The 219,449-nt window shown below is 42.9% G+C and overlaps 3 protein-coding genes across 5 annotated transcripts; 2 read left to right on the forward strand and 1 right to left on the reverse strand.

Moving 5' to 3' along the window:
• Window positions 1-952: 952 nt before the first annotated feature.
• DUSP13B (dual specificity phosphatase 13B) lies at window positions 953-40,079 on the forward strand. 2 transcript variants are annotated; one of them, XM_058188463.1, is made up of 4 exons: window positions 953-1,269; window positions 16,349-16,566; window positions 27,006-27,226; window positions 39,694-40,079. In XM_058188463.1, exons 2-4 carry the CDS (start codon window positions 16,376-16,378, stop codon window positions 39,906-39,908), a joined length of 627 nt encoding a protein of 208 aa, XP_058044446.1. In that variant the 5' UTR covers window positions 953-1,269; window positions 16,349-16,375; the 3' UTR covers window positions 39,909-40,079. The 2 variants fall into 2 exon arrangements, with proteins under 2 accessions (XP_058044446.1, XP_058044445.1); XM_058188462.1 differs by having other exon boundaries at window positions 956-1,269; window positions 16,365-16,566.
• Window positions 40,080-77,748: 37,669 nt separating this feature from the next.
• On the forward strand, window positions 77,749-101,520 carry LOC131200990 (dual specificity phosphatase 29-like). Of its 2 annotated transcripts, none has more exons than XM_058188460.1 (4): window positions 77,749-77,923; window positions 91,876-92,085; window positions 93,900-94,120; window positions 97,433-101,520. In XM_058188460.1, the coding sequence occupies exons 2-4, from the start codon at window positions 91,910-91,912 to the stop codon at window positions 97,681-97,683; spliced, it is 648 nt and encodes a 215-aa protein (XP_058044443.1). In that variant the 5' UTR covers window positions 77,749-77,923; window positions 91,876-91,909; the 3' UTR covers window positions 97,684-101,520. The 2 variants fall into 2 exon arrangements, with proteins under 2 accessions (XP_058044443.1, XP_058044444.1); XM_058188461.1 differs by lacking the exon at window positions 77,749-77,923 and adding an exon at window positions 89,253-89,622.
• Window positions 101,521-103,395: 1,875 nt separating this feature from the next.
• Window positions 103,396-207,037, reverse strand: KAT6B (lysine acetyltransferase 6B). Its single transcript, XM_058188468.1, has 18 exons — window positions 206,344-207,037; window positions 205,774-205,928; window positions 201,638-202,554; window positions 176,730-176,838; window positions 168,321-168,436; window positions 167,597-167,678; window positions 162,301-162,433; window positions 152,471-153,396; window positions 151,509-151,630; window positions 149,994-150,109; window positions 148,876-149,017; window positions 144,052-144,213; window positions 134,930-135,023; window positions 120,968-121,199; window positions 119,566-119,725; window positions 114,145-114,471; window positions 110,543-110,837; window positions 103,396-105,976 (listed from the first exon to the last, which is right to left on the reverse strand). Exons 3-18 carry the CDS (start codon window positions 202,253-202,255, stop codon window positions 103,548-103,550), a joined length of 6,063 nt encoding a protein of 2,020 aa, XP_058044451.1. The 5' UTR covers window positions 202,256-202,554; window positions 205,774-205,928; window positions 206,344-207,037; the 3' UTR covers window positions 103,396-103,547.
• Between the last annotated feature and the right edge of the window lie 12,412 nt (window positions 207,038-219,449).

Below are 219,449 nucleotides of genomic sequence, written 5' to 3' on the forward strand. Positions count from 1 at the left end.
GGTGTCAAGCCCCAAGAGGCGCTTTGATCCCACGGCTGCATTTACACCTTCAGGTTTTGTTTTGTTTGTACCAGTCCTCCCTGGAGACTCCTGATCCCCATATTATTTTCAGCTTGAGTCCCTAATCGGCCACCTGCATCTGACTCCTACAATTAACAGATTAACAGAGTTGGAAGGGACCTTGAAGGTCATCTAGACCAACCCCCTGCCCAAGCAGGAGACCCTACATCATTTCTGACAAATGGTAATCCAATCTCTTCTTGAAAGTCTCCCACAACTTCCGAAGGCAACATCTGTTCCATTGGTTGATTGTTCTCACTGTCAGAAAATTCCTCCTTATTTCTAGCTTGAATTTCTCCTTGATCAGTTTCCATCCATTATTCCTTGTCTGGCCTTCGGGTGCCTTGGAAAATAGCTTGACTCCCTCCTTTCTGTGGCAGCCCTTCAAATATTGGGAGACTGCTATCATGTCTTCCCTGGTCGTTCTCTTCATTAGACTAGCCATGCCCAGTTCCTGCAACCATTCATCGTATATTTTATCTTCCAGTCCCTTAATCATCTTGGCTGTTCTTCTCTCCACTCTTTCTAGAGTCTCAACCTCTTTTTTATAGTGTGGTGACCGAAACGGGACGCAGCATTCTAGGTGTGGTCTTACTAAGGCTTACTAAGGTTTAACCCGTTTGTAAAACTAGATTGTTATGTGCTATACAGTCTAGAGTCTCATGAGGAGGGGGGGAGATGGGTGGCCACTCAATGTAAATTTGATTAGTAAATATGATCACAGGCTTACGCTGACATGTGGCAGACAAAGGAATCCAAAGTCTTGCAGCGAGACAAAACCGCCTTCTCTTTCAAACACTCTCGCTTTTGTTCAGCAGGGAACGCATGACAGACTCCCTGTTTTAAGAACTCGCCGTTCCTGGAACGGTCCCTTCCACACCCTCACGTGGGAACGTGAGACCCAAAGCTCTCAGGAAGGTCATTCAGAGCTGAGGCTATTTCAGATGATGGGCTCCTTTCCAAGCTGGGCCCAGCTGCCTCTTGCCCTGAAATATTTGGGAGTCTGCTATCAGGGTGGGGTGGGGGACATGAGACACACACAGACCATGGTTTATAATTAACGCCATTAAAAATAGCCATTGACTCAACTACATGCAGCTAACAGGGCAGCGAAGCTGTTGTGTAACCAGCAACCCAGAAGGAAAACGCAGAAGAATGTCATGATCTAAAACCGTCCCAGGCAGCCGGAGAAGCTGGACCCCACAAAAGGCAAGTACTTTCGAGCTTGTTGACAAACTGATATTTGCCTACGGTGGGTGCACGCATGGGGTAGAGCGGTGTCTTTTGGCCCCCAACAGCTGAACGGCAACTGCGATTGCCTGCTGTGTTTTTCTGCTTATTAAGGGCATGCCAAAAGAGCTGGCTCGGTTCCTGCCAGTTCCTGCTCACCAAGCTATCCTTGGTGATAAGGCTGATATAGGTCCCTGAGTAGGGTGGGGAGAGCATCCAGGCAGAAGTGCCACCTAAGTACAGAGGATGATCAAGAGGAGCGTAACGATACGTATTTAAGGAGGGATCTCCTTATGTAGTTTAGCAGGAGCGGAATGATTAATTTTGCATCTCCAAGTCCATCTAGGGAAAAAGTTGAATGCCTTTCCTTCTCTAAGCATGGTCTGATAGCTCTGGCAGTCCAGGCAGAAGCGTTCTCATCATTGATGTTGTAGGATCACAACCTTGACAGGAACAGGGGAGGGAGAGTATCATGTTAGGTCCATCCACAGGAGGTCTTCGCACCTTGCCAGATTCAGTTCCTGACCTCTCTTATGACATTGTCTGTGCTCAACAGCTGGGTAGATTTATTCGGCAGTGATGTATTTGAGCTAGCAGTACATGAGCGTTGTCTCTGAAAACTAGTGGAGCATGTTGACCATTTGTTGGCTACCTGGGGAGAAAGGCTACGTAGGCTGGTCTTTTAAGGAGAAAGGTGGCATGAGGGTTTTTTAAATCTCCCCCCCATTGGAACTGCCTGGATTTTATATACACCCGGACAAATGTGCAGGATATGAAATCAGTCTCCACACGGGAGAGCTGCCTATACAAGCAGTTTAGACTATTTCCCTCCACTTGCAATGGAGTACAGAACGAAGGGACTTTTGTTACTCCGGGATCTCTGGAAGCCCACGATGGGGCAAGGGTTAAATGGGCCCTTTGCTTAAATGAGGTTCTTTTGTTTCTTGTTCCCCCAATAAGATATTGAGACTATAGAAAAAATGCAGAGAAGAGCAACAAAGATGATTAGGGGACTAGAGGCTAAAACATACGAAGAACGGTTGCAGGAAATGGGTATGTCTAGTTTAATGAAAAGAAGGAGTAAGGGACACATGATTAGATAAGATAAGATTAGATTAGATTAGATTTATTGGATTTTTATACCGCCCTTCTCCCAAAGGACTCAGGGCGGTTCACAGCCAAAGTAAAACAACAAAACAATAGTTAAAAAACTTATTAGATATACGGCCAAAATTAAAACCATTTAAAACCATAAAAACCCCATAAAATTTATATCAAATATTAAAAACTATTAAAATTTCTATGCCAGTCCTGCGCGAATAAACAAGTAAGTCTTCAACTCGCGGCGGAAGGTCCGAAGCTCAGGCAGTTGACGAAGTCCTGGGGGAAGTTCATTCCAGAGGGTGGGAGCCCCCACAGAGAAGGCCCTTCCCCTGGGGGCCGCCAGCTGACATTGCTTGGCGGACGGCACCCTGAGGAGTCCCTCTTGTGCGAGCGCACAGGTCGGTGGGAGGCATTCAGTAGCAGTAGGCGGTCCCGTGATAGCAGTGTTCCAATATCTCAGGGGCTGCCACAAAGAAGAGGGAGTTGGGCTGTTCTCCAAAGCACCTGAGGGTAGAACAAGAAGCAATGGGTGGAAACTAATCAGGGAGAGAAGCAACTTAGAACTAAGGAGAAATTTCCTGACAGTGAGAACAATTAATCAGTGGAACAACTTTCCTCCGGAAGTTGTGAATGCTCCAACACTGGAAATTTTTAAGATGTTGGAAAACCATTTGTCTGAAGTGGTGTAAGGTTTCCTGCCTAAGGAGGGGGTTGGACTAGAACAGAGGTCTCCCACCTTGTCAACTTTAAGCCTGGAGGACTCCAACTCCCAGAATTCTGGGAGTTGAAGTCCTCCAGGCTTAAAGTTGACATGGTTGGAGACCCCTGGACTAGAAGACCTCCAAGGTCTCTTCCAACTCTGTTATTCTATTCAATTCAGTTCAAGATGATAAGGCTTGAAGGTGATTGTGAGTAGTCTTCAAGATGCTTTGAAGGACAGGGGAAGTTGTGTTTTTGGGGGAGGTATCCTCCATCTTTGTCTTAAGCAGGCAGATTTCTAAGGCTGGCTTAGTATTGTATATAAGCTAACAAATTAAAAGAACATTTATTCATATTGTGCAATCTCCATATTAAGAACAAAGGTGTCACACCATAAGTTTTGATCATTTTTAAGAATAAAGAACCGAAGGAAGTGGTGGTTCCAGGACTAGGAATGATTGTCTGAACTGCAGCTCTGGCTGCAACTACTTGAATGGCTCTGATCCTAGAAAGAAGGGAGAAAGTTAAAGAAAGGCAGACAAGTAACTGAAGACGGCTGAATGGGCGCAGTTTGAAGGATCTGGGAAGTGGGAAAGTTTCTGGCTATGGTTCCTATCCACATTGCTGGTTCAGATAGCAGAAGGAACAATTATGGCCAAGAGTTGACATATGGCTGCTTGATTCATGGAGGTCACCACTAAGTTACATATAGTCTTTCAAGAAGGCTACAGAATCCACCAATTTGGATTGCAAGACTTCTAATGCACCAGTTGATGTGGACAGTCATCCTCCGGTGCAGGGGTCTCCAACCTTGGCAACTTTAAGCCTGGTGGACTTCAACTCCCAGAATTTCCCAGCCAGCAAAGCTGCTGAGAGTTGAAGTCCACCAGGCTTAAAGTTTCTGAGAGTTGAAGTTCACCAGGCTTAAAGTTGCCAAAGTTGGAGACCCCTGCTCTGGCGGACCTGTTGAGGTCTTCCTGAGTAACCCAGCAGGTTCTCATGGGAGGGAAAAAAGGAGGGGGAAGATAAGATAACAGATTTACAGAGTTGGAAGGGATCACGTCATCTAGTCCAACCCCCCGCTCAAGCAGGAGACCCTACACCCCGCTCAAGCAGGAGACCCTACTCCCTACACAGGAAACTGACAAATGGCAGTCCAACCTTTTCTTGAAAGTCTCAAGTGATGAAGCTTCTGTAACTTCCGAAAGCAACTTTTGTTCCATTGGTTGATTGTTCTCACTGCCAGAAAGTTCCTTTTTATTTCTAGGTTGAATCTCTCCTTGGTCAGTTTCCATCCATTATTCCTTGTCTGGCCTTCAGATGCCTTGGGAAATGACCCCCTTCCTCTCTGTGGCAGCCCCTCAAATATTGAAAGACTGCTATCGTGTCTCCCCTGGTCCTTCTCTTCACTAGACTAGCCAGGCCCAGTTCATGCGCACAACTTGTTTTGATGCTCTGCCTGACTCTTTCCTTTGGGACAGACTGTGCACACACACCCCATCCTCTTGTGTCCTCTTGCGCAAAAAGATAGTCTTCCGCTCCTCCATCTCTGCAATTCCCTTCATGCTTCCTTTGAAGCTGTCCTGTCCTCCTTCTGGAATGACGTCTCCTACTATTTCCAGAGTACCACTATCTTTGGGACACAGGAGCACCGGGGTTGGATCCAAGGGTGGTATTCATTTACCTTCCCTAAAAAAAAAGGTAAAGGTTCCCCTCGCACATATGTGCTAGTCGTTGCCGACTCTAGGGGGCAGTGCTCATCTCCGTTTCAAAGCTGAAGAGCCAGCGCTGTCCGAAGACGTCTCTGTGGTCATGTGGCCGGCATGACTCAACGCCAAAGGCGCACGGAATGCTGTTACCTTCCCACCAAAGGTGGTCCCTATTTTTTCTACTTGCATTTTTACATGCTTTTGAAACTGCTAGGTTGGCAGAAGCTGGGACAAGTAACGGGAGCTCACCCTGTTACACGGCAGCACTAGGGATTCGAACTGCTGAGCTGCTGACCTTTCAATCAACAAGCTCAACGTCCTAGTCCCTGAGCCACCCTTCCCTACCGGTTCACAAATGTGTACGTGCACATGCTCACTCTGCTAATATGCGCCATCTTCCGTGCATGCAAAATCCAAGGTTGACGTCCCAAAACGCTTCTATCCAGAATGCATCTACCTAGAACAGGGGTCTGCAAACCTGGCTCTTTTAAGACTTGTGGACTTCAACTCCCAGAGTTCCTCAGCCTGGGAGTTGAAGTCCACAAGTCTTAAAAGAGCCAAGTTTGCAGACCCCTGACCCAGAATGTTTCTAGAATGCTTCTTTTGGTGGGCAAAAGTAACCTCCCATGCCATGCATTGTGAGCAATGCCAGATAAATCTAAGGAACAAGATGAACTCACTTCTTCTCCAAAGCATCTGAGGACAGGATAAGAAGCCATGGGTGGAAGCTCCTCAGAGGGAGATCCAATCTGGAAATAAAGAGAAGTTTCCTCACAGGTAAGAACGATGAATCAATGAAACAGCTGGCCTCCAGAAGTTGTGGGAGGGCTTCAAGAAAAAACAACAACTGGACAGCGGTTTGTCCAGAGTGATATAAGCCCTCTTGCCTTGGACAGAATGTTCGACTAGAAGACCTCCAAGGTCCCTTCCAGCCCTGTGAATCTATGATTCTGTAGCCCCATTTCCTCCCTCACATCTCAGGTTCATTCAGGACCAGGAGCAGAAGCAGGGTGGGATTCCATCCCTTTCCCGCCATATTTATTTTGCATTGCCAGGGTGAGCCTCAACCCCTATTTGGTGGGATGACCTTTGCACTAATTTGATTTGTTAGCTTTGCTTCATTACCTTACCCTCTACCTCCTTGCCTGCTGCGTGGCTGCACAGTGATGATTTATGGAAGACATCTGGGATCTTTGTAGATTGTGTCACTGCTATTTGAGAAGCGTCCACTCATTCCCTCCTTCATGTAGCAAAGTAGCAGGAGTGTCAAATTCTAATCAGCTTCAGTGCTCAAATCATAATCGGACAGGTGTCCGTAGCAGTTCCTGAACCGAAAGCCTCCCTTCGAGATGATTCCCATTCCCACCTGCCCAAGGGATTTTATAGATTACAGATTAACATAGTTGGAAGGGACCTTGTAGGTCATTTAGTCCAATCCTCCACCTAAGCAGGAGACCCTACTCCATTTCTGACAAATGGCTGTCCAGTCTCTTCTTGAAAGCCTCCAGTGATGAAGCTCCCACAACTTCTAAAGTTAACTTCTGTTCCATTGGTTGATTTTTCTCACTGTCAGAAAATTTCTCCTTATTTCTAGGTTGAATCTCTCCATCAGTTTCCATCCATTATTCCTTGTCTGGCCTTCAGGGGCTTTAGAAAATAGCTTGACCCCCTTCTCTCTGTGGCAGCCCCTCAAGTATTGGAAGACTGCTATCATGTCTCCCCTAGTCCTTCTTTTCATTAAACTAGACATACCGAGTTCCTGCAACCGTTCTTCATATGTTTTAGCCTCCAGTCCCCTAATCATCTTCGTTGCTCTTCTCTGCACTCTTTCTAGAGTCTCAACATCTTTTTTATAGTGTGGTGACCAAAACTGGATGCAGTTTTCTAGGTGTGGTCTTACTAAGGCTTTATAAAGTAGTATTAGTACCTCACTTGATCTTGATTGTATCCCTCTGTTAATGCAATTTAGGATTGCGTTGGCTCTTTTGGCTGCACACTGCTGGCTCATATTTAGCTGGTTGTCCATTGGGATGGAAAGGAACAGAGCAAGAGAACGGAAACTAGTTCTGAAGACAAGCTGCAGAGTATCTCATCGCCCAAAAATATTTCTCCGGGATCCATGTAGCCAACCAGAACGCAAGAGGAGAAAAAAAATATATGACTTAAAAATATGTAGCACTTTTGCTCCTGTTTTTCAGGGGGCAGGGAACCATGCATGGGTTTGTTTGTTTGTTTTTATTCCTTTCAATTACGTTTGATTCTTGGAGATTCTTGGAGCCTGGACAAGCTCCTAAAGTTTTTGGGGCAAAGTTTTTCAGAGGTGGTTTGCCGTTGCCTCCTTCCCAGTGCTGAGAGAAAGTGACTGGCCAGAGGTTACCCAGAATAACAGAGTCGGAAGGGATTTAGGAGGTTTTATAATCCAGCTCCTTGCTCAAGCAGGAGACCCTATTCCATTTCAGACAAACGGGTGTCTAACCTCTTTTGAAAAGCCTCCATTGATGGAGCACCCACAACTTCTGAAGTCATTCAGCTGGCTTATTTTCTCACTGTCCAAAAATTTCTCCTAATTCTTAGTTGGAACTCTCTCTGATAAATTCCATCCATTACATCTTGTCCTGTCTTCAGGTGCTTTGGAAAATAACCTCTCTTTTTGGTGAACACTCCTTAAATATTGGAAGATTGCTATCATGTTACCCCTATGAAACAAATGAAGAACGATTGCAGGAACTAGGCATGGCTAGTCTAGTGAAGAGAAGGACCAGGGGAGATACGATAGCAGTCTTCCAGTATTTGAGGGGCTGTCACAGAGCGGAGCAGGTCAAGCTATTTTCCAAAGCACCGGGAGGCCAGACAAGGAATAAAGGATGGAAACTGAACAAGGAGAGATTTAACCTAGAATTATGGAGGAGTTTTCCGACAGTGAGAGCAATCAACCAGTGGAACAGAAGTTGCCTTCAGACATTGGGGAGCTTCATCACTTGAGACTTTCAAGAAGAGATTGGACTGTCATTTGTCAGAAATGGTGTAGGGTGTCCTGCTTGGGCAGGGGGTTGGACTAGATGACCTACAAGGTCCCTTCCAACTCTGTCAATCTTTCTGTCTGGCTAACCTGTCTGTCATTCCCAGTTCCTGCAACCATTCTTCATATAGGATCAAAACAGTCTTCCAATTTCTAGTCTGCTGCCTTCAACCATTGCACCAAACTGCCTCTCAATTTATAAGCAACACATTAATTAATCATTGGCACAACTCAGTTCAAGAGCCATCCTTAGATATATTCTGGACTAAAGCATTAAACAACTCTATGGATATATGCCAGAAATGAAAGATTGTGGCTATAATAAGAATGGATGGTTTGTACCTTCTTCCCCTCTTTTTAAAAGTCACTTTGGCCATAGTTGCTAATAAGTGGGACATATATCTTTCTTTTTCATGGATAAATAAATGATAGAACATGCTTAATGTATTTTTCAAGGATCAAAAGCTATCCCAGAATCTCAGTCACTTCAGCTACCAGCTCTCTCTTTCAATGTTATATGTAGCCCCCAGCCATCAAAATCTAAGGCTCCCTCATCTATTTTATGATAAGTGAAACTACTTCAGAGGCTTGTACCAAAAATCAATCTGAGTGACCTATTTGACAAACATATTCAACATTTCTACAGGAAACATGATTGTTATCAAACCTCACTGGATATTTGATAGGATGGGTTATGGCAGGACTGGAAAAAAAATTCTCTTTCAGAGATAAAAGATTTTTCCCAAGCTAATAATTCAGTTTATAATTTCTCCAACAGTTGTGTTACAATTGGCCCCAGCGTGTTTCTATAAGCGTTGCATAAAAATGATTAAAAAAGCAGGCTGCCCTTCAAGTCACCCCAACGTTTCTTTCTTCACTAAAAAGAAAGAAAGAAAGAAAAGGAAAGAAAAGAGAAGCCAGGAATATGTTAATGGAGTTGATCAAAGCTAGTTGAAATACCTTTCTAAAACATCTGTTCCAATTTCCCAGGGCTCTCCTTGATGCAGTTTGCAGCCAAGTGCGGCTTCTGTAGAATGTTAAACTGGAATTATTTACTACGTGTTTAGATTATCCATAGCCTATTTCATTTTATATAACTAATGAGTAACAACTGTAGGAAGTTAGCACCCACCCCAGTGGTGGACTTCAAATTTTTTTACTACCAGTTCTGTGGCCGTGGCTTGGTGGGCATGGCAGGGGAAGGATATTGCAAAATCTCCATTCTTACCCCACTCTGGGATAAGAGGTGGTATTTTCTCCAAACTACTCAAAATTTCCGCTACCGGTTCTCCAGAACCTGTCAGAACCTGCTGAATAGCTCCCCTGACTCACCCCTCTCCTAGGAAAATGAGATATTTTAGGAAATATTAAAAGGGCAGAATATTTCCCCTAAAAGAGAGGCAGAAACTCACATCCCCCCACCTTTGTCAATGGGCCATTAAGGCTTGAGCCAGCCTATTCTACATAACAAAGATCTACCTCCTTCAAGTAGAGCCATAATAGGAATTGCCCACAGCCCTTTCATTACATCATTACTCAGCAAGAGCCAACCAAGCAAACACAACCTACACAACCTACAAATTTACTTCTGCATGGCCCCATGGGAGCCTGACAACCAATCAGAATACAAGCTGAAATTCAAAAGCTCAGAGGGGACATAAAACTCAGGCACTCTCAACATCTCTTTCCATTTTTTTCTTCCCCCAAGATCTTCAAGGCGTGTGATCCTGTCCACCATTAAAAACCATCTTTCCAAGCAGCCACCATGTTTCCAGTGTCTTTCTCCCCACTTGGAACTGCACCCAGAAGGACATTTCTTCCAACACAACAATTATAATCTGATCAGAAGGAAAGCTGGCCCATTCTTAATTTAACACTTTTATTGAGCCATAAGATAAAACAAGATACAAAATACAAAAGTAAATAGGAAAACGGTGGGGAGGAAGAGGATAAGAGAAAAAGAAGCATTGACTTCCGACTCTCTCTATTGCAGTAAAATAAGGCATCTAATCACAAATTTTTGTTTTTTCACAATAATATAAACAAGCTATATCTTCAAAGATATATCAATCTAATCCAGTGGTTCTCAACCTTTATAGTACTGCGACCCCTTTAATACAATTCCCCATGATGTGGCGATCCCAACCGTAAATTTATTTTCATTTTGAATTTATCGCGCCTGAAGCCATATTGGCTAGCAATCTGAACTGCTTGCGATTGCCTTGAGGACGGAGGCATTAAAGCGGAGACTCCTCCCCTATTAAGTTTATCGCGCCTGAAGCCAGATTAGGCTAGCGATTGGGAGTGATTGCAGCTGGCTTGAGAGGGAGACATCAGAGCAAAGATTTCTCTCTTTTTTAATTCATCACGCCTGAAGCCGAATTCGGCTAGCGATTTGAAGAGCCTGCAGCTGGCTTGTGGAGTTAACCATTGGAGTGTGATTCTTCGACTCGCAAGTATACTTCCCATATTTCCGATGGTCTTAGGCGACCCCTGGCAAATTGTCATTCGACCCCCAATGGGGTCGCGACCCACAGGTTGAGAACCGCTGATCTAATCGGTAAAACCCAAAATCAAAATTTCACTCTTTTCCACCTCAAGCATGAAGTTCAGAAGCCATCTCCATGTGGAAACAAAAGTACTTATATTCTTTTCTTATCAAAATCGTCCATTTTGCCATTTCAGCCAACTCCATCCACTTCTCCAACCATTCGTCCATGGAAGGAATCAAAAGTGTTCTTCCATTTTTGTGCATATAATAGATGATAGTTCATCTATTATATCATCCCCAAAAAAGGCTTTAGAGAATTTCCAAGGAGTGATCAGAGTTAAGAATTTTGAGAGTTTTTAACTGAAATTTAGTTTCACAGCAGGTGAATCAAACAGCAAAGAGAAACAGTCCATAAAAAAGGTGTAATTTATTATTATTATTTTTAATGTTGGTTTAACATAGTGTATCACAAAACATTGAAAATATGACAGTAAATACACAGGGAGTAGCAGGGGTGGGATTGAACATTTTTAGCAACCGGTTCTCTGCCCGGTTGCTGGATGGGCGTGGTCATGGGGGCATGGCCTAATCAGATTCCTGCACCATGGCAGCGGTGGGGGGGCGTTTTTGCCCTCCCCAGGCTCCAGAGGCTTTTCTCGAGGTTCTGGAAGGGCGAAAACAGCCTCCCCCGGGCTCCAGAGGCTTTCCGGATGCCGGAAACAGGCCCATTTCTGGACTTCCAGTACTTCTGATAGGCCTGTTTTTCGCCCTCCCAGAATCTCTGCACGGGCCCTGCACTTATCTAGTATCCAAAATGCACCACATGGAGACTCCTGGGAGGGATGGGGTGGACGGGGTCAGCCAGTCCTTGCAACTACCAGTTCGGCAAACCAGATTAAAATTAATATCCAGTTCATGTGAACCGGTTCAAGTCAGCTAAATCTCACCCCTGGGGAGCAGGCATTAAAAATGTACAGTTTGGAAATATATTTAATTTCATCCATTTCAAAGAATTACTCAAGATGATTTGTTAATTAATTAGTTAATTAACCTAAAGAAATATATTTCCAGCATTTTGCTATAGTAACTCTAACACTAACGAAGTAAAAAAGTGGAATTAATTTTTAATGCTGCATCATTTTTATCAATTGCCCAGAGATAATTATGCAATTTTTCTAATTTCCTGAAGAAATTTCAACTGAGGTTTGTAACATGTACTAATTTAATTACATCTCTTCAACACATTATAGAAAAGCTTTGATTAATATAATGGTCCTTTAAAGTGTCATACTACCATTTAGTATGAAGAAGGTCAGAAAAGTAAGTTTTATTACAGTGGCTGATTTTCCTCCAAAGAAAGTTTATGTAAATTTAAAACTTTTTTATTTGCAATTAAGCAGGAAAAGGGTGATTAGAATGTAGATTTTGGAAAGTTTTAAATGGTCTGAGAAGCCAGATTGACTGGAAACAAAAATTTGGCAAGTTATAAGAATATTCCCTGTGGTTTGTTTAAAATCTTATTGAAATCTATAAAGACTTGAGTTTAAATGTAAAAAAAAACCAATATCTTCTTCAGAAAGTGTTCTGGGTGACAGAAAAACATGATAAGGGGAAACCTTGAAGGCTGGTTACTAGAGGCAGCCAGATAGAATTAAAGATTATAATTAGACTACCTGATAAATAAGGGCTTAAAAGAAGCGATAGAAAAGAATAAAGCTGAAAATCATTTATTTTAGATATGGATTTAATTTTAGATATGGATTTAATATTGACAGGATACAAGAATCATATTGACAAAGATGTTATGTAGGACCTAGAAATGAAACAGATTGAGGTTTTAATAACTGAAAGCAACACACAACTAATAAATCGGGGGTGGGTGCGGGCGGTGACTTGGATATGTGGACAATTTCCTTATTTTTGGATTGACAAAACAGATGACAAAAGAGAGACAAAAAAAAATCAGCTTTTGGGACGTTATATAAAAGGAATAATCAAGACCTTTAAAATTAAATTTTATGAAGTTGGCATATTTGATCAAAGTTAAACTCTTTCCCCCCATCTTTTTCCAACAGCTTTTAAACGGTGTCTCTTGGCTAAGATGAAATGATGAGATTTTATTATTGCATGTATTATGTATCTGTATTACGCAAATGTAAAGTATAATATTATAACATAAACAATTATTTGAATGCCGCCTACTGAAGCAACTGTAGAGAGTATTAGTCAAATAGCATTGCAATATAATGCAATTTATAATTATTTTTATGCCACCTAGTCAAGAGGTATTATGCTGATATAAATTTGGGGTTTAATCAGTCAACCGGTCACAGAAAACTCTGCTAAGAACCCATGACAGCACTCTCAATCTCTTTCCAGTGAACACAATCACTTTTGCAACTAAGGCAGTTGCAGTTCCCCCAGTTGTAAACATTTCTAGGACTAAATAGGTCTTCGGAACATAGAATTGGAAGGGACTCTTCAGGTCTATGGAGTCTCACCTCCTGTAGGAATTTATTTAAAGGATGATAGCTTCCTCCTGAATCCATGACTTCTCCTGTCTCTTTGCATTGCTGATTCCACACTGAAACTTGTCTTCCTGTAATGAAGTTTTGTCTAACATTCAGTCAAAATCTACCTTCCTGTTACTTAAAACCATTATTTCCTCTCCTATCTTCTGGAAGGAGAGAAGACAGGATTGAAGTCTCTTTTGCAAGAATTTCTTCTAGCACTTTGGAGAGCATTATCACAATCCTCCTCTGTCTTCTCAAGGCTGAATGCCCCCAGCTCCTTTAAGATTTCTCCACAGAAATCAGTATCTAGTCCCTAATGGGTACCATCTCCTGAAGCTTTTCCAGCTTTTATGAAAAACTTTTTGGGAAAAAGGCTTTTTTCCCACAGTTTGAGGGTGAGACAAAGAGTAACAGATGGAAGATTAGAACTAAGGAGAAATTTCCTGATGTTATAAATTCTGTTTTATATAAAGCACCACAAAGCAAACTAAGAGCACAGTCACCATGTGCTTTACTGCTCAACTATATAACTGTAACAGGAAACTCTACCTAGAACAAAAGAGCATAGAGTATATACCACAGACCCAAATTTGTAAACATTGCCATCTGCTGGCTAATTTTTTTTGTATTTTTGCATAAAAATACATTCCAGCATGACACCTGACAGTGAGAACAATTAATCAGTGTAAGGGAGAAGTTGTGGGTGCTCCATCACTGCTGGTTTTCAAGTGGAAATTGTAAAAGCATTTGTCTTGAATGCTATAGGAATGGTATATGCTTGATTGGGGGTTGGACAAGAACCCTGTTATTTTATGTTCTATATTTTGAATTCTTAGAAAGGATGACCCAGAACAAAACTTAAACAAAATGTAGTGTATTTTTTAGGTATGTCCAGATTCCACAACAGTGAGAAAGACTACAAAGAAACAAAGCTCTTGTCTTTATTTATTTTTTAAAATTTTGTTGATTTTTCATTTTTCATAGCCTGTCCAACACAAGATGCTCTTGGTGGGTTACAAGAAGCTAATATAAATGCAGCAATAGTAAACATCCAAATAATAAAACTACGAATAATAAATCAGCAATCATAAACTCCCCAAGTTGGAGTCCAATGAAACAGAACATAGAGGGCCAGTTTGGTTTAATGGTGAAGGCATCAGACTACAAACAAGACCATGAGTTCTAGTTCCACCTTAGGTATGAAAACCTAAGCTGTTTGACGTTGGACCAATCACTAGAAGACAGTGAGTTCTAGTCCTGCCTTAGGCATGAAAAGCAGCTGGGTGACTTTGGGCCAATCACCAGGAGACTGGGAGTTCTAGTCCTGCCTTAGGCATGAAAAGCAGCTGGGTGACTTTGGGCCAATCACCAGGAGACAGGGAGTTCTAGTCCCACCTTAGGCATGAAAACTGGCTTGATGACTTTAGACAAGTTGCTCTGTCTTAGCCCAACTGACCTCACAGGGTTGTTGCTATGGAGAGAATAGGAGGAGAAAGGAGTGCTACCACTCTGAGTTATTTAATAATAATAATAATAAAGGTGAGCTAGAAATAAATAACAATAGTAAAAGCTATGATGGAAAGTCTGGTGAAATAAAAAGTTAAAAACCTCCTAAAAACAATGAGAGAAGGAGCTTCACTGACCTTTGGGGTTAAGGAGCAGGACAATGGGGGCCCCACTCTTATTTTAAATATAAACTTTTTTTAAAAAATTACTCAACACTAAATAGCAATAAGCAGTGTAAGCAAATTGCATACTTCTAAGTAGGGCATCAGTGTGTATAGTCAAGGCTATGGTTTTCCCAGTTATTTATTTATTTATTTATTTATTTATTTATTTATTTTGTCATAACAATATATATAAGTGTCATACAAAAAGATTATATAGTATATAAACATATATATGAGTAAATATTAGGAGGAATAAGCATATATATATAGAAGAAGAAGAAAAAGAAAAACAATAGGACAGGAACGGTAGACACGTTTGTGCTCTTATGCACGCCCCTTATGGTCCTCTTAGGAATGGGGTGAGGTCAATAGTAGAAAGTTTTTGGTTAAAGCTTTTGGGATTATGGGAAGAGACCACAGAGTCAGGTAAAGTATTCCAAGCACTGATGATTCTGTTACAGAAGTCATATTTTCTGCAATCTAGATTAAAGCGGTTAACATTAAGTTTAAATCTATTGGTTGCTCTTGTGTTATTGCAATTAAAGCTGAAGTAGTCTTTAACAGGAAGGACATTACAATAGATGATTCTATGAGTTAAACTTAGGTCTTGTCGAAGGCGACGGAGTTCCAAGTTTTCTAAGCCTAGGATTTCAAGTCTGGTGGGATAAGGTATTTTGTTGTTTTCAGAGGAATGAAGAACTCTTCTTGTAAAATATTTCTGGACATGCTCAATTGTATTGATGTCAGAAATGTGGTGAGGGTTCCAGACAGGCGAGCTGCATTCTAGAATTGGTCTAGCAAATGTTTTATATGCTTTGGTTAGTAGTGTAGTGTTTTTGGAAAAGAAGCTACGTAAGATTAGGTTTACAACTCTTAGAGCCTTTTTTGCTATGTAGTTGCAGTGGGCTTTGGCACTTAGATCATTTGATATGAAAACTCCAAGGTCTTTAACAGGGTGGGGGTCATCTGTAAGGTTGCAATGTATGGCTGTGAAAGTTGGACCTTAAGGAAGGCTGAGCACCAAAGAATTGAGGCCTTTGAACTCTGGTGCTGGAGAAGACTCCTGCGAGTCCCTTGGACTGCAAGGTGATCAAACCAGTCAGCCCTACAGGAGATCAATCCTGACTGCTCTTTAGAAGGCCAAATCCTGAAGAGGAAACTCAAATACTTTGGCCACCTAATGAGAAGGAAGGACTCCCTGGAGAAGAGTCGAATGCTGGGAACCGTTGAGGGCAAAAGAAGAAGGGGACGGCAGAGAACGAGGTGGCTGGATGGAGTCACCAAAGCAGTAGGTGTGAGCTTAAATGGATTCCAGAGGATGATAGAAGACAGGAAGGCCTGGAGGAATGTTGTCCATGGGGTCATGATGGGTTGGACACAACTTCGCAACTAACAACAACGTAGGGCATCATGAAAAAAAATTGCAAATTTTCAGTACTGTGTAATATATTTGTAATACAATTATTATGCTATAAGGGATAAAGAAAACACAAAACAATATTGAAAAGTAATCTCTCTCCCAAAGATTACAAGGCAAAATAAGTTAAGGGTTTGACAGCCAAGGGAAGAAACTCTGAGGTGCCCCTAAGCAGGTGTTCATTTTCTTTCGTGGTTAATCCAGGGCTCTAAAGAAGGGATATAGGGTATGCTCCTAACGTTGTGTGCCTTGTATCCTTTGCGGTCGGTAGTTTACAAAATCCTGAAGAATCAGGACTTCTGGTTCTTCTGCTGAAGCCTTGCTACCAGAACGTGTGTACAATTGTCCCCAAAGCCAATTCCCTCTCATGTCTCCCGCCTTTTATGTCTTGCGTTGACTCACTTTGTTCCACCCTGATCTCCATAAATCCACGCAGGATCGGTTCTTTCCAGTCTCTTTCAGAATGTCCTGGTATTCGCTAAACACAGACGACTTGAGACGCCCCAGGTTGCAAAGAACGTCCAGTCCCTCTACGAGCAGTCAGCAGAGCTATCAGACTCCAGAAATGGGGGAGTTGCAACGCATGTTATGGACACCAGTTCCTTGCCGGGGAAATGTCAACGAAGTCTGGCCTAACCTTTATATTGGAGATTTGTAAGTAAATGAGTTTTTATGGCTTATTGTTGTGTCCCACTCCTCCTCTGAAGTCAGTATCAGGCATGCCTCTGCAGCTCTGCCAAAGTCCTATCAGAGTCCTCAGGGCAGGCAGGAATCCAAGGTGTGACTTCAGCAATCCAGATTAGACTTTGCCTGACTCAGAGAATGCCAGAAAGCAGATCCTTTATATAGGCCATGGGATGTGGCTCCATGACTCAGCACTTATCCAGACCTGCCCCTCCCTTCCTTTTGCTGACGTCGCCTCTCCATTGTCCGGAAGCGTGGATCTATCCATTGCATCGTTTCGTCTCCAGCTGTTGGTAATCCCAGCTCGTGGCTGGCTTCAGTCACACATCCTATCGGAGGGAGGTTTGTTTGTTCGGTTTGTCCGGGCATGGTGCCAGGGCTGGGGGCTGGAGGCATGCCAGGACATTCTTCTGTACTATCAGCGTCCGGCAGGAGATAAGAGGGGCCCGGCTGCGGCGGGGGGTGGCGAGCGAGGCACAACACTTATCTTGAAAAGTATTGCAGTTCTCCTGTTAGAGAAAGGAAGAAAACGGAAGACAGAAAAGCAAGGCGGCCATCTTAGCCTGCTTACTTTAATTCCAAGCGGTGGTGAAATCCTGCCAGTTCTATCTGGCTTGTGTGAGTCGGTAGTGGCAGCGGCGCATGGTTCAGTGAACCGGTAGCGACGGCAGCATGAGGCTTCGCCCACCCACCCGGACATTGTTACTTCCTGGTTTTAACCCTCTGCACATGCGCAAAGCCTTCTGCGCATGCGCAAAGAGTCAAAAATCAGATGTGACAATGGCGCGCACTTCTGAACCGGTAGGGAATGTAAGTAGATTTCACCCCTGAATTAAGCCCCATCCTCCTTAACCAGGTTTACCTTTTTTTTTTATTGAAAAAGTTTTACAAAACTTTCCCCTTTCCCTCCCCTCCCCTCCCCTTCCCCCACCCTTCACAAACCCCTCCCCTCCCCTCCCCGACTTCCCGGAACAAACACAAGGTATAGTTAAAAATAAAACAAACATATGCTAAAAAATTTTCCCTCCTAACTCAATTATACTCCTAAAATTCCTAACCTCCCCAAAACAATCAGAAATAATACATCCTAATCATTCAAAGGCAGTCTGATAACTCTTAGTCTGATATCTGTTTTGAATATAGTCAATCCATTTTTTCCATTCATTTAAATATCTTTCTTGCGTATTGTCTTTCAAAAAGGCTGAGTTTTTTGCCATCTCAGCCAGATTGGCAACTTTCAATATCCATTCTTCTATTGTAGGTACTTCTTTTTTCTTCCAATACTGTCCTATCAGTAATCTGGCCGCTGTTATTAGATTTAAAATCAGTTTAGTCTCAATTACTGTACAGTCTGTGATAATTCCCAACAGGAAAAATTGCGGCAGGAACTTTATCTTCTTTTTCAAAACATTTTGTTAGATCCACCAAACCAGGTTTACTTTTCACTACCATATTGCAGGTAGTCCTTGACTTGCACAACGGAGCCCCAAATTTCTGTTGTTAAGTGAGACATTTGCTAAGTGAGTTTTGCCCCATTTTACGACCTTCCTTGCCATGGTTGTTAAGTGAATCACGGCTGTTTCTATGTTAGTAACCTGTTTGTTAAAGGAATCTGGTTTCCACATCGACTTTGCTTGTCAGAAGGTCACAAAAGGGGATCACGTGACCTTGGGACATAGCAACGGTCATAAGTATGGACCAGTCGCCAAGCATCTGAATTTTGATCACGTAACCATGGGGATGCTTCAAAGGTCGTAACTGTGAAAAACGATCCTAAGTCACTTTTTCCAGTCCCTCTATAACAGGGGTCTCCAACCTTGTCAACTTTAAGCCTGGTGGACTTCAACTCCCAGAATTCCCCAGCCAGCAAAGCTGGCTGGGGGATTCTGGGAGTTGAAGTCCGCCAGGCTTAAAGTTGACAAGGTTGGAGACCCCTGCTCTATAACATTGAACGGTCACTAAATGAACTGTCGTAAGTCAAAGGCGACCTGTACTGTATCATATAACTATTATTGGACCTTATTGGCCAATCGTTATACAGGTAATATTTGACTTATGGCCATTCATTTAACAGCCATTCAGACTTACAACGGTGCTGAAAAAAAATGTCATACTTATGACCATCGCAGCATCCCCGCAGTCACACGATTCAAAATTTGGGCCCTTGGCAACCAGCAGACATGTATATTTACGATGGTTGCAAAAAAAAAAAAAGTCATAAAACTGGGTGCAACACACTTAACATAGTTTTAGCTACCAAGTTTTTGGTCCCAGTTATTTTCGTAAGGAGGATGGGTTAAACTGAATGAGACCAGGAGGTACAAGTTCCCAAATTCGACTGTAAAAAATATGATTTCTGTAATAGAGTTGTCATAATCTGGAATACTCTACCTCAGGGGTCTGCAAACTTGGCTCTTTTAAGACTTGTGGACCTTAACTCCCAGAGTTGTGGACTTTAACTCTGGGAGTTGAAGTCCACAAGTCTTAAAAGAGCCAAGTTTGCAGACCCTTGCTCTACCTGATTCAGTTGTCTCAGCTACAAATTTTCACCGTTTCAGTCACAAATTGACTTCCGTAGATCTTACATCAGTGGTGGGATTCAAATTTTTTTACTACAGGTTCTGTGGGCATGGCTTGGTGGGCGGGGCAGGGGAAGGATACTGCAAAATCTCCATTCCCACCCCACTCCAGGGGAAGGTTACTGCAAAATCCCCATTTCTTCCCGATCAGCTGGGACTCGGGAGACAGAGCATAGATGGGGCAGAGTCAGTCAGAGGTGGTATTTACCATTCTCCAAACTTCTGAAAATTTCCACTATCGGTTCGCCAGAACTGGTCAGAACGTGTTGAATACCACCTCCGCCTTACATCATACTTAAGTGGTTAGTAGAAGGGGCGTGCATAAGCGCATTAACATTCCTATTGTCCCTGTCACTGTATTTTTATTCTCCTATTCTTGTTCTCGTTTTTGTTTGACAAATTCCAATGAATAAAATAAATAAATCAAATAAATTCTTGCCCAAAAACTGGAAAAAACCCACAACCCTTGCTTTGTATCTCGTTTCTTTTTAAAGTCTACATTATAAATTCATGACTACAATAATATCTGCTGTAGAAATTATCCTTAGCTCAGAGTATTTGTTGACCTAAACACAAAGATATAAAAAGTAGTGTTCCTTTGCCCTGTTCATTAAATAAGTAACAATGACCACAGAGGCTATCTGTACATTTGGTGGAGGTTTTTAAAGACAGCAAGGAAGATCTGGTCCATCTGACATCTTCAGGGCAGCTTCTTTCTTCTAGTCCAATTTAGCACCACAGATGATAAAAATTAGGAAACACGTGGAAAATAAGGGTTCCCTAGAAGGAAGAGGAATGGGTTGTGCCAGAGTTTGGAGCTCACATAGAAGGTCAAATGAGATGCCCTGGACCACAGAACAGAAGCTAAGAATTCCTTCTACCAAAGCAAAGAGTAAAATATGGGCAATAAAGAGAGAAATATTCAAGGATGTCATTGGAATCATGGAGAATCATCTTAGCCTTTTTTTCAGATCAACACCTAAAAACTTTTTCTCAGCGTGGTCTCCTGCCCCACGGATTGAACCTGCATCAATGATTCTCTAGGGCAGGGATCTCCAACCTTGGCAACTTTAAGACTTGTGGACTCCAACTCCCAGAATTCCTCACCCAGCATGCCTGAGGAATTCTGGGAGTGGAAGTCTCTGAGTCTTAAAGTTGCCAAGTTTGGAGATACCAGCTCTAGGGAGAAGGTTTCATCCTCCTCAACTTCTTGCATTTCTATGATCCATCCATACACCCAACAATAAGGTTTGAATAAGCATGAAAAAGCTGTTTCTGCAACCCAAAACATTCTTTCTTATTTATGTCATCTGTAATTTCGTACTGGCTGACATCTAGCACCAAAATTTTGGCTGCCAGCAGAGATACTAATTATATTGCACTAGTAATTGTTTATTTTTAGTGATGCCCATGTTTTCTCGAAAATAAGACCGGGTCTTATATTGATTTTTGCCCCAAATGATACATTAGGGTTTATTATTTGGTTAGGTCTTATTTTTGGGAAAATACTATATTAAATGCATCTGTCTGGCTGATGATCTTAACCGGGGCTAGTTTTTGGGGTAGGGCTTATTTTACAAGCATCCTGAAAAATCATGTTAGGGCTTATTTTCCAGTTAGGTCTTATTTTCAGGAAAGCAGAATTATTGCCTCATTAAGGAAGGCAGCTTGATCTTTAATGCTTTTAGGAGTTTAGGTTACCGTAGTTTGGGTTGTGTGACAAAAATACAGTGCGTCACTGCCTCTGTACAGTGCTAAGGGAAGCATTTTTCCTAGTATCTACTTCCCCACATCTAACATCTGCTACCTGCCTTTTGTCATTGTGTCCTGAATGTCAGGGTTCCAAGTAATAGATCCATAACCCTGAAGCTGACCCGACATTCTGGGTCTACTAAGCATGTCCCTCTTCAGTGGCCACATTTTGTCCTATTTTACTGCCACTGGTGTAGAGGTAAACCTCGATTTAGGACCAGAGTTGGGGCCAGAATTTCCATTGCTAAGAGAGGCAATTTTTAAGTGAGCCACACCTGATTTTACTGCTTTTTTGCCATAGTTTGTTAAGTGAACCACTGCCATTGTTAAGTGAATCAGACAGTTATTAAGGGAATCCCGCTTCCCCCATTGACTTTGATTCTCAAAAACCAGCTGGGAAGGTTGCAAATGGCAATCATGTAACCCTGAGATACTGAAACCATTATAAATACATGTTGGTTGCCAAGCACCCAAATTTTGATGGCATGAATGTGTGGATGCTACGAGAAGAACTAGGTTTGACATGTTTGAATGCCTCTGTAAATTTGAATGGTCATTAAATGAATGATTATTAGTCAAGGGCCTCTGGTGGCTCAACAGACTAATGCAGTCTGTTATTAACAGCAGCTGCCTGCAATTACTGCAGGTTCAAGTCCCACCAGGCCCAAGGTTGACTCAGCCTTCCATCCTTTATAAGGTAGGTAAAATGAGGACCCAGATTGTTGGGGGCAATAAGTTGACTTTGTATATAATATACAAATGGATGAAGACTATTGCTTGACATAGTGTAAGCCACCCTGAGTCTTCGGAGAAGGGCGGGATATAAATGCAAATTTTTTTAAAAAAGGAGCTACCTCGAGCCATGGTGGTGCAGTTGTTAGAATGCAGTATTGCAGGCTACTTCTGCTGACTGCCGGCTGCCTGCAATTTGGCAGTTCAAATCTCACCAGGCTCAAGGTTGACTCAGCCTTCCATCTTTCCGAGGTCAGTAAAATGAAGACCCAGATTGTTGGGGGCAATGTGCTGACTCTGTAAACCACTTAGAGTGGTGGTATCTAAGTCTAAGTGCTATGCTATTGCTACCTGTATACTTCTTTAAAAAGATTGGACAACCATTTGTCTGAAATGGTATGGGGTTTCCTGCCTGCACAGGGGGGTTGGACTAGAAGACCTCCAAGATCCCTTCTAATTCTGTTATTCTGTTAATAAAAGATAGAAGGGACCTCAGAGATCATCTAGTCCAACCCCTCCTGCACAAGCACCCCCCTCTGCACAATAAGAAAATTCTCTAAAACTTTTGACTTGTTTTTACTAACTTTTGTTTCTCCTCGGCTTTTCTTTGGGCTCCCTTCCCATAAATTCAATAGGACTGCAAACCTTCAAAGAATCATTAATTAGCAGCAAAAGAGATGCAGAAAATGCTTAACTCTTTCCTGGCCCCATCTAGATCATTGCAGCTCAGATGGATAAGAGGGAAGGAATCCTTCGACTGCTTTTAGGCAGGTCTTGATTACTGCTTTTATGCATTGTGCCCATAATCTTATTGTGATTTTATTGTACTCCATTCAGCTGAAAACCAGATTATAGCAGTTAAGCAAATGGATCAATAAATAAAGCAATACAAACACCCGAGACTTTCCGGCACCATGCTGAGTGGTTGTTTAAAAGCCTGGTGCCTAAAGCACAACCTATTTAGCTCTTGAAAATGGAACAATGAAATTAGATAAAATCTGATTTCATCACACTATTCCTGAATCCTGCTTCTCTTCTCCAAATAGTGAAAGAGGAGAGGAGAGGAGAAGAGAAAGAGGAGGGAGGGAGGGAAGGAGGGAAGGAGGGAGGGAGGGAAGGAGGGAGGGAAGGAAGGAAGGAAGGAGAAACAGAGAGGAAGGAAGGAAGGAAGGAAGGAAGGAAGGAAGGAAGGAAGGAAGGAAGGAAGGAAGGAAGGAAGGAAGGAGAAACAGAGAGGAAGGAAGGAAGGAAGGAAGGAAGGAAGGAAGGAAGGAAGGAAGGAAGGAAGGAAGGAAGGAAGGAGAAACAGAGAGGAAGGAAGGGAGGAAGGGAGGAAGGAAGGAAGGAAGGAAGGAAGGAAGGAAGGAAGGAAGGAAGGTTGGTTTTGTTAGATACATTCCTACACAATACTTGGAATACATGCTTTTGTGTTTTAAAAAGTGTTTTATTTTCATATAGAATCCTTTTATTTTATCATTTTCTCTTGTAAAACAGACTTGGCAGGTTTTAATCACACTACTTAGAAAGTAAGGGATTTTAAAAAGTAAAAAGGTGAACTGCAATCATACAATCAAAGGCTCAGCTTTTACATGCTACCATCTATGTGTGTGGTGAATGTGTGTTCTGTTATATTCGGGCAATAACGAGGCAGGAGACCAGGATAGTGACAACAGCTCTTTACTATATGGTGAACCCAGCAACCGGGCTGGGGAAAAACCTCTCCTCTTTGTACCCAACCAAGTACAGTTCTCAAAATAATGTCCCGGTATGACGCCCGAGCCACCTCCTTAGACGTGACTGGGCCAGAGTCCAGAGAGTCGATTAACAGTATGGGTGTCCCCGGAGTGGGATCCTCGATCGCCCCTGGCAGTGGGCATCTGCTTAACGCGTCCGCATGCCCCAACTCTTTCCCTGGCCGATGCCGCAGTTTATAGGAGTAGGCGGCTAAAAAGATAGTCCATCGGGTCAATCGGGGCGAAAGCGCCACAGGCGTTGGGCGGTCTCCAGCCAGTAACCCTAACAGTGGTCTGTGGTCTGTAACAATTTCAAAGTCTCTACCAAAAACGTATTCGTGAAACTTTTTTACCCCTGATACTATAGCTAGGGCTTCCTTATCCAGCTGACTATAGTTCCTCTCTGTCGAGGACATTGTTCTGGAGTAGAAGGCTATTGGGGCTTCTGTGCCATTTGGAAGCCTGTGGCTGAGCACAGCACCCACCCCGTAAGGGGATGCATCGCAAACTAATACCAATGGCATTGTGCTATGATACTGGATCAGTAAGCTATCGCTCGAGAGTAGGTTTTTTACTGCTTCGAAAGCCCTCGCTTCCGTCTTTCCCCAAGACCAAACAGTATTCTTTCCCAGTAACTTATGTAGCGGCTCGGCAACGGTTGCCTTATTTTTCAAAAAGACCGCGTAAAAGTTCACTAGACCCAGGAATGCCTGTAGCTCTGTTTTGTTTTTGGGCGCTGGAGCCTTTCTTATTGCCTTGACCTTGCTCTCAGTGGGGTGGATTCCTTCCTTGTCTATTCTGTAGCCCAAGAACTCTACGGATTCTACCCCTATTTGGCATTTGTTCACTTTAACCTTTAGACCGGCTGACCGGAAAATGCCCAAAACTTTTCTCAAACGCTCCCCCAATTCTTCTAAATTTTCGGCTGATACCAATACATCATCAAAATAGGGGACTACCCCCGGGAGCCCTTGCAGAAGTCGCTCCATTAAATTTTGAAATAGACCAGGTGCCACACTCACCCCAAACTGTAACCGGGTACACTTGAAAGCACCTCTGTGAGTCACAATTGTTTGGGCTTCGGCTGTGTTGGCGTCTACAGGCAGTTGTTGATAGGCCTGAGCCAAATCTAATTTGGCAAAAACGTGCCCTTGCCCCAGCGAGTGCAGCAAATGTTGCACCACGGGGACCGGGTAAGCGCTTTTTTGCAAGGCTTTGTTTAACGTTGCCTTGTAGTCAGCGCAGATTCTAACTGACCCATCTGGTTTCACTGGGGTGACGATTGGCGTCTCCCACTTTGCATGATCGACTGGCACCAGTATCCCCTGACTGATGAGCTTGTCTATCTCCCTGTCAATCTTGGGTTTAAGGGCAAAAGGGACCCTCCTTGCTTTTAACCGTATGGGGGCTACCTGGGGGTCTAAATTGAAGGAAATAGGGGTCCCCTTGTACTTGCCCAGGCAGTCCTTGAAAACATCTTCGAATTCGTCCATGAGTGTGTCCTTTAGGTTAAAGTCATTTCTGTAGATGCCAGTCACTCCCATGCCCAACGCACGGAACCAGTCTAGTCCCAACAAACTTGGCAGGGTCCCTTCGACTATCGTGATGGGCAGGGTCTTCTTGTGTGGTCCGTACTCGACGCGGACGGAGGTGGTCCCTCGAACAGGGATGCGATTCCCTTGGTAGTCTTGAACTCTTAGCCGCTGTGTTTGCAGTTTGCGTTTGGCGATTTTCGCAAAAGTGTCCCAGGACATGATTGTGATCGCTGACCCTGTGTCCACTTCTAGTCGGCACGGCACTCCTTGATTTTCGGTTTTGTGAATATTTTCTTCTCTCGCGGGTTGCTGCACGACCTACTATCACGGTCGTTCGATTTGAATTCGCGCCTTTTGTTTTGACCAATCACGGGTCGCCTTGCCGATCCGCGCCTGATTGGTTGGTTTGAATTTTCGGGAAGGTTGGGGTGCTCGACAGACTTGAGCCAGGTGCCCTTCTTCTCGCACCGCCGACATGTAGCGCCCTTGAACTTGCATTGTTGACGCTGGTGTTGCCCTCCGCAACTTCCGCATTCATCCCGGTCTTCTTTGCCCCTTCTCCGGTGTGGCAAACTCCTTCCTCATCCTCGCCGCCTGATTCGGTCTGGATTTCTTCGTTGTGGACCGGGTTGATTTCGCACGCCGCTGGCGTGAGTGGCTTTTGTAGGGTTTCCGCGCTTGGTGGACATCTCATGAGCTCTGGCTTCGCCCAGAGCGCTTGCCAGCGTTAGATTGCTTTTGATAGCAGCCGCCTCCGCAAACGAATGTCTCTGACCCCACGGATGAGTTGCTCTAACAGCTCCTCATCCAAGTCTCGGTACCCACAATCCTTGGAGGCTTTCCTCAGGGCGGCCATGTAATCGCTGATGGATTCGCCTCTTGCTGTCTCGCTCTCCAAATTCAAAACGCCGTACATATTTGAACGGTGTTGGCGCGAAGTGGTTCTTCAATAGATTTTGCAGAGTTTGCCACGATACCGATTGTACCGGCGTTGGCTCTGCCAGGGCTTCCGCGATGTCGATGACCTCGGGACCGCAGTGGCTCAGGAAATACGCCCTTTTGCGGTTGTCTGGAACTCCTTGCAATTCGTTTGCCTCGAGGAAGCTCTCGAAACGGGTCATGTACGTTCCCCATTTCTCCCTGGATGGGTCAAACGGCGCGGGTGGAGTGTAGCTGGCCATCGCTGCGTTTCTGCCCTGCGTTTGCTGGGTTCGGTTCTTTCGTGCGTTCAGCTCGTTCCTGGTGCTCTTAGCCTCGATATCCCACCTTCGTCGCCAGTGTTATATTCGGGCAATAACGAGGCAGGAGACCAGGATAGTGACAACATCTCTTTACTATATGGTGAACCCAGCAACCGGGCTGGGGAAAAACCTCTCCTTGTATACAGTTTAGCCAGCGGCTTCAACCAATCAGCAACGTGCTTGTTTCCCGCCAAAACGTTTAAAGATACATTACATGTTCCACTAGAAGAGAATATCCGTGGCTCAGGATTGGACAGTGGCATCCTTGGTGCCCTCTGAGCTTCATCATTTTATTGCAGACATTTCATTACCCAGCTAGGTATCATCATCAATGCTGGGTGGGTAGGATTTTACCAAGTTGGGTAATGAAACATCTGCAAGAAATCAACCAAGCAACCAGGGAGCACCAAGGACCCCAAATATATACATATACGTTCCAGTGGTGAAATCCAATTTTTTTTACTACCGGTTCTGTGGGCATGGCTTGGTGGGCGTGGCAGGGGAAGGATACTGCAAAATCTCCATTTCCATCCCACTCCAGGGGAAGGATATTGCAAAATCTCCATTCCCACCCTTTTCTGGGGCCAGCTAGAAGTGGTATTTGCTGGTTCTCCGAACTGCTCAAAATTTCCGCTACCGGTTCTCCAGAACTGGTTAGAACCTGCTAGATTTCACCCCTGATATGTTCCTTTACGGAGTCCCTTTGGGATTAAATCTGAGCCTCCTTAGTTAATTAAGTCAATTGGCCCCTTTTAGTGTATTCATGAACACGTAACTCCTCGGCAAGGTGAGGAGAAATGTAGAATCATAAAATTAACCCAGGCATCCTTGTTGCAGGTACATAGCCCGGAACATAGAGCAGCTGCGCCAGATGGGCATCACACACATTGTGAATGCTGCCGCGGGAAGATTCCACATTGATACGGGAGCCAAGTTCTACCGAGACCTGCTGGTTGATTACTACGGGGTGGAAGCAGATGACGATCCAAAGTTTGATCTCAGCATTTACTTCTACCCGACTGCTAAATACATCAGGGCAGCGCTGAACTCACCCAGAGGTAAACAGAGTGGACTGCATCTCCTTGGGTGTCCTGGTAACCATTTTTCATCCAACATCTAAATTGGGGTAGTCAAACCTTTTAATATCTACCGCCCACTTTTATATCTCTGTTAGTAGTAAAATTTTCTACCATTTCACAGTAGTGCGCCATGTATTGTCATCTGCGCATGCCTCTTGCGCATCGTGGATTGGGTTTGGGGGGGGCGCCGGTTACCAGCTCTGCTTGTCTATTACAGCTGGGTGGTGTGGGGAGAGATGCGCGAGCTATTCTGGGATGAGGCTCTTCTGTTTGCAGTTGAACTATAGTGCCATTTAGTTTCACTTACGTAACGTGAACAAAACTTAGGCATGGGCGATACAAATAGTATATTTTCAGAAATTTAAATTGTCACGGGGAATTTTATGAAAACCTACTGAAAATGTTTTTAAATAATGCTATGAAATTTTTTTTAAAAGTCAATTAAATTTTAAAAAGGTGCTTCAGTATCGGACAAAACCTCTACCGTCCACCATGAAAGCTGGAACGCCCACTAGTGGGCGGTAGGGACCAGGTTGACTATCACTGATCTAGCTAGTATTGCCTTATCATGTCAGTGGATGGACCTTACACCTCACACAAGCCAACATCCATCCATCCAAGTCCACATAGCCCATATATGTGTTCTCCTGCTAGTCTTTCATTTGTGCAGCCACCCATATTGGTTTTTATTGGTGAGTGCATATTCTGGCACATTCCCTTGACAGATATCTATATGGTCTGGTTATAGGCATAATCCTTCTCCAAGCCTTATTGGGATGGTAAAATGAGATTTAAAAATGGTTCTGATAATTTGCCATGGCCAATTGGCCACGGCCAACTTGTGACGGCCAACTGACAACGGCTTACTCGGCACAGCCAACTTGCCACGGCCAACTCACTGCAGGACAACTTGTCGCAGGACAAGTTAAACTAATATCAAAGAAATGGTGAAACAGAATCATGAAAGAAAGGATGCCAAAGGAGGGACAGAATGAAACGTGAATGTCAAAAATTTAAATAATTGTTTATTTATTTTAAATAATTAAATAGAATTGTTAAGTTGTCCCGCAACAAGTTGTCCTGTGGCCAGTGAGCCATGGCAAGTTATCTTGCAGTTAGTTGACCATGATGAGTTGGCCGCAATGAGTTGGCCATGATGAGTTGGCTGCAATGAGTTGGCCATGATGAGTTGGCTGCAATGAGTTGGCCATGATGAGTTGGCTGCAATGAGTTGGCCATGATGAGTTGGCCGCAATGAGTCGGCCATGATGAGTTGGCTGCAGCGAGTTGTCCCATTCCCGATGCTGGAGGAGTTGGTGTCTTTATCCCTTCCTTATTTCTGTGCCAAGGGTGGACTTTCTTTTTTTTTTCTTCTAAGACATTTTGCTTCTCATCCAAGAAGCTTCTTCAGCTCTGACTGGATGTTCAGTGATAGGATTCAGCCACTTTGCACCTATTCGGGAGAACTGGTTGTTAATTTTCTAAGCAGTTTGGAGAACCCGTTGCTGGAAGAAATCTTATTTTGTTTTTTTTCCCCACTTTACAGGGCTAATTCTTTAAGGAAGGCAGGATGGATACATTCTGGTGTTGTTTCCAGCCTAATCTTTATTGCCTTGCTTATAGAAACTGCCTCTCTGGTTAACCCTTATTACATTGTAATAGCTAAGGCAAAGCGTCCATCAAGTGATATTGAGTTGGCCACGCCCACACAGTCACATGACCACCGAGCCACACCTAACCAGATGGTCGTTAGGGCAGAGAACCAGTTGTTAAATTATTTGAATCCCACCAGTGTGGATGTTGGGTCATCAACAGCCATCAATTCAGAGCTGAAGAAGCTTCTTGGATGGGAAGCGAAACATCTTCAAAAAATAACAACAACAAGAAAGTCCAGTTGCCTCCTGAAAAAAGCACCTTTGGGACTTCCAGGACAGACAAACTTTTCTTTTTCAGTTGAATGCTCACTTGTGACCTACATTTTTCTTGGGGGGGGGGGTGTCTGTGGAGGGAAACCAGTGGAAATTTAAGAGATGAAAAAATGCAGAGAGGGTCAAGAGAGTCTCAACTTGGTGATCAGGTTCTCCTTTAGGGCAGAGAAGTGGGACTGAGTATTTTGCTCAAAGCCAGAGAGTTCCTCCTTTACGTTAAAACTGTTGGGTTAGTTTGGGGAAATCTTCATTTGCCAAAGTGAGGCATTTGTACCAAAGTTAAGACTTTCCAAGTTGGATTGTAATATATTTTGAGTCTGAGTCTCATTGCCATTCAGTAACACATAGATTTACAATGCCAACATTCTGTTCTGACTCAGCCTTAGCAGAAGCAAGAAACAGACTTCTTGTCACGAAAAACCCCTCTTGTGAATTAATGGCATTCGCCCACCAAAAAGTCCAGGCAATAGTCCTTCAAGGAGTTAATTGCAGTAACAGACCTTATCAGTTCCTTGTGATAATTGCAAGGCCTGAGCTCCCAGCCAAAAGGCTGCAGATTAAGTTCTGGCAAGCAGTCTCTGATGCACGAAACATAATGAGCAAAATCTTCAGAAATATGAACTGTTGTCTCCTACAGCAACCACTCCTATTTATTCCCCAGCCAGGGAGGGGTTCTCAGCATCCACGTTTGATTTGCTTCCCAGACTGACTCCTTATCCTCCGTTGTTCACCTCTCCTAGCTGCTCTGCGCATATGTGCATCTGGAACAGGCCCCAGCTGTTCTTCCTCCTCACTCATCTCTGCCTCCAACGGCAGCTTTCCCTCTCTGGCTGGGAAATGCCAGACAGCCCTGGCTCTATCTCTGCTTCCGATGCAGAGCATCTATCAGAGCCTTCCCCAGACTCCAGAACTGGCCCAAGTTTTCCCCAACCTCCTTATCATCTGCCTCCAGCTCCGCTGGCAGCTGGCGGGCCACAACACATTCTGAGTGTCAACCTTCATAGTTTCAGAAGGTCATAAAAGTGCACAGATCCTATTTAAAAACCAAAATGCTAGATTTAGCACGTGGGAGCAACCTAATTCCAGATGATCAAACCCAAAACTGACTCCAGGTTGAGAAATCTTCAAACATTTTTTTTTCGAGCCGGGATTTGTCTCTTGCTCAATCTCTTCCTTTGCTTGCTGGTTCTGGCTATATTTAGATAGATAGGACTCGAGTTTCTTCTCCTGCTTCTGTGGATGGCACAGAGACCCCAGATGAATTTATTCTCAGTTGATCCAACTAAACAGGAATGCCCAAGAGGTAGAGGGTTCAGGTGTCCGTGTTCCTCAACTTTGGGAAATAAAATTTGCCTTGCAAGGAAAATGAAATAGGAATGGAAACCAGACATCTAGGAATAATTCAGGCTTTGCTGGGATGGCCAAGGATGACACTGAACCTACAACCTCAGTTCCTGGGGTGACAGATTTTACCCTGGGGAGCTTCAGAAGAATCCTTTCCCTGCTTCCCTTACATTCTACCAATGACTCACATTACCCCAAGTGAGCCTCGTGTGCTTCTTGGCTGTTTGCACTTAAATATGCCGCTAGCTGCTGAAAATATTTTTTTAAAAAAAAGTTAAAAAAGAGACATCCCACAAATGTTTTAAATACAGACATTCTAAAACAGGGGTCTCCAACCTTGGTCCCTTTAAGACTTGTGGACTTCAACTCCCAGAGTTCCTCAGCCAGCTTTGCTGGCTGAGGGACTCTGGGAGTTGAAGTCCACAAGTCTTAAAGCAGCGGTTTTCAACCTGTGGATCGCGACCCCGTTGGGGGTCAAATGACGATTTGCCAGGGGTCGCCTAAGACCATCGGAAATATGGGAAGTGTACTTGCGAGTCGAAGAATCGCGCTCCAATGGTTGACTCCACAAGCCAGCTGTAGGCTCTTCAAATCGCTAGCCGAATTCGGCTCCAGGTGCGATGAATTAAAAAAGAGAGAAATCTTTGCTCTGATGTCTCCCTCTCAAGCCAGCTGCAATCACTCCCAATCGTTAGCCTAATCTGGCTTCAGGCGTGATAAACTTAATAGGGGAGGAGTCTCCGCTTTAATGCCTCCATCCTCAAGGCAATCGCAAGCAGTTCAGATCGCTAGCCAATACGGCTTCAGGCGCGATAAATTCAAAACGAAAATAATTTTACGGTTGGGATCGCCACATCGTGAGGAATTGTATTAAAGGGATCGCAGCACTATAAAGGTTGAGAACCACTGTATTAAAGGGACCAAGGTTGGAGACCCCTGTTCTAAAACATGCACACATATCATATCTTCTTACATTTCAGGATAATGCCCCGTCCAAATCTGTAGTGCAACGTCTAATAATAAATACATATAACAAATATAAGACTAACAGGGCCAACCCCTTATATATACCGGAGCAGGGAGCAAACAGGGAGCGCGCACTCACATTTTCGGTGCTGGGGCGAACCGGTTGTTAAATTATGAAGCCCATCTCTGGATCCACTGCCTATCAGCACCACTGCCGGTCAACAGCCGACCCTCCCCTGTGTCTGTGCAGGAAGTCAGCTCTCCATCCAATCGACCACCGCCCCCAATGCCTGAGGGGTCTGGGACAGCATCGTCCTCAGCCCCTCGCCTCCCCAAACATGCCAAGGAAGATGTGCCATCCCTGTTAGACGGTCCTGGTTCCAACTCCTCCTCCGCTTCCTCCTCCTCCTCCAAACCAGGCTCCAATAGGACCATCACACTGTGATTTCTGTTCAGACAGATGCAACGAGTACAACACATGACCCCACTGGGTTTACAACATACACAGTGGTGGGCTGCTGCCGGTTCGGACCGGTTCGAGCAAACCAGTAGTTCCGACGATTAGCTGGCCCCGCCCACCCACACCTTCCCTATCCTGTCCTATATTTCCTTGTTTCTGCCTGATTTCCACGCCTCCGCTGTTCTACTTACTGGGCCTGCCTTAGAAGGTAAGCAGCTGAACATCAAATTGCTATATTTTGAACGCTACACGCAAGCACGTTAGGTATACGCGCGCACAAAGCGCGCACTCACAAAAACAGTTGTTAAACCGGTTGCAGCCCACCACTCAACATACACCAATACTTACAGCAACACCAGCAATACCAGAAGGACCTGGAAGAGTTAAAAAGATGTACAGTTTTACAATTAATAGCCTTGAAGTCGCAGGTTCAATTTCTGCTATGCTTGTTTGTTTACTTTAATTTATTGTCTGGAAGCATGCATATTTGCACAGAAAGAAGATCAAATATTAAAAATTAATTATCTGCTTATGCGCGAGCTTCTATCGTCATTTCTGCATATTCAACGTAGCTTTTAAAAACATAAAATTTCTTGTCTATCAATCATTTCTGTCTCCAGGAGAACTTTGAAGACAGCAATTTGTTTCCCAAGAACTTGGCGCTGAATAATTCAGTTTTTGCTGGCCTTGTTTACTCTTGTAAAGAGGTTTCTTTGCTGTATTGTTTATTACCTTCACTCTGACTCCTGCCCCATCCTAGGCAGGTAGCTGACCTCAAAGCCAATTCTTCCAGGAATAATAATAATCTGTTCACCAACAATGTGAAGATACAGCTGCCGGTTCTTTAAGCTGCTGTTGGCCTTCACACGCTTTGAATTATTCCCAAGAACCTAGGATGTTGCAAGTATCGACATAATATAGATGCAGGACTTTTGCAATGAACTGGTAAAAATTTGTCAATGTGCAGATTTTCTGAATGCCATCCAAGGTCCCTATAATCACTGGCTGGTTTCTGCTATAATCTTTCAATTTCAATTTTCAGATCTTGATATGTTGTGTTCTTCTCCAACTCTTTGTCTTCTATTCTACTAGCCTCTAGTATGTCCACATAATTAGCCATCCTTTCTTCTTTTCAACCACAGTTAAACGTGGTCAAGACTTTATCCAGTCTTTGGAAATCCCACAATAGTTTAACCTACTCATTTTTGACTACTTGTTCTACTATATAAGACACGTGGTGGCTCAGGGGCTATGACGTTGAGCTTGTCGATCGAAAGGTCGGCAGCTCAGCGGTTCGAATCCCTAATGCTGCCATGTAATGGGGTGAGCTCCCGTTACTTGTCCCAGCTTCTGCCAATCTAGCAGTTTTGAAAACACGTAAAAATGCAAGTAGAAAAAATAGGGACCACCTTTGGTGGGAAGGTAACAGCGTTCCGTGAGCCTTTGGCATTGAGTCATGCCGACCACATGACCACAGAGACGTCTTCGGACAGTGCTGGCTCTTCGGCTTTGAAACGGAGATGAGCACCGCCCCCTAGAGTCGGCAACGACTAGCACATATGTGCGAGAGGAACCTTTACCTTACCTCTACTATATGCTCCCATCAATTTTTCATTACTGGTTCATGATCATTTTTACCGATGTTCCAGTGAATCATTTGGTGACTTTGTTGTATTGGTGTTTATAATCAGTTTCTGTATTCATTCAATGCTATGGCAGGAGCTGAGTCTATAATCTACTATTTCTTCTGCTACCAACCTGCCTTCCATTGAGGACCTGTATACTGCACGAATCAAGAAGAGGGTCGTGAAAATATTTACAGATCCCTCACATCCAGGACATAAACTGTTTCAACTTCTACCCTCAAAATGACGCTACAGAGCACTGCACACCAGAACAACTAGACACAAGAACAGTTTTTTCCCAAAGGCCATCACTCTGCTAAACAAATAATTCCCTCAACACTGTCAAACTATTTACTAAATCTGCATTACTATTAATCTTCTCATAGTTCCCATCACCAATCTCTTTCCACTTATGACTGTATGATTATAACTTTGTTGCTGGCAATCCTTATGATTTATATTGATATATTGACCATCAATTGTGTTGTAAATGTTGTACCTTGATGAACGTATCTTTTCTTTTATGTACACTGAGAGCATATGCACCAAGACAAATTCCTTGTGTATCCAATCACACTTGGCCAATAAAAATTCTATTCTATTCTATTCTATTCTATTCTATTCTATTCTATTCTATTCTATTCTATTCTATTCTATTCTCTGCACAATCTTCATTTTGAATCATTTGATGTTTTTTCAGTCGTAGCCTTGATTGCATTCGTTCAAATAGCTTGCTCTTGTGTGGCCAAAATAAATCCTTGACTTTTTAAAAATGTTCCAATAGTAAGCTATTGTCAGGTCTTATCTTTATCCCCTTTCCCCTTAATTGTTTGTAGAAATTGACTGTGTGGTGCTTTTGCTTGTCAGTATGGTCCAGAACAAAGAGTATAACAGAATTGGAAGGGACCTTGGAGATCTTCTAATCCAACCCCCTGCTCAAGCAGGAAGCCCTCTATCATTTCAGACAAATGGTTGTCCAATCTCTTCTTAAAAACTTCCAGTGTTGAAACATCCACGACTTCTGGAGGCAAGTCGTTCCACTGGAGGCAAATTGTTCCGCTAATATTGTTTGCATTTTTATTACATTATTTCAGTATTCACTTTTTGTTTCCTGTATATTTAGTAAGTTCCAATTTCTAGCTTGCATCGATGCTGGTTCTTGGCTGTCTTTTACATAATCAACTAATGCACGATTTTCTTCTTGAATAGTTTGTTTGACCTGAAGTAAAATTTAGACTCCATTTCTGTGGGGCAGATGTAATCTACCAATATCATTATGGGGAAGTAATCATAGTGAATAGTCATCTATTTTCTTGGGTTTTTTTGGTCCAGTCTTTCTCCAGTTAATAATTCCAACAGTATATCGTATCACAGATATGGTCCAGGTATTGATGGTTTTTAATCACATACCCACCGTTCAACAGTGTCTTTAGCAATTTTCTCCCTCTTTGGACGTCTTCTTCACTAATCTCATTTTTAACTTGTCCATCCTTGATGTCGCCCAACTGTAAAAATACCCAGATACTTGTAGGTGTCCTCCTGATGGCACCTAATGGTCTGGCAACTTGGCATTCCAATTCCATTCTTGTTTGTGATTTTACCATGTTTTTTTTTTATTTGCATTTATATCCCGCCCTTCTCCGAAGACTCAGGGCGGCTTACACTATGTCAAGCAATAGTCTTCATCCATTTGTATATTTATATACAAAGTCAACATTGCCTCCTCATTTTACCTACCTCATAAAGGATGAAAGGCTGAGTCAACCTTGGGCCTGGTGGGACTTGAACCTGCAATAATTGCAAGCAGCTGCTGTTAATAACAGACTGCATTAGTCTGTTGAACCACCAGAGCAGCAGCACATTTCTCTAGATCAAATTCCATTGCTATATCTGTGCTCAAAATTCTTACAATGTTTGTCAATTTCTTTCAATTTCTGGTTTTCCATAAAGCCTCAGCTCATCCATGCAAAGCAAATATGGGAATTTGTTACCTTTTGCTCTTTGATAGCCAAGATTTGTTTGGTCATGAAAGTGGGATCAATGACAAATAATAAGAGGAAGAGGGAGTCACCCTGGAAGATATCCCTCCCAATGTTGACAAGCCCATATTTTTCACTTCCATCCACCAGTTCTGTCTTTCTCTGCTTCATTATTTTTCTATAAAGTCTACTGTGGTGGTTCTCAACCTTTTCTTCACCATGGACCTCTTTTAAATACCTTTTGTGGCCACAGACCACCAAAACGTAACTCAATATTTAAATCAGAGTTCTCCAACCTTGGCCACTTTAAGACTTGTGGACTTCAACTCCCAGAAGTCCTCAGCCAAGTTTGCTGGCTGAGGAATTCTGGGAGTTGAAGTCCACAAGTCTTAAAGTGACCAAGGTTAGAGACCTCTGATTTAAATCATAACATTTCTTCAAGCCTTCGCAGATGTCTTGTGATGACATTGCGACACCACCACCCCATGGACCACAGGTTGAAAACCTCTGGTCTACTGTTCTTTCTGACACCACTTGTTAGAATAAAACATAATTTTTTATTGGCCAAGTGTGATTGGACCCACAAGGAATTTGTCTTGGTGCCTATGCTCTCAGTGTACATAAAAGAAAAGATACCTTCATCAAGAATCATAAGGTACAACACATAATGATAGTTTAACAGAATAACAGAATAACAAAGTTGGAAGGGACCTTGGAGGTCTTCTAGTCCAATCCCCTGCTTAGGCAGGAAACCCTACACCACTTCAGGCAAATGGTTATCCAACATCTTCTTAAAAACTTCCAACGTTGGAGCAGTCACAACTTCTGGAGGCAAGTTGTTCCACTGATTAATTGTTCTAACTGTCAGGAACGGCTTGTCTCCAGAAGTTGTAGGTTCTCCAATGCTGGAAGTTTTAAAGAAGAGATTCTATAACCATTTGTCTGAAATGGTATCTATAGGGTTTCCTGCCTGAGCAGGGGGTTGGGACTAGAAGTCCTCCAAAATTCCCTTCCAACTTTGTTATTCTGTTAGGGAAATTAAATAAATTCAATATAAAGGATGTCTACACAATACCAGAAGGAAAAAGAGAAGATGAAGTATGGACAAGGAGACATGTAGAAGTAAGAAAAAATGGAGGAGAATAAGAAAATGTTGAAGCTTTTTTATTCTGTCCTCAGCTACGTCAGCTGAATGCACATATTAGTAAGTCTTAAACCTTGAATGGACGACTAACATTAACGGGTCACAGAACCATTCCAATAACTCTCCAGATGTCATCATTATTTATTAGCACAGGACAGATGACTTTGTCAGAGGTGACCATGTTAAAAAAAAAAAAAAGGATTGTGACCAGGGATGAAATCTAAAAATTTTCCCTACCGGTTCTGTGGGCGTGGCTTAATTGTTGGGCATGGCTTGGTGGTCAGATGGCTGGGTGGGCATGGCCAATAACAATAAATAATAAAAATAATAAACAAAGTATAAAAAAAACAATAAGAGGTACCAAAAACCAACTTTCACACTTTACACACACATAACACAACATGACACAACTGACTCACACACAGTGTAAAAGCAGCTGCACTTCACACTTCACCTAGCCACAAAAAGCTCAAAAACCAACTTTCACACTTTACACACACACAACAGAACACAACTGACACACACACACACACACACACAAAATACCACATACAGCTTTCTGAGATTTTTTGTGTTTGTGTAGTTAGAGTGAAACACTACAGAAACAGACCAAATCTCAGAAAGCTGCACAAATATTTTATTTTATTATTTTATTTTATTTTATTTTATTGTGAACTTCAAATCCCAGAGTTCCTCAGCCAGGAAAGCCAGCCAGCATTAATCACTCAGTGATGAAATAGATTAGCTAAGTTAGATTAGTTCTGTCTGGTACTGAAAATGAAACTGATGCTTTCCGGCTGTGAAAAAAGCCATGAGGTCGATCAGTAATCAGGTAAGTGGCTTAGACTCTTTTAAAAGGAGTTTTTCTACATGTTTTCTACAGAAAACATGTTTTTTAAGGTTCTGCTGATGAGGAACTCAGGTGAGATCCCCAGAGTAGCCTTTAATATTTTTTTTATTTTTATTTTTTATTTTTTATTTTTTTTTAAAGTTTTATTTTTACAATCATATCAAATAATTCATCCAATGTACAGTTATATACAATTAGTCGAGCTTGCCCAGTCACCACCCCCCTTTTTAACACTCTTCCTTCTTCTACCTTCTTTTACTTTCCAAACCTTCCTCTCCTTCTCTTATCTACATCCTCTCCTCCCTCCACCCTACACCTTCCTTCTCCCTCTTCTACCCCTCTTCCTTCCTCTTCTCCTCTTTCCTACCTCCTACTCTCTCTTTTCTCCCTCCCCACCGTTCTAAAATGGTAACTGGGCAGACCCGACCCTACATTAATTATATTTATACATCTTCAATAATCCCTGTACATTAACCATCACTCCATCTCTACCCTCAAACCCCCAGTTCCCTCCCCTTACCCCCACCCGACTTCCCAGAACAAAATGCAGGGTATCAAAACTAACAATCATAATCCAAAATAATTCCTAAATTATAATCTCTAGTCACTCCACACTTAATCACACTCTCAATTCCCCTCTCCTTCAGAAATATATCTAATACAAAATATTTCCTAAATTTACTCATATGCTATTCGATATTTTTTTATCTGATACTTATTTTGAATATAATCAATCCACATTTTCCATTCTAAAATATATTTTTCTTGTGTATAGTCTTTCAAATAAGCAGAAATTTTTGCGATTTCTGCCAGATTTGATACTTTGAGTGTCCATTCTTCAATTGTAGGTAATTATTCTTTCTTCCAATATTGAGCAATCAAAAGTCTTGCGGCTGTTATTAAGTTCAAAATCAGTTTAGTCTCTATAGCTGTACAATCCATAATTATTCCTAGTAGGAAGAACTTGGAGTAAACTTAATCTTCTTTTTCAGAATGTTCTGCATGATCCACCATACTTTAATCCAAAATGCTTTAACTTTTTTACAAGTCCACCATATATGGTAATAAGTGGCATCTTCACAATCGCATCTCCAACATTTAGCCTGTACATTAGGATACATACATGACAACTTTTTGGGGTCTAAATGCCATCTATAAAACATCTTATAAAAATTTTCTCTCATATTTTGCGCTTGTGTAAATTTAACATTCCTCACCCAAATTCTTTCCCAAGTTTCCAACATTATTGGTTGCTGAAAATTTTGTGCCCACTTAATCATACAATCCTTAACCAGTTCAGTCTCTGAGTCTATTTCTACTAATACATTATACAACCTCTTAATATGCTGTTGGCCTTGATCTCTCATTTGTTTTAACAAATTATCCTCAGTTTGCTTAACACCTATTTTTTGATCTAATTTCCATCTAGCTTGTAATTGTCCATATTGGAACCATGTATAATTTTTCCCTTCTTCCCCCATCTTTTCTCTGGATTTTAATTGTAATTCCCCCTTTTCCATACAAAGAAGTTCTTTATAGGTAACTACCTCCATCTTTTGATATATATTTATATTTTCTATCATGTGTCTCGGGATTGCCCATATTGGAATCTTTCCATCTAATTTATATTGATATTTCCTCCAGACCCTCAGTAATGCATTTCTAATTATATTATTTTTAAATATTTTATCTACTTATCATATAATAAATAGGCATGCCACCCATATAACAAACCATAACCTTCTATATTCAAAACTCTTTCCTCAGTCAAATTAATCCAATCAGTAATATTTTTTATATATTTTTTAAAGTATAAAGGCTCTGCCGATCTCAGCTGAGGGGCGGGATCCTCACAGGCTTTTTTTTTTACTTTTAAAGGCATACTGAAGCAAAACCTTCTTTTAAAAGTAAAAAAAAAAACCCGCTGCTGATGGTGTGGCTCAGCAGAGGCGGGGGGGTGGGGGGATTTTTGCTACCGGTCCTCCGAACCAGCAGCCGCCATTGCTACCGGATCACATGAGGCGGTCCGATCCGGGAGCATTTCAACTCTGATTGTGACCAGATGTATGACATTTTCCACAATTCTAGGAGGACCTTGCATTGCCTCTTTGTATGAATATATCATAATATTATGACTTTCTTATTTGCAGGGAAAGTCTTGGTTCACTGTGCCATGGGGATAAGCCGCTCAGCAACCCTGGTGCTGGCTTTCTTGATGATCTACGAAAACAAGAACCTCGTGGAAGCCTTAAAGACGGTGCGAGAACATAGAGGGGTCTGCCCGAACACGGGTTTCCTCAGCCAACTTCGGGAGCTCGACCTCCGGTTAACGAGCGAAAAAGGGAAAGCAGCGGGAATCCTTTGAAACTTTAGATATAAAATACTTGGACGGTCAGTGGCAAGTCTAAGAGGAACAATTGTATCTCCTCAGAAATACCTAAATACCTAAATATCATGCTGGGATGTTTACAGGCAATGTCATGAAAACTGTCTTGTTGGCATTTCGTTCAAGATTAAAGGTGTGCTGGAAACTTGGTATCTGTTCCATATTTGATAATGGATTCCCAGGAACGTATTGCTGGAAGGAGTCATTGGAAGCACTGAATCTAACTTCCCGTTCTCTAAAGGAATTCATACCCTGTCCAGCCTCTGCTTGAATTGTTCAGGGAAGGATCCAGTGATTCCCAGGTAAAACCCTAGAAAGAATTTGACCTGAGATACAGAAAGCAAGATAACACTGGATTGGCTTGTTCCAAATCTGGTGAACCATTCCCTAAAGACTCTGGCAAGTTGGGGTTTTTTTTTTGGGGGGGGGTTAAATAAACTTCATATGTCAAGGAGTTGAGGCAAGAATTCCTGTGCAAAGCTGCTGGAAGAAGTGGATTTGTTTTGCTTGGTCTTCATGTGGGTGGATCCAGACACAGGAATGATTAATAGAATAGAATAGAATTTTTTTTTTTATTGGCCAAGTGTGATTGGACACACAAGGAATTTGTCTTGGTGCATATGCTCTCAGTGTACATAAAAGAAAAGATACGTTCATCAAGGTACAACATTTACAACACAATTGATGATCAATATATCAATATAAATCATAAGGATTGCCAGCAACAAGTTATAGTCATACAGTCATAAGTGGAAAGAGATTGGTGATGGGAACTATGAAACGATTAATAGTAGTGCAGATTCAGTAAATAGTCTGACAGTGTTGAGGGAATTATTTGTTTAGCAGAGTGATGGCCTTCGGGAAAAAACTAATGATTTCTTAGGCCAACAAACTGCCAGCAAAACCATATTTAGAGGTGGTGCCGCTACAGGGGTGGGCTGCTGGGGGTTTGCAGGGGTTCTGTGCAGTTCGGAGAACCCCCAAATCCCACTTCTGAATGGCCCCGCCCACTCCGCTCCTCCCAGGAGTCCCCACACGGCCCATTTTGGATGCAGGTAAGTGCAGGGCATGCACGGAGGCTTGTGGACGGCGAAAAACAGGCCTACTGGAAGTATAGGCTCGAGGGCCTCTTGATCCTGGGGAGGACATTTTCGCTCTCCTGGAGGCTCGAGGAAAGCCTCTGGAGCCCGGGGAAGGCAAAAATGGCCCCCCCCCGGTGCAGGAGGCTGACTAGGCCACGCCCACCTTCGCCACACTCACCAGCAACCAGGCAGAGAACCCCTTGCTAAAATTTTTGAAGCCCACCCCTGGTGGCGCATCTGTTCACCTTTCTTTTCTCCCACAAAGCTATCAGGAGCGTAGCGATTATTTTTACCCTTCTTCCAAGGAGGGAAAGGTGTCACAATTTCCCTTCTTTGTTAACTTCATACTGTACCTGCAAACGGGTGTAGCTGTCTCGGGCTGTCTTCCTCAACTTCGAAGACTCAAAGATGTGTGGACTTCAACTCCCAGAATTCCCCAGCAAGCGTGTCTACTGGCTAGAGACATGCCATGAGTGCACCATGACCAATCAGAATTGAGGATAGCCAACTGGAGCGCCCCAATTACGCTAGCCTACAAGGAGAAAGCCTCAGCAATAAAATAACTTAATTTTACCAGAATTGGGTCGCTAATAAAGGAAAATTAAGTCCTGAGTATTAATTGGCTCCAGTTTCCAAGATACAATTTCAGGTCAAAATTGCCTCAGAATAATTCAAAATTATGAAGGGGGAATGTGGGATTATGCCCCTAACTTTCCATGAGAATGGTGCCACACAAATCGTTACCAATTTATCTTCATTAACATATTTTATCTCGGAGGTCGATAATTTCCCAAAATTTGTAGACCAGTGTTACAATAGAAGAGGGGGGGGAAAAGGCTAGAAAAAAGGAACTAATTCTTATACTGAGCTTCTTTTTTGAACCGCTGAAATTCTCCTGGACCTGCCAATCCCGAGACATTCAGATCATCGGTTTCATACAATCTCTCACAGTCTTGTTTTTTTACTGATTAGTGGCCCCAAGAAATTGCCCCAAGACAATTTGAAGAAAAGGCACCCCAGGGGAAAAAAAAGTGCACTCTTCTTCCCTCTATCCAGTGCACTTCCTCAGTTTTTGTCCAATGTGGCTAGGATATAATAGCAATAGACTTATATACCACTTCACAGTGCTTTTACAGCTGTCTCTGAGGGGTTTACAGAGTCAGCTTCTTGCCCCCAACAATCTGGGTCCTCATTTGACCCACCTTGGAAGGATGGAAGGCTGAGTCATCCTTGAACCTGGTGACCTCCGATCTGCCAAATTGCTGGCAGCTGGCAGGCAGCAGAAGTAGCCTGCAGTACTGCACTCTGACCACCGCGCCACCATGACTCCTTCCACCACTGACTGGAGTTTTATTGTGAGCTCTGTCCATTTGATGCTTGGAGAGCCCAGGCTCTCCTCTCTTGATTCAGAACCAGCGTGACCCAGCCCAGATTTCAGACCTTTGGCTATTCGTGTTCCATCTTCCATGTCTGGCTGAGCTCTTTCTTTGCCATCTGGGTTCTGCAACTTACAGTAAATAACAACTTGTGCTCTGCTGTTCCCTCAGTTGGCTCTTTGCTTGACTGATTTATGGCCTCACTTTCCTTCTGCAGACAAAACCTCCTGAGCCAAGCCAAAAGCATAAATACTTCAACACTGGCATTTAATGCACCCGGGATCAAGCTTCCCTGACCTGCTCAGGTCCAGATGTGCTCAATTATCTCCAGCACAGAAGGACGGGAGGCAGGAATTTTTCATCCTCTTAAGACCGCATGACTCCCATCACAACGCTAAACACACACAAACAGAGAGGCAGCGAAAGCAACGTTTCCTCCTTTGTTTAGTACAGGCTTATGAAGTCCTGTGGTTTTTTGTTTTTTTGTTTTAGTTTTGATCTCTAGGTATCCATAACAAAAGTTACCACTGTGCTAGTTAGCTTTAAATTTTTAACCGTTCAGCCTCTAGCCATGAATTTCTAACTTTGTTGGGTTTACTTGACGATAATGAAAAAAACTGTCCTAAATTTGATGCCGAGAGAAAGGGCAATCTGTACAACAGGAATTATAATCCATTCTTGGAAGGGAGGGAGGGAGGGAGGGAGGGAGGAAGGGAGGAAGGAAGGAAGGAAGGAAGGAAGGAAGGAAGGAAGGAAGGAGAAAGAGAAAGAGACACAGAGAAAGAAAGAAGGGAGGGAGGGAAGGAGGAAAAAGAAAAAAGGAAGAGGGAGGGAGGGAGGAAAGAAGGGAGGAAGAAAGAAAGAAAGAAAAAAAGAAAGAAAGAAAGAAAGAAAGAAGGAAGGAAGGAAAAGAAAGAAAGAAAGAAAGAAAGAAAGAAAGAAAGAAAGAAAGAAAGAAAGAAAGAAGAAAGAAAGAGAGAGAGAGAGAGACAGAGAGACAGAGAGGGAGAAAGCAAGCAAGCAAGCAGGCCCTTGAGCTGGACATCAGAGTAGATTAAACTACCTTACAGTTTAGTCTGGTCAATTTGTCCATTATATTTTATTTTAGCATACATGTAGTCCTTGACTTATAAATGTTCATTTAGTGACTGTTTGAATGGCACCGAAAGAAGTGACTTATGACTCGTCCTCACACTTATAGCCATTGAAGCATCCCTACAGTCTTATGATGAACATTCTTCTGCTTGGTAACTGGAATGGTATTTAAGCAAAGCCAATGGAAGAAGCCAGATTCACTTAACAATTGCAAAAATTCACTTAACACGTGTGACAAAACAAAGGGTCATAAAGTGGAGCAAAACTCATTTAACAACTGCCTTGCTTAACAGTGGAAGTTTTGGGATCCATTGTGGTCATCAGTCAAAGATAACCTGCATTCAAAAAAGGTTGTCTACTTCCGGAGGAAACACAGACACAACACACACGGGCAGGTTTCGTAAGGTCATCGGTGTGGCAGCCATTCCCATCTTTGGAGGGAAGCTGTGCTGGAGGGCAGATCTTGCGCTACAGAAGTCGTGACAAAGAATCACAGCAGAAACAAGCCACAACTTAATTGGAGATGTGCAATATGAAACGACTGTGGAGCTGCCGTTCTAGTGTTTCCAAAGTTGGAGAAGGCAGCCCAGCTGTAAGCCAAAATGACAGGACACGTGTGATCTTTCAAACTCCATTTCTCGCCCAGTGATTAAGCTAGTAATTGGTGCGGAGACCTCGATTGTGCTATAATCACAGCCAATATCGGCGGGCCTCACTTAATATTCACACCACAAGCAGCAGTGGGCTGCAAAAAGCAAAATTTATACCACAGACCTCAGAAATCACGCAAGCGGCAAGCAGTTCCCGCAACCGGTCCACATTAACTTTGTACCCATTAAGAAATTACGTTTGCAGTCAAGAAAAAAACTACCATAGAATAGCACAGATAGCCCACATACTGGGCCTACCAACATTTCTCTTAAAACTCACACGCTTCTGGATAAGGTCAGCGTGACTTTGCCTCCCACTAATGTCCCACAGGCTGCCTAAATTTTTGCCATAACTCTTCTGAGAGGCTCGGATGGCTTTTGCAACCAGAGCTGATTTAAATAGTCTTCTCCTACTGCCCTGCCAGGCCTGGAGAAAACCAGCTGTGTTAAATCACTCCGATAATCATCAGGTAATGAGTGTGTCATTGCAAATTGGCTGGCAATTTTATCCAGCGCAGTTTTTGCTCATTGCCTACTAATTGCAATGGCACAACTTCCCAGCTGTTAGGAAAGCCTGCTTGTGTGCCGTTACAGGCAGACCAAGAATGTCAAACCTGGTCTGTGAAACAACTTTATGTGGAATGAAACGGCACACCTTGGGAAGGTGGGCTGAATGGGTGCTGGAATTCATTGTTGGAATGTATTTCTATGCAACAACTACAGCAGTATTCAGCCAGTAGATGGCAGTATTTATAAATTTGGATCTATGGTATATACTCTATGTCAGTGGTTCTCAACCTTTATAGCGCTGCGACCCCTTTATAGTGCTGCGCCCCATGATGTGGCGACCCCCAACCGTATCGCGGTGATAGGCAGCAATCTCAGAGCGCCTCAGCAGCCGCAGAAGGGGGGAAAAGCAGCAAATTGTTTTTTGAATTTATCGCGCCTGAAGCCATATTGGCTAGCGATCTGAACTGCTTGTGATTGCCTTGAGGACGGAGGCATTAAAGCAGAGACTCCTCCCCTATTAAGTTTATCGCGCCTGAAGCCAGATTAGGCTAGCGATTGGGAGTGATTGCAGCTGGCTTGAGAGGGAGACATCAGAGCAAAGATTTCTCTCTTTTTTAATTCATCGCACCTGAAGCCGAATTCAGCTAGCGATTTGAAGAGCCTGCAGCTGACTTATGGAGTCAACCATTGGAGCGTGATTCTTTGACTCGCAAGTATACTTCCCCTATTTCCGATGGTCTTAGGCGACCCCTGGCAAATCGTCATTCGACCCCCAATGGGGTCCCGACCCACAGGTTGAGAACCGCTGCTCTATGCTCTTTTGTTCAGAGTAGAGTTTCCTGTTTCCTGTTGCAGGTATATAGTTGAGCAGTAAAGCACATGGTGACTGCATTCTTTGTTTGCTCTGTGTGGTGCTTTATATAAACAGAATTTCTAACAATGGGACACTGTGTTATTCGCTAATTCAGTGGTTCTCACTCTCAGCAACTTTAAAGTTGCTTTAAAGCAATCTTAAAGTTGTTAAGGTTGAGAAGCACTGCCCTTACCTGTCTGTGGGCTCCTTCCAGTGACACACCCTGGATATCTGAGGAGCCCTTTAAAACTGCAGAGCAGATCAAAGCTTGTCCAGGGCTAATGTGCATCTGCAGGAGACAGGAATCAAAAAGTCAAATTGGTAGTCGCAATGAACTAACCCGTTGCAGTCCGGGTTCCGGCCCGGTTACAGCACTGAGACGGCTTTGGTCGCATTGGTGGATGATCTCTGGAGGGCCAGGGATAGGGGTTGTTCCTCTGCCCTGGTCCTATTAGACCTCTCAGCAGCTTTTGATACCATCGACCATGGTATCCTGCTGCGCCGGTTGGAGGGATTGGGAGTGAGAGGCACCGTTTATTGGTGGTTCTCCTCCTATCTCTCCGACCGGTCGCAGACGGTGTTGACGGGGGGGCAGAGGTCGACCCGCGCGCCTCACTTGTGGGTGCCGCGGGGTCATTCTCTCGCCTTCTGTTCAACATCTATGAAGCCGCTGGGTGAGATCATCAGTGGCTTCGTGTGAGGTACCAGCTGTACGCTGATGACACCCAGCTGTACTTTTCCACACGGGCCACCCCAATGAAGCTATTAAAGTGCTGTCCCGGTGTTTGGAAGCCGTACGGGTCTGGATGGGGAGAAACAGGCTCAAGCTCAATCCCTCCAAGACGGAGTGGCTGTGGATGCCGGCATCCCGGTACAGTCAGCTGAGTCCACGGCTGACTGTTGGGAGCGAGTCATTGGCCCCGATGGAGAGGGTGCGCACCTTGGGCGTTCTCCTGGATGAACGGCTGTCTTTTGAAGCCCCCCTGACGGCCGCCCCCAGGAGAGCTTTCCACCAGGTTCGCCTGGTGCGCCAGTTGCGCCCCTTTCTAGACCGGGATGCCTTGTGCACAGTCACTCACGCCCTCGTGACGTCTCGTCTGGATTACTGCAATGCTCTCTACATGGGGCTCCCCTTGAGGGGCATCCGGAGGCTTCAGTTAGTCCAGAATGCGGCTGCGCGGGTGATAGAGGGAGCCCCTCGTGGCTCCCGCGTGACACCTATCCTGCGCAGACTGCACTGGCTACCTGTGGCCTTCCGGGTGTGCTTCAAGGTTTTGGTGAATGTCTTCAAAGCGCTCCATGGCATAGGGCCGGGCTATTTACGGGACCGCCTACTGCTACCGAATACCTCTCACCGACCCGTGCGCTCTCACAGAGAGGGACTCCTCAGGGTGCCGTCGGCGCAACAGTGTCGTCTGGTGACGCCCAGGGGAAGGGCCTTCTCTGTGGGGGCTCCCGCCCTCTGGAACGAACTCTCCCCAGGACTCCGTCAACTTCCGGACCTCCGAACCTTTCGTCGCGAGCTTAAAACTCACTTATTCATCTGCGCAGGACTGGGTTAGTTTTTTAAATTTATGGGTTTTTAATGGGTTTTTTATTATTTATCCTAAATTTTAATCTCGGCCAATTGAATAAGTTTTTTAATTGTATTTTAATTGTATTTATATTGTAATATTATTGTGTATTTTTATCTGGCTGTGAACCGCCCTGAGTCCTTCGGGAGAAGGGCGGTATAGAAATTTAAATAATAAATAAATAAATAAAATAAATAAAATAAACTGATCCTTTTCTATATGCATTGCACGCAATCTTGCAGAGGGAAAAAACAGTGCGGCTTGGATTTTACAATAGTGCCACTCTTTTGACCTCTTCCTTCCACAGTCATCCTTGCTGCTCCCGTTGTTTTTCATCCCATGTGTTCCACAACACAAGAGAGTTGTTTCTGTGGCATGTTTAGCCACCCCTTCCTTAAAAGTAACTCAAGGAGAGAATAATTTCACACCTTACAAGAACCCTGGGGGTTTCCTAGAAGCGACGTGTGCATGTGCTAATTTCCTTTGGATGCTTCATGTCCTGCAACCAGGAGAAGGGGCTAATAAAATTGTTCTGACTTTAATGTGTCTGATTTTTATGACCTAGAATAAAAGAAACTGGATTTCCTATCAGATGTTTTTGAACCAATCTTGTTGACCATCAGTTATGTAGTCCTCCAAGGTCCCAGAAACCTCTTCTAACCTTTGTTAGCCATGAATGTGCTACTTTGTCAGCCATGAATGTGCTCTTGATCTTATAGCAGAGGTCTCCAACCTTGACAACTTTAAGCCTGGAGGAGTTCAACTCCCAGAATACCCCAGCCAGCTTTGCTGGCTGGGTGTTGTGTCCCACTCCTCCTCTGACGGCCGGGTCTGGGAAGTCTATATCAAGCGTGGCCACGAAGCCTTTGCAGCTTTGCCAAATTCCTGTCAGAGTTCTCAGGGCAGGCAGGAATCCAAGATGTGACTTCAACAACCAGATTAGACTTTGCCTGACTCAAGGAATGCCAAAAAGCATATCCTTTATATAGGCCATGGGGTGTGGCTCCATGACTCAGCACTTATCCAGGCCTGCCCCTCCCTTCCTTTTGCTGACGTCGCTTCTCCATTCTCCAGAAGCAGGGATCTGTCCATGTTTTGTCAGCTGCCGGCAATTCTAGCTCACACGCTGTGGGGGGGAGGTTTATTTGCTCAGTCTGTCCGGGCATGGTGGCAGGGCTGGGGGTTGGAGGCATGCCAGGCCATTCTTCTTCACTATCAGTCTCTGGCTCAGATAACAGGAGATGGGAGGGGCCCGGCTGCAGAGAGGGGAGTGGGCGAGGCACAACACTGGGGTATTCTGGGAGTTGAAGTCCTCCAGGCTTAAAGTTGCCAAGGTTGAAGACCCCTGTCTTATAGGATACATCTCCTTTGACTAAAGACTGAGAAAACATCTTCTCATCATCATCTCCTCCTGGTTGGAGGAGCAAATCACAAGCCATAATCAACATCTCAAATCTTCCCCTGCATACCATAAAACGGGTTCACACCAATGTAGAACTGTAGCTAAAAATAAATTCTAGTGTGCCGGGTTCAGTTCTCACCTCTATCCTTAATTAACCTAGAGGATTAAATGGGTTAAGAACTCTTAAGAGCTCTACGCTACATGCCCCCAAATGGGTGTGACAGTTATTTCTCTAAAAGACTTGTTGTAACTGCAGAAAATTTGGAAGGCTCCTTCCAGACAGGAAAAATTGCCCCCAAACCCCAGGATATTTTCTCCATTATCTTTTCCAAGATCCCTCCTTTACTACAAGCTTAGCTCTGCATCTCTTGTTCTTCGGGGAAGCTGGAGGGGCTTAAGATACCCAGGTAAATGGAAATAATACAATCGATTATTCCCCCCGGGTGGTGCAGTGGTTAGAATGCAGTACTGCACGTTGCTTCTATTGAGTGACAGCTGCCTGTAATTTGGCAGATCGAATCTCACCAGGCTCAAGGTTGACTCAGCCCTCCATCCTTCCGAGGTGGGTAAAATGAGGACCCAGATTGTTTGGGGGAAATAGGCTGATTCTGTAAACCGCTTAGAGGGGGATGTAAAGCACTGTGAAGCGGTATATAAGTCTAAGTGCTATTGCTATTAAACCCGTGCACAGAAGGAGCGCGCATCAAGCCAGCACCGATACCTCTTCAAAGGCCAGGTGTCCCTTCTTCCCTGTGGCTCAGACCAAAAGGGCCACAGAGGTCTGAGACAGCAATTAGAAGATGCCAGTGGTGAAATCCACTTACCTTCGCTACCGGTTCGGGAACACGCTACACACGTGCGCGCCTCTTCTGCACGTGCGCAGTGAGTAAAAAATGGGACGTAATGACATCCTGGCGGGTGGGAGGAGTGTCCCAGTTGGTGTGGGAGGACGTCCCAATGGGTGGGCGGTGCTACCGGTTCACGCGAGCCAGATAGATCCAGCTGGATTTCACCACTGGAAGGTGCCTGCAGCAATTGGAAATAATCTTAAATTGGGGGTTGGACTAGAAGATCTCCAAGCAAGGTCCCTTCTAACTCTACTCTAACTAAGCTGGGCAGATTGTATTGTCCGGGAGGCATTTAAACAACTGAACACAACTAAACTATCCACAACTTTAAGACACTTTTTCAATGGATCCAGCAGAGACGAGGCAACAGCAACGTACTTTAAAATAGGCGTCTTTTATGTCACAGTGAGAAGAAAAAGCCGAGGAAATTTTTTGATGGACTTCAGAAATGCCAGCTGTAAAGTCTGATTGACACGCAACATACCAGCAAGTCAAGCTTCTTCCTCAACGCTCGTTGAGATTCCTGGGCATCTTACATGGATTACGCATGGATTACTAAGATTCTGTAAGGGAAGTGCTCGGAATGCCCTGGAGAGCTGCTCAAATGCTTACAAATTCTGAAGGGACAGCCATCCCCCAGAAAAGCCAAATTACCTGAGGGTTTTGTATAGGCGTGTGTGCTTATGTGTAATTTGAGTTATTCCTGGTGACTTCCTAGACCAGGGATCTTCAACCTTGGCAACTTTAAGTCTGGAGGACTTCAACTTGCTGGCTGGGGAATTCTGGGAGTTGAAGTCCGCCAGGCTTAAAGTTGCCAAGGTTGGAACCCCTGTCCTAGAGAAGACCTTGCAGTCTTCTTGGCAAGGTTGTTTACCCCCACTACCAAAAGTGGGTTGCCCTTGGCCTTCTAATGCTGAGTGAAAGCAATTGGCCCAAGGTCATCCAGCTGGGTTTGTGCCTCATTACAGAATAACATAGTTGGAATGGACCCCCTGCTCAGGCAGAGAACCCTATACCATTTCAGATCAACAGTTGTCCAATCACCTCTTAAAAACCTCCAGTGTTGGAGCACCCACAACTTCTGAAGGCAACCTGTTCCACTGGTTGATTGTTCTCACTGTCAGGAAAGTTCTCCTTAGTTCTAGGTTGCCTCTCTCCTCTATTAGTTTCTATCCATTGCTTCTTGTCCTGCCTTCAGGTGCTTTGGAGCAGGGGTCTCCAACCTTGGTCCCTTTAAGATTTGTGGACTTCAACTCCCAGAGTTCCTCAGCCAGCTTTGCTGGCTGAGGGAGTCTGGGAGTTGAAGTCCACAAGTGTTAAAGGGACCAAGGTTGGGGACCCCTGCTTTGGAGAATAGGTTGACCCCCTCTTCTTTCTCATGTAGAACTTGATCTTACAGTCTCCTGATTTCTAGCTTTAACCATTACCCATCCTGGCTTCTGCCTGAGATATACTGATATATTGCTTGGTCAGGTTCTGCTGCCTGAAGGACTTCATCCAGCAGCTTTTCCAAGGCCAGGGATAAACAATGGAAACAGGCAGATAATGGTAGACCCTGACTTTTAAGAAGGTTTTAAAACGTATCTTTCTTAGCCTACAATGGTGTTTCAGTTTTTCTAATTCTTTAAATCTTTTCTATTATTATTCGCTTTTTGGCATATATACACCACTTAGGAACTGTGGTGATGGGTAGTCTGAAAGTAAATATTTAGAAAGAGAGGAAAGAGCTTAAAAATGGGGATGCTCCTCATGTCATTACAATTGCATTTTGGACCAAACCAGGTTGGTCCCTGAGCTTCACTCACACACACACACACACACACACACACACACACACATTTATAAAGGGCAAATACATCCTCTCACATTGTCTGAATATTCAAAGCATCTGAAAACACTAGGAGAATTTTGTCATTTTTACTGCTGTTGTCCGTCTAATCTTTGGTTACCATATTTTTTTTTAGCCAGTTCGTCTGTAAATGAGTTTCAGATTAATGCAGATTGTTGGGTGGGGGGAATCTATCTTGGTGAGTAGCGCATCCTGGAACCAGTGGTGAGATTCAAATAATTTAACAACCGGTTCTGTGCCTAACCTAATGACCAGCTGGGTGGGCGTGGCCATGGTGGGCGTGGCCAGGGGGTGTAACAGGAAGAACCTGGCTTCCTGCATCCCCCTGGGAGCAAAAACAGGCCATGGGGGGACACGCCACACACCCCTGTGCCCCGTTTTGGGCCTATTAGACCTTCCTGCACTTACCTGGGAGCCAAAATGCGGCATGTGGGGACTCCTGGAAGGGGCAGGGAGGGACTGAGCAGGGCCAGCCAGCAATCTAACAATCGGTTTGCCCGAACTGGATGAATCCCACCACTTCCTGTAACCTTCCTGATGAATTTTGGGGGAGGGTGGTGCTGTGCAACAATATTGCATGGTGAATTAGAACACTGAATCAGGATAGGCTGCCATTTAATTTTCCCATCATGCCTTGGAGAACGCCAGAGGACTGTAGAAAAATTAAAATTGAACCTGGTTCACATTTTGCTGCTGGAGTATTGGGCCCTGGGAACTCTCCAAAATGTAGGGTTTTGGTGCTCATTGTGTTGCTTGTCACTTGCACTTAAAACACATTTTATTTTTCTTTCTTGAGATATACCTGTAAAGTTAACTGAAGTTTTGAAGTATTTGCAGTTGCGTTGTTCTACAAAGATTCTGAAGAGAAGAACGCAAAGAGCCCAAACTGGATTCTTGGGCAGGGTGTGTTCAGATGTCCATCCCTGTGGTTCTTTTTGCCATCTGGGACTCTGCATCTGAACAAGGAAAGCTTGTCTAGATGCCAAGGCATTCACTCACTCATTCTCTGCGAAGCTGTCAAATCCTATAAATTCATCAGCGCAGGCTGTCAAAGGCAGACATATGGTTTACAAAGCCTTCCAACTGCATTCAGAAGAGATTATAGTACAAACACTTCTTGCTTACAGTTTTCACCATTTTAGGCCATCAAGCTGTGCAGTTTAGCAAAGTTTTGCAACTCTGAGTTAGTTTTTTCCGGTGTCCTGAAAGCGACTTCTTGAAGGTGTAGAACATGAGTGTGTTTTCAAGCGCACTCTGACCTCACTGCCTAGCAAGCAACAGAATAAACGGAATCACAGCCGTTTTTCTGATTTTCTTTGCATGAGTAAGACTCATCCTCATGGCCAGGGGTGAGTCTCACATATTGTTGCACCTGTTTGCCGCACGCCCTCCGCACATGCACCCAGCCTCGAAAACATGGCTAAATAGGTCAGTAAAACCTCCGGAAGGGTGGGCGGGCCCACTCACAGTCACCACTACTACTTCATCTGAACCGGTCCAAACCAGCTGAATACCATCACTGCTCCTGGCCCTCTGAGTCTCAACAACCAGGGGTGAATTGCTACCGTTTCAGACCGGTTCGTGTGAATGCTACTGGTTCGGGCAAACCGGTGTTTCCAACGATCAGCTGGGCGACGATCAGCTGTGACGTGCAATTTATATTGGCTAGAATTGTCAGATTTTGTCGTCTCCCACTCCTCTGATGGCCGGGTCTGGGAAGTCTGTATCAAGTGTGGCCACGAAGCCTCTGCAGCTTTGCCAAATTGCTGTCAGAGTTCTCAGGGCAGGCAGGAATCCAAGGTGTGACTTCAGCAACCAGATGAGACTTTGCTTGACTCAAGGAATGCCAAAAAGCAGATCCTTTATATAGGCCATGGGGTGTGGCTCCATGACTCAGCACTTATCCAGGCCTGCCCCTCCCTTCCTTTTGCTGACGTCGCCTCTCCATTCTCTGGAAGCGGGGATCCGTCCACTGTGTCTTTTCGTCCTCTTGCTCTGCTGCCGGCAATTCTAGCACGTGGCTGGCTTCGTCCTCACACACTGTAAGAGGGAGGTTTGTTTGCTCATTCTGTCCGGGCATGGTGCCAGGGCTGGGGGCTGGAGGCATGTCAGGCCATTCTTCTTCACTATCAGTCTCTGGCTCAGATAGCAGGAGATGGGAGGGGCCTGGCTGCGGAGAGGAGGGCGGGCGAGGCACAACAGATTTCCTGCTTTCTAGACAATCTAAATCGCATGGCACAGCAGATTCCCACCCTCTCGCTGTTCTACTTACCTTTGCAGACTCGGAAGGCTTCAAAACATTCCTTTTTTAGCGCTGTGTGGGCGCGCACTCGGTAACAGACTCACAGAACCGGTAGTAGACTTTAGAGGATTTCACCACTGTCAACAGCCTCAATAAAAACACCCTTTTCATAATTTAAAAGCATCTCACTTAAGCAACTGTAATCATGTTTTGTTTTGTTTTTTCTTATTCATGGAACCAAAAAATCTTTAACTTTGTATGAGTCTGAGATCTGAATATTTGATTAGCTTTCCTGTCTCCTTCCCCCCCCCCAATTATTACTACACTCTAGGACAGTGGTCTCCAACCTTGGCAACTTTAAGCCTGGAGGACTTCAACTCTCAGAATTCTGAGGTTCTGGGAGTTGAAGTCCGCCAGGCTTAAAGTTGCCAAGGTTGGAGACCCCTGCTCTAAGAGAGAGGTCTCCAAATTTGACAACTTTCAGAGTTGTGGACATGGCTGGCTGAGGAATTCTGGGAGTTGAAGTCCACAAGTCTTAAAGTTGCCAGGTTTGGAGAGACCTGTACTCCAGGATAATATCAAGTAGTGTAATCAAAAGAGACACACCCAGGAAGATCTATTGCGGAAAGGTTAAAAGCAACTTATTTAAAAAGGGACAAGCAACTTATTTAAAAAGGGGGGGCAGGCTTTGGTTATGTGGTTTCAGCCACTATCTTGATTTTTGACCCTCTCTGGGGATAGACACCCACCCCCAAGAAATTCAAACCCTCCCATTTCCACAGTGGGGAAGACTGAAGCTCAAAGGATTGGAAGAAGGGCTAAAAACACGGCTATCCATGGGATACGGTAAAAAAATTCAGAATAGTTACCATGATGGTGTGTTTACAGCTCCACCGGTTTTATGTGCATTGCAGAACAGAACAGGACAGGAGCAGTAGTGGGTTGCTCCCGGTTCAGTCCGGTTCTATACAACTGGTAGTAAAACCAGTGGGAGGCTCCGCCCACACACCATGACATCATCATGGGTGATCTGTGCATACGCAGAAGCTTCTGCACATGTGCAGAAGGTGTGCGCTCCCATTGCAAACCGGTAGTAAAAGTAAGTAGAACCCACCCCTGGACAGGTGAACCTTTGATCACCCCCATCGTGGTTACCATTTTATTTTTTTTTTATTTTTTTTTATTGAAAGAGTTTTAAAAAACAAAAACATTTTTCCCCCTTTTTCCCCCCCTCCCTCCCAAAAAACCCCTTCCCCCGGCTTCCCGGGTCAATCACAAGGTAAAGTTATACATAAACCAAACATAGAATAAAATTTTCCCTTCCAATCCAAATAACCACATCCAAAGCTTTTCATCTCCCAACCCCCTCCCCATTACATAAAATAACTTTCTAATTATTCAAAGGCAATCTGATATTTCTTAATCTGATATCTGTTTTGTAGATAATCAATCCATTTTTTCCATTCAATTAAATATCTTTCCTGCGTATTGTCTTTTAAAAAAGCTGAGATTTTAGCCATCTCAGCCAAATTAATAACTTTCAGTATCCATTCTTCTATTGTAGGTACCTCTTCTTTCTTCCAATATTGTCCAATCAAGAGTCTTGCTGCTGTTATTAAATTCAGAATCAATTTAGTCTCAATCCCTGTACAATCCATTATAATTCCCAAAAGGAAAAATTGTGGCAGGAACTTTATCTTCTTCTTCAGTACATTTTGAATAATCCACCAAATTCTTATCCAAAAGACCTTAATTTTCTTGCAAGTCCACCAAATATGAAAATATGTAAAATGATGTGATTTGCCTGCAAGAGACACATATAAAATTATCAGACCAAAAATACTTAATTAACTCAAAATTAGGTAAACATTTTGTTGCATCAGCTTTGGAAAAGAAGCATGGAATTGTTGTATATATTAGGAAGGATATACCAGCTAAGTTAATTGAGGCAGATACTCAAGGAAGATTTATTGCTATTGAACTGGTGATAGATGCAAAAAAGACTTTGCTGATAGGTATTTATGCACCTAATCAGCAACAAGAAAAGTTTTATAAAATGTTACACGAGAGGTTGATCCTCTGGGATTATAGTTCGTTTATTTTATTAGGAGACTGGAATGGAGTAATTGATACAAGAAGGGATAAGAGAACCTCTTCCAAGAAGATACCAATACATGCAAAATTACCAAAATCCTTTTTTGAAATGATGAAAGACTATGAGTTTAGAGATATATGGAGGTTACGGAATCCAGATAAGAGAGATTTTACTTTTTTTTCCGATAGGCACCAATCTTTCTCACGTATTGATTTTATTTTAATTTCTAATGACTTGCTTTCTAGGGTGAAGAAAATGAAGATATTTCCGAGGTGTTTAACTGACCATAGCCCAGTATGGATGGAATTATTACAAGGGAAAAAAGGTGGTAGAACATGGAGGTTGAATGAAAATCTGTTTAGATATGAGGATAATGTAAATTATTGTAAGAAACAGTTGAAAGAATTTTTTGATTTTAATATGTACAAAGGGACACCTATAGGAACTGTGTGGGAGGCGAGCAAAGCGTTTATTAGAGGGATATTGATTTACTTGGACAACAGGCAAAGGAATAATAAACAAAGGCAGCGTAGGTATTTGGAAGAAGAAATTCAAAGGAAGCAACAGTTATTAATTCAAAACCCACAAGATCATAAACTTAAAGAGGCTATAAAAATATTACAGAGTCAATTTAATATGTTAATGGCAGACCAGGTGGCAACGAATATACAATATGCTAAACATAATACCTTTTGTAATGCAAATAAACCTGGGAGATGGTTGGCATATAACTTAAGGAAAAAACAGAAAGCACGTGTCATACAAAAAATAGAATATAAAGGTAAAGAGATATATCAACAGGATAAAATTAAAAAGGTATTCTCAGAATTTTACACTGCACTATATGCAAAAGACAAAATATTGAATAGGGATATTTATGATTATTTGAAAGATTATAAGGTTAATATTCTAACATTAGAACAGAGGGAGGAGCTGAATCGGCCGATAGCTACTGGAGAAATAGTGAAGGCAATTAAACAATTAAAATGGGAAAACCCTGGTACAGATGGTCTTACAGCAACTTATTATAAAAACACAGGATGAAATATTAGGCCCACTTAAAGAATTATTTAATCAGATACAATTAGGGTGGAATACCCCGTCATGGAAAACATCTTTTATTTCACTGATACCAAAAGAGGAGCAAGATTGTTCTAAACCCGGTAACTACAGGCCGATTTCACTTTTAAATAATGATTATAAGATTTTGTAAAATAATAGCAAATAGATTAATGTTAGTTTTACAACAAAGAATTCATACTGATCAATCTGGTTTTATAAAAGGGAGGCAGATGAGGAATAATGTTAGACAGATTATTAATATATTGGAATATTTGGAGAAGAAGAATACTTCAGCAGCACTTATTTTTTTGGATGCAGAGAAAGCCTTTGATCGATTGCATTGGGATTTTTTATTTAAATTAATAGAGAAAATGCAATTTGGAGATTGTTTTGTTAGAATAATCAAAGCGATTTATGGAGAGCAAACAGCACAGATTATAATAAATGGTAGTTTGACAGAACTTATTAAGATTGCGAAAGGAACGAGACAGGGATGTCCCTTATCACCATTATTGTTTGTTTTGACTCTGGAACCATTATTAGATAAAATACGAGAATTAATGGAAATAGAGGGAATTAGATTAGACAATATGAGTATAAAGTTAGAGCTTTTGCAGATGATGTAGTGGTTACTTTAACAAATCCTATAAATTCAAGTAGATTTTTGCTGGAAGTAATTGATAAATATGGAAAGGTATCAGGATTTAAAATAAATCAGAATAAAACAAAAGTGATAATTAAAAATATGTCTATACAACAGAAACAAAAACTAGAGGAAATGACAGGATTTGAGGTAGTAAAAAAGGTTAAATACTTAGGGGTTTATATTAGCTCATCGAACAAGAAACTTTATAAGAATAATTATGACTTGCTATGGCAAAAAGTTCAGAATGATATGAGTGTCTGGAAAAAATTGCAGTTATCGCTATTGGGAAGGATAGCGGCTATTAAAATGAATGTGTTACCTAGATTTTTGTTTCTGTTCCAGATGATACCAATAATTAAAAAGGATAAAAATTTGGAAGATTGGCAGATTGGGATTAACAAATTTATATGGCAGGGTAAAAAGGCGAGGGTTAAAATGAAAATAATACAGGACTCACGGGAAAGAGGTGGTTTAAGAATGCCTAACTTTAAACTATATTATGAAGCAGTAGCCCTTTCAGTAATAAGTGACTGGTTTAACTTAACAGAGGAAAGAATTTTGAATATAGAAGGTTATGACTTGTTATATGGATGGCATGCGATTTATTTTATGAAAAAAGTGGATAGGGCTTTTAAGAATCATGTGTTGAGAAGTGCTCTTTATGGTCTGGAAAAAATATTCCTATAAATTAGATTACAAGATTCCTATATGGGCAAGCCCTAGACATGCAATAGAGAATATAAATATAGAACAGAAACAGGAAATGATTACTTATAAAGAACTTTTGTATGCTGAAGGAGGTAGATTGCAATTAAAATCATTACAGGTATTAAATGAAGAAGGGAGGAATTATACTTGGTTTCAATATGGGCAAATAAGTGCTAGATGGAAAGAAGATCAAAAAATTGGTATAATGCAAAGGGAGGAAAATTTAATGAAGCAAATTAGAAATCAGACCCAGGAGCATATAAAGAGATTGTATAATGTGTTGCTTGAAATAGATTCGGAAAAGGATTTGGTAAAGGATTGTATGATAAAATGGGCACAGAATATTCAGGAACCAATAATGTTGGAAACATGGGAGAAAATTTGGGTTAGAAATGTTAAGTTTACACAAGCACAGAATTTAAGGGAAAATTTTTATAAGATGTTTTATAGATGGCACTTAGATCCCAAAAAATTATCATGTATGTATCCTAATATCCAAGCGAAATGTTGGAGGTGTGATTGTGATGACATTTTATTTTATTTTTTAAATCACACCATGTGGTACAAAAGTGAAGAAGAAAAAAATGGATGAAGCTGGAAAAATCGGATCATTTCTCTATTTTAATTTTATTTATTTGTATTCTGCCTTCATTATTCGTACAAGATGGTGAACATATCCAACACACCTTCCTCTATCTATTTTCCAAACAACAACAACCCATTGAGGTGAGTTGGGCTGAGAGGCAGGGACTGGCCCAAAGTCACCCAGCTGGCTTTCATGCCTAAGGCGGGACTTGAACTCATTGTCTCCCGTTTTCTAGTCTGATGCCTTAACCACTAGATCAGGGGTCTCTAACCTTGGTCCCTTTAAGACTTGTGGACTTCAACTCCCAGAGTCCCTCAGCCAGCAAAGTCCACAAGTCCACAAGTCTTAAAGGGACCAAGGTTGGAGACCACTGCACTAGATTACACTGACTTTTTTGTATAGCAATAAGACTTATATCCCGCCTGATAATGCTTTACAGCCCCTCTAAGTGAATCAGCCTCTTGCCCCCAACAATATGGGTCCTCATTTTACCCTTCTGGGAAGGCTGGAAGGCTGAGTCAACCTTGAACTGGCCAGGATCGAACTGCCAAATTGCAGGCAGCCAGCAGGCAGCAGAAGTAACCTGCAGTACCGTACTTTAACCACTATATCACCAGGACATATAATAATAAATAAATAGTAATTTATCTAATATTTATTTACTTATATTTATAGTAATAATAAATATATATAGGATAATTTATGTGTCCCGTTCAAAAATTGTTCAGTTCTGCACAATCTCAGTTACTGGATCCGATTCCAAGTGTTCCAGTAATAAGTAGTTAATGCATGAAGTATTTTCATATGTGTGTGTGTGTGTGTGTGTGTGTGTGTTTTCTGAGGTTTTTGCGGGTGTTTGTATGTAGGTCTTTGGTTATTCGAGTTTTCTCCCACATAAAATTGGAAGTGTCTTGGCAACGTTTCAAACCCCCACTAGCAGTTAAAAGGAAGAAACAGCTGCGATCACACATTGCTCCTAGAAGCACGAAGCTGTAAACACCAGCCTGAAGATGATGAATGAGACTTCATCGAAATGTCACCAAGACACTTCAAATTTTACGTGGGAGAAAACCCGAATAACCAAAGACCTACATACAAACACCCATGAAAACCTCAGAAAACAAATATTGCACCTCTACGGGGAGGAAATCCACCATCTGACCAGGACCTATGAAAAACTAGAAATCCAAAGAGCTTCCATTTTATGTGACCTTGCATTCCTACGAAACTGCCGAGATCAAAATTTAATCCCCACATGCTTCCAATTGAAATTCCACTCCAACTCTGCAGCCGCCAAACGCATCCTAAAAAGAACAAAATTGGCCCTAAAAAAAAAAGAAGCACGAAGCTGAAGTCTGAAGATGACGAATGAGACTTAAATCGAAGCGTCATAAGACACTTCCAATTTCTGTGAAAAACCGAATAACCAAAGACCTACATATATACATATATACATATACATATACATATACATATACATATACATACATATACATATACATATACATACATATACATATACATATATACATATACATATACATATACATATACATATACATATACATATACATATACATATACATATACATATACATATACATATACATATATATATATATATATATATATATATATGTAGGTCTTTGGTTATTCGGGTTTTCTCCCGCGTAAAATTGGAAGTGTCTTGGCGACGGTTCGACAAGTCTCATTCGTCATCTTCAGGCTTCAGCTGCTTTAGGAGCAATGTGATTGCAGCTGTTTCTTCCTTTTTAACTGCTAGTGGGGGTTTGAACTGATTGGGTGGGAGCTTGGCTGTGCTCTGATTGGATGGGAGTTTTTTTTGTGCTCTGATTGACTGGGGGTGTGTCCTGTTTGGGTGGGGGCTTGGTTGTGCTCAGATTACCGGTAGTCTGAGTTGCAGGGGGATTTGAGCTGGTGAGCTGCACTGCTGCTGTTTGGCTTCGTAGTCGTGGTCGTGCTACATCTTCATAGTGGGTGTCGGTCTGCTGCATGCATGGATTGGAGGGGTTTGAAATGGCTAATGTTGCAGCTGCGGTCTGGCTTCTGGTCCTTGGTGGTGCTTCCTGATCAGTGTGGGTTTGAGTCTGCTTTCTGGGTGGATGTGTGGTGGTGACATCCTGTGTGGATCTCGTGAGTGTGGGTCTGGTGTCATTCCTCGTGTTAAAGACTCGTTTGTCACTATTGGCGGGTTTCCAAATGGCTGGTAGGCGGGAGGTATCATCTCGTTTGTTCATGCTGTGTGGGCATTTTTCTATCTCGATGGCTTCTCTGATTATTCTGTCGTTAAAGTGTTCAGTTTTGGTGATAGTTCTGGTCTTTTTAAAGTCAATATCGTGTCCTGTGGCTTTGAGGTGTTGGACCAGGGAAGAAGTTGGTTCCTCTTTTTTGACTGAGTTCTTGTGTTCTTCAATGCGTCTCTCGCCTACCAGCCATTTGGAAACCCGCCCTTATTGACAAACGAGTCCTTAACACGAGGAATGACACCAGACCCACACTCACGAGGTCCACACAGGATGTCACCACCACACATCCACCCAGAAAGCAGACCCAAACCCACACTGATCAGGAAGCACCACCAAGGACCAAAAGCCAGACCGCAGCTGCAACATTAGCCATTTCAAACCCCTCCAATCCATACATGCAGCAGACCGACACCCACTACGAAGATGTAGCACGACCACGAACACGAAGCCAAAGAGCAGCAGTGCAGCTCACCAGCTCAAATCCCCCTGCAACTCAGACTAATCTGAGCACAACCAAGCCCCCACCCAAACAGGACACACCCCCAGCCAATCAGAGCACAAAAAAACCCCCCATCCAATCAGAGCACAGCCAAGCTCCCACCCAATCAGTTCAACCCCCCACTAGCAGTTAAAATATATATATATATATATATATATATATATATATATATATATATATATATATATATATATATATATATATATATATATATATGTTTTCTGAGGTTTTCGCGGGTGTTTGTATGTAGGTCTTTGGTTATTCGGGTTTTCTCCCGCGTAAAATTGGAAGTGTCTTGGCGACGTTTCGACGAAGTCTCATTTGTCATCTTCAGGCTTCAGCTTCGTGCTTCTAGGAGCAATGTGTGATCGCAATTGTTTCTTCCTTTTAACTGCTAATGGGGGTTTGAACTGATTGGTTGGGAGCTTGGCTGTGTTCTGACTGGGTGGAGGTGTGTTCTGATTGGTCTTTGGAGTCTTTTCCTGAAGAAATGACTTCCATGCTCAACTTCCATGACATCTTGGCAATTTTTTTTCTTTTCAGATGTATCCGGAAGGTAATAAAAATATGATGCACAATGCACAACTTGCTAAAAGGATGCAAATGACTAGCTGTCTGCAAGGAGTATAAATCATTCCATTCCCCACCATCCAGTCAGCTGAAGAAGCTTTTTGGATGAGGAGTGAAACACCTTCAAAGAAAAAACATGGAAGTCCAGTTGCCTCCTAAAAAAACACCTTTGGGACAATAATGACCTGGATGACTGAGAATCTCCATAGACATATGATGCACGTTATTACTTTAAGTGCCTTTTCTTTTCCAAATGGGAAAAATGTTTTTCTTTTATTTAATGTATTTCTATTTCCCCTAGATAGGAATTACTTGCTCAAGCGGCTGGCTGTGTTTTGCTAATTCTAACACATGTTCATCAAACATCTGCTTCATTCAGGAATAACAGAATGTCTTTTCATTGTATCTTCTCCTTCCTTCGATTGTCATTTGTTTTATAATTGAAATGTTATTATTGCAAGCCAATGTTCTGGTCATCACTTAATCGTTGCATGTCGTATTTATTTTTAGATTCCTATTATCATTTCTTGGGCCACCTCAGAGTATCAGCACACAACTACAGAGTTTCACAGATGCCAGCATATGAAAAAGAGAAAACCACGCATACATACAATAAGAATCCTAGTTCTGTTTTTTCAAAAAAAAAAAAAAAATTAAAAATAAACCCCAGAACCATTGTTTGCACACAGCTGTCTCTGTGCTCTATTGCAGGGGTCTCCAACCTTGGCAACTTTAAGCCTGGAGGACTTCAACTCCCAGAATCCCCCAGCCAATGCTGGCTGGGGGATTCTGGGAGTTGAAATCCTCCAGGCTTAAAGTTGCCAAGGTTGGAGACCCCTGCTCCATTGCTACTGTTGTTAGAACTTATGGAAGTTTCAAACTGTACTTTAAGCACCAATAGAAGAGACTATTTGTAGTTCAAGACTGAATTCCTTGGTACTCTCTGAGCTTGGTTGTTTTCGAGGGTGGTTGCAGATTACAGATTAACAGAGTTAGATGGGCCCTTATAGGTCATCTAGTCCAACCCCTGCCCTGCTCAAGCAGGAGACCCTACACCATTTCTGACAAATGGCAGTCCAATCTCTTCTTGAAAGTCTCAAGTGATGAAGCTCCCACAACTTCAAACTGGTATCATGTGCTAAACTTGCCTAAATAGGATGGCATAGATTTCCGCTACCGGTTTGGGAGATGTTGTGACTCCGCCCCCCGAGCTTGTCCTCATGGAGGATAGTGACTCGGAGAGTGAGGGAGAGGAGCCAGCAAGGCCTCCCTTGCCAGGACCCTCCTCGCTGGCACTGCCCCAAGTTCCAGTTGCAGGCCAGGAGGAGGAGCTGACAAGGCCTCCCTCTCCTGCACCCTCCTCCTCCCTGACAACGCCTCAAGTCCCAGCTGCTGACAATCAATCCTGGATTGATTTGAGGCAGCGACAAAAAGATAAGTGTGCGTAGCAGAGGAAAAGGTGTGGCAGGCTCAGAGATTGCTGAGTCACTGAGCCACACCCACAGGATATAAAAAGTGGGTGGAACTGCCATGTGGCCCTTGTGACGGACAAAAAAGCTACCAAGGATGCACTGCAGCTCGGTTGTTGGAGGGTTAAAGGACTTTGTCAATGAGTTTTGGCAACGGATCTTGGACACAAGATAACGGACTCAGAACTTGGCAGGCCTTTGCACGGTCACTGCCAAGTATTTCCTCAACTGAAGAAAATCAGGTCCATAGCAAATAAAAAGACTGGGAGGCACGCGTCTTTGCATTTGCTCTGTGAAGTGGGGAGGGGGAACAGAACAGGAGAACAGGCTGAATAGCACCTTTGGTTTTTTTCTTGCAGATGTTTCTAACTATGTAAATCATACGTAAATAATTGTGGAGTCTCCCCCGTCCCCGTCCCTCCGTTTTTATACTGTTTTTTCCAGTGAGACCAGTCTATCAGGGCAATCTGGTCTAGCCAAATATGGGACAGAGCGTACTGCTTCCGCTTTCGCTTTTCAGCCCCAATCCAGGAGCCTTTGCAGACAGTCGCTTTCATGACAAACTATTTTTATGTTGAATTTATATTTGACTGACAAAGAAATAAAGGGAGACTAGTATATATCTACTTTAAGCTATTTAGCTCTCATCAGCTAGCCATACCCTTTTCTGGGACTCATACCCGGGCTACCGCATATTAAGTAGATTATTAAGGAGCAAACTTCTATTCTACTGTATGGGCCCTATATGGCAGGGCAAGTTAGTAGTAGTACTGAGGGCCACGTGCTGCCCTCCCGGGCTCCGTTTTCACTGGCAGAGGGCTGCAGGAGGCTGTCATGGCTGAAAACAGAGCTTCAATGAGTGACATCGATCTGGACATGCCCCCGCTGGCTACGCCCCGAGATCAAACACAACTCTGATGCTGCCCTCAATGAAATCGACTTTGACACCCCTAACCTATAAAGTCCCTTCCAACTCTGTTAATCTGTTAAATGGACCAGTTTAATTACAAATTTAAGTCAAGAACCATCTGCATCTCAAGACAATTTAGGACTTCTTTGCTGTTTGGTGGTTCTATTAGATTCTTTGTTTGGCTTTTGGGCAAAGATCCTATTTCTTCCTTCCATTTCTGCCAGGGACTGGGTGTGAGGCGGTGGTGGTATTCAGCCGGTTCTATCCGGTTTGGGCGAACTGGTGGTGGCGGCTGCGGGAGGCTCCGCCCACCCACCTGGACGTAATTACATTCCATTTATCCATGTTTTTGACGGTTTGTGAATGTGTGCGCTCTCACATGTGTGAATCAGTAGTGAAGGTAAGTGAGGAGCACCTCTGGTGTGAGTAAGTACACACCCCTGGTGTGATGGTGTCTCAGCAGCTGCTTCTGAAACCGGTTTCAGATTCTCATATCCCCTTTCAGGAACCCCTTTCTGACTGTCCAACGTCATCATTTCCATTAATATTAATATTTTATGCATCACTTTCTGATTCTTCTGAGTAGATGCAGGTGCTGTTGGTAAAAACTCAGATGGTTTCTACTAACTCCTGGATATTAAAGCTCAATTATCTTCAGTTATCCTTTCTTTTTCATTAAAACGGGCAACATTACGTGTATTTCTTTAGTTTCATGTCAAAGTCCAAAACCCTGTAGCCTTTTGTCTCTATCTGATAGCCCAGCATTCATTCTAACTGGGTTTAGGTTTAATTTATTCTCTTTTTCCTTGGGGACAGATATGCATCAACTCTGCATCCAAGAACCTTTCAGTGTGACGAATTGGGTTTTCTCTCCCGCACCATAACTCAACTGGGGTTTTCACGTACATTTTTTTATTGCTAAATGATTTTGCAGATAAGTACCTGTGTTAAAGTGCTTCTCTCCAGAAATCATTCGGAAAGCTTGCATCGAGAAGAAGGCATCTTCTTGTGCTTAATAAGCTTTGCTTCTGTCTGCCACCACGTTTTGTTCAGTGCAAAGATTTATTCTCCCCCCCACACGTGTTTTATGCCTATTATTCAAATATTGTTCAAATTCCTGATTCATCTTTGTTATCAGGCCTTAAGCTTTTTGCTTATTCATTGATGTGTTTTGGTTGTTATTGAATTGGCTTTCTATCCGGATTTCTCAATCTCTCAAACACTTCAGGCCTACTGCTTAAAAGAGAGGTGCTTTGAATCTACAAACATTACAAAATAGTTTTTCCCTCCTTCTGTGTTTTTGATTGGCCTGACACCACAAACATCTGAAAAAAATAAGTCCCCATGCCTGGCTAGCATGAATTCAAGCCCAGGGAAAGTGTTTCTTCTTCCTTTGGCTTTTAAACAATAGTCACACTTCGTTCTGTATTTTGCAAGGACAAATATTCAGTCCAATTGCAAAGTCCTTTTCTTAATAATGGACTCACCTCTGTGATCAAATCTCATCCCATTTCTTTCTTTCTTTCTTTTTTTTGGTATATGGTTTATTTCTAGTTTTCCTTTAACAACCAACATATTTTGTGGACATTGTAATGACTGGGCCAATACATTTTTTACAGGGGTGGGCTTCAAAAATTTTAGCAAGGGGTTCTCTGGTTGCTGGGTGGGTATGGCCATGGTGGGTGTGACCTAGTTGGCCTCCTGCACCACAGTGGGAGGAGTTTTTGCTCTCCCTGGGCTCTGGAGGCTTTCCTTGAGCTTCCGGGAGGGTGAAAACAGCTTCCCCAAGCTCCGGAGGCCCTCCTGAACTTCCGGTAGGCCCGTTTTTCGCCTTCCCCAAGCCTCTGTGCGTGTCCTGCACTTACCTGCATCTAAAACGATCCACATAGGGACTCCTGGGTGGGGCCGCGTGGGTGGGGCGGGGCCAGCCAGGAGTGGGATTTGGGGGTTCTCCGAACTGCACAGAATCTTAGCTAGAGGTTCTCCTGAACCCCCAGCCCTGATTTTTTTACACAGTAATAACAGCAATAATAATACAATTACATATAGATAGTTTTTTTATCTTCCAACTTCCAACCTTAACATGCTCGGTATGATTATAATATCAATGGTTATATAATACTATTTTCCCAATTTGTACTTATTTCTTTTTCCCATCCCCCATTTTGTATGGCTGTTGTGATGTCTGCATTGTACTATTGGTAGTCCTTGTTTACTGACTGCCTCAGGCAGCAGCTGTTTGCATTTACAACGGTGCTAAAAATAATTTTGCAACCGAATTTATGATTTCACAAGTCTCTCTGACTCTCTCTCTCTCTCTCCGTGTCTGTATCTCTGTGTGTCATCTGTTCACCATTACAGCCAGTGTGCCTGCCCTGTTCCAGACCCATTTCCCTCCACACACACTTCCTTGCCCACTCATAGGGCAGAGCGAATGTGTTGTGCCTCGTCCGCTTTCCCCACAGCTGGGGTCTTCTTATCTGCTTCCGAATGCTGAGGAATGTCCTAGCATGCCTCCCGGCCCCAGCCCTGGCTCCATGCCCAGACAGGCCGAGGAAGAAGAAGCGCCTCCAGCCCCCAGCCCTGGCTCCATGCCCAGGCAAACGGAGCAACTAGACCCCTCCCCCTCCCCCACAGCATGTGAGCCTGAGGAAGGTCAATTACCAACAGCTGCAGACTGGAGTGACCCTCGCTTCAGGAGAATTGATAAGCGGCGTCAACAGAAGGAAGGGAGGGGCAGGCCGGGATAAGTGCTGAGTCATGGAGCCACACCCCATGGCCTATATAAAGGATCTGCTTTCTGGCATTCTCTGAGTCAGGCAAAGTCTACCTTATCTTGCTGAAATCACTTTCTGGTCTCCTGCCTGCCTTGAGAACTTTGCTAGGACTTTGGCAGAGCTGCAGAGGCATGCCTGATTCGGATTTCCCTGACCCGGCCGTCAGCGGAGGAGTGGGACACGACAGAATGCTTAAATAGGCTACTTCTTCCCGAGCTGTTTTTCTCTGCAGTGCAGTGGGTCTTTACAAACTGCTAAGGGCAAGTTAATAAGCTCATGTCTGTGACCTTAATTAACCTGCTCACAGCTGCTGCCTGCAATTGACAAGAATAACAGAGTTGGAAAGGATCTTTGAAGTCATCTAGTCCAGGGGTCTCCAGCCTTGGTCCCTTTAAGACTTGTGGACTTCAACTCCCAGAGTTCCTCAGCCAGCAAAGCTGGCTGAGGGACTCTGGGATTTGAAGTCCACAAGTCTTAAAGGGACCAAGGTTGGAGATCCCTGATCTAGTCCAACCCCCTGCTCAAGCAGGACACCATATACCATTCTAAACAAATGGCTGTCCAATCTCTTCTTGAAAGCCTCTAGGGATAGAGCACCCACAACTTCCAGAGACACACCATTCCATCGATTAGATGTTCTGTCAGGACATTTCTCCTTAGTTCTTGGTTGGTTATGTCCGTTGCTTCTTGTCCTGCCTGCAGATGCTTTGGGGAATCTCCTCTTCTCTGTGACATCCCCTCAAATATTGGAAGTGCTATCATGTCACCCCTAGTCAGGGGTGGGATTCAGCTGGTTCGGACCAGTTCGGGTGAACTGGTAGTTGTGACCTGCGAGTGGGCCCACGAGACACCCAGGAACAAACAGTACTTCAGCTCTAGTTAAGCAGTTGATGTGCCTGCTACAAAGAGACATAGCAGCCCTTGCTGGTTTTATATCCTGTGGGGTGTGGCTCCATGACTCAGCACTTCCTAGGCCTGCCCCACCCCTGCTTCTGTTGTTCCCGCCTCTCCTGCCTACGAAACCTAGGGTCCAGCCAGGCCTGATTGCCATCAGCTGGCTCTGGAGGCATGGCCTGGGGTGGGGAAGAGTCAGGGGACGGAGGCCTCGTTATCTCCTCCACCTGGTCTGCCTCTGGCTCCTGGAGCTGAACCAGGGAAGCCGGTGCTCCCGAGGTAAGTCCTGATGGCCCTTCCCCCTCACTTTCCAAGTCACTTTCTGGCAGGGGGCCCGGCTCGGGGGGGCGCAGACACAACAATTTAGCTGCATTTTTTAAGCTGTGTGCATGCGTGCAAGTGCATGCATGAGCAAAGTGCATGCTCAGAAGGCTGTGCACATGTGCACATGCTCACATTTTCAGTGCTGGGGCAAACCAGCTGTTAAATTATGCGAAGCCCACATCTGCCTCTAGTCCTTTTCATTAAACTACACATACCCAGTTCCTGCAACCGTTCTTTATATGTTTAGCCTCCGGTCCCCTAATTATCTTTGTTGCTCTTCTCTGCACTCTTTCTAGAGTCTCAACATCTATTTATTTATTTATTTATTTATTTATTTATTTATTTATTTATTTATTTATTTATTTATTTATTTGTCACAACAGTATATATAAGCATAAGCATGAAATAACTATACAATATATAAGCATAAATTTAATCATAAGTATGTAATAACTATATGAAATTGGATATAATCAAAAGAAAACAATAGGACAGGAACGGTAGGCACATTTGTGCTCTTATGCACGCCCCTTACAGACCTCTTAGGAATGGGGTGAGGTCAATAGTAGATAGTCTTTGGTTAAAGCTTTGGGGATTTTGGGAAGAGACCACAGAGTCTGGTAGTGCATTCCAGGCATTAACAACTCTGTTACTGAAGTCACAACTTTTATATCATGATGACCAAAACTGGCATTTCGGTAATCTTACCAAGGCATTATAAAGTGCTACTAATACTTCTTGGGCACCCTGGTTGCCCAGAGTTTAATCAGTTTCACACTAAAGGCTTTGTTTGCAGCCATCCTAGGCAAACAGTTGGTCAAAATCCATTCCTTTTGATATATATTCCCCGTTGTGTGCCTACTCTCTTATAATCCCTTTCTCTCCAATGGATGCAAATATCAATTCTTTTCTTGATAATTACCCCAGCACCAGGATAAGCATTCCAAAGGTTGGAGTGGGGGAAAAGGTCTAGAAGATTTGCCCTTTTACTCAACTTCTTCGTGAATCGAGTTCCAGAAACCTTCCTCATCATTTATGCTAGCATAGCTGTTTGGGGTTATTTCCTTCTGACACTGTAAAGGAAAGGTGAAGTAAAATCATAAGTATAATCATGGGCATTATCTTTTTTCACTTAGTGACTGCTTTGCTTAATGACTGAATCACTGGTTCCAATGATGGTTTTAAACAAAGGCTACCTATATATTTGTGCTTTCAGTGAGTACATTCAAGTAAATTCAAATTCAAAGCAAGTAAGGTTCTACATTTAGGCAAGAAAAACAAAATGCACAGGTACAGTATATGTGGTACCTCGCTCAATAGTTGTAACTGCGAGAGGGATCTTGGAGTCCTAGCGGACAACCATTTAAATATGAGCCAGCAGTGTGCAGCAGCTGCCAAAAAACAGTTCTAAGCTGCATTAACAGAGGGATAGAATCAAGATCACGTGAAGTGTTAATACCACTTTATAATGCCTTGGGAAGGCCACACTTGGAATACTGCATCCAGTTTTGGTCGCCACACTGTAAAAAGGATGTTGAGACTCTAAAGAGAGTACAGAGAAGAGCAACAAAGATGATTAGGAGACTGGAGGCTAAAACATATGAAGAACAGTTGCAGGAACTGGGTATGTCTAGTTTAGTGATACGAAGGACTAGGGGAGACATGATAGCAGTGTTCCGATATTTCAGGGGCTGCCACAAACAAGAGGGAGTCAAGCTATTCTCCAAAGCACCTGAGGGTAGAACAAGAAGCAATGGATGGAAACTAATCAAGGAGAGATGCAACTTAGAACTAAGGAGAAATTTCCTGACAGTGAGCACAATTAATCAGTGGAACAACTTGCCTCCAGATGTTGTGAATGCTCCAACACTGGAAGTTTTTAAGAAGATGTTGGATAACCATTTGTCTGAAGTGGTGTAGGGTTTCCTGCCTAAGCTGGGGGTTGGACTAGGAGACCTCCAAGGTCCCTTCTAACTCTGTTATTTGAAATTCTAAAAAAAAAATTACCTTCATTCTGGTTTCCCATTCATACTTCCTCAAGGTCCTTTGTACCAGTGCAAAGTTCTAAACACTGCATAAAAGAAACTGATGGATTTGCATCCAGTTTGCATCTCTCTTTGCAAAACAGCATTTTGCAAAAGGAATCAGAAAAGGGCTGATTGTAAATAATCCTTGCATGAAGAAGGATTCCATTCAAAGATTTGGGGTGCAATGCATCCAATTTAGGTCATTTGAAGAATTCAGCTTCTGGAAGACTCATTCATCATTGGATGTTTATTTATTTATTTATTTATTTATTTTGTCACAACAATATATATAGGTATCATACTAAAGATTATATAGTATATAAACATATATATATGTAAATATTAGGAGGTATAAGCATATATATATATGAGAAGAAGAAAAAGAAAAACAATAGGACAGGAATGGTAGGCATGTTTGTGCTCTTATGCACGCCCCTTATGGTCCTCTTAGGAATGGGGTGAGGTCAATAGTAGAAAGTTTTTGGTTAAAGCTTTTGGGATTATGGGAAGAGACCACAGAGTCTGGTAAAGTGTTCCAAGCACTGATGATTCTGTTACAGAAGTCATATTTTCTGCAATCTAGATTAAAGCGGTTAACATTAAATTTAAATCTATTGGTTGCTCTTGTATTATTGCAATTAAAGCTGAAGTAGTCTTTAACAGGAAGGACATTACAATAGATGATTCTATGAGTTAAACTTAGGTCTTGTCGAAGGCGACTGAGTTCCAAGTTTTCTAAGCCTAGGATTTCAAGTCAGCAAAGAAATGTTCAAAAGTATTTCATCTTTCAAGACAATCAGCTGGGCATAAGTGCTATTGGTCAGAAGGCCTGGCTGGCACCTTTGTAACTTCTTCTCTTGGCAATGTTTTAAGATGAGAAGGAAAAGAGGGTCTTGCCATTTAAACCTTGTCTAAACTGAAGAAGCTTCTTGGATGAGAAGCGAAACATCTTCAAAGAAAAACCGGAAAGTCCAGTTGCCTCTTGAAAAAGCACCTTTGGGACAACCATGACCTGGATGACGGAGAATCTCTATAGCCCCTCAGTCAGTAACTGTTATTGTTTACTACCTGAGTTACAAGAATCTCCTCAGACTCTTTGCCATACCCTGGGAGGATTCCATTCTTCATGGATTTTGGGGGGATCAAGTTATGTTCTTTGCAGTTGTGTAACAATTCCAAGTTGAGTCCTCTCTTGACACACACACCCTCTCCTTCCACCCTAGCTGACAGTTTCCCAACAAGCCAGCATTCTTTTACTTGGCTATGCATACAAATAAGGCTGTTATAAATACAATTTTAAAAACCACCAGTGTGTGAAATGTGAAGGCAGCATCGCAATGGTTATGAGACAATGTCTCACTGAAATAGAGAGGTTTTAACTTTTTGAAAAATTCCCTTTTTGCATTTTTTCTGCTTTTCTTCAAAAAACCGTCTGCTGCAGCATCTGTTAGAGATCACGATTTGGAGGCAAAACTGGTTAAGGATGAATAAACTCACATTTAATTGAAACAACCTGACAGAGAAATTTGTAGGGGATGACCAGGCTAAGCCCGAGAGAGGGGGAGTTAAACGCGTCATTAGCTTCAAATCCCTTTGCGCCCACAAGAGATCTCAGGCCAGCCCACCATGAATTCCTTCTACTCTTATTTGCTGCCAATTTGCTTGGACGGTTAGTAATAGAGATTCCTGTAGAGAGCGAAAGCTTGCAATAAACTTTCATATCCATTTGAGCTGCCTGGATTTCCCTGGTGCCTGACAATATTCCTGAAAAAAAAAGTTTCTAGATTATTATTATATTACATATTATTTACATTATATATGCCACATTGTATATTATTTAGTTTATTATTACACATTTTACAACGAATTGGTCCCATGCCTTGGTTTCACTTATTATTAGCTGCTTAGGAAAAGTGTGCAAGCACTAGAAAAACAGTATGAAACTTTTTAATAGGATGAATTGTCGTATTTTTCGGAATATAAAATGCACTTTTTTTCCTCCCAAAAGGGGGTGAAAATGTCTGTGCATCTTATAGACAAAATATTGCCGAAGCCCCGCCCACCCACCAGCCATTTTTTGGCCTCCGCACGCTCCATTTTGGGGCCTTTTTTCTGCATTTTTTGGCCCATTTTCGGGGCTTTTTTCAGCCCATTTTGAGGCTTTTTTCGACCCATTTTTGAGGCTTTTTTTCGCCCATTTCAAGGCTTTTTTCAGCCCGTTTTCAAGGCTTTTTTTGGCCCATTTTTTTCTGAAGAAAGCTCCCAAAATGGGCTGAAAAAAGCCTCAAAAATGGGCCAAAAAGCCCTGAAAATAGGTCAAAAAAAACAACCTGGGAAATGGCCAAAAATGGGGCGCACGGAGGCCAAGAAGCTTTTTTGTTTGTTTGTTTTCCTCTTCTAAATTTAGGTGCATCTTATAGTCCGAAAAATACAGTAGCTGTTTAAGTGCTGAGGGAGCAACAGAGACTTTAAAAAAAAACCCAGTAACGATGAATTTGTACAATGCTGATATCTGCAACCTTCTATTGTACCGGATTATTTGCAAAAGTCCCTGAGACACACAAAAAAATTTTTTTCCTTTGTTCTTTCAGTATAAAAACTTGGCTGCAGCATTTCGACCACTGGCAACAAAATTGAGAATGTATAAATTTGGATGCAGCCTAATAAGTACTGCGCTTCCTTTAAATGTAATTGAAAGTCCAAAGAAGGGAGAGAGAATTCTTATTGCAATAAATAGCATTCTTCAATCTGAATAATGTATTCTAGGAGCCAAGATAAATTTGGGAACATTTGGTTTAGTTCTAAAAAGACAAAAGGACTCGGTATGATTTTGACAGGAAGAGATAAACAACACCGTGCTCTGCATTTTAATGTTCAAGCTACTCAAGAAATTATTACAAACAAAACAATGAAGGGGGGGGAAGGAAAACATTTTCATACAAATCATCTGGATCTTAAAAGACATCTTTATACTAAAGATGCTAAAACTCTGAAAACGGGTACATTTCATCAATAAATTCTTCAGAAAATCCAATTTGACTGTCTCCAATTAAAACTGAACTCGATGTACACTTGACGCCAACAAAGACAGCAAGGAGTTTAAGCAAAAAATATGTTTTATCAACACTTCCAATATAATTTTAAAAGGCAGGGTGGAGCCGCCAGGCTGATGAAAACGAAAAAGCTTCAAATACATTTTCAGTGGATTATTTCCTGCGTCCAGACACCTTGGAAGAAGAATTCATTCCCAAATATGCTGGGCTGCAGAATTTTTTTAAAAAAACCCACCTCTTTAGATTGCTGTTCTTTCCCATGTGGATTTTAATTTAATTTAAGACATTTTTATAGGGAGCAGGAGTAGTCTATGTTCTTGGAAAAGTAGAAAAGGTTCCAATGCCTTCAAATATGATGATGGTTACTCATTTAAAGGTAAAGGTAAAGGTTCCCCTCGCACATATGTGCTAGGCGTTCCCAACTCTAGGGGGCAGTGCTCATCTCTGCTTCAAAGCCTGTCCGAAAGCGTCTCCGTGGTCATTTGGCCGGCATGACTAAATGCCAAAGGCGCATGGAACGCCGTTACCTTCCCACCAAAGGTGATCCCTATTTTTCTGCTTGTAGTTTTAGCGTGCTTTCAAACTGCTAGGTTTGCAGAAGCTGGGACAAGTAACGGGAGCTCACCCTGTTACGTGGCACTAGGGATTCAAACCGCTGGACTGCCAACCTTTCAATCGACAAGCTCAGCATCTTAGCCACAGAGCCACCACTTTTGGTTATTCAATTAGACAGTTCTAAAAGGAGACTCAATAAATCCATTGAAGATGGGCTGTTGATCACTATTAGGCACAATGGCTATTAATAATTATTAATATCTCTATCTATCTACTGGTATCTATCTATCTATCTATCTATCTATCTATCTATCTATCTATCTATCATCTATCTATCTCTATCTATCATCTATATGTCATCTATCAGAGTGATGGACTGCTCCTGGTTCGGTCCGATTCTTGCGAAATTGTAGTAGTGGCAGCGGGAGGCTCCGCGCACCCACCACGACATCATCACTGATGAACTGCACATGTGCAGAAGTGTGTGCGCGCAAGCAAAGTGAGCCGTGTGCACACTCCATTGCAAACTGGAACCCATCCCTGATCTATCATCTATCTACTGTCTATCCTTCTCTATATCTATCTATCTATCTATCTATCTATCTATCTATCTATCTATCTATCTATCTATCTATCTATCATCTCTATCATGAACCCACATATCAGCATCCTCAGATGAAGTCTCCGTGTACAAAATGGGAAGCAGAGAGAAGCTTCTCCATGAATTTGGGCTTCAATACCCTGTGGAAGGCCACCTAACCTAGTTTCTGGAGGGAGACTTTTCTGAATCCGGGGGTAATAATAATAATAATAATAATAATAATAATAATAATAATAATAATAATAATAATAATAATAATAATAATAATAATAATAATAGTGATCATTATGTAAAAAATATGACTTGCCTGTATCCAAAAAGTCATGGGAACATAAACTGGAAAAAGTTATAGAAAATGAGAAGGTGAAGATCTTGTGGGACTTTCAAGTGCAGATGGATTGTCACTTGGAACACAACACACCAGATATCACAGCTGTGGGAAACCGAAACGTACAATTTATGGACATCGTGGTACTAGGAGATGCCAGAGTTGAAGAAAAAGAACTGGAAAAAATCATGAACTGTCGCGACCTGACCATCGAAACTACACAGCTATGGATGAAACATGTAACAGTGATACCCATTGTCATCGGGGCACTTGGTACCATGTCCAAGAATTTTATAAGATACATCAACAAATTGCAGCTTCCTGCAATAACATCAGCAGAACTGCAAAAAACTGTGCTACTTGAACATCATATATCTTAAGAAGGTACTTGATACCTAGGATGCTGGCAGCAACCTGTATCAACCATCAGCACCAGTCAATGGTATTTCTGATGCCTTTTTGAATGTTCAGTTGACTAAGTTTCATGTTAATGAATAAAGATAATAATAATTTAAAAATACTTCTTGGATTCAGCCTTCCTCCTGTCACAAAACTAAGGGAATTTGGTAGTAGGCTAGTAACTATGCCCAGAATTTTTTTTCCTACAATGGATCCAAGTGCTACTAAATTTTCCAGAGGATTTAGAAGTCGAAATCTGTTTGATTCAATTGGTTTTGTAATCAACATGCAAACAGTCTAGTGTATCATAAGTTTGAAAGTGCCTACAAAGAGAGAAAAGAACTCTCAGAGAATTTATATCAAATAATCAGGACCATGCATTAATTTGCAGTTCAGAACATTTATTGTTCAAGCCTATAAACAAGAATCTGATCAACTAAAGTTCAACTCTAAGTCAGGACCAGATAAGGGTCAACGGAATTGAAGGGGAGTTGGACATTTGTGAAAACATAATGACTCTGGACTGGTGACTCATTTAACTCCACACACACCCATTTTTGCCTGCTCTTCCCCTACACCTTAGCACCAGAGCTGGTATTCAGCTGGTTTGGACTAGTTCAGGCAAACCAGTAGCAGAAATTGCAGGTGGGCCTGCCCACCAGCCTTGGCTCTATGCAATCCTATTTAGGCATGTTTTTGAGGCCAGGCGCATGCACAGAAGGCACATGTGCAAGCAAAGTGCATGCACGGAAGGCCAGGTGCATGTGTGGATGGCACACGCATGAAGCAAGCATGTGTGCACAGGGTGAACCTGTGGTAAACTCCACTACCTCCCTCCTCCTCTCCTTTTAACAGAAAGAGGAATCCTAGTCCATTATCCTGTTACGGATTTCTCTGTGGTTGGAACCCACAAATCTACCACCAATTAAAAGGATTCCTCCATATCTCTAACCAGAGTAAAAAGGATATCTTAAATGATATACAATCGATACAGATGTTATCACAGCAGCCAAGATGTTGGATTAGGAGCAGGGTGATTCTGTTCAAATCTATCTTCAGCCATGGCAACTGAGTTTCTAATCTGGCCTAACTCACCTCTTAAGATGATTGTCATGGAAAGAGTTGGAGGAGGGCATGGAAGAACTCCTGGAGAAGATGGGAAATACCTCTGAGAAATAACAAAAGGAAACATTTTTTTGGTGGATCCCTTGAAACATTCAAGGAAGGGGTTTGGTGGCTAAGATGCTGAGCTTGTCAATCAGAAAGGTCGGCAGTTCAATGGTTCGAATCCCTAGTGCCACATAATGGGGTGAGCTCCCGTTATTTGTCCCAGCTTCTGCCAACCTAGCAGTTCGAAAGCATGTAAAAAATGCAAGTAGAAAAATAGGGACCACCTTTGATGGGAAGGTAACAGCGTTCCGTGCACCTTTGGCATTGAGTCATGCCGGCCACATGACCACGGAGATGTTTTTGGACAGTGCTGGCTCTTCAGCTTAGAAACAGAGATGAGCACCGCCCCCTAGAGTCGGGAATGACTAGTACATGTGTGAGGGGAACCTTTAACCTTTACCTTATGAGACATTTAGCCCTTACTCCTAATCTAATGGCCAGGAGCCTTCTGAGGACCCTTCCCTCACTAAGAAGATCTTGGTTGATTCGAAGTCAGGAGATTTAATGGCAGAACTTTCTTTAATTCCCACCAATATTGTACGATAGGCCTCCATTTTTTTTCTGGGGTAACTGGGTTCAGTTCAGCTTTGGAAGAATCATGCCTATTTTCTGTATTTAATAAGGATTATATTACCCAATGCATTGGACAATGCTCTGTTCATTGTTGGTTCAGTTCTGCTGTCAGCTTTCCTTAAGTGAGACTATTAGTGTAGGATACCTTGAAATATTACACGTACTACTAGCGCTCTTTCTTTACCCCTAGTAAATTATTATTATTATCTTTGTATCTTAACCAGTTAACACATGACAGCTTCACTTGCCACTCTCTTGATTATAGTTAGGGAAGAAAATATTTGTTTGCTATACGCTGATCCTCCTACACGTCGTCTGTCATTCTCAAACAAGATGCTGGATTGTTTTGAATTTACTTCCAATTTCTGCTAAGGAGAGAAACCCCGATAGATCTGCTTAGCCAGAAATAAATCAGGGTTAGCTGACACAACAGCGGCTGTCCATTCCTGGGAACTGCACAGTCAAGATCAAAGCTGTGTCCAGGAAAAACCTCAAATTGTGAACTTCTTGTTTCCAAGGGGTGACCTGAGGGTTGGTTGGTTCCACGCCCAGATGCCCTTTTAGCTACTCGGGGGTGGGGGTGGAGGATCCTTCGCTATGTCTGTCTAGTGCCGAGGTCTTCAAACTTGGCAGCTTTAAGACTTGTGGATTTCAACTCCCAGAATTCTCCAGCCAGCATAGCATAGCTGGCTGGAGAATTCTGGGAGTTGAAATCCACAAGTCTTAAAGCTGCCAAGTTTGAAGACCTCTGGTCTCGTGTCACAATCTGCTTCTCCAGCCTAATTGCTGGCTGTCGTGGCCGACGGTTTCAGGTAACATCAGGGAATAGATTTAGTAGCAGATGTAAAGATTCTCTTCCCTTTGAGTGATATCACGCAAGGTCAGTCAGCAAATCCTGCGCTAAAAATAGTCACCAGTTTCAAAGTTGGTAAGATTCCCTTTGTCGTCCCTTCACACTCCGAGGATCCACGCTGTCTACCAGTCCTGGAGAAGCTTGCAGGTAAGCCAAGCCCAGCCAAGCGAACGTGGGACTTGCTTTGCCAAAGGGATGGTTCGCCTTTCCCTTCAAAATTCTAGGCTGGGAATCCCGGTCAGAGGGATTTCAGACACCTCGGATAGCAAGGAGACCAGAGGAAGTTTGTAAAACAATTTTAATGCAAGCTCCAGAGAGACATTGGATAATCATTTGCAGGGGATGAAATGAGATCGTCTAACATTCCCAAATGCGAAGCCCGTTTCAGCCTATCGGCTGCACTTTTTCATAGTTTCATAGACAAATCAACCTATTGCTGAGCGGGCCTTTAACCTGTTTAGGGTGTGTGTGTCAGCTCTAGCTATCGTTTTTCTGTATCTTATCCCTCTTTTCCTTGTTTTCTTTCATTAAGCACCTTCGTTCTTTAACCCAAAGGTGTTTTTTTTCAGGAGGCAACTGGACTTTCTGGGTTTTTTTCTTCTCATCTCAGAAGCTTCTTCAGCTCTGACAGGATAGTGGGGAATGGAAGGATTTATATTCCTTGCCGACAGATGGTCATTTGCATCCTTTTAGAGCAGGGGTCTCCAACCTTGGTCCCTTTAAGACTTGTGGATTTCAACTCCCAGCTGGCTGAGGAACTCTGGGAGTTGAAGTCCACAAGTCTTAAAGGGACCAAGGTTGGAGACCCCTGTTTTAGAGGGTCCTTGAAGAACTTGGAGGTTTATCTGTGTCCTTAGTAGTTAGTTCTTTAACTAACTTCTTCTGTCAAAGGGTTGCGTTTATCGGCCCCTCTGGCAATCGTAGGGCTGTCAATCCCAACCAAGCCAATTTTCATATTAAAGCAAATGCAACCCAATCCCCACCACCACCACCCAAAGAAATAAATGTGTCCTGAAAAACAGAATAGCAGGTAGAAACGTGCTGCAGATCGAAAGGATTTGGTTGTCCTGTATGAGAGAAGGTAGGTCTGGTCTGGGTTGGTTCGAAAACAGTTTTATCTTTCCAGGACAATAACCTTTTTAACAACCGAGATCAGAGAAACATTTTTAAGAAATGGAAATGCTGACATTTATAATGTTCTCCAATAAATCAGGCAAGAATCAAGCCAGGCAGAGTTTTTAGTTATCCCTTTCAGCTCCTCTTCCTCCCCTTTCTAATTTCTGCACGGACGGCCTGATTTTCATGAGAGATTTATACAAGGGCCATCCCATTCCCTGAAATAATTCCTACCGAGCTTTTTTTGTGCATTGCATCATTTGATCAAAGGCACTTTTTTTCCCCCAATCCAAGCGCAAGCCAAATTCTTTTTCCAGTTCCTCAAAAAGATCAAGCCAGAAAAAAGCCACAACATTTCTTCAGAGAGGCTGTTAGGATCTGCAAAATATCCATTTAAAATCTCTCCAGCCTTCTGAAAAGATGGCAGCGCGACAACACATTTTGCTTTTAAACATGTGGGCTCCAGAACTGATTTGATAGGCAGGCTGGAGTTTTAAAAGCAAAGCAAACATTTTGGACATTCCCGTCTCTCTAATTAAAGACTGAATACACTCACCAGTAGATTTTTGGAACAGACAAAAGCGTTACCACCCTTCCCTTTCAAGACACAGACAGCCTGACTCGCCAAATTATTTAGTACTTCTTCCCTTTCTTTTATTACAGGTTCCAAAGTTAAAAAATATGGGGAGAAAATCAAACAAACTTGAAGGAATCATGAAAGAAACTGGACTATGTTTTCAGTGGTTGCCATGGTTAGGTTTTGCAACAGGAAGACAATTAAAATGTCTGACAAATTTGATTATGGGTGCCAAATGCTTTGGGATGTACAATGGACAGTTTAACTATCCATGGCTAAACCCACAATAAAACGCAATACTATAGTTGCACCAGCTGGAAATCCTTTGAAATTCCTTTTGAAATTGACACGCTGTCAATTCCCTTTGAAATTGACATGCTGTCAATTCCCTTTGAAATTGACATGCTGTCAATTCCCTTTGAAATTGACACGCTGTCAATTCCCTCTGAAATTGACATACTGTCAATTTCCTTTTGGGTAAAAATGCTTTCTGGTTTGGGTTTTCAGTAGAGGAAAAGACTCATCTTGTCCCTGTAGCTTTCCTCATCTGCTCTTGTTATATTTTTTATCTTGGATTGATGAAGAAGCAGTGATGAACATTTGAAGCAGGTTCTTTCCAAAATTATCTCATCCAGAGGAATATTTCCCAAAGCCCTAAATTAATGTTTCTCAACCTTGGCAGCTTTAAGATGGGTGAACCTCACCTCTCAGAATCTCTGAGCCAGTATGGATGGCTGGGGAAATTCTGGGAGTAGAAGTCCACCCATTTTAATGCTGTCAAGGTTGAGGAACACTGTTCTAAATCATTAGTCTGGCCTTTATAATGGTCACTGTTCTTCGATATGGAGAACCAAGACTCTTCTCCTAGGCCTGGAGAAGGCTAATCTGGGCAGAGACAATTATCTGAAAAGAAAATGGGTAACAGAGCAGATATTCAGATGATGCCAGTGGGATGGATCATCTGTACAGCTTTAGTCATCCCTGCAAGTCTGATCAACCATTAAAATTTCAAGAGTTCTGTCCAAAACTCTACAGATTGCACTCTCCTCCTCTTCCTGCACTCAAAGGAAACTGGAGAATGAGTAGATGATCATGTTTGCTACGAGATACATGGCTTGCTTGTGTTTCCCTCCCATGTCAAAGACATGATGGAAGTGGACAGTTCCTTTCCATCATCCCCCATCCCCAATTTATTCCCTTCAATCCATCCACAAGAAAGGATCAGAAGAGCCAACATGCTTTTCCCATGTGAGTGGTGGAGCTTTGATCATATTGTCATGGAAATCTTTTTGATCTCCACAGATGCCTTGACTCCCATGGGAAAGAAGCAGGGGTGGAATTCAGCCAGTTCGGACCGGTTCGGGTGAACCAGGTGTTAATTTTAATCTGGTTCGCCGAACAGGTTGTTCCAAGGACTGAGTGACCCCGCCCATCCTGCCCCTCCCAGGAGTCTCCACACAGCCCATTTTGGATTTGAGGCAAGTGAAGGGCCTGCGCGGAGGCTCTGGGAGGGTGAAAAATGAGCCTACCAGAAGTCCGGAAACGGGCCCATTTCTAGCCTCAGGACGGCCTCCGGTGCCTGGGGAAGGTTGTTATCATCCTCCTGGAGGGCAAAACTGCCCCCCCATAGTGTAGGAGGCCGAGTAGGCAACGCCCCCATGGCCATGCCCACCCAGCAACCGGGCAGCGAATCGGTTGCTAAAATTTTTCAATCCCACCTCTGGAAAGAAGTTGTGTCAGTGCTAATTATACTTTCATTCCTGGTACAAAGACTAATTTAAGCAGGAGAGGACAACTGAAGGGAGCAGCTCATCCTCCCTTAGTACCTCAAATAATAGCTGAAGTGTTTGTTGCAATTAAAGCAATGATAGGTTGTAATTGCTTATTATGATGTGTGCATAAAACATCACACTGTGCAAAGCTGTTGTGGAGTTGCTGAATCATTTCCAGCTTCTACCTTAATTGTCTCTTTCCCATAGATGTCATCAGCAGACCTGCACTTAATGGCTTTAAGCAATAATTAAAGGGGGTGCACGGGAGGTAATCCTCTCATTCGTCCTTAAAAATGCATTACATTTTTTAAACAAGGAAGGAAATAATCATGAAAATCCAAACAGATTTCACTGCAAGATTGGGATGGAAATCAATCAATCAGAATAGAGCTGGAAGGGGATCTTGGAGGTCTTCTAGTGCTCAACAGGACCTTATACAATTTCAGGCAAGGGGTTTCCAATCTCTTCTTGAAAACCTCCAGGGATGAAGCACATACAATTTCTGGTGGCAAGCTGTTCCACTGGTTAATTGTCCTCACTGTCGGGAAATTTCTCCTTAGTTCCAGGTTTCTTCTCTCCTTGATTAGTTTCCATCCATTGTCCCAAAGGTGCTTTTTCAAGAGGCAACTGGACTTCCTGGTTTTTCTTTGAAGACGTTTCGCTTCTCATTCTTGGATGAGAAGCGAAACGTCTTCAAAGAAAAAACAGGAAGTCCAGTTGCCTCTTAAAAAAAGCACCTTTGGGACAACCATGACCTGGATGAATCTCCATTTCCATGCAGTATTTTTTTGTCTTGCCTTCAGGTGTTTTGGAAAATAGGTTGACCATCCTCTTCTTTCTGGCAACCCCTCAAATACTGGAATACTGCTATCATGTGACCCTTAGTAAATCAAAATATCAAAATACCGTCTATCCAGCGGTGGGTTTCACATTTTGTTACCACTGGTTCGCCCCGCACACACACACTCGCTTTGCGTGCATATGGGCATTCTGCACGTGCGCCCGGCCTTTCATGCATGCACTTTGCTCACGCACACACCTTCCGCGCATTCGCCCAGGCATCAAAAATGTGCCTAAATGGAACAGCATAGAACCAGGGTGGGTGGACGGCCCACCCACAATTTCTGCTACCGGTTCGCCCAAACCAATCCGAACCTTTATAAAATTCTTTATAAAATGCAGGCTTTCTTTGTCATGAGTTGTCCTTCTCTGCTTCATGTACTGGCTCAGCTGCTGGGCTAGAATTAAGAGATGGTGAGTTTAGTCCTCTCTTAAGGGCATAGGCAAATATATATATGTGTATATATATGTGTATATATATATATATGTATATATATATATATATATATATATATATATATGTAGGTCTTTGGTTATTCGGGTTTTCTCCGCGTAAAATTGGAAGTGTCTTGGCAACGTTTGACGAAGTCTCATTCGTCATCTTCAGGCTTCAGCTTCGTGCTTCTGGGAGCAATGTGTGATTGCAGCTGTTTCTTCCTTTTTAACTGCTAGTGGGGGTTTGAACTGATTGGGTGGGAGCTTGGCTGTGCTCTGATTGGATGGGGTTTTTTGTGTGCTCTGATTGGATGGGGGTGTGTCCTGTGTTGGTGGGGGCTTGGTTGTGCTCAGATTAGTCTGAGTTGCAGGGGGATTTGAGCTGGTGAGCTGCATTGCTATTGTTTGGCTTTGTGTTTGTGGTCGTGCTACATCTTCATAGTGGGTGTCAGTCTGCTGCATGTATGGATTGGAGGGGTTTGAAATGGCTAATGTTGCAGCTGCGGTCTGGCTTCTGGTCCTTGGTCGTGCTTCCTGATCAGTGTGGGTTTGGGTCTGCTTTCTGGGTGGATGTGTGGTGGTGACATCCTGTGTGGACCTCGTGAGTGTGGGTCTGGTGTCATTCCTCGTGTTAGGGACTCGTTTGTCAATAAGGGCGAGTTTCCAAATGGCTGGTAGGCGGGAAGTATCATCTCGTTTGTTCAAGCTGTGTGGGCGTTTTTCTATCTCGATGGCTTCTCTGATTATTCTGTTGTTAAAGTGTTCAGTTTTGGCGATAGTTCTGGTCTTTTTAAAGTCAATATCGTGTCCTGTGGCTTTATGGTGTTGGACCAGGGAAGAAGTTAGTTCCTCTTTTTTGACTGAGTTCTTGTGTTCTTCAATGCGTGCACTTATTCTTCTGTTGGTTTGTCCGATGTATGTGGTGGGGCAGGCGGTGCATGGGATTTCATATACTCCTTGATTTTCTAACTCAATTTTGTCTTTGGGGTTTCTTAGGATGGTGGATATTTTTTGGTTTGTGCAGAATGCTGTCTTGATGTTATGTTTGTGGAGGATCTTGCTGATTCTGTCTGTGGTGCCTTTTATATATGGGAGGAGGGCTGTGCCGTTTTCTTGTTCTCTGTCTTGGATTTTAGTGGGGGGTTCTTTTTGGATTAGTTTGGTAATCTTATTTCTCTGGAATCCATTGGATGTTAGTATGTTTGTGAGAGTGTGTAGTTCGGTTTTTAGGTGTTGTTTGTCAGCTAAGCGTTTTGTTCTAGAGATGAGTGTCTTGGCTACGGAGTTGATCTGTGCTGGGTGGTGGTGTGAGAGTGCGTGCAGATAGCGGTTTGTGTGTGTTTTCTTCTGGTAGGTGGTGTGTCCTAGGGAGCCATTGGGTTTCTTGTAGACTAAGACATCTAGGAAGGGAAGTTGGTTGTTAACTTCTGTTTCCATGGTGAACTGTATTTTGGGATGTAGGCTATTGAGGTGTGTGAGGAAGTTGTCAAGTTTTTCTTTCCCATGTGGCCAGATTATGAAGGTGTCGTCTACGTATCTGAGCCAGAGTTTGGGTTTGTGATCAGATTTTTCTAGTGCTTGGGTTTCAAAGTGTTCCATGTAGAGGTTGGCAATGACAGGTGAGAGGGGTGATCCCATGGGTGCTCCTTCTATTTGTTTGTATTTTTGTCCATTATAGATGAAGTATGTGTTGGATAGGCAGTGGTTGGTCAGATCTAGGATGTGCTTGGGGGGGTTATATTTGTTTTGGATAGCTGTCAAGGCTTCTTTGATTGGCACTTGGGTGAAGAGGGATATGACATCAAAGCTCACGAGTAGGTCGCTGGGCTGTAAGCTTTGTTTCTTTATGATCTCTATGAACTGGAATGAGTTTTTTTACGTGTGAGGCGATGGATTCTGCATAGGGCTGTAGTTATTTAGTGAGAAATTTGGCTAGGTTTTGTAGAGGTGAGCCTATGGAGCTGACTATGGGTCTGAGTGGGGTTCCTTCTTTGTGTATCTTGAGGAGGCCGTAGAGCTTAGGGCATCTGGATGATTTCTCTCTGAAAATGATTCTTTGTTCGATTTCTTCGCTGATGGGGGAGGCTTTTATTTTGGATCTAGTGGTTTTTTCTAGGTAGGTGGTGGGTCTGTTTTTAGGGGCTTGTAACCCCTCCAATCCATACATACAGCAGACAGACACCCACTATGAAGATGTAGCACGACCACAAACACAAAGCCAAACAACAGCAATGCAGCTCACCAGCTCAAATCCCCCTGCAACTCAGACTAATCTGAGCACAACCAAGCCCCCACCAACACAGGACACACCCCCATCCAATCAGAGTACAAAAAAACCCCATCCAATCAGAGCACAGCCAAGCTCCCACCCAATCAGTTCAAACCCCCACTAGCAGTTAAAAAGGAAGAAACAGCTGCAATCACACATTGCTCCCAGAAGCATGAAGCTGAAGCCTGAAGATGATTTAATGAGACTTCGAAACGCCGCCAAGACACTTCCAATTTTACGGAGAAAACCGAATAACCAAAGACCTATATATATATATATATATATATATATGTATGTATGTATATGTATATGTATATGTATATGTATATGTATATGTATATGTATATGTATATGTATATGTATATGTATATGTATATGTATATGTATATGTATATGTATATGTATATGTATATATGGCAAATCTAGACACCATACTAAAAAGCAGAGATATCACCTTGCCAACAAAAGTGCATATAGTCAAAGCTATGGTTTTCCCAGTTCAATGGATGGCTGTGAGAGTTGGACCATAAGGAAGGCTGAGCGCCAAAGAATTGAGGCCTTTGAACTCTGGTGCTGGAGAAGACTCCTGTGAGTCCCCTGGACTGCAAGGCGAACAAACAAAGAAGAGGGCCGTGAAAATATTTGCAGATCCCTCGCATCCTGGACATAAACTGTTTCAACTCCTACCCTCAAAACGACGCTATAGAGCACTGCACACCAGAACAACTAGACACAAGAACAGTTTTTTCCCGAAGGCCATCACTCTGCTAAAAAAATAATTCCCTCAACACTGTCAGACTATTTACTGAATCTGCACTACTATTAATCGTTTCATAGTTCCCATCACCAATCTCTTTCCACTTATGACTGTATGACTATAACTTGTTGCTGGCAATCCTTATGATTTATATTGATATATTGATCATCAATTGTGTTGTAAATGCTGTACTTTGATGAATGTATCTTTTCTTTTATGTACACTGAGAGCATAGGCACCAAGACAAATTCCTTGTGTGTCCAATCACACTTGGCCAATAAAATTCTATTCTATTCTATTCTAAAACAAGTCAGTTCTAGAGGAGATCAACCTTGACTGCTCTTTAGAAGGCCAGATCCTGAAGATGAAACTGAAATACTTTGGCCACCTAATGAGAAGGAAGGACTCACTGGAGAAGAGCCTAATGCTGGGAAAGATTGAGGGCAAAAGAAGAAGGGGACATCAGAGAATGAGGTGGCTGGATGGAGTCACTGAAGCAGTAGGCATGAGTTTAAATGGACTCCAGAGGATGGTAGAGGACAGGAAGGCCTGGAGAAATGTTGTCCATGGGGTCGCGATGGGTCGGACATGACTTTGCAACTAACAACAACAAAGGGCATAGGAGATGCCGGCTGGGTGCCTTTGGGCCAATCACCAGGAGACAGTGAGTTCTAATCCCTCCTTAGGTATGAAAGCCAGCTGGGTGCCTTTGGGCCAATCACCAGAAGACTGTGAGTTCTAGGCATGGAGGCCAACCAGAGGTGAGATTCACTTACCTTCCCTAAAGGTAAAAGGTAAAGGTTCCCCTCGCACATACATGCTAGTCGTTGCCGACTCTAGGGGGCGGTGCTTATCTCTGTTTCAAAGCCGAAGAGCCAGCGCTGTCTGAAGATGTCTCCGTGGTCATGTGGCCGGCATGACTCAATGCCAAAGGCGCATGGAACACTGTTACCTTCCCACCAAAGGTGGTCCCTATTTTTTCTACTTGCATTTTTACATGCTTTCGAAACTGCTAGGTTGGCAGAAGCTGGGACAAGTAACAGGAGCTCACCCCGTTACACGGCAGCACTAGGGATTCAAACCGCTGAGCTACTGACCTTTCGATCGACAAGCTCAACGTCCTAGCCCCTGAACCACCGCGTCCCTTCCCTATCACTTTGCAAATGTGAGTGCACTTTCTTCACTCTTGAGCGCCACCTCTGCACATGGGCACAGCCTTCTGTGCATGTGCAGTAGTCGCGCATTATATCTGGGCTGGTGGGCGGAGCCTCCCGCAGTCACCACTACTGGTTCATGCGATCCAGAGAGAACTGGCTGAATCTCACCACTGAGGCCAACATGAATGCCTTTGGGCCATTCCCTCTCTCTCTCTCTCTCTCAGGCCAACCTACTCACAGGGTTGTTGTTCTTGGTGAAAAGAGGAAGGAACATTAGTATGTTCATCACTTTGAGTTATTTATAAAAATAATTAAGGCAGGTTAAAAAAACCCCAAAAACTTATTCTCATGGGAAAAATACTGTGTTTCCTGAAAATAAAAACCTGTTTTATATTTTTTTGAACTCCGAAATAAGCACTTGGCCTTATTTTCGGGGAAGCCTTATTAGTTTGGGGGCAGTGGAGCAAGTCGGGGCTCCTCTTGCCATCATACCTGATTTTCAGTTGTCTCCCTAACCCTAACCAGAGGAAGTGGCAGGGACCGGCTGTGCATATGTTTAAATATTTTCAGGGAGGGCTTATTTTCACGCATGGACTCAAAAGCCCGATTGGGCTTATTATCAGGGGATGTCTTATTTTCGGGGAAAACAGGATAGGAGGTGAGAGAACCCAAAATAAGGGCAGGATATAAGAAGCTTTCCAAAAAAATAAAATAAACAATGTTTTGAGAACATACCTCAATGCAATATCTCCTGCAATGAAAAGGAATTAATTTTCAACCCCTGCTTTTCTTTAATATTTTACGATACCGAATCCTTCAGCAGATGTCTCTTGTTAGTTTCCTGGTTTTAATATATTTAAATGTAAACACTGGTTTTGATTTTCAAAGGTCTCCTAGCCTGTCATATAATTTATTACTTTGCGGTTTAACTATACTGGGCTGGGGTTTTCTTTACACTGGAATCCTGTCTAAAAGACGGTCTATAATAGTTTGAAATAAATAGGTTTCCAGATGGAATTTGATCTTCTGGACTCTGATTTTCAGCTTTTAAGATAATCTTCCTATTTTTTTGGGGGGGGGGAAACCCTTGTCTGAAAGAAAACAGGACAACATTGAAGTTTCTGAATGTTTTCCATCAACTTACGACTTGGATCAAAAATGGTTCAAATCATTGTCCTCTTCTTGAGCAGGAAGAATATGTTACACTAAAATGTAATTATTTATTCTAATGAGACATTTAATCTTTTGGCCATAATGTTAATTTGAGTTGAATTAAGCTATGCTGGCTGGAGAATTCTGGGAGTTGAAGTCCACAAGTCTTAAAGCTGCCAAGGTTGAAGACCTCTGGCATAAGATATAACTTCTGTTAAGAACTTCACTGTTTGTTGAAAATTTGTTATTACTATTATAATTATTATTATTATTGCAATATCAGTAGTCCGAAACTTACAACAGTTCATTCAGTGACCGTTTAAAGTTACAACGCATTGGGGAAAAAGGGACTCATGACTGTTATTCATACTTATGACCATTGCAGCATTCCCATGATCACGTGATCAAGATTCAGATTCTTGGCAACTGACTCATACTTATGACGGGGTCTCCGTGTCCCGGGGGTCATGTTTTTGCGACCTTTTGACAAGCAAAGTCAATGGGGAAGCCAGATTCACTTCACAACGATGTTACTAAGTTAATATCTGAGGTGATTCACTTCAGAACCGTGGCAAGAATGGCCGGAAATACGGGGCAAAACTCATTTAACAAATGTCTCACTTAGCAACAGAAACCTTGGGCTCAGTTATACAGGTCATAAGTCCTGTACAACAGATTGCAGGTCCAACTGCAGTGGGTCAAGAAATCCAAGATGGTCTTTCTGTGTTTGTTTGTGTATGTGTGTGTTTGTGTCTGTCTGTCTGTCTGTCTCTATGTGTCTCTCTATAGCAGGGGTCTTCAACCTTGGCAACTTTAAGCCTGGCGGACTTCAGCTCTCAAAATTCCCCAGCCAGCAAAGCTGGCTGGGGAATTCTCGGAGCTGAAGTCCGCCAGGCTTAAAGTTGCCAAGATTGAAGACCCCTGCTCTATAGCAATAGCAACAGCACTTAGACTTCATATACCACTTCATAGTATTTTACAGCTCTCCCTAAGTGGTTTACAGAGTCAGTGTCTTGCCGCTGACAATCTGAGTCCACATTTTACAGACCTCGGAAGGAGGAAAGGATGAGTCAAACTTGAGGGGTGAGATTTGAACTGCCAAATTGCAGGCAGTCAGCAGAAGTAGCCTGCAGTACTGCACCCTAACCACTGTGCTATGCTGTATGCCTGTGACTACCTGGCAAATAGAGCCACGGTGGCGCAGTGGTTAAAATGCGGAATTGCAGGCTGTCTCTGCCCGTTGCCAGCAGTTCGATCCCGACTGGCTCAAAGTTAGCCTTTGATCCTTCCGAGGTCAGTAAAATGTGGACCCAGATTGTTGGGGGCAACGTGCTGGCTCCGTAAACCTCTTAGAGGGGGCAGTAAAAGGACCATGAAGCTGTATATAAATCTGTTTCTAGATTGTAGGCCCTCAGGGACACCATCCACCAGCCGAGTTGTCCTTGTCATGCCTCCTTGAAATGAATAGAAGACATCCAAGGATCCAATTCTGCTTCCCTCCCCTAAAATCCAGCCTATCTCCTGGGCTCTCCTCCAGATTCCCAGAACTGCTGTTGGGCTTTGAATTGATGCCTTTTGAATCCGACTGTAAAAAAAAACACCATCTGGAGAACTTCGGAGCCCCGCAGAGCCCCAGAGCCCTTGACTTTGCCTGGGAAACCCTGTTCATTCCTGCCTGAGAGTTGGGGAGAGTCAGCCAAACTTCTGGTCCAGAGAAATTTAGGAAGTAATTTCTCCTCTTCACCATCACAGTCTGTCAACTTTCTCAAAGGTAACGGGCGTCCCAATTCCATTCCGTTCACTGTTTTTGAGTAGTATTGCCTTGTATTTTACATTGTAGTGAAAATTCAGAGTCCCTTTGCCAGTTGAACTGTCTAACAATGGACATTCTATCAAGCAATCTCTGGGTTGAATCTTCTGGCAGAACTAAACAGGCAGGTTTGGTAAGTCTTAGCTGGACATCTTTAGGAGGCAAGGAGAATAAAGACGGTCTTTCAAAGATTAGGGTCTGAAATTTCTTGGCATTAAGTCCCATTTTTGCTTGAAAATGAATCTTAAAAGGGATTTCAGCTGGACGGAACAAACTCCAATATTAATAAATGTCAAATCCAGTCTAAACATCTGGCTGACTCTGCAACCAACCATAGTAGTAGTAGTAGTAACAACAACAACCACAACAACAACAACAATGTAACAGTGATACTCATTGTCATCAGGGCACTTGGTACCATGCCCAAGAATTTTATAAGATACATCAACAAATTGCAGCTTCTTGCAATAACACTAGCAGAACTGCTAAAAACTGCGCTACTTGTAACATCGTACATCTTAAGAAGGTACTTGGTTGATACCTAGGACGCTGGCAGCAACCCATATCAGCCATTAGCACCAGTCAGTGGTATTTGTGATGTATTTTTAAATGTTCAGTTGGCTGAGTTTCATGTTTAATGAATAGACCCATCTACATCTCAAGAGGAACCTCATTCCAGAGGGCAGGTGCTGCTACAGAGAAGGCACATTTCCAAGGTCCCAACAAATGTTTAATGGTTTAATCCAAGGAACCTGAAGTGCACCAAATCTGTAAGATTAAATTCAGACATGAAGATGCTATAGAACAGTGTTGGCAAACCTGTTGTGACTCGTCCTCCCTCCTCTCCTCTTTTTGGCATAGAGTGCTAAAATGGGGGCGGTGCATGCGCGCATGTGCATGCATACCGGAAAGCGAAACAGCAGTTGTGCACATATGTACACTGGGAAAATGATCTTCCGGTTTCCAGCACACGCATGCGCACCGGCCACCTGGTCTTCTGGTTTCTGGCATGCATGTGCATGTGAAGACCAGCTGGCCAGTGCACATGCGCACACCAGAAATCGTCCTGGCACATGCATGCACACCGGGGAGGCTGCTCTTCTGGTTTCTGGTGCTCTGGCGCACGTGAAAATCAGCTGATCGGCACGCCAGAACTCTGAAGAGTAACAGGCGACATCTTGCATGCCTAGAGAGATGGCTTTGTGTGCTATAGGTTCGCCATCATGGCTATAGAAGATATCTCAAGTCATCAAGCCTTGTGTCCAGGGATGGGCTGCAGGGGTTGGGGAGAATCTCTAGCTAAGATTCTGTGCAGTTCGGAGAACCCCCAAATCCCACTCCTGGCTGCCCCCCCCCAAAGTCCCCACGCGGCCAGTTTTGTTATGCACGTAAGTGCAGGGTGGACATGGAGGCTCAGGGAGGGTGAAAAATGGGCCTACCAGAAGCTCAGAAAGGCCGGGAATGGGCCCATTTCCGGCCTCCAGAGGACCTCCAGAGCCTGGGGAGACCGTTTTCACCCACCCAGAGACTTGAGGAAAGCCTCCGGAGCCCGGGGAGAACAAAAATGCCCCCCCCCCCGCCATGGTGGAGGAGGCTGACTAGGCCACACCCACTTTGACAACTGCAACAAGGCAGAGAACCCCTTGCTAAAATTTTTGAAGCCCACCCCTGCCTGTGTCATATATCAGCCTTCATAATGAAGGCCTGGCCCCGACCTTTTCCTCCATTATTCCGCTTTAATCTAGATTGCAGAAAATATGACTTCTGTAACAGAATCATCAGTGCTTGGAACACTTTACCTGACTCTGTGGTCTCTTCTCATAATCCTAAAAGCTTTAACCAAAAACTTTCTACTATTGACCTCACCCCATTCCTAAGAGGACCATAAGGGGCGTGCATAAGCGCACAAACGTGCCTACCGTTCCTGTCCTATTGTTTTTCTTTTCTTCTTCCTATATATATATATGCTTATACCTCCTAATATTTACTCATATATGTGTTTATATGCTATATAATCTTTTTGTATGATACCTACATATATTGTTGTGACAAATAAATAAATAAAATAAATTAGAAGAATTTCTTTTCTTTGGTTCTATAAGAATTACTTTTCCAACCACTGTTCTAAGGTAATCCAGGGACTAACCCATTCAGAAGATCTACCTGCTTGTATATTTCCCACCCATCTCACTTTTTGCTTGTCGTTTATTCCAGGACCCGAGTGCCAGACTTGGACTCTTGAGACCAAATGTCTTCATCTACTGTGAAATCTAGAAAAATAAGTGCTTACACCGCGGTAAAAGTAGACCCCGAGAGTGACTATTGTACACCTGGAGCGTTTGATTTGGAGAGGCTCTTCTGGAAAGGAAGCCCCAAATACACGCATGTCAACGAAGTCTGGCCCAACCTCTACATAGGAGACGAGTAAGTGGTGTCAAAAAGCCTCTTGGGAGCCAAGAGATTTTCATGCCAGGTAATCCTTGACTTACGACCCCAACTTGAGCTACCAACATTTCTTTGGCTAAAGGACACAGTTTTTAAGTGAGTTCTGCTCCCTCTTATAACCTGTTGTGTCTTGCCCGCTCTCACCGCAGCCGGGGCCTTCTTATCTGCTTCCGAACGCTGAGAAATGTCCTAGTATGCCTCCCGGCCCCAGCCCTGGCTCCATGCCCAGGCAAACGGAGCAACTAGACCCCTCCCCCTCCCCCACAGCATGTGAGCCTGAGGGAGGCCAATTACCAACAGCTGCCGACTGGAGTGACCCTCGCTTCAGAAGAATTGATAGGCGGTGGCATCAGAAGGAAGGGAGGGGCAGGCCTGGATAAGTGCTGAATCATGGAGCCACACCCCATGGCCTATATAAAGGATCTGCTTTCTGGCATTCTCTGAGTCAGGCAAAGTCTAACATATCTTGCTGAAGTCACTTTCTGGTCTCCTGCCTGCCTTGAGGACTTTGCTAGGACTTTGGCAGAGCTGCAGAGGCACGCCTGATTCGGATTTCCCTGACCCGACCGTCAGCGGAGGAGTGGGACACGACATAACCCTTCTTGCCACAGTGAATCACTGCCGCTGCTAAATTAATAATATTTTTTTGTGTGTGAAATGAATCTGGCTTCCCGATCAACTTGGCTTGTCAGAAGGTTGCGAAAACTGATCACGTGACCCTCGGACCCTGCAAAAGTGTCATAAATATAAACCAGTTGTCAAGCACAACCAAACTGTGATCATGTGACCATCAAGACGCTGCAATGGTTATAAGTGGGAAAAACAGTCACAAATAACATTTTTCAGTGCCATTGTAACTTCGAACAATTGTAAGCAAATTGTAAGCCCATACAGGGCTACCTGTATGAGTCTATGACAGGGGTGTCAAACTCAAGGCCCACAGGCCAGATCTGGCCACTTGGGGTGCTTAGATCTGGCGCATGGGACCACTCTGGAAACAGTAGCGAACTTGCCTGCGGTGCCTCTGCCAGCATAAATGGAGTGCACGAGGGTTGTGTGTGGTCCTTCTGGGCTCTGTTTTTGCTGACAGAGGGTTGAGGATGTCAAGCTGGCCATGCCTGCCCTGGCCATGCCCACTTGGCCCCACCCCCGAGATCAAACACAACCCTGTAGGCTCTCAATGAAATCGAGTTTGATACCCCTAGTCTATGACAATTCGCCACGGCCAACTCACCATGGCTACCTTACCACAGGCAACTTGCCACAGCCAACTAGCTACAGAACAACTCACTGCGGCCATCTCGCCACAGAACAACTCGCTATGGGACAAGAGTTACACTAATATCAAAGAAATGGCAGATAGAATCTTGCAGAAAGGCTGCAAAGGAGGGACAGAATGAAATGTGGATGGCTAAAATTAAATAGAATTGTTATATTGTCCTGCAGCGAGTTGTCCCACTGATTGTTATATTGTCCCACTAATTGTTATATTGTCCTGCAGCGAGTTGGCACTCATGAGTTGGCTGTGGAGTGCTGGCCATGCCGAGTCGGTCATGATGAGTTGGCCACAGCAAGTTGGCTGTGCCTAATTGTCCCATTGCCACCTGTATTGTACATCCAAAGCAGGGAGGGTTGCAAAAATCCAGATGGCCACTTGTGACTGTGGATCAGAGCCCTGGTCGCTTTTGAACATGTAACGCAAAGGGAAAAAAACAGATGGGGCTCATATGATTGTGGCCATCCGTTTGGATTTTTGTCAAATTTAAAAAAAGCCCATTTTGCTTTGACCACAGGAAAACTGCACTTGATCGGTACAGCCTCGAGAAAGCTGGCTTCACCCATGTGCTCAACGCAGCCCATGGACGATGGAATGTGGATACAGGGCCCAAGTACTACGAGGATATGGCCATCCAGTACCACGGAGTGGAGGCAGACGACCTTCCCACCTTCAACCTGAGCCAGTTCTTCTACTCTGCTGCAGAGTTCATCCACAAAGCACTCCAGGATGAGACCAGTAAGCCGACCAACACTTGCAAGCGACTGATACGCGGGTTCACTCCACACCCAGAGTTTCTTATACCTTGGGTTGAAGAATCCTTAGGAGGAAAATGATTTGAATCAGATTCTTGGAACGCTACAACCAAACGGCCAGGGGTGGGATTCAAAAATTTTAGCAACCGGTTCTATGCCCGGTTGTTGGGTGGGCATGGCCATGGTGGGTGTGGCCAGCTCAGCCTCCTGCACCAATGTGTGGGGGGTGTTTTCATCCTCCCCAGGCTCCAGAGGCCTTCCTAAAGGTGAAAACAGCCTCCCCTGGGCTCTAAAGGCCCTCCGGAGGCCAGAAATGGGCTCGTTTCTGGTCTTCCAGAACTCCCGGGAGGCCTGTTTTTCACCCTCCCCAGGCTCTGGAGGCTTTCCTCAAGTCTCTGAGAGGGTGAAAACGGCCACCCCTGGGCTCTGAAGGCCCTCCGGAGGCCAGAAATGGGCTCGTTTCTGGTCTTCCAGAACTCCCGGGAGGCCTGTTTTTCACCCTCCCCAGGCTCTGGAGGCTTTCCTCAAGTCTCTGAGAGGGTGAAAACGGCCACCCCTGGGCTCTGAAGGCCCTCCGGAGGCCAGAAATGGGCTCGTTTCTGGTCTTCCAGAACTCCCGGGAGGCCTGTTTTTCACCCTTCCCAGGCTCTGGAGGCTTTCCTCAAGTCTCTGAGAGGGTAAAAACGGCCACCCCTGGGCTCCAGAGGCTCTCCGGAGGCCAGAAATGGGCTTGTTTCTGGTCTTCCAGAACTCCCGGGATGCCTGTTTTTCACCCTCCCCAGGCTCTGGAGGCTTTTCTCAAGTCTCTGAGAGGGTGAAAACAGCCACCCCTGGGCTCCAGAGGCCCTCCGGAGGCTGGAAATGGGCCCATTTCCAGACTTCTGGAACTTTTGTGAGGCCTGTTTTTCGCCCTCCCAGAACCTCTGTTTAGGCCCTGCACTTACCTGACATCCAAAAGGGGCCATGTGAAGACTCCTGGGAGAGGAGGAGAGGGGTAAGTGGAGCCAGCCAGTCCATGCAATTACTAGTTTATTTATTTATTTATTTTTTATTTTATTAGATTTATAGACCGCCCTTCTCTCGAAGGACTCAGGCCAGTGTACAGCCAAGGTAAAAAAGAAACAATGTACAATTAAAAGTAAATTAAAAAACTTATTATACAATTTGGCCGAAAATTAAAATGGTTAAAAATCTAAAAACCCCAGTTTAAAACTTAAATAAAATTTAAAATTCGAAATCTAGACAATTTAAGAAAGCCCCGCGTGAACAAACAAATATGTTTTCAGTTCGCGGCGAAAGGTCCGAAGGTCAGATATTTGGCGTAAACCAGGGGGAAGTTCATTCCAAAGAGTAGGAGCCCCCACAGAGAAGGATCTTCCCCTGGGGGCCGCCAGCCGACACTGCCTGGCGGACGGCACCCTGAGAAGTCCCTCTCTGTGTGAGCGTACGGGTCGGTGGGAGGCATAAGGTAACAGCAGGCGGTCCCGTAAGTACCCAGGCCCCAAGCCATGGAGCGCTTTAAAGGTGGTAACCAAAACCTTGAAATGCAAACCAGATGTAAAAGTAGCATCTGGTTTGCCCGAACCCATCCAAATCTGCTGAATCCCATGCCTGCATACAGCCCCTACGCATATGGAGGCTATTCATCTCTTTAAAAGATCGATTCAAATATGAATCAGGATAAGAATATTCAAAGAGTCCCTACACTCAAAACTTTGGAAAACTCTTAAGCATCCTGGGAACTAAAGGCCAAGAGTTCCTGTTTAATAGGTGGCAAAATTATCTCCCACATAACTGCCCACCATAAACATCTTCTGGGTGAAAAAACTATAACAGGCACAAGAGAGAGATGGAGAAAGGGAGAGAAAGAGATGGAGAGAGAGAAAAAGAGGTGGAGAAAGGGAGAGAGGAGAGAAAGGAAGAAAGGGAGAGAGGAGAGAAAGGAAGAAAGGGAAAGAGATGGAGAGAGGACACAACTCTTCAACACAACTCTCTTGTGTTGGATTGTATCCTTCGCTTTCACCTACGTTCCATCTTCCAAACTTAGAGTAGGATCAGAGGCTTCTGCAGGAGGTAAAAAAAAAAAAGTCAAGATGACTTGCATCTTTATATGTGAAGTTACAGTATTGCTATCGGGAGGATAAGTCACATGTGGCACTATTTATTCCTTCTTAAAAATGAAGTCCCCTTCAGGTTGAGCTTGACTCCCACCTGAATTTTAGGTGATGGTCAATAAAATCTTTGCCATTGTTCTGCTTGATTTTTGTGATTAGAAAATGACTCAAAATGGTCTTGTACATTGAACAGTACAAGACAAAATAGAAGCGTATCGCTAATTTGTGAGAAAACAGACCTTCAGTGCTAAGATTTGAAGGGCATTTTTTCTATTCTGCTTAAAAGAAAAGCATGTGATCTCTCTCTCCCTTTCTCCATCTCTCCCTTTCTCCCTCTCCTTCTCTATCTCTCCATCTCTCTCAGCCCCCTCTCCCTCTCTTTATCTCTCTCTCCATCTCTCCCTTTCTCCATCTCTGCTTCCTCTCTCCCTTTCTCCACCTCTCTCCCTCCTCTCTCTCTCTCTCTCTCCCCCTTTCTCCATCTCTTCTTCTCTCTCTCCCTCTTTCTCTCCCTTCTCCATCTCTCCCCCTCTCCCTCTTCTTTCCATCTCATTCCCTTTCTCCCTCTCTTCCTCTCTCTCCCTTTCTCCTTCTCTCTCTCCTCTCCTCTCCATCTCTCTTTCGCCATCTCTCCCTCACTCTCTTTCCATCTCTCCCTTTCTCCATCTCCCTCCCCTCTCTCCCTCTCTCCATCTCTTTCTCTCCTTCTCCATCTCTCTTCCCCCTCTCCCTCTCTCCCTTTCTGCCTCTCTCCTTATCTCTCTCTCCATCTCTCTCCCTTTCCCTCTCTCCCCCTCCCTTTCTCCATCTCTCTCTTCTCTCCCTTTCTCCACCTCTCTCTCCCCCCCCACAAGCATGAGCTACATCTAAACTACCATTTACACCATTGAAATGTGGCTTGACTCTATGCCTGTTTGCCTGTCCATTTCCCTGATTTCAAGAGCACTTCTTCTCCTGAATCTTAAAGCCCACGAGGAGCACTGTAATGGATCCTTTAAAAGTCAGTCACCACTGGATCCTAAGAGATTCAAGATCCTTGCACCCTCTGAGACCACTGTAGATCTGTGCACTGCCCAAGAGCACGGCAGCACAAAGTCAAAGTCTCTGATGCCAAATCTCAGTGGTTTCTCTCTCTCTCTCTCTCTCTCTCTCTCTCTGTTTTGGTTTCTTGATCTTTGCAGACAAGATCTTGGTCCACTGCGCCATGGGCCGTAGTCGCTCAGCAGCCTTGGTCCTAGCCTATCTAATGATTTACAAGCACATGACTGTGGTGGATGCCATTGCCCAGGTGATCAAGCACAGATGCATCCTCCCAAACCGCGGATTCCTGAAACAGCTCCGGGAACTGGACATAAAGCTGGCCTTGGAAAGGAAAAACGGCACCAACAAGCTCAACGCTAGCAAAGAGGAGAAGGCCCACAAAGAGATTTAACATTCCGTTGTTGTTGTTTTTTTAAAAAATAAGTAGCTACAAAATAATCAAGGAGTATAAAAACCATTGGGCAAAGAGAGTCATTTGTTACCAACTAAGGAAGGAACGAGGCGGGAGTGGGGAGGTGGGTGCAATCAGAAGCCCTTTAAATGTCTTTTAAGTCATTTTCAGCTTGATTATATGCAGAGAAGGCGTGATGGAGGGCAGCCTTTTAATAGGGAGCTGGCAGGAGATGACAAAGGCAGCTCTTCTGCAGCAAAGGAGAAAGGAATCTGCAAGCAAGTCTGACGATGATACTGTACTTAAGGGTGTACAGTGTGCAGAAAGAGTCTGCTCCGAGTCACTTTCTGGCAGCAGGCCCGGCTCCAAGGCACTTTCGGGCATGGGGCCAGGTTCGGGGGCAGAAGCCACAACACCTCAATTCAAGGCATCTTGACTTTAGAACTGCAATTATTTTATCTGGATTAGGATTTCCCCCCCCCCACTTTCGCTCACTCAACTGCTCTCGGACATGCAGAAATTGGATATGAACCTCAGAATGGTGTATCATCAACATGCAGATCTCACCCAGAAAATTTAGGTAGCTCTTGGAAAAAATGTGTGTGATATGACGGAACTCTGTACCACACTAAAATTCAGTGTGAGATTTGCCAGGTACACTTGTTAACATTGTTGAATCATAATTATGAGATGATTTCCCAGTAATTTTCAGTGGAAATTAAATGAATAAGCAGGCCGGTTTAACATGCTTGGGTCAAACATGAAAAAGAGCCAAAAATGTTGGTTTTGATCCATCTGTTATCACCTCAATGCTGATGGGTGCAGGAAATAGCGGGTTGGACTAGTAGACCTCTTAGGTTCCTTCCAATTCTGTTATTCTGTAAAAGTAATATTGATGCCTGCTCTACTTTTAAACTATTTTTTTTAACTAGGAACACATGGAGAATGTTACGTTCAGGAGTTCTTATATAATTAAATTGCTAAAGTCTATCAAGAATGAAAAATGGTTGATGTTAGTTGTCATCTTGTATGGAGAGTTTAGTTTAATGGTCCACTACTTTCAGCGTAGGTAGAAGGAGCAGCTTTTAAAACATCGTATTGTTCTGAGACGGTCACAAAAGTTAATGCAAATTCAAATATGCATGAAACACCTGCTAATTACTTTTGTTTGAGCAAGATGACAGTGTTTGCTCACTTGCATTATTCTGTCCAAAATGATTCCTTACTAGTGCTTCATGGGCCCATCTCTAGCATCTGGAATGTTATGTTCCCTGCCTATCGCCTTTTATTGGCTGGCTGGGGAATTCTGGGAGTTGAAGTCCACAGATCTTAAAAGTTGCTGAAGGTGGACAGCCTAGTTGGGTCTCATGCTGTGCGACCAATCCAAGATACCAGTTACACTGCTTGGAACATCCAAAGCGCTAATTAAAAATAATGCACATTTTTAGAAAATCATTTTTATTCTTACGTTTTGACCAACTTGGCAAATGTCACATTTATCTTCCAGCTGGCTTGAAGCATAAGCGTATGGCCTGGGACACATTGTCACGTTGTGTCCTAAAGTACTTTGGGTAAAGATATCCCAAAGGCCTGTTAAATTGAGATAGGTGCCTCAAATGATCGAATTCGCCCTGAAATAGTCACTTTCCAGGACAGCTTTTTTCTCTGTTAAAGGACCTCTTGTTTTGCTCCAAAAATGGCAGGGCACTATTATGACTGAAATAATTATTCTACAATGCTCTAAAGCATGAGAGGAAATATCCAACAAAGAGGATAAATAAAATCCAATAAAAAGGACAGGAATCATGGAATATTTCTTAAGGATGGTAATACCAAATAGAAAAATTCTGCCAATTTTTTAGCCTATTCCTAGTTTCCCAAGCTCTCCTCAGCTAACTTCTGTCTTCTCAGGAGATCCTGCCATATCAGAAGGGTGGGAAAAAAAGTTTATTCTACTAATTTTCTAAATGGTTAAATAGTAGTGAACAAGTTTTTAAAATGAGCATTCTTGCAAATCTACGATATGTGTTGTTTTTTTTAGCTAAAACGTCCAGGGATATACAGGTAGCCCTTGACTTATGGCCACATTTGAGGCCAAAATTTATGTTGCTCAGTGAGACATTTGTTAAGTGAGCTTTTGCCCCATTTTACAACCTTTTTTGCCTTAATTGTTAACTGAACCACTGCAGTTGGTACGTCAGTAACCCGGTTGTTAAGTGAACCCGGCTTCCCCATTGACTTTGCTTGTCAGAAGGTCGCAAAAGGGATCACGTGACCCCTTGGGGACGCCGCAACCATCATAAATAAATATGAACCAGTTGCCAAATATCTGAATTTCCATTACGTGGATGATCATGTGAAAAGCGGTCATGTCAGTTTTTTCAGTGCCATTGTAAAACTTTGAATGGTCACTAAATGAACTGTTGTAAGTCGAGGACTATCTGTAGTTGGGGGCCCAATTTTTTCCCCCAAAACGCAGATACCGAGGAGAGAAGCACACTTCAGCTTGTGCAGCTGCCTTCGCTTCCCCCTAAGTCAAGAACAGGAATGGCTCAGAAACCAAGCAGTTTGTCCCAAGGAGATGACTATCCGGGGGGAGGGGTGTGTGTGGAGTGCGGGGGGGGGGGCATCTGGCTCTGGCTGCCGAGTGATACCCCCCCCCCAAATCTGGTTCTAGCCCTAATGATAATTTTGGAACACAGCCACTAACCGACTGGACATTGCTCCAGGTTTTGAAGCTAAACAATTCTGGTTTTATTTTTTAAGAAAAACTTGAAAAGGTAATGATGTTTGCAATGAGTAAGAACGGATACCATCTTTCTCCAAAAATAAGACAGGGTCTTATTATTAATTTTTGCTCCAAATGACGCATTAGGGCTTATTTTCTGGTTAGGTCTTATTTTGGGGGAAATACGGTACTGAACACCTCCATCTGGTTGACGATCTTAACTAGGGCTTATTTTTGGGTTGGGGCTTATATCATGAGCATCCTGAAAAATAATGCTAGGGCTTATTTTCCGGTTGGCTCTTATTTTCGGGAAAACAGGGTATATTGCATCATTTAGGAAGAAATCCGCCAATCCCCTGCTTTTCTTTCATTCTTTCAAACAATTTAATACCACCTGCCCCCCACACTTTTTTTCTTTCTTAGAAGCTCAAGGTGACGTACATAATAATCCCCCCCAGGCCCCGTAAACTCTGCTGGTCGGAGTGAAGGTTGGTTCCAAGTCGCCTTGTGACTTCCTTGGCCGAATAATGGACTTTGGTTTTCCTGGATAGCTACTCTTGAAAGGAGTAGATTTATAGAACAGGCTCAAATTATAAATTTGACAGACAGGTAGACAGATCATAAGTAGTTAGACAGATGGAAAGAGCAAGCATGCCATGGCGAGTTGGCTGCAGTGAGCTTGCGCAGTGAGTTGATGATGGCAAGTTGTCCCACTCCCCACCCAATGACCCCTAACACAATCTTTACAACCCATCATCCTTGCAGAAGAAAATCACATTAAAAAGATTAGGTCTGAGATTTAAATGTTTTTGAGCATCAATTCACTTGAATAGAAGCTGGGGAACGAAAAACTAGGTTGCTGCTCTCTGAGTCAGCCTGTCTTTATCTCTGATTCAGCAAGATGAAGATAGATAAAGATGCAGATAGATAAAGATATCAGCAAGGGTTCTTGTGGGACCTCCAGAGAGAGATTGCTGGATTTCCTGGATTTGTGGTGATCTGTGAGAGAGCTGTGGTGGCTCAGTGGTTAGAATGCAGTAGTGCAGGCTACTTCTGCTGACCGCAATTTGGCAGTTCGAATCTCACTATCTTCACAGCCCACAGCCCACTTTACAGCCCACTCTAAGTGATTTACAGAGTCAGCCTCTTGCCCCCAACAATCTGAGTCCTCAATTTACCAACCTAAGGATGGAAGGCTGAGTCACCCTTGAGCCTGGTGAGATTCGAACTGCCAAACTGCAGGCAGCCGGCACTCAGCAGAAGTAGCCTGCAGTACTTCACTCTAACCACTGTGCTATGCTGTACGGCTGTGTCTACCTAGCCAATATGGCCATGGTGGCACAGTGGTTAAAATGCAGAATCCCTGGCTGATTCTGCCCATTGCCAGCAGTTCGATCCTGACCAGCTCAAGGTTGACTCAGCCTTCCATCTTTCCGAGGTCGGTAAAATGAGGACCCAGATTACTGGGGGCAATAGGCTGACTCTGTAAACCGCTGAGAGAGGGCTATAAAGCACTGTGAAGCAGTATATAAGTCTAAGTGCTATTGCTATTTTGAGCCAGGTCCCGTGATCTAGAACCAATGGCAAGGAGCATTATCACTTCCAACTGCATCAGTTATCTCAAGACAATAGGCTAAAGTGGCTCATAATTTATTTTTATGTTAAAATGTACAGCTCGTTTTTGTTTTATTTAAGTGACTGACTAAAAAGTTAACATAAATACAGGAAGTTTCACCGTGTGTATTTTTTTTATACATGGATGGAACCACTTTTGGCTCGTACTGTCACTCTGTACAAGTACAAAGGCTACCAAAGGGGGGAGGGGGAAGGAAAGGAAACCATATAAACAGACACAAATACCATTTGCTTGTTTTGTTTTTTACATGCGTTCTTTAAACTTCATTTGATCTATTCACACACGCTACTGTTCTATTTACTTTTCTTAAAAAATAACTCCCATATTTTATAAAGATAGAAAAATCTACAGATGGAATGAAAATGTAAAGTTTAGAGGCATTTCCATAAAATAGCAACTTTACACCAAATTCACAATTTTTTAAAAAAAAAAATCCTGCAAATTTATCCGCATATGAAAATGTTTCAAAAACTTGATTACAGATGCTTCTTTCAAACAATAAATGTTTGTACCTTTTTAAAAAAACCACCTGTGTAACAGTAAGCTGCCTTTCCCCGCCCCCTTCTTAACCAAAAATGATCTATTATCTGAACAAAAAGGAGAATTGTCTTTAATGAAATATTTGCCATTCAAAGGTGCAATCCACCATGATAGTCTTCTGGGTCAGGTCCAAGAAAAAAATTATCAGATTTGTGCAACCACACAGAGGAATTTCCCAATCAACAGCACCCAGAAACTGATCAAATCGAAACTGGAATCATTTTCAATGCTTTTTCTTTTTTTTTAAATCTAATTAGCAAAAATATATATGTATGTATGCATGTAAGTATATATATATATATATATTTATATATATATATAAATACCTCTTAAAGAGGAACAACCTAATCAAGGCAAAAGACCCACCAATTAAGGAAATGGCTTACTGTTAAGCACAACACTTGTACAGTACTACAAAACGCACTGTCACTAACAAAGACAGCGGCATGCGAAAGTGTCCACTTCAAGGAACAAAATAATCCAATGAATGCAATGCGAAAAGGCATTTACATGGTGGAGACGAGGGAGGGAAGCCGACAGCCAGCATAACACTGGATAGGCTCCAGAAGAGCTGGAGTCAAAAGAGGAAGAGGCACATCCAAAATGGCAGCGAACCCTCCGCTGAGTTTGCACATTCGCAACACAAGTTTTCCCACACTACAGAAGTTCAGTTGTATTTAAAAACAAAAACAAAAACAAAATCTGCCAATTGCAAACAAAGCAAAATTGCAAACAAAACAAAAATAAAAGGACTTTATATAAGGCTTTCTGCTGCATACACTTTTATCATGGTGCCACAAACCAGTGGTTGTTTTTTTTTTTGCATCTACACCAATTGCTGGTTTTGAATCACACGCTCCGAAACAGCAACACGTTGAGGCAGGCTGACCCCACGCAAGCTTGCTTGGTGGGGAATGGGTGAATCATCTTCCCCCCTCCTGCATTGGGACACCCAGGCTCCTATCTCCGCATGTAGGAGCTGTTCAAAGACTGCTTGGGGTTTATGTAGCCATGATGTGCCGGAGGGGAATACATCATGTTGCTGTGCGGGGTAGTCTGCATGGATTGCTGAGCATAAGCCTGGGTGCCCATCATCCCCATCTGCATCTGCATGGGGTACTGAGCGGTTTGATTCATGTAACCGGGATTGGCGTGGTAGCCTCCGTTCATCATCGGCTGAGACATACTATAACCGTTCATAGCGTTCAACGTATTCATGTTCATATTCACTGAATTGACGTTGTATGCCGGAGCTGGCATTAAGTTCACACTCATGTTCATGCCACGCTGCATGGTTAAGGTGCGGGCTGGCCCTTGCATGGCCACAGACTGCGAGGTGCGCCCATAAAGCTGCGGCTGATGGGTGGCGCCGGCTGCCGCTGGTGGCAGAGAGGATGACTTAGTCCTAACAGAAACGTGGCCTTTGCTGGACATCTGAGTTTGAAGTCTTTGGGTATGGGACAAGCCAACGCTGGATGTAGCCAAGTTGCGTTGCAGAAGGGGAGGTGGCAGATTCATGGGGGGAGGAGTGAGGTTAGGGGGCGGAGTCATGGTTGTCTGGACTTGGCCCCCTCCTGGAACCGGATGGGAAGGCTGAGAGAGCTGGACCAGGCCTGAGCTGCTGAGCGCAGTAGTTAGAGAGGCACCGTTTGCATAGGAAGTCACGGCCGCTGAATGGCTGTAAGGCAACGAATGGTCCATCAGGGTATTGGTCAGCTGTTGCAGTTTAGCCAGGCTGAAGGTGGCGGACGGCTGTGGGTAATGCCCTGCTGCAAACTCCCCCTGGCCCACCCGTTCGTACAAGCCAACGTTGGCGCTGCCAGCCTCAGCAATTTCGCTCAGCTGGAGAGGTGGGCTGAAGTTGGCAGCCAGGCTGCACTGGGAGAGCTGCTGGCTGCTGCTGGGAGGCCTTTCGACCCCACAGGCTTGGGGGGATTTGACGCTGCAAGGAGGGGGCGAGTTGATGCTGGCGCTCTGCATCATGCTGCAGCTACTGTTCATTCCTGACATCTGCTGGGAAACAGCGCAGCTGCTCTGGGTCAGGTTGCTAGAGGTGAGAGTGTTGTACGAGCAGCTGTTTTGCGACGCGGTATTCCCACAGATGTTATTGCCCATGGTGGAGTCATAGCTGTTCGGGTTCTCATAGTTCTCTGTTGTACTCTCAATACTACCCAGATCGCTGAACCCACTATCGACCACCTGCTGGGAATGGTCAGACACCGACGGGACGTCCATCATGGGGCTGGTTTCCATGTTCTGCAGGGACGACACCGAGATGCCGCTCTGATCCGAGCTCATCTGGGCATAAGTATTTTCTAGGGCGGGCACATTTGGGCTGCTCACCGAACGAACTGACTGGCTTGGGTGAGATTGGACAGATGAAACAGGGCTGCTGTGATCCGACTGCTGACAATCCTCTAAGGAAGCTGCCGGTGGGCTTTGGGCCGTGTTGGAGTAATTCTGCAGGCTCTGGCACGCCTCTTGGGTCTCCGCACAATCCTGGAACACGTCTTCCTGCTCTGCTGATTCCTGGGTTAAAGACTTGACCGCCTGGATGGTCTCGGAGTCTATTTCCAGAGTTTCTGAATTCGTCTCCTTGAACACGCAGTTGAGTTCATGGCTACTGGCTTCGCTGGAATTTTCCGCGCTTTCCTCTCTTGGGTCAGGCACAGGTTCCAGAAGAGCAGGAAGCTCTTTAAGGTCACTGTTACACTTAGGAGAAATGTCAACTTTACAGTCCATCAAATCCATTTCATTTGGCCTGCCACTCAGTTCCTCGGCTTCTACAAAAGCTTCTTGATTCTCAAGCACTTCTTTGAAAGCTTCGCCTGATATGACCTCCTCCGTTTCCTTTGAACCCAGCTGGCTTCCAGCCTCGTCCTCGTCCTCATGTTTCTCCTCATTGCAAGACTGCTTCTTCCCCTCATGTTCTTCTCCAGACTCAGGCTCATCTTTCTCCAGGATCTTCTCCTCTTGTCGGTCCTTATCTTGACTATTCATACATTCTGTTTCGTTGTTGCTTTCGTCCACTTCCTCTGTCTTTTCCATCCGGGGAAGTTCTAGATACTCAGACATCAGATCTCTTTCTTCATCCTGGTTTGAGAAAATGGTTTCAGAATTTCCTCCCTTTTCTGGTGGAGAAGAAGCCGGAGATGGGTTGTTTTCAGCCACCTCCTCTGCCTCCTCTCCCTTCCCCTGACAGTCGGGCTCCATAGGAGTCTCGGGTGGCGTGTACAAATTAAGCTTAAACCCTGGCTTTCTCTCTTTATTTTGCCTCCGCCTGGATGAAGACTGCTTCACGCTTTTAGACCATCCCTGCTTATGCATTACAGGTTCGAGATTGTCTCTAGTGCTTTCTTTGAGGACATCCGCATCCTCTTCGGCTATAACTGTGAGAAATGGGGAAGAAGAAAGGAAAAAAAAAAAAGGCAAGTTAGTCAAATTCAAAATGATTATAACTATATTATGTATATTCTTGTTCTGATGTATTCTCACACTAAAGGGTTAGTTAAATAATTAATTAAACCAAACAGCCAAAGCACAAATGCCCAGAGAGTTTGGTAAAGCAAATAAAGGCTGGAGATTGTTAGGACACATGGGGACTTTTGACCATACCATCACCACATCTTGACCATTTTTGACCCATGGACCCTTGAGGCAAAAAAAAGATATGTTGTTTTCAATTTTTCGGGCAGAGCAATATAACTTCACTGCAATTTTCTTGCATATTAGTAAGTTGTAGGGACGTGCATTGGAATGGCTGGTTTGGGGAGGTTCCTGCTCCTAGATGTACATTTCAGGTGTTCTGATCTGTGCACAGAATGAAATGGGATCCTTTTCATTCTGCACACAGGGAGAGGAGGAGGGAAAGGCTGAGGGACAGGGTGGAATAATGATGGAAAGTTTGGGAATCTCTGCTGAGAAGAAGGGGGGACAATCCACACTTATTACTGCCATTCTGTCTGTCTGTCTAGATTTTGTTTTATCCAGACTCCAGAATGCCAAAAGCATTCCAGGTTTGTTGTGGCCCACCAGCAGCCAGCAGAGCTGGTGGCAGACTCAGAGAGTGAGGAGGTTGAAGAGGAACATGGGCCAGTCCTGGAGTCCGGGAAAGGCTCTGATGAGTGCTCTGCGTCGGAGGCAGAGATGGGGCCAGGGCCATCTGACAGTTATCAGCTACCTTTGGAGTTGGATATCAGTGAGGCAGAAGAACAGCTGAAGCCTGTTCCTGATGTGTGCATGCACAGAGCTGCCAGGAGAAGGAAACAGCTAAGGAACAAGGGCTGACTCGGGAGTAAAGGCACAGGTGGACGGTGAATGGCCCCTCCCATACGGAATAAAGAGGAGCGAAAGGGGAGGGGAGTTTGCAGGAGACAGTTAGTTCAATTCACAAGGGTGAAGATCTGTTTCTGACTTCTTGCCAAGTAATTGCTGCTGCTACAGGATGGCATTTGGAAGATATTGGCCTGGCAAGTCTCCAAGCCTGATAAAGGTCTGTAGTTGTGAAATCTCATGAAAGACTGTTTGCTGGAGAGGAATTCCCTTTAACTTAAATAAAAGAGTTTTATTGGGGCGAGGAGTCTGCTTCGTGGTTTGGGAAAGCCTAGATCAGAACAAGATTTCTATTCTGTTGATCGATGACCAAATTGCTTGCAAAGGCAGCAAACTGTCCTAAGCTGAGGCGCTCTATAAAATTCTGCCTTATTTACTAAATATATTATTCAGGGGGGAAAAAAGCAGAAGAATATTACTACATAAAACTTTTCAGATAAACATTTACCTTTATGTGACATCCAAACATTGCAGAATGAGGATTATTTTTACGGGTTAAAAAAGTATAGGAAAGTAGCCATTATTAGTCCCCAGTTTACCTGCTTTTCTTAAAAAAAGTACTGATATATGTTGCACCTAAATCATGCATCAAAGCAATAAGCTAACAGGCTCGATTGGATTGGTTGAAAAGGAACTGTGACTCCGTAAACCTCAAGCAAATTTGAACACAACATACGGTATGAACTAATGTTTTATGGCAGTCCGAGACCAGGTCTTAAAATTTAAGTAACCAAACATAATTTGAGGATACTATAAAACCTAATTAATTAAGTAAATCACCTCCTTCTGTTTGAACATGTCTTTTACTAATACCAAAGGCAATAGAATTAAATACTTTCCTATTAGATTATCTAACTATTAAAGGAGTGACATTTTTCAAATAGAAACCTAATTTCGAGATGGGGAAAGAAAAAGTCAGAACAGAGTTGGAAGGGACCTTGGAGGTCTTCTAGTCCAAACCCCTGCTCAAACAGGAGATCCTATACCATGTCAGCCAAGTAGTTGTCCAATCTCTCCTTAAAAGCCTCCAGTGATGAAGCACCCACAACTTCTGGAGGCAAGCTGTTCCAGTGGTTAACTATCCTCACTGTTAGGAAGTTTCTCCTTAATTCCAGGTTGTTTCTCTCCTTGATTAGATTCCATCTACTGTTTCCTGTCCTGCCTTCTGGTGCTTTGGAAAATGAATTGACCCCCACTTCTTTCTGGCAGCCCCTCAAATACTGGAGTACTGCTATAGTGTCCCACCTAGTCCTTCTTTCCTCTAGACTAGCCATAATGGACACCATTCAGCAATGTGTGAATTTATTTGCCCCGGACCACCCCGGACCACCCCAACGAAGCTGTCGAAGTGCTGTCCCGGTGTCTGGAAGCCGTACGGGTCTGGATGGGGAGAAACAGACTCAAGCTCAATTCCTCCAAGACGGAGTGGCTGTGGATGCCGGCACCCCGGTACAGTCAGCTGCAACCGCGGCTGACTGTTGGGGGCGAGTTATTGGCCCCAATGGAGGGGGTACGCAACTTGGGTGTCCTCCTGGATGGGCGGCTGTCGTTTGATGATCATTTGGCGGCCGTCTCCAGGAGGGCCTTTCACTGGCACGCTTGGTTCGCCAGTTGCGCCCCTTCCTTGACCGGGATGCCTTATGCACGGTCACTCACGCTCTTGTCATTTCTCGTTTGGATTATTGCAATGCTCTCTACATGGGGCTGCCCTTGAAGTGCACCCGGAGGCTGCAGCTAGTCCAGAATGCAGCTGCGCGGGTAATAGTGGGAGCCACTCGTTGCTCCCATGTAACACCACTCCTGCGCAGTCTGCACTGGCTTCCTGTGGTCTTTCGGGTGCGCTTTAAGATTTTGATTACCACCTTTAAAGCGCTCCATGGCTTAGGGCCTGGGTACTTACGGGACCGCCTGCTGTTACTTTATGCCTCCCACCGACCCGTATGCTCACACAGAGAGGGACTTCTCAGGGTGCCGTCCGCCAAACAATGTCGGCTGGCGGCCCCCAGGGGTAGGGCCATCTCTGTTGGAGGCCCTACGCTTTGGAACGATCTTCCCCCTGGTTTACGCCAAGTGCCTGATATTCGGACCTTTCGCCGTGAGCTGAAAACGCATTTATTTATTCAAGCGGGACTGACTTAAAAGTTTTATTAAATTTTAATTGGGGTTACTTATGAATTTTAGGGTTTTAAGTTTTTTAAATTTCGGCCATCTTTGTAATATGCTTGGTTTTAAGTTTGTTTTAATGTGTATATTGTGGGTTTTTATTATCTGGCTGTACACCGCCCTGAGTCCTTCGGGAGAAGGGCGGTATAGAAATCTAATAAAATAAATAAATAAAAAATATTTTGTTGAGATCACATCCTGCATTTGGCCTAAGTGGAAGAAAAATAAGGAATCCTTTCAGGCATGAAAATTGTTGGAAAACCCACTCTTTGGGGATATCCTTAAAGCTGGAGGAACTTCAAAACCTGACACAATCTCAGTCATATCCTTTTCCAAATATTATCTGTAGCATCCCCATGGTGACATGATCAAAATTTGGACACTTAGCAACTGACTCATATTTATGACAGTTGCAGTGTCCCGGGGTCATGTGATCACTTTCTGTAACCTTCTGACAAGCAAGAACCATTTTTACAGAATAACAGAGTTGGAAGGAACCTTGGAGGTCTTCTAGTACAACCCCCTGCCTAGACAGGAAACCTTACACCACTTTAGACAAATGGTTATCCAATCTCTTCTTAAAAACTTCCAGTGTTGGAGCATTCACAACTTCTGGAGGCAAGTTGTTCTACTGATTAATTGTTCTAATTGTCAGGAAATTTCTCCTTAATTCTAGGTTGCTTCTCTCCTTGATTAGTTTCCACCCATTGCTTCTTGTCCTGCCTTCAGGTGCTTTGGAGAATAGCTTGACTCCCTCTTCTTTGTGGACTGGGCCATCCTATCTACAAGACAAAAGGCTGGGCCAGCTTATCTACAACACAAAAGACCTTTACCCTCAGGACATAATAGGATTAGCCCTCTACCCATCTCACCACATGCACCTGGGAAGATTACATCACCCAATGGGATTCAACCAAGCCTGAAACTCAAGACAATCTACAAAGTTGCCCCTGCATGGCCCCATGGGAGTCTGACAACCAGTCAGAATACATTTCTTTCACAGAAACAGGAAGCAAGTTCAAAGCCCAAGAGAGGGTATAAATATATCTCACTTTCCACTCCATGTGATCCACTGCCCAGGACTTCAAGCAATGTGGTCCTGTCCACCATTAAACCATCTTTCCAAACAGTCTCCATGGTTCCAGTGTCTTTCTCCCCACCTGGAACTGAACCCAGATGGACATGTCTTCCAACACAACATTCCACTAAGACAAAAAGCAGCAGCTAAAATTATTCAAAATTTGCAGTTCACTTATATGATAATGTTCAAAACACGGCTATTTTTACTGCAAACCTTGACCTTTCAAATCAGTGTATGAACAACTCACTAACGGTAATTTAAGGCACTCACTACCATCCAAAAAGCCTCTGCAAAACGTCCTGCTAAGTTTAATGTGATTTATACTCAGTTCTACATGTTGAAAACTGCTTTCCATCTATCTCAAACTTTTGAGACTCACCTCTGCATGGACTCTCGTTCCGGTTACATTGATTGTCTTTCTCCTGCTCCTCTTCCTCTTGTTCTTCCTCTCCCCCAGACTGGTGTTGTAGCATGGTTGGACCCCCAGTTTTCACTTTGTCATGTTCTCCATCCGTCTCACAAGTCGGCTCCAGCTGTGTCACGGGCTGCTCTTCTTCGGAGTTATTAAAAGGCTCATTTAAAACTTCGGTGGTTTCAGAAATGGTCTCCGTTGTAACGCTACTATTAATCTTTCGGCGTTTACGACCCCTTTTCTTTTTCAATATGAAAGGCCTCTAAAAATAATGTGAAATATGTTAAAGTTGGGTGACAGAATTAACATTCCTTTTTGGCAAAATCCAACCTAAGGCAACCTTAGCTACTGCTGCCAACAGAACATCCAGAACATCATCAAGGCTTCAGTTAGACTTTAAAAAGCAAAATACGTGACTACTGCTAGGCTGCACTTTTTGTCTGATTTACTTAATTTAATGAAGAATGAAATACGTCTATTTCGTATAAATAAAACCCGTTAAATCTGTAAAGCAAGGGTTCTCAAACTATGGCCCGCGGGCTGGATACTGCCCACTGCAGCCATTCATCCGCCCCACGCGGGACCATGTGATTGCCCCGCCCACATTGCCTCACCTACCCGCCAGCCCCCACCCACCTTCTGGAGGCCAAGGCCAAAAACGGGATGCGTGGAGGCCTCAGGAGGCGAAAAACGGGCCCGTTTGTGGGTGGCAGAGTGGTACTGAAGTGGTATTGGAGTGACACTGTTATCCTCCCCAGCCTCCAGAGAGGGAAGGAGGGAGAGAAAGAAAGAAAGAGAGAGAGAGAGAGAGAGACACACACACACACACACACACACCCCTCAAACCCACCCCCAGGCAGCCACCTCCCTTCACTAACCTGCTTTCCATCCGCAGGAGCGTAACAAATTAAAGTTTAATTTATGTGTATTGTTTAATGGACTGTTAAATTGGCCAGGCCCACCCAGTCAAATGACCACCTAGCCACGCCCACCCAGCCGGTCTGGCCTCCGCAACAGTCTGAGGGACCGTTAATTGGTCTCCTGTTTAAAAAGTTTGAGGACTTTTGCTGTAAAGGTACTTCTAAAAAAATCTTACATCAAAGGCTCAAATTTGGAGTTTTGATGATAATTTTCAAACTGAAGCTAGACAGAATTCTGAAAAAATCTGGGAAGTAATAGCATTAAAAAATGTTTCAAATTTAAATAGTTACCAATTCACCCTCCTTTAGAATTTGAAATAATTGCTTCAAACTAGAGAGAACTGTTTTGCATCTGAAATGGGCCATCTCAATCATATTGGAAACATTTCCAACTCAAAACAACTTACAACTACTATTAAGTGAAACAAATGTTTTCAACCGAGATTGAGACATTCCAAAATTGGAGACAATTGGAATTCAAAGTGTTTTATATAACCTTTCCAATAATATAATTTAAAAATGTGCAACATGTATTAAAACTTTAATGACCAATGGATTATAAGAGCCTTTCAAGAGACCAGTAGTGCAAGGTTTGCTCAAGTTCCCATTAATATAATAAAATTAGCATACAATTAATGTCCATTATCTATTTAATTAATACATGTAGCTGCCCATCACTAAGTGATTCTGGCTGGCGTGCAATAGTGTATAATCTCAATTATATTAAGAATATACCTCTGGTAGCTCAGACTGCTAAGACAGTCTGTTATTAACACAGCTGCTTGCAATTACTTGCAAGTTCAAGTCCCACCAGGCCCAAGGTTTACTCAGCCTTCCATCCTTTATAAGGTAGGTAAAATGAGGACCCAGATTGTTGGGGGCAATAAAAGTTGACTTTGTATATAATATACAAATGGATGAAAACTATTGCTTAACATAGTGTAAGCCGCCCTGAGTCTTCGGAGAAGGGCGGGATATAAATGCAAATAAAAAAAAATTATTTGATATGTATTAATTACTGTATATAAAGATAAAGGTTCCCCTCGCACATATGTGCTAGCCGTTCCCGACTCTAGGGGGCGGTGCTCATCTCCGTTTCAAAGCCGAAGAGCCAGCGCTGTCAGAAGACGTCTCCACAGTCATGTGGCTGGCATGACTAAATGCCAAAGGCGCACGGAACGCTGTTACCTTCCCACCAAAGGTGGCCCCTATTTTTCTACTTGCATGTTTTACATGCTTTCGAACTGCTAGGTTGGCAGAAGCTGGGACAAATCACGGGAGCTCACCTCGTTATGTGGCAGCACTAGGGATTCGAACCGCTGAACTGCCGATCTTTCGATCGACAGGGTCAGCGTCTTAGTCACTGAGCCACTGCACCCCTAATTACCGTATATAGATAACATATAATAATCAGGTCCCCATTTTCAATCAATCCTTATTACGGTCACAGGCCAGCCTAAAAGTTAAACTTTGGAATATAATAAAACAGAAGGGAAACTTTTGATTTACAGAAACTCTGACCTATTTGGTGCTGCCTGAGCCTCATTTAGATGACTTAAGAAAAACTTGAAGAAAAGCTGAATTAAGGTGGTTTGAACCTTGATGAGTGAACAAGACCTTGATTCAGAATCTGATCTTTTCACAACATGGTATTGGTGCAATCGACTAATTTTCCCTTATGAGTTTGTCAATTGAAGGGACTCTTCAGATTTCTATCCCAGCATTCATTTAGTTATATTGCAAGATGCTGGTTTTGAGGATAACAATAAAGCTGTTAATTTTTCTTTAAAAATGTAGGGGGGGGGAAGATTACCTCCAACAATTCTCAACATGGCCTCAGACAAAGATTTCAGAAGTGTTAACCTGGTCTAACTGATTAGCAATCAAAGCACAACTAAAAATTAAAAAGGAATCATCATGTTTGGCAATACCAAAACATTTAAAAATATTGAATACATTTATATATTTTTTAACACATCAAGAAAATATTCAAAGAAGGAGGGGAAAAAAGGGGAAATCATGTCTTTGTAACAAGAATAATCCTGCAACACAGGAGATCTTCTGGCTACTAAAATGCAATCCAATAAAATAGCTCGGCTAGAAACAGACTAGAGACAGGCCGGTGACGATGTCCCAATTATTCCAGAGGATGTGGTGGACTGTTGGAGGCACATGAATGGGAGAAGCAGAGATCCCATGGGAAACAATGAAGAAGGAATTAGAGAATTATCTACTACTGTGTTAATATCAGGTGTAAACCTGTGACAGATATACAATCCGATGTTTTATCTAGCAAGTAGAAGAGGTGACAATCTGGAAATTAAGTGAGGGGATGATATCTGGACAAGTTTAATTTAGCACTGGGGGAAGTGTCACCACTAGTTTTTAAATTCTTTTTTGGGTCCCTGCACAGTAAAGAGATGCACAATTACTTTTTTTTTCTGCAAAGGAAAAATGTGTAAGAAGACTCAACACCCGCAACTACTGACACGAGAATAATATTTTAATTGCAAAAGTCTAAGAAATTAGTGGTCTTTCAAAATGCGCCTGTTTGTAAGATAAAGGCAGAAATCTAAATGCTCCAGCATCTAAACGCAGTTAGCCCAGCATTAAAAATCAAGAGATTCTGAATCGGTGTTTGGAACTGACCTTTCTCTTCATCGCAAGCCACTGGGGTTTTGCCAGCCTTGGAGGAGAATTCTGATGATGTCCATCCATCTCCTCCTCCTCCTCCCCTTCTTCCTTTTCTTCCTCCTCCTCTTCCTCTTCCTCCTCCACCTCTTCCTCTTCGCCACTGCTTTCTTTTGGTAGGTCTGCAGACTTCTCTCTCTCCATTATTACGGTTACATTTTCTTGAGGTCGCAAATACTTGCTTTTAGACTGGGCTTTTTCGGGCAATTGTCTACTACTTCTCATGGAGAACAGCTCTTGCTCCTCTTTCTCCCAACAACTTGCCTGCTCCATCAACCGCTCAGCCTGAAGAGCAAAAGGGTTAAAATAACAGGGCACAGAAAAAGAAAAAACTGTCACTCATTCATGCATTGCTCCGTATTAGAAATAAGCTATAGATTAGCTTTGATCAAATGCTATCAAAGCTGCACTCATGGAAAAGATTCCTCTAAGCCAGGGGTGGGATTCAAAAATTTTAGCAACCGGTTCTCTGCCCGGTTGCTGGGTGGGCGTGGCCAAGGTGGGTCTGGCCAGCTCAGCCTCCTTTTTTTTTGTTTTTTGTTTGTTTACATTTATACCCCGCCCTTCTCCAAAGACTCAGGGTGGCTTACAATGTATAAGGCAATAGTCTCATTCTATTTGTATATTTTTTTACAAAGTCAACTTATTGCCCCCCCAACAATCTGGGTCTTCATTTTACCTACCTTATAAAGAGTGGAAGGCTGAGTCAACCTTGGGCCGGGCTCGAACCTGCAGTAATTGCAGGCTCTGTGTTTTTAATAACAGGCTTCTCTATTGCCTGAGCTATCCCGGCCCTGCACTACCGGGGGGGGGGGGGGCATTTTTCCCTGCCCCAGACTCCTCGAGCCTCTGTGAGGGCGAAAAAGGCCTCCCCCAGGCTCCGGAGGCTCGTACTTCTGGTAGGCCTGTTTTTTGCTCTCCCCGTGCTCCCTAGGGAGGCCGAAAATGGCCTTCTCTGGGCTCCAGAGGCCAGAAATGGGAGCGTTTCCGAACTCCCGGTAGGCCTGTTTTTCGCCCTCCCAGAGCCTCCGCACGGGCCCTGCACTTACCTGGCATCCAAAATGGGCTTATTACCATATATGGTGGACTTGTAAAAAAGTTAAAGCATTTTGGATTAAAGTATGGTGGATCATGCAGAATATTTTGAAAAAGAAGATTAAGTTTACTCCGCAGTTCTTTCTACTAGGAATAATTATGGATTGTACAGCTATAGAGACTAAATTGATTTTGAACTTAATAACAGCCGCAAGGCTTTTGATTGCTCAATATTGGAAGAAAGAAGAATTACCTACAATTGAAGAATGGACACTCAAAGTATCAAATTTGGCAGAAATGGCAAAAATTTCTGCTTACTTGAAAGACTATACACAAGAAAAATATATTTTAGAATGGAAAATGTGGATTGATTATATTCAAAATAAGTATCAGATAAAAAAATATCGAATAGCATATGAGTAAATTTAGGAAATATCTTGTATTAGATTTATTTCTGAAGGAGAGGGGGATTGAGAGTGTGATTATGTGTGGAGTGACTAGAGATTATAATTTAGGAATTATTTTGGATTATGATTGTTAGTTTTGATACCCTGCATTTTGTTCTGGGAAGTTGGGGGGTTGAGGGGTTGAGGGTAGAGGATGGAGTGATGGTTAATGTACAGGGATTATTGAAGATGTATAAATATAATTAATGTAGGGTCGGGTCTGCCCAGTTACCATTTTAGAACGGTGGGGCGGGAGAAAAGAGGAGAGAGTAGGAGGTAGGAAAGAGGAGAAGAGGAAGGAAGAGGGGTAGAAGAGGGAGAAGGAAGGTGGAGGGTGGAGGGTGGAGGGAGGAGAGGATGTAGATAAGAGAAGGAGAGGAAGGTCTGGAAAGTAGAAGAAGGTAGAAGAGGGAAGAGTGTTAAAAAGGGGGGTGGTGACTGGGCAAGCCCGACTAATTGTATATAACTGTACATTGGATGAGCTGTTTGATATGATTGTAAAAATAAAACTTTTTTATGAAAAAAAAAACAAAAACAAAATGGGCTGCATGGAGACTCCTGGGAAGGGCAGGGCGGGGTCAGCCAGTCCTTGCAACAACTGGTTTGAGGAACCAGATTAAAATTAACATCCGGTTCATCCGAACCAGTCTGAACTGGCTGAATCCCACCCCTGCTCTAAGCAGGTTTCCCCCCCCCCCCACTCCCATAAGAAAACAAATTGAATTTGCATTTTATGGAAAGTTTTGCCTCCTCAATAAGGCAACAGTGATTTTAGTTCTTTTGTCAGCATTATGCTCTTGGATATGCAATTTCAAGCATCTCAGAAAGGCACAGAAACAGATAATTAAAACTTTTTGAACTCTCCGTCTGGTTTTGCCGAAGCCTGTGTGTTTCATAGCATTTGGGAAGAAGCAGTGAAAACACAAAGCAAAAATAGTTCCTGCCTTTACGTTGCACCACAAATTCTTTTTAAAAAAATGATTTGGCAGTCGTTAGAAAAGCCCATTAGAGTAAACTACTCTTTATGACTCAATCATACGCACAGAACTTTATACTATAGTAGATGTCAGAGGTTCATCTAACCTCATCACCACCTGTATCTCCATTTCAGTCTCTTTCTCCCTCGTACTTTTAACTAAATACCTTGCAAACATTTTGGTCATCTCTGTACTTTTTCTGCTTTTTCCACCTCCTCGCTGTTTCTTTCTTTTCAGAGCTCAGTATTCTCACTTTGATTCAGAACTCTAAAGTCATGAATCTTTCAATTGTTCAGAAAATCTCAGTAGGAGTCTTATCATTTGTTTCCTTTCTAAAGCTCTGTAACAGTGTCTCCCAACCTTGGCAAGCTTGAGATATGTGGACTTTAAACTCCCAGAACTTCCCAGCCAGCCTGAGGAATTCTGCGAGTTGAAGTCTACCTATCTTAAACTTCTCAAAGCTGAGAGACAATGCATTCTTTCTTTCTCACAATTCTGCCTGCTTAAACTGACCCGTGTTTCTTGAAGCTACTCCTGCTCAGAAGTCCTTCTTAAAGGATATGATGCTTCCCAACGAACTCCGGTGTAAAAACATACTTAAATCTTTACCCCTATTAGAAATTAGCCTCAAGGAGCAAGAATGCTGCCTCGTGAGCCACAAGGAGAACAGCTATAAAATTTGTTAAATAGATTGATTCTGGTGGCTAAACCATGAGATGAACAGGAAATTAGATACAGTTCTACAGAGGAATTATTGAGTCTGTCATCTGCACCTCTATAACTGTCTGGTTTGGTTCTGCAACCCAACAAGACAGACACAGACTTCAGAGGATAATTAGAACTGCAGAAAAAAACAATGGCTACCCTGTTTCCGCCAAAATAGGACATCCCCTGATAATAAGCCCAATCGGGCTTTTGAGAGCATGGCAATAAAGCCAAGTGCTTATTTCAGGCTTCAAAAAACTATAAGACAGGGTCTTATTTTCAGGGAAACACAGTACCAACCTGCCTTCCACTGAGGACCTGTATACTGCACAAGTCAAAAAGAGAACTGTGAAAATATTTACAGACCCCTTGCATCCTGGACAATCCGGTTTCAACTCCTACCCTCAAAACAACGCTATAGAACACTGCACACCAGAACAGTTTTTCCCCGAATGCCATCACTCTGCTAAACAAATAATTCCCTCAATACTGTCAAACTATTCACTAAATCTGCATTACTATTACTATTAATCTTCTCATCATTCCTATCACCCATCTCCTCCCACTTATGACTTTATGACTGTAACTTGTTGCTGAATCCTTACGATTTATATTGTATCCTAGTATGATTTGATTGCTTATCTGTTCCCTATGACTATCATTAAGTGTTGTACCTTAGGATTGTTGATGAATATATCTCTTCTTTAAATGTACACTGAGAGCATAGGCACCAAAGACAAATTTCTTGTATGTCCAATCACACTTGGCCAATAAAGAAATCTAATCCAATCCAATCCAATCCAATCCAATCCAATTCAATCTAATGAAGAGAAGACTTAGGGGAGGCCTGATAGCAATCTTCCCATACTTTAAGGGCTGTCAACAGAAAAGAGGGGATTGATTTATGCTCCAAAAAACCCGGAAGGCAGGGCAAGAAGTAATGGATGGAAGCATTGGACATGGAGATCCAATCTTGAAATAAGAAGAAATTATCTTACAGAAGAATCATTAATCAGGGGGACAGGTTGCCTCCAAAAGTAGTGGGTACTCCATCATTGGATATTTTCAAGAAAAGATTGGACAAACCTGCCCTGGGCAGGCGGTTAGACTAGAAGACCTCTGAGCTCCTTTTCAGCCATTTAAGCTGACTCATGTTTCTTCGGTTGTATGGTTTTATGACATGAATGATCCTCTCCACCCATGTGTTTTCACTGCCTCTCTTCTCACCACAGCCAGGTTAGAGCACACTGCTTTTATGTTACAACTGAGGCTGTGCTATATGTATAGTACCAACAGAACTATAGAAATGAATCAATCACATGGAACCTGCTGGGAGGGGGACTATGACAGGGGTGTCAAACTCAAGGCCTGGGAGCCAGATCTGGCCCGCGGGGTGCTTAGATCTGGTCCGCGAGGCCACCCTGGAAACAGTGAAGGATTGGCCCATGGTGCTTCTGCCAGCCAAAATGGAGCTCAGGAGGGCTGCACGTAGCCCTTGCAAGCTCCGTTTTAGCTGGCAGAGGGTTGCAAGAGACCGTTGCAGCTAAAAATGGAGCTCGGGGGCCCATTTTCACTGACAGAGCGTTTGGGCCATCACAAGTGTCCCTGACACGAGTGAGATTGAGCTGGCCACGCCGCCCCCCAGGTCAAATACAACCCTGATGCGGCCCTCAATGAAATTGAGTTTGACACCCTTGGTCTATGACAGGGGTCTGCTCTGGGAGTTGAAGTCCGTAAGTCTTAAAAGAGCCAAGTTTGCAGACCCCTGGTCTATGACAACTCGCCGCAACCAACTTGCTGTGGCCAACTCACCATGGGACCATTGGGTTAAACTAAGATCGAAGAAATAGTGGAATAGAATCATGAAAAGAAAGGATGCCAAAGGAGAGGCAAAATGAAGTATGAATGACAAAAAACAGAACCATTTTTAAATTATTTTAAATAATTAAATTGAATTGAATTGTTGAATTCTCCTGCAGTGAGTTGTCCCGTGGCAAGGTAGCCAATTGGCCCCTTGTTCTGTCGAGAGTTTACAGTTGGCCAAGTTGGCCATGGTGAATTGGTCGTGGCAAATGGGCTGCAGCAAACTGTCCCATTCCGTTGGGACAGGGCAGCCTTACATAGCTATTTTTTGTTGTTGTTCTGCCCATCATCTTCATGGATTTATTTTTACTTATGTCCAGGAGGTGGTTACCACGTGATGTGTTTGCCCTTACCTCTTTTTCAGCTTCTCTCTCTTCTTCAGAAACGGCTGCATTCGGAACCTGGAGAGGACTCCACCTCAAGCTTTCTGGGTCCACTTCATTGACGCGGGGATGGCTTTTCAGTTTCTCCATGTAACGGGAGATCAATTTCTCTCTTCTAATTACCGTAAATCTATAATGGAAACAAATCCGAAGTTAGAAGGGAACAATACAAATAAGCAGATGGGACTGTATCTATTTGTTGTAGGGTTGGTGGTCTGGAATTAGAGTTAATTTTCTTTAATACATTTACACCCCTCCTTTATGTAGAGCAGGGGTCTCCAATCTTGGCAACTTTAAGACTTGTGGACTTCAACTCCCAGAGTTCCTCAGCTAGCAAAATTGAATTCTATTGAAACAGAATTCTATTCTATTCTATTGCACTGTTGCAAGTTTGAATGGTTGCTGAACAAGTGGTCGTTAAGCAAGGACCACCTGTGGACGAACTTCAACACTAGGCACCTGCGCAAGCAAGAGAGAAAGCAAGTGCAGCTCAGGGGCTGTTACTGACTTTTCTTCTCGCCTGTCAATCATGCTGTGATGCTGGAGGATGGTAGCAATGTCATGGGGACACATCCCGGTGGCTCGGCTCATCGCCTTGATGCTGATCTGTTTCTCAGAGTGGCAATGAAGATATTCCCAGATGACGCTTTTCCAATAAGCCAAGTACGAGACACGGCCGAGATCGGACAGCGGCTTTTCGGGCGATCCGGCCTGTCCCTCTTTTCGAGAAAGTAGGTAACCTAGCAGAAAAGAACAAGGGGAAGAATCACAATGTGCCACTCGTAGAAAACTAAGGGAGTTTAGGATACGAAGACCTTCAGCACCAAGCATATTACTCTCTTTTCAGCTTCTCTCTTCTTCAGAAACGGCTGCATTCGGAACCTGGAGAGGACTCCACCTCAAGCTTTCTGGGTCCACTTCATTGACGCGGGGATGGCTTTTCAGTTTCTCCATGTAACGGGAGATCAATTTCTCTCTTCTAATTACCGTAAATCTATAATGGAAACAAATCCGAAGTTAGAAGGGAACAATACAAATAAGCAGATGGGACTGTATCTATTTGTTGTAGGGTTGGTGGTCTGGAATTAGAGTTAATTTTCTTTAATACATTTACACCCCTCCTTTATGTAGAGCAGGGGTCTCCAATCTTGGCAACTTTAAGACTTGTGGACTTCAACTCCCAGAGTTCCTCAGCTAGCAAAATTGAATTCTATTGAAACAGAATTCTATTCTATTCTATTGCACTGTTGCAAGTTTGAATGGTTGCTGAACAAGTGGTCGTTAAGCAAGGACCACCTGTGGACGAACTTCAACACTAGGCACCTGCGCAAGCAAGAGAGAAAGCAAGTGCAGCTCAGGGGCTGTTACTGACTTTTCTTCTCGCCTGTCAATCATGCTGTGATGCTGGAGGATGGTAGCAATGTCATGGGGACACATCCCGGTGGCTCGGCTCATCGCCTTGATGCTGATCTGTTTCTCAGAGTGGCAATGAAGATATTCCCAGATGACGCTTTTCCAATAAGCCAAGTACGAGACACGGCCGAGATCGGACAGCGGCTTTTCGGGCGATCCGGCCTGTCCCTCTTTTCGAGAAAGTAGGTAACCTAGCAGAAAAGAACAAGGGGAAGAATCACAATGTGCCACTCGTAGAAAACTAAGGGAGTTTAGGATACGAAGACCTTCAGCACCAAGCATATTACTCTCTTTTTTCATTATATCTTGCTCGGATGATAAACCGATGGGGAAAACAAATTAGCTAGAGGCAGGTTTCAAACGGTTCGGGGCCGACAATGAAATTAGATTTGAGTTTGAAGATATGCTACTTTAAACTCCTATCTTACTGAATATTAGATGTTGTTTTTTTTTACTCCAAACTTGCTGTCATTCAGGAAAATATTAACATCTTGATTTTTCCCCTCAGGCAATCCGTGAACTGTTTGAATAGTAGTGATTTGAATTTTGGTCTATTCTGCCCAGGGCACTGTTATTTTCATACAGTATTTGGTCCTTTGTTGTTTTAATTTCATGGTGTTTAATGATGTTTTTAACTCCTTGTATTGTGCCTTGAATCATTTTGATTAGGAAACCCTATAAACAGAATCAACATTTTTCATACTGACATTATTTTGTAAAGATAATTCAGCATTAAGTAGAGTCAACGGTGTGACCATAGTTCAAAGACCTTGTTTTAATACGCATGGATCTTTAATTTCACATGCTCAACTCTCAAAAGCAGTTTCAGGATGAATCTTCTGATCCCTCTGTATGACAAACTCATTTTATGCAACACAACGAACAATGGACTGTCAAGATTTCAACCATTGCACTTCAAAAGATAACTTATATCATGTTTTGTTTTTAAAGGCCATATTCATCACAGACATCTAAATATATAATGAACATAATAAGGAGTTCGTGGCATAAGAAAACCACCATTTTCCATTTTTTGAAATTTTCAAATTACCCAAGTATACAGTATTTTTTGGACTATAAGATGCACCAAAGTATAAGATGCACCAAGATTTTGAAGAGGAAAACAAGAAAAAAAAATAGTTTTTGGCCTCCGCGCATCTGGTTTTTGCCCTCCTAGGCCCCCAGGAGCACTCTGCAGGCCTCCCAAACCCTCTGCGCGTCCTGTTTTTGTGAAAAACAGGCTGTTTTTCGCAAAAATGGGATGTGCAGAGGGTTTGGGAGACCTGCAGTGTACTCCTGGGGGCCAGGAAGAGCAAAAATGTGACGTGGGGGGGGGGGGGTTTGGGAGGCCCTCCCCAGCCCCCAGGAGCATTCTGCAGACATCCCAAACCTTCTGCGCATCCTGTTTTTGTGAAAAATGGTTCTGTTTTTGGCCTCCCTAACCCCCCATGCGTTGCGTTTTTGCCCTCCCCAGCCCACAAGAGAACTCTTCAGGCGTCCCAAACCCTCTGTGCATCCCATTTTTGCAAAAAACGGGCCTGTTTTGGCAAAAACAGGACACATGGGGCAGGAGGCCAAAAATGGCTGTATTCAGTGTATAAGATGCACCAACATTTCCACCCTCTTTTAGGGGGAGAAAAGTGTGTCTTATACTCTGAAAAGTACAGTAATTCCACATGCTTCCTTACAATTTCAAAACTCATGTAGAGAAATACACATCTCACACAGCAGAAGAGTATCTTTTGCCTCTCCTAAATATCTTCAGAACAGCAATTATGGAGAACTTAATTGAATTATTTCCCTCAGTTCAAGGGTCTCTCAAGAACTTATTTTCTTAATTTTCCAATAAACCAGTGCTACTTCTCAGAAAATGTTAAACGTTCAAGAGAAAATTACACATGATTTGTGAATGTTCCTATATACACAAGTCCCTAAGACCAAATTTCTGGACCTTAGCAATGGGACAGGTGAATTTCAATTCCCAGCCAGCCAAGAGGAAATATTACTTGAAATACATTTATCAGGTAAACATTCCCTTTTTCATTCAGGAGCTCAAGGTACCTCCTTCTTCTCAAATTGCCTGTGATGTAGGTTGGGGCTGGGAAGACAGGACTAGTCACAATATATCTCGGTAAATAAACTCTCTGTGATTGTTTCTGGAAAGCTATCTTAATGCCAGTATCACCTTGCAAAATAAGTTGTTCAAAACTGCAGTAACTGCTGGTTCATTATGATGCCCATAAAAAAGATGATTTTGCCTGGTCTAGACTGGTTAAGTGCCTTCTTGAAAGTGGGGCGCTTCTAATTTTAGGACAAAGACTAGGTAGAGTAAAAAAGCAAAGTTATGCAGTCTGTAAATCCATTTACTTCCTCCTTATAAATCTTTGGCATCTTAAGAGTCTGGTTTGCTGCTCTTGAAATGCCTGACACACATTATCCTTCACCCAAATGCCTGCACCATCAAATGGTTGCTTTGGACAGTGCACAGGTTGAAATGAAATGGGACTGCCAATGGTTTGACGCCAGCAAGAAAGCTAGTAGTGTCAGGTCTTTCTATAAGGTGGTTCAGTAAGACGACTACAGGTAGTCCTTGAGTTACGAATGTAATGGAGCCTGCCCATTCCAGTCACAACCCAAGATTCATGGGAGTGAATCTTGTACCTTAACGGGATCACTCCCTCCTTTCACCCATGCATTCGCTAATCGAATGCAAGGCTCATTAAGTGCGCATGAGGTATTTCAGGGTGGGGAAGGCCATGGGGGCCTACTGATGGAACAGGCCACCTGCTTAAGACCACCCAAGGCCTCACCAACCCACTGAAATACCTCATGCTCCCCACAACTGCTTTCCCTCCCACCCAACCTGCTGCGTTGGGTCACTTACCTTGTGAAGATCTAACAAGCAGTCGCCTCTCAGCCATGTGCACCCTTCTTCAGTTCCATTTGGGCCTCTGCAGGCCTCGCCCGGAAGGTTGCCAGCCAAAATGGAGCTTCTGAGGGGCAAATCCACACCTGACGCTCTGTTCGGGCCTCCGCAGGCCTCTGTTGGCCTGTTGCAGGCTGAAATGGCGCTTCCAAGGGGCAGATCAGGCTCTCCGATGCTCCGTTTGGGCCTCCACAGGGCTCCCCTGACCTATTACAGGCCGAAATGAAGTGTCGGCGGGGCGGATTCGCCCCTCAGAAGCTCCATTGTGGCCAGCAACGTGCTGGGTGAGACCTACGGAGGCCTGAACGGAACTGCAGAGGGGCGCATGAGGCTGAGAGGCTGGAGAGGAGACTGCTTGCTAGATCTTCACAAGGTAAGTGACCTGGTGCGGGAGGTTGGGGGGGGGAAGCAATTGTGGGGAGCATGAGACCCAAAGGGAGCTTCTGGAGGGGGGGGGATTTGCCCCTCAGAAGCTCCATTTCACCCGGCAACGTTCAGGATGAATGTTGCAGAGACTTTGCGGTTGTTCATAAGGGCGAACAACTGCAATGGTGCTGCGAAATTCGTAGTTTCGGGACTTGTTCACAAACGCTAGGGGTTACTTATTGCGTAACTTCGAAAGTTTACTAAGGGAATGCTCATAACCAGGGGACTACCTGTATTAAGCCTTTTAGCAGTAAAGAGCAGTATTACAGATTACAATGGCAAAATCTATTAGATATAGAGATACAGATATTAAAAATGAGAGGATGGGTATTAAAAAGAAGAGGGGAGGGGCACAACCCTGAGGGACCCTGCAAAGCAAGGGCCTAAGGTTCGACCATCCTCCCCCGCACCCAAAAAACCCCCACTAACTGCAACCAGCCTGGGAGGAAAGAGAACCACTTAATGAACAACAATGAAGGTTGCAGGAACAGTAATTCAGTTCAACTGTTAGGTTCTACTGTGAGCAGTTACAGAAGATAGGTTATCACCTCTCTCTCCCTCCCTCTCTTTCTCTCTCTGTATGTAACATGGTTTTTGTACTACAGGTAGCCCTCAACTTACAACAGTTCATTTAGTGACCGTTCAAAGTCACAATGGCACTGAAAAAAGTACTTATGAGCATTTTTCACCTTTATGACCTTTGCAGCATCCCCATGGTTAGGTGATTTACATTTGGATGATTGACAACTGACTCACATTTATGATGGTTGCAATGTCCCGGGGTTGTGTGATCTCCTTTTACGATTTCCTGACCAGCAAAGTCAATGGGGAAGCTGGTTTCACTTAACAACCGGCTTACTAATTTAAGTGCACCTGATTCACTTAGCAAATGAAGTGAGAAAAGTTGTAAAATGGGGCAAAAGCTCACTTAACAAATGCCTCACTGAACAACATAAATTTTGGCCTCAATTGTGGCCATAAGTCAATAAGTCAGTGTATATCCCTGGAAGTTTTAGCTAAAAAAATAACACATATCGTAGATTTGCAAGAATGCTCAATTTAAAAACTTGTTCACTACTATTCAACCATTTAGAAAATTAGTAGAGTAAACCATTTTTTCCCCTTCTGATATGGCATGAACTCCTGAGAAAAGAGAAGCTAGCTGAGGAGAGCTTGGGAAACTAGGAATGGGCTAAAAAATTGGTGGCAGGATTCTCCTATTTGGTATTACCATCCTTAAGAAATATTCCATGATTCCTGTCCTTTTTATTGGATTTTATTTATCCTCTTTGTTGGCTATTTCCCTTCATGCTTTGGAGCATCGTAGAATAATTATTTTAGTCACATTAGTGCCTTGCCATTCTTGGAACAAGACAGAGGTCCTTTAACAGAGAGAAAAGCTGTCCTGGAAAATGAATATTTCAGGGCGAATTCAATCATTTGAGGCACCTATCTCAATTTAACAGGCCTTTGGGGTAACTTTACCCAAAGTTATTTAGGACAAAATTTGACAATGTGTCCCAGGCCATACGCTTATGCTTCAAGCCAGCTGGAAGATAAATGTGACATTTCCTCAGTTGGTCAAAACGTAAGAAATGATAAAAATGATTTTCTAAAAATGTGCATTATTTTCAATCAGTGCTTTTGATGTTCCACGTCTGCTGTTTTAAATGAAATGTATGTATAAAAAACAAATTCACCCCTGAAAGTTTTTTGGTCTTTCCAGATTAGGGACAAATCGTGACAGAGAAAATCTAGGTGGTTGGTAAGTGTCAATGACAATTTGATGGCACTTTGATCAATTAATAAAAATTAAAAGCTGGTTTTCCTTTAATGTGTGTGACAGCTTGTTTTTAAAACGGTTGTCTTTGCGTGGTTCCACTTCCATCAGTAGATCAAATCTATACAGGTAGGCCTCGGCTTACAACAGTCTATTTAGTGACCATTTGATATTACAACGGCACTGAAAAAAGTGACTTATGACCGGTTTTCACACGACCGTTGCAGCATCCCCACGGTCGTGTGATCAAAATTCAGACATTTGGCAACTGATTCGTATTTATGACATCCCGGAATTACATGATCCCCTTTTGAGACTTTCTGACAATGGGAAAACCAGATTCACTTAACAACTGTGTTACTAACTTTACAATTGCAGTGATTCACTTAACAATCGTGGCAAGAAAGGTTGTAAAATGGGGCAAAACTCACTTAACAAACGTCTCGCTTAGCAACAGAAATTTTGGGCTCAATTGAGGTCGTATGCCAAGGACTACCTGTACTTTGGTGGTGTAAATTCTCTGTATTCTTTGAAAATGTCAGTTAAGTGATTTTTTGGTCTTTTTCCTTCTGACTTCTCCCCATGTCCCCACATGTTCACTAGGCATCCCAGGAGCGTCAGTGTTGTTCATATCTTAACGAAAGCAGTTCGCCTATCTTGATTAAACAGAATCTCACCCCAGCTGATCATGCTTACAGGATTGCAAAGAGGACCATATGGAGCTGGAAACTGAGTTACTAGGGCAATGTCTGCAGACCACTCACTGTCAGATGGCCGGGCTGCTTTGCTAGGCCTCATTACGCAACCTAATCATTTGCAATGATCTCCTCTACTAGGGTTGGTTTCTCTCTCAGTGAAGTTGGAAGTTCCCAAAAGGAAAACCAGAAGCCAAAATCCAATGTTTTCTGTGGCAATAGTCTTGGAAATATAAATATTTTCATTGAAAAAAAAGAGTAAAAATGAAAATATTAAAAAGCTGGCTGTTAATTCCAACCTCTTTCCCCCTAAATTCTATCTAGGCAGCAAAGAAGATGAGATTCATGAGTTCTTTTATTCCATCCTTGTCCCCTAGTGCAGGGGTCTCCAACCTTGGCAATCTTAAACTTGGCGGACTTCAACTCCCAGAATTCCCCAGCCAGCAAAGCTGGGATTCTGGGAGCTGAAGTCCTCCAGGCTTAAAGTTGCCAAGGTTGGAGACCCCTGCCTTAGTGGAAAGAAATCACAAAACGAAGTGATGTTGCAGGACCTCCTAGATCAGTGTTTCTCAACCTTGGCAGCTTTAAGATGTGTGGATTTCAACTCCCAGAATTCCCTAGCCAGCCGTGTTCTGGAGAATTCTGGGACTTGACATAAAGCTGTCAAGGTTAAGAAACACTGTCCTAGATATTAAATGACAATGTTGGTCTGTTGCGCAGCAATGAAAGCCTAGAATGTATGTATATATGTATGTATAGTGATTTTTTCACAATTGGAAATGCTGAAGTGGTTAAAAATATTTTAGCAAGCAAGTTATACAATATTTCCAATAAACATTGATGATTTAAATAAATCTTACCTGTCCTTTATTTGGTAATATGATCAGTTATATTAATTATTTAAATCCTGAAATTTGGCCGTAACTATTATTTACCTATTATCTTCTATAAACAATTTACAAACACAACATATAATACAAGAATTTAAGGAAATATTTGCACGAACACAGAATCAGGGATGAAACTATTGCGGCAGCTGGTGTAACCAGGAGCATTCATTGAGTTCAAAGCATAGAAGAGCTTATTATTGCTACTTATAAACAAAAATCTAGTCACCTAATTGCCACAGTTAAATTGGCGCTAGATGAAGGTCAATGAAATTCACAGGAAGCTGGAACTAGGAACTGGAACAAGACGTGTGGCAAGACAATGACTCTAAACTGATGATACATTTAACTCCACCTTCCAGCTCAGCCTGCTCTTCTCCTATAGCTGATATATCCTAAAATTATACTAGCATATGGTAATAATCATACGTTATATGGTTTATTACATATATGACCAAGAAGTTGATTTCAAGCCTTTTTATGACAAGTCATATATATTGGAGTGATCAAAGCAGCTACCAATCCCAACCAACTGCCCAACTTTCCAAATAATCAATGCCATTTGTCTGCTTTTGGAATTGTAATGATTCTAATTTTGCAACCATCATTGTCAAGAAGATTGTATTCAAGGATGAACCATCATTATTGAAATATTCTGGTTCAAGAGAAGATGTCACCACAAGGGACCACACTGTTACATCCTTTAAGCAAGAGGGAACCACATCTTCCCACGAAGAAACATTAATCATCTCTCTTAGCTACAGCAGCCTCAAATCTCCAGATTCACAGAGGAAGCCACCCCTTTCCTGTGCCAGGGGAATACAGTGCATCACGTAGCTTTGGTCTTTCTCTTACATATCCTTCTGCCAAAGCTCACAGAGAGAATTACAGCTGAATGAAAATGACAATCGGTTGTGTGGGTGTTGAGAAAAGAAAAGGCAAATTCTATCCAAGGTATCATTAGGAACAGGAAGGATAGAAGGTAAAACAACATGCTTAAATCAATGATGTGCAATTGCCAAAGGCCTTTCTTGGCAAACGTTCGGAAGTCACAAAAAATAAAGGCAAGACGTAGATGAAGCAGAAGACAAAGCTACCAACGTTGTTTTCCGGCAAAGCCCAAACTGGTCTGTTTTAAGCCTTATGGGAGGGGCCAATGATCTCTTGGCCTTACTCCCAAGTTGTCCTCTCTGCTTGAGCTGCTCTTGCCTTCTAGCAGCTTTTCTCATGCGTGCATTAGGAACAGGCTCCTCCTGTTCCTCTGCCTCACTACTATCAGTCTCTGGAGGCTCTGGAGTCCGCACCTCACTCCCCGATGGCCCTGGCCTCACCACAGTCTCATCGCTGTCCGACTCCGTTGCCAGCTCCGCAGGCTGCTGGCGGACCACAACACAAATGTGCATTTTTGAAACCCATTTTCTCACAAAACACACACTTAAGAAAACATGTTTAGCTAAATGCAACTGTAAATATATATAACCCAACAATAAATTGTAAAAGTTTGAACTACATCAGGGGTGTCAAACTCAATTTCATTGAGGGTTGTATCAGGGTTGTGTTTTTGACCTTGGGGGGGCCGGGGGGTGGGCATGGGGGCATAGCCAGCTCAATATCACTTGTGTCAGGGGCACCTGTGGAGGCCGAGTGCTCTGCCAGTGAAAACGGGTTCCCGAGCTCCATTTTTGGCTGTGAAAGCCTCCTGCAAGGAGGATAGAATTCAAAATTACAAGTTTATTTCATGCTACCTATATCAAAGAATCTGAAATAGTAACATTTGAGGAAAATTGGGACTATCTGTCACCAATTCGCCTCAAATGTTACTATTTCCGATGCTTTGGTATAGGTAGCATGAAATAAACTTGTAGTACTTTTGAATTATCAATGGACTTTAAGGAGAGCTGGATTTAGGACTCTTAAGGAGGCGCAGGGACCCCAAACTGATGATATGTTGGACACCACCTGCTCATCTCCAACATCTGAAAGCCCATCCATGATGTTAAGAAATCAAAATACACTTCTTCATAAAAACATTCCTGAGACCAGGAAGCAGCTGTTACTTCGCCCTGAGTTTGATGAAGCAACAGGTAAGCTGGTTCATCAGAATTAGACACCGTATCTCCCAATTTATATTTTGCATTTTACACATCACCTTTTTCATCAGAAGAGAAATGTCAGCCGTCGTTTTGATTCAGTTCCTGAATACTCTCTGACGATGTTCCCTGCTGGGTTCCAATTTAGAAAGAGGAGGCAGGCTTTTGAAAAAGATTTTTTTTTAAAATTTTCTAGCAGCACTCAAGTCCCTTCTGTAATTTCTAAAATGTCAGACATGAATATTCTGAAAGAAAGTGATTAGCAATATCTCTTTTTCATGATCACCGCTAATGCAAAAAAAAAACCTTCCTACTTATATCTATCTTCTTCCCAATTTCAATTTTGACAACACAGATCACGGAGAAGAAACTCTAAAGTGCCAGAAATGTCAAGTTTCTTTTTTTTAAAAATGTGATTAAATGTGACTTGAATTAAGCATTTGTGGGAGAGGATGGGGGGAGAAAATAAGATAGATGAAAGAAAAAAGGAGAAAAAAAATCAGAAAGATAAAACATGAAGTGAACAGGAAATTTACAAGCAGCAGAAAGAGCTAGAGCTTTCAATATTTATTAAAATAATGAAATACAATTTTAAAGGCTACAAATAATTTTCAAAACCCAAGTAATATATTAGTATCAACTGCAGTACAGGTAGTCCTTGTTTAATGACTGCAATAAAGGCCAGCCAATCTGTTGCTCACCAACATGGGTGTTAAGTGAGACATCATGACTCACAACTATGAGCCTCAGTGGCGCAGTGGCTAGAGTGCAGTACTGCAGGCCACTTCTGCTGACTACTGGTTGTCTGCAATTTGGCAGTTCGAATCCCACCAGGGTCCAGGTTGACTCAGCCTTCCACCTTTCTGAAGTAGGTAAAATGAAGACCCAGATTGTTGGGGGCAAGAAGCTGACTCTGTAAACTGCTTAGAGGGGGCTGTAAAGCACTGTGAAGCGGTATATAAGTCTATTGCTATTCCTATAACTTGTGATTTGTGATGCCTTCCTCGCATCCTGGACATAAAACGTTTCAACTCCTACCCTCAAAACGACACTATAGGGCACTGCACACCAGAACACCTAGACACAAGAATAGTTTTTTCCCCGAACGCCATCACTCTGCTAAACAAATAATTCCCTCAACACTGACAAACTATTTACTAATAGTTTGCACTACTATTAATCTTCTCATCGTTCCTATCACCCATCTCCTCCCACTTATGACTGTATGACTGTAACCTTGCTGATGGTATCCTTATGATTTATATTGACTGTTTCCTAATATGATTTGATTGCTTATTTGTACGCTAGGACTATCATTAACTGTTGTACCTTATGATTCTTGACGAATGTATCTTGTCTTTTTATGTACACTGAGAGCTTATGCACCAAAGACAAATTCCAATCACACTTGGCCAATAAAGAATTCTATTCTACTCTTCCAATTGGTTGACTGATGTGTTGATGGCCAGCAGACTGGCTATTGTTGTCTCCTAAGATAAGCTGGTGGTAAATCAGCACTCCTGTTAACTCCATTTCCCAGGTTTCAACCACTTCCTTGGTTATCTTACCTGTTGATTTATGATCAGCTTATCAAGTACTTAGGAACTGAGGACTTGGCAGCAAAAGGAAACAACAGCGAATGACTTAGTGGCCGCCCATCAATATCCCAATCAACAGCTAGGGAGCCACACAGAACCAGGCACCACATAAATACTACGTATGGAATAGCTCAGTGATGGCAAACCTTTTCGACACCGAGTGCCCAAACCGGAATGCACATGCCGGAGTGCTGGAAACCCGAAGACCATGCCCGCTGGGCAGCTGGTCTTCGGGTTTCTGGCTTGTGCATGCGCGCCAGCCAGCTGGTCCTCGCACACGCCCGAGCCGGTGCGTGCCTGCCTGTTTTTTGACTGGTGTTGCCCGTTTTTCAGGCTGCTTTCAGGCCGTTTTCCAGTGCTCCATGACCCGCAAAGACCAGCTGGCCGGCATGCATTGGTGCTCCGGAAACCAGAAAAACAGCTGGCAACAGTGACAGCGCACATGCCCACATGCGTGCCATAGGTTCGCCATCACGGGAATAGCTCAAATAACGCATTCTGGTACAGAGAAGTTCCCTGAGGATGAGCTCCAACTTGAGTTCAAAAGCTTGGAAGACTAAAACTCTGGTCCCGGTGACTGACCCAGATTGGATCCTGTAAAATTATCTTCGGACATGTATATCATGTGATTTTTATTGCTGGCTTCTCCATTACTGCTTGTTGGAAGTTGGAAGTGTGAAGTGCGCGAATGGCAGTCATGGGATCGCAGGATGGGAGGATCAGTCATAAAGTTACCTTATCAGCACCCTTGTAGCAGCACCAAATCAAAAGGTAAGAGAAAAAAAAGAAGTTGCTTTGCGACTGTAAGCTTCTCCTTTCTCTGAAGACGCCTGAGGAGCTGGAGCTTAAGAATTAAAGAATACTAAAAAGTTGCTAATTGAGAAGAACAATGAAAAAAGGTCACAGAAGGTGATAAGATGACCCTGGGACACAGCAACGGTCATAAGTATGAACCAGTTGGCAAGCATCTTAATTTTGATTGCGTGGCCATGGGGATGCTATGAAGGTTGTAACCATGAAAAACCGTCATGTTACTTTTTTCAGTGCTGTTATCACTTTGAACAGTCACTAAGCGAACTGTAGAGGTTTTGTTTTATGCTACGATGGATGGGCAGGGGGACAGGAAGGGACGGGACTAGAGGTGGGCTGCTGCCGGTTCGGACCAGCTAAGGCAAACCGGTAGTTCTGACAAGTGGCTGGGCCTGTCCACCTTCCCAGGCACTATCCTGTCCTATATAGTTGCCGTGTTTTTGAAGCCGCATCCACACTCATATTCTCGGTGCTGGGCAAACCAGTTGTTATTTTTATTTATTTATTTTTTTATTATTTAAATTTGTATACCGCCCTTCTCCCGAAGGACTCAGGGCGGTTCACAGCCAAGTAAAAATACACAATACACTATAAATACAATTAAAATACAGTTAAAAAACTTATTAAATTGGCCACGATTAAAATTTAAGACTAAAACCCATTAAAACCCATAAACTTAAAAAACTAACCCAGTCCAGCGCAGATGAATAAGTGGGTTTTAAGCTCGCGGCGAAAGGTTCGGAGGTCCGGAAGTTGACGAAGTCCTGGGGGGAGTTCGTTCCAGAGGGCGGGAGCCCCCACAGAGAAGGCCCTTCCCCTGGGTGTCGCCAGACGACACTGTCGCGCCGACGGCACCCTGAGGAGTCCCTCTCTGTGAGAGCGCACGGGTCTGTGAGAGGTATTCGGTAGCAGCAGGCGGTCCCGTAAGTAACCCGGCCCTATGCCATGGAGCGCTTACATTATGTGACACCCACCTCTGGACGGGACCATAGCTCCCTTGGAAGATCTTGCCTCTGCCTGGAACTCTGCCCATCTCCCCACCTGAGCCTCCTTCCTGGCACCTGGAACATCCCTTTCTGAAGTTACATTCTGACCTGCATTACGTACACTATTGCTATTATCTCCCCACCTGAGTCTCCTTCCTGGCACCTGGAACATCCCTTTCTGAAGTTACATTCTGACCTGCATTACGTACACTATGGATGACAGTATTCCACCTGTGCCATCTGCCGCCTGAGAATAAAATGCATGAACAGACACTGTCTTTGTCCTTTCTTAGTGACAACACAACCTTTAATCTAAATTGCAAACTATGGCCACAAAAATGCCTTCTTCTGCTATCGCGAGACATATACTAGCTACGGGTCACCAAGTCAATTCAAACACTGTGTTCAAAGTTTTGCTGCGCCACAGGAACTCTGGTGTTCTACCTTTCGCCGAAGCGGTTGTCATCAATCGATTGAAACCTCCTTTGCGTGTGTGCAGAAACAACTCTACGCTTTCCGTGGGTGTAAAGTTGGTCATGGGCTGGTCTCTACATATGTCATATGTTTAAATAACGCTCTCGCTAGACCCTATGTCGCTTTTAACTGTGTTATTGTAAGTTTGGTGGTGACTAGTCAATATGAAATGCTTGCATCTACTACTGTTTGTTTTTTAACTGCATGGTTTAAACCAGGGGTGTTTAGATCTGGCCCACAGGGCCGCCCTGGAACCAGCAAAAGACCAGCCCGTGGTGCCTCTGCCAGTGAAAATGAAGCTCAGGGAGGGCTGCAGGCGACTCTCTTCAGCTCTGTTTTCCCTGGCAGTGGGTTGCAGGAGTCCATCGCAGCCGAAAATGGAATTCGCAAGGGCTGCGGGCCACCCTCCTGAGCTCCGTTTTCACTGGCAGAGAGTTGCATGAAGCTATACCAGCCGAAAACAGAGCTCGGGAGCCCGTTTTCACTGGCAGAATGCTTGGGCCACCACAGGAACCCCTGACATGAGTGAGGTCAAGCTGGCCACGCCCACCCTGGCCCCCCAAGGTCAAACACACCCCTGGTGCGGCCCTCAATGAAATTGAGTTTGACACCCCTAGTTTGAACATTTAGTCTTGGTTTATTGGCTACATTTTGTTTTCCTGCCTTTAGATAAAAACTCTACAGAAGCAGTAGAGGTAATAATTTGAGCTTCAAAATACGCCGGCTGCCTAAGTGCGTGATTTAGAAAAAAAATTAAAATCAGGATATACCATTTTTTACAGCATGCTCCAAGAAGTATTGTCTCTTTCAGACTGGAGACAATTATGTTTTTGAAAGGAACAAAAGCCTAAAACATTATGCTCCGTTTTAAGTACTGCTCAACTAAAGTACACTTTGCACTAAAAAGAAATCTAGGAACTGAAGAAGGCCCTAAATTACCTTCTTACTTTAATGACAAATCACGGCTTCTCACAGTATTAATGAACAATGCAAAAGGAATGCAATTTAGACAATTTGTTCAATCTAACAATACTGAGAGCTAATAGCCCTGCGAATGGAGAAGGAGTCTGCTGCTTCAGGTATATCACAGGATTAGATGGTTCTTTTAATGGACTTATTCTGCCCAGATGCAGTTGGGTACAGAAAGCCCATTATCTATGCACAGAAGAGCACCGTTGCTCTCGCTGGTTTCCCACTGCAATATCCATTTCCCAAATTCAAAGGAATGGAAAGGCAGCCCTTCACTTACTGAAATCGATGAGGAACCTCCCAAATCCTTGCCTTTGGTACTGGGGCATGATCATGATGCAGGAGACGTTATACTTCTGCTGGCAGAGCTTTTCCTGGAAAAGAGGAAACAGGGGAGACAGCTGAAAATATTGTGAAGGGGCTGCTTTTGCCTCCCCACCCCGCGTTCATCTTTGAACATTTTGTTCTTTGAACAAAACTGAGATTACGCTATGCCTCAGAAAGCAGACAAGGCAAAGTAAACCAAAACTCAAAAGATCCCGTGTTTTATGAATGAATAACCTGGAGGGGGGGGGGGAATCCAAAAGGAACTGTGATCAAATTAAAAAGGGGGGAGAAGATGGATATTTACCCTTCTCCATTTTTCCCCCATAGGAATTATGCAAAAAAGGTAACCCGCAAGCGTTCATTCATATAGGGTGGATCAAAAGCCATGTATATCAAAACGACTGTTTTCCATTTTTATTTCATCAGCCAACATTGCCTGGCACAACTGTTTATCTACAATAGTTATACTCTGGAATCTTAAGCATACCAGTTTTGCCTGGAACATCACCCAAGGTCAGACAAATAAAAATTCCTCCAAAAATGTAAGGAGGACACTTCCTGTGACTGGTCAGCGGTTCACATGTGTTGAGAAAGATCTTTTTAGAGAGGTCTGTCTACGGGAGGGAACCTTCCGTGGTGCTAAGACACCCTTGTCCTTACCATATGATTGAAGCCAGGGCAAAAAAGGTTGGTTCAAGGGAATATCTTACTAGTAAACCAAAGCCATGAAGTTTGCCACCTGGAGTCTTCTAGAACCAGAAAGGGGAGGGGAGCTTGAGTCACTGTGGTGGGTGAGAAGTTTACCACATTTTTATGGAGATCTGTCAGTGTGGCATAGGAGGAAAACCAGGAAAGCAAAATGGAGCTTATGAGATGACAGGCTACCTCCATGGTCCTTCGGAAATAGGAGTGGACAACTCTCCGGCTGCACATGGATCCCAACATCCTATTTGCAGCTCCTGAGATGCCATCCATGAAATTCAGTGGCAAAACCTCTGAATGTTGGGAATTATGTCTCTCAGAGTAAAGTACAAAAACAAAGGGGAGTGGGGGATGGGACTCCAAAGCCCTCATTCCCTCTCTCCATCCACCCACAGGATGATGGCAGAGCCATCTGCATCACTCCCTCCTTTGATGACAATCTACAACCTACCAAACGGCCACTCAGGAAAAAAATAATGGTAGCCCTCAATCCAGGAAAGTTATCCATCATCCCCAATCTAGAATCATTTACTATCTTTTCTTACACAAAAGGAATCAATAGAACGAACTCACAACTGTGCCTGATATAAATTTGTACTTATGCAGGCCTGGTCCTTTTCTGGCACAGTATTATTGGTTCGCTTTTCAATAGCTATCTCTTCCCATCTACAATTTTATGAATTCAGTGTCTAAAGGAAATCTTCAAGCCACTTAGCATAATTACTTTCAGAGATCTACGTAGCATCTGATCCTCTTAAGAACTTTGTTCACATCGTTCACTGAAATAATTGGCTCATGAGTCCTTCTTCTGCCAAGAGGACAGAGCCTAACAAAATATATTTTTGGCGTTGTCCTGAATGAGGCCCTTAGTGAAATCTGACTCATGTGGCATTTCACATTTAAGCGACATTCCTGGCACTTACATGTTTTCTTGCAATATTTTTATACCAGGCAAGTGCTCCAAAACACCAATGTTTTTGTGTTCAAAATAAAAAAGTGAACAACCAAAAACAATAAGAAAATCTAAAAAGTGTCAACAAGGTTTTTTAATTGGCCCACCTAATAAATAAATATGCCCGAAAGTCAACCATGCCAACCAAGTAAGGAGGCCTTCTCTTCTAACCTCTTTTTCATCCTGCGATGTCAGTCATGCGATACAGCAGCCGAAATACAGCGAGAGATTGAATGTTGAATGGGGGAATGAAGAGAATGACACCATCCATGGGACTTGCTCTCACAGAGGCATCTACAGTGTGATCAAAATAACCAAGATGGCAGGCAGAACAGCCATCTTGATTTTTTTAACACACACACACACACATCAGTATTTGCCTAGTGTGCATAACTGATCGCTCATATGTCTGCTCTTTCTCATCAATGGGAAATAGCCCATTATTTCTACAAAGTGAAGAACTTTGAGTGAGCGAGTAAATGGCTGGTTGGTGCTCATTACAGCACATGATGTTGTTTTAATTGAACAATGACAGCAGTAAGGCAGAAATTGGCTCTTGGGGAAATAGACCAAGATTGCTCTAAAGGAAAGCATGGAAGCTATTGGCTCTTACTTACAAACAATCTTGGTGAATACTTGAATGAAGGAAATCCCAGGGCTGTAGAGTAGAATAGGAAATTGTAAAACTACCCACGAAGACCAAGCAGAGCCCTTCTGCATTGTCACCAAGAAAAGCTACATGGAGAGGTCAGTGGTCACTTGGAGTATAGCTGAGTTCAATTCAGAGGGAACTTTAATCTTTATATTATACTTGAGATCATTTTTTATTTCCACCCCCACCCTCCCCAATATCTTAACCATAAATGGACTTTCGCTTCTTTATTGTTCATTATCCATTTAATTAGATAGATAGATAGAGAGAGAGAGAGAGAGAGAGAGAGAGAGAGAGAGAGAGGGTCAGTCATCAACTTACGACCACAATTGAGCCCAATATTTCTGTTATTGAAGTCCACAAGTCTTGTTAAGTGAATTTTGCCCCATTTTATGACCTTTCAAGCCACAGTTGTTAAGTGAATCACTGCAGTTACTAAGTTAGTAATAGGGTTGTTAAATGAATCTGGCTTCCTCATTGACTTTCGCTTGTAAGAAGGTAGCAAAAGTTGATCACATGACTCCAGGACTCTGCAACTGTCATAAATATGAACCGGTTGCCATGTGTCCGAATTTTGATCATGTGACCATGGGAATGCTCCAACGGTCGTAAGTGTGAAAAATGGTCATAAGTCACATTTTCCAGTGCCATGCTATTGTAATTGTGAACAGTTACTAAATGAACTGTTCTAAGTCGAAAATTCCTTGTAAATGTAGATCTGTATCAGGGTCCCCAAACTTGGCAGCTTTAAGACTTGTGGACTTCAACTCCCAGAATTCTGAGATTTTACTGACAGATGGCTGGAGAATTCTGGGAGTTGAAGTTCACAAGTCTTAAAGCTGCCAAGTTTGAAGACCTCCGATATATAAAATGCACATAAAATACTCAGAATCAGTAAAACAAAATGGCCATTAGACTCTCATATTTTAAAAGGAATGAAAATAGTAAAGAAATAAATTAATTAATGTAAACGATGGAACAAAGGTGCCCAGAGAATCTATCTGGTGTACTCCGAAGCCGACAAAATGCAAATCAAAAACCTCTTGAATAAACTGGTAGTTGTGAATAGATAGCAAGCAAACTATATTTCATTAAGGTTCGCTCAGGATTTTTTTTTTTTAATCAGATGTTAAGAATCTATTTATTCTAGTGAACAGATGGTCCTTCAGTCAGACTTCTAACAATTGAGAGAAGAAGCTGGAAGCAGCCAAGCAAAAGAAAAGGGGAGGAATTTGGAAAGCAGAACATCTAGCATTTCTCCTTATGTGGACTTTCAACTCCCAGAATTCCTCAGCCAGCATGCTGGCTGAGAAATTCTGGGAGCTGGTTTCAGTTTTTGAGGTTGAGAAATGCAGAAAAAGCAAAGAAGATATTCAGTAATTTCTGGTCTGTGCCTTTTTTTGCTTTATGCTGTTTCATTCATGTGTGAGGAATAATGTATGAATGTATTTTTACAATGACTACGATAATGATCCATCATTATTGTTGTATGTACACTGAGAATTATGTGCAGGAGACAAATTCCTTGTGTGTCTAATCACACTTGGCCCATAAATAAATTCTAATTCTAATTCTAATGCAGGGCTACAGAACTCAGTGCCAAAAGCAATTGCGGGAGGACGACTCTAGGTAACCCCAAAGAGACCTTAATGTGTTTGGGTGATCTTACTCAGGACTCAAGAAGTTGTGCAAAATTGGGTGGGTGACGGGTTTTGGAAGAAAGAAAAGTGGCCCACACACCATTTTTGTTTCTGAGAGATGATGATGTTCATCCATCATGTTCAAAGAGGACCCTGACATCTAGTGGGTTGTGGGCTGTCCATGGTGTGTCTAAAGGTGGCTGGTAAGGCCTATATGGGCACGGCCTGTTCTGCCACAAGTTGGGCAGACATGTGTGGGCACCATTGTTGCAGCATTTGCAGCTCTGGCTTTGCGGTATGCTTGCTACTCTTGGTGGTTGTTCTTCTGTCCTCAGATGTTTGACAGCCTTGGTGGATCAACGTGCACCATGTCGATCGATCTTGTGCCAGGGTTTCCCAAGAGGTGGTGTCAATATCCAGGGACTTGAAGGAGGCTTTCAACGTGTCTTTGTATCACTTCCTTTGTCCCCCGTGCTATCCCTTTTCTTGAGACAGCTCACCATAGAGGATGCGGTGGTCTGACTTCCTTGCAACATGGCCTGCCCAGCATGTCTGGGACTTCTTTGTCTGGCACCTTGTCCTGCCACTGGATCCTCAGAACTCTGCGGAGGCAGGTTGTGTGGAAGTGGTTCAGTTGGCTAGCGTGCCTCCTGTATACAGTCCAAGTCTCACTGGCATACATCAGGGTAGTTAGCACTACTGCTCGGTAGACTTTGAGCTTTGTAGCAAGGCTTATTCCACAGCGGTCCCACAAGTTGGTCAGTAGTCCGCTGAAAGCAGAGCTTGCCTTGGCGATTCTGCAGTTGACCTCGATGTCAACTGTCACTGCCTGGGAGAGGGTGCTGCAAAGGTATGTAAACTGGTCCACTGCTTGCAGCTTTTGTCCCTTCATTGTGATGGGGGGGCTTTTGGTGCTGGGCTTTCGGAGTGTCTGGTGCATCATCTCAGAGATGAACCACTCAGTGGAAGACGGGAAAAGAACACCTGACTCCTAATTAAAACCTCCTCTGTTGAAACGAAATGCATGTTTTGGAATTGCAGCTGCTGGTCACCTCATGGAGGTCAGCCAGGAGGACATTATAGCAATGGGTAGGCTAAATTCCCAATCCCATATTTTGAGGCAGGAGTTCATTTTTTGGTTAGTGCAGGGGTCTCCAAAAATGGCAACTTCAAGATTTCAACTCCCAGCATGCCTGGCTGAGGAATTCTGTGGGTTGAAATCCACAAGTCGTGAAGTTGCTAAGGTTGGAGTTTCTTGGCCCAGCCCTTCTGCTATCTTGCTTATCGGTATCTTCCCCCCCAATTCTGGACAGCAATAGCAATAGCCCTTAGACTTATATACTACTTCACAATGCCTTTTACAGCCCTCTCTAAGCGGTTTACAGAGTCAGCCTCTTGCCCCCAACAATCTGGGTCCTCATTTTACCCACCTTGGAAGGATGGAAGGCTGAGTCAACTTTGAGCCGGGTGAGATTCGAACTGCCAAATTGCAGGCAGCTATACTGCCTTCTAACCACTGCGCCACCATGGCTCTTAATCTTAGTGGATCAACTGGATACACTCCTAAACCAGGCACTGGGCTGCAGTTTTCTAATACTTCTTTTTCTAGCAAATCTTGAGGCCCAGAGGCATTTATGTAAATAAAAATGGTTAGAGAAGTATGCCAGCTTCTAGTTTTCAATTGAAATACTATTTTAAAAAAGAAGAAGAAGAAGAATGCCAGGCAATGCTTTGAATACCAAGAACAACATCTGAAGGCACACTGCTGCCACAGGCACTTTTACCTACCCGTAGTGCCATTTTTCCCCCCATTCCAATGTAATTTTTTTCAGTGCATATTGGAACACAGTCACAGCTTCCTCCTGCGATGGACATCATGAGAAATTGGGGCAGGGGTTTTTTCGCACATAACTCAGGAAAAAGGAGCCCGTAATTTATAAACCCAATCTTTAATTTGCGCCTTTATCATTTATTATCAATTAATTATTAATTTACACCATTGTTATTATTAGGAGTAGTATTTCCATTTGCCTTTATTAGCAAATACAGTATGACAGGACTCAAGTATTTTCATTGAAAGAGGAAAAACTGATGTGCACATATTGAAACGCAATCAAAGTGATCGTGTGTCAGCTATACCACGCTTCATCGGGAAAGCAAATATAAAAACATTGGGAGAGAATGCCATCACTGCCAGGTTACATTTCCATTTCAAATGAAGAGTTTTAAGAAACGGATCAAGTTAAGACCAGATACAAAGCTAAATTGAGTCGAGTTCCACAAAGCCAAAAAATTGGCACCTGCGGCCAGGGTCTTAATAGGTGCATCCTACAAATGAGGAACAATTACGTACAATGTCATCGTCTGTGCTTACTTACAACTTACCCTTCATATAAGCCACATTTTTCCCTCTCCTTTTAGGGGCAAATCCAGATGGAAGGTTGAAGTGCCTGGGATGAGCAGAGAAGCCTAAGATGCCCTGAATCCTATGGAGCTGTTGCTTAAATCAGTAGCCAGCAAGATGGGTTAAACTGCCGTGACTCATCCAGTGCAGAAGAGTTGAGACTCGTACTGCAGCTTTTGACGGGGCTACAATACGTAGCCCGACCACCTCTTAGCACCACCGTGAAGGTGTCCACAATGACTCTGAATTAAGAGTTGGAAGGGATCTTGGAGGTCTTCAAGACAAGCGCCCTTCTTTTGAAAGTATTAAGAGGCACCAAGCTGCAGTGCATTTTAAGTTGTAGGGATCACACTGATTTTCACAGCAAGAATGGCTGGTTTTATTACAGGTAATCCTTGACTTAGGACCAAAACTGAGACTGTTGAGCAAGGCAGTTGGTTAAGTGAGGTGCACCCCATTGTATGATCCGTTTTGCCATGGTTATTAAGTGAATCATAGCAATTGTTAAATGAACGGGAGTGGCGATTGGATAAATCCTGCTCTCCCCCCCCCCCGACTTTGCTTGCCAGAAGACAACTGAGGAAGGTCTCACATGACCCTGGGGCACTGCGACCTTTACATGCCAGCTACTAGGTGCCCAATTTTTAATCGCATGACCATGGAGACTGTGTGACAGTTGTAAAGTGCGAGGACCAGTTGCAACAGGGGCGGGTTCCAAATCTTGTCGCTACCAGCTTGTGCATGCGCAGAAGCGTCCGGGTGGGTGGTGGAGCCTCCTGCCGCTGCCACTACCGGTTCGCCCGATCCGGTGCAAACGGTAGCAACCCACCACTGAGTTGCAAGTCCCTTTTTTCAGTGCTGCTGTAACTTTTGAGTGGTCACTAAATGAATAGTCGTAAGTCAAGGACTACCTGTATTTATGTTTCTGCACCTTTGTACACCAACAGCTGGTCCTCTCTTGAAGTCCCCTTTTTGTATCAGGGACTTGATAGAAAATATCACATAAAAATTTTACGTTCAACCACCTTGGTCCATGTGTCTTTTCTGCTATTGAGAAGACACCATTTTGGGCAAAGTATGATGCCCTCCTCATTTTTGTAACATTCGGCCTGTTTTATTCTCACCAAGCATCTCCTGCTAAGCAACTGCTGATATCTTTCAGCCTAACCGCTGGCAGGAATCTCATATTGTGACGACTTATTCCTTATTTTTAGCACTTCTCGATTCAGAAATCCTTGAAACTGACATAATTCAGTCTTTTGCTATTCTGCCACGTAAACATGTATCTCCTTTGTACTATTCTATGAAACACCCTGGAATGTTTTCAGGTAGAGCAAGGGAGCGCAAACACTTAATGAAATTTAAAAAGAAAAAGAAAAGAAATAATCTTTGAGAGGGGCCGTATGAGAAGAGGCCCAAGAAGTCAAGAAGCGCCAGTGCTTGTGCGATCGAAGTCCCATCCTTTTCTACGCACTTCAATCACACGGTCGTGGCTGACATCTTGACTTTTTGGGCCCTCCCCCCGTGGTCACTCCTGGCCAGTCAGCAAACAGATGAAGAAGAGTGCTAGAAGATAACTCCCTCCCTCTGTTTAACCCATCCTGCTAACTACAAATCTAAGCAACAAACAGCTATGGGTCAACTCACAGCAGGACTCCTTTAGCAATAGAGTAAGGCTCAGACACTTCGTAAGGCAATGCCGGACCAGGGATAATCTGGGGCAACTTTGCTGGTCCCACACACTGCATCTTCTTCATCTGAGCCTGAAAGAAAGAAGAACATGGGTGGGAGGCTGGAAAAGGGAGGCGTAAATAGGCAGACGGTGGCAAAAATATCATTTCTGATCATGGTGTCAGACCTGGAAGCCATCTTTCAACCTTTGAGCCTTCAGGCCTGCCACAAAAGCTACTGTGGAAATTGGGAGGGGGGATTGTATAGAGTGAAGAAGACACGTAGTCAAAATATAAATTCTTTCTAGAAAGTCAAGGCCATTGTGCCCTGCAGCTGTGTTGAAAAGAATGAGGAGGTATCTTCTGTTCTGGGTACTACCTGATTGGGTGTATAGTGGGCATGTGGGTGAGGGGCAAGGTCTTGAACTTTCTTTTGGGTGTAGAAAACTCAGAAACTCTCAGATTCAGGTTTTCCCAGATGTGCCAATATGACATCTCTAATAAAAGTTAACTTTAAGGAACTTCAAGCCTCGGAGTTTGATTTCGTTGGGGATGTTACTTGGAACTCTGACACATGGATCCATAGCAGTTCTTGGGTTTTGAGGAGCTAGACTTCACAAAACATAGCCTTAAATCTGGTCTGAGATTCTAGGATTGCGAAATTCAGTTACTTAATTTTTTAAAAAATAATTTTATCCCGTTTCTTCCAGGTAATGAATGAGGGAAGTACAGACTGAATACACTATATGCAAGTGACAAACTATATGAACTATGCAACTCAAGTAAGGCAGACTTAAATGGCTGAAGGCAGCACCTCCTCTGAACAACTATTATTATACTGTCAGGTTCTGCTTCAAACATGGGCGATTTAAAGGATCTGCGCCCTGTATTTTTGACCTAAATCCAATGTCTTCAGAACACTTTTAAAAAAGATAATGGCATCATTCTTTTCAAACAGAAAAAAAAAGTGTTCCTTCCCATTTGAAATGCTGTTTCCCAACCAACATTCTGCATAAAAGCAAGACACTCTGGTAATGGTAAGATCAAACTTTTACCTTCGAGAAGTATCCAACTAAGTGGCACCCTTTCTCATCATTCTTGGTGAGAACATAGAAAAGGAATGGCTCAACATCATAGTATAAGGTTTTGTGGTCAAGAAAGAGCTTTGCTAACAAGCAAAGGTTTTGACAATAAATCTTGCTGATATTCCCATCAACCTACGGAGGAGAGAATTTTCACATCAGTATCTTAGCATAGCAGCAACTCAACGCAACTCTACAAGAACTATCTGTGCCATTCCTCAGATGAAATGTACATAAGATAATCCAAATTTTGCTATTTTTGTTCATTTTCTCTAATTAGACATCAACTCCAAGGGCACATTATTTAAGCTAGGTTAAGCTTTAATAAGTTTAACAGCCTTGAGGGGTTGTGCAAAAAAAGTAGAAAATAACATTACTCTCACTTTCTCTACCATCACATCTGCAAATTAGGAATCTAATTTGGCACGTTTGAGAGTGGCTTTCAGATAGAATTCAAAATGATAAGATTACACAAAGAAATGTTTCCACGTTCAGTACAATGGCAGCTCCAAACTCGTTCAGCACAGATTGAATTTGTTTTGGGGTTTGGTTATTTTATTTATTTATTTGGGGGGCCTTCAAGTCCCTTTTGATTCTGGACATGTCCCTGCAGTTTCCTTGGCAAGTTTTTGGAAGTGATTTGTCATTGCCTGATTCCTAGGGCTGAGAGAGAGTGACTGGCCCAGGGTGAACTTGCTGGGAACTCATGGTCTTCCAGTTTCTAGCCTGATGCCTTAATTATTATATTAAATTGGGTCTCTGATTGAAATTTACTTGATCCTAAATACATTCTTACATCTGTTAAGAATTAGGAAATTCTTCTGTCATTTTTGTATGAATTTTTGCCCTCTTATATATTAATAGCTTACATTTTGGCCACGGACCAGTAAGCCATAAAGATTTACATATATTCCAGGTAAGAATACAAAAAAGCGTTTCTATAAAATATAACAAAGTATTATTAGTATGACAATAGGGGGAAAATGCATTAATAGAAACAGAAGCTAAAATAGATGTGGGTATTATGAACAAACAATTACTCGGTAACTAAAAATTGTTTTAAGATACTGCTTTTTTAATCTACTACTACAATTTTAAAACCGAAGTGTTAGAATACTGTTATAAATATACTGTCAGGTACCTTCACAATATTTTCCCCATCGCAATTAATTCTTCTTTTTTCTTACCAATCAAAACAAATATTAAATGTGATATAGTTAACTCTCTAGACAACTGTATTCTGCCTTTCTGGCCTAAAAAGACACAAAGCTGCTATCAATTACACTCAATACAAAGTCACAACTCCAAATATTTATTTATTTATTCATACATATATTTTATACATAACTTATTTATACATAAATTAATGCGGGAAATACCAAACTGTAGTATCTAAAACCTTGCAGGCTCGAAATGAGCCGCCAATATTTCTAAGGAATCACAAAGCTCTTCTGATTCATTTCATTTGCCCCTTACCCTAACATCTAAAGCCCTTTATAAATCATCAGCTCAAAACTCTGAATATACAAAATACTTCGCAGTATTCTGAGGTGGAGACGAGTTACTATGAACTGGTCATTCTTCAAATATAATCAGCTGGTGTAAGAATTTAAATGCCACTTTCTAAGGACAGCCACCAGATGCAGACCTATGCTGTGAAGTCTTTAGGACACTGGTGACAAACCTTTTACTCACTGAGTGCTGAACAGGTACGGGCTTCGTGCACTTGCTATCAATGCTAATGTGCGGCTCCTCCCCCATGTGCTGTGCACCATCTGCACATGGCTTTTGCGCGTGGACCCGTGTGCATACTACCACACCATCTGTGCATGTGCGCTGCTTTTGCGCGGCTCCCTGTATGCTGCGCACGCAATTGCACCATCTGCACATGCATGCAGGTTTCGCATGGCTCCCATGGGCTGCGCATGCAATTGCACCATCTGCACATGCGCACGGTTTTTGCACACACAATGCATGTGCGCAAACGCTGTCTACGCATGTGCGCACTGCATGCAAGTACTCTCACACACATGCCCAAATGCACATGCGGGCGCAGGAGAGCTCTGAAGACCAAGTGGATCCCCTGAATTGCACGCATGCACAGCGGAGGACCAAACACCAGCTGGGGCACACGTGCATGCGCAGCTGAGTTGGGTGACAGCTCACGTGCCCTGAAAGATGGCCATAGATTCGCCATCATGGCTTCAGGAAGTCTCTAGCAAAGCCTTCGTTCCCATAACTAGTTCAGATAAATCCCTACACAGAGAACTATAGGCAGTCCTTGACTTACGACTACAATTGGGTCAAAAATTTCTGTTGCTAAGTGAGTTTTGCCCCCATTTTACGACTTTTCTTGCCACAGTTGTTAAGTGAACCACTGCAGTTGATCAGTTAGTACCACGGTTGATCAGCGAATCTGGTTTCCCCCTTGACTTTCCTTGTCCAAAGGTCACAAAAGGGGATCCCAGGACCTTGGGACATAGCAATGGTCATAAATATGAACCAGTTGCCAGGCGTCTGAATTTTGATCACATGATCTTGCAGGGGTACAGCAAAGATCATAAATCTGAAAAATGGCCGCAAGTCACTTTTTTTCACTGCCGTTGTAACTTTGAACGGTCACTAAATGAAGTCAAGGACTGCCTGTACTTAATTCTTGCTTTATGTATTTGGTAGTTCGTCCCCAGAAAGTCCGAGCCAGGCTTGGACAGGGACAATGGCATGGTACCTCCAAATCTCCAGATTTCCACTCCCTTGGGGCCCTCATCCAATACAAAACAGAAATGACATAGGATTGAACAACCACTGCCCATTCTTTCTTCCTACTTCCTAAAATTTCACCCCCAAAACACTGTAAGGCCAACACAATAAATGGGGATCCAGGATATGTAAGATTATATCACTGTTTTTCTCACTGTGCAACGTAAGTTAAATTATAATCATTCACAGAACATTTTTCTTCTAATGCAGAGACATGGGGTAAACTTCCTATTATAAAACACAAGAGTTTTTGCAAAGGGCTAAATCCATATTAATTATACATTTCAAATGGCCAGGTTTCAAGCTTAATTACCTCATGAAATAAAGCTTTATCTCCACTTTTTTTGAGATTTAATTTTCCATTTCCATTAGTTAAACTGTCAAAGCAACATACATGACTTTCAGATCTGAGTCATTATCTAAGAAATTCCAAAAAATACGCTTTGAATACTGTTTAGCAAACACACCAGGATGTAAACAAGCTGAACCTGTGTTTAAATTTAAATTTACTGAGATAAATTTTATATGAACCTTCTCCTTCAGGATTTAAAACTATTCATTATATGTGCAACAGATCAATTTTGTGTTGTTGCGATGAAATCAAGATATAATTGTTATATCTTGTTATATTAATGGCATACCTATTTTTGTTTTAAATATTACTTTTGGTCTGATACATCTTAACTAATCAACTGTAGGACATACAGTTTTTTATTTCTATTTTACACCTACTGTTTTAGCTTTTTCACCCAAGTCACAGTCACAGAAGAGTTAATGTAATATTTTGTGATTTATTCTTCGTTGCTAATATATTATTGTATTTATTTGCTTCACTTTTTGTTCTTTTCAATTTTTGCTAGTCACTGATTAAATAAGGGTTATAGATTGATTGTATAAGGGCTTTAAAATCTACTTGAAATAAATTAAGGTTGCCCGTTCCACTGGGAGGTAGGAGGGCAAACACCAGCTCATTTCCCATCCACCCCTTGTCTTATTTCATTGAAAAATGACCCCATCAATTGTACAAAGGATTCCAATGATATGTGTAGGCTGATGTCAGTCTAAACAACGACCTTTACGTTCATTATCAATCCATTTCTCAACAAGGGATAAGTTATTTATGAATAAACAATGAACTCTTCACCATTCATATTAATGAACCAATCTGTAAGCCAAGAAAGGAAGCAGCAAACCATAACAGCAGCAAAAGTCTTTCTGCTGGAAACAGTCAATGTGAACGATCAGAAGATTTGGAAATATAACGTAACATAATAACAGAGTTGAAAGGGACCTTGGAGGTCTTCTAGTCCAACCCCCTGCCCAGGCAGGAAACTCTACACCATTTCAGACAAATGGCTATCCAACATTTTCTTAAAAATTTCCAGTGTTGGAGCATTCACAACTTCTGCAGGCAAGTTCTTCCGCTTATTAATTGTTCTAACTGTCAGGAAATTTCTCCTTAGTTCTAAGTTGCTTCTCTCCTTGATTAGTTTCCACCCATTGCTTCTTGTTCTACCCTCAGGTGCTTTGGAGAATAGCTTGACTCCCTCTTCTTTGTGGCAACCCCTGAGATATTGGAACACTGCTATCATGTCTCCCCTAGTCCTTCTTTTTATTAAACTAGACATACCCAGTTCCTGCAACCGTTCTTCTTATGTTTTAGCCTCCAGTCCTCTAATCATCTTTCTTGCTCTTCTCTGCACTCTTTCTAGAGTCTCAACATCTTTTTTACATCGTGGCGACCAAAACTGGATGCAATATTCCAAGTGTGGCCTTACCAAGGCATTATAAAGTGGCACTAACACTTCACGTGATCTTGATTCTATCCCTCTGTTTATGCAGCCCAGAAATTATGCAGCCCTGTTTATGCAGCCCTGTTTATGCAGCCCATATTAAGAATTATATGTCGCTGTACAATAAACCTATTAGGATACACTCTTAATAATCCAAGGAAAACACAGCTCAAAAATATTGCATAGGTATCTATAATCTTCAGCCACCCACGGTACTTACTGAGGACTATGGAATATCACCTACCTCAAACACGGAGAGCTCCTTCCTCCTGTAGATCTCATTGGCTGGAGGATGAAACCAGCCACACTTCTTTCCATGCCTTAGCAAGATATTTTTACTTTTCATGTATTTAAGACAGAATTCACACAAGAAAAGCTTTGATAGTCTGTTGAAGTTTAAAATCAGAGTATCAGTATGAAATGCTTTAAACAAATTATAAGTCACCTTTATTTCTTCCAGATGAATGAAAGAGACAGGAGGAAAAGATTAAAACAGATATTTGCCATGCCGGGAATAAAAGGAGCTGCTTCCACTGATGATAACCCTAACCCCTTTCATAATATACAGCCCAAAGGAATGCTACAACTGCACAACTCCCTATAAATATTGTATTAGTTCAGTTGGAGCCAGTGGTGAAATCCTCCCCAGTCCGCCACCGGTTTGCTGCCTGTGCATGCGTGCTGTGTGTCAAATACGCACTGTGCACACACACATGAACAGTATGTGCCAAATGCACACTGCGTATGCATGCACAGTGCACGCCAAACACACGCTGCATGCAGAAAAAGAAGGTTTGAGAAGGTAAGTAGAATAGTGAGGGGGGGAACAGCTGTGCTGTGTGATTTAGATTATCTAGGAGAAGGATTTCCTGCTTTCTAGTGAATATAAATCACGCGGCACAGTTGATTGTCGGAAATACCGGTTCCAACGAACCGGTAGCTTTTATTTTACTACTGGTTCGCCTGAACTGGTACGACCTAGTAGCATTCCACCCCTGGTTGGAGCCCATCGTCCTTACAGAACAAGTATTGGTTCATATTTTGTCAACTGATAGTAGCAGAATCATAATCTGATACCTATTGTTGGATTTTTTGGGTGGGGTGGCAGAATCAAACTCATTTTAAAAATTATTTCAATGACAATGAATGAACTAGAAACAAACGTATATGGTTTCGGGAGCAGTTTTATATGACAGAATTCAACTGTCACTTAGTCTTTGAATCTGAGGCGTCTTGTAAATAGTAGCAGCTATAATTGGTGCAATGGGACGATATTGAACGCAACACGGTATGTATCACAATTTCTTTCCGTTCTCCGTAAATGCATATATGGCATACCTATATATAGGGACGTTCTCTTACCTTGCATATTCATGTGGATAAGGTGAGGAGTACCAAGTCTGTATCTCATATTTTCCAAATTCTATCACAGAAGGGTAACGTCCATTTACTTCTCCACCGTTTTTACAACCTATCTTCTATTAATGACAGTTTTTAAGAAAATGTATCAGTGTACAATGGCTATTCCTTTTCTCCCACTATATTTCAATTTCAGACACTTTTTTTCCCGATGATAGTTCACTACTATCATCGGGAAAAGTTAGGAGATACCTTGCTGCAGGTTGTAACTTAAAAATGGCAGCGGTCACTCCAACAGAAACATGAAATCTCCTTGGTATCCAAGGACTGAGAGCAAATGTTTAGCCCAGCCAAATAGCTTAGGTACACCTATGTAGCAAGGCTACTTAGCTCTAATACAAGTGATCCTCAACCTGCGACCACAACTGAGTCCAAAATTTACATTGCCAAGCAAGACAGTTGTTAAGTGAGCTGTGTCCCATTTATGACCTTTTTTCGCCACGATTGTTAAACAGGTCACTGCCATTGTGTGCAGTGAATCATGAGGGTGCTAAGCGAATTTGGCTTTCCCCGTTGACTTTCCCTGTTGGAAGCCAGCTGGGAAGATTGTAAATGGTGATCACACGACCCTGGGACAGTCATGAGTTAGGACACATGTCAAAAATATGAGCCAGTTGCCAAGCGCCTGAATTTTGATCATGTGACCACCATGGGGAAGCTGCAGCGGTCACAAGTGTGACAGTCATAAGTCACTTTTTCCAGAGCCACTATATGTAAATTTGAACGGTCACTAAACGAATGGTTGTAAGTCAAGGACTACCTGCAAATAATTCTTCTCTTTTAAAAGTATCTAGGTTTGTTCTAATTTTTGTACTCAAGCTCAGATTCGGAAAAAGAAAACTGAACGGAAAATAAGAAAATGCCTAGGATAGGAGATCTTGATTAGAAACAATCAGGCTAATTTTAAGATGAGTGAACAAAAGTTGTTTTAGACAAAGCAATTACTAGAAACGAACAAAAAAAAAAACACACTTAAAAATTGGGCGTATAACATATCAGCCCAGAGAAGAGAATATTTCTTAGCTGGGGAAAAACTCATTGTCAACAAAATTCTCGTCAATGTTATATTGCATAGTTATATGTTTCAAGTTTACATTTCTGAAATCAGAATGCAGAAAAACATTAAAGAATAAAATTAAACCACTTCTAAGACATTTTTAAAATTATGTTTTTAAAAACCAGGTTGTTTTAATTGGAAGAAATACACATCCAATGTTAAATTTCAAGGAGAATCAAACAATTAAATTAAATTAAATACAATTAAAATTACTACTACTGCTTACTAGAACAGGGGTCTCCAACCTTGGTCCCTTTAAGACTTGTGGACTTCAACTCCCAGAGTCCCTCAGCCAGCAGAGCTGAGGGACTCTGGAAGTTGAAGTCCACAAGTCTTAAAGGGACCAAGGTTGGAGACCCCTGTACTAGAAGATTATGCCTGACACCTGCCCTCCTGCTTACCTCCATTGCCAGTTCCTGAGCCTGTTTAAACATGTTCAAATCTTCTTCTGTAACAAAGTTCTTGCTTCCCACCACAAACAGGTCTGAATTTTCTTGTTTGATGCTTATTTTGATTTCTGTACCTGTTGTTTAAAATCAGCAGAGAATTTCTTCACCAACATGAGGGCAAAAAGTGCCTTAAACTAACAAAATGGAACTCCTGTTTCTCTTCCTGGACAGTTCCTGCTTTCAAACCCTTGAATTTTCCATTGAGATAATACAGCTATCAATTTTAAGAACCTTGACAATTAAAAAAAAACTCTGGGCAAATATTTAAAAGATGTTGCCAAGGTCTTTTGTTACATCTGTTACAATGCTTATTAGACTTTTCATGCTTCTTACCCCCTGTGAAATTCTAAATACAAAAATGCATCACGTAGTTGCATTAACCTAATCTTAAAAAGAATATCAAAAGTAGATTAGAAATAGAGGAATACAGGGTTTCCCCCCCCACCCCTCACGTTTTAAAAAAAACCCAAACAAACAGAAGGAATAAATTTCACAATCGTACATTCAGGCTTGTGTAGCAGGGTGGCGTTTTTCATGGGGGAAAAAAAAGCAATGGAGGAGAGGAAGATGAAATGCCGAAATGGAGATCCTAACCATAGGCCAAAACAGGACCGTAAGCACAGAAAGGGCATCAGACGCGATGAAGCGGCTACTGAAATGCAACCAGAAAAAGCGCCAGCAAGACCATGAGGAAACGAGAACGTGAAAGCCACAGCAGACGCAAGACGGACAAACGAGATGAGATACACATTAGTTGGGAAAGCGCTTTGGCGGGGTTAGTCAGCGTTAGTTACAAGGTCAATGCTCACTGCTTCGATATAAGAGTGAAGTAAGAACAAACCTAGGTGAGAAAATAAGAACTTGGGATCTGGAAGGGATGCAGGTTTAATGGGGCGCTTGGACCTGTTGCTTACCATCATCCTGATCAGGCTTAATTCTTCCGTCTGCCAAGCTCCCCTTCCCTGGTGAGGGGGTCCCCATCTGAGGGGTCACTTTATACTTTAATCTGCCTAGAACCACGTGCTTTTTAAGGAAGGTTGTCTGCTCGAAGCCAGCAATTGCTTTGAAAGCATGTCCTCTAGACACAGCCCACCCAGCGGTGGTGGCGGGAGGAGAAACCAACCTATCGCTAATCTCTTCCTTTCCACAGAAAGCAGGATTAGGCTCGGGCGCGGGAGAGCGTGCTGCTTTACGATGCCAACGCTTGGGAGGGGCATAACATGGCTGCCCCTTTGGGCGCGACTGTCCCTGAGCAGCATAAATATGAGAAAGTCCATCAAAAAGCTGGCTGTGATTAGGAAGGCCGCTAAAGGAGAGTGCGCTCGGCTGAACGGAGGAACTCTGGGGAGAACCAGAAGAGATGGAAGTGCCGGGTTTTTGTGAACCGGGGCTCTGACCAGAGATGGGGGCTGGGGGCGGAAGTGAAGAAGATTTTAGCTTTTGTGTGGTACCTGTAGCCAACACATGAGAAGTACAGGAGGGTTTCTGAGAGGCCATTTTCCTTGGACGATAATGCTTTGAAAAGTCAATTATTTCACCTCGTGATCTGCGACCATCGGGTGATGGTGTGAAAAACTTAGTGAGGCCATCAATGAGCCCCTGGGTTTTCTTGTTAACGTTAAGTGTAGCGGCAGGTATGTAGGTGGAGGTGATGGTGGTGATTTTGGTGGCGGTGGCACCAGGCCAGGTGAGGTCTGTAACAGCCAATCTGCTGCTTGAATCCTTCACAGATGCAGCATGACCAGATGAAGGTGTGGTACAGACTTTAGTCTTTTGACCCCTACCAGGTGACCCCCTTCCTGGGAATGCATTCTTGGATCCTTCCGCACTGGGAACAGACCTAGCAAAAAAAAGTGAAGGAAAAGGAGAATGGTCAGACCAGAGAACCAAGACACCATACCTGGGTGTCCAGAGAATCAATTGTTCTGACTCAGCCTTTGCAAGCAATGAGAAACCGCTTACTCACAAGTAAAACAACTCCCTTTTTAAAACATGGCAGGAACAGTCTTTATGCACGTTGGATAGATAGAACCAAAAATAATTAGTCACAAATGAGGGTCTTTCCCCCTTCTGAAACGGGGCACGAACAGTCTATGTTCACATGAGTACTCAAGATAAAAAAAGTCCTTCAATGATTGAACCAAGCAGAAACAGTCCCTGTTCACACTGGCTGAGGCAAATTCACTACTTATTATTTCCTAGCAGGAGACTCAGTTGGCACCTCAAATATAGAGCAATTAGTCCCAACAAACCTGGTTCTAGCAGAGGAATCCAAGTTGATTGATGTACACTCAAAAATAAATGGTTGTCTGTGACAACAGGGCACTCCCAAACCCCTACTATTTATTTCCCAGCCAGGGAGAGGCTGGCTAGCATCTACGACTTCTTTTCCCTGAGAGCCAGCTTATTACTTTCCGTTGCTCTCCTCTCCTCTCTACCCATATGCGCATTTGGGATGGGCTCCATCTGTTCCTCTCCCTCCCTCAGCTCAGGTCCCAAAGGCAGCTGCCTCTCCACCTGGGGGCGGACAGAAGGTCCTGGCTCTGCCTCTGCCTCTGATTCTGCTTCCTCATCAGAACCTTCCAAAGGCTCCGAAGCCAACCCAGGCTCCCCCTCACCCTCCTTGTCTGACTCTGCTGCTAGCTCTGCCGGAAGCTGATGGGCCACAACATCAACCTGCTTTCCTCACAACAACAAAACAGGCCTAGGTTATAAACTCACTCCTTTTGAGTGTTCACAGCAGACCCACTTAAGGGGAGCAGCTTGCACTGCCAGAGCACAGGTAGTCCTCGAATTAATAACCATTCATTTAGTGACCGTTCGAACAGCACTGTAAAAAGTGACTTGAGACCGTTTCTCACACTTAATGACTGTTGCAACTTCTTCACAGTCACATGATCAAAATTTGGATGCTTGGCAGTTGGTGCGTATTTATGACAGTCGCCATGTCCTGGGGTCATGCGATCCTCTTTTGCGACCTTCTGATAAGCCAAGTCAATGAGGAAAGCCGGATACCCTTAAGATCGTGTTACTAACATAACAACTGCAGTGGTTCGCTTACAAACTGTAGAAGAAAGATTACAGAATGGGGCAAAACTCGCTTAACAACTGCCTTGCTTACCAACGGAAAATTGGGGCTCAATTGCGGTTGTAAGGCGAGGACTACTTGTACAATACAGTTTTCATTGTTCTTACGGGTGCCACCTGCATGTAGACTTAAATCATGCATTTGAGTGTTTTTCAACCTTCGCAACTTTAAGATGGGTGGATTTCACCTCCCAGAATTGCCCAACCAGCTTAAAGTTGCCATGGTTGAGAAAAACTGAGGTACTTCATTTACATACTCTGTTTCAATAAATGTCCTGGTAAAACCTTATTAAGGTAGTTCCCGTTCTATTTCAGAATAGGAACTTTCACAGTATTGTAGACGAAGCTAATTTTATTTTTAAAACTGCTTGATTTTTATTTATTCTGATGCTGATAATATGTAATAAATCTCAATCCTGGAAGGAAATATTGTTAACCACATCAGTGTTTTTGAATGAAACAGAAAATGCAAGGATTGTGACGCATTCTTTATATTAAGGGTGTTGTAAATCTACAATGAAGTATAATGCACTTTTACTAAGTGTAAATTGAGAGTTACTCACACAAACATAAGATCCCTTCCCTTCCCATATTTACTACTGCTTCTTAAAAACAGTTAAGCGCTCTCCCAGAATTGGCATTAATCGTAGTTAATTACATTGAATTCAGACTACACTTTAACATCAACTGTACCCCTCCAATGGAGGTTTCTAAAACAGCCCTAGAGTTGCACAAGAGCAGAGGTGGGCGTCACATATTGTAACAACCGGTTCGCCCGAACCAGTCCGAACCGGCAGCAGCCCACCTCTGCACCTGAGCCATTTCATTGCAAGAAAACTAATAAACAATTTAAAAAGTGATTAAAAGGTCCAACACCTAACGTTTTGTAGAGAAGAGAAACTTCCCTGAAAATAAAATAAAAAAACCTGCCTTGTCTGCTATAGCTGTTTAAGAAAAAAGCTGAGCGAATTGATTTTCAGCCAGTCCCATGAAACCTTAGATAGCCAGAAGTCAGTTCTTCTTAACAGAGTGACAGTATGTTCTCTAATAAATTCTGCACAGATGTCAAACCTACGTGACAAGAAGTCAATCGGTTCCAGTAGACCATGTTCTTTTCCTTGAAGAAGGTCACTGTGGATATTGCCAGATTCTGAATTAAAAGAACCTTACAGGAACGGAGCCCTTGAGGCTACATGCCAATTTGATAATCATGGTAGCAATTTACAGACCTAACACAATATAAAGTTAATACACTTCACCCAGCATAATATACAATTAGAGCAGTTTAACCCCACTTATAAGAATGGTTTCACTGACTGTATGTGAGGCTGCATCTGGCAAATAAAATGCTTGCCTCAGGAGCATAGTTACAACTACAATACACATCCAGAGGGTCACAACAGATAAGCTTCAAGCCAATATATTCTATTAAGGCAACAACGATAAAAACAAAATTCAGACAATATAGAGGCAGGCGATACCCCAAATGTAGCATGCTCTCATATAACACATACATAGATGATTACTTATAAAAAAGACCACTTTTATATCGGCCATAAAATGCCACTTAAAGTAAATTAGTTTCTAAAGAAAGAATTTTGTTCTACATACCATTAAGACCAAAATGCATACACAGTCATTTATTTTTCTTTAACTGCAAAAAAAGTGTGCAAGCCTAGCAAAAAGTTACAGAGGCTTAAATAAAATTAGTAACAAAGGAAAACCGACACTGGGGAAGAGATGAGTGAGAAGCACTGAAATTTAGTGAGAAAGAACATATCGTTTGCATAAGGAAGCATTGAAAAGTTGAAGAAATTACTTTTTTAAGTAAATGTCAGACCCATCTCAATGGTATTAGTGATTAAAAGTAGGATATTTCACTTTCTCGTTCATTTTAGGAGAATGGACGAGAAAGTGAATATCCACAGACAGGAAGAGTTATCCAAGTGAAAAATGACAGAAAACAGTGTAGTTACTTCAAATCAATTTAATCCCTTCCTACATCTCACTGAATATTAAATATTCTATAGAAGGCATCTCTCTCCCCCCACACGCACATACTTAATGAAAGAACTATAGATAACATTAACAGTCTTAACATGAAGAGAAAGGTCAACCTAAGGTAGCAAATTTGGTTTAAAGAAGCAAATAAAGTTTATTTGTTAGTGGCCATCGGCAATGTTATTACTCTTCTAATCTTTCCACATAGCCGTTTGAATATTTCAAACCCTGGCATTCGCTATGAAGCTACAGTTGTGACTGATTTCTCTTTTTTTAGATTTTTTTAAAATCTGTCTTTATTATTTTTATAAATAACTCAAGGCGGCGAATATACCTAATACTCCTTACTCCTCTTTTCCCAACAACAATATCAACTCTCTTAGGTTGGTTGGGTTGGGTTGAGAAAGGGGGACTGGCCCAAAGTAACCCCAAACTTTCAAGTTTAAAGGTGGAACTAAAACTCACCATTGCCTGGTGATTGGCCCAAAGTCACTGAGCCCATGTTTATGCTAAGGCAGGACTAGAACTCACCATCTCCTGGTGATTGGGTCAAAGTCACCCGGCCAACTTTCATACTTAAGGCAGGACTAGAACTCACCCTCTCCTGGTTTCTAGTCTGGTGCCTTCACCACTACACAAAACTAGCTAATAACTAGTAGATACTAACAGACACCAGAAGCCATGTGTTTTCACATTATTGTTCAAGCTACATAGGTAAATTAAGCAGTATCATTTCTATATTATTCTCTCAATGATGTGGGTCAATTTAATTTATCTATATATGGTTTTTTAATGATTTGTTTTCTTACTAATAATTAAAAAGAGAAAGAAAAACAAATCACAAAAATAATGATGGAGATAGATATGTTGTCAAAAAAGAAAAGAACACCTTTCTTGCGTATTGTCTTTCAAAAAGGCTGAGATTTTTGCCATCTCAGCCAAATTGGCAACTTTCAATATCCATTCTCCTATTGTAGGTACTTCTTTTTTCTTCCAATACTGTCCTATCAGTAATCTTGCTGCCATTATTAGATTTAAAATCAGTTTAATCTCAATTACTGTACAGTCCATAATAATTCCCGGCAGAAAAAATTGCGGCAGGAACTTTATCTTCTTTTTCAGAACATTTTGTAGAATCCACCAAATTTTTATCCAAAAAGCCTTAATATTCTTACAAGTCCACCAAATATGAAAATATGTAGCGTCATCACAATTACATCTCCAACATTTTGCTTGCATATCTGGATACATACACGATAATTTCTTAGGATCTAAATGCCATCTATAAAACATTTTATAAAAATTTTCTCTTAAATTCTGTGCCTGCGTAAATTTAACATTTCTAACCCAAATTTTTTTCCAAGTTTCCAATAATATTGGCTCCTGAAAATTTTGTGCCCACTTTATCATACAGTCCTTTACCAAATCCCTTTCAGAATCTATTTCAAATAACACATTATACAATCTCTTTATATGCTCCTGAGATTGAGAACACATAAAATAGTGTTTTAGCAAAAGTAGAAAAAAAAACCCACAACAAAGATAAAAACATAGTATGATATGTCGTCATTGGCAACCTTCAGTCTCAAAAGATGATGGTATCGTGCTCTGGAAAGAGATCCTAAAACAGCATCTGGTGTGGTTAAAAAGGCCAATTTGAGAGTGACAATCCCTTCCACACTGGGGGCAGATACATTCTGTCCCCTGCCCAGCCCCCAGATTTTGCTGGTTCCGGGACTGCCTGCCGAACAAGTGTCTCTTCGAATTGGAGAAGGCCATGCTGCGTCTTTAGCCTCCAAGCTAAACAATCAGAGGTCAAGGTTTCCCAGTCCTTAATGTCCATTCCCAAGGCCTTTATCCCTCTTGCAGATATCCTTATATCGCAGCTGTGGTCTCCCTCTCAGGCGCCTTCCCTGCACTAATTCTCCACTAATTCTCTTTCAGAATCCGACCACCAGCCATTCTCACGACATGCTCAAGCCAGCATAGACATTGCTGTTTCAATAGTGTGCACATGCTAGAAATTCCAGCACGTTCCAAGACTGCACTATTTGGAACTTTGTCATGCCAGGTAATGCCAAGGATACGTCGGAGACAGCACATATGAAAAGTGTTCAACTTTCTCTCCTGCCGTGCGTAAAGGGTCCAAGACTCACTGCAGTACAAGAGTGTGCTCAGGACACAGGCTCTATAGACCTGGATCTTTCTATGTTCCGTCAGTTTCTTATTAAGCCATACTCCATTTGTAAGTATGGAGAACGTGGTGGCCGCTTTCCCAGTATGTTTATTCACCTCAGTATCTAAAGAGAAAGTATCAGATATACAGTAGTTGAACCAAGGTACACAAAGTCATGGACGACCTCCAATTCTTCGGCAGAGATTGTAATACAGAGAGATAAATCCACGTCTGACCCATGACTTGTGTCTTTTTCAGGCTGATTGTTAGCCCAAAGTCTTGGCAGGCCTTGCTAAAACAGTCCATAAGTTGTTGAAGGCCTTTGGCAGTGTTAGCAGTAACGGCAGCATCGTCAGCAAAGAGGAAATCTTGTAAGTATTTCAGTTGGACTTTAGACTTTGCTCTCAATCTAGAGAGATTAAAGAGGTTTCCGTCTGCTCTAGTCCGGAGATAGATACCCTCTGTTGCAGTTCCAAAAGCATGTTTCAGCATGACAGCAAAAAAGATCCCGAATAAAGTTGGCGCAAAGACCCAGCCCTGCTTCACTCCACTTCGAATGTCAAAGGAATCTGATGTTAAGCCATTTATTTATTTATTTATTTATTTTTATTTATTTATTTTAATTTATATCCCGCCCTTCTCCGAAGACTCAGGGCGGCTTACAATGTGTTAAGCAATAGTCTCATCCATTTGTATATTATATATAAAGTCAACTTTTATTGCCCCCAACAATCTGGGTCCTCATTTTACCTACCTTATAAAGGATGGAAGGCTGAGTCAACCTTGGGCCTGGTGGAACTTGAACTTGCAGTAATTGCAAGCAGCTGTGTTAATAACAGACTGCATTAGTCTGTTGAGCACCAGAGGCCATCAAAAACTACAGCGCCTTTCATTTCCTCCTGAAAGGACCTAATGATGTTAAGGAGCTGAGGTCAACATCCAATCTTGGAGAGAATTTTATAAAGGCCATCCCTACTAACCAAATCAAAAGCCTTCGTAAGATCTATGAAGGCAACGAAAAGTGGCTGTCTTTGTTCCCTGCATTTGTCCTGCAGCTGTCTAAGGGAAAATACCATATCAGTAGTGGACCTGTTGGCTCGAAATCCACACTGTGATTCTGAATAGATACCCTCTGCAAGCACCTGGAGCTTCTTCAATATGACATGGGCAAGCAGCTTCCCTACGACACTAAGAAGAGAGATGCCAATTGTAGTTGTTACAGTCACCTCTGTCGCCTTTGTTCTTATACAGTGTGACGATATTTGCATCCTTCGTGTCCTGTGGTACTACATCTTCCCTCCAACAAAGACAAAGACAGAAGATTTCATTCACTCCATCTTCAGTGGAGATGTTCTCTTTGCAACACTGCAGAACTTCAGCAGGGGTTAGCTTTCCCGGGTACCTTGCCAGAGGCAAGGGAATCCAGGGCCACATTTAGTTTTTCTGAAGTTGGTTCATTATCAAGCTCCTCCAGGACAGGCAGGCACTCAATGTTATTTAATACTTCTTCAGTTACCACTTTTCTCTGGAGTATAACTATGATATGTCCTTGTCACAATAAATAGCTACAATTCAAAAACAGCATTTTGTGGGAGATGTAATAAGGATCGTGTTTTTATAAAACAAATGTTTCTACAATGTCCTATAGTACCTAAGTGTTAGGAGAAAGCAGTACATGGATTTTGACAACAGGACAATGCGAATGGATTCTCCATGCCCTTCCTATGGCTGAAAGATGAAGGCTGAAGCAGATAAAGTTAAATAGATCAGATTGCGCTGGTCATTTACAAACAAACTGTCTACAGATTGTAAACTTTGTATCGGTAAGTGTATTGAAATCTGGAACTCATTTAAACAGGAATCGATAGAGGAAGTTTTTCAAAAAAGATGTGTTAATGTATGAGAAAAATATACCATACATACACTACTTTAATAAAATTTGCATTAGATAAAGCTTTTTTTTTAAACATAGAGAAGGCTTAACACTCACAAGCTATTTTTGCCTCATCTGCTAAATCTTGTCTCTTTTAATACTATAATGAGAACTAATTTGCTGCTCTCCTCAGTGGTGAGTGTGGCAATACTGAAAATCATTGAGTATTCATAAGCTGTGTAGGCTAAACAATCTCTCTCTATATAAAATATCTATGAACATGGCATCACCACAGCATACAAACCAACTAAAGCCATCCAAAACATCCTTAGAAAAACAAACAGGAGTCATCTACAAAATACAGTGCATGGACTGTACCAGCCACCATGTAGCACAAAACAGGCAGAAGATACCATGAAAACTCCTTAATTTCACAACACATGAACAGATCATAGTTTAACCATAGTTTCAACTGGGAAACTGTGAGCATCCTAAATCAAACCAAGTCCAAAATTGCTAGGGAAGCTGGGTACTCAAAGCACAAACAAACAGACTATAAATCTTGGGTATAAATCCTTCCATTCCCCACCATCCAGTCAGAGCTAAAGAAGTTTCCTAGATGAGAAGGGAAACAACTTTTTTTAAAAAACACACACACCAGAACAGGGGTCTCGAACCTTGACAACTTGAAGACTTGTGGACTTGTGGAGCTTTGCTGGCTGAGGAACTCTGGGAGTTGAAGTCCACAAGTCTTCAAGTTGCCAAGGTTGGAGCCCCCTGCACCAGAAAGTCCAGTTGCCTCTTGAAAAAGCACATTTGGGATAACTATGACCTGGATGACTGAGAATCTGCATAGAGAAGATAGACTTCTTTAGGATGAAAAGCAATTACCTCACAGTAAGAACCTATGATGCTCTTTGCATTGGGGCGTGCTGTACTCACTTGCTCTTGCTCTAGAGGTGAAGGGATGAAGGACCAGGTAAGCTGCTTAAGTAACCATGCAAACTGTTCTGCCAAACAAGACATGCATCAAGATATTCCAATGCACTTTTTAAAATACCTTGATTTTAATCTCCTAGTTCTGTACATAAAAAGCAAATGGGGGAAAAAAAACCAAATAAAACAAAATATTATTCCAGTGCACTTAAAATAACTTGATTTTAATATCCTGTTTCCCCCCAAATAAGACCCAACTGGAAAATAAGCTCTAGAATAATTTTTTAGGATGCTCTTAGTATGTATAAGCCCTACCCCCAAAATAAGACCCAAGTAAGATTGTTAACCAGATGGATGCATTTAGTATTATAAAACAAGACCTAACCAGAAAATAAGTCCCAATGCATCTTTTGCAGCAAAAATTAATATAAGACCCAGTCTTATTTTTGGGGAAACACTGCAATGTCATAGGTCTGTACATCTCCATCCATAAAAAGCAAACAATAAACAAACAAAAACAAATACCATGAAGTTTAATGGGAGGAGGAGGAGGAATGTCATCCATCAAGCATCTTACAGTGGAATGGGGAAAATTATTGTTAATCTCATTTTAAAAGGATCATAAGGAAGGGATCTCCTATTTGGAAAGAAGAACGAGGCAGAATACTTACAACATTTGTTGCTTTAGTTTGTTTTTTGGCCGTCCAATAGGTTTTGTGTAGCGTCGCCTTATCTGGGAAGCTCGCTCGTGAAGCAACTTCCTTCCTTTTTTCTTTGGTCTGCAGACTTGACAAACCCACATACCTGTATTTGACATGAAACAGAGCTGATTAATTCTGCTACCCCTTCACCCTCATCATAGGCTTCCAAGTCCACTGATTGTTGAGAGACAATTGACAGTTCCATGAACCTCTTGTATCAAGTAAACCCCAAATGTCATGCCACTTAGAGATGGTATTCAGCCGGTTCGTGCCAGTTTGCGTGAACCGGTAGCGGCAACTGCTGGTGGGCCCACCCACCTGCCTACTTGCCCTGGCGTAATGCTGTCCTATTTAGCCATGTTTTCAAGGCGGGCACAGGTGCGGAAAGCACACCTGCGAGCAAAGCTCATGTGCGGAAGGCCGGGCGCATGTGCGGAGTGATGTTGAGTTGCCACGCCCACCCCAGCCCCCTGAGGTCAAACACAACCCTGATGCGGCCCTTAATGAGTTTGACACCTTTGCTTTAGATTATGTTTTGGGGGCATCTTACACTCCAAGTATTTATCACTTGGGACAGGAACTTGCTATTATCACTCAGATGCTTTTATTAAAATAACAAAGATGCTTCATGATGGATTTCAGTGGAACGAGGTTATGTTTTCACAGCCAAACTGCTGAATGGATAGGATAGCAGAGCGTAAATTGCTTGGAACCATGAATTAATGTGGAAGGTTGTATTTTCTACACATCTGTAAGACAGCACAAATATATTTATTCAACCTGAAAGTGATGCAAGAGTCCATGTAGGTATGGACTAAAACTCATCTCTCCTCTCTTAACAAATAGTAGAAAAATATTTTTTCTATCAAGAAGGCCCTGAATGGAAAGCACTTGCCTTCAAAATCTTCCTGAGTGGGAAGAAAGGATCACACACACACACACACACAAATACAAACACTTCTACTACAACCTATTACTCCTTCTGCAGTACACAACAATAGAATAATTGACATTCCAATTTCTTTTTTAGTACAAGGTATTTCTTCTGTGTAGGAAATACAAAATACAATTTTTCAATGCCAATCAACAAAAAGGGTTAATTGACAAAGAAAGCATTGGCCAGTCCTTTTGCCCCTCCCATCCCCTCCTTTTGGGTGTTTTCAGGATTCCTGGTGATGTTGGGGGTGGAAGGGAGCAGAAGAAGAAGAAGCAGTTGAGCTGTTGTTAAGGAAGGGCTAGAGCCCTGGAAATCAGCCTCTTCCAAACACCTCAGCAAGGGATGGATTTTGCTTAGCCCTGGGAGACTAGTAGACACAAAAAGGAGAAAAGCCAGCTGAGAACCAAAGTCTGTTTTACGGGAGAAAACAGCAGGGGAAGACAGCAGTTGGCAGTATAATATAGTCCTATATAGTCCTATAAGACAACAGTTGGCTATGGCAAAACTAGATAGCATACTAAAAAGCAGAAACATCACCCTGCCAACAAAAGTGCGTATAGTCAAGGCTCTGGTTTTCCCAGTTGCAATGTATGGTTGTGAAAGTTGAAGAAACGCCAAAGAATTGAGGCCTTTGAACTCTGGTGCTGGAGAAGACTCCTGAGAGTCCCTCAGACTGCAAGGCGATCAAACCGGTCAGTCCTAGAGGAGATCAACCCTGATCCTGAAGATGAAACTCAAATCCTTTGGCCACCTAATGAGAAGGAAGGACTCACTGGAGAAGAGCCTAATGCTGGGAACGATTGCGGGCAAAAGAAAAAGGGGACGGCAGAGAACGAGGTGGCTGGATGGAGTCACTGAAGCAGTCAGCATGAGTTTAAATGGACTCCGGGGATGGTAGAGGACAGGAAGGCCTGGAGGAACACGATGGGTTGGACATGACTTCGCAACTAACAACAACAACAACGACAACATAGTCCTCAACTTACAACTAGTCATTTAATGACTGTTCAAAGTTACAACAGCCCTGGAAAAAGTGACTTGTCACCTTTTTTCTCATTTACAACTGTTGCAGCATTCCCATGGCCACGTGATCAAAACGGACAACTGGCATGTATTTATGACAATTGCAATGTCCTGGGGTCCTGTGTTCACCTCTTGCGACCTTCAGGCAAGCAAAGTCAATGGGGAAGCTAAATTCACATAACAACCATGTCACTGCCTTAACAACTGCAGTAATTCACTTAACAGTGTTACTTAATGTTGGCCTTCTGCATTCGGATTCCAGAAATGTAAACTTGAAACATGTAATTATGTAATATAACATTGATGGGAATTTTGTCGGCAATGAGTTTGTCACCCCCCAGCTAAGAAATATTCTCTTTAAATACCAGCTGTTAACTCTTTGGGCTGATATGCTCAATGCCCAATTTTTAAGTGTTTTTTCTCTTCTTTTCGAGTAGTTGCTTTGTCTAGAACAACTTTTGTTCACTCATCTTAAAATTTGCCTGACTGTTTCTAATCAAGATCTCCTATCCTATACATTTTCTTATTTTCAGTTCAGTTCAGTTTTCTTTTTCCAAATCTGAGCTTGAGTACGAAAATTAGAACAAGCTTAGATACTTTTAAAAGAGAAAAAGTTATTTACAGGTAGTCCTCAACTTACAATCATTCGTTTAGTGACCATTCAAAGTTACAATGGTTCTGGAAAAAGTGATTTATGACTGTTCCTCACAATTATGACCACTGCAGCTTCCCCATGGTGGTCATACGATCAAAATTCTAGCGCTTGGCAACTGGCTCGTATTTATGATGAGTGTCCTAACTCATGACTGTTCCAGGGTCATGTGATCACCATTTATAATCTTCCCAGTTGGCTTCCAACAGGGAAAATCAACAGGGAAAGCCAAATTCTCTTAACACCCTCATGATTCACTGCACACAACAGCAGTGACCTGTTTAACAATTGTAGCAAAAAAGGGTCATAAATGGGACACAGCTCACTAAGCAAGATAGTTGTTATCTTGCTTAGCAACGTAAATTTTGACTGAGTTGTGGTTGTAGGTCAAGGACTATCTGTACTGACATAAGTGATAAGATTAGCGTACATCGCAACTGAATATAGCGCCAGGGTGTAGACTATAGTACGATAAATTATTGATAGTTTTTTTTATTTACAGTACTTTGTTTGTTTGTTTGTTTATAGCCACCCAACTCAATCAACATCTCAAGAAATGGACATAAACTGTTTCAACTCCTACCCTCAAAATGACGCTATAGAGCACTGCACACCAGAACAACTAGACACAAGAACAGTTTTTTCCCAAAGGCCATCACTCTGCTAAACAAATAATTCCCTCAACACTGTCAAACTATTTACTAAATCTGCACTACTATTAATCTTCTCATCGTTCCCATCACCACCCTCTTTCAACTTATGACTGTATGACTGTAACTTTGTTGCTGGCAATCCTTATGATTTATATTGATATATTGACCATCATTTGTGTTGTAAATGTTGTACCTTGATGAACGTATCTTTTCTTTTATGTACACTGAGAGCGTATGCACCAAGACAAATTCCTTGTGTGTCTAATCACACTTGGCCAATAAAAAATTCTACTCTATTCTATTCTAAAACAGCATAACAAATAAGGTTAGTTCTTGTGAATAAGAAAAAATAAAAAAATAAATTTATTTAATGTACAGTATAGTATGAAAACATGGCATAACAGCCCTAGTTGGAGTGCTCCTATAAAGATGATACATACCACTCATGGTACGTGTTATAGAGAAATCTTTAGTCAGAAGTGTATATGTGTAATAAATCCTCCCAGGCAAGATAAGCGCTTCATTTTTAAAAGCTATTTTTATTCTAAGCGTTTGATTAATTATCCAGCTGGAAGTATTATAAAAGGAGCAGGAAAGGAGACTTTGGCATAAAAAAGATCATTCCCAGTGCTCAAATAAACAGCATGAAATCAAAATATAACCCACCTTGTCAGCAGTAAAAGGCTGAGTAGATTATTGATTATCATGTTAAGTTTAAAGGTAGAGTGAGCAAATTATAACACATCTTTCTTCTTTGGTAAAATGGAAAGTATTCCTTTGCAATCTTAAATCCCAAGTACCGTTAATTTTTTGCAACGTTAAAGTAGGAAATAGCTTCATCCCTAAGAAACAGTGGCAAAGAGATTCCCTTCCTTCACCAGGCAAGCCATTCTAACCAATTCTTCAACTATAATTTATCAAGCTTATGTTTCAGCAGGTCAGTTCTGGGTGGTGCAATGGATAATTAACCACACTGAAGATTTATCATAATTCTAGAAGCAGACACGAAGCAAAAATTTTCAGTTTGTATTCCAGGCAGAATAAGGAAGAAAGAATTGTGCAGCAAAGCTAAGGAGGGTTAGTCTCAGAGGTGGAATTCACATAATTTACCTACCAGTTCGCTCAGTACCGAAAATGTGGGCGTGTGCGCTTTGCTCATACGTGTGCCTTCCGTGCATGCATCTGACTTCAAAAACGTGCTTAAATAGGACAGAGAGCCAGGGAGGGTGGGCAGGCCCACCAGCGATTTCCGCTATCGGTTCACCCAAACCGGTCTGAACCAGATGAATACCGCATCTGGTTAGCCTCATTCATGTCTCATTGAGCATTATTTAGCACGTCATCAAAACATTAACCAAGAAGACCCTTAAAAAGAAGGTTTTCTTGGGACACCTAAATTTTAAGTGTTATGAATGCAATTAGTAAAATAAAGCTACTTCAAAAGTCCAGACTGCTCAATCATAAGCAGATCTTGCATTCTACCCTATTAGGTTTTCCATAAATTGCTCACAGAATCACTTAGTGATGGCAGGGGTGAAATGCTCCCAGTTTGGACCGGATCGTCCCTGCCCCCACCCACCCCATGCTCAACTGAGCCAAACGATCATCAGAGGTTTGTTGTTGTTTTTTTACTTTTAAAAGCATTTTTTCTTTGGCCGAAAAAATGCTTTTAAAAGTAAAAAAAAAGCCTCTGATGATCACATGGCTCAGCTGGGATCATCAGCGTCTTTTAAAAGCATTTTTTCGACAACCTCTTCGGCCGAAGAGGTTGTAAACAAATGCTTTTAAAAGGCTACTCTGATGATCCCAGCTGAGTTGCCTGATCGTCAGAGGCTTTTCTTTTCTTTTTGAGGCAAAAAAAGTTGGCCACGCCCACCCAGTCACATTACCACCCACCCACCAAGCCACGCCCACAAAACTGGTAGTAACAAATTTTACATTTGACCACTGTGTGATGGCATAAGTGAATGAAACCTCGAGGCATATAGATGCAAAGCTCACCTTTTGGCATTCGAGAAAGTGGCGGGTCACAGCACTCCATGTGGAAACCTCTATCACAAGAGTCACAGAAAAGCATATTATCCTGAAAGACAGAAAAGGGGAGGAAAAAAATAAATTAAGGAATCTTAAAAAAAAAAAAAGTTGGTATTTTTCTGATGAAAGGCTTTTATTAAATGATCAGTTGGGCTACCTGGCTAGCTCTCATTCCTATCATTCTCTTCATGTAGATATTTTAGAATAGAATATAGGGTGTTCTTCATTGACCAAGCATGATGGGATATGCAAGGAATTTGTCTCCGATGCATTAAATATTTAGATAAAGATTTAATGATGTCACAATTTTATTATAAATTAATACTGGGGGAAATCTTAATAATCGTTATAGGAAGGGGGATATATAAATATCTGAAATACAATTAGTATACATTCTAATATTAGTAGAAAATACTAATAATTATGTATTAGTCCTATATAAGCCAAATGTATGTTGTGTGATATAAAATAGCAATAGCAATAGCCTTTACATCCCCTCTCTAAGCGGTTTACAGAGTCAGCACATTTCCCCCAACAATCTGGGTCCTCATTTTACCCACTTCAGAAGGATGGAAGGCTTAGTCAACCTTGAGTCTGGTGAGATCTGAACTGCCAAATTACAGGTAGCTGGCAGTCAGCAGAAGTAGCCTGCAGTGCTGCACTCTAACCACTGTGCCACCATATTACTTACTGCATTTTTGCCTTGGATTCTGCAGGCACTGCATGTCTTGCACTCGATACACTGCCATCTTAAGGCCTTCACATTTGTTGTTAACTCCAAACAAAATTTAAGACAGGATGGATGCCCTATGAAACAACCAAGAATTATTGAATTTATTTTAGCGTTCTGTTACGACAGAAACTCTAGGACAGGAAGTCCTCAATTTACAACCAGTGATGGAATTCAGCCAGTTCTCACCACTTCAGGAGAACCGGTTGTTAACTTTCTGAACAGTTTGGCAAACTGGTTGTTGGAAGAAATCATTAGAGCAGAGAACCGGTTGTTAAATTACTTGAATCCCACCACAGCTTACAACCTTTAACTGAGCTTAGAATTATGGCTGTTAAGTCATTGAGGCTGCACTGTGTGACTGGACCTGATTTTTTTTTTTTTTTGCATTTTTTTGTAGTGATTATTAAGCGAAAAATCAGTTGTTAAGCTACTCGATTTTCCAATGTCTATTTTTTTTTTGTCAGAAACTGGAAGTAAATGCAGGAAACTGGCAAAAAAAGTTACAAAAGTCAACTTAAGTAGCTCTGGGGAGGAGGTCTGTCATAACTTCAAACTTTTTAAAGCAATTGTCCTAAATCAAGGACTATCTTATATCTTCCTCACAGTAAAACTGTATCAGTACTGACTACAATTGTTTATTCTCACTCAGGGACAAGATTAAGGATGTTTACTTTCAATATTTTATTATAGATCTAAGGTGGGTCCTGCTATTTGAATGCTATGCATTGCAGGGTCCATAAACAGGTTTAGCCCATGTATTAAAACTACAGTTACTCTGAAACACACTTTTTCTTCACTTAAATCTATTCTCACCATGCTAAGTAACTGAACTGTGCATATGTTCACATTTTAGTTTTCTGGATCATGCAGTTCTGTTTATAATATTACTGATGAAAGCAACAGACAAAAAGAAAGACTGACAACGTTGAAGAATGTTGAAGAAGCAGGTCACTATTATTTCTGAAGAAAAGATCTACGATGACAAAGACTAATATCTTTGGGGGTTTGGGGTGGGATATTATGCAATTAGACATTATGCAAAGACATTATGCAAAGACTCTAAAAACTTAGAGGGATAAATATTTTTCCAATCCTTTATGCATTCTTGCCTGGGCCAACATATCTTCTACATAGAAAGTTTAGGAAACGGAACAACATAAACCCTAGAATAAATAAAGTGATTTGCCTAAAATTACCCTTTGGATAAGTAATATCCAAAATATTACTTATCAAGAGAGGCAACAGATGATTGAATTAATCTTTTGAGTAAATGAATCCCAGGCATATAAATGTTTTTGAGACTCATCATTATACCAAAGAGGGGCTATATAGCGTGCATGCCAACTTCTGGGCAAGTTACAAAAACCATATGGATTAAGGAGTAAAATAATGATTGCAATCATTACTTTTTACTGAAGTCTTACTGAACTTCATGTTCTAAAGCAGGGGTCTCCAACCTTGGTCCCTTTAAGACTTGAAGTCCACAAGTCTTAAAGGGACCAAGGTTGGAGACCCCTGTTCTAAAGAGGAAGAAAATATTGAAAATGGGTGTATGTTCAGCAAGAAAACCAACTTACTAAGGACACAACAATGAGGAAGAGATGAGAGAAGTGTATCCATTCAATAATGATGCCATTCAAAGATGACCATAGAACATTCATGGAGGGTGAGAGTCAGAAACAGTGATTTAGTCCAAAATTGCTAAAATGATTAATCCGTGTCAGGGCGGATAAAAATCGATTTTTTTAAAAACAATAAAAAAAATGGATTTTTTAAATTTAAATTGAATTTTTTTAATTTAAAACAGATTTTTTTAAATTTTTATCAAATGTATTTTAATAAAATGCTTTTGGAGTAAAAATCTATCTAAAGATAGTTTTCAATTTCAGATACATTAATACTTTAGTATATTCAGCATGAAATGGAGCTTAGTTATCTAGCATGAGGCTGTAGAGGCTGAAATATTTACATTTTTGGTAAACTCATTCAATGAGTTTGCAAGCTCTGCAAGCTAAATAGGAAACCTTCATTTTGTTTGCAAATAATAATATTAAAGATTCTAACTATCAGCAAGAATGAGTCCCTACATTTAAAGAGCACCTGTCATTTCAGATCCATCATGGAAGCAGCTGTTAGCGGGCATCCACTCACCTGCCTCCCACATCCCTCACCTTGCTGTGTCACTGCCGCATCACCAGCCGTCCCATTAAAGTGACTGAGACTGTTGGTGAGTCAACAGCGGGTCAGAGGAGAAGCCGCTGCGGGACAGAGATGACAATTGCTCTTTAAAAATTATGACTTAAATCGACTTGATTTAAATCAAATCCACCCTGATCCATGTCAAACATAAGAGAGAACAATGAAGTATGTAATGTAAGAATTTGATTAAGGAAGTAACCCTGGCAGAAGGAATATTCAAGTCAGAGAAGGACCCTGTGTCTAATGGATAAAGAAAGAAGAAGGACCAGCTAAAGGTTCACCTACCCATCACCAAGGAGAAATCACAGCAGTTAAGAAGCCATGTTTTACTTTTAACATCCATAGGGCACCGGTGGCCACCAAGCCACACCCACAGAACCGGTAGTAAAAAAATAATAATCGGATTTCACCATTGTGTAACTGGCAACAAAAAGTTATTTGAATAAAATAATTAGTATTTTATTAGTATTATTTTGTATTTTCACCACTGGTGAAGCTTTGTAGCAGAAGACAAAGAATTTGAAGACCGGATTGGACAATCATTTATCCAAGATGGTATCAGGTCTCCTGCCTTGAGCAGGGGTTGGACTGGAAGACCTCCAAGGTCCCTTCCAGTCCTAGGATTCTATGTTCTTAGTAAAGTTTCAGGAATAGAAAAAAGGTGCTTTGCTACTACAGAAGTAATTGAGGCCCCCAGCTCTAAAACTAGCCGGCTGTCCAACGTTATCTAATGGCTAACCAACCCAATAATCTCTCACTTACTATGCAACTAGTAACAGATGGCCAGCTCATAAGCAAGAAGTAAACTATCACTTCAGAAAAGGGACTTAGAATAGGAGCTTGCAGTTCTACTGCAGTTTGGATGAGAAGAGGACAAAGGCCTTAGATCAGATTGTACTTGGGTAGCCTCAAGGCCATGCAGGAGACTTTGGGATTCACACAGACCTATAAGAATTATGATTTTTTTTTGCATTTTATTAAGAACTCCTTTATTCAAGATTTAGACATTTGGTAATTTGATTGCCAATCTCAAAATGTTTTGTTTAATTAGTTTTAACTAGCCGATTAAATTTATTTTCTCTATAATGGACCTGAAAGTTAGTTTATTTAAACATCGGAATTCTCAATTTTTGATCTCCCTTACAAACGACTGTGAATTGTTATGAGGAAAGATATATCGCCGATTAAAGTATTAATAGTAAAAAGCCATATCTACAGGGAATGAAAAGAAGCATCTCTTCCACAAATCACAGAAAATTCCATTTTCATAACTGGATTGTGAAGCCAGGAGCACTTACTGGGGCATTGGTGGGTAGCCTTGGTCACTTTACAACCTGTGGACTACAACTCCCAGAATTCCTGAGCCAGCATGGCTCAGTTGAAGTCCATAGGTCATAAAATTGCCATAGCTGCTCTCCCCTGTTCTAGGGAAATAAAGGAATACAAACTATATCACTACATATTGCCTAGCAATTCAATTCCCAAATTTAAATGTTCAGTGCAACAAGAAGAAAATAACTTGATGTGTGGCGGGGTGGTGGTGGTAATTCTACTGTATTAACAACAGTAGATATAATTTATTTGATGACTTCTAAATTGAATGTGTTCATTTCTTAGACTGCAGTGCCTGGGATGCTACTAAACACCCTCGAAAAAAAATGTTAAGCACCCTGCCTCAATCAATCAATGCACAGGAAGCACAAGACATGGCTTCCCTTTACAAATCCTTCATTTTTAGATAGTTAAGGCCTTAAGATATTCTGTTCCAAAAACAAACAAACAAAAAAAAAAAACCAGGGACATCTGCCATGCAACCAGAAACTTAGCCATATAATGAAACCCAACTACTGAATGCCAGATGATCCTGCACATATGTAGGACGGAGCTGTCACATCTGTATCCTGCTTGGGTCTTTCCTATTGGACTACATGGGCCTTTGATCTCATCCAGCATAGCTCTTCGTACAATTTTACAGGCATGCATTCTGCATAAAACAGATGCAGCCATAAAAAGACAATGCATCTTTTACAAAAGTTCCTCTGTGAAGCACATGAACTCTGACAAAATGAAGTCCTAAAAAAAAATATGTACAAAATAAAATTAAGTCATTTCTACTACAGTAGTATACACAGTGAGTGTACCTTTTTGGCAGCATTTTAACTGTGCTTCTCCGTGTGCGCTTCAGTGGTATCCACCACACCAAACGGTACTTCACTCATACTCAACAGTACTTTTTTCATACTTTTCTCTGACAATTGGCTAATAATTAGAGCTGGGCATACTTCAAAAATGATTGGGAGAAGGAACATGGGGGAATCAATGATTTTCTGAAACAGCCACATCTTGTTTCAAGGTTCTGCACGAACCTGGGGGGAAAAAAACGGTGTCCACTTTAACACATCAAAGTCAAAGCTGCTTTAATGAGTTAAGGGGTTGTGTTTATCTTCCCATGCACTCCAAATCACTTGGTCCGAACAGAAGCAGCTGAGGGGTCAAAAAAGCAAGATAATAATAATAACAGAGTTGGAAGGGACCTTGGAGGTCTTCTAGTCCAACCCCCTGCCCAGGCAGGAAACCCTACACCATTTCAGACAAATGGTTATCCAACATTTTCTTAAAAATTTCCAGTGTTGGAGCATTCACAACTTCTGGAAGCAAGTTGTTCCACTTATTGATTGTTCTAACTGTCAGGAAATTTCTCCTTAGTTCTAAGTTGCTTCTCTCCTTGATTAGTTTCCACCCGTTGCTTCTTGTTCTACCCTCAGGTGCTTTGGAGAATAGTTTGACTCCCTCTTCAGTGTGATGAAAACCTACCCCATTATTACATCTTGTGATACACCACCAAAAAGGGTCAAAATTTTTAATTGCATGGTGACAGATGTCAGCTTGACTTTTTGTCAAGTACTCTGCTTTTGAGTCATTTCTAAAGCATGTGCAGCCCTCCAAATCACGGTAATTACATTTTTAAAAAAATTCTGTCCTATTCACCCATTTCATAATTTGCACTAAGATATCCTTACTATGAGAATGAGAAAGAGTAAGTATGGGTGCTGTTCATTGTGAATCGATAATGGGTTCTCTTTTGTAGTCTGGGTAAAAATTCTAATTAGACGTTCTTTGCCCTTGCTCATTGCAACAGTTCTCACCAAAGAAGCTGCTTCCAATGGTGTCTGTCCCTCAATCACAATTCAAGGCAGTGGTGGAATTCAGCCGGTTCTATCCGGTTCGAGTGAACTGGTAGCGGTGGCTGTGGGAGTCTCCGGCCACCCGCCCGGATGTCATCACACCCCAATTTTTACCATCTGCGCATGCACAGAAGGCTCTGCGCATGCACGGAGGTGGCACGCGGCTCACATTTGCGAACCGGTAGCAAAGCTAAATGAATACCACCCCGATTCAAGATATGGAGCCTGTCAATCTGTTTCTTCATTCTTCATAGACAAAAAAAAAAGGGGGGGACAGAACGGAACTGGCATTTATTTTTCCTAACATTTCCTTGACCCCTGTCACAAACCCTGGATTTGGTTATTTTAAGGAAAATGTCTCCTTCCCTTTGATTTCCTGTTATTTTCCAGCATGATCTATTGTAGCCCATCATCTGTTAGCAATGTCCTACTACTTTATACTGGGTAGCTTTCGAAGAAATCTTCTGCTCAGGGGGGAAATCTAAAAATCTTCCCTACCGGTTCTCTAGGTGTGGCTTGGTGGGGTGAGGCGGGTGTCCTATGACTGAGTGGGTAAGGCCAACTGGATGTCACAGCCACGCCCTCAGTCACATGACACACACCCCCACCAAGCCACGTCCACAGAACCCAGTAGGAATTTTTTTTTTATTTCTATTCTGCCTTTTCCCTTTTTGTGAAATGCCTGCAGCCGCAGCCTCTCTTTTTTCCCAGCGCGCCTGGAGGTGCTTCTTACGCTGAAAGATGCAGTGGCTACAGGCTTCTTGCAAGCGAAAGTTACCGGAGCTGCTCCCCTTCTTGAATGTGGCCTTGCCCTGGAGCTGCTGTCCGCTTGCCCTTCGCTCTGGGTCGGGGGCCGGGGCCTAGAGATGCACCATTCCCCGAGGCCCTGGAGCTGCTGTCAGTTGATCGGGTCAGTTGAAGCAGGCAACAAGTGAGTGGCGGCTTCAGGGCTCGGGGAAAGCATGCCCCTGGGCCCCGACCCAAAGCGAAGGCAGAGCAGGCAGTGAGCGGTAGGCGGCTCCGGGGCAAGGCTGGTGTCAGGGAATGGTGCATTCCCTGACCCGGTTGAGGCAGGCGGTGGCTCTAGGGCACATCCCTGGGCCCCGGCCCCTAACCCAAGATGAAGGGTGAGCAGGCGGCAAGCAGGCGGCAAGTGGGCAGTGAGCAGGCAGTGGCTCCAGGGCAAGGCCAGAGTCTCTTTCTGGACGTGTCGCTTCTGCCTGTTGGGCCACTTCCTGAAGCTGGCAGCTCCACAGCCAGCCGCTTTGCTTTTTCCCTCTTTTTCCTCATAGGAGGCTTGAGTGGTGGCACCAGCAGAAGGTGGAGGAAGAGGCATGGGGGAGGCAGAGGTGATACCAATGCACCAACCCCTTTGTCTCACTGTCTCTTGGCTTGCCTGCAGCTGCACTGAACAAGCACAAGCACAAGCACGGGGCCTGCCTCCCCCATGCCAGTGCTGCCGCACAAGCCTCCCTAGAGCCTCAAGAGGGAAAAAGCAAAGCAGCTAGCCACAGAGCTGCCGGCTTCGGGGAAGTGGCCCAACAAGCAGAAACGCTGCACACAGAAAGAGAAGGGTTAAAACCAGGAAGTAATGACTTCTGGGCGGGTGGGCGGAGCCTCGAGCTGCCATCGCTACCAGTCCTCCAAACCACCGGCCATCATCACTACCGGATCGGCCGAACCGGTCCAAACCGGGAGCATTTCACCCCAGCTTCTGCTGAACTAACTTCATATTAAAAACAAAAGGGGAAAAGAGACACGAGGAAAGTTATCATAAACAGATTGGATAAAAGAAGAAATATGTTGAAATAAGCAACGATGAGGAAAATAGAGCTTGCTGAAGCAGTCATCAAAAAGGATCTGAATTAAATGCAGAAGATGGTAGGGATCAGGTAACTATTGCCAAGACAAGAGTTCAAATAAAGTTTCCAAAAAGTTGGCCGCAGAGGTAGGCAGATTTCTTTGCGTGATCCACTATGAGTAAGATATATTCCATAACCAATGGAAAAATAGTTCACCTTCCCAAGGTACCCTGTCTGAGATTTCAAAGTAACAGGGGTTAAGCATCAATGGATTTAGCCAAAATGGACTTCATCCGATTTAGCACCGTATGTTGTGGCTTACACAAAGACAGTTTCTTATTACACAATCTGGATTAGGTATCTACCAGGCATTAAATGTCTGGGCCACATCTAATTACCGTGTTGGATTCTGTCACTATCCCAAGCAACGTTTCTTTTCACTTCTTCTACTAATTCCCCTTATCTCTCTTCTTCTCTTCCCATTGCAGCCCCAATAGTGGCTGCAAATACAGAATATTTCTCTCTCAAAATGACACTCTTATGAATCTGATGAAATCCACAAAATAACCCATTTCTTAGCCTTTGAGCGCGCCACAAAGTTTTCATCACCTTCAACTCACACAGGTACTCCACTACTTGTATCAGGTTAGATGGGCAACTGCCAATGACTCATTCAACTCTTTAGTTTTAAAAGACTAAAACAAAAAGCAGACATATCCAAATGCTACCTTTTTTGCTCTGTGGATAGAAAGAGCTTCAGCGAGAATGACAATTATGTAAGAAAGCTTTCTAACTCATGCCCTCCTGGAGCTTTCCTTCCATTGACGGGAGCATAGTGGTGGGATTCTACCGGTTTGGACCGGTTCAGGGGAACCGGTAGCTCCAACAATCAGAGGGAGCCAACCAGTTCGCCCCAACAATCAGATGGGCCTATCCATCCACCTGCACTATTTTCCTACTTTTATCTCTTCAGCTGATTTGCGCGGCAGAGCTGATTGCTGCATGAATCACTGTGTTACTCCTCCGAAGAAACCCAGAGTGAAGATTTGTTCAAACAGCACACGAGCGCAATCACCGAACTAGCTGTTAAGCCGGGAGGATCCCACCACTGCAGGAGCACCTCCATTTGCAAATATAAACATGCCTTGACAATTCTTTTTTGGCCAGACTGAATGACTTACCACTGCTACCACAGTCTGCGCAGGAGAGAAGTTCTTCTGGCTTTTTCTCACGGTTTGATTCTTTTGTCCCCAAACAGAAGCTACATATGGGAATGGGATCAGCCCGAGGCTATGGAAAGAATGGTCAAATTAATAGTTAGTTCTCTTTCAAGGAATGTTTTCTTTTTTCTTGACCTCAATGTGGATCTGGATCCTTTTTTTATTAGCAGAAACGAACATTTTCCCTAATTTCGTAAGTTTACATACTTTAATTCATGTTTCCAGGATATTATTCGTTCCTAACAACTAGAAATAAATTTGGCAAAATTTAGAATTATCCTTTGTATGATCTAAACCTCAAGGGTATTAGGAAACAGTATTAGTTATTTCCATTTTATGAAAGGAAGTATCTTAGATGCATGAAAAACCAGTTCCACTCTTCCGGAACTAAAAAAGAAAATCAATGTTCGAGAAAACTTCAGTTATCAAGAGCTACGGATAAAACGCCCAACTTATATCCTACCCAGACTCACTAGAACAGGTATATGTATTAATAACGGAGTGGGTACAAGTCACAATTCAACATATACTTACCTTAACATATACTTATCTTGATTGAAATATCATTGGAGTTGACACATACTCCCAAACGCAACTTAGTTCAAAGTTGCGTTGAGGAGCAGGAAGAATTTGAAACATTTGAATTTTGCCAAAGCCTGAATTGTATGAAATCTATATTCAAATTGTGCAGATAACATTTAAGTTTTCAGTTCAATTTTTTCTATACAGAACTTCTCGCCTCTAAAGAGTTGCAATTGTCTCTATTTTTTATATACTCATATAAGTATCTAAAATTTTATATATGAAATGCTCCTATTTTGGGGGACACTGTCCTCATAAGAAGGGTTTATAAAGCTCAAAAACAGTAAATGTTTAAGCATTTTCAAAGATCAGTGATTATAAATTTCTCAATTTCTCTAAAAATAGCGAAAATTGAACAAAAGTCAACACAGACACACAACTTTTTTAAGGAGGGAGCACGGAGAACATATGCTTACATCCTATGTCTCTGGAGAAGCAGGTCAAAGATTATTAAAATATTCTTCCTATATCATCCTATATTAAGAGGTGTACGGAAGTAGCCATACCCTTATAATATTGTGATAAGTTCCCGAAGTTTTATACTCCGATAGGAAGGATACTCTGGATGATGAATATCACTACAGGTGATATTAACTCTTTAATATCACCTGCAGTGATATTAAAGAGTTTAATATTTGGGCCAAATTTAATAAGTTTTTTAATTATTGTTTTTAGTAATATTGTATGTGTCTTGACTGTTATTTTATCTGGCTGTTAACCGCCCTGAGTCCTTCGGGAGAAGGGCGGTATACAAATTAAATAATAATAATAATAATAATAATAATAATAATAATAATAATAATAATAATAATAATAATAATAATAATAATAATAATTTTAACTCAACTTACAACGGTTTATTTAGGTGATTGTTCAAAGTCACGACGGCACTGAAAAAAGTAGTTATGACCACTTTCCACTTAGGACTGTTGTGGCATCCCTATGGTCACATGATCAAAATTCATATACTTAGCAACTGGCTCAATTATCACGGTTGCCCTGGCCTGGGGTGATCCCTTTTTGCAACCTTCTGACAAGCAAAATCAATGGGTAAGCCAAATTCACTTAACACCCGTGTTACTAGCTTAACAATTGCAGTGATTCACTTAACAACTGTGGCAAGAACAGTCACAAAATGGGGCAAAGCTCACTTAATGAATTTCTCACTTAGCAGCATAAATTTTGGGCTCAACTGTGGTTGTAAGTTGATTCCAGTGGAATCAACAGCTACAACTCTGCAGATCTCACTGGGTTTTCTTTTGCCTAATACACTTCTTTTCTAAATACTTGAAATACAATACTGAATAATAATTTTTAGACCAGTCTTTTAATAGTTTTTTTTTTTCTTTTTTTAAAAAAAATCTTGAGCAAGATTTCATTCAAAAGCGAATTGTTCTTAAAGAAGAAATCAAGCAGTGAATAAAAATAAAAAAACACTCAAACCACTTGACTGAACTTAATTATACTAGACAAAAATAAATACCGTGTTTCCCCAAAAATAAGCCCTCCCCTGAAAATAAGCCTTCCCCAAAAATATTTAACCGCATGTGCAGCCGGTCCCCACCATTTTTTCTGGTTAGAGTTGGGGAGACAGAGGTAGAAATCAAGTAAGACAGCAAGAGGAACCCCGTCTTGCTCCATGTGCCCCATAATAATAAGACCTCCCCGAAAATAAGGCCAAGCACTTATTTCAGAGTTCAAAAAATATAAGAGGGTCTTATTTTCGGGGAAAACATGGTAGTTTAACTAGAAGAATCCTTTATTGCATGGGTGTCAAACTTTTCGCGTCACTTTACCATCACGTGATGTCTCCTGGCAGCTTTTCCATTCAGGGAGCTGGGGTGGGTGTGGTCTGCGCATGACGCATCTGGCCCGCAGGCCGCCAGTTTGACACCCCTGCTGCATTGTATAAACCTCTAACTATTGCACTGTCAAAAAGCTGAAATCTGCCTAGCCGTTTTTCCTTGCTCCTTTGGCATGATAATCTAGCACAGGGATGGCGAGCTGTATCAAAAATTTGGAGAATGACTTAATGCTGGCGTGTCACTGACCCCTCCCCAACAAGAGAGCAACAATTCTTTACATATTCGTTTATTATTTTTTTTTAAAAAAAACAGTCCAATCATGTGTGGTGCTATGTATTAAAATACAAGTGAAACAAACTCATTTTAGGAGGGTCTGGGCATTGCACCAGAGCGCACACACATACATACATTTTTGCACGGTCTCTGCAGCCTCCAAAATCATTTGAGAAAGGATGTGATTTTGAGATTATTTCTTAACAGGGGCTGATGAATAGTGGCATGCAAAGTGTCATGGCGTGTCACCTTTCACATGTGTGTCTTAAGTTTACCATCACTGATCAAGCATAATCAAGAGTTGGCCTAAGCAGGATCAACTTGCAGGCACTCAACAGAAATATCAGAGCTGGAAGGGACCTTGGAGGTCTATTGAACTCTCTATTGTGTTCTTCTCCATCTTTGTCATCTGCAAATTTGATAATCATATTTTTGAATCCCCATTCATGGTGTTTATATGTAAGTTCAACAGGAATGAATTTATTAGGTTCAACCAATTCTGCATCCGTCTAATAATATTTGGCCCAGCCTGGTTTTTGCCTCATACCGACTTCCTTATTAGGAAACTTTCTCAGATGTTCTGCTAAAGTCAAAATACTCAAAAGTTGGAAGGCACCTTGGAGGTCGTGTACTCCAACCCCCTGCACAAGCAGGAGACCCTATACCAGTGATGGCTAACCTTTTCCGAACCAAGTGCCCAAAGTGTGTGTGCGCAAATGCCACCAAAATGCAATGTGCACACGGTCCTGTGCTGTGCTCCAGCCCCTCGACCATGCGTATGTGACCCCTCCACATGCCCCACCCACTCCCACATGCATGCACAGGCCCCTGTACACGCCCAGCCCCCATGCCTCCAGCATGCACCCCACTCCTGCATGTGCATGCAGCCCCACATGCGCCCGCCTGTACCTGTGGCCCCCCCCGCACACATCCCGGCCCCCCATGCATGCACGGCAGAGAGCCGAAGACCAGCTGGCCAGCGGGAGGCACACGCGCATGCGCAGCAGAGCTGAACTGGGGAGACAGTTAGTGGGCCATCAGAGAGGGCGCTGCATGCCAACTCTCGCACGCATGCCATAGGTTCATCATCATGGCCCTATAGCATTCCAGACAAGTGACTGCCCGTCAAGATAAATAAATAGGTATCTTATCATGGTGAGGCTGACCTGGAAGGCTGAGGCAAAGTTTTTTTCCCCTTTTGAGGGACTGGGCTTTTTTTTTTTTTAATAGAAGAACAAAAAAGTATATTGGGTCCCAGGGAGCTGAGCAAACTTGTTTTCAGAGTTTAAAAAAAAAATTGCATACCCAGCATGATTGCTTCCTGGGCCTTCCCAGGCTCCCTCTACATGACTGCCTTGTTTTGCTGACTTTTCCAGGGCAGCACTTTACAAATGATGTTTTCTTCCATTGTAATCGGACTTAAATAGGGATTTAGCTGAATTGGATACACATCCCTACTATTCCTATGGAAGACATTTTCTTGCTTATTTCTGGTAGAATTTATAAACAATAGGATATACATAAGAGTCTGAATAATTGTATAATTAGATTCTTATTTAAAAGATACTGTTATGCCTAAAATTATTTTCAGAATATTTACATTTGGATGTGAGCTGGATTTGGCTATTAATTGGTAAGTTGAGTAGAAAACACACATTTGCCACTTGTGACTACCGTAAAATGATTTTCACTTGAGTCAATGTTCAAAAGCAGTTCATTATGTCTATATCCAGTATTACTAGGGAACTTTGATTGTTACCTACTGCTAAAAAGGATATATTTTTCTAAACATCTTTCTTTCTCTTTCTTGACATTATGATTGATTGTTGTGTCTGTTACGGGATCAGCACAATAGCGAAGCATAAATCAAAAACTCCTTACGCAAAAAGGGTGAAGAACTTGAAGGAAAATGAGACTCTTTACATTTTCAGAGAAAAAGTAGAAGGAAAGACACTTAAAGGGGAAAAAAAGCAAATATTCTATCACATGGAAATCAGAATAATTTTTCTTTTTAAAAAAAATAAGAACCAGAGGAGGTAATTAGGCCATTTATAAGCACAGAATACCATCCAAAAAGAAACATGAGTGATACAGTGGTGGGTTGCTACCGGTTTGCCCCGGATCCGGGGAACTGGTAGCGGCGGTGGTGGGAGGCTCCGCCCATCCGCACAGACATGCACATGTGAAGAAAGAAAGGAAGGAAGGAAGGAAGGAAAGAACAATGTGTCGTGTCCCACTCCTCCGCTGACGGCCGGGTCAGGGAAATCCGAATCAGGCTTGCCTCTGCAGCTCTGCCCAAAGTCCTAGCAAAGTTCTCAAGGCAGGCAGGAGACCAGAAAGTGACTTCAGCAAGATAAGTTCGACTTTGCCTGACTCAGAGACTGCCAGAAAGCAGATCCTTTATATAGGCCATGGGGTGTGGCTCCATGACTCAGCACTTATCCAGGCCTGCCCCTCCCTTCCTTCTGTTGCCTCCGCCTATCCAGTCTTCTGATGCGAGGGTCACTCCAATCAGCAGCTGTTGGAAATAAACTTTCCTCAGGCTCACATGCTGTGGAGGAGGGGGAGGGGTCTAGCTGCTCCATTTGCCTGGGCATGGAGCCAGGGCTGGGGCCGGGGGGTGCTCCCTCCTCTGCAGCCTGCTTGGGCATGGAGCCAGGGCTGGGACCGGGAGGTGCCCCCTCCTCTTCAGCTTGTCTGGGCATGGAGCCAGGACTGGGGCTGGGAGGCATACATTCCTCCGTGTTCGGGAGCAGATAAGAAGGCCCCGGCTGCTGTGAGAGTGGGCAAGACACAACACAATGTGTGAAGCCAAACAATATAACTTACTCAACTAATCATGTATAAGCAGAGTATAAAAAACATGGCTTAGGACAGCATATATATATATAGATATATAGATATATAGATATAAATCCTTATCAGCTTTGTAAAAGTACTCGTACGGAATAATGGAAAATTGCAGTGCAGTTCAACTAAGAATTAATACAGGTATCTGACAGTTCAAAATCTCCATTTTCCATATACATAAGTGTAAACAGGAAAGGAAAAACCTTTCCAAGCAATTTAGAAAAAAAATGTCAAAAATTATACAGTTGCCGTTTCAATACTAATATTATTAAAATACTCCCTCAACTATGTAAGGCAGAGGTCTCTAAACTTGGCAACTTTAAGACTTGTGGACTTCAACTCCCAGAATTCCCCAGCTGGCTAGCTGGGAAATTCTGGGAGTTGAAGTCCACAAGTCTTAAAAGTTGCCAAGGTAGGACACCCCTGATGTAAACTTGAGTTATAAATAAAGAACTTTATCCATGAAAAATGTAGATCTGGCCCTGGGAAGGAAAAAAAGAAGCAAGGAACTGTTAAGGGAGAATAAAAAATTACTCAGTCCCAAAAAAGAGGAAAGAAAGAAACAAAGACAGAAAGAAAGAAAGGGAAGGAGGGGGAAGAGGGGGAGAGAGAGAATGCTATTAGTACACTAAGAAGTCTGATTTATAGTGGAATTAAAATGTCACAACTCACTAATATAATCATTATGGGCTATCAAAGCCAAACAGGATTTTTAAATCTTTGGGTCATATGAGTTAAAAATTGCTCTTTTTTACTCATGTTCCAAGGAGTTTTCAAGACATTTTATGATCCTAATGCTTTAGTAGGACCACTTACTAAATTTTAATAGCCTGTTCTAAAAAATCCATAAAGGTTACAGTAAAAACAAACAAACCAGCTACTACTGTGATACAGGCAATCATCTTATTTTGGATCCTTAGTTAATAAGAAATTGAAAATACAGGCAATATTACTAGGTTCAGAGCATCTCACAAAACCATTCAGGTCAAATAATACTGCAATTGCAGCGCTACCTTAAAACACAGCAATCTGGAAATTACTGTGTATCTCAAAGACCTTCTTAAAAGTCCCTTATTCACCATTTATTAATGTCGGTATTCTTTCAATTTAATTCGTTTGAAACTATTAAAAGTAATTTATGGACTACTACGTTCTAAAGAAGATTTCAAGAAGACAAACAGTTAGAGTAGGAAAATTCTCTAGAGTAACTAGATTGGGTTAAAAACTTTAATATGCAGCCACATATATTAAACAGATGACACAAAGAAAATGCTTTGATAGGTTATGATAATTATTCATGAACATAAGATATTAACTATTACTACATAATTTTACAGATTTATTTCAAGCCTCTGCCAAGGATAGCAATTTATTCCAGGTATAAATCTGCACCAAATATAGTATCAAAAATAGGGAAATAGAGACATCTGGTACAAAACCATGAACCATAATCTACATCTTGACATTATATTATATAATTTGCATCATTTTCCTTCCCTGACAGGTGAAGTACTAAATGGAAGAGAAGCAAAAAATCAATACAGCAGCCCTGGGTAGGTCGGCTTTTGCACAATTTCATGTTGTGCGACAGTTGGGCCTGTAACATGAGAGACCATAAACCATTCCAGACAGCTGCTTGTCTAGAATGGCACAGGGTCTCCTGCTTGAGCAGACGGCTGGACTAGAAGACCTCCAAGGTCCCTTCTAACTCTGTTATTCTGTTCTGTTGTGTCAATAAGTTCAGAGTTTCCGAGGAGGCCATCAAGAGTACAGGGAAGAGAGAAAAAGATAAATAAGGGGCTGGAGATTAGAATTTATGTAGAACGGTTGCAGGAATTAGGTTTGTCTAGTCTAGTGAAATGAAGGATTAGGGGCAGGGGTGGGCTTCAAAAATTTTAGCAAGGGGTTCTCTGCCCGGTTGCTGGGTGGCCGTGGCCATGGTGGGTGTGGCCTAGTCGGCCTCATGCACCATGGCGGGGGTGCGTTTTTGCCCTCCCTGGGCTCCGGAGGCTTGTGCCTCTGGGAGGGCAAAAACAGCCTCCCTAAACTCCGGAGGCCTTCTGGACCCATTTCCGGCCTTCCTGAACTTTCAGTCAGCCCGTTTGTTGCCCTTCCCGAGCCTCCGTGTGCACCTGCACTTACCTGCATCCAAAATGGGCTGTGTGGGGACTCCTGGGTGGAGTGGGGTAGGTGGGGCTAGCCAGGAGTAGGATTTGGGGGTTCTCCAAATTGCATAGAATCTTAGCTACAGGCTCTCCCAAACCCCCAGCAGCCCATCCCAGGATTAGGGGAGACATGATATCAGTCTTCCAATATTTGAGGGACTGCCACAAAGAAGACAGGAGCAACCTATTCTCCAAAGCACCTGAAGGCAGATCAAGAAGCAATGGACAGAGACTAAACAAGGAGAGAAACAACCTGGAACTAAGGAGCAATTTCCTGACAATGAAAACAATTCATCATTGCAATGGCATGCCTTCAGAGGTTGTGAGTGATGCATCACACTGGAGGCTTTTAAGAAGAGACTGGACAGCTACTTGTCCGGAATGATATATGTATGATTGACTTGCGGGGCTGGCGCAATGTGGAATAAGTTCACATGGTGCAGTAGGGTTGTGTGTTAGTAGGATTCCCTGGGTTAGGGATTTTTCTTTTACTGTCTTTCACTGTGAGCTGGGGGGAGGGTACACGAAGGGAGCTCGGCCAATCTCATTATATACATGTTGTACTGTGACAATAAAGATTTGAATTAAATTGAATGATATAGCAGAGGGTTGGACTAGAAGACCTCCAAGCTCCCTCCAAGCTCTGAGCCTATCTTGACTTTAGCAGAACATCTGACAGTTTCCTAATAAGGAAGCCAACATGAGGCCAAAACTAGGTTGGGCTATGATATCATTAAATGGATGCAGAATTGGCTCAACCTAATAAATCCTTTCCCGTTGAACCTAATTTATAGACACCATGAATGGGGATTCGAAAATAGCATGATCAAATTTGCAGATGACAAAGATTGTGAAGAACACAATAGAGTGTTTAGTAACTAAAGAGTTATAATACAGGTGATGGGCTGGATTTGGTCACTGATTTGCAGTGCTAAGACAAAAAGAAAGACAAAAGAAAATAAAACTATGGGTTTAAAATATAAGGAATCAGAATACTGATATCAGGAGGCATTTCCTAATGGTAAGAGCTCTACAAAATGAAACAGACTCCTTTGGGAAGTTTGCTGGAAGTTTTTAGGCAGCAGTATTGCAGATTACAACACAGGGGAAGGGGTGGTTGTCTAGATGATCTCCAAGGTTCCTTACATTCTATGATCTTATACACAGCATACCCTCACAGACTATATCTTTCAAAGATCCTGGAGCACAGGGGAACTGCCAGAGGACTAGAAAAGAGCTCATGTAGTTCCCATCTTCAAAAAAGGAAAAAAAAAACAGATCCAGAAAACTACAGTCCTATCAGCCTGACCTCAATACCAGGGAAGATTCTGGAAAAGATAATCAAGCAACAAATCACCAAACACCTAGAAGCAAACAAGGTAATAACCAAAAGCCAACATGGGTTTGTCAAAAACAGATCATGCCAGACTAATCTTATTGCATTCTTTGACAAAGTGACAAAATTAGTGGACCAGAGGAATACTGTTGATATAATTTACTTGGAAATTCAGTAAAGCATTTGATAAAGTAGACCATAACCTACTACTAGATAAAGTAGAAAAATGTGGGTTAGACAGCATCACCACCAGATGGATTCGTAACTGGCTGACCAACTGCTCTCAACGTCCTCAATGGAACTGCATCTACATGGAGGGAAGTATGCAGTGGAGTACCCCAAGGCTCTGTTTTAGGCCCAATACTCTTCAACATCTTCATCAATGACTTGGACAAGGGGATAGATGGGGAATTCATCAAATTTGCAGATGACACCAAGCTGGCAGGAATAGCCAACACTCCAGAAGATAAGCTCAAGATACAGAAGGCTCTTGACAGATTTAAACATTAGGCGCTATCTAACAAAATGAAATTCAACAGTGAAAAAAGTAAGGTTCTACATTTATGCAAGAAAAACAAAATGCACAGGTACCATATATGTGCTACCTTGCTCAATAGTAGTAACTGTGAGAGGGATGTTGGAGTCCTAGAGGACAACCATTTAGATATGAGCCAGCAGTGTGCTGCAGCTGTCAAAAAAGCCAACACAGTTCTGGGCTGCATAAACAGCGATAGAATCAAGATCACGTGAAGTGTTAATACCACTTTATAATGCCTTAGTAAGGCCACACTTGGAATACTGCATTCAGTTTTGGTCACCACAATGTAAAAAACATGTTGAGACTCTAGAAAGAGTGCAAAGAGCAACAAAGGTGATTAGCGGACTGGAGGCTAAAACATATGAAGAACAGTTGCAGGAACTTGGTATGTCTAATTTAATGAAAAGAAGGACTAGGAGAGACATGATGGCAGTGTTCCAATATCTCAGGGGCTGCCACAAAGAAGAAGAAGTCAAGCTATTCTCCAAAGAACAAGAAGCAATGGATGGAAACTCATCAAGGAGAGAAGCTGTCAGGGTTGCAAGGAACACCCGCAACGAAATAAAACTCCGAGGCCTGAGGTTCCTCAAAGTTCAAATTTATCAGATGTCATATTAGCACATCTGGGAAAACCCAAATCTGAAAGCTTCCAGGTTTTCTCCACCTGGCTAACAGTTCACAGCCCTGCCCCATGCCCACAGGTTCATTACATATCCCAATCAACTCTTCACATTCAATTGGATACAATCTCCAGGCAGTCTCCAGCAGATGCAGGCAAAGGTGTCCTTGAATAAAAATTGTTGTGATGACTAACTTTCTACCGCTCCAACAAAACCACCCTCCTAATTTCCGAGGTTAAAATATGTGGCAGTTAGGAAGCAAAAAAAGGAAAACCGTCTTCCAAAACTGACAGAAGCAACTTAGAACTAAGGAGAAACTTCCTGACAGTTAGAACAATTAATCAGTGGAACAACTTGCCTGCAGAAGTTGTAAATGCTCCAACACTGGAAGTTTTTAAGAAGATGTTGGATAACCATTTGTCTGAAGTGGTGTAGGGTTTCCTGCCTAAGCAGGGGGTTGGACTAGAAGACCTCCAAGGTCCCTTCCAACTCTGTTATTCTATTGTTATTCTCTGTTATTCTATTCTATAGTGAGGGTATAGGTATAGTATAGTTCTTATCTGAAGTGGTAATTGGGAATATTCCTAATATAGCATTTAGCTACCTTGCCCTTTTTATCATGCCTATCCAACTCTTTAAACTGTTTTTACTTTAGCCTATCGCTTGGATTATGTGTTGATAAAAAGGCGTGTAAATTCCTTGTCCAAGTCAATGAACATGCCTCGGTAAGGCAGATAGTTGCTACCAGTAGTACTTCCACCAACACTTTAACCGTAATCAATTACAACTATTTAAACAAGGTCAAGCACTTAGCATTTAATCTTAAGTATTTTTTTAAATACAATACTGTTAGGTCACCTTAAAACAAGCCAACAGAGAGGCCTGGAGTCTGTTTAATATTTAAACGGAGGCACTCACATCTGTTTTCATCCAAGAGCGAAGTTATTGTACATCACTTGAAGCAGCTCATTAATATCCACTCTGCATCTTTCAGAGGTTATAGGAATGCCAATGCTTTCAGAAGCATCTGTCATAAGATCTAAACAGCACAGCTAGACATGCATACTTCTTTCCTTTATTGACTCATGAAATAATCAACCTTATTTAATCTAAGCGAAAAGAATGGAACTTTAAATGAAAATAACCAATTACTTTTGATATCAGCCTATATGCATCATTCATCTCATCTCTTTAGGTGGCTCACTTGATAGCAAGTGTTCCCAAAAAAAATGTTATCCGCTCGTAATTAAACTGAACAGCTGTCATGTTCAATTACAAATCTGTAGAGTTTTTCTCCTTTAACTTGAAATACATGGTTTTTAATTGAAGTTTGATCAAATATTTGAACACCCGGCATTTTAATGATTCTCTCATTGCATTAATGAAGAAGGCAAACTATACAACTGCAATGTAACATAGTATAAATAATAATGATAGTATTTGCATAAAGCTACTTGAGTTTTATTCTTAATATGGTATGAGCACTCACAATCAAAGCATTGAAGATATAATAAAATAAAAATCATAAAAATAGTAAACCAATTTGGGAGTACAAGGTCCAGGTATTGTATACATCAGCATGCAACCAGTTTATTGATAAATAATAAACTAAGATGGATCAAACCTCATTAAGGCCTAAATGGGAGGCTATTAGGAACAGCAATGTCCCCATACACTCACAGAGGCTTCTAGCTTGTTATTTATTTGTTAATTAAAGCACTGAATGTCCACCGTGTTTATGACATTGTGAAATGTTATACACAAATGCATAGTATATAATTGCGTGAAAACCAGAAGCCCTTCAAACATTGTACTTGAATTATAATTTCTGTTACGCAGCTGCACAGAAGTTTCTTAAAAGTTTAATAACAACAGGTTGGTTATCAATCATCCTCATCCACGGAGATTAAATCACAAGAGTTCCTAAGTAAAAATTCCTTACTACCTGCTGGGTCAACAGGGAAAGAAAATGTGGCTTTACAGCTTTGAAGGTGCGTTAGGAGCATTAAATTAGAATATACACAACCCAACTATTTATTGAAATCATCAACCCAAAAGTCATCATAAAAGAGGTCTAACAAATAAAATACTGTATTTTTCGGAATATAAAACACACTTCCCTCCCCCCTAAAAGTGGGTAAAAATTGCGGTACATCTTATAGACCAAATATGGGCCTGTTTTTGGCCTCCCAAACCCTCTGCACGTGGCATTTTCACCCTCCCCAGCCCCCAGAAGCACTCTGCAGTACTCTGCACATCCCATTTTGCCAAAAACAGGCCCGTTTTCGGGGGGGGGCGAACCCTCTGTGCATCCCGTTTTTGCCCTCCCCAGCCCCTAGAAGCACTCTGCAGGCCCCTAGAAGCACTCTGCAAAATAGGCATGTTTTTGGCGAAAATGGCATACATGGGGAGTTTTTTGGTCTGCAAAGTGCTTCTGGGAGCTGGGGAGGGTGAAAAAAGCATGTGGTGATGCCAAAAACTATTTTTTTTCTTGTTTTCCTCCTCTAAATCTAGTTGCATCTTATAGTCCGATGCATCTTATAGTCCGAAAAATACGGTACTTAAAAGAAATAGCAACAAGACAATGAATTTAAGAATGTGTCACATCACTGGCTTGGACATTGCAAGAATGAAGAGAAAAAGTCGAATGTAGATTTTAGCACTATTTTTCCTGTTTAAGCACATCTCAAAGGTCATTCCAAAACAAACAAATATCCTAAATAAAATCCTTTATGTATTGATTTTACTACCTTCTCTGACATTACAAATGTTATCTACATTAATTGTCTAATACATGTTTGGTGTTGTTCTTGTACACTATAGGAGCAACATTACTCCTGCACCATTCTCCATTCAAACTGGAACAACATAAATATTTATATAGTAGTAATTCATTTCTATACTATTTTTCCTAAACTCGTTCAGGGATCCACTGATCTTTGTGCTCATCAAGTTCCCCCTCAAATCACATTTACATCTACCTGTCCTCTTCACTGAAGCATATTCCCCAAACTACTGCCTATTTAGCTATTAAGATTTTATGCATCTTCCAATAATTAATTCAATCACTGTCAGAAATGTAACAGCCGTTCTTTTTATCTGCAAAGGGCACAAGGGTTGGCAGGCGAGAAAAGTGGAACCTGCAATATTACATGTAAATCAATCAAATCAATCCCTCAATCAATAAATTCTGGACCTAAATTCCTCTCTATGTAATTATTTATCATTATGTAAATATTCCTTTCTGCGTGGTTTTGGTCACCACATTACAAAAAAGATGTTGAGACTTTGGGAAAAGTGCAAAGAAGAACAACTAGGATGATTAAAGGCCTGGAGACTAAAACATAAGAACGGTTGCAGGAATGGAGTATGGCCAGTGTAGAAGGACTAGAAGGGACACGATAGCAGTCTCCCAGTATTTGAGGGGTTGCCTCAAGAAGGGGGGGTGGTCATCTTATTTTCCAAAGCACCAGAAAGCAGAACAAGAAGTAATTGAAGGAAACTAATCAAAAGAGAGAAGCAACCTGGAATTAAGGAGAAACTTCCTAACAGTGAGGACAATTAACCAGTGGAACGTCTTGCCTTCAGAAGTTGTGGGTGCTCCATCAGAAGAAGAGACTGGACAGCCACTTGTCTGAAATGGTATAGGGTCTCCTGCTTGAGCAGGAGGTTGGACTTCCAAGGTCCTTTCTATCTCTATTCTGATTGACTAACTCAGGGGTCTGCAAACTTGGCTCTTTTAAGACTTGTGGACTTCAACTCCCAGAGTTCCTCAGCCAGCTTTGCTTAAAAGAGCCAAGTTTGCAGACCCCTGGACTAACTGATTGATTAACACTGTATTACCCACAAGCCTATCAAAGATAGTCACCGATGGATCTACAACAACTCAAGCAAAGTCCTGATCTGATTTCTCCACTTTCTTCTAATAGTTTTCTGTACCAAAAAGTCCAGGCAGCTGATTTCTGAGCTGAGCCTACCTGTGCCAGGTGGACCAAGGGACTGGCCTGCCAGAAAGAAGGCAGTTGGTGTCTCTTCCTCTACAGGAATGTCAGTCCATTTTTCAGGGATAGTAGCAGAGAAACCACAAGCACCGTCACATTCATTGCTCTTCTTTCTCTCAGCAATCCTGTCAAACTTACTGACTTTGTAAGGTTAATACAGAGGAATGAAAGTTGTTTTCTCAAGCTGAAGAGCCACCTGCCCAGAAATTTGATGCAAAAAGAACATCAGAAGATCTGATGCCAATATTTAAGTTTTTAAGTATAAGTTTACTTTATTGTCATTGCACCTCGTACAACGAAATTAAAAGCCCTCTTCAGTGTACATCACACATAAGAAAACTATAAAAAAATAAAACAAAAACATGCATCCTTCACATTCTATACAATTGAATTGAAAACCCCTGATACTGCATTAATAGTACACTATACAGTAGAATTCAATACTGCCCTGGGGTAGAAGCTGTTTTTCAGCCTATTTGTCCCTGTTTTTATTGTCCTGTACCGTCTGCCAAATGGTAATAGTTTAAAAAAAAAGGGTGTGTGTGTGCCCAGGATGAGATGGGGCAATGATGTTGACTCTCTGGAGTGCTATCCTATCTGCCACTGTGCAATTGGCAAACCATATACAGGTGCAATAAGTTAAAATACTCTCTATGGTGCAGTGGTAGAAGGTCACCAGCAGTTTTTCGTTCAGTTGTTGTTTCCTGAGAAGTCTCAGGTCGTATAATCTCTGCTGGGCCCTTTGGATCAGTGCTGCAATGTGAGTGTCCCAGGACAGGTCCGCTTTTATGATAACACCCAGAAACTTAAAATATGTGCTTAATTATAGCACCAGATATTTTTTTTAGTAGAATATTACCATAAATACTCTGAGTCTACTCTAAGTAATGCTAGGTAAAATTAGGCACATGAAACCATCAACCAAAGTTTATCCTGAACAATGCTACCGGCTTTTGAACTGAGACCAGTTCTTATTCCGATCAGAATCGATTTCTGGAAGACATTTCTAATTCTGAACCTAGAGTTTCTTTTCACAGATTTAAAATGAGGTCCTTGTTCTCTGTATTCATTCACCTGCATGCTTATTTTTTTTTACTTGGTCTTTTCAAAAATATCAGGGATTTCCCCCGGAGAAAGAAGTGAGAAGATTTTAGAATAAATGGGAGAATGTCCCACCTTCACTTTCTTCTGATCGTTTTTAAGCATTTACCTTTCTATATTAGGCAGATACCGAATATGTATGGCTCTGCAGAGATCTTCAGTGATATCACAGAATAATGAAACGTTGTCATTCTATTCAGCTAATGAGAGAATAGTCTTGCCACTCAAAGCAATCCACTCCATTCCGTTATTCTTTAAAATAAATAATACACCAAGAACTCTAGAATCACAGTAATCAGTTTTAAAACAATCTACATAATCTACATCGTTGAGGATAAGTGAGCCTTGATAAACCTTAAAATGTTTCGCCTCGCAGCCAAGACAAGCTGGATTTCCAAAACACTGTACGGTAATTGGATTTGAGCGACAAAAATACTGAGAGCAACACACTGAGTGGTAAAGAGATCTTACAGCAATAGCTTTGGATGAAAAGCACTATTTACCTTCCAGGATCAGAAATTAATACACTTAGCCCTTGCGATAACAATCTATATGAACAGATGCATCAGTTCTGCTTTTCTGCCAATGACAACTAACTGCCATCACTGATAAGAGATTTTCTCAATACATTCTTGCAAGGATTAAATTATCCTAATTTAACACACACACTTTATGTTCTAAAAACATGAATCAAATTGACTCCTTCAGAGCACAGAACAATGAATGTTTTACAATGCATCCATTTTTAAAAAATATAAATAAAAAAAACACCCCAAAGTGTTGTAAAATTATGTTTAGAAGATGATAATCATGTCTGGCCACAGATCTGTCATGTAGGAAGGAAAAAGGGCAAAAGACCAAAACTGGATGCTAGAGGGGAAAAAAGGTACATTTTAAGACACCAAAATCGAAATAAATAATTGCAAAAAAACAAAAAACAAAAAACAGGTAAGGAAAAAAAAAGCAATACTAGCTACGAAGAGAGAGGGTAAATTAAAAAGAAGAAAAAAGGAGAAAACAACTAATGAAGACAATACACAGAAGATGGTCCCACCTATCCAACTAAGTTGAACGTGATTAGTCGGTGGAAAGGAGATCTCCATCAATGGTTGTATACTAGGCTAGGAAATGGAAGAGGAGAAACCATTCCAATATTGTGGCCAATCAGGCTTCATGGTGTGAAGTCACCAGGAATCAAGCTTAACTCAAAGAAGAAAGGAGAAAGAAGGAGAAGAAGGAGAAGGAGGAGGAGGAGGAGGAGGAGGAGGAGGAGAAGCAGCGAAGAAGAAGAAGCCGCTGCCCAATATGTATGAGTTGGGACTAATATTTCAATACCATTTTCATGAGCACAGGTTCTCCTCAGAGCTGTGTCCCAAGTCTACATGGGTCCCTGTTCACTTATGACTGTTGTGCATGGTTTGCTACCCACAGTTTGCTACCCTGAAGTATGCACTGTGGTGGGTTGCTCCCGGTTCTGTCTATAGAACCAGTAGTAAAACTGGCAGGAGGCTCCGCCCACCCGCCCTGGCGTCATCAAGAAGTATGCATGCGTGCGAAACAAGTAAAAGGTAATAAAAGTAAGTATAACCCACCCGAGTATGCGGATGATATAACAATAGTGGGCCTTATGCAGGATGACAACGAAGGTGCTTACAGGGAGGAGGTAGAGGTTTGGAAGACTGGTGTAAAAAGAAACAGCTTGGTTCCAAATGTAGGAAAGTCCCCCCCCAAAAAAAATGAATACAGTGAAAGAGGAAACGGGGAGTTAACTGGAAACTGAATCCTATCTCTGACTTAAACAGAGTTTGAGTGGGCTTTGGGAGGGACTGCTCTGCTACTGAAGAAGACGTAGATCCAGGGGTGGGCTTAAAATTTTTTAGCAAGGGGTTTTCTGCCCAGCTGCTGGGTGGGCATGGCCTATTTGGCCTCCTGCACCATGACAGGGGGTAGGGGTTTGCCCTCCCTGGGCTCTGGAGGCTTTCCTTGAGCCTCCAGGAGGGTGAAAACAGTCTCCCCAGGCTCCGGAGGCCCTCTAGAAGCCAGAAAAGGGGATCGTTTCTAGCCTTCCCAAACTTCTGGTAGGCCCGTTTTTTGTCCTCCCCGAGCCTCTGTGCATGCCCTGCATTTACCTGCATCCAAAACGGGCCACGTGGAGACTCCTGGGAGGAGTGGGGCAGGGTGTGTGGGGCCAGCCAGGAGCAGGATTTGGGGGTTCTCTGAACCGCACAGAATCTTAGCTAAAGGTTCTCCCGAAACCCCTGCGAACCCCCAGCAGCCCACCTCTGCTTAGATCCTTGGAATAAAACAAAACATACAGATGTGCAATCCAGATTATTTATTATGGCACACAAACGTTCAAAAGCAGAGCATGCCTTGGATGGAGTTAAGAGTGAATTGTAGGTGCACATGATCAACTCAACACCTGGCCTGCTCCATTGGCTAAAAGTTACACCTGGCTCAGAGGAAGCGTTTCCCTTTTAGCAGCAGCTAAATATATTTTTCCACCACTGCATCAGAAAATATATGGAAATCAATGCATAAACTTCACCAGTTATTATAATTAATTATTTGTAGGTTGTGTTTAACTGGTTTTACATTTTTAATTTGTGATTATTTTTTATTAGAAGAGCCTAACTCCCGGGTGCTGTTTTAAACTTTAATTCCACTCAATTATTTTATCTGCTTGAAGAGTGGATTAAAACAGGCACATGGATGGTCATGCAATTTTTCCCCGCTGGCTGGGCATATAATTTTTCCCCCATGTGCTAGCTTCTTAAAAATCCTTTAACTTTTAAAAAAATCCTTAAAAATGCAACATGAGGTTTTTTAAAGGCTTCAAAAGCACATTTGGTTTTCCATGCTTGGAGACCTATCAGCAATAGTGATTCTGATAAAACATCAAACAGCGCTCAGAATGAAAATGAGGGAGGATGAAGGAGCTGCCAAAGCTTTAAAAGATTCATTTCATTTTAAGTAAGATGGTCAAGATCAAGAACAAAGAGACCAAAATAATAATAATAAACAGGAGAAAAACAGAGGTTCAAGTTACTGGCATAAAAGAAATAATTAATGCTTTTAAGATAAGAGCAAGAGGAAAGAGAAGATAGATAAGGGATGAATCTCATTGGAAAGAAAAACTGAAGTTAATAAATATGAAACCAGGATACCTATTCTCTGAATGGAAAAAAAATGTATGGAACAAATAACACCAGCCCCACCATTCTAACGGTCTGTCAGCTGGCCCTGGATTCAAAAGACCCTGAAAATATACCAGTATATCATTTTACAGGCTTTGGGTAGTGGTGAAATTCGATTTTTTTTACTACCGGTTCTGTGGGTGTGGCTTGGTGGGCATGGTGTGGCTTGGTGGGCACAGCAGGGAAAGGATACTGCAAAATCTCCATTCCCACCCCACTCTGGGGCCAGCCAGAGGTAGTATTTGCCAGTTCTCCGAACTACTCAAAATTTCTGCTACCGGTTTTCCAGAAGCTGTCAGAACCTGCTGGCTTTGGGTTAGAATGTGTTTCATTGTTTTTCAAGAATTGTCTTTCTTCCAGAACTTTGGTTTTTCATTGTAATTTAGGATTATTTATACAGTATTGTATTTAGGGAGTGCAAGTATGGCACCACTTCTTGTTTTAGAGTTGGCGGCCTTACAATAAATAAATAAATATATCTGTATTTAGAGCAGCGGTTTCAATCTGTGGGTCGGGACCCCATTGGGGATCGAATGACGATTTTCCAGGGGTCGCCTAAGACCATCGGAAATATGGGAAGTATACTTGCGAGTCGAAGAATTGCGCTCCAATGGTTGACTCCACAAGCCAGCTGCAGGCTCTTCAAATCGCTAGCCGAATTCGGCTTCAGGCGCGATGAATTAAAAAAGAGAGAAATCTTTGCTCTGATGTCTCCCTCTCAAGCCAGCTGCAATCACTCCCAATCGCTAGCCTAATCTGGGTTCAGGCGCAATAAACTTAATAGGGGAGGAGTCTCCACTTTAATGCCTCCGTCCTCAAGGCAATCGCAAGCAGTTCAGATCGCTACCCAATATGGCTTCAGGCGCGATAAATTCAAAACGAAAATAATTTTATGGTTGGGGTCGCCACATCGTGGGGAATTGTATTAAAGGGGTCACAGCACTATAAAGGTTGAGAACCACTGATCTAGAGAGATGATAGATAGATAGATGGATGATAGACAGATATAGAGATAGGTAGGTAGGTATAGATATAGAAATAGATGAGAGAGAGAGAGAGAGAGAGAAATATATATACAATAATAAAGAATTCCTCCATTATTTTGAAAGGATATAGATAAGAAAAAGGACAACTATCAGTGCTATTAAAAGCAATGATAAAGTCAATAAAAACAGAAAATCGATATGATTGTATTGACCAACGAGAAGAAATGTTACAATTCATTGAACTCTGTATCAAAGGGCAATAGCAGGTCATTTAAGATTTTTCAAAGTAGCATGTAAGAGAGTTTATGGGAGAGTCATCCTAAATGAAACCCAGCTGTTATTCAGTTATTTGCCCTGACTACATAGAAAGAGTCGCTTTATTGGGGAAGTTGGGAGGCATATAAATTTAATAAATAAAAGAATAGGATCTGCGGTACAATTAAGGTCAGACTACAAGAGGTTTCGTGCCTCTTAACAAAGTAAAAACACAAAACAGTAACCAAAAACAATCGAAATGGATTTGTGAACTTAGCATTTGCTTCATTCTTGAAAAAGTACAGGGGGTCCCCAATTTACAACAGTTCATATAGTGACCGTTCAAAGTTACAACGGGAGTGGAAAAAAATGACTTACCACCAATTTTCACGATTACAATCTTTGAAAGCATCCCTACGATCATGTGACCAAAATTTAGATGTTTTGGCAACTGGTTCATATGTATGCTGTATGTCCCAGGATTGTGTGATCCCTTTTTGTGATCCTCTGACCAGCAAACTAAGTGGAGAAGCCAGTTTCACTTAACAACTGGGATACTGAGTTAACAACCGCAGTGATTCACTTAACAACTGTGGCTTGAAAGGTCATAAAAATGGGGCAAAATATCACCTAATGAACATTTCACTTAGCAACAGAAATGTTGGGGCTCAATTGTGGTCGTTAAGTCGAGGACTACCTGTATATGAAAAAACCCGGGCTTCTTTTAAGGCAATGGATGGGACAACTCATTGTGGCCACAGGACAATTTTGCAATTCTACTGATTTATTTAAAAATAAGTAAAAATGGTTTTAATTTTTGCCATTTGCATTTCATTCTGCCCCTCCTTTTGCACACTTTAATGATTTATTCCACCGTTTCTTTGATATTAGTGTAACTCTTGTCCCACAGCCAGTTGTCCTGCAGTGAGTTGGCCAAGGCGAGTTGGCCGTGGTGAGTTGGCCAGCTCAAGTTGGCCAGGGCAAGTTGGCTATGGTGAGTTGGCCAGGGTGAGTTGGCAGTTGCAAGTTGGCTGTATTGAGTTGACCGTGGCGAATTGGCCATGGTGTGTTGGCCTTGGCGAGTTGGCCATGGTGAGCTGGCCACCTCAAGTTGGCCAGGGCAAGTTGGCTATGGTGAGTTGGCCAGGGTGAGTTGGCAGTTGCAAGTTGGCTGTATTGAGTTGGCCGTGGCGAGTTGGCCAGCACAAGTTGGCTGTGGCGAGTTGGCCATGGCGAATTGGCCATGGTGTGTTGGCCGTGGCGAGTTGGCCATGGTGAGCTGGCCATGGTGAGTTGCCTAATTGCTAGGTATCCTGGCCGTTCCAACACTGCTTATCTCCAGTGGTTGTTTAAGGACGAACAGTCCAAAATTACAGCACAAGTGGCTAGATTCTGCGCAGCAGTACTGGGGATTCGTCAGAAACACGTTGTCTAATCCACCATTATACAAAAAATGTGACAAGCCCTTTGCACTGCTTGTTTCTTTCACTTTTAGTATTAAACTGACTTCCGGTCCCACCGTTTATGGATTGTGATTTTAGTATAGTTAGGCCATGTGTAATTGACAGACTGGGTTTTATCACAGATTTTATCTGTTATTTATTATTTTATTCTAGAATTTTTAATTGTATATTTATAGAGTGTTTTTATGTGTTTTGGTCTCTGGTCTATGACAGTAATATAATTCTGTTAACGGTTAACTTAAAAGGTACTTAAACAGTACTTAAAACCAAGGTCTATGACTGGGCAAGTACAGCCAGCCAATCACACAACCTGAGATCAAACCCGGACTTAGCATGGTATTTAAAGGCCAGGGCTCCCCCAGACACACACAATCCAAAGCGCATTGAAGATGTCTTCTCGATTGGGGGCGAAATGTTTGCAACCAAATTGCCAAGCTCAGAGCTCAAACCCGCAACCTAAAACACAGAAATGTCCTTGAAAAATTAATAAGTCATTATTAAAAACATGCCCAGGACTGTGTGTGCTACAGTCATTGGAAGTTAGAATCACCAGCACAGTGGTTTCTATGTCACAAAAGCCAGTGTGATGTAGAAGATGCTAGACCAGTGATGGCGAATCTTTTCGGCACCGAGTGCCAAAAAGGTTACACAGAAACGTCACGTACGCATGCGCATGCCCTCATCGGGGCTGCACTCCAGAAAAGCTGAACTTTCGGGTCCTAGCGCGCATGCACGCCCAACAATCAGCTGGCCAGCGCACATGTACACACCAGTGTTCGGCACTGCCATGCGTGCAAAAGGATTGCGCTCTGGAAAAGCCAAACTTCTGAGTTCTGGCGTGCATGCGCACCTGACAATCGGCACTGCTGCTTGCGCACCAGAAACCCGGAAGACAAACAGGCAAGGTCACACATGCCAGGTGACATGGCTTCGTGTGCCACTTTGGGCACATGTGCCATAGGTTCGCCATCACCGTGCTAGACTAACCCTGGAGACATCCAGTTCTTCCTTTGTCCTGAGTCCCAGAAACCCAGTCAGTAATTTTGGATCACATCCTCTTTTTGTTCTTGTTGTTGTGAGAAAATATGAAGAGAGGAAGCACTACGTATGCTGTCTGATACTCCAGTATAAACAATGGAATGTAATTTTAATAGGTTACAGATACTCCTCAACGTACAACAGTTCACTTAGTGACCGTTTGAAGTTACAAAGGCACTGAAAAAAGTGACTTATGACCATTTTTCACACTTACGACCGTTGCAGGATCCCCAGGGTCACACGATTTGCATTCGGATGCTTGACAACTGTCTCACATTTATGATGGTTGCAGCGTCCCCTGGGGCCATGTGATCCCCTTTTGCGACCTTCTGACAAACAAAGTCAACGGGGGAAACCAAGTTCACTTAACAGCCATGTTACTAATTCAACAACTGCAGCTATTCACTTCACAAGAGTGGCGAGAAAAGTCGTAAAAAGGGGCAGAACCCACTTAACAAATTTCTCACTTTGCAACATAAATTGTGGTCATAAGTCGAGGACTACCAGTACTACTGCAACAGTTCTATATGATAACTAACTTTTATTTCTACAACAAATAATACTAGGGTCTCTACAAGTGAGTGAAAATCCTAAATCCTTCCTTTTCTGTAATACTGTGTTTCCCCCAAAATAAGACCAGGTCTTCTATTAATTTTTGCTGCAAAAGACGCATTAGGGCTTATTTTCTCGTTAGGTCTTATTTTGGGGGAAATACAGTATTAAATGCATCCATCTGGCTTACAATCTTAACTGGGTCTTATTTTCCGGCTGGGTCTTATTTTCGGGGAAACAGGGTAAAATTATTCAAAGAAGCTGAGATGGCTCTCGTTTTCAGATAATAGTTTAAATATAAGGTGTGATATTATTAAGGCATCTACTGAAGCATGGTCAGGACCTTATAAGGAGCTCTTCAGAAGGCAAAGTGATCCCAGTTCTCATTTAGAATTTGCAAGCATCGCACACAGGCTCTCATGACTAACCAATAAATCCAAATGTTGAATTGGCCCAAGAATTTTGCCGACCTTCCGAAGATCAAAGGAGGCAGTACGATTGTTTGATCTTGGGGAGAGAAGCCAAGAGGATTTTGAGCCATGAAATTTCACTCTCAAATAAAGTTCCTAAGCAGTCAGCGTCAGAGGTGTGAATGCTGCATTGACTTCCTCCCTCTCTCTTGTTATTAATTTCAGAATTTCTACTTCAATAAGTGAATAAATATTCTTATATCCCTAACGTTCCCTGTTCCATTTTTAGAAGCCTGCTGGCACAGGATGAAAACCATTCATTTTTCATCCTATCTGCATTTGGGAACGTATTAAAAATAATCAAAACTAGGTAAAATCACGCTTGCTGAACAATTTTTAAAAACCTGTGACTGAACAACTAGCACAAAGTACTAAACGTACTTTTATCTTGGTGGCGGGAAACCCCAAACTTGGAGATGACACGGTACTTGTATTTTGGGGTCAGTTGTGAAAGTGTACAATGGTCTTTAAGGATCCTGAAGGATTGGATGGGTGATAATACCCTGCATTAGGGAGGCATTCGGATGGCAAGGGCAGGTTTCAATTAATGAGTCAGGGAGCCCTGCAGAATGGAGCAGTCAATTTGAGGAGAATGGAGAAAAGCCATCTATCCTGTGAAGAAATGGAATAAGAAAACCACCATTCCGCTGATGGTAACAACTGGCAAGCAACACAAAAGACCATGGAAGGGGTCCAATAATAATTTCCATTAAGCATGTCTTCATGCACTGCTGCTTTACTCCAGCGCATACTTATCCACAGCAACCAAAATAGCAAATTGGACTGATAATAAAGAGATTCAGAATCCCATTAAATTTCACAGCGGGGAAACAAGTTACATACTGCAGAAAACAGAAAGAGGTGATCTGGGGTAGGTAGACCGATTGATCATATATTCCCCATATATTTCAAAAGATAAAAATTGTATTATTTATTCTTAGATTTCTTAATACCAGTAATCTGAATTTAAAATGCATATCCTTTTCTTTAAAAAAATCAAATCTTCCCAGCCTGAATCTGAGCCCCAAATGTCTCAGTCCACTATAATCTGACTCTGCGAGCAGAAATGGCACCACATAATCAGCAAAAGGTTTTACACTTATGGACTTCTAAGTAGTGACTCTCTTTCGGTTGCATTAGTTTAGATGGATAGTCCTCAAATCCAAATGTTTTATTTTGGGAAAGGAGAATACGTATTAAAATACCTTTAAGGTCTTCAAGGATGTGAGATTTTAATATATCTTGAAACCACTAGACCAGTGATGATGAACCTTTTCGGCACCGAGTGCGGAAAAGGTTGTGTGGAAATATCGCATGTGCGTGTGTGCGCTCCAGAAAAGCTGAACTTCTGGGTTCTGGCACACCGGATTTTGGCACTGCCATGCGTGCGAAGGATAACTGATCGTTGCGCACGCATGCGTGCCAGAAACCCAGAAGACAAACAGGCCAGGCCACATGTGCCGGGCGACATGGGCACGCATGCCATAGGTTCGCCATCACGGCGCTAGACACTTGGAAAAACTCCTTAACCGTTGTATGGAAAAATTTCTCTCAATGTGGTTATGTATTGAAAAAAAAAGAAGTATCCCAACAAAAGGCACACTAACAACTGTTGTGAAACAACCTGACACACTCACCTGGTCCTTTTCGTGAGGCAAAAGGCTGACTGGAGGGAGGGAGGCTGGAAATGAACTGTATTTATATGTCCCTCGGCTTTCAAAGCTACCTTGGTTCACCCTATACTGCGGCCCTTCTTTCAGTAATCTCCCATTATTGACGGCACGTTTGGCCCCCAGGCGTAACCTCCGCTGAAAGACGGGGTTGTTGAAGACACTGGCAAGGTCGTGTTGGCTTCTTAGGTATTTTTCGATGTTTCTGAGGGAAGATCCATTTGGTTCCTGAAGCCCTTCGATGGCTCTTCGCAGGAGCTTATTCCAATCCACATTTCGAAGCTCGTGACAGGTTCCCTTAGATCCTTTGGAGGGTTTAGGAATGTCGTCCAGCTTAAGTGATGAAAAACGCCCAGGATTATCTGGGTCCTTATAGGATGCAAGGCCTTTGTTGGTAACTTTGAGAACCGAGCCATCTTGGACACTCAGTTCCAGCTGTTCAGAAACGGTCTTCTTATCCAAGCCATGGGATGCACAAACAGCATGGCAAATCCTCTCTTCCGAGGGCCTCTGCTTCTGCCTTTTCACTTTGTGTATTGCTTCAAGAATCCACTCTGTGTAAAGTGGATTGGCGAGCTTTACCATGGTTGACCAATAATCTTCCACCCACAAGAGTTACCCATAGAGGTCCTTTCTCTTCCTACCAATGACCCTTTCTCCTACGTCTTCACATTTTACCTTCCGGTACCACCATCTGAAGAAGGTATCCTTTAGATACAAAGACTGTGAGGAATCTCAGGCATGACCTTCTAAAGGCAAAGACCTTCATCATCAACCAACACAGGAAAGGGAAGTCATTTTCTTACACCAGATGGAATACATCTCTACAAACTTGATGGTTTTTCTCTCCGGTCGGCACAAATCTTTCCAGATCTTCATAAATTCTAAAGAATATTTTTTTAAAAAAACAAGTTAAGTTTCATTCGCAGCAAAACTCAGTTCATCATTTAAGAATGTGAATATGTGAATATATACCATTTTATCTAAAAAGCTACACCTCTTCTGACCACCTTTCAAAGCCCAAGTTGAAATAAAGCATACAGCAATTGGATACATAAAACTACCAGTTTCTCAACATCCCCAAATCTAGTAATTTTTTAAATCCCACCATGTTCTAAAATAGTGATGACTAACCTTTTCCGGATCGAGTGCGCAAATGCGCGCCCATGCCCGAACCTCCAAAATGCAATGCGTGCGGGCCCCTCATGCATGTGCCCCATCCACTGCGCATGCGCAGCAGAGAACTGAAGACCAGCTGGCTGGCGGGAAGCACCCACGCATGCACAGCAGAACTGAACTGGGGCAACAGCTCGCATGCCATCAGAGAGGGTGCTGCTTGGCACCTCTGCCAAATGTTCGCCATCACAGTTCTAAGCACTCTGCCTCTGCTGCAGTTTTATTGGGCATGGAGATGTCATGAGGCTGGAAGATGCTAGACTTCCCCATGTAACCAGCTCTACTAAAGGCAAAATCTCCTTGCCTAAAGGTTGTGGATGATGACTACAATAATTAGCAATCTCATCATCACTTATGTCATAGTATGCTTCAAATGCATCAAGGGAGGGAGGGAGGGAGGGAGATTAATGCCAAAATGTATTCATCATCTCAGTCAAGGAGAGCAATTGGCCATTTGATTGGAAACGCCTTGAATTTTGCAAAAGGTTCAGGAGAGCCCTCTAAAAGTCCCTATAAAATTCACATGGACAAGGCAGAGATTTAAAAGAACTGGCACCCCTTGTCAATAATCCCTTATGTTAGATTACAAAGCAGGCAAGAGTGTTAATCATGGCAACTTTTGAGCAACCTTGACTACTATTCTTCTTCTTCTCAAAAACTCCATAACTTGAAAGGGACACCCAGAAGCACATCTACAGTCCACAAGGATTTGTTTTCTCTTCACATCAAAATGTACAGGTAGTCCTCGACTTAACGACCACAACTGAGCAACTAAAATTCTGCTGCTAAGCAAGACAGTTTTGCCCCAGTTGTTAAATGAATCACTCCAATTGTTAAGTTAGCAACACAGGTGTTAAATGAAGTCTGCTTGTCAGAAGGTTGCAAAAGGTTGCAATCATCCTTAAATATGAACCAGATGTCAAGCATCTGGATTTTGATCAGGTGACCATGGGGACGCTGCAACGACCATTAAGTATGAAAATCGGTTGTCACTATTTCCGGTGCCCTTGTAACTTCAAACAGTCATTAAACAAATGGCTGTAAATCAAGGATTATCTGTATCACAAAGCTAAGATGCATTTCAATACAGGTAGTCTTTGACTTACAACGGGTCATTTAGTGACCGTTCAAAGTTACGATGGCACTGAAAAGTGACTTCTGACCGTTTTCAGTTACAATTTTTGTAGAGTTCATACTTATGACCTTTGCAGCGTCCTGGGGTCATGTGATCCCCTTTTACAACCTTCTGACAAGCACAGTCAATGGGAAACGCAGAGTCACTTAACCGCTGGGTTCTTAACTTATCAAGTGAGTCACTTAATAACTGTGGCAAGAAATATCATTAAATGGGGAAAAACCAGTGGTGGTATTCAGCCGGTTCAGACCGGTTCAAGTGAACCGGTAGTGGCAACCTGAGGGTAGACCTGCCCACCCACCTCGGTGCCATCCTATTTAGCTACGCCATGCACACGCGTGCAAGCCGCACACACAAGCATGTGTGGAAGGCCGCACGCATGTGCGGAAGGCGTGCGCCTGCTCACATTTTCAGTGCACGGCGAACTAGTGGCAAAATTATGTGAAACCCACCTCTGGGCAAAACTCGCTTAACAAATGTCTCACTTAACAACAGAAATATTGGACTCAATTGTGGTCGTAAGTTGAGGAGTACTTCTGTTGGCACCTGACTGAATCCTTCTGGCATGAAGCTTCCTTATTTATTTATTTATTTATTTTTCGCATTTTTATACCGCCCTATCTCCCTAGGGACTCAGGGCGGTTTACAGCCAGAATAAAACATACATATAAATACAGGATAAAACAACGATTAAAAAACTTATTAAATAAGGCCGAATATTTAAAATAGAAATACAAATAATAAAACCCCATTAAAACCAAATTCAAAATTTAAAAATTCTAGTTTAGTCCTGCGCAAATAAATAGATGTGTGTTAAGCTCGCGGCGGAAGGTTCGAAGGTCAGGAAGTTGGCAAAGTCCCGGGGGAAGTTCGTTCCAGAGGGTGGGAGCCCCCACAGAAAAGGCCCTTCCCCTGGGTGTCGCCAGTCGGCACTGCCTGGCTGACGGCACCCTGAGGAGTCCCTCTCTGTGAGAGCGCACGGGTCGGTGAGAGGCAATCGGTGGCAGCAGACGATCCCGTAAGTAACCCGGCCCTATGCCATGGAGCGCTTTGAAGATAATTACCAAAATCTTGAAGTGCACCCGGAAGGCCACAGGTAGCCAGTGCAGTCTGCGCAGGAGAGGTGTCACATGGGAGCCATGAGGGGCTCCTTCTATCACCCGCGCAGCCGCATTCTGAACTAACTGGAGTCTCCGGGTGCTCCTTAAGGGGAGCCCTATGTAGAGAGCATTGCAGTAATCCAGACGAGATGTCACGAGAGCGTGAGTGACCGTGCATAGGGCATCCCGGTCTAGAAAGGGCGCAACTGGCGAACCAGGCGAACCTGGTAAAAAGCTCTCCTGGAGATGGCCGTCAAATGGTCTTCAAAGGACAGCCGTCCATCCAGGAGAATGCCCAAGTTGCGCACCCTTCAGCTGCAAGATGCGACTCAAATCTTTAATGAAGAAATCTTCTGAGCCAGTTTGTGAAAAGTTGGAGCCGTAAGAAAGGCAAATCCTTCTCTAAGGAAAAAAAAGCCCTGCTCCATCAGGTTAAAAGGCTTGTGGAGTCGGGTACTTTGTTCCCCAGGGCCTATGTCTGTTCAGAGGACGTAGGAGCAATTTCATGCTCCCACCAGGATCCTCCAGCAAGAGAAATCAAGGGGTGTCGCGTTTCTCTTCTGGAGATAATATGGATAATACGGTTACGTCCTCCATTAATTTATTAAATCACCTTTTAATGCTCTATAAATCATGCAACTTACAGTAGAACATTCTGTAATTTAATACGTGCTGTGAAAAGAAATAATTACTTTTCTGAGGGCGCAGCAAGAAGTTCTTCCTATCCACTCTCTCTCTTCTGTGCATGACTTCATCGTGGGAAGAAAAACCAAGAATAAGGACTGCATTAGATACGCACCATCCGCTCCCACACTTCTTTCACTGGCATCGATTATTTCACATTTAACTGCAGGGAAAATCATAACCATTATTTGCACCAATACCTACTTTATTAATGGTTTTTGTTTAAAATAACACACTCCAATTTTTAAAACGTTTTTTAAACTTTGCATTCCATTTCCTTATGAGCCTTATAAAAGGACACATAAAGCAGATTCTTGTTAGATCCATGGTGTGTTGTTTTAACCTTGCTCCCAAACCATCCCAAAGTATCTCTTTATATCTCAAATTACTTTAAAAGAAAAAAAAGATGAAAAACATTTGCCAGTGACTTGCTGCACATAGCAATAGCATCAAGAAATAAATTGCCAGTATTTTGCCACCGTGGTAGAACTTTTATACCATTCCCAATGAAAAGTTTCCCAACTAAATTCATTATTATTTTATTACTAATAATTAAATTTATTTACCACCCATCTCACCTCCAGGCAACTACAACAGTCACACTTCTGGCAGCCGATCATGGACTCTTCTATTTCAACGAGCTAGATTCACATATAAACCACTGTTTGCTTAATCTCAAGTTGTCGCCAAAATTACATTAGCAGAACTGATGCATTACATCACAGATCATGCTACAACACAAGTCACAAAGCTGTGTCTTTCACAATATTGTTATATTCTTATACACCGAGCAGAGTCACTTCTTGTGAGATGAACAGTGATATAAATTTGATAATAAATAAATATGCAATGGGCTTAGCTTCTTCTGCCATTCTATTATTCTGATGATGAATAAACCATAGTTTGCTTAAGCATGGTTTATGACTAAATCACAACTGACTGGATTGAAAACAATACTAAGGAGAACTCTAAGTCTGAAGGCCACAAAAAAACTTGTCCCAAAGTTATCAGTCCCTGGCAATGCACTGAAAGGCTGAGGGAAGCTTTCAGCTCAAACAAAATATAGACAGGTCCTCGTTTAGTAAACAAAACCGGGACTACCATCTTAGTCATTAAGCAAAGCAGTCGCTAAGTCAACTGTGCTTACTTACATTTACTGCAGTTTTCCTTTGCTTTATAGACCTGTGAAGGTCATAAAGACAAGGATTGGTCACAAAGTCACTTTTTCATCAGTTACAACTGCGAATGGTCACTGTACGAAGCCTGTACGAAGCCACTAAATGAGAACTATCTGTAAGTGCTTCTTGATCCCAAGTCGCAGCTCAGTTACAGAAGACCCTCTAGAGCAGGGGTCTCCAACCTTGGCAACTTTAAGCCTGGAGGACCAACTGGCTGGGGGATTCTGGGAGTTGGTCCTCCAGGCTTAAAGTTGCCAAGGTTGGAGACCCCTGCTCTAGAGAGGCAGAGATGTCAATGGAAGGCTCCCAATTTTTTCTGTTCGCATTTGTAGACTTTAATGGATCAGAAAGTAAGTTAGAAACAAGAGGACATATTCATGAACTCAGGAGCGGGCCTCAACTTGAATACTACCTTGCTTTTCATTTGTGACTTTTTTTCCCCAGAGGGCATCTGCTGACCCTTTTTGCGCTTCATTTCACGGATGGCTCAAGCATTCCTAGCTGGGAGAGACACCTCCTTGGACCCACAAGACATGAATCTCAAACCTCGTATTTTGGATTTTATTAATCCAGTCCCAGCGGTTCCGCACCAAGCCAAACTTTGTTTGCTCTAGAAAGTCTAAATGGGAAGAGTTAGACTTTGGTCAGGAGACCACCAGGAGATCACAGAAACAAAGTTCTTCCATATTGTGGCCTGGATGGTGATAACAGGAGTCAGCTTCATTTGAGGAAGGAGCGACTCAGCATTTTGCCCACCTCGAAAAGCTAAGCCCGCCATAGACCAGGCAAGCCTTCAGCTGGGAGTTCACCAGGAAATGCCAATTCATATAGTGTAGTAGCCCAAGAGGTTGCATAAAGAAAAAGAAGAAAAGAAAATTCTGGAAAAGGTCAATGACAAAGGGTGGCCCTTTTGAGAAACACAGAAAGCTCTTACAACTTTTGGCTTTTAAAATTACAGTAAACCAAGCCTGCCCTCAGAGATCTCTAAAGCGTCCTTGACAACTGTAAGATGCGTGGACTTCAACTCCCAGAATTCCCCTGCTAGCGAAGCTGCCTGGGGAATTCTGGGAGTTGAAGTCTGCCCATCTTAAAGTGGCAAGGTGGAGAAAGGTTGATGTGCCACGCCTGGCACCGCAGGTGACCGAAGAGCCACGCTCCCGGCAGCAAGTGCTAACGGCGGACTCCCGCCACATGGCTTCAACGGCGGAGGGCGCTCACGGCCCATTCCTCTCCAACAGCAGCAACGGCGCCAGGTACTGCGCGACCCAGCCCACCTCAGCAACCAGCGCCGCCATTTTCTTTCTTCCTCTCTAGACGCGACATTGGACGAAAGCCCAATCCGGCCGCACTCATCCCGCCTCCCTATTAGGCAAGCCACAGCGATAGGCCAAACGACCTGTCCGTCCCCTCGCCATCAGCCATTCCGTTCTGCCACACGCACACCACGACCAGCCTATTGGCGGCCGAGAGACGGTTAATTACGCTCCTCCCCCACCCTCTCCTGGCACAGCCGTTGACAGCCCAGCGTCACCGCCCTCGACCCTCATTGGCGGGCGATTACATCTGGAAAACAATAGAAAGGGGAAAGGGACGAGCCTCGCCTCCGGATAGGCTCCCGAAGCGTCAATCGAGCATTATCTCCACCACTTACCACCACCAGCTAACCGTTTTCTCTCCTTCCCCTTTCCTCGCCCTCCCGCCGAGGAAGTTTGTTGCGCGGGCGGGCGGGCGGGCGCGCGACCCACGCTAATCAGCGGCCCCGAAGTCCTTGAGTTTTACACGCCACGTGCCGGGGCGCTCTCTCTAACCCCGTCCGGTCGGGCGAGATTGACGAGAAAGCGTCTCCCTTGCCCGTTTGCAGGCGGCACCCGGGCGGAGGGAGGGGAGGGGGGGCAGCGCTCTCCCGGGCGTGCCCGTTGCACGTGTGTGTGTGTGTATATGTGTGTGCGCGTGCAGCAGGGTGCATGCAAAGAGAAAGCCGCCCCCTCCCCGCCATGCAAAAGCCCCGCCGGGCTGGGAAGGGAGGGGGGGGACACACGTGCAGGCAGGGGCCTCCGGCTGCAGAACCAAGACCACCCGCGTCCCCCCCCTTTCACCCACCCACCCACTCCTCGCGTGGAGCCCCAACCCGACCCTTTCCACAATCCCCCACCTCCCTGGCGGAGGGAGAGCCGGAGAAACGCGAGTGGGGATGGGGGGGGGGGTGTTTGGCTTTGCAAGGCAGCCCCCGGCCCAGCGACGCCCCTCTCTCCTCCCCACCCCGCGCCCTCCGGCCCCGCGTGAAAGCGGCTCCGGCCGCCCTGACCTCTTCGCTGCGGCTTCTCCCACCCGCCGCCGCCGTCGCCAATTGGCCTCGGCTGGCGGAGGGAGGAGGGGGCAGCGCTCTCCGGGCGTGCCGTTGCACGTGTGTGTGTGTATATGTGTGTGCGCGTGCAGCAGGGTGCATGCAAAGAGAAAGCCGCCCCCTCCCCGCCATGCAAAAGCCCCGCCGGGCTGGGAAGGGAGGGGGGGGACACACGTGCAGGCAGGGGCCTCCGGCTGCAGAACCAAGACCACCCGCGTCCCCCCCCTTTCACCCACCCACCCACTCCTCGCGTGGAGCCCCAACCCGACCCTTTCCACAATCCCCCACCTCCCTGGCGGAGGGAGAGCCGGAGAAACGCGAGTGGGGATGGAGGGGGGGGTGTTTGGCTTTGCAAGGCAGCCCCCGGCCCAGCGACGCCCCCCCCCCTCTCTCCCTCCCACCCCCGCGCCCTCCGGCCCCGCGTGAAAAGCGGCTCCGGCCGCCCTGACCTCTTCGCTGCGGCTTCTCCCACCCGCCGCCGCCGTCGCCAATTGGCCTCGGCTGGCGGGAGGGGAGGATGGGTCTCCGACGCTCCACAGCAAAGGCGAGCTTGCAACCGGGAGCCCCTCGGAAGGAAGCCCCTTTTTCCCGCGGGGGAGTCCGTCCGTCCGCCCGCCTGGGGAGTGGGGGGTGGGTGGGAAAGAGGAGAGCCAGCCCGGCGGATTTTGCAAGCAGCCTCCCTTCCCTCCCTGCCCCGACTGGAAGGCAGCAACCGGGGGGCTCCCGCCTCGCTTCCATCCCCGCCCGCCCAGCTCCACACAATGGGAGGGCGCGGAGACGTCCCGCCGCTTCCCCGCGCGGAAAGGAGACCCCCGTGGGTGGGTGGGTGGGGGACGATCGGTCCCCGTGGCTGCCCAAGAGCCCTCCGCCGGCGGCGGCGGACGAAGAGGAAGAGGCGGCGGACGGGGCGCGCGGGGGGGGGGGATGTCTTTGGCCGGCCCTGCGCTCAGCCCCGGGGATGCCAAGGGAGGGTGGGTGGGTGGGGGGCTCGCCTTCCCCTTCTGCCCGCTGCCCGCGTCTCCCCAGCCCACCCTCGCCCTCGGCAAACCTTGTTTTGGGTTGGGGGGGTCGGATGCTCAAAACGGCCTCAACCCGCCAGGACCGGAGCTCCGAGACGGGACTTGATAAGAGGAGCTAATTGAAAGGTTAATCTGCATGGGCGCTGACAGCCGAGGTCCCTCCCCGTTCCGGCTCGCTTTTCTCTCTCTCTCTCTCTTTATAATCTGCTATTGGCAAGCGGGAAACGGAGCGGCTTAGGGGGAGACGGGGGGGGGGCGGCTGCTCCTCCGACGAGCCCACCAGCCGGGTTAAACGCTCGGGCGGCGGGAAGGGGGCGAGGGGGGTGGGAGAGAAGGCGGCCACCACCACCAAGATGATGATGATGATGATGATGATGCCGGGATGCCAAGAGTCCCCGGGGCGGCCGATCCCCGAAGAGCAGAAGGGAAGGAGGAAGAGGAGGAGGAGAAGCGGGTCGCAAACGCGTCCCTGGCCGAAGGGCGGCCTCGATCCGGCGCCTTGCGAGGATGCCCCACGGGGGGGATCCGGCCGCCGTCCTCTTCTTCCTCCTCCTCCTCTTCCTCCCCCGCCCCCGGCTGAGCTTCATGCCTTAACTTCTGAACCTGCATTCCCAAGACCAGAAAACCAGCTTGTTGCGAGCCACTTTCTTCCCAGAAAGAAAAAAGAAAGAATAGAAAAGCGCCCCGTTTCCGCGTGGATCCTTTCCGCGTGGAATCCCAAGTTCAGTCCTTTCTGGCGGGGCAAAACCTCCCCCGGGCGGGAGCATTGCAGGATGCCTTCTTCGGGGCTCCAAGCCGCACGGACCGCTCAGTTTTTTGGGGGGAGGGGGAGTCTTTCCAACTTTTTGGGGCGCAGTTGTGGCGCAAGACTTTCCACGCAAGGAAAGCCTCTTTTTTTTTTTTTTGCACCGCTCCCAACAGCGCTGAATTCATTGCAGTGGTGTCACCCGCGAGTTCAGCAGACAAGCGACCCTGGGTGGTGATGAACTTCCCCCCTTGGTGGCATCTCAAGGCTCTTGATCGTCCTTCATGATTCTCTTGACAAGTGTTGGCCGCTCAACCTTGGCCCCTTGACCACGCGTGGACTTCAACTCCTAGAATTCCCCAGCCAGCAGTTTCTCAACCCTAACCCTGGGCCCTCTTAACAGTATTATGGGCCCTCTGGCAAAAGCAGTGTACTGGGACCCGTACCACAATTACTCATGGGAATAAAAATGTAAATTGGTTGATAAAATGAAACATCTATTTATCAGTGTTAATTTCTATTGATGCATGTTAGTATTGACAAAAAAAAATAGGGATGCGGTGGCTCAGTGGCTAAGACGCTGAGTTTGTCGATCGAAAGGTCAGCAGTTCGAATCCCTAGTGCCACGTAAATGGGTGAGCTCCCGTTACTTGTCCCAGCTTCTGCCAACCTAGCAGTTTGAAAGCCATGTTAAAAATGCAAGTAGAAAAATAGGGACCACCTTTGGTGGGAAGGTAACAGCGTTCCGTGCGCCTTTGGCGTTGAGTCATGCCGGCCACATGACCACAGAGACATCTTCGGACAGCGCTGGCTCTTCGGCTTTGAAACGGAGACGAGCACCGCCCCCTAGAGTCAGGAACAACTAGCACATATGTGCGAGGGGAACCTTTACCTTTATTAATTTTAAAAATGCAATAAATATGATGCTGTATTTATATGATACAACGTGCATTGAAGAGTTAACATACACAGATTAGTATGGGGCCACTATGCTTGTGGGGCCCACTGACAAGTGCCCATCAGACCTGTGTGTTAAGACAGCCCTGCCCTAACCCCTTTAGGTTAGATTTTTTTTCTATACTGTCAACACCCACATCCATTAATTCTTTAGAAGCTAATTTCCACAGCTAGAAATCCATCTGCATATTAGTGGTGGGATTATATAAATCCCATGAGCTGCCCTCTGGAAATAATTGAGCTGTAGATGTCTATGGAGAGTCTCGGTCATCAGAGCTGAAGAAGCTTCTTGGATGACAAACGAAATATCTTCAAAGAAAAACCAGAAAGTCCAGCTGCCTCTTGAAAAAAAAGCACCTTTGGGAAAATTGAACTCTAGCTTGGTTGTCTCTATGGGCTAAGGAAGGAAAAGCTCCATTGCTTCTCCTGCTCCGAAGGATCTTGTGTCTAGTGGCAGACACTTTTGGACCTCAGATTTGGCCGCCTCTATTGCTGGAGCTCCAACGGCCCCAGAAGTTCTACAAGGATGCTACTACACAAGATGCTTATCCCAGAGAGATCCAACCTAGAACTAAGGAGAAATTTCCTGGCAGAGCAAGTGGAACAATATCCCTTCAGAAGTTGTGGGTGATCCGTCACTGGAGGTTTTTAAGAAGAAATTGGACAACAATTTGTCTGGAATGGTAGAGGGTCTCCTGCCTGAACAGGGGATTGGACTAGAACAGAGGTCTCTAACCTAGGAGTTGAAGTCCACAAGTCTTAGGGTTGCCAAGGTTGGAGACCCCTGGACTAGAAGACCTCCAAGGTTCCTTTCAATTCTGTGATTCTGAGACCCGGTTTGGTCTAGTGGTTAAAGCACCAGGCAAGAAAGCAGGAGGCTATGAGTTCAAGTCCCACCACCTTAAGCCATGAAAACCAGCTAGGTGACTTTGAGCCAGACACTCTATTTCAGCCCAACCCACCTCATAGTGTTGCTGTTATGGGGAAAATACGAGGAGGAAAGAATATTTTGCATCTTCGTCACCCTGAATTATTTGTAAAAATAATAAAGGGAGGACACAAATCAATAACATTCTGTATTCTGTACTTCTTCAGTCAATCAGAATAGAGCTGAAAGGGACCTTGGGGGTCTTCTAGTCCAACCCCCTGCTCGAGCAGGAGATCCTATACCATTTCAGACTGTCCAGTCTCTTCTTAAAAACCTCCAGTGTTAGAGAGCCCATGATTTCTGGAGGCAAGCTGTCCCACTGTTTAATTGTCCTCACTGTTAGGAAGTTTCTCCTTAATTCCAGGTTTGCTTCTCTCCTTGACTAGTTTCCATCCGTTGTTTCTTATCTTGCCTTCTGGTGCTAGAAGGTAAGACAAGAAACAATCTCTTCTCTTAATTTCCTAATTTGCTTTCTTTTAATTTCCAGGAAAGCTGAACCCCCCACTTCCACTGGTCTATGAAAAAGCAACAGCAGAGACCTTCTTCTATAAGTAACCAAAAAAACAAAACGAAAAAAAGTGTCACTGACAAATATCCTGAGCCTCCAGAATGAAGGAGAATGCAGTCTGGCCTTTGCTACAAGACAATGGAGCCAGGAGTGGGCTTCAAAAATTTTAGTAAGGGGTTCTCTGCCCGGTTGCTGGGTGGGCGTGGCCATGGTGGGCAGGGTCTAGTCAGCCTCCTGCACCGCGGGTGGGGGGGGGTTGCCCTCCCCAGACTCCAGAGGTTTTTCTCAAGCCTCCGGGAGGGCGAAAACGGCAAAGCTGGCTGAGGAACTCTGGGAGTTGAAGTCCACAAGTCTTAAAATTCTACAGAGTCTGTAGAATTCTTAAATGTACAAGTCTTAAAATTCTACAATTCTACAGAGGAATTATTGAGTCTGTCATTTGCACCTCTATAACTATCTGGTTCGGTTCTGCAACCCAACAAGAAAAACACAGACTTCAGAGGATAATTAGAACTGCAGAAAAAATAATTGCTACCAACCTGCCTTCCATTGAGGACCTGTATACTGCACGAATCAAGAAGAGGGCTGTGAAAATATTTACAGACCCCCTCGCATCCTGGACATAAATTGTTTCAACTCCTACCCTCAAAACGACGCTATAGAGCACTGCACACCAGAACAACTAGACACAAGAACAGTTTTTTCCCGAAGGCCATCACTCTGCTAAACAAATAATTCCCTCAACACTGTCAGACTATTTACTGAATCTGCACTACTATTAATCGTTTCATAGTTCCCATCACCAATCTCTTTCCACTTATGACTGTATGACTATAACTTGTTGCTGGCAATCCTTATGATTTATATTGATATATTGATCATCAATTGTGTTGTAAATGTTGTACCTTGATGAAGGTATCTTTTCTTTTATGTACACTGAGAGCATATGCACCAAGACAAATTCCTTGTGTGTCCAATCACACTTGGCCAATAAAAAAAAAATAAAATTCTATTCTAATTCTATTAAAAGAGCCAAGTCTGCAGACCCCCGCCCTAGAGGAAAGGACTGGAGATCAAGAAGATGTCAAACTTGCCTTGGCAGCTACAGAAACAGCTGATTCCCTTGATGAAAACATCCATTTTGCCCCCCCCCCCTAAGAATCCTGCTGCGAAAAGTGAGATTAAATCCTCTTTCCTGCCCTTCAGCAATTCTGATCAGGATCTCAGCTGCTGCTCTGATCGGCATAGAAACAGCAGTTCGGATTTGGGGGTTATGGGCAGAGGTGAGTTTCACATTATGTCACTATCGGTTTGCCCCATTCACGCACGCTCGCTTCATGCACGGACGCACGCTCCCGGTTTGCACGCGCCTGCCTTCCGCATATGCGCCCAGCCTTCTGTGCATATGCTTAGCTCGTGCGCCATCCGTGCATGCGCCCGGCCTTAAAAACGTGCCTAAATAGGATGGCATAAAGCCAGGCCACACCCACTCATGATTTCCGGTACCGGTTCAGGAGAACCAGTCCAAACCGGCTGAAACCACCTCTGGTTATGGGGAAGGAGATGGACGAGACTGAAGTTAACATCCTTTTGTTTTTTCTAGTTCGGAGATCTCAGAGCTTCTGTTAAGGCCCATTTTTTTTTGCAATTGCTGACTCCTTTCCTTCTGATTTCCACTGCCAAGAGGAAGATTAACATCACACGCCTTCACATTTAATTTTGAGGATGATGATGATGATGATGATGATAATGGAGCCTTAATTTTACTGGACAATGTGCATCAATCCCGACAATAAAAAAACCAATTCACTTTTTTATTAGTCGCAGTTAATTGTCACAGCAGGTTGCGTGCCTAGTGTACTTTGGCTGATCTTGAAAAGCAAATCAGTTAGTACTTGAATTGGGCACATTTAGGAAATCCCTAGGGGACTTGGTGGCTCAGGGGCTAGGACGCTGAGCTTGTTGATCGAAAGGTCGGCAGTTCAGCGGTTCGAATCCCTAGTGCTGCCGTGTAACAGGGTGAACTCCCGTTACTTGTCCCAACTTCTGCCAACCTAGCAGTTTTGAAAGCACGTAAAAATGCAAGTAGAAAAAATAGGGATCACCTTTGGTGGGAAGGTAACAGTGTTCTGTGTGCCTTTGGCGTTGAGTCATGCCGGCCACATGACCACGGAGACGTCTTCAGACAGCGCTGGCTCTTCGGCTTTGAAACGGAGATGAGCACTGCCCCCTAGAATCGGGAATGACTAGCACATATGTGCGAGGGGAACCTTTACCTTTACCTTTACCTTTACCTAGGAAATCCCAAAGCTTCAGGCTAAGCTAGGAAACTAGGGGTGGGTGGGAATCACTCCAGAAGAAGGCAGTGTCCAGTTCTTCAGTACTGTTGTCAAGAAATGTTGGACTCATCCATGAAGACACCAGGACTCAAAGTTTACTAAGAACGTATAGAATCATAGGGCTGGAGGGGACTTTGGAGGTCTTCTAGTCCAGGGGTCTCCAACCTTGGCAACTTTAAGACTCGTGGACTTTAACTCCCAGAATCCCTCAGCCAGCAAAGCTGGCTGAGGGATTCTGGGAGTTGAAGTCCACGCGTCTCAAAGTTGCCAAGGTTGGAGACCACTGTTCTAGCCCAACCACTGGCTAAGGTAGAAGACCTTATAGACAGTCTTCAACTTAACAACCGTTTAGTAACCATTTGAAGTCACAACAGCACTGAAAGACCTGACTTAATGACTGTTTTTCACACTTCCAGCCCTTGTAGCATCCCCATGGTCACATGATCAAAATTCAGGCCCTTGGCAATTGGCATGTACTTATGAAGTACAAGAAGAGGGCTGTGAAAATATTTACAGATCCCTCACATCCCGGACATAAACTGTTTCAACTCCTACCCTCAAAACGATGCTATAGAGCACTGCACACCAGAACAACTAGACACAAGAACAGTTTTTTCCCGAATGCCATCACTCTGCTAAACAAATAATTCCCTCAACACTGTCAAACTATTTACCAAATCTGCACTACTATTAATCTTCTCATCGTTCCCATCACCAATCTCTTTCCACTTATGACTGTATGACTGTAACTTTGTTGCTGGTATCTTTTCTTTTATGTACCTTTTGTTTTATGTACACTGAGAGCATATGCACCAAGACAAATTCCTTGAGTGTCCAGTCACACTTGGCCAATAAAAAATCTAATCTAATCTATCTATTCTTATGATTTATATTGATATATTGACCATCATTTGTGTTGTAAATGTTGTACCTTGATGAACGTATCTTTTCTTTTATGTACACTGAGAGCATAGGCACCAAGACAAATTCCTTGTGTGTCCAATCACACTTGGCCAATAAAAAATTCTATTCTATTCTATTCTATTCTATTCTATTCTATTCTATTCTATTCTATTCTATTCTATTCACTATCCGGGAGTCAATTGTTCGCCATTTGTTATCTTCCCAGCTGGCTTCCAACAAACAAAGTCAACGGGGTAAGCTGGATTCACTTAATGACTACGTGATTCACTTAACGAATGTGGCAAAAATGTGGTAAAATTTGGCAAAATTCACTTACTGACTGTCTTGCTTAGCCATAGAAACTCAGTTGTGCTCAATTGAGGTCGTAAGTCAAAGATGATCTGTGCCATCCTGGACAAATGACTGTCCAATCTTTTCTTGAAAACCTCCAGAAATGGAACATTCCTGGAGGAGGCAAACTTGAGGTAGACTTTCAGGAGAAGTGAATATAAGGCAACATACAGTAGTGGCCAAAATTATGGAAACCTTTTGGGAAAAGTGTATTTTCTAAAATTAGATAATAACACCAATTTTTTGGGGGGAGTAGTACCATAAAATTATATATTTTATAAAATATAAATTTTAAATTAAATATAAATTAAATATAAAATATATGTTTTAAATTATATATTTTAAAATTATATATCAATGGAAAGATAATTGAATCAAGAATGTAATGCAATAACTTTTATGAAGGATTTGCTAGTAGAATAGCAGTTGCAGTATGAAGAAGAAAAGTGAAACACGTAGAAAAAAACAAGCTATACAAAAATTATCACCACGTCAGTTAATACTTGGGTAACCTTTAGCATGAATTACGGCTATGTACAGTTATGAAAAAAGTTTGCCAACTATCTATTATATATCTATCTTATTCTACAGTAGAAATTCTCTGTGGGTCAAGGAAAAGACGTTTTGGGCTTTATTGTCTATGTCCAGGCAAAAGTTTTTTAAAATTATTATTTATTGAAAAGATTTGTATAGGCACCCATCCTACATAACATAACCCTGAGGTGCTCACAAGCAAAATTACATCTTTAGTGGCAGAAAATCTCAGTCTCTCTCCCTCTCTCTCTCTTTTTCCCCCCCTCACCCCCAAATATGTAGAATGACAAGCAACGTGAAATGACAGTAATTAAACCAAGCTGCTTGTACAATATTTGAGAAGCCATAAGGTGCCCTTCATGTCAAAGTAAGCTATTTGCTTCTGGAGCGCTCCTAAAATGCAAATTCCCAAAAAGCAAAGCAGAAGAGTCAGTTCCAAGTTTTCAATTAATCAGAGAGCCTTCTCTTTAAAAAAAACAACAACAACAAAACCGCACAATCATAAGCAAATTAATCTTGCTGAATAAACAGTTGCTGAGTCTTTCTTCTTTGCTTCTTTGTACTTAGGAGGCTTACAACGTTTCTGTTGGGCTGCTTAAAACCACAATCCAGTTGAGGCAACCTCATTCTACAATAATCGGCATATTGAAGCTAGCCACAGAATAGGTATGCCTGACATACTTTTGAATAAGTCCAGTGCCAGAGTGGGCAAACTTCACATTACTTCCAGATGATCAACTTCCAACATCTGACTGCTGTTGGCTAGGACTTAAGGGAATAAAAGTGTAAAACCTCTGGGAGGCATCAGGTTGCACACATCTTCAACAGAACATAAGGAAGGAAGTATATAGCCAGAAATGTCAGCTCTGGTTTCTGTGGAACACCATACGTGTGTGTGTGTGTGTGAATCCTAATGTAAGACAACCCCTCCAACCCACTCCAATGAAGAAATACACACAAACATCCAGAGCAGTATCCAATTCGTCCAATTCTGGTCACCAAGATACATAAAAGGTGTAGGAGTGCTATTCAGCAGGTTCTGGAGAACCGATAGTGGAAATTTTGAGTAGTTCGGAGCGCCGGCAAATACCACCTCTGGCTGACCCCAGAGTAGGGAGGGAATGGAGATTTTAGAATAGAATAGAATAGAATTTTATTGGCCAAGTGTGATTGGACACACAAGGAATTTGTCTTGGTGCATATGCTCTCAGTGTACATAAAAGAAAAGATACGTTCATCAAGGTACAACATTTACAACACAATTGATGGTCAATATATCAATATAAATCATAAGGATTGCCAGCAACAAGTTATAGTCATACAGTCATAGGTGGAAAGAGATTGGTGATGGGAACTATGAGACGATTAATAGTAGTGCAGATTCAGTAAATAGTTTGACAGTGGTGATGGAATTATTTGTTTAGCAGAGTGATGGTCTTCGGGAAAAAACTGTTCTTGTGTCTAGTTGTTCTGGTGTGCAATGCTCTATAGCGTCGTTTTGAGGGTAGGAGTTGAAACAGTTTATGTCCAGGATGCGAGGGGTCTGTAAATATTTTCACGGCCCTCTTCTTGATTCGTGCAGTATACAGGTCCTCAATAGAAGGCAGGTTGGTAGCCATTATTTTTTCTGCAGTTCTAATTATCCTCTGAAGTCTGTCTTTCTTGTTGGGTTGCAGAACCGAACCAGACAGTTATAGAGGTGCAAATGACAAACTCAATAATTCCTCTGTAGAACTGAATCAGCAGCTCCTTGGGCAGTTTGAGCTTACTGAGTTGGCGCAGAAAGAACATTCTTTGTTGTCCTTTTTTAATGATGTTTTTGATGTTAGTTGTCCATTTTAGATCTTGAAATATGATAGAACCTAGAAATTTGAAGGT

The sequence above is a fragment of the Ahaetulla prasina genome, chromosome 6 (genome assembly GCF_028640845.1).
Source record: "Ahaetulla prasina isolate Xishuangbanna chromosome 6, ASM2864084v1, whole genome shotgun sequence".
NCBI lineage: Eukaryota > Metazoa > Chordata > Lepidosauria > Squamata > Colubridae > Ahaetulla > Ahaetulla prasina.

What these genes read in the sequence shown, in the direction of transcription:
- DUSP13B (XM_058188463.1), top strand. Translation starts at nt 16,376, where the DNA reads ATGTCCTGGTATTCGCTAAACACAGACGACTTGAGACGCCCCAGGTTG. An exon ending in AACCTTTATATTGGAGATTT is followed by an intron (nt 16,567 to 27,005) that starts GTAAGTAAATGA and finishes TCCTTGTTGCAG; the next exon opens with GTACATAGCCCGGAACATAG. An exon ending in AGCGCTGAACTCACCCAGAG is followed by an intron (nt 27,227 to 39,693) that starts GTAAACAGAGTG and finishes TCTTATTTGCAG; the next exon opens with GGAAAGTCTTGGTTCACTGT.
- LOC131200990 (XM_058188460.1), top strand. Translation starts at nt 91,910, where the DNA reads ATGTCTTCATCTACTGTGAAATCTAGAAAAATAAGTGCTTACACCGCG. An exon ending in AACCTCTACATAGGAGACGA is followed by an intron (nt 92,086 to 93,899) that starts GTAAGTGGTGTC and finishes CTTTGACCACAG; the next exon opens with GAAAACTGCACTTGATCGGT. An exon ending in AGCACTCCAGGATGAGACCA is followed by an intron (nt 94,121 to 97,432) that starts GTAAGCCGACCA and finishes TGATCTTTGCAG; the next exon opens with ACAAGATCTTGGTCCACTGC.
- KAT6B (XM_058188468.1), bottom strand. Translation starts at nt 202,255, where the DNA reads ATGGTAAAGCTCGCCAATCCACTTTACACAGAGTGGATTCTTGAAGCA. An exon ending in AAACTAAAGCAACAAATGTT is followed by an intron (nt 153,397 to 162,300) that starts GTAAGTATTCTG and finishes TTTTTTTGCTAG; the next exon opens with GTCTGTTCCCAGTGCGGAAG. An exon ending in GAGGTTCCTCATCGATTTCA is followed by an intron (nt 121,200 to 134,929) that starts GTAAGTGAAGGG and finishes CTTTTCTGCTAG; the next exon opens with GTTACCTACTTTCTCGAAAA.